Consider the following 243,793-nt stretch of genomic DNA (forward strand, 5'->3'; position numbering starts at 1 on the left):
TCTCATAGGAGAATGAACTCTATTGTGAACTGCGCAAGCAAGGGATCTAGGTTATACACCCTCTGAGAATTTAATGCCTGATGATCTGAGGGGGAACTATTTCATCCCCAAATCATCCCCCACCTCTACCCAGTTCATGGAAAAAATGTATTCCACGAAACCTGTCCCTGGTGCCAAAAATGTCAACCACTACATTAGAGTCTCTAGTTCAGAAACCCTTCCTTTTCATGGTCTTCTGTCCCCAAAATGTCCCCTCTCAAATTACATGGCCAGTCATCATAATCCTTGAAGTACCCCTGATTCCTTTCTGTTCTTGCTTCACTGGACTTGATATGGTTTGGCTGTGTATCCGCCCAAAGCTCACCTTGAATTGTAATAATTCCCACGTGTTGCAGGCCAGGTGTAGTTAATTGAATCATGGGGGCAGTTTCCTCCATACTGTTCTCTTGGTAGTGAATAAATTTTAGGAGATCTGATGGTTTTATAAATGGAAGTTCCCCTACACAAGTTCTCTTGCCTGCCACCACGTAAGACGTGACTTTGTTCCTCATTTGCCTTTCACCATGATTGTGAGGCCTATCCAGCCATGTGGAATGGTGAGTCAATTAAAGCTCTTTCCTTTCTAAATTACCCAGTCTCAGGTATGTCTTATTAGCAGCATGAGACCAGAACTACTTGGCAAAACCACAATGATGGTTAAATTCAACAATCAGCGACTTCTGTGTCAACTTCATATCTTCATCTACATAGCAAAGTAAAGGTGAATAAAAACAAAAACAAAAAAAAGGCACTGACTGCTCTCACTATAAATTAACAGCAATAGACTTTAAGCAAATCTTTAATGCTGGCAGACATCACATCACATATTGTTGGTATGTTCACGCCTCCACATTCTTAATACTATTTCACATATTCTGTCTCCTCCAGCCTCCAGTATCACACCCCCACCTTTGTTGCAGTTGCTGATTGTGCTTGCTGTCTCACTGAGAAAACTGAAGCAATCTGAAAAGAGCTTCCACATAACCAATCACAACACCTATTCACCCATAAATCTGCATTCACTTCCCTACCTTCCCACTTCTTAGAGTCAGATCTCATCTTCTCTTGCCAACTTAGGGATATAACACCAGAATTTTTTCTTTCTGCTTTCTCCTACGTAGTCAATATTTCACACTCTAATTATTCTGATTCAAATACAAACATGCTGATTATATGTCTCTGATTTTAAACTTTCCCCACTATTACCTGACTTATTTGCTATCCTTTGCAGCAAAACTCTGCAAAAACATTGTCTCCTCTCACTGTTTTTAAGTCCTTTTCTCACAATCTCTCTTAATAACTGAGACTGTGCCCATGATTTCACTGAAACTGTCTTTGATACTATCCCTAACAACTTTCACATTGCCAAAAGCAATGGTATATTTGTGTTTCCTATTCTACTTGACTAATCATCAGGATTTCACTTAGCTGAGCCTTCATAGGCATAGTTTTTTCTCTTGATTTGTAAGATACAACATTCTCTTCATTTTTCTCCTATCTCACTGATTGCTACTCCTTAGTATCTTTTTGTTTCCTCCTCTTTGTCTCAATCTATCAATTTTGAATGCCCTAGGTCCTTATGATGGACCTCAAGGTCTTATATAATCTGTCAAGCTAATGTTCTCTGTCATCAACTCCTATTATTCTCTCCTTAACTGGCCTACACCAGCAACTCCCAGTCCCCTAGCTGCTATTACTTAAACTCATCAGGAGTGCTTTCAACTCTCCAGCTGTTACCTCTGCCAGACATGCATCCCTGTATCATTTCATAAATTCTTTATCAAATCATCTTTTTGCTTAAGCTTTACATTCTCAATGTAGTCAATTATAATACCCCATCAAATACTGTACCCTTCTCAGCCCTCTTCAAATACCCCTGATTTTCCTTACTGTGATTTACTCTATTTCCTAAACTGCCAGCTTCTGATATTCTATTATCTGTATTTATTCGTTGTTTCTTGTTTAGTATTTATCCTCTCCTTCCCATTATAATTTACCTATCAAGATAAAACATTGTTTTTCTATTTTGTTCACCAATATATCCAAAACATCTAGTGATGTGTTAATACACAGTAAGAATTAAATAAATATATTCTGGATAAATAATGAAGGAGAAAGTTGATAGAAAAAGTCCCCTAGGGAAGTAAGGGAGGGAATAGTTTCAGGCACGTAAGTGGAAAGACATTTTTACCGATAACAATGGAAGAATAAATATAAGTGTAATTGTGGCTACAGATGGGAGTCTTCATATTTTAATATAAGAAACTGATAGATCTCTTTAACCTAATCTTGTTTTATTCCAAGTGAAGTAGTTGGGCAAGAACATTAGTTAAAAACGAAAGTTGAAAGATCATGGAAAACAACTCTGAAGACACGGTGAATTATTAAAATTGCAACTGGGGAAATAGAAAAAAAAAGTTCATCAGTTAGCAAAATCTTTCTCAGAACCACTGAGGAGATTGCAGAAGATATATATAGACTGTACTAGTTCAAAGGACTCTTCTGTATTTTCCTTTCTGAAAGTGGGCATCCTGTTGTAGTAGTGGAAAAGGAGATAGTTTTTATTAACCAATAGTCAGAGCTCTGATTTTTTTCATGTTGTGGAAATCAAAGGATGCAGATGCTCTAATGAAAATGGCTGAAATGACACAGAAGATTACACTGTTGTCAAAGGAAATATGCCCTAGATTAAGGGGCAAATGATAGCCAGAAAGGCAAAAAGGTTCCATTTAGAAAACAAGATGTTGAAATTTGATATAGTAAGTATGAGAACCCTAGATAAAGGGACATGGCCCAACCTAGGATCATTTTAGAAGCAGAGTGAAACTGAAGTGGAAGTTGATGATTTCAAGGGTTATGCTAGTAGAGTACTTGGGAGGTCCTATTTATGTATATTGAAGTAATCCAATACGAATTTAGAAAAGAAGAAATGGAAGAATCAAATGACTGTTATCCAAGTGTGATAGTTCTCAATCTATTTGGAGAAATGATCAATATAGTAAGACAACAAATACCCACAGCGGGGTACTAAGCATGAACTTCCAAGAGATTGTGCAAAATGTTGCACCAAAGTGTTTGAAAGTAGAAATAGGAGACCAGCAAAAAGAAAAAAAAATGCAGAAATTGATTTAGTCCCTTCATTGAAGATGGGACAGGAAAATGAGCAGCCACACTAAAAGGGTTTAAGGGAAATACCATTTTCAGGATACATTTGGAGTCAATTAATACACAATGGTTCAGAAAGTATTTTATGAAAAGGTGGAAGAAACTGAAGTATTTTGTTTTTATATTGACTTTTGTTTTTATATTTATCAGAAAATGTGCTTCCAGGATGTATAATAGAAATGATTGGGAAGGATGTTAACAATGAAAGGATAAGTGTTTTAGAGAATGAAGTGCATTATAAAGTAACATTCAGTAAAGGCCGTTGGTGACTTGCTTGCATTTTGTTTGTTACCAGAGAGCAAGGAAATGGAAACATGTTCTTCTATGAACTGTGGAATAAGGAGGGATCTCAGAAGACATGTAGTAACTTCTTTGAATAACTACCTGTGTCACTTTAGGCAAGTTGCTTATCCTCCTTAAATTTCAATTCTCAAGTTTTCAAAATAATTATAATACCTCACAGAGTTTCTATGCAGAAAAAATAAGATAACCTGTATCAGTATTTTTCCTGGAACAAAATAAGAGTTCATTATACGTTAGCCTGTAACATTTAACACTATAATACTACTAGCAATACTTTAAAAACTTGAGTCCAATCCCAGAATCAAATGGCTTCCCCAGGAATTTCTTTAAAATATTTAAAGAGGAAATAACACAGATATATACAATTTGCAAATGTTTTTTAATGATCTTCCAGAGTTACAAAAGTTCATGAAGCTAACATCTTGAGATTAATATCTGAAAAGTTGTGAGACAAAGGGACAGTTACAAATCTGTCTTATAGACAAAAAATTACTCAATTAGGCTCAAGAATATATATAAATGATGTGATTTGGCTGTGTTCCCACCCAAATCTCATCCAGAATTGTAATGGTCTCCACATGTCAAGGACGGAGCCAGGTGGAGATAATTGAATCATGGGGGCGGTTTCCCCCATTCTGTTCTCGTGATACTGAATAAGTCTCACAAGATCTGATGGTTTTATAAATGTGAGTTCCCCTGGACAAGCTCTCTTTCCTGTCACCATGTAAGACGTGACTTTGCTCCTCATTTGCCTTCTGCCATGATTGTGAGGCCTTTCCAGCCATGTGGAATTGTGAGTCAATTAGACCTCTTTCATTTATAAATTACCGAGTCTTGGGTATGTGTTTATTAGCAGTGTGAGAACAGACTAACACAATAATTACAGTAAGTTATGACAAAATATGACTTGTTTCAGGAATTCAAGGGAAGCTAAGGTTCATAAGTCAATATTATTCACCATGTCAACAGAATAAAGAAGAGAAACTATATAATTATTTTGACAGATGCTGAAAAATCATCTGAGAAAATTTTTGTAACTATTCATGATTAAAAACAACCAAAACAAACAAATGAAAAAGATTACTTAGCAAAAAATGAATAGTGTGAAATTTCTCTAAGCTGATAAAAAGTTATCTATCCACAAAAGGCCAATGGTTAATATTATACTAAATATTAAGTATTAAGAGTATTTCCCAATGACATCAAGGATGAAAAAAATATTTACTATCACTTCCCCTTTTCTACATTGAACTGAGGGTCTTAGCTAGTATAACAAGGCAAGAAAAAATACATAAATATTGAAATAAAGAGGAAATAAAACTATCATTATTCCCAGATGAAATTATTTGTGTACATAGAATATCTATTAATTTAACAATTTATTGGTAAAGGTAAATATGTAAAAATAAATGGTATTCATTTTGTTTACCAATTACAAAGACATTAGAGTAAAATTTTAAAAGATACTCTTTATATTAGCAACAAACACCAAAAAGATCATAGTTTTAACAAAATATGTATAAGAATTATATTAAAACATTAAAACACAAATAACAAAAATAAAGGACTTAACTCAGTGAATTAAAACAATCAGTATCAGAAAGGTGATAGTTCTGCCCAATCTGACTTTTTAAAATCCTCTATTCATGAGGAAAATGATAATTTGATTATAAAATTTATGAATGAATGCAAGGAACTAAGAGCAGTTAAGGCAACCTTACAGAAGAAAGATAAAAACAGAAAAAAGTACAGTGGCAGATATTTGATAAACCTGTAGTAATTAAGACAATTTACCAATGGTGCTAGATAATTATGGAAGAAAATGGAGAGTGGGTACAGAATATAGAGCACAGAAACAGATTCACCCATATATAATAACCTTATTTATGACAATGAATTCTTTATTAAAAGATAATTCTTTGTAATAAATGGTACTGTGTCAACTGGAAATCCAACTAGAAAAACATTATGTCTTCATCACTACATATATAACAGTATACTAGTCTGCATATATAAATGGAAGGTATAAAAAAGAACAGATGAATGAATGAATAAATAAAAACTTTTTTTTTTTTTAAGTGAGAAGGAAAAGATCAAGGTTAGAAGGAGACTCGTAGACTATTTTCTCCCTTTAGTGGGGACACTTGAAAAATAAATAGTCTGATTAAATCCTTCTGCAATTATGCTACTAAACAAATACCCTAGCAAAAATATTGCTTAAACTTCTTATGTTAAACTTAAACTAGAACATGGCCTAATACAAGAGATAAAAGGCATTGTGGGAGTAGCATTGACAGTCATGGACCTCTTTAAAGACTACGCTTTTGTTTTGCTATGACTGTTACCCTCTGAATTGTGAGTAAATTCAGTACTAGAATTAGAAATACACATACATTGTCTGACTTGACATTTATTGTAGGAAACGATTTCTTAGTTCACCAGAAAGCAAATACATTCTAAGCATAAGTAAATACATTGTGGTGTGGTTACACAATGGAATACTCTAAAGAATGAAAATAAACTACAACTATGCAACAACATGGATAAATATTACAAAGGTAACTTTTTGAGGAAAAGAAAAGAGGGCACCTAGTAATGTGTCCTGTATGATTCCGGTCATATAAAATAAAAAATAAAGATTACTAAACAAGATCAGTTGATCTATTGTTTAGGTGTTGGCATATTGGTTATCCATAATTCTGTTACTGGAAGTGGACACAGGAGAAGTTTCTGTGATGCTGGTATATTTTCTCTGTTTGATTCTGGTTACATTGGTGTAGTAACTTTGTGAAAATTCATAAAGATATGCATGATGTTTTGTGCATTTTTTTGTATGAATGCCATACCTTAAAAATATATTTAAAGTCTAGAAAAGTGAGATGAGTTGTCAATTATCACACAATTACTTCAAGGAAAAATGTTGAAATAATATCCAGATATATTTCTAGTATTTTTATTATGTGTACAGCTATGAATAACACACATATTAGACATAGGTGACATATTAGACAAATGCCCAAATCTCTAAACAAGGCTTGTATTTGTAACTTTCTAAAAAAATTCGGTAGGTTTGCAAATAAAAATGTTGTGCTATGTAAACTACAAAGGAAGAAATTACAGCAAATATCTTAACAGATTTGCCCTGGGTCTCAAAAATACCATGGAGTAGCAAATGTTAAAACCAAAACTCTTATGTTAGAACCAAAGGGCTGAATCACAAGCAGCTACTGAACTTCAGAGTACAATCTATTTTAGTTGAGAAATAGCCCAGGGTGTAGAGAACCGAACTGCTGTTTGGAAAAATAATAAATAGCAATGCTGGAAAATCACATTTTATCTGAACTCCAGTGTGTTTTGATCAAAATTAAAAGAAGCAAAGGAAAATATACATTAGAAATTCTTTTAAGAATTGAAAAGGAAATTGTTACAAGTAAAATGATAGGGAATGTAGACATTTCATCTAACAATTCCAATGAAGTAAAATTGGAATTTCTATGACTAAATCACATATGAATAATATAGATACTAATAGTATTATACTAACCACAGCTGTTTGGAAAGAGTAAGCCTTGCACCTGGGGCCCAATAATTTAACAATAATCTAAAAGAATGGAAAAAAAAGAGACAAAGAGGTTATTAAAAAAATCTTGTTGAACTGACTCTCAGTAAGGAAATGGTTATATATCAATAGACCCCAGAGCACTAGGATGAAGTAAGTTAGAAAGAGAAAGTAAGCTAGATAAGTTAGATAAAATAAAATAAGTTAGAAAGAAGGTGTTTTGGTTGAATTGAGATTTCCTAGACTAATATGAGGGAAAAAGCACACCGAGATGCAGACAATTTAAATAAGCTTCATCTGGAGTTAAAAAAAAAATCACACAAAATATTTTCCTCAATATGTGAAATTATATCATTTCTCCTATGTATACCCTAACCAATATAGCAATTACAAAAAATATTGAAGGAGTATAAAATTAAATAAACAAAATTAGGGGAAAACTTTTTTTTTTGAGACGGAGTCTCGCTCTGTTGCCCAGGCTGGAGTGCAGTGGCGCGATCTCGGCTCACTGCAAGCTCAGCCTCCCGGGTTCCCGCCATTCTCCTGCCTCAGCCTCCCGAGTAGCTGGGACTACAGGCACCGCCACCACGCCCGGCTAACTTTTTTTATTTTTAGTGGAGACAGGGTTTCACTGTGGTCTCGATCTCCTGACCTCATGATCCGCCCACCTCGGCCTCCCAAAGTGCTGAGATTACAGGCGTGAACCACTGTGCCCAGCTGAGAAAACTAATTTTATTGTCACATAATATTTTACATATTTATGGGGTGCATGTAATATTTTGTTATATGCATAGACATGTAATGTAATGATCAGTCAGGATATTTGAGGTGTCCGTCACTTTGAGTGTTTATCGTTTGTATATTTGTGAAAAATTCAAGTCTTCTCTTCTAGCAACTTTAAAATATATATTGTTGCTAACTGTAGTCACCTTACCCTATTGTCTAAAGAAAACTAATAATTTTAAGATTACATGCTTATTTGAATAGATTTTAAGATACTATTTTTAGAAGTGTAAACATTCTGATTTAAAGGTATAAAGTTTTTGGAAGATTTGATTCACAGGAATTTCATCAAAATTGGTGTTCGTATTGGATAATGTTCCTATTCTCTCTATATCAAAATTATTTATATTATAATTTAAGTTGGTTAATAATTATGAGAAAACATGAAAAAAGTGAAGCAATACAATAAATGTATTTAGAAAAATTAGAAGTGAAGCTACATATATAAAGTAATTGAAATAATATCTGTCATAGATAAAATTACATGAATGCTAATGTAATTGCTGAAGTAAAGCAAGTGAAAAAACTGTAAGAAAAAATTACTATTCAGTCATATCTGAAGAAAAATGTTTTCCTGAATCTATGAAACGAATGTTTCCTCAGAATTTGCTTTCATGTTTTCCTTCTGTTTCTATTGTTTTTGATTATATCAATTAAGATTAATTCCCTCAGAAAACAAATTTGACTTGTGGTTGTAAAACTTTGAAATAGACTTTTGATTTAAGGATGTTTTTAATGTTTTACCTATCTGCTATTGCTATGCAAAGATTAGGAGAGATCATTTTAGGTTAAAATAGGAGAAAGAGTAAGAATAAGAGTGAGTAGTAAGAGAGTAAGAGTAAGTAGTAAGAGATAGAGTTTTACTAATAGAACTGCACATGTGACTGAAAATATGTAGGTGGTTAGGACTTGGATTTTTGGTTTATCTCAAGATAAAAATATTTATTTTCTAATCCATCTTCCGTAGGTTTTATTTTTGACACTAATAATTTGTGTACAAAGTTTAATGAGAAATGTCCCGTGCCCCTGACATCAAGCATGTGTCAGCAAAAGATACATCACGTAGCAACATAAATTGTTTTACGACTGAAAATTATGTGTAACATGATAAATCACATGTTCACATTTTTATTTATAGGGTAAAACAAATTATGTACAATACCTCTATAACCTACTGAATAATAATACCACCGAGGATTGGGGTCTTTACATACATTATTCTATTTTATCCTGACGACAATCAATTGAGGCAGTCAAAGCCAGTAATTTGCAAATGAGCCAACAGAAGCTCAGAAGAGTCAGGAAAATAGATGAAGTCAGGGTACCAGTGATGAAATGAGGGAGGGACTCTTAGGAATAATACTTTATAAATTGGGAAAGGAAGTTCCAGAAAAGTTTTAAAAACTTTCCAGATGACACAGTTGCCAAATGGTAGAGTCAGGATACAAATCCTAGTAATCTAAGCCTGGATTTCATTGTATCAGGCATTACTCTGTGTTTTCTCCCATTGTAAACCTCTGGTTTCAAGTTTGATTCCAAGACCACAGTATTTCAGACTTGTTTGAGTCCTATTAGTGGGGTTATCAATGACTCAGAATGTTAATCAGAACAAATTGTTCCCTTTTGCTCTTTCATTATGCTATCTTCTTACTTAATATCAGTCTCATTTTAAGAATAGTGACTAGCTAGGCAGCCTCCAATGACCCTTAGTAATACAGGAGCCACATGAAGATGGGACAAGAGTTAATATGTTTTATCTTGTTCACTTGCTTTGAGATTAGTATTAATGAAGCAGAGTCATGAATTTAAATTCCCTTTGAGTCACAAAGATTTTTTTAGATTTGATAACTACCCATTGCTTAGATTTAAGGTAGTCATTTTCTCTGACAAATAAGTAATGCAGGTCACCAGGGAGGCAAGGTGAGAGTGTATAGGTAAGTCTGCATCATCATAAGTACCCTGGCAAAAGAACTCAAAGTCCATCCATTTAGGATGTCCAGTCATTTCATCTTTGCTTACAAACTAAACTTGCTGGTTTTGGTAGAATTTGATGCTGGTTTAAATAAAGAATATGTTCATAGATGCCTTCAAATATTGGTGCATGTACAGTTCCTATCACATAATCTCACTAAACTTTGGCCTGAGTAGATTGTAGAAAGTCTACTAAAATCTCCTGGAAACTACACTGTAAGAGAGTCTTTATCAACCTAGAGCACCACCTAAGAGAAAGTGAGCTAGTTGTTTAAAAATCCATACATGAACAAGACTAAAATGTTTCCCAGGAGGAGAGAATTCAGATGCTAAAACCAGCATAATACTGTGCAAGCTGGGATGATTGACCATCTTATTATTAGAACAGATATTTGAAAGAAATATTTAGCTCCCACTTATGAAGGAGAATATGTGGTGTTTGGTTTTCTGTTCCTGTGTCAGTTTGCTGAGAATGATGGTTTCCAGCTTCATCCATGTCCCTGCAAAGGACATGAACTCATCCTTTTTCATGGCTGCATAGTATTCCATGTGCCACATTTTCTTTATCCAGTCTAACATTGATGGGCATTTGGGTTGGTTCCAAGTCTTTGCTATTGTGAACAGTGCTGCAATAAACATACATGTGCATGTGTCTTTATAGTAGAATGATTTATAATCCTTTGGGTATCTACCCAGTCATTGGATTGCTGGGTCAAATGGTATTTCTGGTTCTAGATCCTTGAGGAATCACCACACTGTATTCCACAAAGGCTGAACTAATTTACACTCCCACCAACAGTTTAAAAGCATTCCTCTTTCTCCACATCCTCTCCAGCATCTGTTGTTTCCTGACTTTTTAATGATCACCATTCTAACTGGCATGAGATGGTATCTCATTGTGGTTTTGATTTCCTTTTCTCTAATGAGCAGTGATGATGAGCTTTTTTTTCATGTTTGCTGGCTGCATAAATGTCTTCTTTTGAGAAGTGCCTGTTCATATCCTTTGCCCACTTTTTAATGGGGTTATTTCTTTTTTTTTTTTTTTCTTTTCTTGTAAATAAAATATTTTTCTTTAGTTCCTAAAGTCTGGAATTGACTATGAGAGAAAATTGCCATGTTGCATTTGTGACTCAGAACTATCCTATTGACTATGATACCCAGTTAGGTAGTAAACACATTTTAATCACCAACGGCCTGACAATCTTTCACAGAGAAAAGTTTGGCTTGATTATTAATACTATCATGTCCTAAGTTTTGGTGAATTCTGAATATGCCACATTTGACATTAAAATTAGTGTATATGAATATATGTATTTGTATGCATATATGTATAGATTCCGATCATATAGGAACTTCCAACTTTAAGGGCCATGGACACATGAAAGTATTATGTAGAAAGAAATCTTAGCATATTTTTACACCTGATATATACAGATTGAGCATTCCAAATCCAAAAATCCAAAACCTGAAACTTTTTGTGTGGAAATATAACCATCAAATGAAATGCTCACTGGAGCATTTCCAATTTCAGATTTTTCAGATGTGGGATGCTCAACCAGTAAGTATACTGCAAATATTCAAAATCCAAAAGGAATCTGACCTATGAAAGAGTTCTGTTCTCAAGCATTTGGAATAAGGAATATTCCACCTGTATATCTATGAGAGTCTGGAGGGTATTGAAAGGGGAAAATAGGAATTTTACAATAGAGAAATATAGTCAAAACTATCGTAATCAAATTGTAAACGTTAATCTCACCAATAATTTTGTGTTGACATTGTGTGTTCCCTGATAAAATGTGAGAAGATTGCTTCACCCCTGGCGTGTTCTTTCCAAGAACCTATAACCTCAATCTAACCATGAGGAAAACATCAGACAAATCCAAGTCTGATGACAAGGAAACAGGGAAGCCTGAGAGACTCCCACACACTAGAGGAGACTGGAGAGACACGACAAGTAAATGCTATGTGGCACTCTGTATCAGGTTCTGAAACAGATGATGTTTATGGAAAAACTGGTGAAATCCAAATAATGTCTGGAGTTCACATAAAACAATCCACCATTGTTGAAATCTTAGTTTCCTTGAATATACCAGAGTACTGTGAGGTGGTAATAAAGGGTGAAACTGGAAGAGGGGTACAACAGAACTTTCTGTATTACCCTATTTATTTCTGTGAGTGTACATTAATTCCAAAATAAAAAGTTGCCAAGCAGTATGGTACCCGAGAGGCTAGAATAGAGAAGGATTAAAATTAAAGCAAGGAATGAACGGCATAACCAAGAAGGGAGATAGTCAAACTGGGTAGCGCCGGTGTAGATGGAGAGATGAAAACAATTCATTTGATATTTAAGTACTAAAAAGGAAACATGCTTTAAAAATAATTTCCAAAGGCTGCATCAACGTTTCTAGCTACTGCATCATATAGTCAATGTATATTGGCTTTACTCTGAAAAAAAATATGATTAGCCTTTCCATAATCATGATTAAGAGATTTCAACATCTTGTATATACACAGGGGCATTTATGGACCCAAGGTAGGATTAGTTATTGACTTTTATGAATTCCATTCCTCACAGATGACTTTACAGATTTAAATGGCCGTTATTTACTTTTGCCAGCCCAAGTCCCTTCGCTCTTGGGATTAAGGAACCCTTCCTGATTGTTGATGATAAACCACATTTTTAAACATGGGATTGGAGTCTAAATCTCTTCCCACGTCTGAAAATGGGCATATAATTGGATCTGAGATAAATGGCCTAAAACATTGCTACAGTAAGGGTGATTAATTCAGGAAGGAATTAATGAACAACATATAGTATATAATCTTCAATCAGACTCTTCAGTAAGTGAGAGTAAACTTGATATTTTTCTAGATTTGCACATTGATAAATACCATCCTGGAGCTCCTAGAAACCAGTGTCATGAGTAAAGCCAGCCTGGAAGAGAAAAGATCTAAGCCCAGCGATGACTATATCTATCACTTGAGTTTCTTAATAAGACCTTACATGACCTGAATTACCTGAGTCACTTCTGTACTCCTTTTCTGTTCAAGCCAGTTTCAGTTACATTTCCGTGTTTGTTACTTGCAACCAAAAGCCCTAAAGGAGAAATGATATCTTATGATAATGAACTCTATCATCTTTATGAACTTTCTATCTATAAATGTGATGGCCTTTGATGACTTCTAATTGTCAGTGCAAGTCACACAAAAAATGCAGAATAGCCTAGAGTTCAGTGAGAATTCTGAAATGTATGATTAGAGACCTTACTCTAATTCATATCCAGCCGCTGGGTGTGAATCACAATTGGTATAATGCAGTAATTCTCAAACATTAAGAGTACTTCAGAATGTTCAGAGGAGCTTGTTAATCATCTACAGGCTGCACTGCCAGTTTCTAGCTCAGTAAGATTGGTTTGGAACCTGAAAATTTGGATTTCTAACAAGTTTCTGTAGATGACACTTTAAGAGCTACTGGTCAAGGCATATCATATTAACCTTTGCCCTCATTACCCTGCAAGTCAGATAAGGGCTTTTCAGAAACACTTTTCACTGTTTAAAGAAAAACATAGGGTAATAGAGTTTCCCTTTTCTACTCTCCTTTCTTCCAGTGTTACTCATTGTAATGGGAGAATGTGGCATTTGGAGTTAGCACAACCTTACTGGAATAAAAAAAAAAAAGAGAGAGAGAGAATTGCAGAAGTACCCACTCACTGCATTGACCAGCCCTGAGACTGACTTCTTTCTTGATATAACAAGCAAATCAATGGCATTATTATTATCTAACCATTAGTCAAGTACTATGCTACTTTAACGACTGTGCCTAGAAATCCTTCTAAGTGGTCTACTGTAACTGGTATGAAAGCATGTTCTTGTAAGTTATTTTTAATGCAGCAATGTTTTTCTTTATGTCCTGTAAACCCACAGCATGGAGCTGTAATGACATGGATATATGGAAATCTATCTATCTACATGGATATAGATGGCATATATGGATATATGAAGAGTTTCTTAAACACAGAGATGCCCAATAAAACTTGCTGATTTTGATAGTTTCCCTTTAGCTTAAAATAGTTGGTTTCAAGCACAAAAATGTTTTCATGTATTGTTTATGTCTCCTGTTAAACAGATTGCAAAAAAATCCCCAAAAGCTTGTCTCTTTTTAATATTATAGTTCATTTTCCCTTTAGAGAAATATTTCTCTTGTACAATGATTTGAAATACATTTTTCTACCAGAAATCTAAAAATATTTCAAGAAGGGAAAAAACTGGCGTTGCAATTTGAGGTCGTAAAATAATGCGTGCTAAAAATATGAAGTAAATGTATCTTTTCTTGTCAAGAAATATTTATAAATCCCACTTAGACAGACATCATTTCTTAGGATATTCTAAAGCCCAAAGTCAGCTGTTTAATAGAGAAGAATACTAAGAAATATGATTCAGATAAAATAGTTTTATGGCATATAATTTCTTTTTTCATATATAATTTCTTAATGCTGTTAGAATGTTCCTATAATTCAGACCCGCAAATATTATGTCAAACACTTCTTTGGCTCTTGGAACACAGTAAAATACAATTCTCATTAATACTTAACTTACCATATTCGGCGTCACCCAGCCCTTGGCAATTAACGTAGCATTTTTATATTTCTGTCAATAAAATTAAATCTTACATTTAACAAATGTAGATAAGGACATAATTTTATGTGAGAAAATAAAATCTGTACGAAGTCCAAAAGTGATCTTGTTAAAGAAAAATTAAAGTTCAAAGCACTAGAAGCCTTAAGCCAAAGTAATTGCTCCCTTGTTTGTATTATGTGGGCTTTGTCTCTGAATTATAGCACAAGCTGGTCGTGACTAATGAAGTGGGCTTAAAGGGCAGTTTTCAGCCAAACAACCTATATCATTTATTCAAAATTAACAGAAAATAATCAGCATTTTTATTAAAATCTCCTTTTATTTGTCCCTCTTTTTGAAATGGCTGGGAGGAAAATAATAATTTAAATCAAGGAAAACTTTTTTTTGAGACAGAGTCTTGCTCTGTCGTCCAGGCTGGAGTGCAGTGTCACTATCATGGCTCACTGCAGCCTCAACCACCTGGGTTCAAGTGATCATCCCACCTCAGACTACCGAGTAGCTGGGACTGTGGGCCCGCGACACCACACCTGGCTAATTTTTGTATTTTTAGTAGAGATGGGGTTTTGCCATGTTGCCCAGGCTGGTCTCAAACATGTGTGGCCTCAAGCAATCCTCCCACCTTGGCCTCCCAAATTGTGAGCCACTGTTGCCTGACTTGTTTTTTACTTCTTTATGTTTCATTACTTCTGACATTCTAAAAATAGACTATTTTTTAGCTCAATCTTTATATCAATTTTAAAAGCTGATAGAATAGGAATCTACTCTGAAAAGGAGTAGTTTGGGATTGGCATTTATACACGACTGAAGTCAAATAAAAAATCTAATCTCTCTATTAGATTGATACATTACTGCATAATAATTTACAGCCTCTATTGGAAAAAAACAAAACAATGGATTTAGGTCCTAGCTCTCCTGGAAATAATGTGGAAATGCCATGAGGGAGAATACTGAAGTGGGGGCACTCTATATTATGGTCTCACATCTTCCTAGACCTCGTAGCTGTGTAATCTCATCTAACTCACATGAAATAAATGTCTTTGGGGAGGCTGATAAATTCATCATGATTCTAATTATCTGAGATTGAGCTCTTGTACCATTGCCCCTCTACACAGAAAATAAAGACAGGTTTGTGTAGCCTGAGTCAGATTAGGATAATCTGACTGCCTTTTCTGTGAAGTAAATAATTGGAAGGGAGAAACATAGATCTTGAGTACTACAATCCAATAATATCTTTTGTTTGTTCTGATCTCCTCAGCTTTTGGCTATTTAGCTCTTACTAGCTTCTTTGAAGAATTCTCTTTGTTGATCTTAACAACCACCTTGCACTTCATATACTTTATTCATACATAAAAATGGCAAAATTTAGGCCAGGTGCAGTGGCTCACACCTGTAATCTGAGCACTTTGGGAGGCCGAGGTGGGTGGATCACCTGAGGTCAGGAGTTCGATACCAGCCTGACCAACATAGTGAAACCACATCTCTACTAAAAATACAAAAGTAGCTGAGCATGGCGATGCGTGTCTGTAATCCCAGCTACTCAGGAGACTGAGGCAGGAGAATCACTTGAACCCAGGAGGCGGAGGCTGCAGTGAGCAAAGATTGGGCCATTGGACTGCAGCCTAGGCAATAAGAGTGAAATTCCAACTCAAAAAAAAATAGCAAAATGTACATCTTTTTAATATCTCTGCCTGCTTATCTACTTATGTATGTATCTCTCTGGCTATTGGGTGTATAGAAATACACATATACATATAGATGAAAATATGAGATATGGATATATGAATACCTACATACAGAGATATATGGGTTACATATATACACACATACATATTATATATAAATGTATATAATATAGACATATATAAATATATATTATATAAATATATAACATATATATCCATATATGTTATATATCCATATATATAAAAATATGGATATATGTGCAACTTTATGTTATAAAAAGGATGACAGTGTAGTGAAGAACTGCCCCTTTGAAAGTAGGAGCATTGACTAATTTAATGATCACTACCTTCTGGTCTTTAATACCATCTATCTATTTAATACCACCTGTAATCAATCATATACCAGTGAGACTAACCAAGACAGAATAAACCCTTGAGGGCAAACCAGTTGAAACAGTGCAGAAAAAGTGGATAGTAAATTATATCAATAAAGTGAATTTTCCTGTTCATCATCAGAAAAACTGCAGTAACAAGGAGATTGTAACAATTTATTTTTTAAAAATCTCCCTACTTAATAAGAATTAATTACAATATGCAGGCAAAAGCATAAAAAAGAAAAATCAGAAATTGATATTCTTAGGATGTGAATGGGTGATATAATCAGTTGCACAACCAATTTTACTTTCTCTTTTAGAAAAAAATACTTTTCAGGTCCAATTCCCTAGAGCTGCTATAAGAATCCTTCTTAAATAAAGATTTTATTCAACATATTTATGTGAAAACAGGTAACCTTGTGAATGATTAAAACGACACACATCTATTTATAATGGGTAAAATAAAAAGAAAAGTAGTAAAGTAAAACATTATAGGATTGTTCTAAGAAAGGTCAAAGTTGGACCTGTTGCCTGCTCATTCATATATTACAAGGTTCTTTTTTTATCTATTTAGCATGCTTTTCCTGATTGCCATCAATACAACTGACTGGCCTTGGTCATGATTACGGATACAACCTGCAGATTTCATTAATAAATGTAAGGAAAAATTTCAGTGTTCTAATAACCAAATGCACATTTTATAAAATAACATTCTACTAACTAAATTTTAAAATAAATCATACTATCTTTCCCTTTGACCAATGACCTCTCTTTTCTTTTATCCAGATACTTATTAAAAGGCAAGGAGAAACTTGTACCTTGACAAATCCACCCAGCATAAAGAGCTTCTGATTTTTATGCTGCTCCAGGAACTCAGCTTTAGATAAGGGGGCTTTGTTATTGCGTTTAGCTCGTTTATTACCTCTCTCTCTTGGGATTTCGAACATTGAGCTAGGACAACAGCTTGAACAGATTTCTTATCCTAGTCCTTTAAAGTGATTCTAATGGAATGTATTTGGATACAAACAATAACATCCATCTTGTAGTAGTTATCACTGTAATCACATGCCTTATTAAATGAATCTTATCAATCTTATGTGCTATTATGGTGCTTTCTTATTGGAATGACTACCTACTGTTCACATTTTCAACAAGGTCATTGATACATTAAATAATTACACTACAGTTTTTCTTATAGCCCTAACCTCAAATATTTCCATTCATTGATTTTAGTTTCTACACAATTTCTTTTTCTTTTCCCACTGATTTGCTGTACTTAAAATTTTAATTTTTTTATTTAATTTTTTTTTTTAAAAATTAAATTTTATTTAATTTTTTAATTTTTTTATTTAATTTTTTTATTTATTTTATTTAATTTTATTATTTCTATTGCATCTCTGGGCAAATATTTCCTTTCTAATTCTCCTCTCTGTCATAGCCTCATTTTTTGCTTTCTTTGGGCCTGTACCAATAATTTAGACTCATCAAGCACTTTATTTATTGTAGTGATTTGTGAAATTATTTGGAGCTAGTTATTTGAATATCATGAAGCTAATACAAACCTAGCCAATTAAATTGTTATATATACATATATATATATATATATATCTCATTCTTTTAGCTTTAAATTTGTACCCTTACTGTGTATTCTGCATTTGTAGAAATATCACTTAAATAATTGGCTACCTGAGTTGAGCCCCACATGCTAAAAGGGATAAGTTCATTTTTAGAACGTACGCTTATTTAATTTCAGGCTAGTTTTGTTAAGGTATGACATACACACTATGAGACTTATTTATTACTTCTACATCCAGCCTCTTTTCGCATGGAACAAAAAATATGTTTTTGGTAATATGAAAATAAAATCACAGGTAATCCTTCATAAAGGAGTATGTTTTTCTGATGCAACAATTATTTCTTAATGTTTACATAACCTAAACTTTCCATCTTGATTTTGTTATTTCTTTATGTAGTGAGATCTTCTTTTAAAGCAACTTCTGACTGAAGCAATTTCATCTTGAGAAAAAAATGGATTATTCTGTCTCTCCCTATGATTTTCCTTTTACCTTCTGTGTAATCAGTTTGCTTCAGCCAACTGTTACACAAAAAGGCATGTCCACATTCTCTTGCTCTTCACCCTAACCTCATCAGGCCAACCACAGTGAGTGTTGATTCTCTGATTCCCTTCAGGTTATTGGCTGTGGTGAATTCTCCTGCCTTTTTTTTCCCCCACCTGTGGCCAAGCTGCAAAACCCTTTCTTAGTTTCTACCCAGCAGAGAAAGGAATCAAAGATCTACGTAGCAGAGAAGGTTTTGCATTGATTTTGCATATGGTATGGGCATGCAGAATTTTCACACTCCAAGTGATTTTGCCATTTGAGTTGCCATTTAAGTTTCAATAAAAATTATTAAGTTTTCAAAAATATGGATTATTTATAGGATTGTGTAAGATACTGTGTCTATCCCACATACTCATTCACTGAGGTATGCTTATTTCTGCACTACAGGTTTGCCAGCTTGAACAAACATTACTTAGGCCTTAGGAACCAGGAAAAACACCATATTATGCGGTTTTTTTGTGGTTTTTTTCCCCCAAAACCTAAAGATGAAGAAGACAACAATCCCTCCAGGAATTACAACAATAAATAGTTTCAGATTTAGACCATTAACTTTTATTTGGTTATAAAAAGTTCTGTATACTAAACACAACAGCTAAGATAACCAACAGAGTGATGGCTAAGTAGGGGAACAATAATGCATCTAACACAATAGCAACATATGTACATACTATTGATAGAAAAAAATCATAAATATGAAATTACAAACCTGCAAATAGGACATTCTGTAATGCCCAGACCGTTTGTTCCCCAAAGAAGACCACCAGAGTCCAGAGTCAAAGCCAAGCGACAAGGGTCTTTTACTGCAAGTTCGAACTTGGTCCCTCCATTCCACAGCATACAAGAGGGCCCCGAACAATGCGAGTGCTTGCTTTTTATAGCCCGATGTAAATAGGATACGTAAAGTTACAGAGGAACAAGGGAATTCATTTGGTTACAGCATTACAATTGGTTTACATTTTAAGTTATACATTTAGTAGTTTTTCTATTGGTTCCCACGCTTTCAGTAAAACCACAAATGGCTGTGTCCTTATCGGGGATTTTCCAGGTGGTGTTTGTACTGGGCTCAGGAAATTGAGAGATATATGGTGGGATGTGTTTGTACTGGGCTCAGGAAATTGAGAGATATATGGTGGGATGTGTTTGTACTGGGCTCAGGAAATTGAGAGATATATGGTGGGATGTGTTTGTACTGGGCTTAGGAAGTTGAGAGATATATGGTGTTTGTACTGGGCTCAGGAAATTGAGAGATATATGGTGGGATGTGTTTGTACTGGGCCTGTTTGTGTTGAGCCCGGGGCTGAGGAATGTGCCTGATTTCTTTCAATTCCTTTTGTTGTTGTTGTTGTTGTTATCAAAACCAGCTTAATTTCCTTTTGGAGATATCTTGCAACCTTAATACAGTTCTATTGAAACCCCAAATTTCTGTCCTTGGCAAGAAAAAAATGAGTCTTATCTCTGCTAGTTCACTTTAGAGTTTTGTTTCACTGTATAAAATGGTGTTTCAGTGACATCTTTCATATATCAACTATCACGGATAACACAGATGTAAGAAGTGTTGAAAAAATTATCCTAATTTTTACATATCTTGTGATTTTTCTATTTCTAGACTAATCTTTTTAAAGATACAAAAATCAGTTCCCCACGGAATCATTCTATGGATACTTTTTTCCACAAAGAAGAAAATATCTTCATGGAAAAACTTCATTGTATAAATTTAAAGTTTTTTATACTATATTTTGAGGCGCTCTTATTTGTTTTCTGAAATGTTGAATAATCAGAATAAGATCATATTCCCTCTCTATCTCCCATTGTTTCATATTTCTTTTCCTCTCTTTCTAATGGCAAAATAAAATAAAGTTTATCTATTGATAATTGCAACAACAAAGGAAAGAAAACAACAAAGGAAAGAAAAAAACAAAGGAAAATAAAGAGTCTGTGCAACTCAATTGAGATATACATGAAATCTCTGGGTAGACCTTGCCAACATAATTTTGAAAAATAAATTTTAAAACTTTCAGATATTCTTATACTGCTTCTTTTACACAAACTGACCATCACCCAGAATATCAGAGGGGGAAATAACTCAGCATTTGCTTATAACTCATTTATTTTCAGTTGGGGTAAGGGTTCTTCATGTCACCTAAACCTAGGTGTACAGTATAATAGTATAGAAAGTTGTAGTTCATAGACACTTTGTGCAATATTCTTGAAAGTTTGCAAGGACAGGGAGGCTCCTAAAAAGCATACTATTTTTTTGTTTTCTGTATTGATAAGGGAGCATAGGAGGGTCAAGTACATGGAATGGAATTGTATGCAAGAAAAAAGATAACTAAGGAAGATGCAAAGCCCCAAAGAAAAGTTGCAGAGAGATGACAGAAGTAGGACTTTCTTGATGTGAATGCCTTAGTAACACCTTCATACAAAGAGAACAAAGACTATTCTGGAAGTAATCCTAACTTGCTCCAGTATTCATGACTCTATAGTATTCATGACTCTAGTAGATTTGTTCACCGGAAAATTTACCAAAACACTAGGCTACCTTTCCTTTGTTTTAGACCCAAGTAAATAACAATGTAAAATACATTTAGGACAATTTACAAAAGTTACCAAAGGTTAACAATGATTCTATTATTATTTCTGCTTTCAAGGTAATTGAGAAAATTCAGAATCATTTACTTATTGGAAACATGGAAAAAGACAGAGCTATTTTTAACTTTAATAAAGGTACAAGACTAATAAAGATACAAGACTATTTGCAGAGATAAGCTGCAATAGTAAGACGGTTATTTTTATGGCTAAGAGAAATAGGGTGAATTACTTATTGCATATTTGTATTGTCTTTCCCACAAGATTATAAAACAGTTTATAGGAGGATCCCCAAAATAACTTTGCTCCTTAACTAATTAACTCCTCACCAAAATCTATCATAATAGGTGGTTCTTGCATCGTATACTTCCTTCCTGATTTAAATCAAAGTTTGAACAATTGTAATGAATATTACAATAATAGTTTATATGAGGAGCAAGGCAATATAAACCAGAGGGGAATTATCTGATGATTTACTACATACAAAGCTTCTAAAATTCTCCCAATCATTTTCAAAAGCTAAATATAAAATTGAATATTTCTATATCCTAAAAAACAGAGCATATTAATAATCTAGGTAATTCTTTTATGACAAAAAAGGTTGCCTGAAGGCCAAAGGCAATAAACTGAACCTCAGGAAAATTCTAAAATGTAATGTATCCAATTGCATAATTAAATTTAGATAAGGAACTATCAACCATAAGTTTGTAAAGCCCAAAGCCTAAATTTAGGCATTCAAACACTTAAGAAGGAAGTGATCTCCTTCTTTTATTACAAACATTTATTTACATCCAAAAGAATTCTATAATATACATGCCCTCTTCTAGCCTCCAAAGTGTAATTGAAAAATAAAGGGAAACTGCTGGCAGTGCAACTGTAGTTAGGGTTGCATACATTAGCCAGGTGGACATAAGAGCCAAGGCTTTCAACAGCCAGCTGCAATTGCTTTTTCCTCTGGCATTTATGTTAAAGCATGTGATTTTCTACTTTATATACATGCAAATTTTATTAGCGCCAGAATGATTTCTCTCATTCAGAGGAAGTCATAACTTACGACTATGCCTGCGTACTCCACATTTTGTTTTGCTTTTCTAAACTGAAAGTTATTACCAGAACATATTTTTGAAACCTAACAGGGTGCAGCTTGCCTGGTGAAAGTAGAATTACATATGGTACCACCTGGAGGTATGATAGAGGGTAAATTAAAAGGCAGGGGACAAAATGTGCACCCAAAGTACAATTACTCATTTATTGCTAAATGAAATAAATGAAACTTTGGGTATGGGTAAAGAACACAAATATTCTCTTTTGAAGCTTTTCTTGTATTATGTTTTTGAAGTTGTGGTTCATTTCTCAATTCGTAAATCAAGCATAAGACTTTTAAATGTATATTTTAAAAAGTTCGTAGAAATAATTGATGAAGCAAATAAAAAATAGGCAAATCTTTTTGTTGATTTTTTTTGTTTGAAAAACTGGATGCTTTCCTGGATTTCTCTATTCTGTTTATGTACCACAAATTAGTCTCCAGAGAGGTCTAAGGAGGCTGAGTAATGAAAGACATTACAGATAATGAATAAACAAGAGAAGTTTCTTTTTCAGTAACCAGCAATTGTATGTCAATTATATACCAACCTGAATTGGCTGATGTGTCACCATAATTGAAATAAAGCAATTGTCTATTTTGCCAGTATGATGCTGTAGTGGGAGAATAGGGGAAAAGCTATAGCACTGAGGTTAAATCATTCACTGATATCACAAAGGGAACCTCTCTGTTTCTTGTCCAAAAATGAGTGGGTTGAAATAGGGATGGCTAATTGTCCTTGTAAGCCTTCTAAATCTCTAAGGATCTAAAAACAAACATAAGACCTCAAAAGTTGTAATCCTTTTGATATAGAAATCTGTAGAGTTTAAATAACCAACTATATATCCTATAATTTTGTAATTTTTATGTAAATATGGTCTCATCAACTTTTTGTGGAACTTTCAAAAGTTCTTTCTCTTTTCCTCACCTGTCCCTCTCTCTGTCTCTCCTTCTATCTCTCTTTTGTCTTTCTTTTTCTCTTCTGTTTTAAAAAACTAAAACTAAAACTAAAGCTACACAAATACACTTTTTGATATACTTCAGTTTCTCTCAGGCCATGCAACCATACTCTCCTATTTATTTTCACTCCACTAACTTCCTAGATTCATCTATTGATGGCATCCATAGGACAATATTATAAAATATGTTTATCATATTATCATTCCTGCAAAAAAGTCTCCCTGGTTCTAGCTCCTAATTGGGCCCCACCTTCTTCTTTACACCGACACACACGATTTTCCCCCACTGATTGAATCTGTGTATTTTAGGTTTAGGAATTCTACTTTATTTCTTCCCTTTTCATCTCTTCCCTAAAACATTTTTCCAAGTCAGACAATTTTTTAAACTCTGATATGTTAGGTATTTTGTAATAAAATAATCAAAGGTAAACCACTCTATCTGCTGTTTTCTTATCGATATTGGATTTATCAAGATGTATTACTCAAAAGAATGCATTTTTGTCCTCAAATTGTAGATCCAGGATGGGCATGATAGGACCTTAGTTTATTATTAATAGTATTATACTTTTCATCCTAGGATACATGTGCAGAATGTGCAGGTTTGTTACATAGGTATACATGTGCCATGGTGGTTTGCTGCACCATCAACCCATCATCAACATTAGGTATTTCTCCTAATGCTATACTCCTCTAGCCCACTACCCATCGACAGGCCCCAGTGTGTGATATTCCCCTCCATGTGTCCATGTGTTCTTATTGGTCAGCTCCCACTTATGAGTGAGAACATGCAGTGTTTGGTTTTCTGTTCTTGTGTTAGTTTGCTGAGAATGATGATTTCCAGCTTCATCCATGTCCCTGCAAAGGACATGAACTCATCCTTTTTTATGGCTGCATAGTATTTCTTGGTGTATATGTGCTACATTTTCTTTATCCAGTCTATCATTGATGGGCATCTGGGTTGGTTCCAAGTCTTTGCTATTGTGAACAGTGCTGCAATAAACATACACGTGCATGTGTCTTTACAGAAGAATGATTTATAATCCTTTGGGTATATACCCAGTAATGGTATTTCTGGTTCTAGATCCTAGAGGAATCTCCAGATTGTGTTCCGCAATGGTTGAACTAATTTACACTCCCACCAACAGTTTAAAAGCATTCCTCTTTCTCCACATCCTCTCTAGCATCTGTTGTTTCCTGACTTTAATGATCACCATTCTAACTGGCATGAGATGGTATCTCATTATGGTTTTGATTTGCATTTCTCTAGTGACCAGTGATGATGAGCTTTTTGTCATATGTTTGTAGGCCACATAAATGTCTTCTTTTGAGAAGTGTCTGTTCATATCCTTTGCCCACTTTTTGATGGGGTTGTTTTTTTCTTGTAAATTTGTTTAAGTTCCTTTTAGATTCTATATATTAGCCCTTTGTCACATGGACAGATTGCAAAAATTTTCTCCCATTCTGTAGGTTGCGTGTTTACTCTGATGACAGTTGCTTTTTTTTGTTTTGTTTTGTTTTTGTGTTTTTGGTTTTTTTGTTTTTGCTGTGCAGACGCTCTTTAGTTTAATTAGATCCCATTTGTCCATTTTGGCTTTTGTTTCCATTGCTTTTGGTGTTTTAGTCATGAAGTGTTTGCCCATGCCTATTTCCTGAATGGTATTGCCCAGGTTTTCTTCTAGAGTTTTTTTGGCTTTAGGTCTTATGTTTAAGTCTAACCATCTTGAGTTAATTTTTGTATCAGGTATAAGGAAGGGGTCCAGTTTCACTTTTCTGAATGTGGCTAGCCATATTAAATTCACCCATTTAATAAATGGTGAATCCTTTCCTCATTGCTTGTTTTTGTCAGGTTTTTCTAAGATCAGATGGTTGTAGATATGTAACGTTACTTCTGAGGCCTATTTCCTTTTCTGTTGGTCTATATATCTATTTTGGTACCAGTACCAGGTTATTTTGGTTATTGTAGCCTTGTAGTATAATTTGAAGTCAGTTAGCGTGATGCCTCCAGATTTGTTCTTTTCGCTTAGGATTGTCTTGGCTATATGTGCTCTTTTTTGGTTCCATATGAAATTTAAAGTAGTTTTTTCTAATTCTTTGAAGAAAGTGAATGGTGTCTTGATGGGAACAGCATTGCATGTATAAATTACTTTGGGGAGTATGGCCATTTTCACGATATTGATTCTTTCTATGCATGAGCATGGAAGGCTTTCCTATTTGTTTGTGTCCTCTCTTATTTCCTTAAGCAGTGGTTTGTAGTTCTCCTTGAAGTGGTTCTTCACATCCCTTTTAAGTTGTATTCCTAAGTACTTTATTTTCTTTGTAGCAATTGTGAATGGGAGTTCACTCATTATTTGGCTCTCTTTTGTCTATTATTGGTGTATAGGAATGTTTGTGATTTTTGCACATAGATTTTGTATCCTGAGACTTTGCTGAAGTTGCTTATCAGCTTAAGGAGATTTTGGGCCGATGGGGTTTTCTAAATACACAATCATTTCATCTGCAAACAGAGACAATTTGACTTCCTCTCTTCCTATTTGAATACCCTTTATTCTTTTATCTTGCCTGATTTCCCTGGTCAGAACTTCCAACACTATGTTGAATAGGAGTGGTGAGAGAGGGCATCCCTTCTTATGCCGGTTTTCAAAGGGAATGCTTCCAGCTTTTTCCTACTCAGTATGATATTGACTGTGGGTTTGTCATAAATAGCTCTTATTATTTTGAGATACGTTCCATCAATACCTAGTTTATTGAGAGTTTTTTGCATGAAGGGGTGTTGAATTTTATTCAAGGCCTTTTCTGCATCTATTGAGATAATCATGTGGTTTTGTCATTGGTTCTGTGTATGTGATGGATTACACTGATTGATTTGTGTATGTTGAACCAGCCTGGCATCCCAGGGATGAAGCCAGATTGATCGTGGTGGATAAGCATTTTGATGTGCTGCTGTATTCGTTTTGCCAGTATATTACTGATGATTTTCACCTCAGTGTTTATCAGGGATATTGGCCTCAAATTTTCTTTTTTGCTTGTATCTCTGCCAGGTTTTGGTATAAGGTTGATGCTGGCCTCAAGAAATGGGTCAGCACGGAGTCCCTCTTTTTCTATTGTTTGGAAGAGTTTCAGAAAGAATGGTACCAGCTCCTCTTTGTACCTCTGGTAGAAATTGGCTGTGAATCCGTCTGGTCCTGGACTTTTTTTGGTTGGTTTGCCTCAATTTCAGAACTTGTTATTGTTCTATTCAGGGATTTGACTTCTTCCTGGTTTAGTCTTGCAGGGGTGTATGTGTCCAGGAATCTATCCATTGCTTCTAGATTTTCTAGTTTATTTGCATAGAAATGTTTATACTATTCTCTGATGGTGGTTTGTATTTTTGTGGGGTTGGTGGTGATATCCCCTTTATCATTTTTTATTGTATCTATTTGATTCTTCTCTCTTTTCTTCTTTATTAATCTGGCTAGCAGTCTATCTATTTTGTCAAACTTTTCAAAAAACCAGCTCCTGGATTCATTGATTTTTTTGAAGGGTTTTTCGTGTCTCTATCTCCTTCAGTTCTGCTCTTATCTTAGTTTTTTCTTGTCTTCTGCTAGCTTTTGAATATGTTTGCTCTTCCTTCTCTAGTTCTTTTAATTGTGATGTTAGGGTGTCGGTTTTAGATCTTTCCCACTTTCTCCTGTGGGCATTTAGTGCTATAAATTTCTCTCTAAACACTGGTTTAGCTGTGTCCCAGAGATTCTGGTACATTGTGTCTTTGTTCTCATTGGTTTCAAAAAACTTATTTATTTTTGCCTTATTTTCATTATTTATGCAGTAGTCATTCAGGAGCAGGTTGTTCAGTTTCCATGTAGTTGTGCAGTTTTTGGTGAGTTTCTTAATCCTGAGTTCTAATTTGATTGCACTATGGTCTGAGAGACAGTTTGTTATGGTTTCCATTCTTTTGCATTTGCTAAGGAGTGTTTTACTTCCAATTATGTGGTGGATTTTAGAATAAGTGTGATACGGTGCTGAGAGGAATGTATATTCTGCTGATTTGGGATGGAGAGTTCTGTAGATGTCTATTAGGTCTGCTTGGTCAAGAGCTGAGTTCAAGTCCTGAATATCCTTGTTAATTTTCTGTCGATCTCTCTAATATTGACAGTCGGATGTTGAAGTCTCCCACTATTATTGTGTGGGAGTCCAGGTCTCTTGTAGGTCTCTAAGAACTTGCTTTATGAATCTGGGTGCTACTGTTTTGGGTGCATATATATTTAGAAGAGTTAACTCCTCTTGATGCATTGATCCCTTTACCATTAGGCAATGCCCTTCTTTGTCTTTTTTGATCTTTGTTGTTTTAAAGTCTGTTTTATCAGAGACTAGGATTGCAACCCCCTTTTTATTTGCTTTCCATTTGCTTGGTAAATATATCTCCATCCCTTTATTTTGAGCCTATGTGTGTCTTTGCACGTGAGATTGGTCTCCTGGATACAGCACCCCAATGGGTCTTGACTGTTTATCCAAGTTGCCAGTCTGTGTCTTTTAATTGGGGCAATTAGCCCATTTACATTAAATTTAATATTGTTAAATTAATTATGTTAAATATGTTTAAAAATTAAATATGTTAAAAATTATGAGAGAGATTTGACAAAATATCTTAGCATTTTCTTGTCTGTAATGGATTTTATTTCTCCTTCTCTTATGAAGCTTGGTTTGGGTGGATATGAAATTCTGGGTTGAAAATTCTTTTCTTTCAGAATATCGAATATCGGCCCCCACTCTCTCTGGCTTGTAGAGTTTCTGCCAAGAGATCCATTGTTAGTCTGATGTTCTTCTTCCCTTTGTGGGTAACCTGACCTTTCTCTCTGCCTGCCCTTAACATTTCTTTTTCCTTCATTCCAAACTTGGTGAGCCTTAAATGCATGATTTTCTCGATGATCTACAAACCTAACTTTTTAGGCAAACAATTTTTTTTGAAAGCCACTTTTACAACTGTTTTTTTGCTTGCACTTCTGCTTTTTAGTTTTCATAGGCCATGTTCAAATTCTCAATATCTTAAAAATATTTTTAATAAAGTCTGCCTGTTTGTTTCAGAAGTTTTATTTTATTTTATTGTAACAATGTTATTCAAATATTGTGGTGTTCTTTCCTTATATATAACCATTTACAAACACAATAGTTGCTTGATTGTATCTAATATTGATTTACTTAATTAAATGAATTTTCTTCTAGGTGTAATATGTCCTCCTGAAGTAAGAGAGCTTTATCGGACAGGCAGTTAAAAAATAGTAATTCCAAGCATAAATTAGTAGTCTACATCATACTTTCTTGTATGTAGCAAAGATTTGTAGAAACAAACAATTATAATTAAATATAATTTACCACATTGTGTTTTCGTATTGCTATTATACACAATCTTGAATAACACTTGAATGCAATTTTTAGTCTTCTTTCAAGATTTTATTTCTCAAAAGGTCAATTAACTTTCAGCATTCTGTGACCTTGAGAGCTAAGAGTTTATCTCTTCTCAAAATGTGAAATATATTTTTACATGTTACCAGTGCTGTGCAGTGATCTTGGTTGTGCCTCTTCTTTCATTATATGAAAATTTACAATCACATTAAGAAGGGTAAATTGAAGTCACATCATAATCATCATCACGTGAAGAATATGATAAAATTAGTCTCACAAGCAGTGAAAAACTTAACTTTAAAAAATGTAATGTATGCTGATCAAGGCAGTTTTTCTAATTCTGATAACCAAAGACATAGAAAGAAACTCCTCCTCCCATAAAGGAAGATTGTGCCTGTTTTATAAAACATGGAGTTGAACTCAGGGCAACTATAGTATCCAAAGATAGTTGGTAACTTTTAAAAGGCACTGAAAATAAATCCACTTTAAGTTATGACAAAAATTATACAGTAAATAGTTAAAAGGGGGATGGGGAAGTGTCTACATGAAATATTATTGTACAAAGAAATCTAAAACTATGAGGTTCAATTTTATTTCATAAACTATTCCATAAAATTTTGCTTATAAACATAAAATGTGTAGTATTTCTTAGAATGAAAACAGTACTATAAGATATTGATTTTTCCCTTCCTCAAAAAGGATATGTGTAGGGAGTTTAGTTTTTCTTAATTCCTTGCTATTCATACTACAAGATTCATACAGTACATTTATTTTTTTAAAATCCTGCTTTATTAAGATCGTTACTGAAACACCAGGGGTTTTGCTCACCACACAGAAAGTCAATCACTGAGATAATGAGTATTCCCAAGGAATAAGGCTTTATGTGAGTACTACAGTCAAGGAGGATGGAAGATTCATCTCAAATCCATTTCTTCAAGTGACTAAAATTAAGGGTTTATAGAGCAGGGAAGAAATGTAACTACATGTGGAAAAACAGAAATTAGGGAAGTGTATGAAAGAGGAGTTGGTCAATGGGTAGCAGGTGGTCTGTTAGGCAATCATGATGGATGGAGGTCTTGCTTCTTATTGGCCAGATGCAATGATCTGGTAAGTTTCAGTTCCTTGATGCTGTCAGGAAACATGATGGTTGATTTGCTGAGAAAGGAACTCAGATAAGACAAATGTAATTTTTTCAAGCTCTAAGACAAGGAAGGTAAATTTCTATGTTCATTCAAGGAAAACCATAAACATTTCAGTTCTATGGAGAAATCAGGCTGATTTCAAGGTGAACTGTCAAATATAAATAGTATATACTTAAAGTGTGCAACACAGTGAATGCACAGCCAGTGAAGGGAATAGCAATAATATGTGATGGTTAATTTTAGATGTCAACAGTGCCCAGATGTGTGGTCAAACATTATCCTGGATGTTTCTGTGTTTTTAGATGAGATTAACATTTACTCAGCAAACTTTGAGTAAAGCATTGTGTCCTTCATTATGTGGATGAGTCTCATCCAATCAGTTGAAGGTGACTGAGTAGAACAATAGATCGATCTCACATGAGTAAGAGGAATTCTGCAGCAGATGGTCTTTGCCTTTGAAGTGCAGCATGGACTCTGCTCTGGGTCTGCCACCTGTCAGCCCACCCTGCAGAGTTTTCTTTTGCTAGCCTCCACAATCGGGTGAGCCAATTCTTTAAAATAAATCTATTTCTATAGACACGCACATTCTATTGTTTCTGTTTATTTGCAGAACTGTGATTACTGCACACTATAGATAAATAATTGAATAACTTAGGTAAAGTATTATGGGTACTATCATAGGAATTTATTCCATGAACTGCTGAATGTACTACAGAAACAGAAAGTGAAAGAAAAGTCTTATGTTCCAGTCAAAAGAGAGAAAAAATGACTAAATTTAATAATTCAGAATAAAACTTATGAGCAACTAAGGATAGAATAGAAGAAAATGGTACCCAAAAAAACCTACTGTTAAGACTACATTTAATGGTGAAATATTGAACTCATTCTCATTAACACTGAGAATGTTTTCTCTGACAACTCATTTTCCATATTGCTCTAAAGGTTCAATCCAATGCAATGAGGCAGAAAAATATATATAAGACATAAATATAGGAAAGTGGCAAAATTATCTCTCTCTCAGAGAGCGTGATAATCTACATATAAAAAAGAATCTACCAAGAAACTACCTACATAATGAGTAATATTTAAACATCACAGAATAAAATATCAAAATATAAAAATCAATAGTATTATTATAAGCTATTAATAAACTACTGGTTTTTAAAACATCACATATTATAGCATCAAACAACATTCCTAGAAATAAATCTAACTAATTATGTGTGAGATCTTTACATTGAAAATTACAAAACCTTTCTGAGCCAATTTAGATAACCAAAATAAATGGAGAGATGTGTCATCTTCATAGAGAAGTAGCAAGTCTAAAGAATCAGTAGTTTTTCCTAGATTTATTGATATATTTAAAACAATTCCCATGAAAATACCAGCATGCTTTGACAAGTCAATTGTAAAATTTTTATGAAAGATAAACATTCTAGAATAAGACCAAAAATTTTGAAAATAAATCAACACATTTGCAGCAATTTAATTATTAGACATATGCATTTGCTTTAAAGAAACAGTAACCAAGACATGAGATATTGACTTAAAAGTAGACACATATGCCTGTAATCCCAGCACTTTGGGAGAATGAGGCAGGCGGATCACTTGAGGCCAGGAGTTCAAGACCAGCCTGGCCAACATGGTGGAACTCTCTCTCTACTAAAAATACAAAAATTAGCTAGGCATGATGGTGCACCTCTGCAGTCCCAGCTACTCAAGAGACTGAGGCATGAGAATCACTTGAACTTGGGAGGCAGACATTGCAATGAGCCAAGATTGTGCCACTGCACTCCAGACTGGGCGACAGAGCAAGACTCTCGCAAAAGAAAAAAAAAAGAGTAGACATGTTGATAACTGGAACAGATTAAAGAGCTCAGAAATGGATGCATCCTTATAAGTTGATTTTTGTAAATGTGTCAAATTAACTGGGAGAAAATGTATTGCAACTATCTTGCTGGAGTAAATGAATATCCATATGGAATAAAAATAAACTTGACCTTGTACACATTATATACCTATACACACCGTCTACATATACAAAAACACAATGAAAGACACATTGTTGACTTAAACGTAATTGCTAAACTATGAAGGTCCTAGAAGAAAGTAAACGACAGTATCTTTACTATCAAAGAAACAAGACAAAGAATAAATAACAAAATAAAAAAAGTTAAATTTTATTTCATGAAAATTAAAATGATATAATCGTCATAAGATATATTTTCCACTTTAGAAAACTCACATGATCAAGAAATAGATGCTCATGGTATTTTTGACAGCTGTATACCAGTCTGTATGTATTCTTCAACCAGGAATTTTATTTTGGGAGAAGTACCATGGGTCTGTTAGGGTTGAGATTCTCTTCTACAGGTATTTTGGAGACATTGTTAGAACTAATGCTTAATCCCTTCTGTGGCTGTGAAATACATGGTTCTTGCAGTAAAATGTTCTGTGGCTGTGAAATACATAGTTTTTGCAGTAAAATGTTAATTCTAAGATTGTCTATTCTTAGTGACAGGCTCATCTCTCACAAGTCTAGCTGCTACCCCGTGTCAGAAATTTCCTGAATGAAAACACTTTGTCCGACCACTTTGCAAAAACAGCCATAACTCCTCTGGAGTTGTACTTCTGCCTTTGATTAAAAGATATCCAGCAACCATTGCTGAATATCATCTATTTAAGAACCACTTGAGAGTCTTGAAACCTCAAAGACCTAACACAGTTCCGGCATAGTGTGCATTCAACATGACTAAATTGACTAAACTGACTGAATAATAGACTAAAAGAACTAAAATTTCCCACCCTGAAGATAGATGCCAAAAGTAAGCTTTGTCCTGCCTTCCCAAATATATCACTTTGTAACTTACCAAAGAATGCTTGAGCTCTGTAATTCCTCAATTATTTTTTTTTCATTCATGCACAAGGTTCCGACAGCTCCTTCCAGATGGTGTCTGAGTTAGCTAAATGACAAAATAAGTGTGAAGAACACCTTAACCTCAATCCTCCTTATACCTTAATACAAGTCTATTTAAAAATATGCTATTTTATTTCTGATTAGTGGACAAAGAAGGAAATGGTAGCACCAACCACACTTCTACTAACCTCCTGGCCTTGGTCTCAATGCAGCATTTGCTCAGTCTGAATAAGGATCTCTCTTACTAAAGGGTGTAACAATGGAAGGAGAGGATGTCCATTTTTCTAGAATTATGCTCAAAAGTTTCTGGGCTCCCAAAATCAGTTGGTTATTCAAAAGTTATCTAAGTGCTCAGGGCACAGAATTTAAACAACAAAAATAGATTATGTCAGTGATGTGCCCGTCCATTGATAAGGATTCAGCCACTTTTAGTGGTTTCCAGAAATCGTCACCTGCTTCTTACCAACAAATATCCCCCAGAAGTAGAAGGCTTAGTTTTGTTGCCTTCTTGCTGAAATCAAGGACTTCCCATTATAAGTGGGAGCCCATTTCTTATTAGCCCAACTGCTTTATCTTGCTTGCTGAAACAATGTTTTGTGCTCCAGGATTTTAAACTCTCTTGCACTATTAACAACTAGTATGATTGCTACTTTCACAAATCAAACATTCTACATCGCTTTGCATTCCTGAACTTCCTGGAAAGATAATCACACACTGAAACTTAAGTGATTGCCTGTACATCGCATACTATCTAAGGTTTTTAATAACAAGCCCTCATCAGCACCCATTTGAAATTAAGTGAGTTACCCATTTCAACATAAGAAGTTGCTTTTCCTTTATAAAGAGGTTTAGCACAACTTCATTTCTCTCAAGGAAGTTGGGGTAGGTGAGAAATGTACATGTCTCCAATATTCTTTCTGGCCTAATGAAATATGAAAGCCTCAAATATTTTAAGGCTGACACCATTCACATGGTCTCTTTCATTTTTTGTGTCTAACTCTGAAAAATTACTACGATAATAACAGACCGCATATGTTAAGATACTCGGTAAACACTATGCTCAGTAAGTTAATTATTTCAATTATTTCAACAATCTACCGAATAGTTGCAATTACTATGCATTTCACAATGAGGAAGTTGAGCCTTACATAGGTCAAGTACTTTACTGAAGGTCACATAGTAAGGGGCCAAGAACGAATTCAAATGTCTGTCTGATAACAGAGCCCACTTGCTTAAACCTAACATTCTATTGCCTAAATGTTATGGGATTCACTACAGAAAATTTTAATTTGGGTGTTGACTGCTGAATTCAGCCTCTTTCTACATCTTATTTTCTATAATAGTGTATCTTACCTAAAAAGGAAGTTACCTGTCATTTGAAATAATTACTCATGACTTTGTAAAAGGAAGATATAAATTTCCGAAAATCTTTATTGAGTTTGAACATATGTATCAAGGATATGTTTATTATATAAACATATATATCATATGTTTATTCCAAGTGTTGCTTTGATTACTTTTATAATCAGTAGTAGCACTACTTATGTATTAAATTATTCATATGTGATTTACATTAATGAATAATATACAGCTCTAATTAACAATTCTAACTAGCTTCATAGTAAGAGTCTTGCTTAATATTTGTACTGTTTCCTCATGCTATTTTTAGATTATCTTAAATTAGTGGTTTAAGTCTCTTACTGAAATTTAGGAAACGAAGTAGCCCTCTTCAGATCCAGTCTCAAATTCCGTCTAAAATGTGTAGTTCAATTGAAATGTCCCAAATATTGAGAAATATAACTGGCAAAATAAGTGGGCTTTGTGTGTATGTGTTTAATTAAAGTGAATTCTAAATAACATCATTTAAATAAGTAACTTAAGAACCTATGTGAGGTTTTTAAGTTTTTTCATTTCTTAGAAAAATAAATTTGCCTATGTAGTTGTTCAGTGAAACGCTGACATTAGACAATCATTCTATTTTAGGATTTGTAAATGAAGACTGAAGTTCTAAGGAATTTCCTAGAGGAGAAAGTTAATCCCTGAATCCCTTGTAAATATTTTACTCACTACTTAAATTCCTGCCTTGTGGGCACCTTAAAATTATCTATTAAATAATTCTGTATTATCTGTTCAGAAAGTAATGGCAGTAATTTCATTTCTTTGAAGAAAAATAATTATTTGACTTTTCTAATTAAAGGATTTACTTCCCATGTTAATTAGATTCATATAATTTTACTCAAGGAATTTATTTTACTTTAAAATCATTTGCAAGAGCATTGGTTTAGTCATATTAGTAATCTACAAGGTGCAGAAATTTAATTATTCTGAGGAAACCAAATCAAATGTTATTTAGATTGCTATACAATACTATGCAAGGAGGGACATTTTCACTCCTGTTTCCTTTTGGATTTGGTTTCATCCTCTCAATTGTTAAAATTAGTTACAAATACTTGTTATCCCTTCTCTTCTAACATAGTGTTAGGGAGTTAATTATTACGCATATTTCCCCCAAACTCGCCGATTTTCACTGTTGATAGCTAACCTAAAACTAGATTTCCTTGCTGAGGAACTCAAGGAGGTCTTCTTCTTGACAACAGGAATGAAGGGTAAGTAGACATTTTCCTTGCAAAGAGCAAATGTTCAAAACCTCTGCAAAGAGCTAATGTTCAAAAGTAAAAGTTGATGAATATATAATTCCCACATCTGGAGAGCTTATTAATAGGAATTTAGAAAGTGAAGCCCTGATATTTCTTACAAGTAGAGATCCTGACTTCATCAGCCTAAACATTTCCTAACTGCAGATATATTTTTCATGTAACTCTAATATTGATGGAGAAATACCTAGAACCTATCTAATGGCTTTCCGTAAAGGACTATGATTATGTGATTCCATTGACAATAATAGAGCTTTATCAGAACATTAAAATTAATCTATCTCCTATGCCCCTAAGAAAAGCTATGTATTTTCATACTGTATTAGTCCATTCTCACGCTGCTAATAAAAACGTACTCAAGACAGGGTAGCTTATAAAGAAAAGAGGTTTAATTGACTCACAGTTCCACATGGCTGTGGAGATCTCATGAAACTTACATCATGATGGAAGGGGAAGCAAACACGTCCTTCTTCATATGGTGACAGGAGCAAAGGGAGGAAAAAAAAATACCCTTAGAAAGCCATCAGATCTCATGTGAACTCACTCACTATCACAAGAACAGCATGAGGGTAACTGCCCCCATGATTCAATTACTTCCCACTGAGTGCCACCCATGACACATGGGGATTATGGGAACCACAATTCAAGATGAGATTTGGGTGGGGACACAGCCAAGCTATATCACATACTGTGATAGTTAAATTTGTGTGTCAACTTTATTGGCTAAGGAATACCAGATATCTAATAGGATATTGTTTTGGGGTGTGTCTGTGAGGATGTTTCTGGAATAGATTAGCTTTTGAATCAGTAGATTGAATAAAGAAGATCTGCCCTTACCAATGAGAACAGGCATTATCCAATCTGTGAGGGCCAAGATAGCACAAAAAGGCAGAGGAAGGGCAAATTCGTTTTCTCCATCTTCTCCTCTTGGACAGTGGAGTTTGTATCCTCCACCCTGTATACTCTGGCGCTTATACCAGCAGCCCCTCCCCTCTCAGACTCTTGGCTTTGTACTGGGACTAAGAGTTACACCATTGGCTCTTCCTGTTCTGAGGCCTTTATACTCAGACTGAATTGTACCCTGGCTTTCCTGGTTTCCACTTTGCTCACTGGCATATCATGGGACTTCTCAGCCTTTGTATTTGCCTGAACCCATTTCATAATGAATCTCCTTTTATATATCTCTCTGTATATCCTATTAGTTCTGCTTCTCTGCAGAACCCTGACTAATACACATATTAAAATGGCTTTGGGGCAAAAGAAAATATTTCTTTCTATTTGAAGAACTTAGTTGGAATCCTTATGGAAGGAAAGATCTCATCAGTGTACAAAAGAATATCGCATTAGCAAGGAAGAAATGATGCATTCAACATCTAGCAATTTTCCTAGAAAATCATTTTCAAAATGTCTACATTTCAAAGTAGAGGTTATATTACAAGTATGAGTATCCCGAGCTTTATAAATTGAGTTTCTTATATGATATTGTCTCCATTGTTGTAAAATTAAAATTAAAATTTTCCAGTATTCAATTTCCAATATTCACATATCTGTCCTTTGACAACTATATCTCAATAAACCAAAGTAAAAATAACTATGAATTTTCTTTTTACCTGTAGCCCCTGGCAAATATCATATGCTCTGCTTCCATGAGTTTAACTCTTATAGATACTTCATATAGGTGGAATATTACAGAATTTGTCCTTCTGTGATTGACTAATTTCATTTAGCATTATGTCCTTCAAGTTTATGCATGTTGTCTCAAATGACAAGATTTCCTTCTCTTTTGAGTCTTATGCATATTATACACATGTAGGCCAGATTTTCTTTATTCATTCACTGTGTTGGACACTTGGGTTGTTTCCGTATCTTAGCCATTGTGAATAACGTTGCAGTGAATATGGGAGTGCAGATATCTCTTAGAGATCTTAATTTCAATTCTTTGGGATATTTACCTAAAAGTGGGATTGCTGAATCATACAGTAGTTCTATTTTTATTTTTTCAAGGAAGCTGCACAAACCACAAAATAAGTTCATATCGAAATCTCCAGGCTTGATGGCCTTTAGATGTGAAGTGCATCATTGGCTCTCCCCTGGGTCTCTAGGCTGCCAGAGCACCCTGCAGATTTTGTATTTGCCAGCTTCCATAATCACACAAGCCTTAAAATAAATATGTTTCGGTGTATGTGTGTGTATATACACATCTGCATGCATGTGTGCGCGGGCGCGCGCGCACACACACACCCACACACACATTCAATTGGTTCTTTTTCTGGAGAACACTGACTAATACATTGGAAAAGCAGAGATATGGGGTGCAGAGCATGACACGTGTTTATGAATGTCTGGAGGGCCTTCATGGAAATATAATCGGATTTATTTTGTGCGATTTTTGAGAGATCCAGATGCCTGGATTTAAATTAGAGGCTGGTAGTTTTCAACTTATAGGGAAGACAAAAAAACTGACATATCAATACAAAAAAATATTTTAAAGGGATTGACATGTGACATTGCAAAATTAAAAATGTGGGGTTATTTATGAAGTTAGTGTGGCAGTTGTTCAAAAGGTATAAAATTTCAGTTGTGCTAGATGAGTAAGCTCTAGAAATATGCTGTATTACAGTCCTTATAGTTAAAATGCAGTATTGTGTACTTCAGACTTTGTTAAGATGGTAGATCTTATGTTACATGTGTCTACTACAAAAACAATGAAAGGGACACGAGGAAAATTTGGGAGATGTTGGATATGTCTATTACCTTGATTTTGATGATGTTACCACAGATATTTGCCTTTGTCCAAACTCATCAAATTGTACACATTAAATATGTGCAGCTTTTCTATATTAATTATAACTCAATAAAGCTGTTAATAAATAAAATGATTTCTATTGGCTCATATTGAAATTGTCATCAATTAGTTCACCTTTATCCGCATTCCTATTCAATAATATAGCATTCAAGGTCAAATATTGTATAGAATCTTTTTTTTTTTTCCTTGGGACGGGTTCTCTCTCCATCACCCAGGCTGGAGTGTACTGATGCTGTCATAGCTCACTTGAGCGTCGATATCCCTCCAGGGCTCAGGTGATTCTTCCACCTCAGTCTCTCAAGTAGCTGAGACCACAGGTGCCCACCGCCATGCTTGGATATTATTTTTTAATTTTTTTGTAGAGACACGGTTTCGCCATGTTGCGTAGGCTGGTCTAGAGCCCTTAGGCTGAAGATTTCAGCGCAACTCGGCCTGCCAAAGTGCTGGGATTATAGGTGTGAGCTGCCATACCCAGCCTAATCTTAATATTACATTATGTTTGCTTTGTGTGTTTGCCTATGTGTGTGTATACATTGAGTTATAAGTAAAAAATAACTTGAGAAAGTTGTTTTTATTCCTTAAACCTTTGTGGTGCTAATTTTAACAAACCATGCTTATGAAATTGAAGACTCAAGGAATCCCTAAGTTTTGAGTATGTCTTAAATATGTTACTAACATATTCAACCTCTATGTACTTGCAGGTGCCATCACATTAATATAAGCTCACCTGCCACTAGCTAATATCTCCCCAAGAACACAATGTAGAAGGTAGCTTCTCAGTCCTGCATTGATTTCCAAAAACATTCAGGGGTAGCTATTGATCTCAAGTAAAATCATAATGAATCTTTTTTGAATTGAGCCACATCAACTGGAAGCAAGAATCACAATGAGAAAATAAAATTATTCATGCATGTCTGGCATGCATAAAATTATGCATGTATAATTTTATGCATGCATATTGTATGCATGATGCACACACAAAGTTATGCCTGCATGTCATGCAAGTCTTATGCATGCCATGACTGTGAACTTTGACATTGATTGACAGTCATGTTTGGCTCTAAATTCACTGAGTCAAAAATGTGTAGTATCTTCTGTTTTCATCTTGGACAGCCATACAAAAACTGAACCTTTTCTACTAGGAAAGTATAGAAAACAGAATAGAAGAGGAGAGAAAAAGTAAATTTAATAACAGATGAAACATGTTAGCTGTCTAAAAAAGCATAAGCTCTGCTCAAAATATATTTTGTAATTGCAGAAAATTGTAGAGAGAAGGACAAACCAGAGCTCCTGTAAGCACACAGGGCTCTTTTGACCTTCTGTAGTGCTGTCCCCAAGCAGCCTAAACACCTCAATGCTTCATGTTGCTGAAACCAAGATTTAGCCCTCCTGAGAAGTAAATTGGCTTTTATTTTCAGCATCTCTACATTTCAAAAATGCATGTATTTGTAGTTTTGCACTAAATCGTGACTAGTTTTTATACTTGATTAACAACTCTTAAAAAAACTAAAGGGCAGACGAATCTATGATCAATTCACTAAAATAAAAACAGACATTAATTCAGTAGCTTTTTGACAGTTTTTTATTTTTTGGTGAACTGTTTACAGTAAAAATAATTCCATAACAATAGATAAGCTAATAGCAACATTTGTCACATGATGTCATTTTACCCTTTCCATGCTTATGGTGGGGTTTTTATTAAGAAATGAGTTTTCACATATGTCTAAACTTTCAGGGAACTAAAGAACTGTATTACAATAAAATCCTTAACAAAACACCACATCTGAAATAAAAAGGGAGGATTCAGTGTATTAAAAAAAAAGGACAATCTTTTGCATTAATTTGATAGAACATTGCATTGTAATGCTGGGCCAGTGATTAATTGTGGATTATCTTAAAATGGGTAGGATAAGAATAATCAGTCAATTTTTAATGAATATCATACACAACTGAAGAATGTATCATGTATGCCCAAATATTAGAAGACCTCTCTGGCTTTCTTATTTTGACGGTGTATATATGAATCAAATCTTTATATTCAAGGCTTGTATTTGCCTCTGCCTCACCTGACAGATGTAATAACTTCCAGTATTTTATTTGAAAAGGCTGGAATTTATAGATACGCATGGCAATTGAACCCCTAAGGCTGACACCAGGGCCTTCCAGGAGAATACTGACATTTAAGGCTGTCTTGGATTTTTTTCCCAAAAGAAGGAGCCTTTAAGTGGGTCACGGCCCACAGGTATTGAACTCCTTCCCTTGCTGACAGCTATTTACCAGAGCACAGTCGAGTAAAGGAAGAGGATTAAGAAGCTCCAATTGATCAGAAAATAGGATTCAAAGTTGAAACCTCCTTCTACTCCCAGAACTCAGCTTTTGAAAATCTTTTAGCACAACCATTGTCAAGGGATGGCATCATCACAGAAGAGAGTAAGAAGATTTATAATTCTTAAGCAGAAACAAATGCATTGAGGTTCCACGCTTTAAGGGCTCATAGGAAATAGCCATGTGAAACTGAATCACAGGGAGGAGCCATTGATCCTTTCAAACTACGACAAAAGGTTTTAGAAGAAAATAGATCTTTCCATTATGCAACCCCAGATGAAATACATGCTAGAATAAAAACATGTAAAACAAGGAAATGTGCATTCTATTTCATTTGGAATAATTCCCACAAGCAATAAAAATATGAAGTTAAGACTATTTTTACTAACCTGAAAACTAATGTGCCTTGTATATAAGATAAGGCAAAAACGATACTGAATGAGCTATATGCTGCGGCCATTTATTTCCCTGGAGTTTGCATTCAATTAATTGCTTCCATAAGTTGAAAATAAAATACTTAAGGGAGAGCCAAGGGAAGGAAACTTGAAGAGCAGATGTTTTAATGAAAAACTGGGCTTAATCTCATAAGTGTTACATATATTTTCTTTGTATCTTCTTTTTTACGTGTTTTCTAATTGAAAGGCTATTCTTCCATTTTATATAGATTTATGGGCGTGTGGGTGTGTGTGTGCCTGTGTGTGTTCAAGGGAAAGATTCATGAGCTTACTGAGTCGCCTCAGAAAAAGAACATTTCCCATTAGGTTCTAATGAAATGGTCTGAGAGTGATTCAAGGATTACTGTGAAGAGCTGAAAATTTTCCATTGCCAAGATACTCACAATTTTGACAGTTTGGTTTCAAAAAGGAAATGATAATAATAAGATGTGGTAGGTACTGACTGATAATAGGTACTGCTAGTAGGTACTGGGGTCTCATTTAAACACTGTACATGATTCAGCTCACAGGCCATCACAAAGGAGATTCAATTAGTATCCTATCTTACAGAGGAACATAAAAGTTCAATATTCTAACCAAATTACATAGACAGTAAGTAATAGCATCGGATATTAAACTCAGGAATGTTAATTCTTAAGTTACACAATTTAAAAAAGGGAATAGGAAGACCTTTCTCTTTTCCTACTTATTAGGAGAACACACACTAGTGGTTCTGAAGTCAGAAGACACATGTACTGCCTTGACATGTAACCTCAACTCTGGGTTCCTCCCTGTCTATGAAATAAGTTTAAGGTCACCATCTCACAACATACTATATGCATTAAATATGATTGAATATGTGCAAGGTGGGTTTTCATGAATTGTTGAATTCTATATTTCATATAGAAAGTCTATATTTTATATAATACTACATTTTCAAAAGCTCCTGGAATAAGATCACGATTCATTTGAGAAATATTAAACTTCTCCTTTCCTTTTCCCAAGTGAAGGAACAAAATGAGCAACAGCTTTTCTTGGATGTGGCCTTTAGGTCAGAAAAGCAAATTGTGTCTATATAGTTTGATTAGTAGAACATGTGTTCCTTATTTACTAACCGAATTCATGTAACTCACCAATATAAACAGCATAATTGTCTGACGTATTTTAAGACGTAGTTTGTCTGTTTCAAAAAAAGATACACTAGATTTTATCTCAAAATATCAGGCTACTTTCAAATCGTTGAAAGAAATAGTTTATCATTATTTTTACTGTATTATTATATTTGCTTACTAAGTCTAACAGAAAAGCAATATATGATAGCTCATCAGAGCAACAGTCCTGATGTTCCTAAATGACAAATGTGAAACAAATATGAAAATGATAGTTTCTGAAATTTGAATATTATAGTAGGACTACAGTACAATATGATATTTAAAATTTTATATATGTATCACATAATAATGCTGTTTCCATGATAGGCCACAGAGTAATAAATTCAATAAATTCTGGGCTTAGAATATTTCTATTTTAAACAAATCCCACTAAATACAAGGAAATAACTAAAATTTACTGATTTTTCAAAATATGGTATGCATCTTTATAGTGTGTTTCATCTGTTGTCAGATTTAATCATTATAACAGACCCATGAGGAATATCTTATACTTATTCCCATTTGAAAAGTAGAAGAAATGTGGCAGAAAGTTTCCTTAGCTAGCCCATGTTCCCAAAGCTCATGGATATTAAATATATTTGGCTATAAACTAAAGAAATCTCACTCCAGCGTCTGCATTCTTAGTGACTCTTCTTTAGCAAATTGTATTGATTTGTAACATCAATTAGACACCATGTCATAATCCATTTTTTTGATGCATAGCCAGTATTCTCAACTCATTCTCAGGGAACCAAATGCATGTAGATCACCTCGGTGACTTTATTAAGAAAGCAGATTTCATAAACATAGAAATGTAGATATCTGTTTAACATACTGATTTAATTTCCTTTGGATATATGTTTATTGGTATTATCGGATCATATGGTAGTTATATTTTTAATTTTTTGGAGAACCTTTATACGACTGTTTATAATGGCTGTACTAACTTACATTCTCACCAAGAGTGTATAAGGATTCTCATCCTCCACATCCTCACCAGCATTTACTTTTTATCTTTTTGAAAATAGACATTCTAACAACGGTGAAGTGATATCTCATTGTGGTTTTGATTTACATTTCTCTGATGATTAGTGTACTAGTCTGTTCTCATGCTGCTACTAAAGACATACTCGACATTAGGTAATTTATGAAAAAAAGAGGCTTAACAGACTCACAGTTTCACAGGGCTAGGGAGGCCTCACAATCATGGCAGAAGACAAAGGAAGAGCCAAGCCACATCTTACATGGCAACAAGCAATAGATAAGTGCAGAGTGAAGGAGGGAAAAATTGCCTATAAAACCATTAGATCTCATGAGAACTTACTCACTGTCAACAGAAGAACATAGAGGTAACTGCCTTCATGATTCAATTGCTTCCCACCAAGTCCCTCCCAAACACGTGGGGATTATGGGAACTACAATTCAAGATGAAATTTGGGTGGGGACACAGCCAAACCATATCATTTAGTGATGTTGACCATTTTTTAATATACCAACAAATGTTGGTCATTTGTATGTCTTTTTTTTTTTTTTCTTTTTTTTTTGAGTTGGAGTCTTGCTCTGTTGCCCAGCCTGGAGTATAATGGTGTGATCTGGGCTCACTGCTACCTCTGCCTCCTGGGTTCAAGCAATTCTCCTGCCTCAGCCTCCCAAGTAGCCACCACCACGCCTGGCTAACTTTTTTATTTTTAGTAGAGAAGTGGTATCACCATATTGGCCAGGCTGGTCTCGAAATCCAGACCTCGTGATCCACCCATCTCAGCCTCCCAAAGTGCTGGGATTACAGGCGTGAACCACCACGCTTGGCCCTTTTGTATGTCTTCTTTTGAGAAATGTCTATTCAGATATTCTGCCCATGTTTTAATTATTAATATTTGTTATTTTGTTATTGTGTTATTTGAGTTCCTTATATATGCTGTATATTAACCCCTAGAGAGTTGCACAGATTGCAAATAGTTTATCCTATTCTGTAAGTTGTGTCTTCAATCTATTGATTATTTCCTTTACTGTCCAGAAGCTTTGTAGTTTGAAGTAACCTCATTTGTCCATATTTGGTTTTGTTGCCCATGTTTTTGGGGTTTTATAAAAAGAAACAAAAACATTGCCTAAACCAATGTCATGGAGCTTTCTCCCTATGTTTTTTTCGAGCAGTTTTGGTCTTGCTTTGATGTCTTCAATTCATTTTCAGCTGATTTTGTAACTGATAGGAGATAGAAGTCTAGTTTTATTCTTCAACATGTAGATATTCCGCTTTTCCAGAGCAATTTTTTGAAGAGACTGTCTTTTTCCTTAATGTGTGTTCTCCGTGCCTGTTGAAAATCAGTGGGCTGTAAATACATTTTGGGATTCTGCTTTCTTGTCCTTTGATCTATGTATCTGTTTTTATGCCAGTACCATGCTTATTTGGTTACTATAACTTTGTAGTATATTTTAAAGTCAGGTGGTATGTTGTTTCTAGCTTGTTCTTTTTGCTTGGAATTGCTTTGGCTATTTGAGGCCTTTTGTGGTTCCATATAAATTAAGCATTTTTTTTTTCTATTTCTGTGAAGAACTTCCTTGGTATTTTGATAGAGATTGCATTGAATCTGTATGTTGCTTTGAGTAGTATTGTTATTTTTACAGTATTAATTATTCCAATTCATGAACATGGACTATCTTTTGATTTGTGTCCTCTCCGATTTCTTTCATTAGTGTTTTATAATTTTCCTTGTATAGCTCTTTGCTTCTTTGGTTAAATTGATTCCTAGGTATTTTATATTACTTGTAGCTATTATAAACGGGATTGTCTTCTTAATTTTTTTTCAGGTTGTTTGCTGCTGGCATATATAAATGCTACTGATTTTTGTATATTGATTTTGCACCCTACAACTTTATTGAATTTGCTTATCACTTCTAACAGTGGTTTGGTTGAGTCTTGAGGTTTTGCTAAGTATAAGATTATGTGGTTTGAAAATGGCTAATTTGACTCTTTCGTTTCCAATTTGGATACCCTTTATTTCTTTCTCTTGCCTGATGACTCTGGCCAGTAATTCCAGTATTATTTTGAATACAAGTGGAGAAAGTGGGCATCCTTGTCTTGTTGCAGATTTTAGAGAAAAGGCTTTCAATATTTCCTTGTCCAGTATTATGCTAGCTATGGGTTTGATATATACGCCCTTTATGATTTTGAGGCATAGTCTTCTACATCCAGTTTGTCGGCAGGTTTTATCATGAAGGAAAGTTGTATTTTACCAAATGCTTTTTTAGCTTCTAATAAAATCATCCCGTTTATTTTCTGCATTTTGTTAATGTGATGTATCTAATTTATTGATTTGTGTCTGTTGAACCATTGTGGCATCCCTTAGGTGAATCCCACTAGATCATGGTGAATGATCTTTTTGATGTGCTATTGCTTTCAGTTTGCTAGTATTTTTCAGCACTATTCATGATAGTGACGATATGGAATCAATCTAAGCATCCATCAGTGTGTTAATGGATTTTTTAAAATGTAGTATAGACTGGGCATGGCAGCTTATGCCTACAATTCAAGCACTTTGGGAGGTCGAGTTGGGTGGATCACTTGAAGTTAGGAGTTTGAGACCAGCCTGGCCAACATGGTGAAACCCCCTCTCTACTAAAAATACAAAAAATAACCAGGCATGGTGGTGCATGACTGTAATCCCAGCTATTCGGGAGGCTGAGGCAGGGTAATCACTTGAACCCAGAAGGCAAAAGCTGCAGTGAATGGAGATCATGCCATTGCACTCCAGTCTGGCAACAAAGCTTGACTCCGTTTCAAAAAAAAAAAAAAAAATGTGGTATATAACAATGCACGAATGGATTTTTTTAAATGTGGTGTATATATATATATATATATATATATATATTCGATGGAGTACTAGTCAGCCAAATAAAATGAAATTTGGTCATTTCTGACAACATGGATGAACCTAGAAGACATTATGTTAAGTGCAGTAAGCCTTGCACAGAAAGATAAACATTAGCTTGGCGCAAAAGTAATTACTGTTTTTGCCACTCAAAGTTTTGCCATTCTTAATGGTAAAAACCACAACTACTTTGCACCAAGCTAATTGAATTGTCCCACTCATGTGGAATTCCAGAAAGTTTATCTCATGGAGGGAGAGCATAGAATAGTGATCATCAGAGGTTTGGAAGGAGAGGAGGTAAGGGGGAGATTGGGAGAGGCTGGTCAACAAAGTTACAGTTAGATAGGAGGAAAATGTTCTCACATCCCATTGCACAGTAGGGTGATTATAGTTAATAATAATATATTGTATAATATTTCAAAATAACTAAAAGAGAAAGTTTTGAATCTTCTCACCAAAAAGAAATGACATGTGCTTGAGGTGATGAGCATGCTCACTATCCTGATTTTTTTTTAAATTTTTATACTTTAAGTTCTAGGGAATACGTGCACAACGTGCAGATTTGTTACATAGGTATACATGTACCATGGTGGTTTGCTGCACACATCAACCCATCATCTACATTAGATATTTCTCCTGATGCTATCCCTCCTCCAGCTCCCCACCCCACAACAGGCCCCAGTGTGAGCTGTTCCCCTACCTGTGTCCATGTGTTCTCATTGTTCAACTCCCACCTATGAGTGAGAACATGTGGTGTTTGGCTTTCTGTTCCTAGGACAGTTTGTTGAGAATGATGGTTTCCAGCTTTATCCATGTCCCTGTAAAGGATATGAAATCATCCTTTTTATGGCTATGTAGTATTCCATGGTGTACATATACAACATTTTCTTTATCCAGTCTTCCGTTAATGGGCATTTAGGTTGATTCCATATTTTTGCTATTGTGAATAGTGCTGCTGGGTGTTTCTGGAGCAATAGGCTGCTGCAACCCTTGGCAAATTCAAGCCTAAGTAGGACTACTAGGCTGGAAGCTCTAGCAGGTGTGGCTTGCCTGGTTATGAGGGGCGGGGAGTGTGGCATGAGTGGATTCACCCACCCTGCCATCCAGATGTTTCTAGCGATAAGAGGAGGCCATGCCTGCCAGCCAAGTTCAAACAGAAGCAGGACCACTTGGCCAGAAGCTCTAGCAGGAATTGCCCACCTGGCTCCCAGTGGCAGGAGTGGGTTCAGTTGACTGCTTTGCTGTGCAGGTGCTTCCCGCCACAACAGGAAGCTGCACCCTCTGGCCGAGTTCACACAAAAGCGGTGCGGCTAGCTGGAAGCTCTAGAAAGCATCGCCTGCTTGTTTATCAGTGTCAGAGAGTGAGGTTGCCAGCTTTGCCATTCAGGTGTTTCCTGGAACAAGAGGAGGCTGCAGCCACTGGCTGAGTTCAGACACAAGTGGGACTATCGGGCCAGCAGCTGGCACTGAGCCTTGTCTAGCAAGGTGAGGTGGAGCAATCTTATTGTTGGCATCACAACTGTGGCCTCCACTGGGGCTATGGCAAAAAGGGGTGGTCGGCCCCGGGCCACAAGGCTTGTAGAGGTCCCCTTGGAATCAAGAGTTGCCCCGGCAAAATGTCCAGGTGACTTTCTGCCTCAGTCTAAAAGTGCAGTGGGGAGACCAGGGATACCAGGAGGATTCTCTCAGTCACAGTTTTACACAGGTCCCTGTGGAGTGTGAGTGTCCCAAGCGGCTGTCACTCATTCAGTTTCCTGTGTTGGAGACGTTCTCCTGGCTCCATGCTGAACCCAGACAGGCCGGTGCCAGCCTCACTCCTCACTGCTCTCCGTGTCCCCTGCTGCCTTGATTGATCCCAGCATGGTTTCTCAGCCGATCGGCCTGCAGAGTCAGTGTTCGCCAGCCCTTCTGCTCTCTGTGAGAGCAGCACGCCTGAGCTGCTTCTATTCTGCCATCTTTTATTTATTTTCTTTTTTCCTTTTGTAGCTTCCCTGCCATTTTTCCTCATTTCTTGTTTCTCTACACTATTTGATTGGGGCTAGTTTGCCAATTTCTTTGTAATTTGGAAACATACACATGCAAAGTCTCCATGGATAGTTGGGGTTTGGGGAGGAAGATGGGTCAGTATATTTGCACTTAATTCAAGGCATATTTGAAGTTAATTCTAATTAACCTATATACCATCACCTGTTCTTAATCTATCCAATAACCACTTCATAATACCTTGTGGTGATTAACTCTATCTATGGTACCCTGAGCTGATTTTTTTCAGGCCAAATAGAATTGATACATCAGAATCATGTTAAAATACACCTCATTTCAAAACTTATTTTATTCTTTCAGAATACTATTAACCCTAGAATGAAATCATCATAATAAAACTTTGAGTAAATAATTTTATCTAAGCTTGGAAGAAATTACCATGGAATATCTATATAACTAAGTAAACAGAGTAGTATTTGAACTCTGATCAACTAGCTGGATGTCCTTGAGAGAGCCAGATAATCTGTCCCAAACTTACCGGAATAAGAAATGTGATATTCAAGGTAGCAATATTTTGGCCTTGTGTGGTGCAAGGGAATTTTCTGTCCCAACAACATCTAGGAAGTTATGTATCGTTAAGGAAAACCTAGCGTTGATTACTTTGGATAATTTATTTAAAAATATAAATAACTACTTTATAGCTTAACTTATATTTGGAGTAAAAGTTTGCAAGAGTAAATGAAAAATACATGTAAGCAGAAAAAAGTACAGAAAACATTTGTTTGGTTTACATAAATAGTTATGTGGTGCCAGACTGTTTTATTACTTACGGTAGATAATCTGCTAGCAAATACATCAAGCGCATCCATGCCAAAAGCCAGTAAGGAGCAAAGCGGGATAAACATCATTCTTAGGAAACAGCCATATCTGATGGAGAGCAGATGAAATACAGGATTTTTAAAAATAAAATTAATCACAATAAGACTCAAGGTAACTAAGAAAAAACAATGCATTGATGTTAAAATAAAACAGTATTATTGGAAAGATAGGAATTTTAACAAAACAAAGGACAGTTATAGTAAAGTAGCAATGAAAGAAGAGGAGGAATGAGTAGGAGATTACATTAAACTAAGGAACAACTTTGATCATCGGAGATTTTTTAAAACAATGTGTCCTGGACTAGGCACGGTGGCTCATGACTGTAATCCCAGCACTTTGGGAGGCCTCGGCGGGCAAATCACTTGAGGTAAGGAGTTCAAAACTAGCCTGGCCAACATGGTGAAACCCTGTCTCTACTAACAATACAAAAATTAGCTGAGATCAGTGGCGCGTGCCTGTAGTCCCAGCTATTCAAGAGGCTGAGGCAGGAGAATTGCTTGAACCTGGGAGCCAGAGGTTGTAGTGAGCTGAGATCCTGCCACTGCACTCCAGTCTGGGCAACAGAGTGAGACTCTGTCTAATAATAATAATAATAACAACAACAACAACAACAATAATGTGTCCTAAAGTTGACAATTTTCTTTTCTTTTCCTTTTTTTTTTTTTTGTGAGGGAGTCTTGTTCTGTCACCCAGGCTGGTGTGCAGTGGCGCGATCTCAGCTTACTGCAACCCCCGCCTCTTGGGTTCAAGTGATTCTTCTGCCTCAGCCTCCCGAGTAGGTGGGATTACAGGCGCCGCCACCACACTCAGAAAATTTTTTGTATTTTTAGTAGAGATGGGGTTTCACTGTGTTAGCCAGGATGGTCATGATCTCCTGACCTCGTGATCTGCCTGCCTCAGCCTCCCAAAGTGCTGGGATTACAGGCGTGAGCCACCATGCCCATCCTCCTTTTTTTTTTTTTTTTGAGATGGAGTTTCACTCCTGTTGCCCAGGCTGGAGTGCAACCTCCACCTCCCGGGTTCAAGCAATTCTCCTGTCTCAGCCTCCCGAGTAGCTGGAATTACAGGTGCTTACCACCACGCCCGGTTCATTTTTGTATTTTTAGTAGAAACGGGATTTCATCATATTGGTCAGGCTGGTCTCGAACTCCTGACCTCAGGTGATCCTCCTGCTTTGGTCTCCCAAAGTGCTGGGATTACAGGTGTGAGCCACCACGCCTGGCACGACTTTCATAATCCTATTTTTTCTTACAAGAATTTCTTGATTGTTCAATTGTTCAAATAGCTCATCTAAACCATTGCTGTTAGTCAGTAGGTTGATCATTCTTTAACACTGAAGTAATTATACTTTAAGCAGAAGAAGTCCAACAATTATATTATTAACAATCACTATATTACACTAATTTTCTTTTAAATCAGACCATTAAAGAATGTTATAAAAGATACTACAATGAATGTCAATTATATAAATAGGTCATAATAAGAATTTATTTACATGAACAGGTCATGACAAGAAATTAGCAAACCATTTGTTAGATACACAATTATTCAAAAGCACACAAAAATCCATAAATATTTTCTGATTATTTTTTAAATTGAGTAGCTTATAAGAATTTCAGACCTTGAAAATGGGGGCTACTTATAGCATGGGGTAATATATATGAAATATAAGCCTTATGATCCTACAATTCATCCTGATCATCACATATGACCTGGATTATGATACACATCGATTTATGAAATGGTCAGGGAAATGGAGGTTCTAGGATTTATGATCTCAAAGCTTTCTTGTTTCAAGTTACATAGACTCTTTCTATTGATGCCAATGAAAATACACATCACTACAGTTTTGTTTTGTGCGAGTTCCACATAGGTAAAATGTGTCTACAACTTTCCTTGAGAATTTTGCCTAGTCATCTATAGTACCATGGTACTGTATAATTATAAAACTTATCCACAACAACACCACAACCTTTACAACTTTCCATCATGAAAACATTTTGTGCCTTTGAAATCATTATCTAAGATCTCTGCTTTCTGTTCTCAAGTGATTTCTAGCTTTGGATAAATCTCTCTGAACTGGGTTACACTGCTATCTACTAAAAATATTTTACATTTCAATAAGAGCTTTAAAGATGATATCTAGTCTCTCTTTGTGCTATAATTTTCTGCCTCTAAATCTAACTAGTCTCTCTTTTTTCCATCCATAAGTCCAATTTAATTTATACCTCTCCTTCCCCTTATTGATTCTTGTCACTTTCATCATGATGCTTTTGTAAGTTCTACTGTCTAGTGTCTAGAGATAACACTCCCACATTCAAAACCCTTTTGCTCTAAAACATGATGACCAATGCTATTTGAATTGGAAAAATAATGCAGTAAGTATAAAAGTTCAGAATATTTTATATTCTGATGACCATAATACTTAAATGTTTTATATTTAAAAAACTCGTTCATTACTTTTGTAATTCATTCAAAACTTCATTATATACTTAGAAAAGACTGCTTTGAGTAAAGAATAAAAACTACTTAAAAACAGGTTATTCTGCATTATCATCAACTAAACTGTTCTCTTGCTGAATATCTCTGGGTAAATCTTTTAAACTCTCTGTGCTACAGTTTTTCCATCAATTATATGATCATTGAAATTCTTGCTCCTCTAACATGAGGTATTAGCAAAATTAATTGAAATTTTTAAATACAATGAACTACTTCAATGCAAAGAATTATAACAAAAAAGATCATTTTCCATGGGTAAGTTTGTAGAAGCAAATACAGAGATGAATACGTGTAAACCTCAAATGGCCAGTAGTAATTTCTGAGGATCATTTGGGAGATATTATCTGGAACTGACTATAAAGAGAGAATTGACTTTCAGAGTTGATTGTTTTCAACATTGTTTAACTATAAGAAAGAAGATTTATACGAAAGAATTCAGAGCCCTGATTAATTAAAAGATTTCGAAGAAAATCATGCAGACTACTGGGCTTCATGATTTTATGAAAAACAAATGAATGTTCTACAGCATTCAGCATTAAAGCATTATTTTGTAATTATTTGAAATCATTAATTAAATCTACATAAACTGATGTACAGTCATGTCTAACACAAATGTTTTCTGATTCATAATTTTCACAATAAATAAGTACATACAAGCATATACACTTTGCATATAATTAAATCAGATTATTATTTGTTATCAGGTGCTTGCTGCTGCTGATTTTTCTACTGTGACTCAGTATCAGGTATAGCTTATGGCGCTGGCTGTTATTCTTACTGTGAAATGATGAGACGGTATTTGTGCTAGAAAGTATAAAATACCATACAAATATGAAATAATATTAATTATCGTTCCTTCACCTTTTTAAAAAAAGATGTCTTCTAATTTTAGCATTTTCTGGTGTAAGAGATGATCTAGAAAGGAATTAGTAATGATTATCTTTTTTTAAAAAATGTGATTTTTATATTTTTATCTGAAGTAAGTGAAATAAAAGGATGGATATAAACACAAGGTAAAGGTTATTGCTTCCTCCAAGGACTTCTTTCCTCAAGGAACATCGAGGATGACAAAAATTTAGAAAAGATAATATTTATTTTTAAAGTACTTACAAATAAATTCTAAGTACCCATGAAAGACTCAATTTGTCAAATCAAATTATAGTCATATAAGGCCAGATAACTTATGCATAATGTTTAATTTATGAGCAATAGATGAATTTTTAGATGTATTTATTTAAAAGTAACTCATAGTGCCAAATAATCTTTCTCCCAAATATGTAATTTATATTTCAAATGTTTCTAAAACATTGGCTGGATTAAGATGTTTATCCAATGATGTAGCTAATATATACCTCCTATTCAGAGGAAGTAACAGAGTATTAGAAAAGAATATTTTAGAAAGTTTCCAAAGCAGTTACATTCCTGTATGGTAGTAATCCAAAATACAGTAATTGTTCTGCAAATAGCTGTGTAAATATACCAGATTTATGACTGTTCATATAGATATTTTTTAAAAATCACTATTCTGGATATGTGTCTGTTTCTGTTATCTTCGCTAAAAGAAATGAGTATTAAATTGCCTAGGAAAAGAGCACCTTAAAACTGAAGATAGATAAGGACACCAAAATGGAACATTTAGCTCTCTGAATCTAAGATATGTAATACATGCACGTGTAATGAAACAATAATGATAATAGAAAATATTTATGCGCGTTTATGCTTGTGTGTATATAAAGGTGTGTATATATGTGCATGTATCTCTGTGTGTAGAGATAGAGATAGAGATTAGCTATAGATATGAGTATGCATGCAATGTAGATGTAACTGCAAGTATAGGTTATGGTGAGTCCTCCTTTTATTGAAGTAGCTGGACATGCGAACATTCACATGCTATCTTTTTAGAAGGTTGATACTAGCCAAAATAAAATATCTGAAGCTGCTTCACATGAAAGAAAAAACAAAGGAGAGGTTAATTTCATCTTGTGCCATAAAGCAGTAGTATAACAAATGGATCCATGTGAGAGAGCTCCTTACCCCTGTATTGGACCTGCCAAATTGGCAACAGTGGCTTTTCAGAGTAAGTAATGAGTATCCTATTGTCAGATGACTTACTTAAAAAAAAAAAACAAATTGGACAAATTCCAGAAACTGAAGGACAGGTATTTTTCAACTTTTCAAAATAAGAAAAATGTTAATTACAATTTATCTGCAGAACTCTAAAACAAATTACTCATCATAACATTTTAGGAAAATATAAAAAGTTAATAACAACAGCTAGAAGGTACATCTGAACATAATTGGCCCTTACCAGAATCTGAAATAAGTATTTTTTTAAATCCTTAAACTATGCTATTTTCATTCTTTTTTGTTTGTTTGTTTTGTTTTTTTTGTTTTGTTTTTTTTGAGACAAGGTCTTACTTTGTCACCTAGGTTGGAGTACAGTAGCACAATCATGGATCACTGCAGCCTTGATCTCTCAAGCTCAGGTGATTCTCCCATCTCAGCCACCACGCCTGGCTAATTCTTTTGTATATTTTTGTAGAGACAGGATTTCTCCATGTTACCCAGGCTGGTCTGAAACTCCCGGGCTCAAGCAATCTGCCCTCCTCTGCCTCCCAAATTGCTGGAATTACAGGCATAAGCCACCATGCCAGGCCTAAACTATGTTATTTTTAAGATAAATGAGGCAGAAGTTCCAGAACTTTAATCAAAAAGTTTCTCCTGCTCCTTTATTTTCAACACAAGCATTGCACAAGGTGTGGATAACACCAATGGCCTAATCCATGCTGACTGGTGAGAAGAATTCAGGAACAGCAAATTAAAACCAAATTGGCGTTATCCACATCTTGTGCAACTATTGTGTTGAAAATAAAGGAGCAGGAGAAACTTTTTGATTTTCGTGTCTTTGAGACACTAAAATGTTTTAAAAACTTACCAGGACAAACATTGCTAGCAGTGGTCAGGTGCAACAATGACTCCATTGCCCCTATTTAAGGTATATTTAGTGTCAGCATACTGGCTGCTAGTTAATACTAACATGAAAAAAGTAAACTCATACACTTTCTAAATTGGGATTTTTTACAACGTTACTTATTAAATGTTCAATTTCTTGCCATGATACAAAGTTATCTTTCCAAGAAAGGTACACAGGAAACTTTTGCATGACTTACTTGACAAAAATAGTTGACTCTCACAAATAATTAGTCCCAACTTTTTCAGAGAGGAAAAAAAACCACTTCGTGGTTGATGAGTATAAAAACTAGAAAAGAATTTTACTGTTTCCCAAGACATCTAAAATACTATGACATCTATCAGTTTCCAAGGGTTGCCTAAACAAAGTGCCACAAACTGGTGGCTTTAAACAACAGAAATTTCTTATCTCCTTGTCCTTGAGGCTGGAAATCAAAAAATCTATGTGGGCTGGTCTGTGCTCTCTCTGAAGCCCCTAGGGGAGGATGCCACCTTGACTCTCCCAACTCCTGATGCCTTCTTTAGCCTATGGAAGCATAAGTCCAACCTCCGTCTCCCTCTTCATGGTACATTCTTCCTGTATTTCTGCGTTTTCACATAGCCATCTTTCCTACAAGGATATCTTTCAGATTCGATTAGGAGCCCACCCTACTCCATTACGTCCTCCACTTAACTTCACTAGTTACATCTGCAGTGACCCTGTTTGCTAACAAGGTAGCAATCTAAGGTACTGAGATTTAGGACTTCATCATGTGTTTTTTGGGAAGACACAATTCAACCCTTAATATGACACAAAAGTAAGATTCTATTATTTTCGTAACATTACTAAATATTAGATAACGAGCTCAGGAAATGGATAAGGACATAGTGTCTCAAACTATAAATAATAGAAGAGTTCGGAGAAGTGTTACCAGAGGGGAAAACTCTTGGAATATGGAATATGGCTTAAAGGATAAATAAGAGGCCTCCAAGTAGGAAAGAGGAATGGAGGGAATGATAATCCAGAAAGCCAAGTGTAAGAGAATACTTTATACTAAAGGATGAGTTCATGAAAAAGCAAAATGTATTCAGGAAGCTACAAATTATTCAGAATTAAAATTTTCAGTTCAGTGCAAGGATCTGAAGATGAAGATAAATGTAAGAAAACTTTATTAAAATTCCGTGAATATTCACCCAATATTTTTACTTATTTTCTTAAAAGTAAAAGGAAGTCATTGACACACTTTAAGTAGTAAACATATATACTTTTTCTGTTACAGAAATCAATATGTGGAAGTAGCATAGAAGAATTAGAAAGTATATTTACCAAAGGAAATTTCATTTTCATTTCAGAAAGTGAAAAGCTAAGCAGCTATATTAGGCATTTTTGATTGCAGAGATAAATCCTATATTTTCTAAAGTGGAAAAACTTATAAAAGTATACGGAAATTTTAGTAAGAAAAAATTTATTCATGTGAGAAATCATTTTTAATTGAATTATTCAAGTTATTTAATTATAATAGCTCTAGTGGACTCATAGTTTGAACACAGTATACTTTGGAAAAAAGTTCTTATTAAAGAAAAGAAGAAAAAATGTATACAATAATTTAAAATAAAATTTAAATTGCCATACAAGCTCTTGTTTGAGTCAACATATTTAACTACTCTCCTTGAATATCATCTTCGAAAAGACAAAGAAAAAAAAGAAACAGGGGAGAAATTCCAAAGTTTCGATGGAAAACCGAAAGGATGGACCAAGGGACTCAGAATCAAGGGATAGGACCATGACAAAACTTTACGTAATATAGTTGATGCGAGACCATATTAAGAAATATATCAACCTGCATAAAATACAGCAATTACAAAAGAAATGCCTGTCTGGAAAGTAAGCACACAGGGTCTTTATTATAATACAAAACATTTCAGGATAAAAGCAGTAACATCCTTGGGCTAGGCTGGTTCTTAAGACATTTGTAGCCTTGATGGAGCACACATTTTTATTCTATAAACGAACACAGCAAGTATACAATTCTTTTTCTCTTTTCACTGGGAGACTTTATGGCAAAGAAAAATGGTGATCTGGACAATTTGCTAATTTGCTAGTAACAAATGAACTAACGGTCTTGCTGGCTGGATACTTCCTTCCTGTGGATTGCTTTTAGTCGGATTTATCTGTTCTAAGATTGTACATGCTAAACAACCCTAACGTCTATAGAGTTTTGGAGCATATTTGCCTGGAAAACATCACAAAAGCTGTATAATTTATAAGAATAAAAAGAATGTCTTTTAAGACCAAAAGAACTCTCTTCCATGTAAATAATCTGGCTGCATACATTATTACAGATTTGACATATTGGGGAGCAGAGTGCATTCTACTGCTGCAAGAAGGGAATATTGGAGCTACATTGGTGGGCCCAGACCTCTCCTTGCTTTCCCTGTGTCTCGTGATCATTTGTATCCTGAAATGATTGGAAAACCTTGATCACAAATTTGCATGAGATAAATTTGACAAGCTAATACTTGGTGTTATCGCATCAGCATACAGGGCAGCAGACTGTAATAATTCTGCTCATCTTTCATTGGATATGTATGGCATAAGTGATGATTTCATCAAAGAATGTTCCTAATAACAATTGCCATACCAGTTGGACAAGCTGAAAAATGCCCAGTTTTGATTGAGCAACCACCACCAAGATAAAGAATGAATCTATCCCCACAGAATTGAAGCTTCATTCTAGGTGAACACCTTCACTGATATATTTTCTGCTGCCAAAATAGGTAACTAGATCTTTGATCAAGCAACATAAAATTACCCAAGGTAAAACATAGTTTCTTTTTTATGGGACTAAATGTTTTGGACAGATACTACCCATCCTTTGAGAGAAACCATTTAAACTATCCAAAACAGAATGCTATATAACCTTCTTCAAGCAGACAGAAAAAGGTGTCACTAATTGTGCAGTATGATTATTCACCAGCATTGATACATATCTAACAGTGACTTTTTTGTCATCCCAAGTTTTAATTTTAATGCAATATTTTCAGATATTTACTAAGACGTACAGCTTTCACAAAGACTGACACTAACGTTGTGAAAAGTTGGTAAGTGCTAACATGCATCAACAAGTAATAGTAAATATAATGGGAAGATTCATGAGCTGAACATACATACATACATATTTTTAACTACTTGAATTCATGCTCTGGTGAATTAAAACTATATTTAAATTAAGAAATTATTTGAGCAAAAATACATATCTCTGTTTAAAATTCTTAACGGATGTGAAATATATTAAGGTACTCAATGAGAGTAATGTATAGTTGAACATTTTAGAGGAAGAAAACTAGGCAAAGCTGCAAGTATAGTATAAGTGATCTCAAATTACAAACACTAGAACTAGAAACTTGGTTCATACATTTAAATAGGCATATTCATTTGTCTTCATGCTTCTAAAGACATACCCAAGACTGGGAAGAAAAAGAGGTTTAATTGGACTTATAGTTCTACATGGCTGAGGAGACCTCAGAATCATGGCAGAAGGTGAAAGGCACTTCTTACATGGCAGCAGAAAGAGAAAATGAAGACACAAAAGTGGAAACCCCTGATAAAACCATCAGATCTCATGAAACGTATTCACTACCTTAAGAACAGTATGGGCAAAACTGCCCCCACGATTCAAACTGTCTCCCACTGGGTCCCTCCCACAGCACGTGGGAATTATGGGAGTATAATTCAAGATGAGATTTGGGTGGGGACACAGAGTCAAACCATATCATTCCACGTCTGGCGCCTCCAAATCTCATGTCCCCACATTTCAAAACTAATCATGCCTTCCCAACAGTCCCCCAAAGTCTTAGCTCATTTCAGCATTAACTCAAAAGTCCACAGTTCAAAGTCTCATGTGAGATAAGGCAAGTCCCTTCTGCCTACAAGCCTGTAAAATCAAAAGCAAGTTAGTTACTTCCTAGATAAACTGGGGGTACAGATATTGGGTTAACAGAGCCCTTCCAAATGGGAGAAATTGGCCAAAACAAAGTGGTTTCAGGGCCCATGCAAGTCTGCAATCCAGCAGGGCAGTTGAATTTTACAGCTCCAAAATGATCTCCTTTGACTCCAGGTCTCACATCCAGGTCACACTGATGCTGATGCAAGAGGTGGGTTCCCATGGTCTTGGGTAGCTCTTCCTGTGGCTTTGCAGGGTAGAGCCTCCCTCCCAGCTGCTTTCATGAGCTGGCATTGAGTGCTTGCAGCTTTTCCAGGTGAGCAGTACAAGCTGTTGGTGGATATACCATTCTGGGGTCTGGAGGACGGTGGCTCTCTTCTCACAGCTCCACTAGGTGGTGCCCCAGTAGGGCCTCTGTGTGCTCCAACCCCACATTTTCCTTCTGCACTGCCCTAGCAAAGGTTCTCCATGAGCATCCTGCCCTGCAGCAAACGTCTGTCTGGGCACCCAGGCATTTCCATACATATTCTGAAATCTAGGCAGAGGTTCCCAAACCCCAATTCTTGACTTCTGTGCACTCACAGGCTCAACACTATGTGGAAGCTGAAAAGACTAGGGGTTTCCACTCTCTGAAGCCATGGCCTGAGCTCTATAATGACCCCTTTCAGCCAAGGCTGGAAGGCAGGGCACTAAGTCCCTAGGATGCAGACAGCAAGGGGACCCTGGGACCAGCTCCTATGCCTCCAGGCCTGTGGTGGGAGAGGCTGTCATGAAGACCTCGGACATGCCCTGGAGACATTTTCTCATTGTCTTGGTGATTAACATTTGGCTCCTTGTTACTTATGCAAATTTCTGTAGCCAGCTTGAATTTCTCCTCAGAAAATGGATTTTTCCTTTCAAACTATCAGTCTCCAAATTTTCCAAACTTTTATGCTCATCTTCCCTTATAAAACTGAATACCTTTAACAGCACCCAAGTCACATCTTGAATGCTTTACTGCTTAAAAATTTCTTCCGTCAGATACCCTAAATCATCTCTCTCAAGTTCAACATTCCCCAAATCCCTAGGGCAAGGACAAAATGCTGCCAGTCCCTTTGCTAAAACATAACAAGAGTCACCTTTGCTCCCATTCCCAACAAGTTCCTCATCTCCACCTGAGACCACCTCAGCCTGGACCTTATTGTCCATATCACAATCAAACTTTTGGTCAAAGCCATTCAACAAGTCTCCAAGAAGTTCCAAACTTTCCCACATGTTCCTGTCTTCTTCTGATCCCTTCAAACTGTTCCAAACTCTGTCTGTTACCCAGTTCCAAAGTTGCTTCCACATTTTGAGGTATCTTTTCAGCAATACCTCACTCTATTGGTACCAATTTACTGTATTATTTGTGTTCATGCTGCTGATAAAGACATAGCCGAGACCAGGAAGAAAAAGAGGTTGAATTGGACTTACAGTTTTACATGGCTAGGGAGCTCAGAATCACAGTGGGAGGTGAAAGGCACTTCTTGCATGGTGGTGGCAAGAGAAAATTAGGAAGATGCAAAAGCAGAAAACCCTGATAAACCCATCAGATCTCCTGAGACTTATTCACTACCACAAGAACAGTATGGGGAAATGGGCCCCCATGATTCAAATTATCTCCCACTGGGTCCCTCCCCTCCTGCAACATGTGGGAATTATGGGAGTATAGTTCAAGACAAAATTTGGGTGGGGACACAGAGCCAAGCCATATCAGTAAGGTACTTCAGTCCCTGGCCTAAGTAGGCCAATTATTCAAAACCAAAACAAAAGGATGTTAGAGCTGGATGATCATTACAAAGTTCCTACTGTAAGATAAAGAGACAATATGTACATAGATAGAAAAAACAAAGCACCCACACTCTCTGACCAATAGTAGTGGTCTTGAGTTCATATTGACAGTTAGAGTCATGAGAGACAAAATTTGTCACCCAGTACCAAGTTTACTTTATGTGAGGACAGGGCACACAGCATGTGCAGTAACAGCTAGCTGAGGTCGTGTGATTCCCAGACACAGAATACAGTGTGTCTACATCTCTCTGCACATGAGTATGGTAATAAGAGAAAGGGCTGATTGGGTGGACTCCACCTCAGCTCAGAGAGGTCATCAGCTCAAGAATCCCTTCAGTCATTGTACCTTGCTAGTTAAGTAGCTTCCTTGGTGCCATTCTCCAGTGTGGCTGCATCTCATCAATTACAGTTAACTCATCGGTTGCAGGTTACTCAATAAGAATTTGATAATATACAACAGGATACTTTTAGTGTTGCAAGAGGCATTTAACTAAGGAAATTTCACAAACCACGTTTTAAAATCTTTCATTCCAGAGAGATATTTAAGACCATTTTTAATAACATTAAAAGGAAGAGAAAATTTTGAGACAATTTAAAATTATTTTCCAATGAAAAGCATGAATACCAAATTTAAATATTCAAAGAAGTATATTGAATGCTAAAAAAAATGCAATCAAGAATATAGAAGACTGGCTGGGTGCAGTGGCTCACGCTTGTAATCCCAGCACTTTGGGAGGCTGAAACGGAAGGATCACGAGGTCAGGAGATTGATACCATCCTGGCCAACATGGTGAAACCCTGTCTCTACTAAAAATACAAAAATTAGCTGGCCATGGTGGTGTATGCCTGTAATCCCAGCTACTTGGAAGGCTGAGGCAGGAGAATCGCTTGAACTCAGGAGGCAGAGGTTGCAGTGAGCCAAGATCGCGCCACTGCACCCCAGGCTGGTGACATAGTGAAACTCTGTCTCAAAAAGAAAAAAGAAAAGAAAGGAATATGGAAGACCAATTTAAGACACTGGGAATTCATAGGAAAAAGCTAATATATATAAAAAGGAATATGTTTTGTATATTAAGTATCATATAGATGAAAATTTAAGAGAGACAGATGAAAAATCCAGGAGATTCCCCATTTGTGAACCGTAAATACTAAAATAAAGTTCACGGATGAAGAAAAGGGAATAACTGAAAAATAGAGAAACACTTTCCTGGTTGGAAGAATGATTTGAATAAGTATATTTATTAGGTAAACAATGATAAAATACAAATCCTCAGTCACGTTTTGATGACACTTTTTTGGATTTTAAAGTTCTAGAGGGAGAGAATATATTAAAAGCACATAGTTGAAGCAGATACGCTGTGAGTAGTGCTTAGTGCTTTAGTCTTGAATATTGCCAAAATCTGCTCCTTAAATAAAACAAAGCTGTTTATGTCAAGAGAAATGAGAACCCTACATCTTTGATAGAATTTGTGAAGAAAACAAGCAATGAGTGAAAATACCCCTTCTTTGATGGGTCAGCCTTTGTGGAAATAGGTTGGCCCTGAGCAGGTCTATTTCTGATGGTGAACTAGTAATGAATGCTTTTGCCTGCAACTAAAGTCCCCTATTAACTGTGGCTAAAACAAATAGCTTTTTATTCACAAAGCACAGACCAAAAGGAGAGTTTGCATGCATCAGAACAGTTGTTGATAGAAATAAACAGTTAAGAATTTTCTTTCTCCATCTTCAGCATGTTGACTTTTATTCTCCTAAACGTAACTGTAAGTGAGGCAAGGAGAATGGAAAATCAGTGTGTGGCTTAGAGGGTAAGACTGACCCTAATTCTAAAAAAGCTGTATACTTTCACAGTCTGATCAAAACTGGGGCTCTGCTGGCAAAAAGCAAGGAGTGGGTAGATTTTGGGCTATGCAATTAACACTGCATGCCTCAGACAGACACAAATGAGCTAGCAAAGGAGAGAGAATTGAATCTATTCTCAGAGGGCTGCTGCCTTGTACAACTTACATAAAGTTGATGCCTAGAGCCAATCATTTCCTTCATAAGAACCAGCTAATAACCAGTGATGTCAATTACAATGAAATGGGCTTCCAATAACATCAATAACAACATGTTTTTTAACAAACACCAAAAGGGATTAATCACTCTAAACAAGGCATGGCGGAGAGGAGAAATGCAGAGGCGAACACTTCCTTTATTTGTTTGTTTCATAAAATCCAATTAAGACATTTTTTGTTCTTTTTAATGCCTGTGGTAAAAAGAAGTCAGTTAGATTATGGCTTGTGGGTCATCTAGGAAGAAATGAAATATGTGATCACTAAACTATTAATTGACAAACCATTTGGCAACACATTTTTCCACATTCTTATTTTCAAACGTTATCAATGAAAATGCATAATTTTGCAATGAACCAAATCTTTGACAATCCAGGAAATATTATAGGTTAAGTTCAATAGACTTTCAAAATGGAACCAATTTTGTTGACATTACTAAAGTCCTCTATTAACTGTGGCTAAAACAAATAGCTTTTTAGCTTTTTATTCATATAGCATAGACCAAAAAGAGGGTTTGCATGCCTCAGAAGAGCTGTTTAAAGATAAAAACAGATAAGGATTTTCTTTCTTCGTCTTTAGCATACTGACTTTTGCTTATATTTTGTTGATATATCATGAAGTTTCAATAAAATCAAGAAATAGTTTTCAAATCAGAAAGTGGAGGTAATTGAGTTAAGCTCTTTATAAAACCTCTTGTCTTACATATCACAATATTTCACATGAGAGCTTCATTTTGTAGCCAGATCCTGTGCCTGAGCTGGAATTCTGAATCTGCCATTTACTTGCTAAGTGATAATAGATAGGTTAATTAACTATACTACTCCTTGGCATTTTGCATAAAAAGTAGATAATAATAATTCCTACCTCATAGAATACATGAGGATTAAGTGAGTTATTATCTGCACAGCACAACTACTTATGTTGTCTGTCACTGTGTGTGTTGTGTGTGGTTGCTAAATAAGGGTTTGTAAAATAAAGTAATTGTGGCCCTTGAAGCTGGAAAAGAAAAGGAAGACATCATTACAGAGAAAGGTATGCAGACTAAGAAAGAGTTCTTACAAATATTTAGGAAGCAAGTAAATAGGTGAATAAAAAGATATTTTATTAACATTTTATTAATACTCATAGCACAGGGCCTGGCACGGAGCATAAAATCAATGTTAATGTTTTTCTATTTATCTTTTGCCACCAAATAATGTATTTTTCTTGTATTGCATTTAGGTTATTAAGGGTTTTTTACACCAAGAGTGGTTGAAGCCCAGAATACTGATGCATCTGAATTACCAAAATATCCATGAAAAATGTGTAGAGATATATTTGGGAGATTCTTTTAAACATTTTTTTTCCCAAATGTGGATAAGACAAAAGAATTTTCCACTATCTTATTATTTACAACATTTGAAGCTTTGATACGTTCTTATTTCTACACAGGTAGTTAAATTATTGATCTACACAGCTACATAAATACTTGTTAAGAGTTTGAGGAATAACTTATGATTCATTCACATATCATGTAAGGCAATCACAGAAATGGACACAACTCATGAGAAACTGAAAGAAGCATTATTTCTCCAGCAATAGAAATGTTTTTAATTGACCAACAGAAGCCTTTTGCTCAATGAAGAGTTACAATAGGAAACTTCTTTTCGCCAACCTCCTCGGTTATTATTAATTATTAATATTACTTAACAATTAAAACTTCTGCAAGATATGAAGCCTTTCTTTTAGAATTGTTTAAAGGCAAGACAACAAATAAGATCTGACAATCTACTATGCATAATTTTAAATTCAGATTTGACCGTGGAGTCCTTATAGTAGTCAGGTTTGTTGCTGATTGCAACAAAACATTAATGGCTAGTCAATGTAAATGAAAATTTCCGTAAGAATAGTTTTCTGTTGGCATACAACTAGTGTACCAGAGTTTTCTTGAAGACATTTTGGTGTTGACGCTCCAAATATATAATCTTTTAAATTTTCACTTCTTTACTGACAAATACTATTCTGTATCATATTATTTATCCATTGATAAGGATTCCTCTTTTCTTAAAGTCTCTGGCATCTTGAATTAATATATATGTATATTAATCATATATATTCATATATATTGATTTAATTATATCATATATTCATGCATATGAATTCACACATATATGAATATACAATATTTATATATAATATATATGAATTCATATATATGAATACATATATTCTCTTAATTCTCAATGTCTTCATTCTTTCTACTGCTATATTTACATCAAGAAAACACAACAATAGCATACAACTTACTAGTCATTGCTTTCTTCTAATCTCTTTGCCTAGTTGCAGATGCCTAGCTCTTTTTTAACCATTACTTTATAGCTCATAACTTTTTTACAAAGAATAATGCATTCATTTACACAGTCCTTTTTCCCCCAGCTCCTTTTGTCGGTTCTTTACACGAATCTGCGGAGTTGGCATTACTTTGCTCTGATCTGAATTAAACCTATCAAGGACTTGCTTATTTTTTGCTTCTTATTTTAAGCAAAACAACATGATGGCTTTTATGAATCAAAAGACTAATGAGCCCATCTGTCATATTTTGCAAGAATGCCACAGTGAATCACTTTTTCTGACTTTAACTGGCACTGGGAAATTACTACATGTAAATAGACTCACTGAGATGTCAAAACAAGAGTGTTGCAAAAAGGAACTGCTGTATAGTTTCTCCACAGCGTTTGGCTGGGCTGAGAGCTTTACTAGACAATTGGGAGCAGTCTGGGCATGGGAGTTTAAGCAAGATGTTCAGATTTGAACAGCATGAAAAAGGACCATTGGGTAACTGGAAAATAGAATCTTCTCTCAAGTTAGCAGAGGTGATGATCTTTGGAAATTATTGTTGAGGTAAATGTAAGCCTAAAGAATAAATGTAAGACCTCAGATAACACTATGAATCTACTGATAAAAAACATTTAAAACACTTTTTTTCAGTTGAAAAGAAAATGACTTTTCTTTTAAGACCTTGTGAAATCACTCTCTTTCAGTTAAAATATTTAGGCAAATTATTGATGCCAGGCTGAAACTTCTCTTTCTTTAAACAAAGCACACTCGGATGTCTCCTTTATGTTTTGCTTTGTGATCATACTTCAGTTAATTTTTCAAGGAGGAAAAAATATGAAGATGAAGATAAGGATGATACCAAACATTATTAAATGATTATAATCTCCCTGGCATTATGGTAATCACTTTGAGCTATAATCTGTTAATATCAGGGAATATTTTATTTTTTAGAGAATCAGTATTTTCTCAGTTTCATAGAGATGCATATCAATTGAGTGTATTATTAGGAAAGCGGAACCACTGTGCAATACGAATTAGGAATTTATTTTAGGCCGGGCGCGATGGCTTTGCCTGTAATCCCAGCACTTTGGGAGGCTAAGGTGGGTGGATCACGAGGTCGGGAGATCGAGACCATCCTGGCCAACATGGTGAAACCCTGTCTCTACTAAAAAAAAAAAAAATACAAAAAACTAGCCAGGCGAGGTGTTGGGCACCTGTAGTCCCAGTTACTCAGGAGGCTGAGGCAGGAGAATGGCGTGAACCCGGGAGGCGGAGCTTGCAGTGAGCTGAGATCCGGCCACTGCACTCCAGCCTAGGAGACAGAGCGAAACTCCATCTCAAAAAAACAAAAAGGAATTTATTTTAGAGATTGAACTCTCCACAATTATGAGAGAATACACAGAAGCAAAGAACCAAAAGGGTATGGTTAGAAGATCAGAGAAAGGTCACTAACAAGGAATCAAGGACAAGAGACAGTGAAATCTACAGCAGGCTGCTGCCTCTGCATTTGGGAGTGGGCAGGCAGTTGGTGGAGCAGGCAATTGTGAATAAAATCTGAACCTAAAGAAAGAGAAATCAAAAGCAAAACCTGTGAGGAGACGCCATCAGAGTAAACCATAAGTCATATTTGCCAGTCTCTGCTTTTCTTGCCATTTGTAAATCCACATCTAGCCTTGAGGAACCTGCCTTTGGTGAACTGCAGGGGAAGCTAAGGCCCTGCACATAGGCACTGCGCATGAGCCTCACCTAAGATCTAAAGAACGGGAGGGAAATCTGGGCTAGCTCATCACCACGCAAATGAGAGGAACTAGGGATCAGCAACAGCATTTGAGACTTACAGTAATTCTGGAGCCCTGGCACCAACTTCCTAGTTTCCTGACTACTATTTCCTGTCCGCCTGCTAAACCGCACAGATTTCTCTTATTTGCCTGACCTAGCCCAGAGCTATACAGAAAAGGGTATTTGAAGAATGAAATCAGAATTCAGCTATATTGGCACATGCAAAACTATTGAGTTTAGTGTTAAGATCCAGACTATCTGAATTCATTTTCTGAAAATGGCAGTTACTGGCTTTGATACCTTAGGCTATTTAAATGCTTTGTGACTCAGTTTCCACATCTCATCAATGGGAATAATTGTAGCACCTGCCACGCTACTACTGCTTAACATCATAGGGTTATTATGAGAATAAGTAAATGCATGTAAAATTCCTAGAAGTACACAGAGCACATAGTAAACGATCATTAACTGCAAGTAATTATCATTATATGTTTCATATCATTTTATCCTGTTTTCAAAATAACATCACGAAGTGATGTTTTGGGATCTGTTGCTCAAGTTACATGCATCTTCAATCAAAGGTAAAGCATATTGTGATTTTTGTTAAAAAAATAAACATAATAAGGCAAAGTATCAAGTCACCAAAGGTTTCACCTTCCCTTTATTTTTCATTAAGAGTAATACTTGCCTTTAGGGCTGGGGCGGTGGCTCACACCTGTAATCCCAGCACTTCTGGAGGCTGAGGAGGGTGGATCGCCTGAGGGCAGGAGTTCAAGACCAATCTTGCCAGCATGGTGAAACCCCGTCTCTACTAAAAATACAAAAAATTATCTTAAGCATGATGGTGCACACCTGTAATCCCAGCTACTCAGGAGGCTGAGGCAGGAGAATCGCTTGAACTCAGGAAACAGAGGTTGCAGTGAGCCTAGGTTACACCACTGCACTCCAGCCTGGGTGACAGAGCCAGACGCAGTCTGGAAAAAAAAAAAAGAGTAATACTAGCTTTCAGCCCTCTGCCTGAAGACAGAAACTCTCGGAATTTTAGCTGTCCCATGCCCAAAGCTGTCAGTGTAATTTTCAGTGGACATAACCGAAGGGGTGTATCAATAATCATTTCTCAGAGCAGTGAATGTTGAAGTTATAGAAGATAATAAAATCTACTTAAAGTCTCCATGAGGTTTAATCCATTATCTTCCTGGGGAAACTTTTATATTCGAAAGACCTTATTCATGTCTTACATAAAGGAGCAAACCATTCCATAAATAGATTAAGGAGAAGAGCATTCAAAAGACAGAGTACAATCCTCAAACAAAGGAATAGAAATTGCGTATGTCAAATATTTTTCTTTAATGAAACCATATAGTTATCTTACAAAAATATATGTTGACCTTTGGCATTTCTAAATTAAATCACTGGTTACAACTTTATTAATGAACCCTGAGAAAGAAAAATATTGTTAACTGACCAGGGATAGAAACGTCTGGTCACAAATAACTTTTCTAAAGATTTTCATTAACTATTAGGTCACTATTATCCCTATAATGTTGACGAGAAAATAAAGTTCAGGAAAATTAAGTAAAAACTATCCACAGTTTTATACAGAGTAACAAAATGCCAAGATTTTAGCTCAAAAAATTAGACCCAGAACCAATACTTTCAACCTCTATGTAAACTGCCTTCCCTTTACAATCAGAATGGAGTACTGAAAACTGTGACCAAGATCTTGAAACACCAAATCAGGATTCTTACATAATATTTGAAGATTGAGAGCCCATTTGAAATGTGTAATATGTTGCATATTTTTACAGCATTGCAAGTTACATTGATCCTGTATTAGCGCTGTGGTATTTCCCGATATTAGTGGTATAGTGTTTAGTGATACAGTCCTCCCATGTCATACATGTAAAATAACAGCTACGAAAGAGAATATCTTAGTTTCTCTCAACCTTTGAAAACTCTCTCACCCTTTGAAAACAAAGCTCACCCTTTGAAAACTCTGTGCTTCTAGAAATGCAGTGTGCATATAAGTCACCTAGAGATCTTAAAATGCACATTCTTATTTAACAAACCTAGAGTGATTCTACATTTCTAACAAGCTTCGGGATGATATTTAGGAATGATGTTTTAAGTGTTAAAGCCATATACTTTTGAAATCCTCCCTAGATACTTCTTGGGGATGAAGTGGAGAAAGCCTACACACCAGAAAACCATCTGACTCTATATCGCTGTGACTCAGTGCAGTGATACCTCTTATCTGACTAGACCCAAAGTGACATCCACATTGTGAATCTCACAGGCAGTATCATCCTCAGTGCCAAAGCCTAGCCATGCTATTTGAAAAACTCTCTTAAAAGAACTTAACAGAAAGTCCAAGATAAAAACTTATTTCATAGAGCAGCAAGATCAAGTGCTTTTGTTATCTGTTGCATCTATTGACCTAGTGTGACAGCATTAAAAATGACAATATCACTAAGTCAAAGGCAAATTACTAATTGTTTTAGGTAATATGCAGGTTTTGCTAAATCCAAGGTATGGTTAGTGGTTAATGTAACCTTCGCTACAATTTGAGAATTTTTATTATACCTTCCAGATGTTGAAGATCTTTCCCTAGCCACATAGAAATAGAAAACTAAATAGACTTTGAGTTCTATTCCACTACAGAGTACCACCTAGCTACCTAATAAGGAAGTAATAAAAAGAAGGAGATTTCAGCAAATCTAAATAATGGTGACTTTAGCCATGCTGTTGAGGTTTACTCCAATCACAGACGCAAAGGATGTTAAAGCTGGCTAACATTGTCTCATCCAAACCATTCATTGCATAGATGCAGAAGCTAGCATTGGAGGAATTCAATAATCATTTAAGGGAACACTGTTAGAAAAATATGAAGAAAACTTAAAATTTTTGATGTCTAGTCTAGTGCTGAGGAAATTACAGCCCTCCTTTTCCTATACATATTTTTAATATTACCGTAATCACTCAGGCTAGGCTACGTTATGCTACATTTTAAAAAACGACTTTCAGGTCCCCGTAGCAAACAAAAACAAATGTCAATTTCTTGCCATATTGTGTGTCCATTGTTGATTAGCTGTTACTCTCCTTCACATGTCTTCACTTTGCAACCCACGTTGACAAACAATTGTATTCGGGAAATTACTTTTCTCATGGTAGAAGGGGGAAAAAGACATAACCAATCACTTTCTGATTTGCTTGTATTCCCATTTTGTTATTCAGAAACAGTCACATACCAGGGCAGGATGTATTCTCCACCTACAGGAAGGACTACAGTGGCATGGCTAAGTTTGATGTCAGTGAAGCCCAGCAGGGTACTTTTCTACCAGGGTGGTGTCAAAGTCAAATAAAATATAGAGGTGGATCTCCATAGTTAATATTTCGAGGAGGAAAGCAAGAATTGCAATTTGGGGCATACACACAGACCAGGTGGTCTTTGGTATGTTCAAAGAGGAAAGAGAAGGTTAAAGTTTTTATGAAAAGAGGAAACGTCAACCGGGCACAGTGGCTCACGCCTGTAATCCCAGCACTTTGGGAGGCCGAGGCGGGCAGATCACGAGGTCAGGAGATCGAGACCATCCTGGCTAACATGGTGAAACCCCGTCTCTACTAAAAATACAAAAAACAAAAAAACAAAAAACAAAAAAACTAGCCGGGTGCGGTGGCGGCGCCTGTAGTCCCAGCTACTCGGGAGGCTGAGGCAGGAGAATGGCGGGAACCCGGGAGGCGGAGCTTGCAATGAACCGAGATCGCGCCACTGCACTCCAGCCTCGGAGGCAGAGCGAGACGCCATCTCAAAATTAAAAAAAGAGGAAATGTCACATATTGCTTATCAAGAAAGTTCGTTGGCACTAGGAAAGTTTTGGGGAGTTGACAAGTTTTAATCGGTAAGTGACAGCAATGAGGAAGACTATTTTTGGAGTTGCATAGGTTTGCTTCAGCAGCTATTAGATAAAACTGGTTTCAGGTTACAGTTGGCTGTTTCTGCCAGGCTTGCAGAGCCTGGTTCCACATTCTTGAAACTATTGCACATTCACTAAGTGCTTTTTCCCCCTGGCTCCTTAACACCGATTTAGTTGAGTATGACAAGAATGACCTGACTGTTATGGTCAACTTTCAGAGCAGCATAGATAATATTTTTTAATGAGGCAATCCCATAAGTGCAAATAGTATGAACTCCGTTGTTTTTTCATTGATCTACCATGTATAGCATACTCTGAATCAACAGCCATTGTCACAAAGGGGTGCCAATTTTTTTTCTCTGGAGATTCCAATTTTAACAATGTTTTCTAGCAGAGATTGGTTCATATTATTTTTAAAATTTATATCACAATATTCTCTCTATAATAGTTAATAGATTATATCGCAAAAGAATACGTAGACCAAATCAAAGAGATGAATGGGCAGGGCTATAGGGTAAAAGATGATTGGGGAGGTAACATTTTCCCTATTTCAGCAAGAGGCCACGTATAAATCAATCCCTAAGGACAGAAAGGTTGACCCAAGTTTAAGATTGTAGCCCATCCAGCTGATGTAGAGAGGTAGAGAACGCCATTCCCATAAAGATATGACCACTATCGCTTCTACATATGTGACTATAAAATTGTTAGGATTCCACAGTCCTGGCTGCAGAATGACATTCTCTTTCTAGTTAGCCACCGCCACAACAGATAAAAATGATAAGAGTTGCAGAAAGACCACACAACACTTTTTAAAATAAGGTACTTAACTCTCTTACCTCTAATCCACAGAAGTAGGGTATCCCTGAGACACCATATTTTGGGTATTGTCTTCCAGCTGATAGCAAGCATTAAAGCATCTAATGGGTGAAATGAAACCAGAGGAGAGAGCCTGTTCGGAAGAGACAGAGAAATGTCATTTCTTTTGTTTTAATTGGTCATGACAGAAAGAACAAATGAACAATACATTTCGTTACCTTTTAGCTGAAGAAAGAGCCCACGATCCAAGTGATTGCTTTTCTTAAATTGCTAGCCAGGCTCAACTTCTCCCAATAGGATAGCTTTTTACATTTTTTTAAAACAAATTCCTTGTGAAATGGATACAGCATTTCTGGCAATTATATTCCAAGTATATGTGTGTGTGTGAATATATGTGTGCGTGTTTGTGTATGAATGTGTGCGTGTGTGATTGTGTGTATATGTGTTTATATGTGTGTAAGCTACCCTTTTGACTGACACATATTGCTGCCTCGATAACAGCATTCTCCTAATTATTTTCTTAATATGGATCAATTCACATTGAGCAAGATTAGCTCTGGGCAATCTATTTGGATCATTTCACTGAAGAGTTAATTTTATTTTCTAGATCAGAAACATCTAGCAGATACAGACTTCTGAGGGGTTTAGGCTCTATTTTTATCACAAGGTTATTGAGAGCCTGAATTTAATTAAATTGTGAGCACAGCAAATCTTGTTCAGCATAGATACTAACTTATGTAGCAGGAGTCTTAAAATGTTTCAAAACATATCTTCCTTTCTCTGTAGTATCTTGACATAGAAGAATGCATTAACTATTTTAATTGCGTATTTTAATTAGAATACTGTGTTTTAGGACCTATTCATGCCATCTTTGTTTATTCTTTATCTCCAGAAATCTCAGTCTGGCTGTAATTGCACTTGCTTGTTTGCTGTGGCAGAATGTTTTATATAAGAGAGGGAGACAATCATAGGATTATGTAAAGTTCTGGAATGGTTAATTGTTGCTTTCTTACTCTCACAAGGTAGAGACTTCTGATTCAAGTTGTAAAAACATGGATCTTTTCATGTGAGAAAGATAATAGACAATTTAAAATAGAAGTGCCAAATAAATAATGGTTAGGTTACACGTGCTCCAAAATCTTGAAATTACCTTTCTAAAGCCTTTTATGTAAAACTTGGCTGAAATGTTACAATCAACATGATTTTTTTTCTTTTTATAGTTGGTGTGATATTCAAGCACAGTTAAAATTACTAACTTATACATAAAAATTAATTGTATTATTAATCAAAATGTAAGTTGGCATGCTTAATTTACCATTACCATTATGAAGAGAGTTGACTGGCATGGTTTATTTCAAAATCTGGTATGTACCAGTTTTACTTTAGAATCAATAATTTGTAATCTCATTAACACAAAGTCAAGAGCATAGAAAATGTGTCATCAATAGATAAGTAAATCTAAGGTGTTAGTAGGGCATGAAATATATGTACTATTGAATGAATGAATTTATCACATCCAGTAGCAAAAGATAAAGAAAGTCAAAAGTCATCTGGATAATTTAAACTCATAAACAAGATAACTAAATTTAAAATTCTTTTCAATATACTGCAAATAGGTTGTGAATTTATCAAAGAGTTTCACATTTTGGCTAAGTATTAGAATTTCAAAAATTAATCAATGTCATCCCCATTCTGTAATGGTATGGTTAAGGCACAAGGAGCCAATGTCTTCAAGAGAATATTACAAACCAAGAAGATAGAACACTAGGCTGCAAAAACAAATGCCTTATGATAATAGTAAGTCTACAAATTTCAACTGTTCAAAAGATATATAAGGATAATATGAATTTTACTCTAGGATATTCTGAACAGTAAAGGTTTAAATGGAGTGTAAAGTCAAGAAGTGTGATGTCTCCAGCTTTGCTCTTCTTTCTCAAGATCTCTTTGGCTACTTTGGGTCTTTTGTGGTTCCAAATGAAATTTAGGATTCTTTTCCCTGTTTCTGTAAAAAAACACCATTAGGATTTTGATGAATATAGCATTTTACCTGTAGATCAATTTGGCTAATATTTATATTTCAGTAATATTAAGTCTTCCAATCCATAGAAAGGCATGTTTTTTCATTTATTTGTGTCTCCTTTAATTTCCTTCATCAACATTTTGCACTTTTCATTGTATAAGTATTTCACCCCCATGCTTAAGTTTATTTCTAAATATTGCATGATTTTTATGCTATTGTAAGTGGAATTGTTTTTTAACTTATTTTTAGAATGGTTCCTTGTTAATGTTTTGAAATACTACTGATTTTTGTGCATTGATTTTGTATCCTGCATATTTAATCAATTTGTTTATTAGTTCTAACATTTTCTGTAGGTGGAGTTTTAGGGCTCTCTACACATAAGATGATGTCATCTGCAAACAGAATATTTTATTCTTTTCCTTTACTATTTGGATTTCTTCTATTTCTTTCTCTTACCTAATGGTTCTGGCTAAGATGTCCAGGACTTTACAGAATAGAAGTGGTAGAAACTATAGTAATTAAAACAGGTACTTGTATTGTCTGCTTCTATGAGTTTGACTATTGTAGATACTTCATATAATTAGAATCATGCATTATTTCTTCTTGTGTGAGTGGCTTATTTCACTTAGCATAATGTCTTCATAAAGACAGATATATTAAATGGAACAGAATAAAGAGACCAGATATAAACTCATACATATATGGTCAACTCATCTTTAGCAACAGTGCTAAGGATACACAATGGGTAAGGAAGTATACTCTCTTCAAAAAGTAGAACTGGGAAAACTAGATACTACCCTCAAAAAACAAAAATAGATCTCTACCTTACACCATTCACAAAAATCACACAAAAATGGACTGAAGACTTAAACATAAGATCTGAACTGTAAAACTGCTAGAAGAAAACATAGGGGTATACCTTCTTGGCATTGGTCTTGGCAAAGATTTCTTGACTATGACACTAAAAGCATAGAACATAAAAGCAAAAATAGAGAAGTGGGACTATGTCAAACTCAAAAGCTCCTGTGCAGCAAAGGAAACAACAGATTGAAAGGCAAGCTATAGAATAGGAGAAAATATCTGCAAAACAAACATCTGATAAGGGGCACATTTCAAAAATATATAAGGAACTCATACAAATCAATAGCAAAAAGACGAGTAACCTGAATTTAAAAATGGGCACGCACCCTGATAGACATTTCTCCAAAGAAAGAGAAATGGCCAGCAGGTGTATTAAAAAGTGCTCAAAATGTCTAATCATCAGGGAAATACAAATCGAAACTACAGTGAATGATATCACCTCACACCTTTAGGGTGTGTACTATCAAAAAAAATGATAAGTGCTGGCAAGAAAGTAGAAAAACTGAAACCCTTATACAGTGTTGGTAGAAATGTACAACGGTGCAACAGCTATGGAAAATAGTATGGAGGGTCCTTAAAAATTTAAAAATAGAGCTACCATATAATCTAAAAATCCCACTTCTGGGTATATATCCCAAGAAACTGAAATCAGGGTCACAAAGAGATATCTGCATCTCTGCCCCACGTTTATTGCAACATTATTCACAGTAGTCAAGATACGGAAACAACCTAAGTGTCCTTTGACAGATAAATGGATAAAGTAGCATGCGATAGGCTGGGCGCGGTGGCTCATGCCTGTAATCCCAGCACTTTGGGAAGCAGAGGCGGGTGGATCACGAGGTCAGGAGATCGAGACCATCCTGGCTAACACGATGAAACCCCGTCTCTACTAAAAATACAAAAAAGTAGTCCCAACTACTCGGATGAGGCAGGAGAATGGCGTGAACCCGGGAGGCGGAGCTTGCAGTAAGCAGAGATCGCGCCACTGCACTCCAGCCTGGGCGACAGAACGAGACACGTCTCAAAAAAAAAAAAAAAAAAAAAAAAAGCATGTGATATATGCATACAATGGATTATTATTCAGCCTTAAAAGGGAAGGAAATTCTCCTCTTTGCAACAACATGGATGAACCTGGAAGGCATTATGCTAAGTGAAATAAGCCACTCACACAAGAAGAAATAATGAATGATTCTAATTATATGAGGTATCTACAATAGTCAAACTCGTAGAAGCAGACAATACAATAATGATTGCCAAGGACTGGAGAGTTGGGAAAATGAAGGATTCAATAGGTATAAAATTATAATTATGCAAGATAAATAAGTTATAGAGATTTGCTGTATAACATAGTGCCTAGATTTAACAACATGACATTGTGTATTTCAAAATTTGGTAAGAAAGAGTTGAAAGCTCATGTTATGTTCAAAAATCACACACACACACACACACACACCAAGCAAAGGGGCACAAAGAAACATTGGGAGGTGCTGGACACGTCTATTCCTTGATTACGGTGATAATTTTACATTGTTGGCATTTGTTCTGAACTCATCAAATTGTATACATTAAATATGTATAGTGGTGTGTATCTTAATAAAGCTGTTAAAAATGGAGTATAAATACCTGAATTGTAAGAATTTTTAAAAATTAAAGGAAATAAAAAGCAGAAATAGTATCTTAACATTCTAATGGCGGTCTATTAAGTTTCTATACATTCCTTAAGTCTATATATTTCTATGCTGAAATAGTTACTGGAAGAAAAAGCATGTCATTAAGATATTATAACTAAACAATTACTACTATCACATAAACAAGTAAACACTTTGTAACAAATTACTTTAAAATTTTTTTTAAGTGCATCATGAGCCTGTCTCTACAAAAAATAAAAAAGGTGGCCAGGACCGGAGGCATGTGCCTGTGGTCCCAACTATTCAGGAGGCTGAGGTGGGAGGATCACTTGAGCCCAGTAATTTGAGGCTGCAGTGAGCTATGATCATACCAGTGCACTCCAGTCCGGGCAACAGAGCAAGACCCTGTCCTAAAACAAGAAATAAAGAGGGCAGGATGTGGTGGCTCACGCCTGTAATCTCTGCACTTTGGGAGGCCAAAGCAGGTGGATCACGAGGTCAGGAGTTCAAGACCAGCTTGGCCACGATGGTGAAACTCCATCTCTACTATAACTACAAAAATAAAAATAAAAATAAAAAATAAAGCCAGGTGTGGTGGCGGCGCCTATAAGCCCAGCTACTTGGGAGGCTGAGGCAGAGAATTGCTTGAACCCAGTAGGTGGAGGCAGCAGTGACCCGAGATCAAGTCACTGCACTCCAGCCTGGGCAACAGAGCAAGACTCTGTGTCAAAAAAAATTAGACACATAATGCATCCGAAAGAAAGATGAAAGGAAAGAAAGAAAGAAAGAAAGAAAGAAAGAAAGAAAGAAAGAAAGAAAGAAAGAAAGAAAGAAAGAAAGAAAGAAAGAAAGAAAGAAGGAAAGAAGGAAAGAAGGAAAGAAAGAAAGAAAGAAAGAAAGAAAGAAAGAAAGAAAGAAAGAAAGAAAGAAAGAAAGAAAGAAAGAAAGAAGGAAAGAAGGAAAGAAAGAAAGAAAGAGAGAGAGAGAAGGAAAGGAAGGAAGGAAGGAAAGAGAGAAAGAAAAGAAAGAGAAAGAAAGAAAAGAAAGAAGGGAGGGAGGAAGGGAGGAAGGAGGAAAGGGGAAAATGCATTATGAATTACACTTAAATTTCTAATTCAAACTCATAGTTACAATTTTATTGAAAAAGCAGCCTACACAAGAAGATTGAAAACTAGGGCACGTAGCTTGTGGCGAACAGGTAAAACTCAGGAAGTTTCATCTCTAAATGGAGAAAGGGAAGAATGAATACCGATAGAGAATGATCACCACCACAATTATATTTATTTAAAATTTATCTTATTTTTACACAACATTTCCAAGGATCTTATGCTGTTTAATTCCCTGTACCTAACCAACTTTACCAAACTGATGCGCATGCCATTGACTTCCCTGTCATAAAAAAAAAAAAAAAAATGACTTAATAATAAAATCTTCCTGGTTATTGTGAGTTATTTTATTTTTAATGTTAATGGTCCCAACTCAGCAGCAGCAGCAGCAGCAGGGTTACTAGACACATTAATCAAACACATAATTCTGGGTACAGTACAAATTATTTAAGCAAAATCACACTACATACCTGGCCGCTTTGTTCTTGAAACTGACATCATTAAAAATAAAGAAGCAGCAAAGAAGGTATGTACTTACCTAGTACAAAATATTACCCAATGAACTTTTTTGGATGGTGGCTAAAAAGACAGTCAGAAGCACGAAATGCACATTTTTACTTGGGAATTTAGAGGTGCAGACCAGGTCAGGAAGTTTTAGTTCTTTAATTCACTGATCTCTTAATTGGATTTTCTTTTTATTCTTTTAGTTAAAAAAGAAAACAGGACAAGCTTCCTGGAATTGTGTTAAGACAGTGAGAACTTAGCAAGCAGATGTGGCAAACTGATTCTGCAGACAAAGTAAAGGTTGGTATAACACTTTGGTGATGATAGCAGGGAAATTACATAAAAGAGCACTGAGGAAATCTGACAAGTTGGCTCACTCTCTTTCAATATCAAATAATCTTTTGACCTCTGGGCACCAGGATTATTAAAGTTAAAAAGTAACGTGGTGAGAAGATAAATCTTGCCTGAGCCACAGATGTGGCTGGCACAACAATAGGAAATCACAGAATTGTGAATTGGTTAGGATTCTGGATACATAGGGGATTTCTTTGAAAATGATCTAAACTAGCAGCTGATTGGGAAGAACATGCTGATATTTTTTTTTTCAAAGCTTCCTACTAACCAAGTGGGATGCTATAAAAAGTGTGGTAACCCCTACGAGGAAAAACCAATCTTTCCCAGCCTGGTTCATTTATCTTTCCCGAAATACAGGTCTATTTTTGAATACTGTCACGAATCGAGTTCTTTCCTTCGGAAGAGTTAAGTGCTATGCAGTTCAGCATGTTCTGGTATAATGCCTTTTATTCAAAAGTTTCATAATCCACTTTACAGACAAAAGTAGATTAGGGAAATATGCTTGGTGAGAGTGACTTTCATATGGCCAGGTAAAAAACCACATGTGGAGTGGGAACAGAGGATGAAGGGAGAGGAAGCAGAATTTGCATTAGCAAAGGGAAAGTAAATATGGTTTCATGTAGTCAGACAAGAGGAGGATAAAAAGGAATTGCAAAGAGACTGAAAGGTCAGTGGGAGATATGAAGGAAAAGATCTTAAGAAAATGTTTTAAAAGACAGTCTCACATAGGTGATTTTTCGGTGAGTATCTGAAACAAATCTCAGGGGGAAAAAAGGCTTTTTAATGTAAAGAGACATAAATCATACACTTTCCTTTGGAAGGAACCATAAAAATCATGAAGTCATAAAATTTTAGAAAGGAAAGTGATTTTAAGATCAAAAACTTTGTTCTCTAAAGTAGAAAACTGAAGCTCAAAAACAAAGTTTTAACGAAATGCCTAAGAATACCTAGTAAGGGTCAATGCTTATATACACAGCTGGGTCTTCTGTCAACATGTTTAGTGATATTTTTCACAACATACCATCTTTTTGTATGGCAAATACACTTTTTAGCAATTAAAATATTTCAAAAAGAATATTCTAGAATGTATCGTACTTAAGGGCTTCCTTTACGATTAACCTAGGTAGCAGAGGAATGCAACTTCTGCTTAATGGGATCGTAAACAGTGCAAGAGATTATTATTAATTTAAAGCATTTTTAGTTTGTGAATTTTCAGTTTTCTTGTATCCTTCTGTAAAGTAGTAATCAGCTAAATACTAGATTTGGTAGTATTTTTAATAGTGTAGATAAAATAACTAATGATATTGTCCATGTATACATTCTTAGAGCCAGTGAGTTTTTATAACATCTATATAATATTTAGGTATTATTCTGGCTGAACAAAGTTGATATAGTCCTTACGTTGAATAAAATTGGCATAGTCTTTAGTTCTTTAGGTCAGAAATTACCTTTATGGACTTTTGAATAAATTTGAGTGGAACTGAAGCTTAAAACCTCCTTCTCTAGAATATAATTCAATTTTATAAACTGGTTTTGAGCCAGCCAAAAAGTCACAAAAGCTCATCAACAGAAAAACAAAGTTGAGGCATACACTCCATCCAATAACAAAAATAGTAAGGAATTCAACATGGCTCTTTTTTTTTTTCTATTATTCCTCTACAAACTCTCTCCTCCCCATCAGTTTGCTGAAAAGAAACTCAGAAAGTTCTAATTTTCATTAATGTTTTGCAGTCTGTAGAAAAACAGGTCAAACTGGTAAGTAGGCAACCTGAAATAAAGATAGGGAAAATATCTCAGGTCTAGCAACCCCTAGCCATCAGTGACTGCTACAGGATCCCAGTGGAGATGGGAGGAACCATTATGAGTTTGTCAATTCTTAATGCTACTCTTTAAATTGTAGAGAATAGTATGTAGCACAGTGGCATCCCAGTGGCATCCCGCACACATTCACAGATAGAATAAATCTCACATTAGTGCAAAGGAAGCTTTCTACAGGATATTTAACAAAATTGCAGAAAACAGAAGGAAAGGCCATCAAAAGAAGGTTGTACACAGCCTCATGTGAATTTATACTCCGGCCTCAAAACCTTTCTCTAACCACTTAAATTGCAGGAAAAAAAGTGCATATCCAGTTTAATTTCTTCAACAGCTCATAAAAATGTAAGGACATTAACCTACTCTATGGGAAAACAATGAAAAATAACACAGGCAAGACTATGACAAGAGTGAACCACATGGAAAGAAATACTGTGGAAGACATGTGAATATACCCAAGAAGGAAAGACAGGAAGGAAGGAAGGAAGGAAGGAAGGAAGGAAGGAAGGAAGGAAGGAAGGAAGGAAGGAAGGAAGGGGGGAAGGAGGGAAGGAGGGAAGTGGGGAAGGGGGAAGTGGGGGAAGGGGTAAGGGGAAAGGGGGGAAGGGGAAAGGAGGGAAGGGGGGAGGGGGAAGGAGGGAGAGAGGGAAGGAAGGAAGGAGGGAAGGAAGGAAAGGGGGAAAGGGGAGGGGGGAAGGGGGGAAGGAAGAGGGGGAAGGGGGAAGGAGGGAAGGGGGAAGGAGGGAGGAAGCGGGGAGGGGAAGGGAGGGAGATTGGATAGAAAATATTTCCAAAAACTGATTTTGGAAGCAAACTCAATCAAAGAAAAATTTTCAGCAGTGCTATGTATTGCTTTTAAACCTTAATAAACGAGTTGAAGACAATAAGAACCCAGTAACAAAATCCAGAACTTGAATAAAAGAGAAAGTTTATAATTATGAAAATCAATTACAACTTAAATCAACAGCATTACACAAATCTGTAAATTAGAGAAGGCAGAAAACAGAAATACACAGTTGAACATTGCATATAATTGAAATGTATGAGGGAGATACAGATAAAATGAAATAATTAGGAGAAAAGTATAGATACAGGTAAATGACTAAGATAATTCATCCTAAGGAAAATTGGACCCTAATCCCATTAAAAATTCTAGTAAATTGAACAATGACAAAAAAAAAAAGATTTGAAGCTTTAATAAAGGAATATTTTCTTTTCTGAGATGAAAGGAAAACTGAAAAAGGTATATCACATTCTAAGAAAGATTAATTCAGAATAATCAATGCCAGTTTACTCTCTTTTGAACTTCAAGTATGAAAACATAATTCTCTAAGCATTCAGGCAGATATAAAACATGTCACATACAAAAGTAAGAAAAAGGGTTAGCATCAAATATTGGCAAAATTATGTTCAGTGGCAGAAAAAAAAAAAAAAACACTATTAAAAAAATCTTCAGAATTCCAAGAAAAAAAAACTTGTCACTTACCCATGCATTAATAGATTATCAGTCAAGTATAAAAGAAAGAGGAAGATTTCTCACATATGAATGAACTCATGTAATACAAAATCCAGCAGCTCTTCTAAACATAGGTTTTTTTAAAAAACAAACAAACAAACAGAAAAACCTGACTGATGATGACACATCCTCAATTAAAATTGAATTGATTTTTACAACGATTACTCTGTTATTTTATAACTATAAAAGAGGACTAGTTCAATATTCAGTGCCAGAGAATAGCACCAACTTTTTATATCCAGACAAATTTTTCAAGAGTCAAAAAAATAAACAACAATATCCAGTAAGCAAATCTCTTAGATTATAGTACTTAAGAATCCTCAATGATAAAGACATTTAACAATATTAAAAGTCCACCTTCTCCTTTGTGCCTAGTTAAGATGTTTATTAAATAGTCCTCAGACTGTGTATCAATAAAGATGACCACCCTTTTAAAAACGTAAAACATAAAGAATTTGCCAATTAGATCTCAGAATAACGTGTTAAAATTACATAGAAAGTCAAGGAAATAATTACCAGTCTTAGAGAAAAGCAAATGTGTATTTCTTAAGCTCATATCAACTTGGAACCATCAATCCTGGGAGGGTTCTTGACTACTGCACTGGTATTTTTGGAGAAAAAAAAAATAGTCTCTGAAAGGTCCAGAAGTATTTTTGATGAAGAATACATATTTTCTTATTTTATATTAGTTTTTAAAAATGTAACTGTATTAAAGATATTTATCTGCTTACAACCCAGCCACACACAATTATTTAAAGGTGAAAGTTGTTTGAGTTTTCTCATCTTGTGTTGAACAGTGAATGAAATTTCACAGAAATGTTCACAGCTTTATCTTTAAGAACTCTGCAATTACTACTGCTACTTCATACAGTCAGAGTATAAAACCACATATTCATTGAACAAATTAACACTATAGGGTATGCACATGGTCTGTTTGCTTCTATAACGTTGTCAAGAGCTTATAAGACTCTTAATTTTCTTAGCTGTTCTATTCTTACCCTTTTATTCGATCTAGGCAAAAATAATTATAATCCACCTTAAGGTCTCTTTCTACTTCATTATTCACCTAACCAGAATACATCATTCCCATTACCAGAATGGTACGCAACAATTTACTCACTGAAATTTTCATTAAGAGTTAGTGATCTTACCTATCTAGAGCTGTATATTCTGTTTATTTGCCATCCCAAATATGTATTCATTTGTTTCCACTTCACATAAAGCGTTTTATCTTATATGGTTAAATGTCTCAAGTATATGTTTAAAATAATTATTTTATTCTCCTATGGGCATTCAATGACTTGACTAATGGGAACATTTTTGTAACTTCTACACTTTTCACAATAGAAAGTTCCTTCAAGACCAGCCTGGACAACAGAGTGAGACTTCATCTCTACAGAAAAAAAAAAAAAAAAGGATGGGGGAAGAAAAAATTATCTGGGCATGATGGCACACACCTTTAGCCCCATATACTCAGGAGGCTGAGGTGGGAGGATTGCTTGAGCCCAGGAAGCAGAGTCGGCAAGTAAACCAAGATCATGTCACTGCACTCCACCCTGGGTGACAAAATGAGACTTTGTCTCAAAAAAAAAAAAAAAAGAAGAAGAAGAAGAAAAGAAAAAGAAAGTTTAGTGCATAAGGTTTCTTTCAATTTTATTAATTATTTGGTAAGATGAAAATTATTAATAATATCACAGGGACTTCAATCTTATGTCTCCCCTTTAACTTTTGATCTATTTTTTAAAAAATGCAGAATATTTACTCACATGTCCTAATCCTCTAACTGTGTCAAAGTTTATGTGGTTCATTAACGTATTTCAAATATTTTAACAGAAGTGATGCAATACAAATACACCTTGTCATTCTATTTCTGTTAACCAACCCTTTTTGTGCTCAGAAGTAACCACCATACTGGATTTTCTGTTTATCATTTCCAGGTACACTTTTATCCACAGAATTGCATCACTAAACAAATGATTTTCTTTTCTACTGTAAGCTATGCAACATCACATATATCCCTCTAAACTTGTTTCTTTGCATATAATTTTGTTTTATTATTTCCAGTTTAGTACATACAACTTTAGTTCACGCACTTTAAACTTGTGTATAACATGTTATTCTATAAAAATACTACACGACATTTTTTCATTTTCCTATTGATGAACATTTAAGTTTTCCCTATATTTTATAGGGCTTAAAATTGTATTATAATTGTATTATAATGAATATTGTCTACTTGTCCCAGATTTAACTGGAAAGGGAATTTGGGGGTCAAATTGTATGTGTGCATTTAGTTTTTCTAGATGTTAACCAAATTGCTATTCAACATGATTATTTGAATCTTCACTCAGACAAGCAACGAATGACGCTACTAAGTATTGCTAAGGCTTTTAGTTTCTGCTAATATGTCTAAGGTCAGTAATATTTTGTTTTTTATTTTAATTAGAATTCCTTAACTACTAACATTGATCACCTGTAGACATTTGTGTGCTCCTGTTTTCTTTCTTTTTTGTTTGGTTTTTCACTTTTTGTCAATGGCCTGCTACCTGTCTTTTGTCCATTAGTCAATAGAAATTCTCTTTAATTTCTGAAGCGTGTTTTTTATTTGTAAGCCGTATCAGCTATTGTAAGGATTCTACACTCACAGGCTCTCTCATTCATCTCTGCACACTGAAGTCAGCTTCTCTGGATGTCCTACTCACACAGAGTAACTCGAAGTGCCAGACTTGAAGTCCCAGAAGCTAACCTCTACCAATGAGCATGGCTTTCTGGCAAATAAATATTCCACTCTATTTCCCCCTAAGTGGGATAGCACTGACGCTTGTTCCCACTGTCTCGCACAGGTCCCAAGCAGAATTATGTTCCAGATGCCTAGGGTGGTAACCGGCTTGATCACACCCAATCTTCACTGGCTTTATCACCCTCCATCTTTTCACTTCCCAGCCCTTCTCATGGAGCTTTCCTGGACTGCCTTCAAAATAAATGTAAGTACCTCATACCCAAATTTTTGCCTCAGTTCAATTCTGTTGTAGCTGAACTAAAACATATGCAGTTTGAAAAACAATTTTAAAGGAAAAAACACAAGTCTGTGGCTTAGGGTTTTACTTTTTAGATACAGTTTGTTGTTAAGAAAAGTCAATGTTATTATTGACTAAATTTATCAATGTTCTTCGTGATTTTTCCTTTTATTTTTGAATCCTTTTCTAAAAATTCCTTCAATATTTTATCATTAGAAAGACATTCTTCTATATTTTCTTCTAAAATTTTTCCATGCTTTCTAGATATGCTTAATCCACCTGGAATTTATGTTCCTTCACGGTGTGAGATGAAGATCTAAAGTTCTTCATGTGGAGATGGAGAAGAAATCAATGCTGCACTATGTATTGAAGAGCCACTCTTTTCTAACCTATTATTAATGCCCTATGTTTTTGATATATGAAGTTTCCATATGCAAATCACACTTATGGGCACTTAATTCCACTGAGATGGTTTTCTGTGCTGGGACTGATACAACTCTCTTTATATTACAGCTTTGTAACGAGTTTTGTTACCTGACAGGGCAAGTCCTGTTTTATTTTAATAACTTTTCAAAAAATTTCAAGACATATGATTTGATTTTTCACATTCATCTGTTTGTTTAATTTCACTCTGTCCTTCATAAAGTATTGCTTTCTTTTAAAAAGCTATTCTTTCACTCATTTACTTGATACTAAATATAATTATTTAAAACATTATTTGAGGAGAGTTTATGATCCAAAAGTGAAAGTTTTCTTTCTGAAACTAAATGCATTATTTTGGGCTTTCAAACTGATATTTTACCCATTAATCCATGCTATGCTTGAAGCAGACACGTGAACTCACTATCTTCTGCTTTCCTTCTATAACAGCAAAAGAAATGTAACTTAAAGCTCTATATGATGTTCTAAAAAGGGTTTGCTTCTGCATTAGCCATACAAAGAAAACACTAATTGTGCTTTCACTTTGACTTTCCAAATTTAAGAGGCACTTTTTATAGGCTCCAATTTTGTCAGAGGGTCTGGCCTATTATAATTGTCCCCTAGAATATGGATAAAAGAAACTTCTCCCAATTCCATAAATGGTGTCTCTGATTTCATGTATATTTCAGAGCATTTAACAACAAGTAGTAAGTCACTTAGCTAAAAATATAAATATTTTCAATGACATACATTTGTTTACTCATAATTCTATTTTTTATCAGCAAAAATTCTTGAATCTGAGTGCAACATGCAATTCTCCTCTTTCATAGGTAAAGAAGAAAAGCAGCTACTGCTCATCTAAGCCCATTATAATATGCCACAATTTGATTGTGTTAGGGTTTTCCAATCTAAAACTTTCTTACCTCCTGCCAGTTTTATTTACCAGAATAAAAGGCACGTTGGTTTACTTCAGAATAGATTTGGTTTTATTTGGTTTTAATTTTTGTGTTTTAAAATTCCTGAACTCATCATTATTCGTGGTGTGAATAATCACAATGCTACACTGTAATTTAATTATCAGAAAACAACTTTAATTTTGCCATAAAGCATACGTCTACAACTATACCTATGATTATCTTAACCTGTTCTCTTCTTCTAATTGGCATATTTAAAGAGATAAAGTCCAGGGCAAATGAGCAATATCTTCCCCACCCAGGCTATTTTCTTAGAATAGAAACATATATTTTATTCCTCTTATGACAGTTACTCCCATTCATTAACAACTGCACAAGGCCATAAAGAGTAGCCATATAATGCCTTGTTGAAGTGTACTTGCCCTTAGGTAATACTGCCTTACATTGCATAACTTCACATGGGTGACATAACAAAGTTTGCAACACTTTTGATTGTTTCCATAAGGAATATATGTATACATATATGTACACAGAGAGAGGATATATATGTTAGGCTTTATATATATCTGTACCTTTATATATATCTTTTTATATATATTAGGCTTTATATATATTAGACGGTCTATATCAACATATAAGAGAAATGTCTTAAGAATGATCTGAGTCAGAGGGTAGAAGGTTGATCTGTTAGGAACTCTCTCTATGAATATCAAATGCATGTGCCTAATGACTAATTTGTCTGTCATGAATTTCACATTTTTCTTAATAGTCTCCAAATGATAAAGTGTCTTTTTTTGTTTACAACATGAATTTAATTTGATTCACCTTGGCAAATGGCCTGTTCAGGTAGTTAACATTTACAGCTCTAGGCATCTTTACCCATTTATATCTACTTAAAGATTAACCACCCTTTTAATGATACTTAATGTATGGAGACATAATTTTGTCAAAGAGACATACATAGCTCACTTACACTGACTGGTATGCATGTAGACAGGTAGTTGTTGCTTTACACATCTTTAAAAATTTGAGAGATTTTACTCTTCATTTGGTACAGTTATTTATATTCTCTTTCAGTTCTTAAATTAGCAAGCCTTCAAAACCAAAAATGGGTTCGAAAAGAAGCGTGTCTTCTAGGCACCATTCTCTCAGCTCCTATGAAATCATGTTTGCAATTCTCTTTGCCATATTGGTAGTGCTCTGTGCTGGATTAATTGCAGTGTCCTGGCTGACAATCAAGGAATCCCAACGAGGTAAGTCACATGGAGCTGGCTCGTGAAGGTGCTCTCAACTGAATGTACACACTTTAATTTCAGTTATTCTGTAAGTCTATTTTATTCATTGCTAACTGAATGCATTATTTTGGGCTTTCAATCTAATATTTCAAAGTAATCTTCATGACAACATTTTTTTGTTGCATTCACATACTTCTCTGTAGTTCCCTTCAGAGAATATTAGGAAAATTAACTGGTATGTAATTTGAAACTTAACCCAGAATTTAAGCATGAGACTAAGTAGTTTTTAAAATAAATAATATTAAATGATTTTCTTGGCTTCTACATATAATCAAGTAGATTTCATGGCCCCTGATTTTGTTTTGATATAATTTAAATCACAAACATATTAATCTGTTGTTGAATATATAAGTAGATAAACATGCAAACTTAACAAAAATATTTATTTCTATCTTCATTCACTTCTCAGTCTAACCATTTTAATTCTACTAATATAAAAGAAGTTGGATATAAATGTAGACTTAAAAAGGTCACAAACTGTCTGAGTAGCAACTTTGATAAACAGAAAAAATATAAGAAATGATAACTCTTATTTAGAGCTAACTTTGTACCAACAGCTTTTCAAAGACCTTCAAATGTATTGTGTAGCTACAACATACGAATGGTTATTGGTATGCTTGTTTTACAGATGAGGAATCTGAGACAGAGACTAGAGGTAACTTGCTTAAGTTCACATCATTAGTGGGTAGCAGAAGTAAGATTCCAAACTAGACAATCCAGCTCTAGAATTTGTAGTCCATCTTACCACTTACTCATTTATAGGGTAAATTTTTTAAAAAATTGGATGCATAGCAATAATCTATGTATTAGCAGTTTATTTGTTCTTAGACAATTTTTTACATTTTTAAAATGATAAACTATATACATACATATGGGCATATAAATTCTCTCTCTCTCTCTCTTTTTTTTTTTTTTTTTTTTGAGATGGAGTCTCACTTTTTCACCAGGCTGGAGTGCAGTGGTTCACTGCAATCTCCACCTCCCAGGTTCAAGTGATTCTCCTGCCTCAGTCTTGCTAGTAGCTAGGACTACAGGTGCATGCCATCACACCCAGTTAATTTTTGTATTTTTAGTAGAGGTGGGGTTTCACCTTGTTGGCCAGGATGGTCTCGGTCTCTCGACTTTGGATCTGCCCACCTCGGCCTCCCAAAGTGCTGGGATTATAGACGTGAGCCACCGTATCTTTCACATGTGAGTGATTTTAGTTTTACCTATTAAATTCACAATTGTTGGGTTAGCTATTTTATTCTAGTAAACAAATAAGTTTAAATTAGAATGTAATGCACATGCCATAGTTTTATTAAATAATTTTAGTATAATCCTGGTCTATTTAAAAACTATAGACATACACAAGGGCTATATTTTAAAGAAAAAAAAAGTGTGGATATTTTACAAAATTATACAAAGTACTACCAGATAATACATATTGATTAAACTTTTAGAAAAATGGCTGTTTGGGTCTTATTTAATTGCTGTGAATAACTTGAAGGATCTATAAGCATTTGAAAGTCCATTGGAATCCCTGATGTTCAATAAACATATGAAGGTTAGTTATTTTACAAGGGAAGTAGAAAATAAATATGTATAGGTGATAATACAATTTAACAGTGAACAACTAAATATAAAAAGGGCAAGTTAATGCTTTACCAACACACCAGAGATCATAACGCATACTACTATTTTTTCCTTTTTAAACTATTATTTTAGATTCAGGGGGCACATGTGCAGATTTGTTACCTGGGTATATTGCATGTGTTGAGGTTTGGGGAATGAACGATGCCATCACCCAGGTACTGAGCATAGTACCCAGAAGTTAGTTTGTCAACCCTTTCCCCTTTCCCACTCTCCACTTCTGGTAGTCCCCAGTGTCTATTGTTGCCATCTTTATGTCCATGAGTTCCTGCTGTTTAGCTCCCACTTATGCTTGAGAACAGGTGGTATTTGCTTTTTCTGTTCCTGCATTAATTTGCTTAGGATAATGGCCTCTAGCTGCATCCATGTTGCTGTAAAGGACATGAGTTCATTCTTTTTTATGGCTGCATCTTATTCCACAATGTATATGTACCACATTTTCTTTATCCAATACACCGTTGATGGGCACCTAGGTTGAGTCCATGACTTTGCTATTGTAAACAGTGCTGTGATGAACATGTGAGTGCATGTGTCTCTTGGGTAGAATGACTTATTTTCTTTCGGATATATACCCAGTAATGGGATTGCTGGGTCAAATGGTATTTCTGTTTTAAGTTGTTTGAGAAATAGCCAAATTGCTTTGCACAGTGACTGAACTACTTTACATTTCTATCAACAGTGTGTAAGTGTTCCTGTTTCTCTGAAAGCCTTGCCAACATCTCTTGTTTTTTAACTCTTTGGTAATAGCCATTGGTGACCAGTATGACATGGTATCTCATTGTGGTTTTGATTTACACTTCTCTGGTGATTAGTGCTGATGAGTATTTTAAAAAATATCTGTTGGCCACTCGTATGTCTTTTTTGAGAAGTGCTTGTTCATGTTTTTTGCCCACTTTTTAATGGGTTTGTTTTTTGTTTGTTCAATTATTTAAGTTCCTTATAGATTCTGGATATTAGACCTTTTTCAGATGCATAGTTTGCAAGTATTTCCTCCCATTCCATAGGTTGTATATTTACTTTCCTGATAGTTTATTTTGCTGTGCAGAAGATCTTTAGTTTAATTAGGTCCCACTTGCCAATTTTTGGTTTCGTTGCAACTGCTTTTGAGGATTTAGTCCTAAACTGTCTGCCAGGGATAATTTCCAGAATTATGTTTTACTTTTTTTTCCTCTAGGATTGTTAGAGTTTGAGGTCTTAATTTAAATCTTTAATTTATCTGGAGTTAATTTTTATATATGGTGAAAGGTAGGGGTCCAGTTTGATTCTTCTGCATATAGCCAGCCAGATATACCAGCACTGTTTATTAACTATTTCCTCATTGTTTATTTTTGTCAACTTTGTCAAAGATTAGATGACTGTAGGTGTGTAGCTTCACTTTACTGTGGGTTCTCTATTCTGCTCTATTGGACTATGTGTCTGTATTTGTACCACTACCATGCTGTTTTAGTTACTATAGCCTTATCGTATAGCATGAAGTTGTGTAATGTGATGCAGACTATGTGTCTGTATTTGTACCACTGCCATGCTGTTTTAGTTACTATAGCCTTATCGTATAGCATGAAGTTGTGTAATGTGATGCCTCTGACTTTGTGTTTTTTGCCTAGGATTGCTTTGACTATTCTGGCTCTTTCATAGTTCCATATGAATTTTAGAATCATTTGTTATGATTCTATGAAAAATGAGTTTGATAGTTTAATAGGAATAGCATTGAATCTGTAGGTTGCTTTGGGCAGTATGGCCATTTTAACAACATTGATTCTTCCAGTCCATTGGCATGGAAGTATTTCCATTTGTTTGTGTTATCTGATTTTTATAGCAGTGTTTCGTAGTTCTCCTTGCAGGTCTCTTTTATACCCTTGGTGAGAGATATTCATAAGTATTTTATCTTTTGTATGACTATCGAAAATGGTATTAAATTCTTGATTTGGTTCTCAGCTTGAATGTAATTGGTGTTTAGAAATACAACTGACATTGTACATTTATTCTGTATCCTGACACTTTGCTGAAGTCATTTATCAGTTTCAGGAGCCTTTTTGCAGATGTCTTTAGGGCTTTCAAAGCACATACTACTTTTAACATTTTTTATACTTTTTTTGACATCACTTTAGACTTTTAAAAGTTGAAAAAATTGCACAGAATTTTCATATAACCCAGCTGCCTTGGATGTTAATATTTTGTTTATCCATAGTACAATTACCACAGTCAAGAAATTAACATTTCTACAATATTGTTAACTGAACCACATACTTTATTCAAATTTCACCAGTTTTTCCACTAATACCCTTTACCAGGTTAAGATCCAGTGCAGATTCCTATGTAAGATTTAGTTATTACGCTTCCTTAGTCTCCTTTAATCGGTTGTAGTTCCTCGGTCCTTCCTTGTATTCTGCATTTAAACATGCAAACTTCAATCTAATTTAGAGTCTTTAAAATACAAATGAAATAGTATAAATAATACGTTACATCAATAATGCAGTTAACGTTATTTAGACTATATGCACACATACTGCTTGAATTATTATTTCTAATTATCCTCTTAATGGGATAGTTTGGTGTGAATGTATTACATAGAGATCTTGGGTTGTGGAGTCAATCATTTCGATGACCAAATTCCAGATCTGTTGCTTCAGACATTTACTACCTTGAGAAATTTTCTTAATCATTCTAAACACCAATTACCCTATCCCAGAAAAGAAGAAATAATGTCTTGTCACACCAAATTATTGTGAGAATTATATGTCATTATTATTATATTTACTAATGAGTTCATCACTGTGTGAGTTTCAGTTGAAGCAATTCATTTTAAACATAAATCAGTGTCCATGAAAATATGCTGATAAAGGAATTATGCAGGACTTAATGACACATTTTATTATCCATGTTTATATTTAATTTGTTAACCTTCTTTTTTACATTTTTTTTCCTAGTGAGGTTATCTATTTTCTACACATTCTAAATAACGTCTTCAACAAGGACAGTCACCAGCTAATGGCACAAGGTCATGCATGACATTTTTATAATTATTAGAATGAAAGAAGTAGCTTCAAAGTCATGTTTCAAAGTAACCAAAATACTGAAATCTTCACAGCAATTCATATGTCAAAACCCAGTGGTGTCCCTGGATGCTAGGTGTTCAAGAAGTATCTGAAAGCAACTACAAAACTTTTAATGGTTCACTTCTCACCATGTTTCCCTGAGTCACTTCCCATAATTGGTGGGAGTTCATCAGTCCGTGTATCTTCCAACAGGAATCTCAATAACAATAATAATGAAAACTTGGAAGCTTGGAGTGTGGGTTAGACTTCAAAGAAAAGAAAAAAAATATTGAAAGAATGGAAAAAAACTTTAGTTTCCAATCTTTTAAAACAATCAGACAGCTGGGGACAGAAAGCAGCTGATTTTGAAACATGAGACTACAAAGAAAAAGCAAGAACTACAGAGCTAACACATCAAGCAAGAGCTTTACTTCTGTGTCTTAACAGAATGTGCATATTTTTCCTACTCATAATCCAAAATCTTAGTGTTTTTTTCCTTATTAATTTATCTAGGTGCAGCACTTGGACAAAGTCATGAAGTCAGAGGGACATTTAAAATAACATCCGGAGTTACATATAATCCTAACTTGCAAGACAAACTCTCAGCGGATTTCAAAGTTCTTGCTTTTGACCTTCAGCAAATGGTAGGAGACTGTCTCTCTTCAGCTGGTTTAAAATTTTATAACATAGTTTAACTAACTACTTGCCAAAAACACCATTTTGTCACTGTGAAACAACTAGAGAATAAATGTAATATACCCAAAATACTTAAATGTCTGAGCCCCATTACTATGGAGAAAATTCCCCCAATTCTAAGCAGAGCATAAAGATTGCTTTGCATAAATTTTTCAACAAAAGTTAAAATCTTAAATTTAGTATACTCATTCAACCTTTTACATTTTTCTAGATAGATGAGATCTTTCTATCAAGCAATCTGAAGAATGAATATAAGAACTCAAGAGTTTTACAATTTGAGTGAGTACAGCTCAAAAATTTTCTACTGACAGAAAATTAGGGATCTTTTTGCTAATATTTGTAAAATAGCATCACTATACATAGGAAAAGAGGAATATTTAAATTTTTCAACATTTTTTGAGGATTAAGCAAAGTGGCATAGCATAAACTTTCATTTTAGTAGCAAATAATAATAACTTTTGAAAATAGATCTTATGTTAATATGTTTCTCTTGACAATAACATCTTGCAGAGACACATGGAGAGGGCTGAGGTTAAATGTATGCAGATGCAGATATAGTGTTTGATTTGCTACAAACATTTGGAAAAAGCTTGCTCTTCATTTAATAAAATAATATTGTATCACGCTGCTTCATTTATACTATAAATACAAAGAGAGAAGATACTTGTTCACTTTTGTACCCAGAGGGTGTAACATTGCTTAAAGTTGGTGCTCAATAAACTAATGAATCTTACATTAATAATGTAATGATGTAATTCCACACTATGAATGTTTGAATCTGTAATATATGGAAATTTTTGTAAGAACTATTTTCTTATTTCTATTGTAAGATCTATTTTCTCGACAATTACCTTTTGTATTTCTCACAAAGAAAATTGATCTGTGTGTTGTTGTTGCTATTGTATCATGAAGGAGAGTTTGACAATCTTGCCAACATCTCTCTGAACCTAAAGTTTTCTAAGCTACAAACTACCAGTAGGCTTCTTGAGTAGAGATACAAGCCAACAGGAAAGTTAAAAAAAATTATAAAAGAAAGAAAAATGTAAATTTATAAAATTAAGTTAAAAATGAAAAAGACAAAGGGAGAGAATTCCAAGAAAAAAAAAAGTTAAATATTGATCAAGAACAGGGGTATCTGAAGAAGGGAAGGGAGCAAAGTCTTCACAATAATTCACATTTAAAAAGCACAGAAAGAAAGACAATATTACAGAGCCTTGGGGAAAACGCAGATCCTATGACAAGCTGACAAAAAAGAAACTCACTGGTTGAGTCTCTATTTCAGGCCAAGCCTTTGGCGACTTAAGTAATTTTTTTTTTTTTTTTAGACAGAGTTTCGCTCTGTCGCCCAGGCTGGAGTGCAGTGGCGGGATCTCAGCTCACTGCAAGCTCCGCCTCCCGGGTTCCCGCCATTCTCCTGCCTCAGCCTCCCCAGTAGCTGGGACTACAGGCGCCGCCACCACGCCCGGCTAATGTTTTATATTTTTAGTAGAGTCAGGGTTTCACCGTGTTAGCCAGGATGGTCTCGATCTCCTGACCTCGTGATCCACCCGCCTTGGCCTCCCAAAGTGCTGGAATTACAGGTGTGAGCTGCAGCGCCCGGCCGTAAAATGTATTTTCTTCTTCATTCCTCACCAAATGACTGTGAGGGAGAAACAATTATTCCAACTTAAATAAATAATGACACCGAGGCTTGGAAAAAAACTAACTTGCCTCAAATCACACAGTAGGTGCTGGGGAATGTATTTGAATGGGGTTTTGTTGTACTGATTCAGCATATGCTCTCCTTCCAAATGAGAATGTTGGAGTAGCAGAACCCAAAGAATAGAACAACTTCTAGGGAGGCGGGGTTTGCTTTTCACCATAGATGGGTGGACTCAAGGTGCGATGGAACAGGAAACTTCTCTTTTTCTACAGAAATAGGAAGGATGACAGTAAACCTGGAACAGGAAGGAGAACAAACGATGAAAGCCAAGATGAGCATGGAGAAGCATGACTTATGCCAGTCAAACATCTAAGTAAGCTAGACTGATGGCAATAGTCCTTAGTAACAGCTGGCCATCTTCCATACTCCTTTACCATGAAAGTCAGTAAGTCTTAGTTTTTAGGCAGCTGTTGCACTGCAATTGAAGGTAGCCGAAAGCTCTAAGCCCACAATTTGAAATGAAAGCACAGTAGAGAAGCTCCATAGCAGACGACAACAACCACCCTATAGCTTTTCAAGACACAGCTGCCTATAAAACCTGAATATTAATTAATTTTACTTTTATTCATGTATTATTTATTATATGCCAGGCCCTTAAAAGTACATATTTTTTGTGCTTTTATGCAGCTGACAGTCTAATAGAAATTATTACAATTTTCTTGTCTACATTGTCCATTGATATTTAAGGTTTATGTCTTCAATTAGATAAATCATAAGGCATCATAACAACACTAAAAAAATTCAGATATTTTACATTTTGCTCCCTAAAAATTACATTATTTTTGAAAAGGTTAAGATACTTTAGCCCTATTTTTATAAAGAAAAATGGCAAAGGCCGGGCGCGTTGGCTCACGCCTGTAATCCCAGCACTTTGGGAGGCCGAGACGGGCGGATCATGAGGTCAGGAGATCGAGACCATCCTGGCTAACATGGTGAAACCCCGTCTCTACTAAAAAATACAAAAAACTAGCTGGGCGAGGTGGCGGCGCCTGTAGTCCCAGCTACTCGGGAGGCTGAGGCAGGAGAATGGCGTAAACCCGGGAGGCGGAGCTTGCAGTGAGCGGAGATCCGGCCGCTGCACTCCAGCCTGGGCGACAGAGCCAGACTCCATCTCAAAAAAAAAAAAAGAAAAATGGCAAGTATATATGGACTGATGGTGTTCCTGGTATGGCAATTCACTTAGCAAACTACATTCTCAGTACTAATCAGAATATCACCACAAACTTGTCAGTTTGTTCTTCTGTGTACCATTACTACCACGTACTAGTGTATGTCACCTAATGCATTCCTCACTAGGGGTTTGTGGAGTTTCAGATTGTCAGCCTGTCATGAATTATTAATGTATGGTTCAGAGAGGCTAGGTTATTTTTCCAATGTCATGCTGCCATTTACTTTCTGTCTAAAACATTCATGCTGTCCTCTACTACTAATTTTTATATTTAAAAAGCACTCAAGACAGAGAGTGAAGCAGTGAAAGTTAAGGTTAAAGAGTCACATATTCAGGAACTGTTCAAGCAGTATTTGATGTATGTTTCTCAGTGACTACTGTCCCTCCGGGTGCCTTATTGTGTTCATTTGCCAAATTGCCGTAGACCTTTGTCCACGCAAGCCCTATGCTTGCACCTTTAGTTTTCCTTGTTCTCTACTCTGATTTTTAACCTTGGGTAGGTTAAAGTGCTCGCTAACTTTATGGGAAAACTGATGGGAGAATCTATACTCAGACTAGGGTAAACAGTACCTAAGTTTACAATCTTTTTATTCTCTTATTTTTTTTCCTTTTTAATGGTGATGCATGTGTTATTCTTCTATGAATTAACAATGCTAGTTGAAAAATACTAGCGTATAGAAAAATACTCAGAAAATCGACTGGAATGAGTTAAACGAATGGAGAAATAACCTTTATAAGAAGCAGTCACTGGATTTAAAGGTGTACTGGTCTATCCAGAAGTCTATAAGGGACTTATCTATCATTTAGATTGTAATCACTGTTAGAATTTAGTAGCAATGTGCTATTTTTTTCATAATGACCTTGTTGTTTAGCAAAAACTGGAGGCAAGTTGGAAATGAGGTAGAGAGTCTACAGTATCTCCGTACAGTTTATATGGTTCATAGATGCATCAAAAATATCATAAGTAAGTGTTTGTGTGTGTGTGTGTGAGAGAGAGAGCGAGAAAGAGAGACGGGGGGAGAGAGAGAGAGAAAGAGACGGGGGAGAGAGAGAGAGAGAGAGAGAGAGAGAATGCTACACATGAAGGTTTAAACACCTGTTTGGTTAGAATGAGAATGATCATTATTTACTTTTTCTTTACCTCCTCCAGAAAAATGACACATTGTTGTGGTTTGTTTCATTGGAGACTTTTTAAATCAGTTCTTCAAATGTGATGTGATAGAAACTAAGTTACCTTGTACTTTCTGTAATCTTCAGAAAGCAGAATTTTCCTTATCTTCCAAAAATAATCTTTATTCAGGGTTAATATCCCTAAAATTCTATGAGAGATATAGCATCCTTTGAAATACAACATGAATTGCTAAGTTAAAATCCTCTTATAGTGGAATAAAGATAAAGACAAAAAATATAAAATATTGCTCTGTGCTTTGCACAAGGGGAGAGTAGAATCACTAAAAAGAGTACTTTAAAAAATAGGCAAAACATATATTAAAGAGATACTGGAAAACTGAAGCCAATATTTTTATCCTGTCAACACAGAGTTAAATAAATATTTGGGTAGTCATCCATTCATTTGCTCGCTTATTTATTTAACACACATGTAGGGCTTACTTAGAAACAGACATTTAGCTAGGTTCTGAGAATACAGATATTAAGAGAAAGGCTTTTATTAAAGAGCTCACTCAACCACCATCATTAAGACATTCTAATTTGTATTGGTGTATTTAGAACTGGTTTTCTCTCTCTCTGTTTTGATAGGCTATTTGGTTTTTAATTGCCTACTTACAAAGGGCACCTCTGGGTTAAGTGACTAATATAGAACAGTCATTAATAATAAATTAGGCATGAGTAACCTGTGATGATGAAGGTATCAAATCTCTGCTATGATGAATTTAAAATATTGTTGGGGAAATATGACAGAGTCAAGAGATTTTTACTAACGTTATTAGGCATTACGTGGCAGGTTGTATATACAGTTTGTGTGATACTGCAAGAAAAATTTTTTTCTTTTCTGATGTAGTCCAGCCTTTGCTTGACTGCTTTGGGCTGGAATGCTCACAGACTAAAGGAAATTCATTCTAGTCCAACGAAAGAAAGAGATTCCTACTGCTTAAATTTAATTTTCTCATTTAATGTAACTAACAAAAATTAGTCATCTTTTTTCAATATTGCTGTGGACATCCTACAAACAGCCTATTGAATAGTCATGATTATTACTATATTTTGTTTATTGCTTTATAACTGTAGGTATTAGAACATGCTTTGTTATTGTCACCAAATTGTTTCTTTCTTTTATTTTCACCCATTCATCCTGCTTGTAGTTACTAGATTTTTAGAGAACAAACGTCTCTCCATCTTCATATCTCAGTCTTTTAAATACCTAAAGACCTTTTCTAGTTCTATCATCCTAAATGCAGGTGTACTGCACAGCTCTCTCATCAAAACACACTCTGGCCTTCTGTTTCTCCTCCCCCACTCGACACAGCCTTCTGCTTCAGTCCTGCCACATCATCTGTACATCCTCAAAACTATCCTGTTTTCTCTCTTTTATCTATGTTTTCATTACTGGCTGGTAAGGCTCTGTGTCCCCACTCAAATCTCATCTCAAGTTGTAACCCCCTTGTGTTGAGGGAGGAAGGACCTGGTGGGAGGTGATTGGAATGGGGGCAGTTTCTCCCATGCTGTTCTCATGATAGTGGATGAGTTCTCATGAGATCTGATGGTTTTATAAGTGGCAGTTTCCCCCACTCTCTCTCTTTCCTGCCACCTTGTGAAGAAAGTACTTGCTGCTTCTCCACCTTCTGCCATGATTTTAAGTTTCCTGAAGCCTCCCCAGTCATGCAGAACTGGGAGTCAATTAAATTTCTTTCCTTTATAAATTACCCAGTTTTGAGTAGTATCTTTATAGCAGTGTGAAAAAAAGGCTAACTGGTACCAGGAATGGGGCACTGCTATAAAGATAACCGAAAATGTGGAAGTGACATTGGAACTGGGTAACAGGCAGAGGTTGGAATAGTTTGGAGAACTCAGAAGAAGACAGGAAGGAGTCTTCCCAGAGATTTGTTAAATGAATTTGACCAAACTGCTAAGAGTGATATGGATGATGAAGTCCAGGTTGAGGTGATCTCAGATGGAGATCAGGAATTTATTGGGAAATGGACCAAAAGCTGTTCTTACTATCCTTCAACAAACAGATTGGCAGCATTTTGCCCCTGCCTTAGATATCTGTGGAATTTTGAACCTGAGAGAGATGATTTAGGGTATCTGGCAGGAGAAATTTCTAAACAGCAAAGCTTTCAAGAGGTGACAGAGTATAAAAGTTTGGAAAATTTGCAGGCTAACTATGTGACAGAAAGAAAAACCCATTTCCTGGGGAGAAATTGAAGCCAGCTGCAGAAATTTGCATAAGTAATGAGGAGTCAAATGTTATTCACCAAGACAATGGGGAACATGTCTCCATGGCATGTCAGAGTTCTTCATAGCAAGACCTCCCATCACAGGCCTGGAGGCCTAGGAGGAAAAAATGGTTTGTGGGTTGGGCCCAGGACCCCACTGCTATGTACAGACTTGGGGCTTGGTGCACTGCGTCCCAGCCACTCCAGCTCCAGCCATGGCTAAAAGGGGCCAATGTATAGCACAGACCATTGCTTAAGAGGGTGCAAGCTCCACACTTTGGTGACTTCCACATGGGCCAGCAGGTACACAGCAGTCAAGAATTGAAGTTTGGGAACCCCCACCTAGGTTTCAGAGGATGTATGGAAACATCTGGATATCTAGGCAGAAGTCTGCTGCAGGGGCAGAACCCTCCTAGAGAACTTCTGCTAGAGCAGTGCAGAAGGAAAATGTGTGACTAGAGCCCCCACACAGAGTCCCCACTGGGCTGACTCTGGAGAAGACAACCACCATCGTCCAGACCACAGAATGGTAGATCCACTGACAGCTGCACTGTGTGCTTGGAAAAACTGAAGACACTCAGTGCCAGCTGTGAAAGCAGCCTGTGGGAGTTGGGGAGCTGTACCCTTCAAAGCCCCTGGGGTGGAGCTGCCCAAGACCATTGGAGTCCTACCCTTGCATTAGCATGCCCTGGATGTGAGACATGGAGTCAAAGGAGATTATTTTGGAGCTTTAAGATTTAATGACTGCCCTGCTGGATTTCGGATTTGAATGGGGCCTGTAGCCCCTTTGTTGTGTCCAACTTTTTTTCCATTTGGAATGGTAGCATTTATCCAGTGCTTTAACCCCTTTGTATCTTGGAAGTAACCAATTTGTTTTTGATTTTACATACTTATAGGCAGAAGGGCCGTGTCTTGTCTCAGATGAGACTTTGGGCATTGGACTTTTTAGTTAATGCTGAAATGAGTTAAAACTTTGAGGGACTGTTGGGAAGGCATGATTGTGTTCTGAAATGTGAGGAGATGAGATTTGGGAGGGGCCTGAAGCAGAATGATATGGTTTGGCTCTGTGTCCCCACTCAAATCTCATCTCCAATTGTAATTCCCACATGTTGAGAGAGGGACCTGGTGTGAGGTGATTGGATCATGAAGTCAGTTTCCCACATGCTGTTCTCATGACAGTGAATGTGTTCTTGTGAGATCTGATGGTTTCATAAGGGCTTCTTCCCCCTTCACACTCTCTTCTCTTCTACCATGTGGAGAAGATCCTTGCTTCCCCTTAGCCTTCTACCCTGATTGTAAGTTTCTGAGGCCTCCCCAGCCATGTGGAACTGTAAGTCAATTAAACCTCTTTCTTTTACAAACTACCCAGTTTCAGGTATTTCTTTATAGCAGTGTGAAAATTGATTAATATGCTGGCACTCTCATTTTTCTCCTTATTTTTGCCTCCATTCTTATGTTCCATCCTTACAACCCATTAAGAACTACTCCATGTCACCTTTCAGGGACACTTAACTGTCACTCTAGTCCGGGTTGGGTGCTTCTTCCCTCTGCTCATTTAGCACCATGTATGTACATTTAAAGTACAATTCTCACACTATCACATAATTGCTGATTTGTCTATCTCCTTACTAGACTAGGAGCTCTCTTAGGGCGGAGAATTTGTCTTTGATACCTGTATTTTCAGAACCTAACTAATGCCCACCACAGCATATGTATTATATAAAGTCCTAGCAAATGAATGAAAAATTATTTAACAGCTGTTATTAACATAATCAATATTATGTTAGAGGTTAGCATCTTTTCATTTAATCTTCATCCTATGAATATTATGTTAGAGATTAGCATCTTTTCATTTAATCTTCATCCTATGGCTATAAAAATAATTATACAGTTATCATGGCTTTAACTCTTTATTACAAGAAATAAACTAACTTGAGAATTCTTAAATAGTTCTCCAAAAGCACAGGCATGTTACTGTGTGAAAGAATCCCTTGACTTGAAAGGGTGGGTCATGGAAATTTTGTGAAAAATGTGGGACAGTGTCTGAAAAGCATAGATAGGGACTACTTGAGTGGAGAAGTCAAGGAAAGCCATTTCGAATAATAATGTAGCATGTCGAGGATATCATAGAGTTGGCATTGATGGCCACTAATAAGATGCTGAGACATCATGAATGTGCTAAATATAAACCTATGAGTGTGACAATGAACTCATGCCATAGGGGACTGGCAGGACATTGGAGAAACACAGTGAGCCTGATTTTATAGAAAGTTTAGTCTCACATCTCAGATAAGGAACAATTGAATTGAAGATCCTAAGGACAAAATAAGTGGTATATGATCATCACAAAAGTTCTGACATCAGGAACAGAATCCTTAGTTTTAGTGACCAAAAAGAGGTAGGAAAGTCAAATCAAAGGTAAAAGAGATTATGCTAGAAAAACAATGGCAGAAGGTCAAATGAAGGTTATTTAATGGTGAGAAGAAACCTCAGGGCCTTCCCATCTCCTATTGGAACACAACTTGATGAATATAGACTTTTATGTATAGTCCTGATAGGCTATGAAAATCTCAGGATTTTTCTTTGATATTTAGGAAATAATCTTTTATTTCTCTAGATAGAAAAATCACTATATTTAAAGTGTAAATTATTTGAGTTTAGGAATTGTTTCTTTCCCCTCCTTTAAAGCTACCAAGGGGGCCAGTACCATGCCCAAACCTTGATAAATATTTTATAATGAGTCTGAAATCAGTGAAGTAGTTTCTATGAAACTACTTCCCTCCATCCCTCCTTCCCTCCCTGCCTCCTTCCCTCCCTGCCTCCTTCCCTCCCTGCCTCCTTCCCTCCCTGCCTCCTTCCCTCCCTGCCTCCCTCCCCTTCCTTCCTTCCTTCCTTTCTTTCTTTCTTTCTTTCTTTCTTTCTTTCTTTCTTTCTTTCTTTCTTTCTTTCTTTCTTTCTTTTCTTTCTTTGCTTACCTATCTATAACATTCTTTACTCCATTGCATATTTCTGACATGTTAATCCCACTAGCTGCCCCTACGCCCATCTGCTGTCTTCATTCCTACCTACAGTACATAGTCCCTTCCCTCTTTTTCCAGAGTGGGTAATCTCTTATAGCCTCTTTCATTGGTCCAATTTCAGAACTAAAAGGAGAAACACAGACATGCAGGAAAGGTTAATTATTTTAACTTTTTCAAAATGCTAATAAAAATGTGTACTTGGTCTTTATTTGGTGAGTGTTACACTACACAGGCAAGTTTTATTTTTTATTGGTTCACTTTAAGCTATTTGTCTACTTGGAGGTGAATGAAACAAATTCCTCATTTCTGGTTTTGTGGAGGACTGAGTTTGCAGAGCTGCAGTAAAGCATCAATTCAGATTTATTTCCAAAAGGCTTTAACCTCCTTTAAGGAGAGGTATTCTAGGTGTCTGCCTCTCTTGAATTGGGCTCTGCCTAGTGAAATCCATACAGAAAGCACAGTGTCCATTGCAGAGTTTATCAGAATAGTTTTGCTAATTGAACCCTTTATGTTTACATGTCTACAACATGTTGGATAACTTCACTTACATTAGGTTGGGAAATTTTGATGAATATAGACTTTTATATACAGGCCTGGTGGGCTATCAAAATCCCAACTTTTTCTTTGATATTTAGTAAGTCATCTTTTATTTCTCTAGGTGACAAAATCACCACATTTGAAACTGTAAATTATTTGAGCTTAGGGATTGTTTCTTTCCCCACCTTTATACCTACCTAGGAGGCCAGTACCGTGCCCAAATCTTGACAAATATTTTATAATGACTGTCAAACAATGTACTTCATCAGTGTAGAGATACTTCCCTCTGGTGGTAGCTGAGCTGCTATTAAATCAGAAGTGAGTTTTTGAAAAGTGCAATGCAAAGGAATTTCATGAAAATGTCTGTTAGATAAATTACATGTTGTTATTTTGGGAGACCTAGAAGAGGATAGAAAAAGGAATTGAGGAGCAGGAGAGAGAGTAACGATGAAACATTCAAGATTACTTGACCTTAAATAATCACCTACAAATAGATGTATTCCACTCATAGGAAAAAGTAGCAGACTCATTATTCACTTTATAAATTATTTTAATTTAAAAATCCAATTGATAAAATCGGAAAACAGAAATAACCTAGGTCTCACCTAACAACACCCACATCAACTGTATATATATATAAATCTTTTAAAATACCTATTTACATTTTTGCTATAGATTTTAATTAAACTCATACCGTGTGTGTGTATATGATCAAATTCTAGCACTCAGAATACTAGAGTTAGTCATTGAACTATTTTCTCTTACTTTCACAGTATTTAATAGCAACCTCTGCCACTTACTAACTTGTATGATTGTGCTGTGTGTGTGTGTGTGTGTGTGTGTGTGTGTGTATCTACTCTTTAGGGTAAGCAAATGGTTTGGTCTATTTGGGGAATACTTTCAATCATTCTGCTTTGTGGAAAGTGCTTTCACTCAGAACATTTAGCATTTGATTCTTCTAATAAATAACTGTTTGTCCTTTGTGGCAACACGCAGTTTCTTTTGCCCTTTGAGCACAGATAAGCCACAAAGTTAGGAAAGGAAAGACTTCTATTTACTCAGCAACCCTAAAGGTTACCAGTATCATTAAGGAAAATATGAGATAAGTAATATTTTGCTCTATTACACTCAAGCTTTCTGTACAATAGTAGGATTTATCTGCCTTAGCAAAAGACTGTTATTTTACTAGTACTAGTACTTTGAAATGAAAACAGTCTTTTTTTTAACCTAAAGGAAGAATTCTCACTCATTACTAAACAACTAAACAGCTTCAACTTTCTTATGAGGTGAATCACAAATGATTATTATGACTTTTTTAATTTCTCCTCTATCTCTCTCATCTCAACATTTCCACTAAATAAGAACATAAACTTTAAAGGCTACAACTTTATGTGGATATAGGATATGCAACTCCTATCCTTGCAAAGTATAAATTATTAAATGTAATGCATAATTCACAACTAAGAGAACACACCTTTCAAAGAAAAATGTTTTATGCCTGAGGATGAACTAATCCAGTTACTTTCAACTCAGTGAAGCAAAATTCCAGATTTGTATTTTCTTTGCCCAAAATACCTTACCTCTTTTACTCCATAACTCACATAAAATGAAAGCAAGTGTTTCACTCAAATTAAACCTGTGAAATTACATAGAAATAAAACAGATTTAATCAGAATTTAAGTTTTCTAGTCTGCAGCCAAAGATAAAATGAAGATGGGGGATTGGAGAGAGAGAGAATAATTAATATTGTTCACTCTCACTTCATTTTAACCAATTCAATCCTGTCTATTTGACTATCTTGGAAAGTGAGGTTGATTAGGAAGACATAATGTAAAAAAGAAAAAGGAGTAGGAGGAAAAGAAGAAGGAAGAAGAGGAGGAGGAAAAAAGGCAATACTCTATCTTTTCAAAGTATTTTAAGAATAGATATCTTTCCCTTCTCCCCAAAAATATCCAATCAGCTATTTTTTTCATCTATTTGTATATAAAGTTCTGCTAACTATGCAACAGAATAAAATACCTGGACATGCCTTTAGGGTAAATGTGCTGTAGCCTCTTTCCTGCTGACAAATAGTTCAGAATAGAGTGGATAAAAGTGTTGTTGAGTATCTGGGGATGGGAAATATATAAAAACACATTAGGGAAACAGATTCTCTAGGTTTCTTTTCTATCTCTGACACTGATAAGCTGTATAACCCTAGGCAAAGTTACCTACATTACTCTAAGCGTCAGTGTCCTCATTGCTAGAATGAAAATATTGGCCAATATCAGGTTCAAAAATAATTACCTTCTGTTCACATAAATATGGAATAGGGGCTGACAGTTGTATGCTTGTTAGAATTTTCAAATTTTCCATTAACAGAATGCATGACTAAAAGTGCCTTAAAAATAAGTGTTTATTGGCCAGGCATGGTGGCTCACGCCTGTAATCCCAGCACTTTGGGAGGCCAAGGCGGGCGGATCACGAGGTCAGGAGATTGAGACCATCCTGGCTAACATGGTGAAACCCCATCTCTATTAAAACTACAAAAAAATTAGCTGGGCAAGGTGGTGGGCGCCTGTAGTCCCAGCTACTTGGGAGGCTGAGGCAGCAGAATCGCTTGAACCCGGGAGGCAGAGGTTGTAGTGAACCGAGATCATGCCACTGCACTCCATCCTGGCCACAGAGAGACTCCGTCTCAAAAAGAAAAAAGTGTTTATCTGACATCACAAGAAATCTAGAGGTTTTAAAGGAGGTTAATTCAGTAGTACAATAACAATGACAATGACATAGTCAGGGCTTTGGGTACTTTCCTTCTTCTACTACACTATCTTTGGCTTATCAACCATGGCCTGACTCATGGTCTCAATGTAGATGTGGCAGTTTCAGCAAATTATGTAGACTTAATAATGTTCAACAATGAAGGGTAGTAATCTACTATGAGCTGTTCTTTCATTAAATATAAAAAAGTTTTCCAGAAGTTTCTGTAAGTCTTCCCTTCAGATTCTGTTGACCAGGGCCAGGTCATACACCCGTGAATAAAACCATGTTTGGTATAAAGAATGGTTAAAGAAGATGTCACCTTTCCTAAGAAAATGGAGGCTTATTCTCCAGTAAAATTAGAGGTTAGCCAGCCAGGACATGTGTGGAAGAGTAGATGAAGGTAGTGTCTGTGACAAAATGTATCATTACCAAGGACAACAGTGATTTCATGTATGGGTAAGTTTGGGAAACCCTGAACTGAACAGTTACTAGGGAACCTTCTCATTTACAAGATTTGGTTACTATATTTTAAGCAAATGATTAGAAAGCTATACCTTCTAACATTTTAAATAATTTATTTAATACATGTGAATTATAAAAATATTATATCTTGTTCATTTTAAAAATGAAAGACCAGCTACCTGGAAATGAATCACTGTGAAACTGAATAGTGCCATGGACACAAAGAAGGAATATGCTCCCCCTAGTGGAGATGCTGATCTACTGTGATCTTTCAGGAATATTCTGGTTCTATATCCAATCAGGGAAGAAAAAATAACATTTATTGTAGGCTCTATTAGGATAGATAGATGGACAGATAAATAAAGAACTTTACTGGACTTGAGAAAATCCTTCATGAAGCTCAAAACTTACATATATCACAGAATACATAACTCCCATGATTCGAAACCAGTAAACATGCAAAATTTAGTTTTCCCTAGTCTATCTCTTAAGGAACCAAGTATACACTGAGTGCCCAGAGTTTACTGAGGGGTATAGAATAAATATCAGAGCTATAGTTTGTAATCCTAAGTGGTCATACCCTAAAATGACAGTATATGGCAAATAGAAATGTAAGCAGGAGTGCAAAAATCTCCCAAGAATCCCTATTCACCAAAAATTTATTCTTTTTTCTCTTCCTTTACACTGAAAAAAGTTACCTTTTAAAGTGCATAGTACAGAACAGGGGATAAAATAAAGGGGGAAGATGATTAGGGCTATATGGCTGAACTCTAATGCTATGTTTGGAAATCATGTAGGCTAGACCATCCCAACTCATGGAACTGAGATTGAATTTCTTGTGAGTCCCTAATAGACCCAGATATCCTTTTTCTTTCTATCCCTTGAAATCAGGGCATAGTTTGATATTTTATAATAAGCAAAATAGAGAAGAAGAGGCAGATATAGATTAGTTGCCATAAGCTTGCTATCAGGCCTTTTAAAACTATGTAGAAAAATTTTCTTTGAAACCAGTGAAACTACTTTAGATTCCCCCCAACTTAGAAATTATCCATGAAAAACTACAAATCCATACCCTTCTTTTCTCCAAACAGTAAAATCAGAGTAAGTGCCAAGAGACCACGTGATTTTAACACAAGGGTTTCAGGAACATCCTGGCCTGGGGATGAGTGCTCGAACGTGGAACTCAGAAAACTCAGATTTCAATTTTTCATCTACTTTGGAGTTTCTCTTCCCAAAAAAACATTAAGTCTTTCAACCAGTTTTTCTTTCCCTCATGAAATAAAGATAATATTTGAAGTAGCCTATCTTACACACGTATAATGAGAATTAGCAAGATGATAACTATAGAGAATTTCAAAGACATTTAACATGAATTGAACACAAATCAGTTGAAGATGGCTGACTTTTTCCTCTTATATCATCTTTTGCTTTGCAGAAATGGCAGCATTATAGTCACATTTGAACTTTTCTTTGCCCAGTGGGTGTCAGATGAAAATGTAAAAGAAGAACTGATTCAAGGCGTTGAAGCAAATAAATCCAGCCAACTGGTCACTTTCCATATTGATTTGAACAGCGTTGATATCCTAGGTATCTGTGAACATTATTTGATTTCTTTGAATCATTAAGCTATGAAATTAAAATTCTAGCAATATACCAGGGAGGAAGTGGAATCATGCTTGACCTTAGGAACATGTCTTATTGCCTGAGGTGACACATTTACATGAGAAAAGTAAAATCTGAAGAAACCATATTTGAAGAAACTTAACAATGAGAAAAAGTTTATAAAATATCAAATACCAAGGAGATTCTGACAGTGTTGGTATGCATAGAAGTTTGTGGGTCTTATGCATTCTTTGCACTGGTCAAGCACACCCTAACTTCAGGAACTCTCTCTAGACATTGTTAGATTGTAAAATCCAGTGGCAAGGTCCGATCTCTAATTGAGAAGCTAAAAAAAGAAGAAAAAAGTAGAGTCAATGAGTTTGATCCTTTCCAGTTACTTATTTATAAAAATTAAATATTTATTTTAAAATGATAAATAATTTTAACGTAAGAGTAAACCAAAAAAGAATATGGAACATCAAAAATAACAAAAAACATGTTTATAAATGCTTAGATTGTTCCAAATTTTCCCTTCTAACTATCCTTCTTTCAATTCAATTCAACAAACATGGTGTCCTTATTGAGTACTGTTGAGAACAGTAGTAATTTGCCAAGGTCATCTAGATTCAATCCCTTACTCGTAAACCTTGGGACTAAATACATTTTGGAATTCAGAAATGTTTGGATGTTAGAAAGTTAGCCAATACATAAATAGCTACACTGAGGGAAATAAAGAGAAGCTCTAAATAGCCTAACTATTCAACGAGTTCAACTAGTTTTGCTACAATATGAGATCAGTCAGTATATTTGCCTCTAAATCAAATACAAAAAAAAAAAATGCAGGAGTTTTTTTTGTTTAATTTGTAATAGTAGATATGAGATTGTGGATCTCTAGGTGCTTCTCTTCAGAGCGTTGTTTCATCAAGTATAGTTTCGTTTTTCACTGAGTCTCCCGCAACATCCTGCAGCTCCTGTTCAGCAAGAAGATAAATTCTTAGTCCTTCCTCTACCAATGGTTTGGACCCATGTCACAGCTGTTTGAGCAGAGACTGTCAATTTTGAATCTTTGATTCAGATGAGCTGAAAACTACTACTGGCTATTATTAGCTAGAACAGGTGGTTTACCTATCAACATTTTTGCTCTCCACATTAATCCTCTTATGTGATGTCATTACTATCCCCAAATCAGGGAGAAGACCAAAACACAGATACTTTTGGTAAACAACCTTTTCCACATAATCATTTAGACTTAGGCATTCTGACCTCTGTGGTCTGATCCTGATGTCTGTGCTCTTAACCTTTATACTAGTTTGTTTGTAATGTTTTTACCTTTGAACAATTTTAATTGATTGTTTTCATGGTCATTTTTCTTTTTTGGCATGGAAAAATAAATACTTTCATTTTTCATTTTTTAACTTTTAAGTTCAGGGTACATGCACAGGTTTCTTATATAGGTAAACTTGTGTCATGGGAGTTTCTTGTACAGATTATTTTATCACCCAGTTATTAAGCCTAGTACCCATTAGTTATTTCTCCTCATTCTCTGCCTTCTCCCACCCCCCATCCCAATAGGCCCCAAAGTTGTCATCTTACTATCTCTATTTGAATGTGCATTGGTTTCTGATAGCCTGTTCTGGCAAGCGAATTGACAGATATGCTGAAACTTATTTTCATGATTTCCTATATTTGGATCATCTGAGGAAACAGAGTTTGTGATTTTTAAAATTATATGTTTATTCAATGAAACCATATCCTTTGAGTTAATTTAGAATTAGTATCACAAGCGTAATAAACTGTATTACAACATCAGCCCAAGAATATTCTCAACAAGTAGAAGTTACATTTAATTTGTTGAATTGTGTTAAAACACATTTATAAACATGGTACCAAGCTTAATTATAGGTATTTCAGTTTAATATCCATTTGTATCATGTGAATTTTCAAATTTATAAAGTTTTAAAATTAGTTAAGAATTACATAGATATCTTGAATTTTTGTATAATATACTGTCAAATGTAATAAAAATTAAACCATATTCTTATGAAAAGTCACATAAATTTTATCTTCAGTGTCAACACTCTACCATGTATCATTTACAAAACTTCAATAGGTTTTATAGAACCAACACAATTCAAAAATGATGAAATGCTGAAATAAACTAGTTAGTAGAAAAGAATATATTTCTTAGCCTACTTATCATCAATATAGTTTTGAATAAAAACAAATTCACCACATGATGATTTTTCATGAGATATGCTTTGATTTCCTTTATATCTTGCATAGGTGAGTCTATACTTTTAAAACTATTAAACATGTTAAAGTTTGAAGAAAATTGCCAGCTTTTGTCTTTTATGTGCAAAGCACTTTTTACTTGTATACCATTTAGTTCCAAGAAAATATTAATTATGTGAAAGATTGTTTTGCAATTGTTACCTTCATATGTTTTAGTGTAAAACAAGGGGTTCTAGGTATGCAAAGATTGGTGCATCATGTTATATTAGTTGGCTAAAATGTAAATTATTCTATGTAACTATGATTAATAAATAGATATCTTTCTTAGAAAAAAAAAGCAAACTTTTTGCATAAGTAAGTTGTATAGAGAGAATATGCAGACTCTGGAAATTTATCAAATGTATTGCAACCAAATAACAAATAGGAAGATTTAGCATGGGAGAGTATAAAATAGGAACTCCAAAGGATCAGATGTCCTTTGAATGAATATTCAAGTTGTACTCAATGTTTTGTAATGTATTTATATCATAAACCCATGTGTCAAATCAACTTGACTTTATTCCAGCATCTTTGGAGAATTTCTCTACAGTAAGCCCTGCAACAACTTCAGGTCAGTGTTTACGGCACTTTTTAAAATATAACTTAGGGATCATCAAACTCTATGACCTAGGAAAATACACATTTTTTTCTTGCAGCTATTTCTGAGGCATTTAGTCTTCATATCAAGTTATAAGAAGCTTATATTGGTTAGGAATAACATAGTTCGTAATATTATAATGTTCCTAATGCCTCATCACTTATGCCAAGGATATACATTTCCAATTTCAATGTTCCTTTCATATTTTAAAATTTATATACATATATATGAGAGACATATGAGTGTGTGTGTGTGTGTAAAATGTCTCCATAAACAGCTCCAATCGTGGTGCCTTGGTGATGAAGCTATGGCACTGGTGAGGTCACTAAGGGTGAGATAAAGAAAGATCACTTTCAGAGTATATTTCACTTTGGAAAGGAGAATCCAGGCTTTATGTTAACTACTCTATTCCAGCATTTTCTTCACCCCATCTTTCGAACTACAATTACAAAACTTCATAGTTATAAAACTATGAAGATATTACTTTTGGTATAATAATCATGACCATTTTTATAATATTTGAAGTCTTATTTTTTAAGCCATCCTCTTTAGCCCAGGTACTATATTTTACAAACATTACCTATTTCAATTATTACAGTGATTTTGTACAGAGGTCATAATATTTTTCTATTTGAAAGAATAAATTAAATAATAAGTAACATGCCCAGGGTCACACAGCTACTAAGTGTTAAACTCAGAAATCAAAAGCAGTTCCTTCTGATTCCAAAGCCCATGGTCTAAGCATATCCCATGCTTCTCTTTCATATACCATCAACTTAACCTGGAACATTTACGTCTATGGTCATTATGAGATTAATGAATACTCGTATTTAGTTATTGATCATTGAATAACCTTGTCTTCTTTAGTTAGAAAATAAAAGATGAGTTAAAAATCTAAAAACCTCTGCTCTACAACTCTAAAAACATCAAAAACACAAAAGATTTATTCTTAAATCCAAATACAAATGACATACTTCTAAATGAATAAACACTAATAATTCATAATAACTTTTACAATTCTTAGGTTAATTATTATACAGAATGCATATACAATAAATTCCTGGTAATTAGTTTAAAATATGTAATAATTATTTTAATATAATTTATTTTTCAGGCAAACTAACAACCACCAGTCATCTGGCAACTCCAGGTCAGTTTTAATAATATTTTTTTTTTGAAAGAAAGTTTTCACTTACATTTTATTTTAGGCCCCTGAGAAGTCTATGATGCCTTAGCAATAAATATTGCACCTATTTTATAGACAAGAAGCCAAGAGCATAAAAGTTTGCAGTTTTAGCCCTGGATTTCACCAAAGTAAACAATATATTTAGGGCTAATGCCTGAGTTGTCAGATTTCACTTTTATCCTCTATTATTAACATAACTGTGATTATCTAGTGATAAGAATGTCACCCATAGGATCAAAAGGTTTTAAACTAAGGAAGCAGATTTTATCAGATATTATGATTTTTTTTCCTTTGATTATTCTCTCTGCATACAATTTAGACATGCTTGCTTTCTCCTGTTAACACAGTACTTGTGGCCAAAGCAGAACCAAAGTAGCCTTGGATTCATTCATTCAAGAATTTTAAGTATCTACTTTGTGTCCACTCTCAGTATGTATCTTTGGTGTGCCAATTTCTCTGCATTTCTAAGAATTGTCTGCTGTGCTGCTGTCAATCAACTAAAATACCTTCTCTGGTCCTGACTTAATCTTCATATAAAAATGTCCTGGGTGCGTCACTAATCCCTTTAAGCAAATTAAATAAAGGCAATATTGTAGATCTTCATATAGCTCCCAATAATACCACTACCATGTTATACTATTAAAATTTACATAAATATTGTATACATAGAGGGAAAACATTTGTAAAATTATAAAAGCCATTCTTAGCAAGGATAAAGAATTCTTGCATAAAAATTGTTGGTGTAATATTTGAAAAGCAAAGCAATACATAAATCAATCAAAATGCTTTAGGAAACAAGCCGTCACAATTCTAAAACCCATGAAGATCTATTATGATAGCATAAGCCTGTCTGCAGTTGTGTTAGGTTATATCCAAACAGCAGCACAACATATTGACAAAAAAAAAAAAAGCCTGCCACTGAGCCCACATTCCTGTCTCTAATGTGGAAAATTATTTACAGCCTCTCAAATCCTCTCCCAACACACTTTGAACAAATGCTTTTGGGATTGATAATGGCTAATTCTTTTGCTTTCAAAGTAAACTGAATAAGTAAGATAAATATATTTTGAAAACTACGTTCCTAAAACCTTGAAAGTCAGTAACAAGTATCCAAATTAAGGCCATTTTTCTATTTGTTTAGAGGTTCATCAAATGATTAATTCAAAGTCGTTAGGGCCCTCTTAGTTGTATAAAATGTCCTAATAGTAATATGTAGAATGTATTAGGTAGAAATAGTGTTTTAAATAAAGCAAGAAAGCACTGGACTTAAAAGAAGGTTTTCTCCTTTACTATTCTGAAGACATACCTCTTAAAAATGTAAAGAATTGGCTGAAACATCTGCCCAATTTCCTCTGAGCAAAGAAGGAAATGATGAATGAGGGGTCAGAGAGCATGGGAACGTGTGCCAGCCATATTTTTCTCTCCTGGTCAGTAGAGCAGAAATCTTCTTTTCTACATGTGAACACAGAAATGGGGGGCAGTGTACACTTAACTCTGTCTTTCACATTTTGTATAATTGATAGTCAAAATAAAGATCAAAATGTAACATAAATTCTCAATCACTAAAAAGACATGGGTGAATTCACGCATTACCTAATTTCAACAATATGTATATGTATGTGGCAAGCTATCTAGCCTATTTGAACTTTATAAATTATCTGAAAAGTAGATTCAAATACATTTCTTAGAGGATGATCAGGAGAATGGAAAGAGAGATAATACAGATACCCACTGTACCGTGGTCAGTATGGTGACTCCCACAAAGGAGCAGGAGGAACACCACCAATATTAGATCCCTACTCCTTCCCCCTTCTGAGTTTGATGAAACAGAATCGAACAAAACAACTATTTGGATACTTTATTTAAAAGATTCACAAAAAACCCTAAATTTAAAACAAGATTATTATACTGGGTAATGCTCATTTTGATCTGAACTTTTATTTCTCCAAAAACACTTTGTTTCTAAACATTTCCTGTTATCAGAGACTGTATTGGATTACCTTAATCAATTCTCAAAGTATTATTATAAGGTAAGTAGGTGGTGAAATGTCATATTCTTTTTCTTTTAAGTGAATCCATGTACTACATGGATTATGTAGTGCCCAATCCTCCTTGCCGTTTATTCCTCTCATATGGCAAGATACTATGTATTTATAGAGAGGAATGAGGCCATTAAACGTGAAAACTGCATTTTCCAAGCAGTAATTTATTATGAATATGACTTTCAGGGATTTTAAGTTTATTCTCATTTTTATATGCCTGGAAGGCAGAGTTTGAGAAAAATCAACAGATGCATGCATCATATACCTGATATTAGTACTGTTATAAATTCTGCCAAAGACAATTTTTTGTGATAATGGTACAAAGTTCATGAGGATTATGCTCTATCATTCACCTGCTTTTGTTGCCGATGACCTGTCAGTTTTACTAACCCAGTTAGAACATTAGCGGCGAAGGACTGGAACTGAGGTGACATTACACAGATTAATTTCTGGAGCGCTACAGAATGCCTAGAGCGGGTGTTTTGGCAATTGCTCCGATGTTTGAGGGATTTCTAGACGACAGCTTGTTCTAGTCCTGTGTTACTTACTGTGTAGGCAATAGCTGCAGAAAACAAAAGTTTCACTATCAGGGTCTTTCTCCGTCTCATAAAGTATGTAATCTTGCTACCAGTCCACTGTGTGAAAGAGTTTGAGGACTGAAGAAAAAGAATAATTGGTTGATTTAGTGAAAAACATGAAATTGGGCCAAAACAACCTAAGGTGGAATGATGTTCCCCGATTTAATTACTTTAAGACTGAGATGCAGAGATTTTATCTGATACCAAATGTATGGTGACTTTAAGAATTGCTCTTTTTTTACACTTGAGAAAACAACATTTATCTATTACTAAGCACTCTCCTCTGACTTAAGACATTCCTACTCACATGGTATCAAGACTACTAAAGAATCTTTCTACCAATAATTTCATTTGGATTGAAAAGCCACAGTCTTGCTTAAAATAAAATTGAAAGAAAACCTAAATTTGTTCTATACAGTAAATGAGAATTTCTGTAAGTTGATATCTATTTTCCAATATAGCACAGTGAAATAAAACTGGTCTCTAAAGGCAAACATTCATGGATGAAGATTCTGCTTCTCCTATGGAGTAAGCTATCAGGATCTTGGGCTTAATTTGTCTTAACCAGTTTTGGCCACCAAGTACTATTATCCCTTTTCAAACTGTAGGGACAATAAAAATCTGTGATTTCCAAACTATGGTTTCAATTTATCACGTTGTATGTAACATCTCTTACAAATTATTTGGAAGGCAAAAAATAATGGATTTTAGTCTTTTTACTCTCCACGATGCCTAGCACAGAACCTGCTCTCAGTAGGCACAGGAGGCTCCTAGTGTCAAATCACTGGAAATTGTTTGGGCATTGGATCACTCTGAAATAATCCTCTCTGAGTGTATACTGAATTTTTCATGTTACAAATACAAACGATTAATTAAAGCCTTCTATTTGCAGAACTGCAATATAATTCACTGGTGTGTTTTCATAATATGTCAAAAGTTAGTGTCCTGAAGGTAAAATACCACATAGATTACAGAAAACAAGTGCACTTTTCCCCACTGAGTTAATAATGCCTAGTATTAAGGAAATTTGATTAGTTTTTAATAAATGAAACCAATTATTCTCTTTGTTTTCTTTAACTAGAATTGATAAACTCCTTTCCTAAAAATTTTCTGTTGGGAAGCACAATTTGGTACAGACTTCTTTAAAAAAAGAAATATTAGAACAAAAATTAAGCAATGAAATGCAAACCAAGTAATACTCAAGTCAAGAACTCTAGTTTGAGAGTGCAAACCCATTTAAACTAAACTGGCATCTGGCTAGGTGTAACAGCTAATGTTTTAATGGATTTTTGTTAGAAATTGTAATCATATATATTCATGTAGGAAATGAAAGAGAGAGAGAGAAGAGTCAGTAAAAATATAATTTGACAAAAATTTAAAAACTCACTACCATTGTATAAGAATGACATTCACATTTTTCATATTAGTTTTAATATGGGAAACTTCTGTTTCCTCATGGACCAAGTCAGTTGAAGAGTGCTTATGAAACAGTCTGGAGAGAGCCAGAGTGCAATTTAAGGGTACCTCATATTCCAACTTAAATTCAAAATACTTCAAACTAGACTCAGTTTATAACCCCACAATTTGTTCATCTCGTAATCACTACTGCCAACTAATGGTCATTAGTAACCCAACTGGTCTCTTCAGTAATTCAACTGAATTACTTAGCATCCCATTCTCCACCTTCACTAATCTTGTTCAGAAGCACATGTGGTCACTGAAGCTCATCAATTTTACCTGTAAAGTAGCAAGTGAGTCCATGGCCCATCTCCTCTGCCATTGTGAGACTTCTGCTCTCATCTTTCATGTGGACCCTTGAAACAGCTTCTCAAGTCGTCCTATTCAAGTGATGTTTCACATATTTCACATGGTCCAACAATTGCCTTTAGGAAACATGGACTGGTCATATTGCAGATAGATGTAAAATGTTCCAGTGCCATCGCCTATTGAAAAATATCTCTAACACTTAACAAAGATGAAAAGGTTCGCTAGACTCTGGTACCAAACTCCTTCCTGCTATGCCTTCCATAAACATCCCACTGCCTAGGTTAATGAGACTCATCTGTTTCTCATATATTGATGTACTCCTGACACATCACTAAATACATTCCATATCTCTCTCCTTCTGGTGCATTTCTAGGTATACATCAAAAACTAATTTAAATATGACCGTTTCTGTAAAAATGTCTTTAATTCTTGCCTTAGAAGGAAACTAATTGCTTAAACTTTGATGCTCCCATAGCACTTTTTAAATCTCTCTCTTTAAAATATAATTTGTAAATAAATAAGTTCCCCCACTGAACTTCAAGCTTCATAAAAAGAGAGAGGCTCTGACTTACTCATTCTTTTATCTCCGTCTCTTAAAATTCCATGACAAAAATGTGTACAAAATAAATACTTGTGGGGTCAATAAATGATTATTCATGAGATCAATCGAGTCCAAGTGGTATCGCTTGCTGGTGTGGTTTTGGGGTCCGATCTAGAGTTCAACAGATATTGAACAGAGACACGATGCATCAGGAACTGAAGCTCCCATGAGAAGCATTAGGACAGCCAAAGTGATATATGTTCGTAGCTATATCCCAAATTCGTCTTTGAAATGTTGAATACTTGGAATTCTATTAGCTACTCGTAAAATAAGACATTTTTAAGTATAGTGCTTTCTTTGGTTTATGTATTTATAAAGCACGTATGAGATTCTATCAAATATTATGCCTTTTCTGGATTAACAACTCAATGGTTAAGGACTTTTGATGAATAGCTCTTAAATATCAACAAATATATGCCTTTGAGTTTATTAAATAATATTTGTATTATTATTTATTGTTTTCCTACATGGGAGTACTCTGTCATTTGAGAATGGCTTTGATCTTTACTCTGTCCTATAGTTTTAGATGTTGGGTGTTCCATGAATTTCCCATTGGTTTATATTCATTTTAATTACAGCCAGTTGCACATGTCTAATTTAGTTGTATGTAAACTCAGCAAAAATGTACAAATGTTTTTAGTTAAGAAATAACTTAGTAGGTTCATTGACATGGGCATTTTTACTTTTCCAATTAATTTTATGGAGCGGAAGGAGAAATTTCAGATTTTCATATTTTTAAAACCCAGCAGATGGCAGTAGAGTTCTGGCTTTAAGATTAAGAACACTAACCAAAAAGAAAACAAAAATGCTGATGAGTTAAAGATCTCCAAAACTTTGCACCATCATTGTTATTATATTCAGAGGCAAAAGTATTCAAATTTCCACATTGGCCTAAAATTTTTTAAAAAGTCTTTATCTTGTAGGCATACAAGAGTATGTCTTATTTTCGGAATTGCTCTTAAATTTTCCAAGTTAATTTCTAGAAGTAAAATGTGTTCCTTGGTGCATCTCTAGACTTAAGTTGATGAAAGTGGGACAAGTGAAGGACAAGGCAGGCTGAGAGGTGCACATTGTTCGGATCCCCTCCAGAAGATGGCACGAAACCCTGCAGGGGTGTGTTTACAGTGTACCCCCTAAGAATCTCTGACCCCAAGAACAAAGAGATACTGAACAGAAATAGCCATTAGGTTTCTTCATTGTTCAATGTCACAATGCACTGGGAATTTTAAGTGTTTCTCTTACTTTAAAATGACTTCGGTTGGTAAATGTACTCTACGGAATGGAAACCTTGACTTAAGACACTATATTTTCAAATAATAAGCTTATGAGTAAATGAAGTGGCTGCTAGATGTTGCAGATGATGATAAGTTTTCCAAAATTGCCCCTCATGAAATTTCAAAATTTAAAATGCTCTAATTTTACAAATGATTGATTTACAAATGAAATAAATATTCCTATGGCAGTTGAAGAATATACTTATAAGTAAGAACCCCAGTGGCAAAAAGGCCTATTAAATATTTAAACATTGTACATATCTCATCAATTGGAAATTAATTTCCATTGTTTTTTAAAGGAAATGTCTCAGTAGAGTGCCCGCCTGGTTCAAGTCCTTGTGCTGACACTCTAACGTGTATAAAAGCTGATTTATTTTGTGATGGAGAAGTAAACTGTCCAGACGGTTCTGATGAAGACAATAAAATGTGTGGTAAGTTCTCCCCACTACTCTCTCTCCTTCTGTTTTATCCTCCTTCACTGTAGACACACAAACACACACACACACACACACACACACACATACACATTCTAATCTCAAATACCTGAAACTACTGAAGAATGAGCTATTTAAATAGCTATTTTATAGTATAATACAAAATCTAAAAATAATTGTATTAATATTTTCCTAAACTTTATAAATAATATTAAACTTATTAATTAATTAAACAGAATTCCATTTGATCACTACAGAAAGGAAGATGTGATTAACAGTGTCTGTCATAAATGTGGGGATGGGTGTTGCTAAATTTTCATCTCTTCTCTATGTTAAGCTAATCCAAACTATTATTAATTTGACTTATTTGATAAACATTCTCACTTCTTACTAATGGTTTTCATGTTTTTTCACTATCATATCGGTCTTTTTCTTTCAACATTTTAACAGTACCTAACTCAATGAGCACCATATTAAAATTTTGACTGTTGCTTTTATTTGCCTCTTGTAGTTCTATAAATAATAGAAATAAGATATGAATAAGAACTTAATGCCTCATAAGTAAAACTTCTGTGTTTCATTTGTATATTTTGGCATTTTTTGAGTGTTAATGACAATAACGTTATTTTACTATTATTATTATTATTATTAGGCACTTAAGTAGTAGTTACCATATACCAAGCATGACTCTAGTTGATTTAAACTACATGTTTACTCTTTGGCTTATTTCTTCATGTTATAGCTGGATTCCACTTAGGAAAGTTTACTAGAAAGCAGCATCTAAATAGGTAATTTATTTTTGTGTGCAACACATTTAAGAAGATTTCCACATAGAACTATAATAGTTCTCCCTTATTAGTGGTTTCCACAGTTTCAACCTACTGTCAACCACAGGGCACAACAGTAAATGGAAAATTCCAGAAATAAACAATGTATAAGTATAAAGTTGCACATCATTCTGAGTATTGTTATAATTGTTCTATTTTATTAGTGATTATTGCTGTTAATCTCCTATGGTGGGTGTGTATGTGTAAGAAAAAAACATAGTAGATATAGGGTTCAGTACTATCCATGGTTCAGGCATCCACTGCAGGTGTTAGAATATATCCCCTGTGGATAAGGGGAGACTGCTGACTTTGGATAAGTCTAACTGATATTTTGTTTTATTTAACAGAAAGTATTAACTGCACATTTTTTGGTATGGCTTATAATTAGTTTTAAAACTATCAGTACAATTAGTGCCCAAAGTGTGTTACAGACCGTAGTTACTATTTGCTATACTTTTCTATTATTTGTTATACTTTTCTCATCTTGCTTGACAGTAATTAAAGACGAGTATTCCAATAACGATGAAAGTTTTCAAAGCTACCTATCCACTCAGTACACATTTTAAAAGCCAGGCAGTTAGTCTGTTTCCCAGTACCAACTCAACGAAAGGCAGCTCCACTACAGAGACTCCCACTAAGCAATCCCAATGCAAATGTTCTTGGATAAAATTCAGACCTTTAAAGTTTAACTACATACTCTGAGGTGCACTCAGAACATGTTGGAAGAAAGTGCAGGCTACAGAATATTTTTAAATCTGTTTTATATAACTAAGTTACTCAAAGAAGAAGAAAGCAATGTTCTTGCTTTGCTCTGGCTTTCAGGCATTTTCCAAAATCTTTTCAGGGAGAATATGATACAAGTGTGCCATCATGAGGTAACAAAGGTGATGTTGATTTCTGTTTCAAAAAAATAGTGTACATCAACTTAAACACATGGCTTTAAGCCAATATAATGATGATCAATATCCTTAAATAGAGGAAAAGGCGTAACTACCAAAATACATGAATCAAATATTGAAAAACATATGCACCTATTATTTTGTTATTATGCTCATGGTATTCATAATTTTCATGATGAACTAATATCAGTGCATATAAAAAAACCACAGGAATATCATGCAAGTGTGATAATTTGTCCTAAAATAAGTTTTAATGCTATGAATCATTTTTCTGAGCCACTCAAAACTCAGGAGATGAGCCTCAGTATTAGAATGGAAGTAATTATCTAAGTTTGTTTTAAAAATATAGTCGAACTGCTTTGTTACTTCTTAGTATCACAAAGATTTTTTTGTTTATTGAACCTTAATAGTGACCAGCCTTTCATGTCACTAACTCTCTCAAGCGTGCACACCGTCACTTTCCATTTTGTTGATTCTCTTTTTTTTGTTGTTTAAAGTAAGTTGTGTCTATTTTGGTAAATAAACTCGAATTATTTGTGGGATACTATTGTTTAAATCAATCAATTAATCTATTTTTATCCAGAGAGAATTTAAAAGTACAAGTTGCTTTATTCATTTTAAGTTGCTTCATTCATTGACTATGGTGAGCTCACAAGCCTAATGACTTTCAGCACCAGCTCAAACTTCCAGCAGCATTATTTCCACCTGAAAGCCACTGTCCATCAATCTGTATTCACGGAAAAAAATTATAAAATTAATTTAAGATAATTTTTCCAATATGAAGTTGACCTTTACTCTCTCTCTCTCTCTCTCTCTCTCTCTCTCTCATTGATTTATTTACTTTTATGCTCCAACTGGGAGCTCTAATTCTGGTTTGTGTTATAAATAGAGTCATATTAACATTGTCTTCCTCATGCAACTTCCTCTTTTAGTCTTTAGTTATTTAGGTTTGCACACTTACAGCTGACTATAGCTGAAACAAGATTTCTTTAAATTGTTTTTGTCTTCTGATTAGAATTACATCAGCAGGAAAGTTCACTTTTTAGCTGACCTATGAAAAGGAAAGATGCTGATTCACAGCCTTTAAGCCAATGCTTAACTCTTTGGAAGTTGGCGAGTGTTCTCATAGTTTGCATGCCTCACGTGTGTATCCATAATAGAGCTTGGTGGCTAAGCATAGATCATGTTTGATTTACATATCCTGGAGATTTCAATGCCATGAGCAGACACAATTAGTGAATATTCAGCCAGCAGAGGGAGCTCTTCATTGGTCCTAAGTGCATACCCTTATGAATTCCATCCCATTACAGGTAACATTTCTGATAATGCAGTAGAATGTCTGCTACTATTTGACAGGCTCATTTATCTTCTACTTAGATTTTTTTTTTCTGATGCTGCACTAGAAAGCACTGCACAGTCTAAAAAGTCACAATCCTAAGCACCCAGCCATCCTACTCATCCACCACTGGGTCATATATTTTTTCCTGAAAACCTATCCTGCTTCATTCATGGTCATTTGTACTATTAGGTTCTCCAGAAACATCCTGAAATTAAATGAAAAAAAAAGTATAAGAAAGTGCCTTACACAAGCCTCTATCTTGAAATGATAATATTTTGGCATTCTGAGTGTTGCTATTAGAAATAATTCAATACTACTTTAATTTTATTTTAAACACGTTTAGGAATATTCTCTATATTTGCTTGAATGCAGGAATTGACTAGAGCCTCATTAGAGCAGAATTTGACCTGTGGAGTATCCATTCCCACTAAAACTTAGTAACGTGACAGAATACTGCACAGGAAAATTGATCATATTCTTTAGGGCATGCTAAATACTATGACAAACAATCTTAACAATTTACGACAATAACAGTTTATTTATCACCTATATCACAGTGCAAGAAAAATGGCGAACGGCTGTGCTCTAGGCATTCAGGATGCCTGCTCCTTACTTGCCACTCTCTCTGCCCCCAGAGTCCTCTACTGGATCCTTTATAACCAGCTGACTGACAAAGGAAGAATGTTACAGATATGTTCAGAAACCATATTTGGAAATAGACACAGCGACTTTTACAATCGTTCATTGGCCAACTCAGTCACATGACCTTATCTGACTGCAAGGGATTTGGGGAAGTGTAGTTTAGTCATGTGCTGAGGAAAGAAATGAAACAGGGTTCGTCAAACGTAGAACCGTCTTTGAAACTAGAGACATAACTCAGCTTTCTGGAAATCATGAATCACATTGTGCAGCACAAAGCTGTTGATACCTTTCCCAAAAAAATGCGTAGTGATTGGAACAATGACTAAAATTTTAACAACTTTACAAACGGGTTTTACGAATTCTTAAAGGGATCTTGTTTTGTTCCCTTTCTCTCTCTCTCTCTCTCTGTCTCTTTTGCGTCCCCATTTGTTCTGGAATATTATTGCAAATGTGATCTATATTCTAACTTTAAGAACATTGAAAAAGATGGAAACCTTTAAAAAGTTTTCTGTTTCTTCTTTTATTTATGCTTTCCCCCCTGCTTTTCAGTTCAAAGAATGGGTGATGTCATTGCGATAGTGATAGATGCACATACATATTGTGATATTAGGCAATATACCACAGTATGCTCTAGAAAAAGATTGCCTGGCTTTCAACTGTTGCTTGTAAGCTAGGAGGCCTTATGGTAGTTACTTAATCCATATATGTCTCAGTTTCCCCCATAACTTCATAGAGTTGTTATAAAATTACATTCATACATATATAATAACTTTGGAAAATGACTGGCACATAGTTAACCCTCCGTAAATGTTGGCAGTTATATTTTAGCACTGACAGGATTGAGCGCCCTACCTCATGCACTGATAGGACTGAGCTCCCTACCTCATTGCTTCCTAAGTACTGCAACTCAAATATAAACTTCCCAATAGCAGTAGACTTTACTACACTGCCTACAATCTTTGAGTCCACAATATTTCTCGACAAACTGTAATTTAAAAGCTTTATATATCACATAAAACGCAAGCAATACCATTTTCATTTTTATGGTCTTTGAATCTAAGGCATTAATTGCCCTACTTGTTTGGCATGGTTTACAGTGAAAAACAGAGTTGAGGGTGAGAAAAGAGATTTGCTCTAACAACTAGAAAATTATTTAGCAAGTCATTAAAAAGTCACATATTTTACTATTTATCTTCAACTCATGACGAATGAGCCTTAATTTTCTTTGTTTGTTGCAGCGATTATTATGCATAAGGCAATTCAGTTAACAAACCACTATTTTTCCTTCTTTCCTGTGGTCTGTGCTGGATTGTTCAGAATTTAATCCTTGCTCCTTGACTTTTTTTCTTTTCTTATCTTCTTTCTTTTTTTCTTCTGGGAATCAGGTTGCCAAATCATAAGCTAATGCAATTAATTCTTAGGCCATTGTTTTTAAGCAGACTTTGAATAATAAACTTAAGTTACCAAAGTAAATTTTTATGCACTTCAAAATATATATATGCCAAAAAATAGCAAAAACCCAATAAACACATAAAATTTTTATCAAGATTTCTATTTGCCAATTTTTAATGTATTTATTTTTATGTACATAAAATATTTTGTCATAAAATAGCTTGTATTATATAATTTGATAGAATCACTTTATAATTTACAATGAGCTTTTTCATAGCTCAGTTTAGAGTTAGCTTATTCTAAACACTCAGATTCCAAAAATGGCAAATTAATTTTGATGTATTTCTTTGATTTTTCTATCCTCCGTCAATGTTTCTCCATATGAAGAATTTTTAATCTACGCAGAGAAAAAGAGCACATTGCAGGGGTCATAATTTTAGAATACTGTGTCAACATAACCAAGTAACTAGCTAGAAGGAAAATAATGTAAGAAAGACTAAAAATTGTGAAAATCAAGGTGGATTTTTACATATACTATATATAGCAAGTGTATGAAAAAAACAAAAATCTGTAAGTTATGGCTCCTGGTTCATGCCTTCAAGAAGTTTTTAATCTAGTTGTAATCTATTCAGATATAAATTAAAGGCAACTAATAATACATGACATTAAGGAGGGGTTCATGAAATAAATCTAGGAAAACTAAAAGAGGAAAATGAGTAATTATGGAAAGCAAAAGTCTTAATCAGGAATATTGAATGAAAATATTGAAAATATTGAGCTAGTGATCGCCCAAAGGAGCAAGAGTAATGAACTTTAAAAGATGGACTAAAACAGATTTGTTGGATGGAATTCTATACAGGCCATTAGTACTATCATTTTCCTGGCCTTATTCTAATCTTTTTCAAGAAAACATAGCACATTGTTCATATATTTGAAATTCACCTAGCTCCAATTTAATTCTAAAAATAAGACCAAAAAAATGACTAGTTATTTGTCTAAACTGGCAGGTTGCAATTCAGATATATTTATTTCCTTGCAAATATGGAAGAATACACTTAAAGTGCAGCTTAGGGAAGTGTGTTTAGAAAGACAATGCTCTCCTGACCATGGTGAAACCCCGTCTCTACTAAAAAAATACAAAAAACTAGCCGGGCGTGGTGGCGGGCGCCTGTAGTCCCAGCTACTCGGAAGGCTGAGGCAGGAGAATGGCGTAAACCCGGGAGGCGGAGCTTGCAGTGAGCTGAGATCTGGCCACTGCACTCCAGCCTGGGCGACAGAGCGAGACACCGTCTCAAAAAAAAAAAAAAAAGAAAAAGAAAGACAATGCTTTTGAACATGGCACAGTGGCTCATGTCTGTAATCCCAACACTTTAGGAGTCCTGGGAGTGCAGATCACCTGAGGTCAGGAGATCGAGACCAGCCTGGCCAACATGGTGAAACCCCATCTCTACTAAAAATACAAAAAGTAGCCGGGCGTGGTGACAGACGCCTGTAATCCCAGCTACTCCTGAAACTGAGGCAGGAGAATCACTTGAACACGGGAGGCAGAGGTTGCAGTGAGCCAAGATGGCACCATTGCATTCCAGCACACACAACAAGAGCGAAACTCCATCTCAAATAAAAAAAAGAAAGAGAGAGAGAAGGAAGGAAGGAAGGAAGGAAGGAAGGAAGGAAGGAAGGAAGGAAGGAAGGAAGGAAGGAAGGAAGGAAAAAGAAAGAGAGAGAAAGACAGAAAGAAGGAGAGAGAAAAAGAAAGAAGAAACAAAGAAAGAGAGAAAGAAAGAAAGAAAGAGAAAGAAAGAAAGAAAGAGAAGAAAGCAAAGAAAGAAAGAATTTTTCTAAAATACTTCAGGATAGGATGTGTACTAGTATTTAAAAATGGCTAATAGGTTTTCAACATGAAATCTTATTATCATTTCAATTTTATAAAATAGCCTTGTACAGATTCTGCCATGAATATTCTGTGAAATGTTTTGCAGCCAATTTGAATCCCAAGATTGTTTTTGTCTAACATTAATTGGCATCGTTTTGCAGCCACAGTTTGTGATGGAAGATTTTTGTTAACTGGATCATCTGGGTCTTTCCAGGCTACTCATTATCCAAAACCTTCTGAATCAAGTGTTGTCTGCCAGTGGATCATACGGTAATACAAGATCTTATGTTTTCTGTTCTTAAGTCATAAAGTGTTTTTCTGATGCAACGTCTTATTGTTTTCAGTACTTTTTTAAAGAATTATTGTTTTCATTAAGTATGAAGCAAAAACCTCCCAAATGAAAAATTGTACCAAAGATTATACTATCATTTTTAACCTTTTACAAAGGCATTCTGTCCTATGAACAATACTGTCTAATAAATGGGGTCATCTCATTGGGTTCTGAAGCAAGTTTATTTCTCTGTGGTGCACATTGATCACGTGCTGCCAGGCAAACAACACACATGTAGGGTGTGTATCATGAGAAGTAGAATTTCACATCACCTGCATTTGTCTATAAAATATATCCTTTCTTATTTCGCCACTGACTTTGTGGAGATCTCTAAAGGTGTGATTCAGTTACAGCAGATTAAGAGCAGGGAACAGCCTCTATGTATGTCTTTCTTGCTATATCTCGAATGACATTTGGATCAGTCAATATATATTTCACCTCCATATTCTTAATTCAATTAACCAATCATGATGATAATCAAAATAATCAGGCTGCTGATAGCTGATCTATCTTAATGTTTATCTAAGCATTTGCATAGACAAGGAACACCTTAAGTTCCTTCCGGATATTCCAAGGAAAAAAGAATTTGTACTCACATAAATATAAGAGATCTTGAAATAAACTTATTTAAACTCTTAAAAGTAGGACTTCTTATGGCTTTAAATATGTTAACATGCAATGTAAGTCTCCAATGAAAACTTGCTTATTAAAATGCTGAATATTTCCCCAACAGAGCATGCAGAATAAGTGCTCCATTGAATTCACTATGAAAAATTATATTCTAATTAATTCATTTGTATTAATAGCTAGATGGGATTATGGTTTACTGGTCTGACCTATAGTGTTATTTTAATCATTGTGATGACTCACTAGAAAACTACGGCAATCAATATAATAGCTGATTAAAGAAAGTTAAAAGTCGGAGCCTCAGGTTCTTGCCAAACAGTATGAAATGGCTGCTTATTTCTTCCATCTCTGTCTTTTCCAGCTTGACTCCAGATTCCCTAAAGGTCTCACCAGCAGGCTCACTCCCTCGGTCTTTAAACTGACTTAACAGAGGCAGAATTTAAACAGCTTCAAACTGAGCTTTACTTTCCTTCTCTGTCTAAGCTGGGATGATCTTCTGCTCCCTCATCTTGATCCCCTCACCTCTGCCTGTGGTTACCAGACAGGTCTTATAGTAGCCATGAGTATAACATCTCCTGCATTTACCTAACATGCTTCAAGGGCCCTCAAACCTAAGCACTCATCATAATCGCCCTTGGAGCTTCTCAAAATACACATTCCAGAATATACTCCGGGACTGCTCAATCTGATACTCAGGGCTGAAGTCCATATGTTTGTGGTTTGGGTTTTTTTGGTTGTTTTTTTTAATAACCCACCACCATTCTAACTTTATCTCCCTTGCAGCAAACACAGGTCAGGTTCAGAAATCTGAGTTTCTGCTTAGTTGTCTTTTAATGCTGCCCTGATAGTAGCTGCCATTTCACTAACACCATCCCCACTACTTGAAGACTAAACTTCAACCCTGAAGTCCAGCCCACTGGCCGTAATTATAGTATGGTGTTTGATCAACCTGAGGTCTTGCCACAAATGGACAGTTCTCAACAATGACTTCTAGATTTTCAAATATTTGCTAAACTCTGTGAAGAATGTCCTTGATTGCCTTATTGGCCACATTACTACTGGTGGTGAACCTAAAAACCAGTCTTGCCATGTCCCTGCCTGTAGGCCTTTCTCACTCAGTATCCTCTAGGGCCAGAGTCAGAGGCCAGGTCACTTCTCAGGGCTCCTGCTTGGCCTTGGAAACTAAATCTCTTAAGTATTACCAGCCCTTTTAATCCTTTCCTGGGTCCATTTGCAGATGATCTAGCCAACCTCATGCCAAAGGAGGCTTAGATATTTTCACCCATACACACTTTTATTTCTTTCAGCCATCTCCCTTCCAAGGAGTTCAGAGAAACTTGGTACTTACAAAGCACTTGGAGGAGTTACTTACATTTCTGATTATAACACTTTAATAAGACAGTGGAGTTGTAAGTAGAGGTTTCACTAAGTCTCCTCTCTCTGAAACTATTATCTGAAAATGAAAATAGTTTAAATGTCAAATTTAAATTTTCTGATGAACCTGTCACACTTTTCCTTCTATGCTCTTATACCGGCAGCTAGATACAATATTTTTTATATCAATAGCATGCACTAGTTTCTACAAAGTATTAGATAATATAGGAATGAATGAATTAATCCCTGTCCTTGAGTCACATAAATTGTTAGGAAAGACATTTAAGTATGTAAATAACAATTTAACTGTCATACAATCAAGCTGTCACCTTGATGGTGTGAGCAATATACATGAATTGGAAATTTTAACGTAATTAAAATGTTCATACTACCCAAAGTGATGTACAGATTGAATGCAAACCCTATAAAATACTGATGGCAGTTTTTACAGAAATAGAAAAATAAAATCCAAAAATGTATATGGAATCACTACAAAACCTGAATAGCCAAAACAAACTTGAAAAGATAACAAACCTGGGGTCTCACACTTCCTGATTTCAAAATGTATTACAAAGCTGTAGTAATCAAAACTGTAACGTACTGGCAAAAAGACAAACACGTAGACAGAAAGAATAGAAAGCCCACAATAAAGGCTCACATATATGATCAAATGATCTTCCACGAGGGTGCTAAGACAACATAAAGGGAAAAGGATAGTCTTTTCCACAAATGACACTGAGAAGACCTGAAATGGTGCAGCTGCTATGGAGAACAGTGTGCGGGTTCCTAAAAAAATGAAAAATAGAATTCACATATGATCCAGCATTCCCAATTCTGAATATTCATCTCAATGAAATATCTGCACTCCCATGTTCATTTCAGCATTAGTTACAATAACCCAAAGGTAAAAAGAACCTGAATGCCTATCATCTGATGATTGAACAAAGGAAATGTGATATATATATGAATATTAGTCATAAAGAAGGAAATTTTGTATATGATACAACATAGAAGAACCTTGAGAACATTGTACTAAGTGAAATAAGCAGTCACAGAGAGATAAATACTGCATGAATTCATTTACTTGAAGCATAGAAAGTAGTTAAACTCATGGAAATGAGAGGAGAATGGTGGTTGCCAAGGACTGGGAGGACTAAGCAATGGGGGAGTTGTCATTCACTGATACAGAGTTTCAGTCCTGCAAGTTAAAGAATTCTCGAGATCTGCTGTACATCATTGTGTTCATAATTGGCAATACTGCACTGTACACTTAAAAATTTAAGAGGGTAGATATCGTATTACGTGGTGTTCACCACAAGAAAACACATACAACTTCTAGAATGCATTAAGAAATATGACAACTGTTAAAAATGTGGTAATCTATTTTTTGCTTTTAATTTAGTGTAAACCAAGGACTTTCTATTAAACTGAGCTTCGATCATTTTAATATATATTATACAGATACATTAAATATTTATGAAGGTGTAGGATCAAGCAAGATTTTAAGAGGTAAGTTGAAGCAAATATACAATTACTTATGAAAATGAAAATATGTGGGTAAATTTTTGGAGTGGTATGTTTTCCCTTTGATTTTGAAGTGAATATGGACTTGAAACTTATAAAACTAAAAAAAAAATTGCTTCTCATTATAAAAATTAGAAAATTAGTGCTCTACATGTCTTCATAATAAAACAGTTACGTTTTAACATCATCCTCTTCTAATTGATATCTTAAAAATTATGTGAAACTTGTCAAATGGTTATAATTATCAATTTGGTTACCATACATTGTTTAAATGTTAGTCCCTATTAACCAAATTCAGTCTCTGAAAATTACTATTCTGTTTTCTCTGCATTGCATAGGTTATAAACCCACAAAGGTTCTGTTATTTTTTATGTTCATCCTGCTCCTCGTTCTCCTGCAGGCTAATACTAATAAAGTGGCTAAAACATTGTCTAGCCAAGAAGGTAGGCTAAGTAAATGATAGATGTGGATGGATGGTATTGTGACTATACAACCATTTATCGTTACACATGGATGGGGCTGGAAGCTGAAAAGAGGGCAGGGAATGCCCTAGTAATATACATCTGTTCATGCCCCTTTGTTCTCCCTGTCCCCAAAATGCACAGACCTATTCACAGTAACCAGTGAAATTAGGGGCAAAATTCCAGGAGGAAATCAGTGAGGATGAGGTAGAGAATGCGGAAATGAAGCCGAGGGAATAACTAGTTTTCCTCGCCTGTTGGAGAAATAGTTAAGTGTTGAGCTAAGATAAGGTTGGTGACATGTGTGATTAAATTTTACACAATAACTTTGTGTTAAGAACCTCGCCTCTCAAATTGTATTTGTGGGCAATGAAAAGTGAATCCTACTGAATAATTTTTTACAGATTTAATGATTTGAGAAATATGTAAGCATATGCTAATAATATCTCATTTTTATTAGGTGTTGACGTGTGATATTCTACTGAATAATCAATGTGCATTTTCTTATTTAACATTTTCAAGAAACCTGCAAAATATGTTTTACAGAAGAGTAAAATGAGGTCTAATATATTAAATTACCATAAGTCCACAGTGTTGGAGGCAGAAATCAAATCCCAAACTCTCTGACTTGAAACATAATACAATTATTCTTTGTGCTTTAACAGCCCAAGTACACATATCATAATGAGTTTATGTAAAACATATGAACTCATGGTAAATCACATTTGCTCTTAAAAAGAATGGGCCAACCATTTCATAATCTATTTCTATATCCGACAAATGCAGTTTTTTAAAATTATTACCAACATAAATATTCACATAGGTGGACAAATAGGCTACTTCATATAAACATTTCCAAAGACTAATGTGGCATTAATAAACTTTACCATATATTTTCACTTACACTGTGTAAAGGAGTGTTGTCAGCACTTTGAGTTGACTCAATAAATGCTCTTCTAAACCAATTATGTAGGTGCTATTATCATCCCTACTATACAGAAGTTAAAATCTAAATTTGCAGAGGTTGGGGGCTGAATAAGTGGTAGGCATAAGATATTCTCATGTTTCTTAGCTCTTCAAATACCATGGTTTGTCTAAATATTTTCACACGATTAGGGTATCAGCAATTTGTGAATAAATTTTAAAACATTTAGTCATAGTGATGTGACTAATGGGCAATTAATTGCCATAAGAATGTAATGAGAAACTGAATATCCAAGCAGAAAATATCTATGAATGTGTAGTTACATTATAACAGGTAGTTGCTTAATTTTAAGGTATTCAGAATAATAATTTATTTTAAAGTTTTGAAAATTAAATATTTTAATTATAATCCGAAAATGTGAGAAAGTGTATTGGGTGTTAAATTTTCAAATTAAAAATTCTAACTTTTTCAAAGAAAACTAATAATACCTTACCATTGGTACCTAGCACAAAGTCTGGTGTATTGCAAAAACTCAAGGTTTATCTGAATTTACACCAACTGGGATATATTTCTATCATATGGTATTATAGTATATAATCAATGGAGACAAGCAGTATTTCCCATAACTGTAAAGTTAATTTGTATGGAAATAATGCTGATACTTTCATTCTCAAGTCACAAGCTCATCTTTCCCTAAGTGTTTTAGCAATTTCTTTATGTGAATTGTGCTTACAAGGTTTGCTTTCATTAAATTCCAATTCAAAATATATAATCTCAAATGCTGTTATTATTTGTACACTATTGGAAATATATAAATTTTTTACTTAGGGTAAGTGGGATTATATAGAGACAATATAAGAAATTATCTTCGTAAAATAGTTATATACCTGATTAGGGACAAATCAGCATAAACAAACCCTAAAGGCATTTTTTCCATCATTTTAACCTACAGTTGCGATGCAAAAGTTCTTTAACTGCTAAAAAGTGTCAGGGAAATATAGACATGCATAAAGTGATAGTGCAATCTTCAAATAATCTTGAAAATTGAAGTAAATCAAAATGGAGTGCTGGGAAAGTTATTTCAAAAGTGTTTTCTTTAAGTTGCAATGATGAAGGTATAATATTAAATTCAATGGTTATAATAATTATTAATACTTCATGTGAAAGGAGTAGAAGATGGTGAGTGAGCTTACTTAATTTAGTGTTCAGAAAAATCTATAAATGTTTTTATGCATCTTCAAAGAAAGACAACAAAAATGCCTGGGTTAGCACACTGAAGACAGTTTCAAAATGCTTAGCCCAGGAATTGTGTTTCTGAGTGCGTAGTTGTTACGCCATTCTTTGTATCTCAAGTGCTTAGCTGGTATTCCATTCCCACAGGACTGCTGACAATATATTTCTTTTTTTTTTTTTTTTTTTTTTTTGAGACGAAGTCTGGCTCTGTCGCCCGGGCTGGAGTGCAGTGGCCGGATCTCAGCTCACTGCAAGCTCCGCCCCCCGGGTTTACGCCATTCTCCTGCCTCAGCCTCCCAGGACTGCTGACAATATATTTCTAATACATTGTATAAGGCCATGCTTATCCTGAGGCACACAGAAGTGTGAATAGCTATAGCCAAAGCTATGTAATAAACATAGTGTATATTCCTGAATTGTCAACTTATCCTACAACAAAAATAATAACACTGCATATATGGAATTAAACAATAGAGGCAAATATTATTCAAAGTAAAGCATTTTTAATACATTTTATGCTTTTATTAGGACACTTTTATGTATACTCAGAAGTACCCATTAACTCACTTCTGTTGACAGGGGTACATTATGTGGAAAAATTTATTTTAGCAAGCACTAGGTTTGCTTAAGTCATCCCTTCCAGAAATTATCAAAGATTCCCCAATCATAGTGCCTGGCAAAATTAAAGATTCCTTCTTCAGTACCCCTATAGCGTTTTCCCCTTATATAATAATTTTATGGTTATTTAATAACTCACCAATACAAATTATTCTAATAGAGGAAACTGGTTATTTCTTTTCTATGTCATCAGCACTTGACCCCAGACCAAATTCTTAGTGGGCACTCACTAAGATGTGTTGAATATATTAGAAATTCTTTTATAATAAAGATGGTACTCTAGTCGCCGCATTTTCACTCCTATAAATTGGATAATATAAGTAGTTTGAACTAGGTCTGTTGAATCATATTCTGTAGAAAGTTGGTCTTCCTTGTCCATTGCCCTCTTTCCAAATTCCCCACATCTGTATCATATTTCTCTCTTCTTTCACAAAACCTATTCACCAGAGCCTTTGCTGTTAGTAGACAAATGATGAGTTAATTCACATTTAAGAATGACTGCTTGATCAGTCTATGCAAATTAACATCCATAAAAGTTTTGTATTTTTAATAGAAGATGTTGGATTTTCTTAAGGAATGTCTAAAAATTTATTTTATCAGTTATGATATACTAGGAAAAAAGGCATCCTTTAAAAGATATTAGGTAATTGTTTTTATTCTTTCAACACAAATCCTGTCTCTTTTATGTAGGCAAATTCTATTACTGTTTACTCACATCTTGATATATGCCCTCAAATATTGATTAAAAATCTCCTATGCTTTGATACAATGACAGAGGCACAGAAAGCATTAAGTCATAATCTCACCCTTTTCAAGGTTTACAACCTAGTTGGTGAGATGGAGAAGCAAAAGATAGAATTTACTGAGCATTTAGTGTATACCAGTCACTGTCTTACATGAGAATTACTTTTACCCCTTATCACAAATCTTCATGGGAAAAAGTTGTTACACTACAGAAGAAAGGCACAGACAAGTCTAGTAAGACATGGAACCAAGACTCAATCAAATACTGATGCTGGAGCCCCTGCTCTTAACCACTACCCTCCACTACTCCCTGAATTTGTAAGATACATGGCTTTCACTGGATCTGTAGTCCTGGGACTCTTATTAGACAAGGAGACTTTAAGACTATCTGATGAAAGTTTTATAAAATCTCTACAGACACATATTCTACACCATTTTAGGAGGTTTGCATGTATCTCTGAAGCAGGTTAATGGAACTCAAGGTAAGCTCCTGGACTTTTTAGACTAGCACAATTCTGTTAGATATCATGAGAATCCAACACACTATGAAATCCAACACACTAAGGGTGTGGTTGAACCACCAGCCACATTCAAAGCCAACCAGAAGCCATTGTCCAAGAGAATTCCATTGCCATGGAATAAAAAGCAAAAAGGAGGCAGATAGGTTTAAAGTTTCTAGAATGTTCACATCCCTTAAGTGACTAACACTTATGAACTCCAAAGGTTTTCAATATGAGAAGTATTTAACTTACAAAGGTGTGCATGCTGCCATGATGACAGTCTAAATAATAGTTCTTCATGAAAAAGCATTGAATTCATGGCACACATTTTGGGGAAAAACATTAAGATGTGAATCAATGCTTGTTCATGAGGTCCTTTCTATTAGATTATATTGAAATTACATTGTATGTATCACATTGTTTCCTAATTACTACATAATCACAGGATATCTAATCATTCATAAAAGTGTCTCTTTTCAGAACTCAATGTTAAATAACTCACTGTTATTTATGCTAATGGATGGATTGTTTGTTAACACTTTTTTTTATTATCACCTCCACTAAGAAACCATTTTAGGCCTTGTTTTTTTCTAACTACCCCTCGTGAAAGTCTAATATTTCATATATACTATATTCTGTGGATCTGTTCATGGACTGTGGGTATATCTGAGCTTTACTCAATTGAAAATAAAAACTGTTTTTCTCCCTCAGAACCAATTTTCACCCCCCTATAGGCAAGATCACCCCCTTTGAAAATGTATGTGATGTACATTTTCATAAAAGCAAATTTTATAGAACAATGATTTTGTAAAGCATAATATGAAAACTTTTACTAACCCAAGTACCATACTAACTCTTGACAATCAAAAATGAAAAATAAATCCCCTAAGTAGTTTATACTCAAGACAGACAAATGCTACAATCAATATAAAATGCTGTAGAAACAATCTTAAGTCACCTGGTATTATTTTGAGATCTTATAGTTACAAGTATAAAGAACCAAAGAATACTCTTTTGTTTCTATTATTTTACCCAGATTAAGCCCTTGTGAGTGTGACACAGTAAATACCTGATGAAGCTAAGTTGACTTTAATTTTTAAAACTGCTTAACTGGTGTTTCTTAGACTAACTTTGTCAGTAAATGAATGCATCTTTTCTATGTATATATAGTGTATAAATCTAACAATTAAAAATTTAAAATACCTTTTTTATCAAACCATAAATATGTAAAATAATTTGAGGCTTTCTAATGTTTGAGAGAAGAGATATTTCAGTTAAAATAAAGGTAAGACTAATGCTTTTAGTTAACTCGGTGGTATCAGATAGATATTTGGATAGATAAACTGATAAACTGATAGTTCAGTAGATGGACTGATGGATGGATAGATAGATGAACAGATAGATATATACATATAACAGTTGTTTATTTTATTTTGCAGCTTCTATTTGGGAAACTAATCCTGGCACAATAAGAATTTTTTCCAACCAAGTTACTGCCACTTTTCTTATAGAATCTGATGAAAGTGATTATGTTGGCTTTAATGTAACATATACTGCATTTAACAGCAGTGAGCTTAATAGTAAGTATTATTTATTTTCAGCTTTTTAATTTTTAGATGCTTTAATGTTATAATGGAATTTTAAAGGTAGCAGAATCTAAAATTTTCATGATGTAAGTTTTATAATGAGTATCTTGTATGTGCATCTTTCTCTTCTTAGAACTCAAAAAGAAATGAGAAATTGGAAAATGGTTTACATTTTTCAAAGGAATCAAATAACCAATTTGAGAAAAATTATAAATCACTGTAAAATCAAATTAAAATTTTATTTGCTGCAAGCATTGCAAGTTACAAAATACTAGCATAAAACTATTTCAGAGAAAATTCTACATAAACTTAATTTGGATCAAGCTATTAAATTTAGTAACAGGAGAGAGAAAAATATGGAACAAAGTTTTTGTGGGTGAACCAATGGAGACAAAATGTAAAACTTAAAAAACAAGAAACTTATATTTGCTAATACCCTGACAGAGTATAGGAAATGTATTAATTTAACACACTTGGCAATAAAAAGCTGTTTTAAAAAAACTAAATAGAATGCAACAGAGTTAAGATTAACAAAAAAATGATTTTGTGCATACCACTGAAGTATAAGCTACATAAGGTTAGATTATTTTCAATACAATCTAATACAACTACTCACATTGTGGACTAAATTTGTTTTTTATTCTTCCTTTTTTTCATTCACAGATTATGAGAAAATTAATTGTAACTTTGAGGATGGCTTTTGTTTCTGGGTCCAGGATCTAAATGATGATAATGAATGGGAAAGAATTCAGGGAAGCACCTTTCCTCCTTTTACTGGACCCAATTTTGACCACACTTTTGGCAATGCTTCAGGTATAATTCATTTAATTCAGAAGTCAAAAGGATTTTAATTCATAAATCAAAAAGAAAGAGATATGTGTTGTTCTGCAGTGTAAAGTGAGCAGTATTAAATGCAAAAGTCTTTTTGGATTTTTAAAAAATTGAGTTAATTAAATGAAAAATGGTAACCAAACAGGCAAGTAAAAGTGAGTGTGTTTCAAGAAATATATTGGTTTACCCTATATATTTGCAAAATGTTGAAAAGTACACAGAGGCCATTAGAGACAAGACTAGGTTGTCATCTTAGACTTGCCACTTATTATTAACTAAGTAGACTTGTGTGAAGCAATTAATTTTTCTGGAGTTTGGTCTATTTTGTCTTAATTTCATTTTCTGATTGTACATTGCTAGTGCACAGAAATAAAATGGATTTTTGTATATTGATCTTAGACCCAGCAGCAGCCTTGCTGAATTTGTTTATTAGCTCTGATGTTTCTTTAAAGAATTCCTTAGCATTTTCAACATACAAGATTGCATTATCTTGAAACAAAGATAGATTTGCTGCTTCTGGGAAGCCCTATGGAAGTCTGATTCTAAAGCATGATAATAGGGCAGGGTTGTGACTTCCAAGTACGGTTTTCATCTGAATGAGACATTCGAATTGATGTCAGGTGGAAATATTAGAGACAATAATATTTTGCTTAGAAACTAGAAATCGTGGTGAAATATTAGAAACTAAGGAACTTGTAGTGAGAAAATCAGTCATGAAAGTCTTGGAACACATATTCATAATACCAAATATAATCACTGAAATAAGAGTTACAAATCTTAGAAGGAACATGTAAGGAAAATTTTTTAAAAAAAACAGTCAAAATTGAGCATTTATATAATTGTCTTAAGCAAAATTCATCCTATAATATGACTTGCTGATAGGTTACTGATGAGAATACTATTCCATTCAGGCAAATAAATGTTAAAAGCCACCTCTAACCAGCCATGGTTCTAGGCATTAAGGATACAGACCACATACAGTAACTTCCACAGTCTGTCCCAAACCTCCAAGTTGAAATGTTTTTTTCCTTTAAATATTCTAAGCACCGCTTCTGTTTTTCCTATCACATAGCATTATATTTACTCAGTTATTTGTTTCTTTTTACCACAGTGTTCTTTTCAGGAACAAAAACCTAGTCTCTTTTGTCTTTGAATTAATAGGGCATGTATTAGTCCATTTTCACACTGCCATAAAGAAATACCCGAGACTAGGTAATTTATAAAGGGAAGAGGTTTAATTGACTCACAGTTCTACATGGCTGGGGAGGTCTCAGGAAACTTACAATCATGGCGGAAGGCAAAGCAGACACATCTTACATGGCTGCAGGCAAGAGACAGTGAGTGTGTATAGGAAGAAATGTCAAACACATATAAAACCATCAGATCTTGTGGGAACTCACCATTACGAGAACAGCATTGGAGAAATTGCCGCTGTGATCCCATCACTCCCACCAGGTCCCACCCTCAACACATGGGGATTATGTAGATTACAACTGGAGATGAGATTTGGGTGGAGAACACAGAGCCAAACCGTATCAGACATTCTCAGTGCATGAATCTAATTGACAGGCAAAATTATTTTTGAACATGTAAATAAATATCTACAACTTTGACTCAAGTAATTTCTGAGTAAGTTATTGACTGAATAAAATAGTTTCTAAAGTAAACAAAAATTCTAAGCACATTGACATTGCAATTTGTTATTAATGGCCACTTCTATTACAAACATAAATATTCCTGATTTTAAGACCTGAAAATTAAGTGGTTGATTTAATATCAATTGTGAGTGACGTTTAGTTAAAGAACTTTAAAGTGTTAAATTTTTTCAAGAAAGAAATATATCTGACTAATCCTACTTCTTTAGAGAATGATATCCCTAGAATATTATAATATGGTTCATCACACTATTTCAACTTAATAAAATTAATTTTTAGTAAAAAGTGACTACTTTTAATATATTTCATAGTCATCAGTAAAAGCCCCTTCAAATTTATTATTTTGTTCTTTTATTTAAGAAGCATTTATTGAGGCCTCATTCAAGTCATTCAGAATATATCTGTGAACAAAATAAACCAGATTTTCTGCTCTCATGAAGCATAAATTATAGCAAGAAAAAACAGAAAATAGGAAATGTACATATATGAAGTAATTAATTGTTTCTTGGTGTATTAAATGTAAATAAGTACTTTGGGAAAATGTGAAGCTTTGTAAGAGGATGGGGAGGGTGGGGCTAAGATGCTATTACAAATTAAAAGAAGATGATCAGTTAGTCTCATTGAAAGAGTGACACTTGAATCAAAACTGTAAGGAACTGAAAGAATTAGCCACACAGATTATTCCAGGCAGAGGCAACATGACTGTTCTATTGGAAGATAGTTTGTGCAAGGGCAAGAGTGTTGAAAAGAGACTGGTAGAAGGCCATTGCCTAACTAGAGAAGAGGTCATGAGACTCAGATCAGTGGGAGCAGATGTGGTGAGAAAAGGCCAAATTCTGAATATGTTTTTTAACTGAAGCCAACAGAATCCAGTTAAATGAGTCACCAGTGTGGACCTTTGCATTAAAAAATGTGCTGTATGTAAATGGCCAACTCCATAAGACAAAAATGTTTAGTCCTAAAAATGATGACATGAATGCTCTCATACATAATTAATCTTATTTGAATAAGTTATTTCCCAGAGCCTGATTCTCCATGGAAAAATCACTAATTGCACAGCTGAAAACTAACCCCTACGTGATAATCACCCCACTTCTCTGAAGGGGTCTGAGCTAAAACAGTCAAATAATCTGATTTTTTTTTCTCTTTACTGTAATAAAAAAAAATTTCTACCACACTTGGATAAGAGTAGTTAGAGGAAAGTGCAAAAAGCATTTATATCTATTGACTATGACAGATACCTTTTATGTAGTTGAAATCTTTGATGTTCAAATTATCATTTTTCTACTTTGATGTCATCCTAATAAGAGATAAGATAACTCCACTGATATCTGAAGAGTATAAATACATTAGAGGGGAAAATGGTATCACCTTGCCAACAGATTAAATAACTAAGGAAATAAGATGAAATTGGACAAAGTGAAACGGGTTGAATGTCAAGTGGAGGTTTTACATAGCTGGGTCTCAAATGAAGTCTCAGGAGAAAGAGGAGTAGCAGGAGTTATTTAAAATTAGACGAGTCATATAACGAGGACAGGTGATAGGGTTTAATAGGTCCTCTCCAACTCTCATACCTGTGATTTCATAATCAACCAGTCATTCCTCTCCAAAGGGCATTTTCTTCTAGCTTGCTTTTTTATGTGTCAGAACATCCTATCTCTGAAATGAAAGAGAATTAAATATTTCTCAATGTTCCTCTTATCCAGGCAGGTTTGTTGTTTGTGTTGTGGTTTTGTTCTTTGCCTTTACCTTAAGTGACAGAAAAGACTAAATGAAACAAACTTTGAGTTAATACTGCTTTAGGTAAGAACACCTAAAGCTCTTAACTTTTCTAGTCCTTCTGAAGAACTGTCTCCTGGTGCAGCAATGGCTTCTAAATCTCTGTGTTGTCAACAATCAGGGTTTCTCTGTACCTCTTAGAAGCAAAGGGAATTGTTGGAGAAGTATCTTGAGGTGCTCGGAAGTGGCGCATTCCTTCAGGAGGCTCAGGAAAAATGAGGTTCACAATATGTGGAAACTCCAGGAATGTAGGGGTCACAGAGGACTACATAGCTCAAATAAAATGTTTCTTTCCTTTCCTTTATCAGTGAAATTGCAGTTGTTTGTAATACTGTGGGAGGTAGTATAATTTAGCAGTAAAAACCATTAAAATATAGACCCTGGAGTTTTAGCCAGGTTTAAATCTTAGCCCTGCCATTTAGGCAAGTTTCCTATCTTCTATTTCTGCCCCAGTTCCCTTATCTGGAAAGTGGGGTTGAGGACAATAGGACCTGCCGTTAGAGGTATGTAATAAACATTAAATTGATTGCTATGTTTAGAAAAAAACTCTGAAAAATGCCTGGCACATAGGAAGTGCTATATAAATGTTAGGTATTACAACTACTTTCTTTTCATGCTGCGAAAGTGTTCAAGAAACATAAATCGGCTGTGGTACTGTTCTAAGTCATATGTTGGGGAGGAAAATAGTTACTCAGCTCAATTTTTAAAATTATATTACTTCTTTTAGATATTGACATTTAACTTAGCGTATAAACTTTTTCTAAAATAAGTGTAACTTTAATGTTTTAAAAGTAATATTTTTACTTTCTTATCTTTCCTGTGATGCTGAATTTTAGAAAATAATATACTTTCTAAAATTGATAGACTCTGACTGAATTTAGGCCATGCATCAGTCTAAGCTTTTAATAGTATTTATCTACTGGGTTCAGCTAATTTTACGTATGTACTTACAACTCATGAAACAATTTATATCAGCCTATTTCCTTCTTGAGAGGGATTTCCAGGTTCTCAGGAAGTTCTGCTATCTCTCCAGTTCCTGCTCTCTTTATATTAGATCAGCACATGCTCAGAAGTTTTGCTTTTTAATTAGGATGTTGGGTGGAGAGAGGTTAGGTTCAATTCATAAAGAGATAAGCAGGAAACAAAATGATGGAAAGAAGTTTTAAGAAAAACCTAATCGTTCAAAAAAGAAATTCATTATATGCTTAAGAAAACAAAATGTATTCAATTTTCTGGGGCTTATGTATTTATTTAGAGACAGGATCACTCTCTGTCCCAGACTGGAGTACAATGGCATAATCATAGCTCACTGCAGCCTCAAACTCCTGGGCTCAAGAGATACTCCCGCCTCAGCCTCCTGAATAGCTGGGATCACAGGTGCATGCTATCACACCCGGCTATTTAAAAAAAAAAAAAAAATTATAGAGATGGGGCCTCGTTATGTTGTCAAACTCCTGGCCTCAAGTGATCTTCCTGCCTTGGACTCCCAAATTGCTGGGATTACAGATGTGAGCCACTACGGCTGGCCAATATCCTGGGTTTTAAGCTGACTGAGATTGATTCTAAGAGCTCTAGAAGACATTTCAAGGAAGTCAAGGGTTTTAAAAGAATTTATTTTTGACCATATAAATTCCCATGTGGTTATGAAAAAAAATCTCTTTAATTATTCCTTTTGTGTAGAAATTTAATAAATTTAAAAGCAAAGCAAATCTGTAATAAAAATATATTAAACAACAGACAGCTAATTCACATCAAGACAGAAAAAAAAAATAAACGAAGTGTCTTTCTTGTTCCCAAAAGTTCTAGCAAGTTGAAAAATTCACATATAAACATAAATAAAATATACAACAGGCTGGGAACAGTGGCTGATGCCTGTAATCCCAACACTTTGGGAGGCCAAGGCAGGCAGATTACCTGAGACCGGGAGTTTGAAAGCAGCCTGGTCAATATGGCAAAACTCCATCTCTACTAAAAATACAAAAATTAGCCAGCCGTGGTGGCGTGAGCCTGTAGTCCCAGCTACTCTGGAGGCTGAGGCAGGAGAAGCACTTGAACCCACAGGAGGCAGAGACTGCAGTGAACCAAGATTGGCTACTGCACTCCAGCCTAAATGACGGAATGAAACTCCATCTCAGAAAAAAAAAAAAAAAATACACAACAGAATATACCGAATGAGATCAGAGAAGTACACAGTGCCACTGAGAGTTCAAAAGAAAAAGTGATCACTTTTAATTGGGAGGCTTTCTGAAGGAGATGACAATTTGATTTAAATGACCTCAAAAAATTGATAGGATTTTAACAAGGTACAATTGGAAGGGGAAGTGGAAGGATGTAAAAGAGAAAAGAAGAAGACGCAAACTGTCAAAAAATTTCTAGGTGTTTGGAAATATTAACATTATCTAATTTTGCAGAAGTGCTGTATGGAAATAGATGAAGTATAAGTGCAACGGCTGGAAAATGACATTGAGGACATAACACAGGGGCCTCAAATATCAGACTGTATTTGTATTTGGTTTAATAAGAAATAAAGAGATAATAAAAGATCTTGGGCCGGGCGCGGTGGCTCAAGCTTGTAATCCCAGCACTTTGGGAGGCCGAGACGGGCGGATCACGAGGTCAGGAGATCAAGACCATCCTGGCTAACATGGTGAAACCCCGTCTCTACTAAAAAACAAAAAACTAGCTGGGCGTGGTGGCGGGCGCCTGTAGTCCCAGCTACTTGGGAGGCTGAGGCAGGAGAATGGCGTAAACCCAGGAGGCGGAGCTTGCAGTGAGCTGAGATCCAGCCACTGCACTCCAGCCTGGGCCACAGAGTGAGACTCCGTCTCAAAAAAAGAAAAAGATCTTGAACAAGGGGCTAATTCGATTGTGCATAAGAAAGCATTATTGAGCAATGGTGTAAGAGATGACTCCCTTGAAGAATCAGTGAACTAGAAGTGAGATGCACTTGGAAATAGTGACAGTGATGGTCTGTCTTCCATGCGTTGGGATGTTTCTACTCTGCTCCCTGGTGAGATAGCCCAACAGACATGCTGTGTGAATGTGAGTTTCCATACTTTAAGTGGAAGCAACTGGATGTACAACTAATTGACAGCTTCTCAAATTAAAGAAGCAAACTGAAACTGTGCCTTAATAAAATTATTTAAGGAAGAAAAAGTGATTGATAATCTTGAGAAGACTTAGGAGAGATGTAATAGTGGCCTTTAAACTTTTGTGGAGCTAATGAATACATTATATTGCAAATAGTCCCACAAGGCAAAATTAGATATAATAGGTACATATAAGCTTATTTTTTAAAAAAGGAAAATAATTTTCTAATCATGTTGAAATGGAATGGGATGCCTTGGAATACAATAATTTCTTCTGCATCTGGCATGTGTTAACCAGAAATCAAGTGATCCCTTAGGGTAAAATGTCATAGATGAAATTTAAGGACAATTAGTGGTTAAACTAAGTACAGTTTTATGTAAACTACAAATCTCTACTCTTAAACCTTAGCATTTTATGAAGGATGTTATTCATCTTCTAATTTGTTAACTAAAGAATGAAGTTGATATCACAACAATAGCAATTTAATGTTGTATATTATTTTACTATATTCAATAATATGCAACCAATATGATATTTACTCTAGACAAGATTTATAAGGTACTATAGTCTACATAATTAATTATGTCTTACCTGATCACTGACAAGAAAAACTCATAGCGTCATATTTTGATCATACTGAAAACTCCAAATATATCACTGCTTAATAAGTGAAAAACAGTTTCAAATTATTTCAAATTAGTTATTACTATTGACTGTGAACATGGCCAAACATAAATAGGAGCATGATGTGTGTTTATATAATTGTAGCTAATTAGAAATTTTTCTGAATAGGCTAACCATTTGAGTATTTATTCATGATATTCAGTGGTATTTCAATTATTTCTTCCCCAATTATGTTCTAAGTAATCAAAAGTAAGGTAAATTCAAAAGTGAGTTGGAGTTGCGCATTTAGAGAGTGGATTCTGGGACCTCTATTCTGTATCTATGCCACTCTTCTCCATTCAGTCATGTAATTAGAACACTCATGAAATAGCTAAGATAGGTACTCATGAAATATTACAGCATTATATAAAATAGGAGTAATGTGTTAATATAGAATGTTAAACATAGTATTATTTTACAGTTTGTCATATAAAGCAAATAAATGAATACATATTACATTTATTAAGCCACTAGACCATAATTTCACCTTGATAAAGCATTCATTTATTCTGAATAATTTTTGCCTCACTGGTCTAAATATCCATTGATATATCTACAGGCAGTTCCACTAGCTTCTTTTCTTTATGCCTTGTTCTTACTTTGCATCTCATAAATGAGTGAGTTTAAAGTTTATATGCAACATTGCCTATATTTTTCTGTTGGAAAGCACAAGAGAGAAGATGCTTGATTTCAAGTAAACACTAAATTTCAGCATCTCATAAAAAATTTCATTCCAATCAAATTAGATTAATCCAACATCACATTTGCTTTATATAATATCTTGTTACATGATTCTTGCTTCCTGTCACAATATGTGAGCAGGAAACTAAGAATAGAATGAATTCCCCTAAGAAAATGTTCAAGATGTTATCCCAACAACCCTTCGCAAACTTCACATGACTGAAATCATTGGTTGGAATAATGAATTTCAGACCAAAAAGTACTTTATGCAGAGCCTTGTGCTATTTTGAAAGCTTTTATACATATTAGCATGCTTCCTGCTCCTCGGTGATCTGATTACCCATCATTCATAGGACTAAAGAAAGATAAGACTGTTTTAAAATAAGGCAAGTTCTTATTTAGAGATATGAAATGTTCAGTGAAATATAAAACTGAAAATCTTAGAAACTCTTAAATGTTTTGTATTTATATATGTGTGTGTGTATATTCTGAGTTAGTCCACTAGCATCTCTAAATATCCACATGTACTGACTGTCTCTAAAGATGTGAGTTAATCAAAATATCTAGTAAACTAGAATTAAGTCAGGAACTGGGCTGGATTATTTAGTGACTCATAGTAAGTCAGAATTTTATATATCCTTGGCGGTACTCCACTTCAAGGCTCTTGTTTAATAAAGTGGGAGGCCCAGTGTTAAGCTATTTTTGTCAATAACAATCTGTTATGGCAAAAAAAAATACTGCTTTTCTGAGCTCGAGTCTAGTGTCCTGTCCACTATATCAAAATATGTTTCCTTAACCTTTCATCTTAAAATTTTTCTTTCCTGTTTACAAAGTCTACATGTCACACAATGAAAATGCAATATTTAAGTGAAATAAAACGTTTTTTGTTATTTTTACAGGATTTTACATTTCCACCCCAACTGGACCAGGAGGGAGAAAAGAACATGTGGGACTTTTAAGCCTCCACTTGGACCCCACTTTGGAGCCAGCTTGCCTTAGTTTCTGGTATGTTGTAGACACCTGTTTAAACGCTGCCTTATTTAATGGGTAACATTGCCTTGCTCAGGCCACCAGGCTCACATTTCACTAAGATGTTGGCTAAAGTTTTAATGCATATACTATTACTTTCCCAACTGATAAGCAACAAAACATTGATAGACTCCTCTCTCAATCCCCAGCAACTCCAAAACGCAGAGGGAGAAAAAGGTTGTTTCAAAGAAAGTAAAGAATTAAAAAGCTCTGAAAAGGACTTATTCTAATGTTGTAGGCATCCAAACATTTTGCTTCTTTCCAAACTAGGTATCATATGTATGGTGAAAATGTCCGTAAATTAAGCATTAATATCAGCAATGACCAAAATATGGAGAAGACAGTTTTCCAAAAGGAAGGAAATTATGGAGAAAATTGGAATTATGGACAAGTAACCCTAAATGAAACAGTTAAATTTAAGGTTTGCAAAACACTTTATTATTTATATTTGTATTCTTTTTGTGGTGGTACAATTATATTTAGAATGATACGGTGAAAAAATTAATTTTCTGAAGATAATCAAGTCACTTTCTCTACTTGCCCAATCTACCTCATATTTTATCTTTGAATATTTAATTTTCATTTATTCATTAGCCTATTAAAAACCATCATTGAGGAACAATGTGCTAATGAAAATACAGCTTATAATGGTCCATAAAATACATCGAAGCCTTTTAGAATATTTCGGCTTCCTTCAGCAACTTTCTAGCATAGGCCAACCATTTATCTCTAAGTCCTCTACCTACCTACAATTTTCAGCTTTTCACAAACACCACCTAGGTCAGCCCCGCCCTTTTCTACACCTACGCCCATCGGCATCCACCCACCCAGCCCCACTCTGATTTAATCTCCACATGTTTCCTTTAGGAACAAATTATATGAGCTGTATCATTGGGAAGTCTCTGATCATTTATTTCACATTAAGGTGAATTAATTTTTCAAATAACACTTTAATGTGTTCTCTTCCTGAGGGTCTTTGCAATTAAAATATGGCATAATAGAGGCTATTAGTTTGACCAAATTAATAAGGTTTTCAATTGGTAATTTCAAACATGAGAGTATCACTTTCAGAAGATGTGTATTTGGACAGACACTGCCATCATCAAAGGCTCCAGATTTTCCCCATGACTTGGTGCAAGGTAGGCAATAATTAATAACTCTCAACTGTTTTCCTCCCATCTGTCTTTCCTTCCTTCTCTTCCTTTTTCCTTCTTTTCTGTCTTCTTATTTGATCCCTTTATGGGACGTTTCCTCTCCAATTTTGTTTTCTGATCATTCAAAGAAGGCTAAATGGAACGGCGGGGGAGAAAAGAGAGAGTGGAAGGGGAAGTCAGTAATGCAGTGGCCAAATGTGGCTGCACTCACAGAGCATCTTTTCTAACGTAATATAATTGGGTCCATTTTCTCACAGCTCATGGGGTGGTGCGAGAGTGTCAAGTTCTACAGATATGTGCACTTTGGCTTTGCCATTTTGTTGTGAAATCATGAACGAGTCACCGTAGTCTCCTTGAAATTTAATTAGGTCATATGTGCAAGGAAGAAAATAATACTTACTGAAATCATGTCTGGTATGAAGTAGGTGGAATGGATAAACAAATGAGTGAATGAACGAGTGTTGAAAATTAAATAAGATCAATGTATACCATGTGCCTAGCATAGCAAGTAGCATATAGCAGACATTCAATTTATGTCTTTCCTCTTCTACATAGCACAGGATCCAGGAAAGTATAGCTAAAACACCCACTGTTTCTGATTAGAATGGAATCAAATCAATTCATATGCCTCTCTGAATTGCAGGTTGCTTTTAATGCTTTAAAAAACAACATCCTGAGTGATATAGCATTGGATGACATTAGCCTAAAATATGGGATTGGCAATGTTCCTGAGAACCTAATATGTTACCTCTAGCCACTGGACCTTTCTTCCAAGTCTGGCTCTGTGTCCTCCAGGCATCACCCTTGCACAGTATCCCACATCAACACCCTGGGTGAACTACGACCAGTAACAGCTGGTCCTGAATGATCATTTTACACTCATACTTTCTCTCGTCCCCTTCACCTCCGGTGTGTTTTCTCTTCAGGCTTTATATGCTCTAAGAAGGCAGAAAACTACCTGAATGTTTAATTTATTGCTGAGAGAAGAAATTTGGGAGAAAATTGCTTTCTCCTGCCAGATGATATATATTCATGACAGAGTACACTGGAGTATGACAATATCATAAAAAAGACACAGACAGAGAGATAGAAACTGTAACAATACTGACTAACTCAGAAGGAAGACACCATTGGAAATTTAGCCAGTGTGAACACATAATAAGAGAGTTGGGTTCAGCAGAAGGATTTAAAAAGCATGGTCTGTCAAGATTTCACTATGTATTAACTGGTCACCATATAGTTTGAGGTGACAATATTGAATCTCTAGACAATATTGACTCTCTTGGGCTCACAAGAAGAATCAAGTCAGAGAAGATTAGAATGGAATCAAATCATTTCATATGCCTCTCTGAATTGCAGGTTGGTTTTCATGCTTTTAAAAACAAGATCCTGAGTGATATAGCATTGGATGACATTAGCCTAACACATGGGATTTGCAATGGGAGTCTTTATCCAGAACCAACTTTGGTGCCAACTCCTCCACCAGAACTTCCTAGTAAGTAACGTTCATGTGTATTTTGTCTTATTAAATCATTAATGTCAGGTGTGGAGGCTCACAGCTATAATTCCAGCATTTTGGGAAGCTGAAGCAGGAGGATTGCTTGAAGCCAGGAGTTTGAGACAAGCCTGAGGATTATAGCGAGACTCTGTCTCTACAAAACAAAACAAACAAACAAAAATTAGCTGAGCACAGTGGTGCATACCTGTAGTCCCAGCTACTAGAGAGGCTGAGGCAGGAGGGCCTCTTGAGCCCTACAGATTGAGGCTGTTGTGAGCTGTAATCATGTCACTGTACTCCAGCCTGGGCAACAGAGTAAGACTCTGTCTCTAGAAAAACGAAACAAAACAAAAACAATAATTATTTTCAGGTAGGCCTTCCTTTGGCTTATTTTCATTATCTCAACCTACTGGTATTTATTTTTCCTGAAAATCAAAGACTTTAAAATATAAGCCAAGTGGAGGCTAGCAAAATATTACATGTTACACATAAACCCACAATGAAAATCACCTTTGTTATCGAGCATATTAATGATCATTGTAGTATCTTTTTATATTTGAAAGTAATAAAGGAGCTGGTTTCCATTTTGTTTTCACTGGAATACAAACAAGTGTTGTATTGGCCGTGTGGCATGGTCTGTAATCTTTGGAGAGGCAGCCCTCAGGTTTTTGTGACCTTCTTAAGGAGTAATTTTAAGAGTTTAGTTAAGTCTGAAACCTACTGTGTCTATTTTTAAAATAATGTAATAGCAATGACTAATCAAGCCTGGACTTTGAACACACAGACCTAGATCACCTAAAATATTTTTGTCCTAAATAGTGCCTGGATTAGTCAGCGTTCTCTAGAGGGACAAAACTACTAGGATAGATGTATATATGAAACGGAGTTTTTAAGGAGTGTTGACTCACATGATCACAAGGTGAAATTTCATAACAGGCCATCTGCAAGCTGAGGAGCAAAAAAGCCAGTCCAAGTCCCCAAACCTCAAAAGTAGGGAAGTTGATCGTGCAGCCTTCAATCTGTGGTCAAAGGCCTGAGAGCCTCTGGCAACCACTGGTGTAGGTCCAAGAGCCTGAAAGCTGAAGAACTTGGAGTCCGATGTTTGAGGGCAGGAAGCATCCAGCGTGGGGGAAAGATGAAGGCCAGAAAACTCAGTCAGTCTAATCCTTCCACGTTCTTCTGCCTGCTTTTATTCTAGCTGTGCTGGCAGCTGGTTAGACAGTGCCCACCCAGACTGAGAGTGGGTCTGCCTCTCCCAGTCCACTGACTCAAATGTTAATCTTTGGCAACAGCTTCACAGACACACCCAGGAACAATACTTTGCATCCTGCAATCCAATCAAGTTGGCATTCAATATTAACTATCACAGTATCTTTGTAAGGCTTTGGAGTATGTTCCTTTCATGGAGCCACTCATGTGTTACTGCTGAGAAGTGACCAAGATTCACAATGTCCTATAAGATCTTTTAACTCAAACGAACCAAATCGAGCCTATGTCTGCTTGTGCTCTTAAGTCAAATTGGAAGCATAGCATTTCAGAACAAAACCCATTACCATTCAAATTATCCATGTTAAAGAAGACAATCACTTCATACTACTTTCAGATTAGGGATTTGACAGAAAAACAAAGACAAAAGAAAAATGCCTATGATAATAAGTAATAACAAACATCCACTGACTTTCTGTAGGGATTTTTTTCACTACACTGTTGTTTTTATGCAAAAAAAACAACGCTTTTTTCTTTGGATTGTGGTGGTTGGAAACTGACTTAGCTCTATGGCTTTGTTTGGGTTAAATCTCTTGTGTCTTTAGTTCTGCATGGATCTGATCCCACAGACACAGTACTTTTTCCATTTCTCATTTTCTTCCAAGCACACTTACTACTTTTACTAAATTTATATCAGCAAACCAGTTTGGAGAGCCTATCCAAATTTGGTTTACTTCCAAAATTATATATTTTTCTGCTTCCAATCTTCAAGGAAAAAAAGCAGACTTTTCAAATGAGTGACTTTAACAATGAAAAGGTTCTAAAGATTAATTATGGGTATTTGAGAACATGTAACAAATGAGCTACCATTAGGTTGAAGATAGTAGTTATATTGTCATACTGATCCCACGCCACCATATTGAATGAGCACTTACATTCCACCAAAAGATTGGTTTGCTTTTACTATCTTGTGTATTAACATGTTTAGATGCTTATATGAGATATATAAAAATTACTCAATATTTAATCATTCATTCAAATTTTATAAATATCTGCCATCTGCAAAACACTGCAGATGAAATGTAAGATGTAGCAATAACCATTAATACATGAAAAAATTATATAAATAAATATTTAAAGCAATGTATTATTATGTGCCCCTAAAGGTAATACATGAGAGAAGTAAGTGATAGAGGACTTTGGAGAAAACAAAATGTGAGCAAAAAAGGGTTTAAGGAAGTGTGCAGATAAAAGACAGAATGATACTCATAAAATTGATGACAAAGCAGGAAAGTACCATACATTCTCATGTAATAATATTGGTCATAAAATTGTGACAAGAAGTGAGTTCCTTCAGAGCAAACTCTAGCTCAAATTTACCTTTGCTTTACCAGTGTATGACTGGTTCCTAACATCACAATAACTGGTCATCAGTAAATACTATTAGAGATGGACTAAGCCTCTCTCTTTCTCACTCTTTATCTCTCTCTCTCTCTCTCTCTCTCTCTCTCTCTCTGTCTGTCTCTGTCTCTGTCTCTGTCTCTCCCTATTTTGAATATACTCTTATTTTGGTGACATGAAACTTTTGTTAAACAAAATTTTGGCACCAAAACTAAAGTTTGGAAGTGATGGTAGGGATGGATGTAGAAAAAAATACTCACATAAATGGAATAATTTTGCATTCGTGGCATTGTTTGAAAATAATTGTCTCACTTCATTTTGTGTAGGTGACCCACACCCTACCTATTTATTATATGGAACAGTTTTGTGCAAGAACAACATTCAGCATCATTAAAATCATAGATGGCTTGATAAATATTAATTATCCCTACAGATACCAAATACTAGCAACATTTTGCTATTTTGATATTTCAGTCATTTAACGTGATAGATTTTCTTGATAATTCTGCTAGTTTGTTCCTCTATTTATTCATAAATAATAAAGAAGAAAAATTTTCTGGGAGGAAGTAACATCGTTTCTTAGACCTGATGTTTAAAATGTAGCAACATCTCATCACTACCTAAAATAGAAAATTTGAGATAACTTTTTTACATCATGTCATACATAGAAACAAAATTTTAAATATGGTTTCTTAAGTTAAAAATTTATCTATATGACCCTTATAGTCTTCATATTTATATTCCAGTCAGGAAGAGAAAAAGATAACACCTTGATGTCAAGCTTGGTGTCCCCGTCTATTTTAACAATAGGGAAATTATAATGAACGAATAACCCATCTGATTTGAAAATACAAACTTTAGAATCTGCCCAGAGTCTATTGGTTCCAGTTTCCAAATGGTTCACTTCAAGACAATATTTTTCACAGCAGAAAATGTTAATTACCATCAAATGTATTCTGAACAATTTCATTCTAATGCCATTTGCAATTGGTTCAGTGAAATTCTTATTTGAGCAGAGCTTTTTTGGTTCCAGATCACTGACTTGTTTAAGCAGTAATAAAAGGAAACCATGGCTGACTGGCTAATAGCCTTTCTTTGGCTTTGTTTAGAGCACTTAGGGAAGAAAACAATCCCAGACCAGTGACTGAGTAATAAAGCTCAGTTTCTTCCCTCTTTCCTAGGAACCCACATTGTGTTTAGTTTGAGGAAATGTAAGTTCGGCTTTCATAACCACAGAGATTCTTCCATTTCATGACTTTAATAACTTTCTGCTGCATCAGTTCTACAACTAACTGTTGCTCTGTGATGTTGATACAAATGAATTTAAATGTGGGGATTGCACTGAGTACACTTTAAGAGAGTAAACATTCCATTACACGACTATCATGCCAATTTAAAACGATTTTGATGATTCATGACAAGATACCTACTGACTAGAAATAGGTGTATACAAAACAAAATCCACATTTCAGGCCCCTGGCTTATTTCTGGGGCTGTTAAAACTAATTAAAAACAAAAACAAAACACCTAGCTATAGTGTTAGATATTACAATATTCACTCTTCATTTCCACAGTTTTTCTTTATTTCACCATTTTTAAAGCCATTTTCTGCTTCCAACTGTGAATTAAAGGTAATTGGGCATGGTCGGGTGCGGTACCTCACACCTGTAATACCAGCACTTTGGGAGGCTCGGGGGGCAGGTCACTTGAGGCCAGGAATTCAAGACCAGCCTCACCAACATGGCGAAACCCTGTCTCTCTGAGGAGGGGTGGGGAAGTTAATTTGGAAAGTTTTGTAGATGTGACCTAATACTTAGAGCTAAATAATCTAACTTTAGTTCTTCATGTAGATATGAATCAATCAGTACCTGTCTACCTCTCTACCTCTCTTGAAATTGATGGCCATATTCAGCAGTGAAATTGATGGCCATATTCAGCAGAACTGCTTGCTTTCTATATCGTTAGTATGACTTATAGTGAAACCTGTAGCAAACTCCATATTAACTGCAAACATATACACTTGTATCAGTGTGTTTTGGGCTGTTTTATTTTGTTTTAACTATTTTACCTCTAAAACTAATAGCCTGAGCCAGGCACAGTGGCACATACCTGTTGTCCGAGCTACTCAGAAGCCTGAGACAGGATGATGCTTTGAAGTCAGGAGTTCAAGGCTGGAGTACACTACGATCATGCTTGTGAATAGCCACAGCACTCCAGTCTGGGCAACAGAGTAAGACTCAATCTCAAAGCAAGACAAAACAAAACAAACTAATAGCCTATGTTTTTGAGCTCTCATTGTCTGGATTTTTATTAATAACCAAATTTAGAGCACAGAGAATAAAAATCTGAACTTTATTGTTGCACATTTAATAAAAATATTTATATCAGGAATGATCACTATAACTTGTTAATGAAAACATAAATTTTGATAAAATGAACACAAAATTTTATGGAATATTTTACTTTAAATTACAACCTAAACTTTTAAAATGCTATTTGTAATACCAAAAGATTTGTGTATCTATTACAATAATGATGAAAAACAATAGCCAATTTTGAAAATTAGCCACTTTTTATATATTCAAACATCAATCAATAGGCTGTATTATTTCTCAAGCTACATCTATTAATTCTATCACATAAAGTATCAATCAAAAATCTGTTTTTCCCATATTCTCATTTCTTGTTTTGCCATAAATATTTTTAATTAAAGCCCTGTCATTGTAGATGAAAGCTAGGCTCTTCTCCTTTCCACCTCTCAGTAAACACCCCTGCGTTAACACACATTTCATGGACATCAGAAGCTTAAGCATGGAGTAAAAATGACATGCATCAAGGAAAATACCTATCCTTGGCAATGACTTTGCCAAATACTGCATGTTATTTACATAGTATATGCAGTGAAAATCCCTAGTGGCATAGTAAGAAATTAATCAGAACACAAGTGTTTGAGAGAACAGCTCCCAGAAAAAAAAAAAAAAAAAAAAAAAAAGAAGAAGGAATTTAACACTGTAAATGAATACAATTCCCTATACCAGACAGGCTATTTTACTCTCTTTCCCTGGCTGAGGATGTTTTACCTAATGGCACAGCATGACTGTGATATCTGGAATTACATTTCATTAATCTTTAGTTTCTCTATTAGAAGCACACGCCACATCTCTGCTAGATCAACACCACCATTAAAGTAAATTGTGTCGTCATATTTAGAATGACTTAAAGTGCTTTTACCAATTCTTTACAGTCATTTATATGCAGAGAGTAACTGATCTATTTTATCAGGCCAAGGATCAGAGATGTCTTATTGGTCAGTTATTTGATAATAAATTATAATTTAAATGCATTTCAAAAAGTACTTAAGTATTTTAAAGGGATGCATTTTCCAAGACTTATGTTTAGTGGAGAAATCCTAAGTAAACTGCCTGCCTTGACAGGTTTAACTATTACAGTTGACAACGTTTGAGTTCTTGTTATGTACTCATTAACATCCTACCTACTCATCTTTAAGTATAGCACACTAAGTGTTCAATTATGTCAAAATCCAATGCATTTTCCAAATCTCAACTATTTACTATATCAGGAATATAAGGTTTTACATTTTTTCCTGTTACTTGAGGATAAAATAAGAATAATGGTAAAAAATACAAAAACATTTTTTTTAAAATCCACTATTGGCCACTGCTACATTTGTGAAATAGGCAGTTACTTTTTCCCACTCTTATATTTGAGTGGAATATTTGTCCCTGCAGTTAGTTACACATTCCCTCCTTCACTGGTCTCATTAAGGATTAAAAGAAGTGTTTCATAGCAATGTAGAATTATTGAAATCAAATGTGCCATGTGTATGTAGAGGTTATAGGATTGTGGTAGACCCTTCTTCCGAAATCTTTGTAAATTAGTCATGATTTCCTGTTGAGAAGTTGCCCTTATTCTCCATTGTTGTTCTTTCTTTGGTTCACATGCCTTTCTCAGCACCCCGTGTACACTCTCTTCTTCCTTCTAGGTTTACCCATCCTTGACTTTACTTGTCAGTGTTTTCATCCACTGCCCTTTTTTTATTATGTATATATGAAGTGCCAATTATACAGACTCAATTTAAACCCTGCTTATGGCAGTGTGAACCAGATGGTGGAAATTATTCAAAGTTTAATCAACCCAATAGGAGACAGTAAAGTGCTGTGGGATGAGCTTGAGATTAACCACGATGAGTTCTTGACTTTGAATCTAGGTGGCTGTGTATGGCATTAACAAGCAAGTGAATATCTGTAATTCTCAGATTTTCCATTTAAAGCTGAAATAATAATAGTAATTACCTAATCCGCAAGGTTGCCTTGAAAACCAGTACTAAGTATGGCAGGTAATGCAAAGGAACATTTCTTAAATTGTCTCTAATTTTACAACGATCCAAAAAATCCTTAATAGATATCTAGTTGTCTCCAAGACAACTAACTCAGAGCCACAATTTTCATCCAGCAGCTCCAACAAATCCTCCTCTTATGCACTGCATTCTCTCCCCATATGAGATAATACGCATGGAAACACTTTGCAAGCTTTGGTAAAACATTTTATTATTTTGATAAGTTCATCTGGGTATAGACAAACCTGGTCCTGGAAGTCATGTAGAACAGGATCATGCCCTATCTCTTTACTGAACAGGACAGGTTGGCAAGGATCCCAACACTAAGTCAGAGTAATTGCCTTCTCTCTCCCATCATATGCATCATGAAACTCAAATCTAAGCAGTGCGTTACATGTAAATTTTGAAGATGCACATGAATTTCAGGTGATTTACAGAAATAAGGCAGATGATATATGAAAGAGAAATTAAAGAAGAGGGTATGGCTATAGACCCTGTCATAGATGTAGAGACACTTAATTATTCCTCCCATAATCTGATTTCTAGTTTATTGTGGGTAAATAATCCCAGTATCATATGCCTTTAATAATAGAAAATAATATATTTATTCCAGTTTTCTGCATTCTTCAAATTAGGTTACTTTTCTTCTTTTGGTCTTATTTTAAAACATAATAATGGTAACAAGAAGTAGATACAATTAGAATGTTTAAAATAGTTGTTGATTTTTTATATTACTTTAGAATTTGTTTCTAATAAATGAAACACCAAAGTATGTTAAGAATTTTATAAAGTTAATCTACCTACTTAAAGGGTCAGTCTCTGAGCTGGAAGATCTGTGCTCTACTGTTTTAATAAATTTGCCTTAGTAAGTTACCTGTCTCTACTCGGCTTCTGCCCAATGTTGGCTACCAGATCAGAGCATTCATTAAGCAAATGAAGTTTCACTTTGTCGCCCTTTCCTCACTATCGATGTGCAGAATAGTGAAGCTTCCCCTTAAGACTACCAATAAATAAATAAATAAAAGGGAAAAAAAAGGAAAATCAAGAATTGCAGAATTAAATGATTTACTAGCCTTTCTCGTTAGAGAGTGGTAAATATTGAATTTGTTTTATTATAAGTAAACATTTTCTACAATCCCTACTGTAGAAATTTGATACTTTAGTTTATGAAACCTATTTATAAAAGATATTTGACAAAAAAGTTCCTTTGTACAAATAATTTTAGGGGAGTGCTGTACACTATCATGCTTTCTTGAAGATTCACAAGGGCCTTAAGAATACTAAAGAAATTTTGAATAGTTCTTATCTATTTTTTTTTTCAATTTTCTTTTTAACTTTTAAGTTCAGGGGAACAAGTGCAGGTTTGTTACACAGGTAAACTTGTGTCATGGAGGTTGGTTGTACAGATTATTTTATCACCCAGGTATCAAACCTAGTATTCACTACTTATTCTTCCTGATTCCCCTCCCTCCTACCACTCTCCACCCTCCGAAGGCCCCAGTGTGTGTTGTTTCCCTCTATGTGTCCATGTGTTCTCATGATTTAGCTTTCACTTCTAAGTGAGAACGTGCAGAATTTGATTTTCTGTTCTTGTGTTAGTGTGCTAAGGATAATGGTCTCCAGCTCTGTCCGTGTCCCTGCGAATGTCGTGATCTCATTATTTTTTATTACTGCATAGTATTCCATGGTGTATATGTACCACCTTTTCTTTATCCAGTCTATCATTGATGGCCATTTAGGTTGATTTAAGTCTTTCCTATTTTGAATAGCACTGCAATGAACAAACATGTGCATGTGTCTTTATAATAGAAGGATTTATATTCCTTTGAGTATATACCTACCTGGTAGCAGAATTGCTGGGTCAAATGGCATTTCTGTCTTTAGGTCTTTGAGAAATTACCACACTGTCTTCCACATAGTTTAACTAATTTACATTCCCACCAACAGTCTATAAGTGTTCCTTTTTCTCCACAAACTCTCCAATATTTGTTATTTTTTGACTTTTTAGTAATAGCCACTCTGACTGGTGTCAGATGGTACCTTTTGCAAATTCTGCATCTGACAAAGGTCCAATATCCAGCTTCTATAAAGAAATTTATATGAAAATTTACAAGAAAAAGAAATTTACAAGAAAAAGAATAAACAACCCCACAAAAAAGTGGGCAAAGGACATGAACAAACACTTTTCAAAAGATAACATACATGCAGCCAACAATCACATGAAAAAAGCTCAACATCACTGATCATTAGAGTTCTTATCTATTTAATCTATTAAGTATTTTTCCTTTACTTAAACTGCAACATTTACCCTTACATGACTAAAATTTACTTGTCAAAATTTGTATTCTAAGAAATGTAATTGAAAATTCGCTGGCATATGGTATTAGCTCTCTGAAATACGCATTGTGTTACTAATGATTTCTCATTGCTTTCCTTTTCAGCGGACTGTGGAGGACCTTTTGAACTGTGGGAGCCAAATACAACATTCAGTTCTATGAACTTTCCAAACAGCTACCCTAATCTGGCTTTCTGTGAGTCATTTCTTTTCCAGGTCATCAGAAACAAATCTCCATATGAAATGTAGATCTCCCCTTGGCACAGCAAAGTAAATTATCAATTTGTCAAACATGGGTACACCTGTCATGTCTACCTATAAGATTGCTTAATATAACAACAAAAATAACAATAATTCCTAAATATATACAGCATTTGTTTCATGGCAGGTACTGTGTTAATGCCCAATATACATTGTTTCATTCATTTACCACAAGAACTTCTTGAAGCAGGTGTCATTATTATAATTCCAAATTTAGAAGTTGAATAACAATAGTAAGAGAGCCAGTATTACTCCAGACACCGCTTTCTAAATCACTTTCCTTGTCTGTGCATATAATGTCTACAGTGTGTTTAACAAGTTTGCAATTTCAAAGGAGAAAGACAATGGAAAGTATTAAAAAGTAAAGAACCTGTTGTAGCATTCACACTTTTTGCAAATATACACTGGAGTCAATAAAGCAGATAGCTACAGTAATGTAATTATTTCCAGTATAAAAAATAAAATTATAAGAAAGATCACTAAAAATTTTGTCTAGAGAAAATAGTTTGCTAAAACTGCATAAAGACTACTTTTAGGTCAATGTTCCTAAATAGAGAAACCCATATAGAGATACATAAAGATTGGGTTGGAGATGCAGATTCCCTAGCCCGTCCTACAAAGGTTCCACTTCAGGAGTTTGGGTTGGGAAACAAGCATCTTTCCATGACCATGCCTGGTTAAGACCACTAAGCTAAATGGAGAATTCTGTCAATGAAAGAAATGCCCCAGTGCTGGGGAAAATGTGTCGTCAGAAAAAGCCAACCTTCTTCCTTCAGATGATCAAGAGATAAGAGAGCATCACTTTTATAGGTGCATATAGGGTCAGTATTGTAGACAGATAACTCATCCCCCAAAAAATAAATAGCAACTAATCTAATTTGACTTGTTTGGGGAAACAAAGTTATCTCTGCTTCACACTGAAGACATCTTTTAAACGTCATTTGAACAAAGTGATAATCTGAAAAATCCAGCAAGCAGTGGAACATTGAAACAATTTGGAGAAATTTATTAAATTTAAATGTATTTGTTTATTCGACAAATGTGTATTCAATACTTTATTTCCTTAGTCTGAAGTAAGTAAAGAAGACACAAATGTAGCACAGTATAGATGGTGACTCAATATGTTGTCAGGCACAAAATGTCCAAAATACTGTTATAATAAGGGTAAAGGCAGGACTCTGTGGAGAGACGTGGAGAGTCCTTGACATACCAAAGTAGGAGACAACTGTTTCTTGAATCGCCAAGAAAAATTAAATAATGGTAATGGGTAAAATTAGAAGTATGAAGGGATTTTGCACCATGTTATGAAGTTTGAATTCCATTCTGAGAGCACTGGGGAGTTCTTTGAATAGTTTACAGGAAAATGGCGATAAAAAGGAGCTTGCATTTTAGATCAGAGATCGATGGTAAGGTATAAGAACCATCAGCATCACCAACTGGGAGATGAGACACTATAGTTATTTGAACTCTTGTCATGGTGGCAAAGGACATTGAGAAGTAAATGGGATTCAAAGGATATAGGAGGTAGTATTAACAGGCTTCGGTGATTGATTGGATGTGGTAGGAGAAAGGAGGTTAAGGAAGGTGCTGAGGTTTCAAGCATAGAGAACTGTGAGTGGGTGATTAGTAGTGCCACTGAGATAGGAAGGATAAGATAAATGAGTTTGCAAAAGAGATAATTCTACTTTTTCTTTAGAACATGTTGGATTTGAACTATGTACAGCCATAGACAGTAAATAAGTAGATAAATTTGCCTGCATTTCAAAAAAGTGCAGAAAATAAAGACTTAGAAACTGTTACTATATAAATATAGTTATATTTCTTAAGAGTGAATGAGAAAACTAATAGAGAATGAGAGAAGAATGGCCTAGAAAAAAATCTGAAGGTTAAATCATTTCAGAAATCAATAAAAACAAGAAGTGTTTATTGATGCTGTTTGTCTTGTTTCATTTTGTTTTTGTTTTTTTAATGAACTAAATGTAAATAAATGCAGAAACCTTTAAAATAAATATTAAAGCTTACTTGTCCTATAAATTGCATTTTAATTACCTAATTTTCTTCTAAATTTGATCACGGAAAATTAAAAAAATAAAACTATAATTTTGGTATCTTTTGATATTCATAAATGTTATATCATACAGGTAAAATAATATTTGTAAACTTTGATTAAAGTATTCCATTTCACAAAAATATCAATTATACTAAATAATTTCAAATTTAATTGAAATATTACTATAAATATTACTGAATAAACCAATATATTTTCTCACCCAAAAAAAAAGTAATGAAAGGAAAAAAGAAACACCTCAAAATATTGATTTTCATGAAATGGAAAAAAAATTTTTTTTAAGTTATTTGAAATTCTCAAGAGAGTGAAGCTTTTAAGAGAAATCACCAAGTGTGTTCTAAATTAAATGTTACTTCTTACTTTTAAGGTGTTTGGATTTTAAATGCACAAAAAGGAAAGAATATACAACTTCATTTTCAAGAATTTGACTTAGAAAATATTAACGATGTAGTTGAAATAAGAGATGGTGGAGAAGCTGATTCCTTGTTCTTAAGTAAGTCTGCAATCTGAATATTGTAAAGGTTGTGTAGCTCAAGATGTTGTTCTGATGGAAAGAGCATTTCTTAATAAATGTAATCACTCTTTTACAACTTGCAAAATGAAAATACAATAGTAAGGTGGCATAAGTTTATGTGGAGCTTACAATATAGGGCATGTTTAAAATAGTGACAACATAATATTTTTCTTGAACATTCTTCACAAAGCAGGACTAATTATTTTCACTTTTTAAATTCATTTTTAATTTTCATGGGTGCATAGTAGGTGTATGTATTTATGGGATACATGAGGTATAGGCCTACAATGCATAATAATCACATCCATGTGAATAGTGTATCCATCACCTCAAGCATTTCTCCTGTCTTTGTGTTACAACCCAGTTATGCTCTTTTAGTTATTTTTAAATGTGCAGTAACTTATTATTGGCTGTGGTCACCCTATTGTGCTGTCAAATACTAGATCTTATTCATTCTAACTATATTTTTGTATCCATTAATCATACTCACTCCCCCACCCTTCCCAGTACCCTTTCTAGCCAGTCGTAACCATCATTCTACTCTCTATCTCCATGAGTTCAACTATTCTGGACAATATTTTTGAGTCATCAGTTCCTACCAGCTGGTATTAATCGACTACCACAAGCACTACACATTGGAGACTAGAAGCGAAGGACACCCATTATGTAGTTCTCTTTATATGTACGTCAGATGTCCAAAGATAACTATGAAATCAGTTTTTATTTTACTTCGAACTATTCAAATTGTGTTGTTATACAAAATTTTTTAATGAGTTTTACTTTACATTTTATTATTACTTTGGCTGTGTCTCTAGTACTAGCTGCTTCTGTATAGGTACCTAAGAATGCTTCAAAAATTGACCAAAGTTTATTTTTCTTTTTTATTTATCGATTATTTTTAAATAAGCCTAAGGAGAGTGTACTACTGTAGAGGAAATTTTTGTGCTGTTAGAGTGTACTATGATAGAGGAAATTTTGTGTATTCCATAGACCATAGAATACATGCTAACACACTAAAAGGTTATCAAACACATGATAGCTAATATGTTATTTAACTACCACCATTTTGTTGTTGCTGCTGTTGTTGTTGTTGAGATGGAGTCTCGCTCTGTCACCCAAGCTGGAGTGCAGTGGTGCGATCTCGGCTCACTGAAACCTCTGTCTCCTGGGTTTATGCGATCCTCCTGGCTCAGCCTCCTGAGTAGATTGGAGGCTAATTTTTTGTGTTTTTAGTAGAGACGGGGTTTCACCATGTTGGCCAGGCTGGTCATTTTTAAGAAAAAGGTGTCTCTTGATAAGTCACACATTAAATAAAGATGCTCAAATGATCCATTTTGATGAATGAAATGATACAACTAAGAAGTGTTTTATCACCCCCCCACACCCAAAAAAAGTGTTGTATCTAACTGTGCTTTGGACTTGTATTCATCATTTATAGTAAAATCTGATCTATTAGACATGCAATAAGGGTACAATCACATGAATGCTGCAACTACTCAATGAAAACTCCAGAGAACATTTTCTAGAGCGCATCAAGGGACAGTGTGGTGGGGAGGGTTCCCCAACATTTTCATCAGTCAGCCCTTATGCAGAATTCTGCAGCAAAATCTCACAAAGTTCTAGAGTGTGAGCTTCCTGGGTTTTTGGGAGCCCAGGATTTTGGGAGTCACACATAGAACAAATAAAGAAAATTTTGTTGTGATTAGAAGGTTGGAAAGAACTGAGGAATCTGAAATTTGGTTCTTTTATGCACATATAAAAAATCTTAAATAGTATTCCCATTTTAGATCAAATTATTCTTCAAATAAAAATTTCAGACTTATCATCATCTAAAAAATATAAAATGTGTCAATTCACCTGTTAATAGTTAAACAAATCATTGAAAAGTAAATAAGAATTCCAGAAAGATCTCTGAGTTATTGTTTTAAAATTTGTAGGCAGGAAGGTCTTTTGAAACTGAATCACTTTCAGGGCTTCCAGTATATAAAACTTTTTAAAATAAATGTAGTTTTTAATTAGCTGAAATATAGTAAAGAATGTTTTATTGTTTATGAAATCCCCAAAGCCGAGGGATTAAGGGGAAAATGTTTAAAAGCCACCATGCAGTTAATATTCTCAATCTCTAAACAATCCATCCTTCAGATTAGGTTTATGATTCAACACACAAAAAATACTGAATATGTTTAGTTAACAATTTACTAAAGGTGACTATAAACTCCGTTGTTTTATAAAGGTCTTTATTAGTAGTCATTTATCTGGGATAACATGAGCTTTGAATAGCAGTGGTACTAAGTCAGATATATTATAAGTAATTCATCATTACATTATAGAGCTGCACAAACCTCAAGTAATATCAAAAAAGTTTAAAGAGAAGTTGGCTTTTTTGAAGAGTGTTCAAAATGTAAAAGAATGTGTGCGTTCATTTACTTATGGCTGCTCTATGAGCGAGCCATGTAGCATGTAGCCCTATGTCCGGCAGATGGAACTGAGATGTGGGGTACATTTCCTTCTAGATCCAAAGGATCATCTCACTGATTGTCTCGTTTTCCTTTGGAACAGCTGTGTACACAGGGCCTGGTCCAGTAAAGGATGTGTTCTCTACCACCAATAGAATGACTGTGCTTCTCATCACTAACGATGTGTTGGCGAGAGGAGGGTTTAAAGCAAACTTCACTACTGGCTATCACTTGGGGATTCCAGGTAAGAGATCATAAATCACACATTGTGTCATAACTTTTGGAGCAAAACAGCAAAGGTATACAGAATTTCAAGGCCAAAATCATGATTTTAATGCTTTCCTTCTGTGACACTCATTCTTCCTCATCTTAATGAAGATTATCTTTCCTCCTTTACATCTGTATTACCATTACCTAAGTTTGTTCAAAGTAGGAAGCCACAAAAGTTTTTAGCAGACTTACTTGGACCTCTCTGATGTGTAAGGAGTGTTGAATTTTGTTCACTGAAGAGGGCCATGTTAAATGTTAAAAGTAGGATACTTAGCCCTGTAAGGAAGGAAGACTGTCATGTTTCCCATGTCAAGAACATTTTCAGAGAGCAAAGAAGGAAACAGGCAAGAGAGCTGTTGGCATGCCAACAACATTCAATTAAATAATTAACATCATTAAGTTATTGGAGACAACCGGAGTAAAGCACTGCAGTGTAGGAATTTAATGCTATTTGCTGGCATGCCCAACCCTCCGACACTGGGTGTTTTATTATATCCATAAAATAATAAACAAGAGCAAACAAAATAGTGGCATGTTCATCATGGATATATGTATATGTGCATATATATATGGATATATATGAATATGGATATATATTTATATATCTAGTATTTGCATATATTTGCATTTGGCAATCTGCAAAGAAATTTTGCAACTGGATACTCCCCTTGGACTATGATTTGTCTCATAGAACTGCCCAACAACTCAGTGGTTCTTTCCAGGTGCAAATATGTTAGAAACACAGGATAAATGCTACTTCCTACATCTCTCTTTCTCTTCCGTAGGAAGAGAAGTATTTGTGGAATTGATGTCTTACACTTGAATATCTAGAAAAAAGATAGGATTGGATAGTTTGTCTTCATCTGGCCTATTATCCAATACAAAATCCAGCTACTATTAGGTTATGTTTATCTTTGTTCCTCCACTCACAACTGGCCAGGACTTTTGACACCATCCCAGAAAGCTGCCTGCTTTAATCTTTATGGCAAAGAATTAAGGGATCTATCATCTGGCCTGAAAATGAGCCACAACTGGTATTATCCATGCTACTTAGATAGAAGTAAGTGGTAGCTCAATCGATTAATCTGGATTTTGTGACTGCTTTTAGAAGCCACTCTGTTTACTTACAAGCAACAGTGAGATGGATCAATAAAAAATAATTAGTAAACACTTTGAGATCTACACAAAATTATAATTTATCTTATCATGCAGTACACTAAAAAGAATAAGTATGGAAAATGACATGATTTTGTTAGGTAAAGAAGAAAATGCATTGAGATGCAAATACCAATAGATATGTATTTACATAAGAGTGTGTGTGTGTGTGTGTGGCAAGAATTTAACTTAGAAGAAAATTTGATCATTGCTTTAGAAAATGTTAATCAACATAATTTTAAAAATGTCATCTTGAATTGAATCACTGATTTTGTTTCTTATTTTGTTGCTGATGATTATACTATAACCTTGTTTGTTTGCCAATTATTTTATCTGCTATTTCAGTTTCCTTCTCTTTGTGATGAACCTATTATTTTAATTTAATTCAACATTTGAGTTATACTTTTAAAGTATAGTGGGTGATGGACATAGATGAGGACATTTTGGTAGTTAATAATTGAGCACACTTGAGATAAAACAGACTGGTTATGTAATGTTCAAAAAAAAGCTAAATCTTTCTTACTGTTATATAGAAAGTAAATTAGTTAATAGCAAACTTTAGATGACAGAAAAACACAAACTGTTACCACCAATACTTTTATACGTAAAATTATGACCCTAATTTTTTTAATTATTATATAATGTTTGGTTCCTGATAGAATAGTCTTTGCACAGTACTGGCTCCCACAAGTGACGTCACAATAAAGTCTCCTTTCAAGAAATTTGGAAGAAGATGGCCATCTTTGGCCAGAGCAATTTTCTGTGAAACTCTGCCATAATCAGATCTTTCTGACTTAATTAGAGGCCTTTGTTAGCAGTGTGAACCACCTAGTTTTCTGGTCTATTGCACAATTATTCAGAACCTCTTGTGCAGAACACACACATTTCCACAAAAATTGCTGCAGGAAAGCATGATGAAGAATGAAAAAACAATAAGTAAAGAGAGATGGAAACATATGAGCGTCTGTAATGGGCATGCAGGAAAAAACACCAAGCCAAATTTGCAAATAATAAACATTCCTGAAATTGAAAAAAAAAAAGCAGATCAAAACTAATAGTGAAAGATACAATGAAAGAAAAATTATACACTTTTTGAATCTGAATAAAATTACCTGAAAAATCATGAAGCCTTAGCGTCTTCAGTAAAAAAGATTAATAAGCAGGAATCAGTGTTATACAACTTTCTGTGTGAAGTTTTAAATTTCAAGAGGGAAATTTTTCTGAAAATTTCTAGCAGAATAAATAAAATTATTTCTGTAGGTGTTGAAGATAAGATCAGCTTTATATTTCACTCAATTATGAATATTAAAACAATGAAGTAATACTGAAGTAATATTTCTCATGTTTTAAAGAGAAAATCCCATGACTAAAAAATATGCAAGGGTCAATAACTGCTGTATTTAAATGTAGTAAAATTCTGTACTCTCTTCTGCAAAGTATCATAAAATAGAGCAAGTAATTATCTAATGCCTATTACTATTCTACTGGAGGCCATCCTAAATTTTTTTCAAGAATTCTGTCAAGGAAAGGATTTTTGAAAGAAGTGTTACACTTTTAAAGGAATTGAGATAAATAGTAAAACCTGAAGTAATTGAGGTTTAAAAAAAAATACTGTGCTCTAACAGATAGGGGATTAGATTTATTGAGGTATCCAAACAATTGAAATAATTGTAGGTGATTTGGTTTGGCTCTGTATCCCCACACAGGTCTCACCTTGAATTGTACTAATCCCCACGTGTTGTGGGAGGGACCCGGTGGCAGGTCACTGAATCGTGGGGGTGGGTCTTTCCTGTGCTGTTCTCACGATAGTGAATAAGCCTCATGGGATCTGATGGTTTTATAAAAAGGAGTTTCCCTGCACATCTTCTGTCTTGCCTGCTGCCATGTAAGATGTGCCTTTCTCGTCTTTTGTCTTCTACCGTGATTATGAAGCTCCCCCAGCCATATGAAACTGCAATTCCATTAATTCTCCTTTTTCATATAAATTACCTAGTCTCAGGTATGTCTTTATTAGCAGCGTGAGAACAGACTAACAGCACAGGACATTCCACCATCTGCAAAAGTGAAAGCATCTTGAAACAAAATTTTAAGAAAAGGTAGATCTTTAAATTCCTATTTTAAATTCCTATTGAAAATGAGAAGGGAGAAAAGACTTGAAAAGAGGAAAATGGATTGTCAAAAGGAAGATGGAGACAGATCTCTTTCATCAAAAGTTACAGTTTGTTTAAATTGTGTTTTATGGACTCATAATAATTACACATGTTTATGGAGTATATGTAATATTTTAATACAAGCATATAATTTATAATCATCAAATCTGGGAAACTGAAATATTCTTCACTTCAAACATTTATTATTTCTAAGTGTTAGGAGCATTCCAAATTGTCTTCCCTAGTTATTTTGAAATATACCATAAATTATTGTTAACTATAGTCATTTTTTTGTGTTACCAAACACTAGGTCTTATTCATTCTATGCAACTCTGTTTTGGTACCCATTGAAACCCTTCTTTATCCTCTCTCCCCAGTACCCTTCTCAGTCTCCGGTGACCACCATTCTATTTACTATCTTCATGAAAGCAATTAATTTAGCTCCCACCTATGAATGAGAACATGCAACATTTGTCTTTCTGTGCCTGGCTATTTCACTTAACATAATATCCTCCAGTTTCCTCCATGTTATTGCACATGACAGAATTTCATTATTTATTATGACTGCATAATATTCCATTGTGCAAAGATATCATATTCTCTCTCTGTCTTCATCTGTTGATGGACTCAAGTTCACTGCATAACTTGGCTATCAAGAATAGCGCTGCAACAAACATAGATGAGCAGATATCTCTTTGAGATACTGCTGTTCTTTCTTTTCATTTATTTCCTGTCTCAGATTCTTATAATGAAACAAACACAACATCAAAGACTTTAAAAAGCATTATAAGCAATTATGATTCAAGATCAAACTCAAAAACAGAGCACAATCTATTTCTCTCAACGCAAAAGAGACACCAAGTTTATGGTGCATAGATTCTTTATATTTCTTTTGCCTACAGCTAGATTCCATTTAGTACTGTTACATTAGTGTGTAATGTATGAAGTTTTTTTTAAGGGAAACTTCCCTTGATTAAAGCTAGAATGGAGTCTTCAATGCCCATCACTGCATGATAAATACATGGGGAATGTGGTTTCACTTGCCTCCTAGACATAGGGCAGATGCTGCTGAGAAGTGTAATGGAATGATTGAGTTGTCATCAGCACCATCTGCTTCCATCAAAATTATTTTTTATACCCAAAGACTGAAAAGCAATTACAGAATCAGGGACTTGGCTGTGGAGGCTAATCAAGCTGGTAAGGGAAAGTGAGATTGGACACACATCCTGGGACTTTACTTTGGTGGTTCTTTTAGAAAAAAGTATAAATGGGCATCAAACATCATTTTTGCTTCACTTATCTTCTGGAGATATTGTAGGGACACCTTCCAAGACATTCAGTTGAAATCTAATGCAATTGTATAGTGTATTTTTGTATCTTATTTTCTTTGTACTATGTTCCTAACATTTCCATTTCTATTGTAATAAAGTATATGTAATAGAGATTTATGAAGATCTGTCTCCTATAAATGTCCCCTTATTGCTCTTTTCTGATACTCAAGAGTCTTAACGATGGAATTCAATAGTGTTTGTCAGGCAACTGTGGAAGTGGCAGCTGATTACGGTGGCAGCTGAGGCTTTGAGCCCTCCCCAGATTGTGTGGCACGTGCCTTAGAGATCAATTTCGTTCTGTTTTAAACCAAGCATGTGTTGACTAAATGAGGCAACGCTACTGGAGACTCCATAAAAGGAGATGGGGAAATTCAATTCTTAGCAATATTTCTTTTTCTCTCCCTCACCATGGGCATAAAACTATTGGAAATAAGATTTCAGAGTCCAGAGAGAGTTAAACTGTTGGATTAAAGACTGCTTAATGAAGCTGAACTATTGTATGTTGCAAAGAATCAGAATCCAGTTTATGCATGTAAGGAAAATTTTCAAAGAGCTTATTTATACTTCTCAGATTTTAAAATCTCTGTTCAGTTCAGTAACAATGCAATTTTCCCCATTCAGCATTTTTTCATCCAGTTCATTCAGCTTATAGAAACAAGTTATTATTTTTCTGGATTCATAGAATATAACCCTAACAGCTTCAGCTAGAGCACAAAAATGAATTACATTTTTTAGATATTTATATGTTATCAATTAAGTTTTAATTCAGATAGTTGTCTGTTTCCATTTAACTCATATGTGATTTTCAAATTAAATATTGCCTAGCTACATTAATAAGAGGGTAAAATTATCAGTAAATTTATCTGTGATTAAATTATTGTCATTGAGAACTCATGCTCTACATAGTGATTTCAATAAGCTATGAAAAATGTAGTAAGATAATTTAAAAATAAAGAGTGGTGACTAACATTCTGTAAGTATATTAATATAATTGATCATGGATATGTAATTCATGCTGTCAACTTTTTAAATAAGGTTTATTAAAATATAAACTTAAGACACAGTATCTGAACACAAACACTTCTGCCTACATTTAAGGCTTCCTGTTTTCTAAAGGAAAATTAATATCTGAAAGATAAAATATAGAGTCAAAGTATTAATGCTCTCTTTAGAATCTGTAATTATCTCTGCCCATTTGTCATCTCACTAATCTGGTTTAAAAATATGTTTGTGAAACAAATTGTTAATTACATTTTCAAGAACCTGCGTAATAGCATTATATTTTGAGATATGTAACCAACTTTTCTCATAGTATAAAGATTTGTAGAAACAACTAGCCACGGCTTTCTAAAAATATTTTCTTAATAAGGTAACTCAGATTTCAGTTGAAAAAATACAGAATTCTTCAAAGTTTAAAGTACAGCCTACAAATAGCTCTGATTATTATTGTAAGATCCTAAGAGGAAAGGATTAGTTATGTTTTCATATTTATTTCATTATTCGTAGGGAGAAATAGCACAACTAGCACATGGAGTAAGAATGTTAACTTTAAAAATATCAGTGAAAGGCCGGGCATGGTGGCTCACGCCTGCAATCCCAGCGCTTTGGGAGGCCGAGGCAGCCGGATTACCTGAGAACAGGAGTTCGAGACCAGCCTGACCAACATGGAGAAACCCTGTCTCACCTAAAATACAAAATTAGCCCGGCGTGGTGGTGCATGCCTGTAATCCCAGCTACTTGGGAGGTGAGGCAGGAGAATTACTTGAACCCAGGAGGCGGAGGTCTCAGTGAGCCGAGATGGCACCATTGCACTCCAGCCTGGGCAACAAGAGCAAAACTCTGTCTCAAAAACAAAAAAAAAATCAGTGAAAAATATTTTTTTTTTACTGTTACTGTTTTTACTGTTAAAAATATTATGTACTGCATATTCTCTGTATATATATTGTTATGATAAGCATACTTCATTATTTGTTAAAATGTATTCTCCTGACACACCTAAGACAAAAGTAATAGTTACTTCTGTTGACAGTCAAAGAAACGGAGCCTCAGAAAGACTAATGTCTTTGCCCAAGGTCAGAGAAATATTAAAAGAAATGGCTAGGCCAGGCACGGTGGCTCAAGCCTGTAATCCCAGCACTTTGGGAGGCTGAGACGGGCAGATCATGAGGTCAGGAGATTGAGATCATCCTGGCTAACACGTGAAACCCCGTCTCTACTAAAAATACAAAAAACTAGCAGGGCGAGGTGGCGGCCCCTGTAGTCCCAGCTACTTGGGAGGCTGAGGCAGGAGAATGGCATAAACCCGGGAGGCGGAGCTTGCAGTGAGCTGAGATCTGGCCACTGCATTCCAGCCTGGGCGACAGAGCGAGACTCTGTCTCAAAAAAAAAAAAAAAAAGAAATTGCTAAATTGTACCTTCAACCAAGATCATATTACTTTAGGGTTTCTTTAGGGTTTATGTCTTAACCACTGTTGAAATTTAACTAAGTAAATTATATTTTCATAATTCATAAAATTGATTTTTTTCAAATCACTAGAATTACTATCAGCCAATTATCTTAAATTTTAAACTTTATTTGAAATCATAGTTTTAAAAAGTGCTTTATATTACATCGACTCTATTACTAAGCTTCATACTTATTTTGAGGCATATCAATCTTTTAACATACATTAATTTACTTTATGTTTTAAAAAATCTACTTATTCTCTGCTTTGTGCCAGACACTTTGCTAAGCCCTGGACATACGAACATGAGAAAACAGGCTTTATGGGTATTACAGCTGGCATATTGTATATTCAGTTTATAGAATGACTGACCTCAATGACAATATAAGCAAAACAAAAGATTCTTTTGTCTTCATTTTAATTCAAATCTCCTTTTTCGTCTCTGGATATTTCAGGCAGATCTCTACACGTTTTCAGTTACTTCCGCTGTTAAATCATTTTATCTGAGTAACTTACACTCACTTTTAAGTATTAAAATGAACAGTCAAGTATAATGTCAACACTTTTATATTATCTAATTCAAAGCTTCTTTTATCCCTCAACTCAGGCACAGACGTTGGCCTGATAACTTAAGACAGAGGAGGGTGGAAATACTGTCTTTTTTTATTTTATACTTCTCTTTTTTCCTCTTCTTCCCATAGTTCCAACGTTGGAAGATAGGAAGTTTGTTTGTTTGTTTGTTTTTTACCATCGTAGTTTTCTTTTGGCAAATACCAACTTCTGGCCAAATGCTAGCTCTGTTGTCAAACAGACTTGTGAGCTCTTTGGAGCATTGTTTCACCAGCCCTGGACTACTGTACTGTAGACATGGGTAGTACAGCTCCTAAATAATCTCTTATAACCCTGCTCAGCTCCAAATCCCTAATCCCCAGGTTCCATTCCTCCAATTTTTGTGCTAGAGCCAGACTTCTCTGCCAGGCAGTTGCCATCTGACCACCTTTCCAGTGTCCACCTTGCCAACATTCTAACTTCTGATTTCATTTCATGGGAATTGATCACTAATATTTATTTACACAGCTATCTGCCCACAAACTTCAGGAAAATAATGTCACTGTCTCATTAATCTTTTCACTATACTTCAGTTTATCCTGGCATTTATAAAAAACCAGGGTAGTGAAATGGATTTATTGGGTTTCACGACACAACAAATTTTATGTTTGTTGTATATTTCACTACCCAGCAAATGTTATGGAATATAATGGGATGGGATGAGATGGGATGGGATGGGATGGGATGGGATGGGATGGGATGGGATGGGATGGGATGGGGTGGAATAGGGTAGGATAGGATAGGATAGGATAGGAATTAATAGAACAGAGTAAAGGTAAATTTTAATTTAGTTACACACACACACACACACACACACACACATTGATGTGTATCCTAGAATTATTACTTAAAATCTGTTTCATGCTAATGTCAGAGTTTTTAAAAGTCTGAAACCCCTAGCACTAGTCCCATGAAAGCCTGGTCCTTGTGGTTATGCAGTGTAGCCAACTTTTGGCCAGGGAGTGAGATGCTGACCTTGCTTCTTTCAGGCAACCTAATTAGGAATTGATTCTCTTAGGGAACCCCACACTTGGTTTGCTGGATGGCCCCACTCCACTTTCCCCCATAAAAACACCCCCCCTCAAATACTCTATTCAATATTTTTTTAGAAAAATACTCTAATGCCCTTTTATTAAAAAGCTGAAAATAGCTGATGGATATTGATAGTTGCTGGACTACTTTCGGTCTTTTTTTCAATTAGTGTGGTATGGCTAAACTGAGTCCCTCTCTTTAGAAGTATAACGGTATTTGTCAGTACTCTCAGATGTGAGTCTACAACCTAGATTCTAAAAGAGCAGGAATAATTTCTTTCAAGTGTCATTATGTTTGGTCATCATAAATTCAGAAAGTCTCCATGGATACTTCTATAATTTGTTTCTGAAATCATATTAACCTGAATTGAGTCTCCTTGAAAGCAGTGTAATAGTAATGTTATTGTATTGACTAGTAGACACTAATAGTTTTCAAACTACAAGCTTCCCTTTTCTTATTTTTATCAAGTGCTTTTGCCTCCCCATATGATTGTTCATGTGCCATGTAGGGCATAAGACGCTGAACCTCTCCACACCTGACAACCATCGTCATTGTCAGGGAACCATGTGGCCCTCACGGAGTTCCTGCTCTCCTTCCAGCACATAACTGTACCTTGTAAGCCATAATCAGAAAGTGCTAGAAGAGGGAAGCAAACCTCTCTCTCCCAGTGATATGAGGGCTCTCCTAGAACAAAACTTTTAAAGACCAAACAGTCTCAGGAAACAGCAGCAGCTACTTCTAAGTAAGAAATGTTTCCAGTAGGCTTCTTTTTGCACAACAAACTCTGGAAACAACGACCAATGGCCTCCAGATCTACCCAATTTCTTCTTTGCCCAGCCTTTTCATTTACCTTTTGTGTCTCCACGTGCCAAGCACATGCCCATGCCTCCAACATCGCTTTAATTATTTGGAGCTCTATCCTCAACTTCTTTTCACATTACAGATACCGCAAAGTTTCCGTTTCCTTGTGACTACTCTTTCCTGCCTGACCAACTTTTAATTGAGCCCTCTGTTTCCAACCCAATCCAACTTTGATCCCACCAACAGATAACTTCCACAGTTCTTTCTTACAAAGGTTTGGAAGTATCATTTGGATGGTGAGGCCAGGGGACCTCTCTGTGCTTGAGTAACAGTTCGGTGGTTGTTGCTTGTATGTTCGTTTGAGGGGGAGGAGTTTGTTTATTGAAGAGATACTAACAAAATTATGAGGAAGAGGTGAGTTGACCTCTCAGCCACTTCTTAGAAATTCCCTGAGTTTTGCTGCAAAAGAGATGTCTGAGGTTTCATCCACACTCTTTTAAAGCGACTTGCACATCAGCTTGGGAGCTATTTCTGAGGCATTCTGAACAACCAAGTTGATGGTGTTTCTCAGTATCAAAGCTGGCTCCACCTTGTGCTGTGGCAAAGGGCTCATGTTTAAAGGGGAGCAAATGGGATTTGTACTCCAGAATCATCCATTTGTGTTTTCTTTATCCTATACAATAAACATTCTTTCCCCATAGAGCCATGCATGGAAGACAATTTTCAATGTAAAAATGGAGAGTGTGTTCCACTGGCAAATCTCTGTGACGGTCATCTGCACTGTGAGGATGGCTCCGATGAAGCAGACTGTGGTATGCCTTATTTTTAGGAAAATACTTTTATGACTTTAGCCTCTGCCTTTGGATTCTATGGTGTAAAAGAAAGATTATAAGTGTGTTTATTAGGACTGTTTTGATGCTTTGGAATGAGAACATCTCATCTCTGAGATGATTTTAGCACCTCGTCCCCATCTGGTTAGGAAAAAAGTTAATACGCAGGCCTCAGTTTATTGTTTGTTTCAATTTGGCCACACTTATTAACTGTAATTCTAGAGCAACAAATATTCATATATAGGAAGCCTAGAATACCACAGAGACAGCATTCCAAACCAAGCAGGCTAGCACCACGCATATTGGCTACTGTGTTCTGTTTATTGCCCACATTCAGAGGTACGTGTATGCTTACTTATAAGTCACTTTCTCCCACTGCCCTGCTGAGTTTTCAGTCCAGCTCCCCTTCCAGACCTCAATAACATTGTGAGTAATGGATACTTTTATTATGTCTTTTTATTTCTAAGCAAATTTTTAACACTTACATACTATGCATTATGCACTGTAAATAAGTTAAAACAAAAAAATCTACAATAAGAATTAGCTATAATTGGCCAGGCGTGGTGGCTCACGCCTGTAATCCCAGCAATTTGGGAGACCGAGGCAGGCAGATCACCTGAGGTCAGGAGTTCATGACCAACATGGTGAAACCCTGTCTCTACTAAAAATGCTCAATTAGCCAGGCATGTTGGCGGGTGCAATCCCAGCTACTCAGGAGGCTGAGGCAGGAGAATCGCTTGAACCCGGGAGGCAGAGGTTGCAGTGAGCCAAGATCGTGCCATTGCACTCCAGCCTGGGCAACAAGAGCAAAACTCCTTCTCAAAAAAGAAAAAAAAAAAAATCAGCTATAGTTCACCCATGAGGAAACTGTGGCTTGGAAATGATAAGTGGCTGCCAAATTTCACACACCTAGTAAGGGCCATAGCTGTTTTTGAACCTAAGTCTGTATAATTCTATAGTCACTGCTCTTAACTGTTGTCGTAATAGGAAAAAAGGGTAAACAATGTAGCATTATTTTATAGAATTACAACATAGTGTTTGTAGGTAAGACTATAATTACTGATATTTTCCTCCCTTGATGAACTCGCTTAACTTGGTCCAGTCTGTACCTGGCCACTAATGGTCTTAAAAGTCTGTTCAAAATGATTGTAAAATGATGAATGAGATGATAGAAATCAAATGGTATAAAAGCAAGTACAAAGAAAAGAGTACTTTTTGGTGGGGTGGGAATTCCTAAAGTAATCTCTAAACTTGAGTTTCTGTCTTTCAGAAGCTAAGTTTATATATATTGTTAGGTATACTCTTCACAAATAACTTTATTTTCTGTTTATGTGCTGTATAGATTTGTAATAAACTTGCATATCTCTGCATTTTCCATTTTTATAGTTACATAAAAGAGCAAAATTATCTGCTAAATTTATATTTTTCAAATTAGACCTTCCATCATGCTCTTAAGAAAAACTACAATCAATCTCTAAACTTGAGATGTTAAGAACATTGCACATTTAGTTTAGAGGCCGTAATCTACTCTTATCAATTTAGGTCAAAATGACCACAAGTGTAATCTAATCTCTTTAATGCATCTTTTTTTGTTAATTTTTCTAAAAAATTAGCTGTAAATTTAAAAAATTTAATTCTATATATTTATTGTTTACAACGTGATATTATTATATATAATATATATATAGGATGTATGGAGAATGTATATATAGAGAATGTGTATATATGTATATATAAAATGTGTGTATATATGTATCTATAAAAAGTGTGTATATATAGAGAGAGAATGAGGAATGATTGAATTATGCTAATCAACCTATCCATCACCTTAAATACTTACCGTTTTTCATGATGGGAAAATTTGAAATTTTGCAATTTTGCAAAATTTAGAAATATACAGTACATTATTATTAACTATAGTCACAGTGCTGTGTAAGAGATCTCACAAACTTATTCCTCCTGTCTAACTGAAGCTCTGTACTCTGAGCAATGTCTTCCCATTCTCCCCACCCTTCAGTCTCTGGTAACCACCATTATACTCTCCGTGTCTTTAGTGCGTCTTTTCAATGGCACAACGAACAACAATGGTTTAGTGCAGTTCAGAATCCAGAGCTTATGGCATACAGCTTGTGCTGAGAACTGGACCACCCACATTTCAAATGATGTTTGTCAACTGCTGGGACTAGGGTAAGTAATTCTACTGAGTTCTCTTTTAAAAGATTCTCAAATGTTTTTATTATGATCAAATTAGATTTAGCAAGAGCTTTAAAATTCATAAAGTTATGAATTTAGAAAATACACATTAGCAAAAGGGAGAAAATTAAAATCTTGATTAACCCTATTTTCAAATAATAACCACTGTTGGTAACCTTTGTATAGTGTATAAATGTAAGTACGAGTAAATATTATATAAAATATAATATGCTCTGTTATACAAAATACTTATATGTGAGCATTTCTCATGATTTTAAAATTTTTAGATGACTTTTAAAAAAATGAACTATTTCATTTTATGCTATATCATAATATACATAAATAATCACAAGGGTACTACAGAGAATATGATTTTGCTATATCTTTGCAACACATTTACAATAGTTTTTTTGGAAAATTTATAGAGGTACTATTGTAGTGGGAGAGGTTTTGCAAAATTTGTAAAATATTTTAAAAATTAAAAATTTTACATAACCTCTTCCACTACAATAGTATTTCTATAAATTTTATATGATAGAAAGATAAAGAAGGATATTCTCAGGAAGGATGATGCAAGTAAAAATTCCAATTAATAACTCATCAAAAATGTATTATACCTCCCAGTCTAATGCCATAATAGCTTGCATCAAATATGTAATTTCGCCATATTCGTTTTTTACCTTCCCATCAAGTCTTAAAAGTAATTAGGTAGAAAATGAAAGTAATGAGTAGCAATAACATACTTACTTTGCGTTTTACAACCTGTCAACTCTAACCCACCATTCTGATCCTTAAACACATATGATTTTGAAGATTTAATGATTACTAACCATATTGGTTCACATGTGGTTATCTTTATAACTTATAACACTGTATCATTTAAAGTTTGTTTGTCATATTAAACTATAAGGTCTATAAAGGGAAGAACCGTGTCTATTTTATACATTATTGTAATGCTAAAATCTAGACTAATCTTTGTCTTTAAAAATCAGAGCCAAATACTTAAGCAATAAATTATATTATACACTCTATGTACATGTAAATATAGATATACCTATCTATAAAAACATATGCCAAAAGTTTTCTAATTATAAAACATATGCTTTTCTCTTAGGTTGATTCCAAATGTTGGCTATTGTGAATAGTGCTGCAATAAATGTGGGAGGGCAGATATCCTCTTTGATATACTGGTTGCCTTTCTTTTGAATATATGCCCAGCGGTGGAAATGCAGGATTACATGGTAGTTCTATTTTTAGTTTTTTAAGAAACCTCCATGATGTTCTGAATAGTGGCTCTACTAATTTATATTTTCCCCCAACAGTCTATGGGAGTTCTTCCTCCACATCTTCGCCAGCATCCCTGACTGCCTCTCTTTTGATAGAAGCTATTTTAACAGGGGTGAGAGGTATCTCACTGTGGTTTTGATTTGCATTTCTCTGGTAATTCGTGATGTTGAGCATTTTTTCATATTCTGTTGGCTATTTGTATGTCTTTTTTTGAGAAATGTCTATTCAGATAATTTGCCCATTTTTAAAGTCAGAATATATGTTTTTCTTTCTTGTCGATTTGTTTGAGCTCTTTATATATTCTGGTTATTAAATGCTTGTCAAATGGATAGTTTGCTGATATTTTCTCCCATTCTGTGGACTGCCTCTTCACTTCGTTAGTTATTTCCTTTGCTGTGGAGAAGCTTTTTCACATGATGTGATTCCCTTTGTCCATTTTGGCTTTGGTTGCCTGTGCTTTTACGGGCTTACTCGAGCACTCTTTGTCCAGACCGATGTCCTGGAGTGTTTCCCCCACTGTCTTATTCTAGTGGTTTCAACATTTTAGGTCCTAGATTTAACTCTTTAATCCATTTTGATATGTTTTTTCTATGTGGTGAGAGATAAGGGTCTAGTTTCATACTTCATAGAGTTCTCCAGTTTTCCCAGCATCACTTACTGAAGAGATTGTTCTTTCCCCCCAGTGAATGTTCCTGGTGCCTTTTTTAAAAAAAAAAAAATCAGTGGGCTGTAAACATAGATTTATTTCAGAGTTCTCTATCCTGTTCTCTATTCTGTTCCATTGGTCTGTTTTCCGTTTTTAATGCCAGTTATCTTGGTTACGGTAATTTTGTAGAATATTTTGAAATGTGGTAGTGTGAAGTCTCCAGTTTTTTTCTTTTTGCTTGGGATTGCTTTGGCTCTTTGGTGTGTTTTGTGGTTCCATATAAATTTTAGGATTTTTGAAATATTTCTATGAAGAATGTCTTTTGTGTTTTGATAGGGATTGCATTAAATCTGATAGAGATGGGGTAGCATTTAACAATATTAATTCTTCCAGTCCATGAGTATAGGATGTTTTTTTCATTTGTTTGTGTCATTTTCAATTTCTTTCATTAGTGTTTTACAGTCTTCCTTGAAGAGGTCTTTCACCTCCTTGGTTAAATTTATTTCTAGGTGTTTAATTTTTCTGTGGTTGTTATAAATGGGATTACTTTCTTGATTTCTTTGTCAGCTAGTTGGTTGTTGATGTATAGAAACTGTAATGATTTTGTTTTGTTCATTTTGTATCCTGAAACTTTACTAAATTCAATGATCAATTCCTTTTTTTGGTGGAGTATTTAGGTTTTTCTATAGATAAGATCGTGCCATCTATAAACAGAGACAATTTGACTTCCTTCTTTCCAATTTGGATGCTCTTTATTTCTCTCATTATTCTAATTGCTTTGTCTAGGACTTTCAGGGTTATGTTGAATAAGAGTGGTGAGAGTAGGTATCCTTGTCTTGTTCTAGCTCTTAGAAGAAAAGATTTCAACTTTTTCCTGCAAATATAATGATAACTATGGCTTTGTCATATATAATCTTTATTGTGTTGCGGTACATTCCTTCTATACCTAAGTTAGCTTCTAACAGTTGGACCGAGAGCTTCCAGTTCCTGTTATGTTTCCAAATGCTTTGCATTTAGAATGGAAACTTCCCGGCTTCAGGCCTCATCCAGGTGATGTCAGCCTCATCAGGAACGCAATTCCTATCAAGAGCAAAGAGAGGAAATGAATTTCATTATTCATTATATAAATAATCAATTTAGTTGAACTAATTTACACTCCCATCAACAGTGTAAAAGCGTTCCTTTTACTCCACATCCTCTCCAGCGTCTGTTGTTTCCTGACTTTTTATTTATTTATTTATTTATTTTTTGAGACGGAGTCTCGCTCTGTCGCCCAGGCTGGAGTGCAGTGGCGCGATCTCAGCTCACTGCAAGCTCCGCCTCCCGGGTTCACGCCATTCTCCTGCCTCAGCCTCCCGAGTAGCTGGGACTACAGGCGCCCACAACCGCGCCCGGCTAATTTTTTGTATTTTTAGTAGAGACGGGGTTTCACCGTGGTCTCGATCTCCTGACCTTGTGATCCGCCCGCCTCGGCCTCCCAAAGTGCTGGGATTACAGGCGTGAGCCACCGCGCCCGGCCTGTTTCCTGACTTTTTAATGATCACCATTCTAACTGGCGTGAGATGGTATCTCATTGTGGTTTTGATTTGTATTTCTCTAGTGACCAGTGAAGATGAGCTTTTTTTCATATATTTGTTGGCTGCATAAATGTCTTCTTCTGAAAAGTGTCTGTTTACATCCTTCACCCACTTGTTGATGGGGTTGTTTTTTTCTTGTAAATTTGTTTAAGTTCTTTGTAGATACTGGATATTAGCCCTTTGTCAGATGGATAGATTGCAAAAATTTTCTCCCATTCTGTAGGTTGCCTGTTCACTCTAATGATAGTTTCTTTCACTGTGCAGAAGATCTTTAGTTTAATTACATCCCATTTGTCAATTTTGGCTTTGTTGCCATTGCTTTTGGTGTTTTAGTCATGAAGTCTTTGCCCATGCCTATGTCCTGAATGGTATTGCCTAGGTTTTCTCCTAGGGTTTTTATGGTTTTAGGTCTTATGTTTAACTCCTTAATCCATCTTGAGTTAATTTTTGTATAAGATGTAAGGAAGGGGTCCAGTCTCAGTTTTCTGCATATGGCTAGCCAGTTTTCCCAGCATTGTGGAAGACTGTGTGACGATTCCCCAAGAATCTAGACCAGAAATACCATTTGACCCAGCAATTCCATTACTGGGTATATACCCAAAGGATTATAAATCATCCTACTATAAAGACACATGCACACGTATGTTTATTGCAGCACTGTTCACGATAGCAAAGACTTGGAACCAACCCAGATGCTCATCAATGATAGACTGGATAAAGAAAATGTAGCACATATACACCATGGAATACTATGCAGCAATAAAAAAAGAAAGTTCATATCCTTTACAGGCACATGGATGAAGCTGGAAACCATCATTCTCAGCAAACTAACACAGGAACACAAAACCAAACACTGTATATTCTCACTCATAAGTGAGAGTTGAACAATGAGAACACATGGACACAGGGAGGGGAACATCACACACCAGGGCCTCTTTGTGGGTGGGGGACTAGGGGAGGGATAGCATTAGGAGAAATATCTAATGTAGATGATATGTTGTTGGGTGTAGCAAACTACCATGGCACATGTATACCTATGTAACGAATCTGTACTTTCTGCACATGTGTCCCAGAACTTAAAAAAAAAAAAAAACTCAGTGTCTAGTTTTCTAGATCTTTGTTCATATATGTACTTTTAAACTTTTTATAAAATGGGTTAAACCACATTCTTTTGTAATTTCTTTCTATTCCTACTTTTATTGAGCATATTTTCTATAAATAGCATATATTAAAAATCTATTTGGTTTATGCATATTAGTCAGTCTTCCTGTACTTCAAATGTGTGTGTGTGTGTGTGTGTGTGTAATTCTTTTTATTCTACTTGTAAACTTTAACAAAAACTCTTTCAACATGGGGAGCTTTCAGAAATAAAGTCTTGGAAGAAGGCAAGTTGTAGGAGAAACAATGATTTTTGATAAAGAGTCAATAAAACCCAGAAACTGACAATCTTTTATTTTCATTTCAAGTAAAGAACTGGGTAAGTGGCATTCATTCCAAGTTCCTACTTTAAACACTAATTTTACTTCAATAGTGAATTCAAAGGGGTGAAGTCCTAGGAAGCTGTTAGCTTCAATTGCTTGGGAGCTGCTATCTAGACTCAGGAATTTAGTTTCTAAAGATTAAGCTAAAGAGATTGGGTACTTGACCTCGCTTCCACATTTGATGCGCCCGAGTGTCCTGGATGACTGAACTTTCCCTGCCCAGGAGATTTGTGTCTCAATTCATCACCTTTCAAAGATCGCGTATGATTATAAAAAAAGGAGTTCTTTCCATTGTGGTTTGTGAATTTTAACTACATTGTTTCCTGGAGGATGTATTGGGTTCAGACGAGTTATTCGCAAAGGTCGAAATGATCAACCCTTTACTTTGACAGAAGTTTTTTCAATGAATTTGAATGAAACATGTTAGTTGGGTGACAGCAAAATGTTGATTCCTATATTTACATTCCTTCCAATGCATTGGAAGGGAACATATATCTTTATTACATTTTAACAGTATATAATGTAAATATATTATTATTATTCCTGGATCAGAAATCTAAGCACTGGTGTTGATATTGTGTCTGTTCCATGAACAAATAAGACATGGCTTTCTGTGCTTATGTGGTGATGATAGACACATAAACAGACAATTACAATATAATGTGATACATGCAAAGTGCTGTAGCAGAACTTAAGTCATTAAAGGCATGTCAAGGAAGGTTTTCTAGAAAATGGCCCGAGCTGAGTGGATAACACACAGCTCTGTTCTATTTACTTACATGGTTTTCCCCAGCCAGATTTTACTCTCTAGTTCACTGATCCCATTTCCCGTGAATCATAGTCCTTTTAACCAGATACAGAGACAAATAACCAGATTTTTAGTGTATGTAACACAAGTAGTACATCCCATTGCCTTAGATACAATATTTTTGATGAAGGTCAGGTGCTTGCTTTCTTCAGAAATGAATCAAGTAATCTCTGCAAAGACTTTAATCTTTGAGCCTGTGCTTATTAAATAGTTTCCACAGTGCTCTAGTAATTGAAAGAAAGTTATATCCTTGATGAGAATTTGTCTAGACTGGTGCATGATAACTGAAAGAAAACTTAGTGAGTTTAAAATGATGTGTGTTTGCTGCAGTAGAAAGTAATTTGGTAGTCAATTTATTAAAAAGCCACTGTAGTCTCTCAAGATTATTTATGCAGATAGGGTACAAAATGCAATTCCCCTCCGATTCTAGTAAATCATATGAGGCCTATTTCATTAGCCTTTCCTTTCTTTATATTAAACATTTTCATTTTCTACCATTTATTACATGCATAAGTAAAAAGTAACTTGAATAACTTTTTCATCTCTTTGATCAAAGTATGAAAGAAAACATTTTATACTGATGCAACAATAATGGTTAAAAAAATCTTAAGGTCATGCTTTTTTTAATGATATATCCTAGCAAATAGCATTTCCCTGTTACAACCCAATATATAAATGATATAGCTGATATACCCTGCTAAGTCATTAAAATCTGGAAAAAAAATAATCATTTCTGTAAAACTTTACAGAATTTAGGAAATACTAATATCTCAAAAGTGGAGTTAGTTATTTGTGTTCTAAGATGATGGCCTATAAGGAATTGGTGTTAATTTTTAAATCCCATATTAGTCCTGTCCAAGATCCTCCTAAATATCAGGAACATCAAGTTGAGCCTTACATTCTTAAATGCTAATAAATGGAATTACCCCAAGGTTCTTCCTTTGCAGCTGTGTTTTGAAAATAGTGGGGGGAGAGATTAAAACATTTTCCGATAAGCCTTTCAAAAACATAGAGCATAATCATTTCGATTCTTATGTAACCACCACAATGAATTTGTTTACATAACTTAGCACTGAGTTCCAGAACACTGGAAATAGAACCTGTGTTTCATCCTCGTTTAAGAAGGCGGTAGACACGTAGCGCTTCTGCCCTTGTTCATATTTTCTGCCAATGTCCCAAAATTTTTAAGTATGTGGGGAAAACCTCGACTTACTACAACTCAGGATGCAAAACAACAACACAGATATGGGAACAGTAAAAAAAAAAAAAAAAAAAAAAAAAAAAAAAGTAACCTTTGGCTTTAGATTTGGCTTTAGATGATTTTTATTTAATTTGCTAGCTTTACACAGAAATAATTAAATAATATTTTACATTTTTAACATTTTTTTATTTGTAACTTCAGTACAGAAGGTACTTTCATTCTTAGCTATGTTACTGTGGTAGGGTGAGTGAGAAAAGCTTTGGGCAAGATGGTGGAAAAAATCTTATTTTAATTTGGTTTAATTGACTTAACTACAAAGTCCATCATTTACTTGAAGTACAAATTATAACTCTGATGTTTTCTCCATTTTAAAATTAGAAATGCATTAATTAAAAATAATTAAAGAGCAAATCATTAATAGCAAACTACCATAATTTGATACTTTTTAAACATTAATACTTAATAGGTTTACTATCTGGCAGGGTGGGGGAAAGCACAGTGATAATTATGTCTGCTCTGGGCAAGGAGTGACATTAGGTATACCACTGACTTGTAATACAACAGCTACATCAGCTCTTAAAGGTACAGTCTGGTTATACATGAGGATCACCTAGTCTCAGCCTCAGACCCTTAGATTCAGAATGGTCTAGGTCAGTGAATCTCAATGTGTGGTTTCAGGACCAAATTCCATCCCAGCATGGAACCACCTGGGATAAATTTATAGAAATTCAAATCCTGGAATCCTGCCTCGGGCCTACTGAACCCAAAAAGTCTAGAGTAAGGCCCAGCAATCTGTGATTTAATAAGCCCTACAGGTGATTCAGATGCATTCCAGAGTTGAGAACCACCACCTGGGGTATGTGCTCTGAACCTTTGTTTAGTGTCATAGGCACTTTTGTCAGTCTGGGGAAACTTAGTTTGGAGAATCTTCTTTGTCTGTCACTCCTACTTCGGCTTATACTTTTTAGTATGTATTTTGTCACCCAAGTGAGACTTTGTTGCCAGGAAATTAGTAAGAATATAATTACACACGCAAAAGAGTATTCTTAAGTATATAAAATAAAACACACAGAACTACAAAGGAACTTTATTACATTAAAAATAATTATCAAAAATTTTAAAATCCATGGAAATAAATATTTCTTTATTAACATATTTAATAAGATGTACTGGTGGCTCTAATGACTACTGTAATATCAAAGGTGAACATAAATGATATTTTATATATGTATCTAGCAACTGCAATATGATATGAACATATCTGTAGTTTGTTTTGGTGACCGTATTTTAGATGTTGCTAACAATTTTGTGGTTACTCACCTACATTTGTATCAGAAGAAGAGATTAAAGGTAGGAAAAATAAAGATATAATTATTTATTTTCCAACTACAAACCTCCTACCTGTTATCATGAACTACCAGGGATTCCAAAGAGGAGAAGGGCCCTGGCTAAAGGGACACCCAGAGGTCTTAGTTCTTTAAAAGCCCGAGGTCATTCTGACAGAGTAGTCAAGACAAGCATGATCCTTCATATACTCATTTCAGTAGAAAACAACATAGAAGTTATGCAAAGCATCCCCAAACTTTGACGGTTTGATTTCACCTGGTAATAAAAACAAAACAAAGATACACACACACACACACACACACACACACACACATCAAACAACTTTTTTCTATGGTACCAGGTTTAAATACCGTATTGAGAATTATCTGACCTAATCCAGGACATTTCTTAGCTTGTCCTAGCGTACTTTGACTTTGTTAGAACCACCCCGTACCCCCACGAACCCTGGCACAGATGAAATCACATCAGAAATATGAGACGGATATCATCAACAGAGTGAAAAATATCCATAGCAAGGTTTTCACCACCCACAGACTGGTATTATTTCTTACTTGGAAAAACATTATTCCTCCTTTCTCCTACTAAGTATTTGAAAACATTTTATTGGGAATCAAGAGACTTTTATGAAATGTCTTTGCACTGCCACCATTCAGGGAGAATCCACCATTCAGGGAGAATCTTCTTTGTCTTTCACTCCTATTTTGGCTTACACTTTTTAATATGTATTTTGTCACCAAAGAGAGACTTTGTTGTCAGGAAATGACTAAGAATATAATTACACACACAAAAGAGGGAGAACATCTCTTTTATGTTTTGGCACAATTACAAATCATCTGCCAAAAATTATCTGTAATGTATAGGTATTTACTTTGTTATATAAAAACAAGAGAGTATGTTTTCCCCCAAGGCAATGTCCTTTATCATTTCCTTAGATCTTGTTATTTGGAAAAGAGGAGGTTTCTACATTCTAAAACAGACATAGGTAAGGAGAGAAAACCTTAGCTCTATGAAGTTTGTAACAAAACCTTCCTTATTCATTCTAGTTTTCTTCAAAAAAGTGCTTCCACCTGCTCAACTTGTAATTAACGCTGCATATTCTATGAGATGAAGAACAGTTTTTGAATAAAATTGATGAAATCCAATGAAATAATATTCCCTTTTTCCTCCCTCCCTTTAATTTTTCCTTCCTCTTTCTCCTTTCCTCATTTTCTTTCTTCTTTCCTCATGTGCTTCTGTTCTTTCTTTTTTCCTCCATGATTTTCTTCCATTATCTCTTTTCCAAAAAGGAACTGAAGTCTATATAACAAAGTACATATGCAGTAAGGTTAATAGAATACTACAGGAAAATAAGATCCAAAGAAATAAAGAGGTAAATATTCAAAACATGGAAGGTCAGTGTAATTACTAACACTTATGTCTGAGATTCCTGGAGACCCATGCAAAAAGGAAAACATTAAAAACCATATAATTTTCCTGATGAAATAAGATAAATGCTAACAGTTACACAGGGATGACAAGTTTTGCCCAACACTAAATTCTAAAGGAAATTTCACTCATAGGTCCTTAGAAAGTGATAATGCACTGAGAAAACTTAATAAGAAATGTAGATATGTGTGCCACATGCCTTCTACTCCAAACAAACAAACAAACAAAAGAAGAAGCTCCAACAGCAACAGCAGCTAAGGAAACAATGTTAAAGTGGTTGGCATTGCCCAAGGTTTCCAAGATGTTGCCCATGAAGAGAGCCTGCCTCTTTGACAATTTCCTACAAGTATCACTTCTCTCAGACATATTTTTGGTAGGAAGCCGGTACCAGCAGTTTCCTTCCTTTGTAACACCGTTACACCTGTAAGATAACAGAGAATAGCTACGAGACTAACCTATCAATTTACTTCTTGCTCTTAATACAGTAGCTTGCACAAAAGTAGAAATTGATTAGGTTAAGATAATTGTTTTTATTGACATTTCTTTACTTCTGAGTAAATGCCACCAACTCTTAAGGGTGGAAGTCAGAAAATCTAAAATCAATTAAACTTACCTGTTTGCTATCACAGGGCTAGGTGTGTGCTAGGTGTATTGCTATAAATGCAATACATGGTTAAATAATTACAGTTTAAATGTGTCCAGTTCAGAAATGGCATTTACCTACCTGCCCACATACCTTTACTCTCCTAGTGGGATGATGTGCCATCGAATATCTTCTATCCATCAAGCCCCTGCCTATACAAATGGTCTCCCCTGCCTTCTGTCGTGCTCAATCAATCCCCTTCTTTCCCTTCAATCTGAAAAGAAACGACCATCCTTCTCCAAAAGCCTTTTCAGGGTAATCCCACCTGGCTCTATTCATGACTTAAACCTTTTGGGGTGTGAAATGAGCTACAGTGCCTAGCTGCAGTATTTGCAGCAAGCGTTATTATTCTTTTTCGCTTTAGTGTGTCCAAAGGCCTTAAAACATCCCCGCCTAAGCTCCTGCTCCAGGGAAGAATTCTTATCACAGAAAATGCAGCCTGAGAAGTGAGACAAAAGAGAAGAAACCTAGGCAGGGCCTAAGAAGAGAGGCAGAAGATTTAATACCATGCAAGTATTCTTGAGATATCCTTTTTCCTCCCTAGAATTCATCTATGAGTATATTTTTATACTTCATCTATGACCTCCAAAATAATAATGATTGCATCTATATGCTTCTTTTCTCACATGGAATAAAGTTTTCCTAAAGTAAGGCGAGTTCTTTGAGGTGATATAACCCATAAAAATGGCAATAAAAGCTTAGAAATAGGTTTCCGGGAGGCATTAGTGTGTCAACAAGGTAATGCTATATGGTGTTTCTATGTGATACTAAACTTCTGATTTCAAATAGCTATGTGACTGTGTAATGAAGCTATCTAAATCTCTAAATCTGGAACATTTTTAAGATTTAGAAAATGTACAGTCTAGTTTTAATCTTCACAGAGTGCCTCTCTAAAAGTCAACAACTAATTTCCTTGCAGGAAAAGAAAACTGAGGCAGTAAGAGCATCGGGTGCATGCTTAAGTTACAGAATGTAATATAATGCATTCCCTCTGAATTCAATTTTTTAGTAGTTCTGAGATTTTTGTCTGTCAAAAGTAAATGGTGACTTCACATAGGGTAATCTTTTATTCTATCGAGAAGATTTTTAGTATATAGTTATTGCCTTGTGATTTCTTAAAATAAGGAATAGTTTGTTGTAAACTGCTGCTGCTTTTTAATCTGTTTACTGTGCATACAAAGAAATAAATTGTGCTTAGTCAGAAAAAGAATGAATTTGACTTGGCAGGATTTGAAATGTAAGTAGTCCATCACAAATCCCAAATTTCACATGTGGAACTGACATCTGGAAAAGTATTTGTATGAACTGATGGCCCTATACCCTACTCCTATGTTACTGGTAACAATATTTAGTACAAAAATGTAATTATGGGATAATTTTGTAACTATTTTTGAAGGAGTATTTTGTTCAGCTACTCTAAATAACCCAAGACAACACATTTATATTTGTTTTCTCTTTTTTTTTTTTTTTTTTTTTTTTTGAGACGGAGTCTCGCTCTGTCGCCGGGGCTGGAGTGCAGTGGCCGGATCTCGGCTCACTGCAAGCTCCACCTCCCGGGTTCCCGCCATTCTCCTGCCTCAGCCTCCCGAGTGGCTGGGACTACAGGCGCCCGCCACCTCGCCCGGCTAGTTTTTTTTTTTTGTATTTTTAGTAGAGACGGGGTTTCACCCTATTAGCCAGGATGGTCTCGATCTCCTGACCTCGTGATCCGCCCGTCTCGGCCTCCCAAAGTGCTGGGATTACAGGCTTGAGCCACCGCGCCCGGGTTGAGAAAACTAAAGTGTTGAAAAGATCATCTCAGAATATAACGTTACACATCTTTGATCCATGTGTATATTTATCTCCAGTTTTATCTGCTGGATAGTGGAAGTGCCACCATGGAGCAGCATTTGAGAATCTCAGGGTGGAACAACTGGCATTTACCAAATACCCATTATTCTTAAAAATTTGTTTCTAATCGACTTTCCTTCTAGAATAGGCATATGTTAAAAAAAAAAAAAAAAAAAATCACGTTAATCCTATCTGAGTGCATGCCAGAAGCAGATGTGTAATAAATAGTCTTGCTTTAAAAATATTTATAAATATTTTTTAAATACTTGTTCAATTCAGTTTTTGTCCAGATTTTGGTGTGAATTTCCAGAGAAATTAATGTATCTGGCCGGATGCAGTCACTCACGCCTGTAATCCCAGCACTTTGGGAGGCCGAGGCAGGTGGATTACCTGAGGTCAGGAGTTCATGACTAGCCTGGCCAACACAGTGAAATGCCCTCTCTACTAAAAATACAAAAAAAGTAGCCAGCTGTGGTGGCACACACCTACAGTCCCAGCTACTCGGGAGGCTGAGTCAGGAGAATCACTTAAACCTGGGAGGCAGAGGTTGCAGTGAGCTGAGATTGAGCCACTGCACTCCAGGCTAGGCGACAGAGTGAGACTCTGTCTCAAAATAAATAAATAAATAAATAAATAAATAAATAAATAAATAAGCAAGAAATTAATGTATCCCTTCAGGCTCTGTCTTAAAAGAGATATGCAAGGGACAGGGGAAAAGGATAGCTATAGATAAGTGAAGAGTCTAAAATCTACCTCTCTAACATCTATTTTTAATGATACACCTTCCAAAATGTTTCCTCATTTAGACATGAGTGCCTTAAAACAGATTATTGGGTAACTAGAAGTCACTTTGGATGTCAAAAAGCAGAGCCTCGTGCCAGTAGCAGAAAAAGATGCCATATTCGGCTATGACATGTTTTCCTGTCTATAGCAGGCACCAGGATCACCTGGAGGGCTTGGTAAAATACAAATAACCAGGCCCTACCCTAGAGCAGGCCTAAGACTACTGGCTAAGTTGGCCTCGAGTGAGCCTGGAGAATTTGCCTTTTGACCTATATTCTCTCCTGAGGCTGATGCTGCTTGTCTGGAGAGCATCACTTTGAGAATGTGTCATGGGGAGTCAGGAACATGGAAAACTACCTAGAAGAATGTTCAACACATGGCAGGCATTCAGCCGAATGAGGACTCTAGAAATGTGATCAAACACAAGAAGATAAGAGAGATGTCTAGAAGAGAGGTCGGAGAATGACTCTCCCAACCAACCAACTTTACTCTGGCAGCAATGATGTTCACTAATTAACCAATTCCAATGATGTTCCTGGAGCCTGCAGACAGCAAAACACAACTAAAGCCTCTTTAATTTGAGATGGCATCCCTTGATATTTTTGAAGGCTGAGATTACCATGATGATTGCTACCAAAACCTGCAAGAATGGTAAAATTCAAGGTCCTCTACGATCTGTATTTATCTACCTTCGGTCTGCTCTAAATGTGTGAGTCCTTAAATATAACTGTTCTGCATCTGTGAAGTTCTTCATGACCTGGAGCATTCCAGACTTTCTGCATTCTCAGCTACCCTTTGATGTCTTCATACCTGTTTTGTTTTCTAAGCCATAGCAAAAGCATTTTATATAAATATTTAAATGAGATTTTCCTTCTGCCCACTTGGAGGAATACCATCATCTCTAACAATAGGAATTCCAAGGCTCATCTTTCCTTTGGCAAATTCATTTCAGGCTTTATTAAAGAATGGGAATGGCTTTGTGTGTTTGAGTTACTTTTATCTGTTTATAAAATAAAAGTGCGGCCGGGCACCGTGGCTCACGCCTGTAATCCCAGCGCTTTGGGAGGCCGAGGCGGGAGGATCACGAGGTCAAGAGATCGAGACCATCCTGGCTAACACGGTGAAACCCTGTCTCTACTAAAAATACAAAAAATCAGCCGGGCGTGGTGGGGGCGCCTGTGGTCCCAGCTACTCGGGAGGCTGAGGCAGAAGAATGGCGGGAACCCGGGAGGCGGAGCTTGCAGTGAGCTGAGATCGCGCCACTGCACTCCAACCTGGGCGACAGAGAGACTCCGTCTCAAAAAAAAATAATAATAATAATAAAAATAAATAAAAAATAAAAGTGCAAGGTTTAAATTCTGGAACATAGAATAGACATCTATTGTCCCAGCTCTATGTTCCGTAGATGAAAGTTACTAAACAAACACTCTTTCAGCTTGATAAAAGCATTAAAAGAGAGAAGAACCACCTTCTAAATAGCTCTTATCTTCTAATTGATCAGAAAAGCTTTGACTGTTACTTGGAAGTTCCCTGGAAACAGACAGAAAAGGGTTAGTGTTGGCAATAGCTTGGGGAGTGCATTGGGGCTTCTTTTAAAGAGGCAATGGGTAGGTCCGTCACAGTACTCCAAAAGGAAGAACCACACCATCTCCCTGCTCACCAGCAGAAGACGGCAGAAATCAGGATGTTTCCAGCCTAAAGGGATATTTTCATATGACGATCAAAATCTGAAATAAATAAAAGGCAAGAAACAAGATGAAGAATTAAAAGCTAAAAGTCTCCGGCTAAGGCTAAAACAGAGTGTCAGGATAATTAAGAGAAATCTTCAATTAGAGCCCACATTTGAGATCATGGGAATGACGGGTTTTCAGGGAAAAGAAAGCCTAGGGGCTTGCATGTCTTTGGTCACAGGGAGGTGTCTCCTTCTCCACCCTGTGGTGCCTCGCCCATTGACACTTGCAGGCCCAGGCTACATAGTCTCTCTGGCACAATCACATGACTTCCTTTAAATTAGGGCTTGTTAGCCTTTGAATTGAATGAAATATGAAGAACAAAGCAACCTTTTGAGAGGTAAACACTGAAGACAGTCTTTGTCTATGTTGTTCTCTACATGCACTTTTAAAAAGATGAGCTAAAAAAAAAAGATGAGCTATACAGGAGAAAAGCTTAATAAATTACAGTGCAGCAATGCTGTGAAGTTGTCATTCAAAGCGGTTTTTTATGGAAACTATTTGGCAACATAGAAAAATCAAATTTCTAACACCAGATAACTAAGTGATATATGTAATGATTTTAATTTTGTAAGAAAATATCTAAGAATGCAAGCAAAGACTAAAGATATTACATTTCATGTGATTATGGGTAATTCTACTGATTTGCTTTATCCTTTAGATAGGAAAACACTTGAAGTTTTATATTAAAACGGTAATTTTTTTGGCTGGAATCCCATAATTTGTTTTAATGTCCACAGCATTAAGGAACTGCAAGTCTAGCTTATGGTCTTTTCTTTATGCTTTTGTTTTGTCTGTGTGCTTTTTCCTTTTTTCTCTAGGAGTGGAAACTCATCAATGCCAATCTTCTCTACCAATGGTGGACCATTTGTCAAATTAAACACAGCACCTGATGGCAGCTTAATACTAACACCCAGGTGGGTCCCTAAATCTGTTCTTAGACTAGTTGTACATAGACATGGAAGAAGATAGATTGTTGAAGCCAGTCGGATTTGAATGCTATTACATACTGGTCATATAATCTTGAAAGTTATTTGACTTATTATTTAAGTAATCTCAAATAGTATTTAATATCTGATAACATTTTCTAACCCTAATATATATAAGATGGTCAAAAGAAATATTCTATATGTAAATTTCTGGCACACTCGTAGGGATTTGACTTGTTTTAATTTTATACCCTTTTTTATCCTTAGCCTTGGATTAATACACAATTAAATCACATGGAAAGAAATTGTGAGAACTGGGATAAAACAGGTCCAGTGTTGATCAGACTAAAGAAGGCAGCACAAATTAGCTACCACTAAAAGAGAAGAAAGAGGGGAAAAGCATGATATTCTTTCCTTTCCTTGGCAAATAGATCACGAATATTAAATGAAGAAGTCTGGACTTTTCGTGGTGTCTACATATTCTCTTTTACTTTTTAATATTAGGTTTACTTTTATAGCCTTTACTAAGGTATTAAAAAGCAGCATTTTTCCTGTATTCAAAGATCTGTTTTAGCTCAGATTGTCATTTCTCCTATTTGGGTGTTAATAGTAATTTTTGTTGAAATTGGCTTCTGAATTTTACAGTTCCATTAAAGAACAGCTGTGGGTGGGGAGAACGTAACTGCAAGAAGCCATAACTGCAAACAAGGATTTAAGATGCTTTGCTGGTATATTTTTTTTAATGGTAAAAAATGAAATTAGATAATTATTCAGTTTTTCATGAAAAGTTACCATTTCTGTGAGCTTAACCAGTAAAAAAAATAAAAATGGTAAAGGAGTATTTTGAGTACCAAAAAGAGAACTTTGCAATTGAATGTTTTATATCAATGTTTGCTGGACCTTGACTGATATTATGAGTCTCATGGGATATGAAGCAAAGCATCTGCAAGTGAGAAAGCAGGCTTCTAGATTTCCTTTCCTATAAGGCATGTCTAAATTTATATTACCATATAGATCCTGAAGCAGTTTGTACATTAAGAATTTCTTCTATTCATGTCTTAGGGGCATTTAACAATTTGTAAGAAAAAAACTATTTAAAATCATTTATGCTAATTATATGCATGTTTCAGATCAGAACTAGCTTATTCTATGCTTATCAATAAAATGCCAGTATCATTTTCCATTGGTGTCACTATTATAATGTATGTTTGTGCTATTTGAAAGAGGCATCATTTATAGACATATTTTAACCTTTCATGACATCAACAAGCCAGTTAATTAAATGTCCTTGATCCCTTCCTTCATTAGCCACATTATATTGAATTGGCAGAAAATCAGACATATGTTCATTTATTTATTAATTTGGTTAATTTATTTATGCATTTATTATTTATTGCATAGATGATTATGCTTGTATCCCTATGAAAACTGGTACTTTTGAAAATGCCCTTGCACTAGTGGTTGTAATAAAAAAAGAAGTAAAAGAAGAGGATGTCCGGGAAAATGATTCAGCCAACTATAAAAATCTACTGACCTATATGACCTATATTCTGATTTTTTTTTTTTTTTTTTTTTTTTTTTTTGAGATGGAGTCTCGCTCTGTCGCCCAGGCTGGAGTGCAGTGGCATCATCTGGGCTCACTGCAAGCTCCACCTCCCGGGTTCCCACCGTTCTCCTGCCTCAGCCTCCCGAGTAGCTGGGACTACAGGCGCCGCCACCACGCCTGGCTAATTTTTGTGTATTTTTAGTAGAGACTGGGTTTCACCATGTTAGCCAGGGTGGTCTCGATCTCCTGACCTCGTGATCCATCCCCCTCGGCCTCCCAAAGTGCTAGAATTACAGGCGTGAACCACCACGCCCGGGCTGTTCTGATTGTTTAACCTGTTGTGAGATATATGCAAGACTCAGACCACCATCTCCCACCACAGGGTTAACAAAAGGGAAGTTAATGGAGACTTCCTTGGGGTGTTATAAATAAATACATGTCAATATATCTAGATTGATATACATGCATGCACACTAGTTACTAAAAAGATAGACTTCCTTATATTTCAACTAAAATCATTCTGTATTATAAAGAATATGACAGTCATTCAATATGGATACATATGATTTCAAATAAACTTTTTCATGTATTTTTCTGAAACACTGTATTGCTTTGTTTGGACATATGGATCTTAGGTCTTATTTACGTTGCATTTTTAAAGACCTAAACAGCATGCACAATTAGCTGTAGCTAAGTATATAAATGTAAGTCATTACGATTATATGTGTATCTGCATGTATAATGTGTGTGTTTTAATGTAGCCAGTATCTGCTGTGGTTACATTTGGAAATAGTGGGGGGCAAGTACTTTAATTTCTTGTGTTATACTGACCTCTAGTGGCTGATAAGTAGAATGCATTATAAAACAAATTTGCTTAGTTTTTGTTTAAAATGGAATTCTTGACACTGAAAAAAGAGTTGGTATTTAAATTTCTAAGCAGGTGATGCGTTTTCAGTAATTTATGCCTTTGCTTTCTTTTTTTTTTTTTTTTTTTTTTTTTTTTTTTTTTTTTTTTTTTGAGACGGAGTCTTGCTCTGTCGTCCAGGCTGGAGTGCAGTGGCCGGATCTCAGCTCACTGCAAGCTCCGCCTCCCGGGTTTACGCCATTCTCCTGCCTCAGCCTCCCGAGTAGCTGGGACTACAGGCGCCGCCACCTCGCCCGGCTAGTTTTTTGTATTTTTTTAGTAGAGACGGGGTTTCACCGTGTCAGCCAGGATGGTCTCGATCTCCTGACCTCGTGATCCGCCCGCCTCGGCCTCCCAAAGTGCTGGGATGACAGGCGTGAGCCACCGCGCCCGGCCTATGCTTTTTTTAATGCTTTCATTTATATGTGCTTGTTACATGTCTGCCTTCCTTGAAAGCAGCGCCTGTGACATATTCATCGTTTAATTCCCTGAATGAAGCACACAGCCTCATACACAGTGTTGGGCACGGAATAGTTGCCGGATTGGCAATACTGAGGCATACTCTGGGTTATAGAATCATGAAAACCAATATTGGTTCAAGTAAAAATAACAGTATCTATCATTTATAGAATTTCATTGTGTATAAGGCCCTCTAATAGTTTTATTGCAAATACTGCTTTTTCTTCCCACAACGCTCCAATAAAGTACTATCACCCCCATTTTATGGAAGAAGAAACTGGGTCTCAGGGATATTGAGCAACTTCCCTGAAGTCACATAGAAATGGTAGAATAAGGATGTAAACTCACCTCTATTTGACATTAAACTGGGGCTTCTTCGGCTTACAATTCAGTCTCCCTACATTTCATATATGAGACATTAAGATGTCCATTTTACTAAAGCAAAAGTAGGATAACCTACACGATGTTTGACCTCAAAATACTAAATGCGTAATTGTAAAAATATGATTGTTTTTCTGTTACAGTCAACAGTGTTTGCAGGATTCCTTGATTCGGTTACGGTGTAACCATAAATGTAAGTAAATATGTTGTCATATCCCCCTTCCAGCATTCTGTTTAAAATTCTGAATAGAGTTTGTATGTCACCCGAAGTTATTTTGTTACCACTCAATTTTCACCATCAGAAGAAATGACAAAAATGAAATAGATGCTCTTTCTCCAATTATTTTAATAGCTTGTGGAAAAAAACTGGTGGCTCAAGACATCACCCCAAAGATTGTGGGAGGAAGTAATGCCGAAGAGGGGGCCTGGCCCTGGGTTGTGGGTCTGTATTACGGCGGGCGACTGCTCTGTGGCGCAGCTCTGGTCAGCAGTGACTGGCTGGTGTCCGCCGCACACTGCGTGTATGGGTGAGTGTGATGCCGTGTCCCTTCCCAAACGAGGTCACCACAGCAGACCCTGCCGAGCGTCCCATTTCATGTAGCCTCACAAAACCACCCCAGCAGGAAAATCCTGCTGTTTATGACATCATAAACATTCCAATTATTTTCCCATTAATGTCATGTCTGAAAATAGAGATAAATTTTAAAAAATTATTCTGCATTAGATACAAATATTAATTATTCTACGTTAGATATTGCATCATTAGACCCTTTTACATGCATAAAAATGGAAACTTTTGCCAATTCACACGGTGAGCCTTTTTCAGAGTGTGAAATTAGTGTTTATTGTAAAAATCATACTGGTTACCATTCAATTTGTCCAATATTTATTGCTAGCAAATTGTCAGTATCAGAAAGTATGCTTAGGTTGCACTCCAATTACAATTATACCGCACTCTGGAAGTTCATGGATAAGCACTTTGTTGTGAATTAGGATAAAAGTACTTAGTTCTTAAGTCAGATCTATTCTGATTGCTACCTATTAACTGAAATTGAGAACTAATATCAACCGTATCTGACTCTGTTTTGTACTATAATAGGACGAGATACATGTTGAATTCTGGCATTTATTTTACAGTCCTAGAGGAGAGAACAGAGTGGATGGAAGAGGGTGAGAGTAAAGGAGGAATGGAAGGGGGTGAGAGTGAAGGAGGAAAAACTAAATGATCCTGGGCCCAAGAACATGTTCATTCTCCTCTTCCACATGAAAGATGCCACTGCTCTAGGTTGTCACGTGGTTCTGAATTCGGTCAGGGAAAAGGGAGCTTCCTCACAGAAGACGCATGAGCTTGATCTAGGACTCATCTCCTGCCCCTATGTCAGTGAGACGTCCAGTGAATGACCTCACTCATGAGGATTAGAGTAAACCTCTCTGTAGCCAGCATCCAGAACCTCTGAGGAAAGGACCATGTTAGAAAGAACCAGGCATGGAAGGGGCAGTCATAGTTGATCAGGTTACAAGACTTACCTTTCGTTACCCACGCAGATGTTTAAGGTCCTTGGGTAAGTAAAGACAAACTGTCAGACACAGAGATTGTGAAAATTTTAAAGGAGATAGGCAAAGCCAGGTAGAGTGAACCTTAAGAGATTGCACTTATGCCTAAATACCCATTATATCAGAGTGAAAGTAGACTCAAATGCATAATCCCAGGGCTTTGGAGAAAAAGGACCCTCAACTAGATCTCAGGTTTGCCAAATAGCTGGTCTCCAAAGGAGCTACCTACAGCACCATCCCATCTACGTCTAAAGCTCTCCCTGATTCTATCCATTGAGTGTTACATCCTGGAGACTAAATTACAGACTCTCCCATAACTAAAGTGCACCCTCTTGACTTTGCTGTAATTGTAATTTATATTATAATTTATTTTCATACTATGGCAAGCGTCTGTAGAGGCAATTTTTCCATCCCCTTCTAAACATGGCTTTAACCTTTATCGACATATATTGTTTGCGTTGGACATGTCACAGATAGGTAACATCTGTATCCTAACTGTGATGCAAATTAAAGCTACTTTTAGCTAAAGAGCCAGTGTTTTCTGTTGCACATGGGTAGATCTTAATAAGTTAGCAGCCTTGCTATATCAACCTTGAATTTGGCAAATTCCTGTTTAATGTTCTTGTCAAACATATGCTTTCTAAATGTCAATCATGCTCGCAGTAATATTAGCGATGTCTTTCAATGATCTGTTTTACAGATGTACTTCTAATAAGTCAATGATACCAATGTCATAGCTTTCCAAACAAGAAATACGTGAAGAAAATAGAAAGGCAGTTCTACCTAGTATAAACACATGTCCAATTGTTACCAGAGAAGAGGAGTACAGATCCAGGCGCCAAGAGAGGATTCTTGGATCTCACACAGGAAGGAATTCAAGGCCAGTCACAGAGTGCAGTGCAAAAAGATCGTTTATTGAAAGCTCCTGAGTCACAGAGTTGGGCATGCTTAGAAAGCAAGAGAAGGAACGCCCTGTCTTTGTTTTAAGTTTTTCTTATATGGGGGTCTTGTTGATGTAAAGACTAAACTAAGCTGTGTCTACATGACAGTAACTTCGACAAAATTTGTTATTCTATTGATTTAGAGAAAACAATCCTTGATGTTGCAGTGTGTAAGTACATCAAAGCATACTTATCTTGAAAGGATATGTTGTTATGGGTGTTGAGACATTTGGACTTTCCATTGTTGTAGGATTGTGTCCTTGTAGGTATCTTTAGGCTGCTTCCTCAACAATAAACATTTTATGACTATGAGTCATGACCAGTAAGGATGTGTCTTGTTACCAAGATGGGGCTGAACTTAAAATGGCGTTACTGTGGCTCTCCTAGGCTCCTGCTTCTCTCACACAATCACATAGGACAATAAAATGTCTTTTCAGTTTCAGCTTAAGCACAAGCAAAGGTAAGTTGTACTAGAATTGTGATGATTTCAAAATTATCCTTACCAACCATGCATTTTACTCTCCTTCAGCATTCAGTGGAATTATTTTTTTTCTCTAGTGCCTAACAGCTTTCTTGCTTTCTACTTCACGTCTCTAACAAAGAAAGTTTCTGATACTGTTTTAGATAGTTTAATCAAAAACTGTTTTATCAGTACGTTAATACTGGCTCTTATCTGTCTCTTTAAAACCCTAATTGTGCTATGGAAAGCTTAATTTCCTAATAAAAAGAATAACCCAGATCAAGCAAGTTATTAAATTCATGCTACGCAAGTAGCTTTGCCCTCAGTGTAAACCTGTTCCAGGTGTTTTAACCTGCAGGTGGTTAAATAGTTTAATTGAACAGCTCTTCTGTTTAATCTTATCATCAACACTTCATTTGCATTCCTCAGGCTAAGTTCACCTGAGTGATTCTAAATAACCCTGTGCCTGTTCAGTTTCTCTGCCATGGTGTTGTCCTTTCACAACCTTAAAAGAAGGATTTGGAAAAGTGTCGGCCAACCTCGCTGTGGTTTAAAGGGCAAGTTTGGCTTTGAACTAAAGGAGAGGATTTTAATCCTTTATATCCAACAAATCACATGTGTGATTATGGACAAGCAACTTAGTATCTCTAAGTCAGTTTCCTCATCTGTAGGAAATTCATAAGGATATCTATCTTGCTTGTCAGGACAACAATAAGATGCTGCAATGCTTTTGCCGACCACGATTCATGCAGGAATGTGCAATAAAATGTTGATTATGTTGCAGTTCCTGCATAGGAAGCCTCTATGAAAGGAAAGGCCGAGTCTTGCACAACGCATATTCAGCATATTTATTTTCTGAAATTTTTATATTGATATAATTTCAAACATGCGTAAAAATTGCAAAAATAGTACAGAGAGCTCTTTATACCTTTACTCAGACTCACCAATTACTTACATTTTCCTCTATATATTTTATCATCATCTCTTTCTAAGTCAGGAGACTTTTTTTTCGGAACAATTTCGTAGTAGGTTAGATGTATTTTTATACACTTAAGGACTCAGTATATTTTTACTAAAAACAGGATACTTCCTACAGAATCACAGCAAAGCATGGAAATTTAACATTAATGAAATACAATCCTAATTAATTGTCACAAATATGCTCTTTATTTTGTTTGTATGTTTGCCATGTTAGAACCGATTCAGGATAGTGTATTGCACTTGAATGCTACACTTTTTTCATCTCCTTTAGTGCAGTGTAGCCCCTTTCTGTGTTTCTTGTTTTTAATATTTTTGAATACAGGCCAGTTATTAGGTGGGAAGATTCTTCTATTTGAAAAAGAAAAAAAAAACTCAAGCTTGCTCCTTTATCAGCCTTAATATAGTCCCACTCTTTGAGAACTTCTTTTATTTTCTCTCAAAATAAGATGCTCCAGGTTAATCTTGTGCGTTTTCTATCCTAGCCCTGAAGTCAACTTTTCCTTAAGAAACCTTATTTCTATTTAACTTATTTCAGTTATTTCTGTATTTTGGTAAACGTGATCTTGTGTGCTTATGGCTACCGTTTTTGTGTCCTGTTCCTAAAACTATACAATGAAAAAAGCTCTATTATATACCTATAAATATAAACTCAAAACAATGACTCCAACTCAAATAGACTACTACAGGGCAAATTCTAATCTTGTCTTCCTCTGTATTTTTACATCTTGATTCCGATAATAAAAAGCATTGTTTCTATTATCTACAAGCTATTGATGTATTTGCTGAAGTCTGGAAAGCCTGGAACACACAAAGGAGTTTGAGAATTGCTAACTCACACTACCGCATGAAGCAGACTCATCAACCAGGGTCTCATATTTGTTTTCCACTCTTTTTTCCTGCTGACATATAGCAAAATGCATAAATTTAAGTATACAAATGGATGCATTTCGTAGATGCATGCACCTGTTAAATTGATATTCCTCTGAAGATATAAAACATTCCAGTCACCCAAAGAGTTGCTTCATTACCTCTTTCTAGTCGCTCATATCCCAGCTTCCAGAAGCAAATATGGAGCCACTTGGGTGGGCGATCATATATGGATTTATAGTCTGGGTCCCAGTCATTGAATAGACATCTATTAGAGATGAAATTAGTGATAGGGAGCCTCTTGCCAATATCGCAGTCTTTAATTTAGCTTTTCAGAGCAGACCAGAGACGTCACAGGGCTTACCTGATTTCTTATTGAAACAATTCCTTAAAATATGTTAACACTCCTGAAATAAATAATTTCATATATGAGGTATTTGGGGCATGGTGAGAAATACAGACTACTATTCATACTTTATTTATTTATTTATTCATTCATTCATTCATTCATTCATTCATTTATTGAGACAGAGTTTCACTCTTGTTGCCCAGGCTGGACTGCAATGGCACCATCTCAGTTCACTGCAACCTCCGCCTCCCGGGTTCAAGCGATTCTCCTGCCTCAGCCTCCCAAGTAGCTGGGATTTCAGGCGTGTACCACCACACCCGGCTAATTTTGCATTTTTTAGTGGAGATGGGGTTTCTCCATGTTGGTCAGGGTGGTCTTGAAAGCCCAGCCTCAGTTGATCTGCCCACCTCAGCCTCCCGAAGTGCTGGGATTACAGGTGTGAGTCACCATGCCCGGTCTATTTATAATTTATTTAGTACTCCATTTATTAAACGGATATAACTAATAAAACTTTGCAAATCAACTTTTTAAACAGTTAAGCATTTATAATAAAATAACATTACTCAATTGCTACTGTAATTGCAATTAAAATTTGGATTTTTTTGAATGCCTCATGCTCTAAGCGGAACACAGAACATGTATCGATTCAATAATGTTTAAATACTTAATTTCTACTAAACCTATCCTCAATATACATATTATTAGTTTAATTTTATTTTTCTGTTTATCTACCTAGTCTTATCGCTCTAGGGAGTTAGGCTTGTAATATATAATGTTCTTCAGATTGCAGAAATACTATAATATCATTTTAAGATTATGGTAATATTTGCAGATAAGAAAGAGGAAGAGGGGCCCGAGGCAGTGGCTTACGCCTGTAATCCTAGTACTTTGGGAGGCCGAGGCGAGCCTGAGCTCAGGAGTTTGAGACCAGCCTGGGCAACCACCATGAAACTCCATCTATACTAAAATACAAAAGAAATCAGCCAGCTGTGGCAGTGTGCGCCTGTAGTCCCAGCTACTCGGGAGGCCGAGGCAGGAGAATTGCTTGAACCCCGGAGGCGGAGGTTGTGGTGAGCCGAGATCGCACCACTGCCCTCCAGCCTGGGCGACAGAACAACTCAACACTCCGTCTCTACCAAAAAAAAAAAAAAAAAAAAAAACCCAACAGGAAGAGCATTTTCTCAGGACAATAGACTTCTCTTTTAGATGTTATTTGTGTAAATGTATGGGGTACAAGTGTCATTTAGTTACATGGGTGGACTCCATCATGATCAAGTCAGGGCTTTTAGGGTATCCATCACCTGAATAACATACACTCTACCCATTAATTTCTTAATATCCAACCCCCTCCCACAGCACCATCCTTCTAACTCTCTCTGATCTATCATTCCACACTTTGTGTCCACTATACGTTATTTGGCTCCCACCATAAGTGGGAATATTTGAAAGTTGTTTCACTTAAGATAATGGCCTCCAGTTCCATCCATGTTGCTGCAAAAGACATGATTTTATTCTTTCTCCTGGCTGAATAGTATTTCATTGTGTATATATACTACATTTCTTTTTTTTTTTTTTTTGGAATCTTCTATTTTGTTTATTTTGTTTATTTTGTTTAATTAATTTATTATTATTGTACTTTAAGTTCTAGGGTACATGTGCATAACGTGCAGGTTTGTTACATATGTATACTTGTGCCATGTTGGTGTGCTGCACCCATCAACTCATCATTTACATCAGGTATAACTCCCAATGCAATCCCTCCCCCCTCCCCCCTCCCCATGATAGGCCCCTGTGTGTGATGTTCCCCTTCCTGAGTCCAAGTGATCTCATTGATCAGTTCCCACCTATGAGTGAGAACATGCGGTGTTTGGTTTTCTGTTCTTGTGATAGTTTGCTAAGAATGATGGTTTCCAGCTGCATCCATGTCCCTACAAAGGACGCAAACTCATCCTTTTTGATGGCTGCATATATACTACATTTCTTTATCCAGTCGTCGGTTGATGAACACTTATGTTGATTCAGTGTCTTTTCTATTGTGAATAGTGCTGTCATAAACACACAAATGCACGTATCTTTTTGATATACTGATTTCTTTTCCTTTGGGTAGAGTCCTAGCAGTGGGATTACTAGATCAAATGGAAGTTCTATTGTTAGTTCTTTGAGAAATCGTCATAGACAATAGAGATTTCAAGGATGGGTTAGTAATACTGACTTTGGTTAGAGCTTAGGTCTTGGATTCTTTTCCAAAATATTTCAAGTTTGGGTGCTAGTCATCTTCCTAAAAGTTAATATTATCTTACTGGATCACTAAGACTTTTTAGATTTATGTCTTTATTAGAGGTTGTATCAACTTCCAATCTTGTGTTTCCCTGTAAAATTATGTTTTGTATAAGTCTCTCTTGACCCATATCATGCAATCCATTTCCTAGACACCATTCTATTAGCACTGTTTTAATAACATATGTCTATTCAGCAGGTATCTCATTATAATGATTGGTGCACTCAGAAATTTCATTAACTAAAAGTTTCCATTGTATCTCTGAAGTTACCTCTACTTTGATAATTAATTCATCATCTTGGATCACATTGCTGAGCCCCCTTTTTCTTAGTTATTTTGCATAGCTTGTTACACAAATAAGGAATATTTTAATATATAGAGTTTGAGACTCTAAATATTAAAAAAGAAAAAAGAGCTGGGTGAGGCAGGGAAAGACTGAGGAAGAACAGAGAGTCAAATGATGTGGATTGATATGCAACTCTGCCTCTTTACCTGGTGGTTATGAGGAACCACTGGTAATATTCACTCCTTCCTGCTCTTGGATTGCTTACTGTTTTTGTATATACATTCGATCAGATGACATGTGCTGAGCACTTATCCTGTGCTAAGTATTTTTCTAAGTTTGGGGGTGATAGTGTTATACAGACCAACAAAATCTTTGCTCTGATAAAGTTTATATGACAGGTTAAGGCTGAAAACATTTAAATAAATACTTTAGCCATGATACACGCAGTAAAGAAGAGTAGTCTGAACAGAAAGTATGATAAGAGCAAGAAGGTTGTTTTTGATACAGTGGTTGGAGAAAGCTTTGCAGACCAATTGAAAATGGAAGGAAAATCTAAAGAAATGAAGGAGAATGTTACACAAATTTCTTGGAAGGTAACAGCAAACTGTGATGCTCTGGGGTAGATATGAGGTAGACTTATTCCAGACACCTCAGGAAGCCCTGTTGCTGTTGCCCAGAAAGGGATTGGCAGAGTGTCAGTGATGAGGCTGGAACTATGGATCGAGACCTGGAGAGGTCTCAGGAGGCTATGGTAAATAGGACGAGGGACCATTTGGAGGACCGAAGAGTGACATTATCTAATCAGGCTAATGCGTGAAGATGGGACTGCTGGGAGGAGCAAAGGTGAAATCAGGGAGACCAGTCAGGACCATAGCTGACGAAGCTGAGGAAGTGGCTGGATCTCATTAGTAAGTTCTGATGGTTAGGGTCATCTGCATTTATTAATGATCACATATATGGAGTAAGGAAGTAAGGAAAAGAGAATGGAGTGTTGACATCATTTACTGAGATGAGGAAAACAGAAAGAAACCAGATTGGAAAGAGAGTAAGAGTTCCAAGTTTTATATAGCAAACTTGGGGCTGCCTGTTAGACATCCAAGTTGGTATCAGTCAATGATGTCAGCCTATGGACATACAAATCTAGATTGTATGGAAGAAGTCAAGAATTAAAATACAAATGTAGAAGTTGTCAGTGTATTGTCGGTATTTAAAATAATGACTTGGATGAGATTATGTATGAGGCCAGTGTAGATATAAAAGAGAAGGCCAAAGGCAGACCCCTGGGATATTCTAAAATTTAGAGTTTAAGATGAAGAAAAAAGATCCGGGAGAAAAAAAAAAGACTGAGGAAGAACAGAGAGTGAAATGAAAGGAAAATCACAAGCGCATGGTGAATCCTGGAAGTCAAGTGAAGAAAAGAGTTCAAAGATGATTCCTTATGTTTCAGGCATCATCTACCAAGAAAAATTATGTTCAGGAGTGTTTGGCCTATTTCTTGTTTCCTGTACTTACTTCTGTTTCTTACACTTACACAAATAAGCATATACCCATATTTTAAAAACAGATTTCTACTTAAAATTAAATAAAAATATTCACATATATAAAACTCTTTTCCTTGCTCATGAAAAGGAAGAAAAATTAAACATATCCTTGTTGTCTACCCTCCTTTTACAATAAAACTACCTTTCGCACCTGTTAACTTTTCTCTTTTGAGTTTCATTGCAGACACATGGCCCTTCATAAACAACTCATTTCTTTTAACTAGGGTAATTATAATGATCATTACATGAGAGTCACCTTGCTAAAACTTGGCCAGTGTTATTTCATTTAATCTGGCTTCTTTGTCCTTTCAGAATTGCCCGATATTCTTGAACACTTTCTTATTCTCTGGCATCAACACTATGTATCAGAAGCATTCTAATGTTCAGTTGCCTCAAATATTAGAATCGGCTAGCCATCTAGGAATCCTCGTTATATTCAGAGGAGAATAAAAATAGAGATCAAAAATGCTGTGCTGGGTGTAAACATCAGTGTTGGCATGGTGCAAATTTGTTGAGGTTGCTGTTTTGCCACGTTTAGTAATAGTAAAACAGGAAAAAGGTTTTAATTTACAGTTTTGGATTCTCACAGATTTTCCTTTCCTTTCAGCCTGTTGTGATGCTCTATCATAGTTGTCTTACCATATTAGCTTTCTACTGCATTGAAATTCCCACTTACAAATGGACATCCTGATGCCTAGAGTGGTGAAGTTATTTTCACATCAGCACATACCCACATACATCTGGGACACCACTGGTTCATCTTATCTGGTGCTGCTTCTGCGTCACAGGAAATGGGAAAAAAGCATCTTTTTTCAAAGAAGCATCTTTGGGGTTACAGAGACCACGAGTGTATGTGTGTATGTTTTTCTGCCCTCTCCAACCTTCCGTGCTTCTCTTTCTCTTGCTACTAAGATAAATATCTTGCTTGTGCAGGACAGATGGTGAAATGCAGCAAAAATTCAGCCAACTTCTTTTTTTTTTTTTTTTTGGACAGAGTTTTGCTCTTGTCACCCAGGCTGGAGTGCAATGGCACAATCTCGGCTCCCTGGAGCCTCTGCCTCCGGGATTCAAGCAATTCTCCTGCTCCAGCCTCCTGAGTAGGTGGGATTTCAGGCATGCACCACCACACATGGCTAATTTTTGTATTTTTAATAGAGATGGGGTTTCACTATGTTGGCCAGGCCAGTCTCGAACTCCTGACCTCAGGTGATCCACCTGCCTCTGCCTCCCAAAGTAAATTCAGCCAACTTCTGTCTAAAGATGCCCTATCTTTGCCGTCTTTATCCTCTACTGGATTGGGGATTTCCAGTTCAAGGTGGTTCTCACTTTCGCCTATGCCCATGTATCTTCTGTCCTATAGCTCTTCCTTCCTTTACTAGAAAGGAGATGCCTTGAGACCAAATTTTAAAAACATAAAAAGTCCCATCTCTTCATCTTAAATGATTTTTCTGAAGGCTGTCTTCTGCTACCCCTCAGATTTGGGTATATGAAAAAGAAAATGATTTTTCTGAAGGCTGTCTTCCACCACCCCTCAGATTTGGGTATATGAAAAAGAAAATGATTTTTCTGAAGGCTGTCTTCCACCACCCCTCAGATTTGGGTATATGAAAAAGAAAATGATTTTTCTGAAGGCTGTCTTCCACCACCCCTCAGATTTGGGTATATAAAAAAGCTGGGAAGTTTTCTGCATTGCTCAATATCCCACTAGTGATTATAAAGTACAGATTGTTGAGTGCCACTCCAACTTTCCAAATTAGAGTTTCTGGAAATGGAAACTAGAAATCTAAAGTTTTAGCAACTTCCTCAAGTGGCTCACAGAACTTAAGAACTATTGGCTGTAAGTTCGGTATTCTCTAGTCGTTTTCCACCCAGGAAAGGCTCTAAAATTACTGCCAGATGGAGTAGTACTAGTGGTGCTTGTGCTAGTGTTGGTTTTGTGGTGGGGAAGTTAAGTGCATGACAGAAAGGTTTGTGGAGCAACCTTTCTCTTTGAAAGATGTAAATGATACACGGTAGCGGAATTTTTCCTATCCATGGTGCTGCTCATAGATACTGAAGTAACAAAAACATGAAAGGGGACTATTTTCTGTGTGGCACAATAAAAAGTTTTGGAAATTATCAAGAATGTGTCAGATTAATATTGTTGTAAATTGTATTAAATTAGATGAGTAGCTTGAAGCGTGTATGTTTAATCTGCACAGTTCCTGGTTCATATATTGGTTTTCTACTCAAGTCCTTAAAATAATGAAAGGAAATGTTGATTATTAAACGGTGTTACCTAAAAGCTCTCTCATATCAGTAATGATGTTGGTTAGTTCTCAGAGTACAGCATTTACAAAAGATAAGAATTTGGGAGTTTAGATGCTCTCTCTCTGAAATACCTTAATTTAACATTTATTTAAATCTATAGCAAATAAACTGCATACACCTCTCTGAACTTCTATATGAAAAATTCTGAAGATAAAAGACGTAGAAAACATCTGAGGAGACAATCCTATAATTTTGAATAATGACATGTACTCTGTTAACTCCAACTTATATATAATGATCTCATCTACTGTGAGAAAATATTAATAGTTATTTCATTAATATAGCTAATATTTATATAGATAATTTATATACATGCACTATAAATTATAAATATTAATACATTGGTTATATGAATATAACAGAAAATATGATGTATAAATAAATTTAATAAAATACCAAATAGGAAACATATAGTATAGTAATTGTAAGATTAATTTTTTGTAAATATTGAGTAAATGTGTGAGGTAAATGTTGAGTAAAAAAAATCATACAATTTTTAAAATAACTACTTGTTACCTGTCAGTCTTAACAGGCAGGCTACTCAAGTGAAAACTGACCAGTTGAGACTTAGGAAATGTACTGAACCTGTGATAGAGAAAGAAGTTCAGAAATAGAACACTAGGGAAGAGATTCGGCTCTGTTCACTCTCCCCGCATAGGCTAGGGTAGGCACGGGAATCCCAGAGTACAGTGCAAGTGGGCTGCGGTCAGTATGTCTGAAATTATCAAGATGCCGAGCATGGCTGAAGTACAGATTCCTCTGACCTGGAGAAGAGAAAGCAAGAAGACCTCTTGTCAAGACTCTACAGCACCCTAATGACCTCCTGGCCCAGTCTCTAAGCCACTTAAGGAGCTGCCACCAACCACGAGGAGCAGAGACAACTTCCCCTACCTGGGCCCAGGGAAACCAACAGCAGAGCTTCTCTCTCCCTCTTGCCCACCACATCTCCAGTCCTTCCTTCTAATGCTCAATCCCTCCCACAGCACCCCACTCAGAGTTGTATGAGGCACCCCAGTCACTGGTGTAAGTGCAGGCTCTAAAGTCAGACAGCTCCAATGAAAGTCACCTCCTACCATTTAGATAATCAGGGCCTAGTTTGTTCTGATTGTAAAATTCTGATAAGGATTCAATGAAGAGGTACAAAAGTTCTTGGTATTGCACTTGGCAGCAAGTAGTATTTTGTTGCTCCAGAGCACTCAGGTATATTTCTTCAAGTTTTAATGCAATGTGGTTGTCAGTGGATACTTACTGAATGCTCAGACACTCACTGGCTTTACTGATGACTGCTACCTGACCAAACATAATAATTTGGTAAATAAAACAAAGTGATAGATCGATATAAGTAACTTCATGCCCTTTATATATCTGTAAGTGACTTGGACTTTAATATTTAAATACCACATTAAACGAGGCATTTGTGACTGTTAAGAATTGAATCAATAGCTCTGCCTAGGATTGCAGTCATTGAATTTTACCTTCATTGTGAATATGGCTTAACTGGCTTAATTCCAGCTGATAATTCCTTTGTGTGAAGAAATCGCAGGCCAATAGCACATTTAAAAGTCCTTGCACATTTTCAAATTATAATACAGTACCCAACTTAATCTGTTCTACAACACAAGTGTTATCCTTTACCAGTTATTATAGATGGCCAGCATTGTATATGGAGATTATTCAAGTTTATATGTTAGATTATAAAAATCATAATAAGACATACTGTTTACCTTAACTATATGTGAATTCAATGACTCTCTACATGGGAAAATGCATCTGAACTTCCTTCCGTTGTACTACAGTTGCTACAGTTGTCTGAAAAAGCCCTGAACAGGGACATAATTGCCACAGTGAAATGTGACCTAAGGCAGAGGTTCTCCAACCTATATATTACGTATATTAGCACAAATTTGGAGATTTAATTGTTAAAGTATTTTTTAAATTGTCTGGTGGTCTATTCCAGACCCATTACATTAGAATTGGGGGAGGAGGGGAGGTAGGTGTCAGCATTATTTAAAAGCACCCAGGAGATTGGAATGTACAACCATAGTTGAGAACCACAATCTAAAACTAGAGCTCAGCATATGACTTAAGAGAAGTGAAAGAAAGAGATTAGCACTAATTAGGACTTTCTTTATGTTATCAGAAAAATAAAGACTTAAGAATTATTTTTAAAGGATGATTCTTCAGAGAAATTGAAGAACATTTCAGGATAGAAAAATATTCTGAAATTGTCTATGATGAAGATATTCTAGAAAGTAACTGCTTTGAATGGAGAGTGTTTCATATTTCTTCATTACAATTTTCAGGAGAAATTTAGAGCCATCCAAGTGGACAGCAATCCTAGGCCTGCATATGACATCAAATCTGAACTCTCCTCAAACAGTGTCTCTATTGATAGATCAAATTGTCATAAACCCTCATTACAATAGGCGAAGAAAGGACAACGACATTGCCATGATGCATCTGGAATTTAAAGTGAATTACACAGGTAAAAAAAAAAAATCACTCTTAGTCATCTTATCTGCCAAAATTAATTCAAAATTAGATTTGAAATATTATCAATGTCAATGCGTTAATTCATAAAATTTAGATAATTTGTTACATAAATCATTAGAACTTAAATGGGATTAGGGAGTAGAGAGAAATATATTACATTTCTTTCATCAGGATGTTTAAATCCAACTTTCTGGAAAGAACCAGTAGAATAAAACTCTCTGAGCCCTGTATAACAGTAAACTCAAAGGAGAAGCTCAGATAAATAGTTGCTGTTATTATGCATGCCCTCTCTATTTTTCATGTAAAAGAAAGGCAGTTTCATCTACCAAAAAGGCCAGAGTAAGACATAAACTGAGAGACGAACATATGTTCTGTGGTGAAAGTGAATAAGAATTAAGTTATTCATAGGATGAAGTTTGGTTTTTTGTTTTGTTTTGATTTTTGAGATGGAATCTCGCTCTGTTGCCCAGGTTGGAGTGCAGTGGCATGATCTTGGCTCACTGTAACCTCTGACTCCCGGGTTCAAGATATTCTCCTGTCTCAGCCTCCCAAGTAGATGGGACTACAGGTGCATGCCACGATGCCCAGCTAATTTTTTTTCTTGTATTTTTAGTAGAGACGGGGTTTCACCATGTTGGCCAGGATGATCTTGATCTCTTGACCTTGTGATCCGCCCGCCTTGGCCTCCCAAAGTCCTGGGATTACAGGCGTGAGCCACTGCGCCCGGCCTTCTTAGGATGAACTTTTTTTTTTTTTTTTTTTTTGAGACGGAGTCTCGCTCTGTCGCCCAGGCTGGAGTGCAGTGGCGCTATCTCGGCTCACTGCAAGCTCCGCCTCCTGGGTTCCCGCCATTCTCCTGCCTCAGCCTCCCGAGTAGCTGGGACTACAGGCGCCGCCACCTCGCCTGGCTAATTGTTTTGTATTTTTAGTAGAGACGGGGTTTCACCGTGTTAGCCAGGATGGTCTCGATCTCCTGACTTCGTGATCCGGCCACCTTGGCCTCCCAAAGTGCTGGGATTACAGGCGTGAGCAGGATGAAGTTTTTAATGGAAATTCAGTAATATTATCTGAGTAGCAAATGAAGGACTTCCTCCAAATGCTTGGAAAATGTGCAAGAAATCCCTTGATAAAGTGAACTTTATCATGAAGGGCTCTGCTCAATTCAGACTTTTATTCCTAAATCTTTTTCAGTGCCTGGTTAGGAGAAAGTGCTGCCATTTCGGTGTTTTCATGGGGTTTTATCTATACATGCGTTACAGCACTTATCGAAAGCAGAATATTGCTACGGTTAGTTGTCTATCCCTGTCCTTAAGGATAAGCACTGTGTCTTACTCATTTTTGTGTCTGCCCTAGGTCTTACAGGCAGTGGGTGCTTAAGAGTGCCAGTTGGTTTGTAAATTGATGCAAGAAGGGCTTTAAAAGTCGGTGACCAATGTCAATGCTTCCATAATTGCCCTGTAAAACAATCTCCTAAAAGCTTTTTTAACATGGTGATAATTGGGGAAAATAAGCCTCAGAACATTTGCCCAAGTCTCTATTAATTGATGCTGAAAATCATCCTTACCATAATTTTCAGAAAACTGGCACCACTCTCTATTGAGCACCATAATTTTATTTAAAAATAAAATATAAATGATTACCTCCAGAACTAAGACATTTTTTACACTATAAAAGAGTAATGAGGGCCAGGCGTGTTGGCTCACGCCTGTAATCCCAGCACTTGGGAGGCCGAGACAGGCGGATCACGAGGCAGGAGATCAAGACCATCCTGACTAACAGAGTGAAATCCCGTCTCTACTAAAAACACAAAAAATTAGCCGGGCAATGTGGCGGTGCCTGTAGTCCCAGCTACTCGGGAGGCTGAGGCAGGAGAATGGCGGGAACCCGGGAGGCGGAGCTTGCAGTGAGCCGAGATGGCGCCACTGCACTCCAGCCTGGGCAACAGAGCAAGGTTCCATCTCAAAAAAAAAAAAAAAAAAAAAAAAAGAGTAATAAGGAGACTTGTAAAAGACCCTAAAAGGCCACCAGTGGTAGCTGATCTATTGTCAAAGTAAGTGCTCCTCTGAAATGCCTATTTCCCCTAAGACCGATGTCTAAAATTTGTACAGGTAGGATAAAACAAAAGTACATGTTTTTTAGATTAAATGTTGAAAATTATTGATTTTTAAAACTTGTTAGAAATGCTTGTAAATCTGTTCTTTCTTTTTCTTTGTTTGTTCGTTTTGCTGTTTGCTTGTTTTTCCAGATTACATACAACCTATTTGTTTACCAGAAGAAAATCAAGTTTTTCCTGCAGGAAGAAATTGTTCTATTGCTGGTTGGGGGATGGTTGTATATCAAGGTAAATTATCAGACTCAAAAACAAAAAAAAAAAAACCTTAAAAACAGGCTATTATAATGTGAATACTTTCAACATCTTTGCAAATCTTATATCACAGTTTTTCAGTATCTCCTAAAAGTACTGTCAAGCATGTACATGTATATTTAGAGTTGTATATCTATAGAGTTGTCAGAGGAATACTTGTAGAGTTTGTATATTTGTAGAGTTTTGTTTGTTTGTTTGTTTTTGAGACAGAGTCAGGCAGTGTAGCCCAGGCTGGAGTGCAGTGGGGCGATCTTGGCTCACTGCAAGCTCCGCCTCCCAGGTTCACGCCATTCTCCTGCCTCAGCCTCCCGAGTAGCTGGGACTACAGGTGCCCGTCACCACGCCCGGCTAATTTTTTTTTTTTTTTTTTTTGTATTTTTAATAGAGACGGGGTTTCACTGTGTTAGCCAGGATCGTGTCAATCTCCTGACCTCGTGATCCACCCGCCTCAGCCTCCCAAAGTGCTGGGATTATAGTCGTGAGCCACCACGCCTGGCCTATATATTTGTAGAGTTTTTTAAAATTTCTTCAGATTGCATAGAGGATATTATAAAACTATATTCTTTTGAGGGGGAATTCAAGTGTCCCCCAAACTCAATATCTAGTTTTAGTATTATAAACACTCTGATAAAGTTAAAAAAAAAAAAAACTCATTAAAATGAATATAAACTGGGGTTACAAAAATTTTTTTTGTAAATCACATGATAAAGTCTCATCAAAATCCAAATTATTACTTGTCACATTTTCCACACTAATAAAGCTGTCTTTATTTATAATGTGAAGGCCTCACACTCACATTTTCTTAAAATGAGAATGGAATCTCTTCTAACTTGGACATGCTAATTCTGCTTACTGACAAGAGGACTCAGATTGGACATGAATCTTACATTGTATCCATCAGTTGATATACCATTCACCCCCAGCATTAACTGCATGTTTTCCAAACACAGAAATCCATTCTCAGTAAACTATCGCAAGAACAGAACACTAAACACCGCATGTTCTCACTCATAGGTGGGAACTGAACAATGGGATCACTTGGACTCGGGAAGGGGAACATCACACACCGGGGCCTATTATGGGGAGGGGGGATGGGGGAGGGATTGCATTGGGAGTTATACCTGATGTAAAGGACGAGTTGATGGGTGCAGCACACCAACATGGCACAAGTATACATATGTAACAAACCTGCACGTTATGCACATGTACCCTAGAACTTAAAGTATAATAATAATTAAAAAATTAAATAAATAAATAAAAATAAAAATAATCATACTTTTTTTTGAAAAGTATTCTCGTACTTCATACCCTTTAAATGTAACCACAAGGCTCATTGGCTGTGGAATTTCTAATAGGAGTGCCCTATCTGGGACAGAGTTTTAACCATTCGTAAATAATAAAGCATCAGAAAAGGTACTATAGTCTGATAAAAGGACCTGAGCCCTGCAGTCACAACAAATTATAGCCATGATGTTTAAAAGTCCTAAATGTGTTTAAGATGAAAATGCAGAAAATCTTGTGGAAAGGTAGAGGGTCTTAGAATCAAAGTACTGACATTTAAAATGTCCTCACCTATTTTAAGAGAAAGCACAAAGTTCTAAGTCAAATGCTCTTCTGATAATTCTTGCAAAAGTTCTTCACAGCAATGACACTGTGTTGCCGAAAAGTCCTCATGTCTGCTGTCCGTCAAGTATACTGAAGTCAAAGACTGTATATTCATATATTTCTCCTTCTTGAAAAATATTATGATTTATTAAACTTGAAATTTTAACAGTAAAAATGATTCCTAGATAGATATTCTCTCTCTTTAGACTTCAAGCTAAAAGGCATTTTATGACCACAATGTAGGCTCTTCAAAAACAAATTAACCAATAACAAAATTTGAAACTCTTTATTTCATAGGAAATTATTTTGTTTGTTTTTTGGACTTTTTTAAAAAGCTGAGTAAATGTGGCTTACGTTTACTTATTGTTAATAAAGATACATGTCTGATTGACTTAAGAAAGTCTCTAAGAGTGGTATGGAGCCAGGAAATAAACTGTATCTGAGATCAATTTCATTTAGGCATAAACAGCTAGATCATGTTTAAATCTTTCTTGAGTGATGGTAACTTTCACATATTTTATGAACTTTGCTTTATGATTTCCGTCTACTTAATTTCATAACATTCCAGTTTTCCAGCCGGGCGCAATGGCTCACACCTGTAAGCCCAGCACTTTGGGATGCCGAGGCGAGTGGATCACCTGAGGTCAGGAGTTCGAGACCAGCCTGGCCAACATGGTGAAACCCCGTCTCTACTTAAAATACAAAAAAAAAAAAAATTAGCCAGGCGTGGTGGTACGCACCTGTAATCCCAGCTACTCGGGAGGCTGAGGCAGGAGAATCACCTGAACCCAGGAGGCAGGGGTTGCAGTGAGCCGAGATTGTGCCATTGCGCTCCAGCCTGGGGGACAAGAGCGAGGCTTCATCTCAAAAAAAAAAAAAAAAAAAAAAAAAAAAAAATCCCAGTTTTCAATCTTTTGAGTATATTATATTAATTAATTAGCTAGGAAAACCATGAACATATTGTTCACTATGAAGAAATGAGGTGATACTCGTTGGTTAAATCAAGGCAATAAATAAGCAGACACTGCTCAAATGTTCCTTTATGAAACAGTTTTATCATCTACCAAACAAATTTTACCCTTCATTGACAAGCAGCAGAAGTGGCCTTGGTTTTTATTACAAAATTAAAGTCTGCCAAGCCATCCTTGATCCTCGTAGAATGGATAACAGTGAGATGCCAAATTGTCTCCTCCATTTTAATCTCCCCAATTCATTTTCTTAACTTATAGTCCATTGTCACACTTGAAAAGTTATCCAGTAATGCTTATTCCGTGTTCACTGCCATGCCGGTACCTTGAAATTGGTCATTGTGGAAGTGTTTACACCACTAAAATGAGAAGAAGACCTATGGGGCTTTCATTTTTCTGGAGAGACAATTGATAAACATTTACCAATGCACTACTGAGTCATATGTATCTGTTTTGCATCTAAATTACACACACACGCGCACGTGTGCACAAACACTCTTCTTTTGCGCCTTTCATTTAGTGCATGAATTAAATTTAGCTGGAAATGAGGTCACATAAATTTTTGCAGCATCAATGGCTGTCACATGTACTAACTTCTCTTCAACGTTCTGCCTCTCTTGAGGAACCAAATAGAAATGCTAATTATTAGAAAGTGCTTATCATCTACCTTTTCTGAGGCACTAGACACCTGCTTGTTTCATATCTCTCTTGGGATTAGTATTTCAGCAAACAGAGATTTGTACTTCTAGTGGATGAATCACTTTGTAAAAAGCAGGCAAGTACGCTCGGCTTTATTTTTTTTAAATACCTCCTTTCTCTTCACCTGGGTATGGATGACAAGCTGATTGCCCCTAGACCAGGGCATAGTTCATCTGAGCTTTGTCCTCTGCTCAATGTGCACCTGCTCACTCACACAGAGCCACAAAGAAGCTGAGTGCTATTATACGCAAGCGAGCACCTCCTCAGGTGCTAAATGAAAAGCACTTCTGGATTTCTGAGCCGTTGCTAATTTCCCTGAATGAAACGGTTTGTGTTGGTGATCATTTTCCCCCATGAGCAATCCTGTAACTGTTTAAAATCACTGAAGATGCCCAAAGACCATCTAGTCTAATCCGTCGCTCCTACTAGCCCTTCGGTAAGAAAGAAGAGCTTTCCTGTTATCCATTTGGCAAAATCCACAGATGGGCTTTATTATGTGCTTTAGTGTGCAAGGTTTAGTATTTAGTTCCATTATATATACACACAGTACTCGATAATGAGAGTGAAATGTTGGAATAAATAAGACTGATGGTAGTTCATTCCAGGATGCATGTTGATCACGTCTGACTGGCTGGCTGCATTCTCCATTTTGAGCAGGTAGTACTGCAAACATACTGCAAGAAGCTGATGTTCCTCTTCTATCAAACGAGAAATGCCAACAGCAGATGCCAGAATATAACATTACTGAAAATATGATATGTGCAGGCTATGAAGAAGGAGGAATAGATTCTTGTCAGGTAAAGATGTAAAACTCCTCACTGTACCTTTTCAGAAAGCACTGGTGTCATAGTTATTTCATTGCTTAACAATAATTTGGGGGTAAAGAAATAATCAGGGTTCTTTTATTTCTCTTCTTTTACAAAACTGTTACTTTTTGCCTATTTGCATAATCCTGTTGGGTAGACCTGAGCATTGGAAACAAAAATAATTTTTTAAGAAAATAGGTTACAAATCAGATGCCTTTGGAGACTAGACATAATACTTGAATGTGTGAGGCAGCCAGCTAAAATGAGCGGTGGACCTGGGTTGAACCAGAAAGTATGTACCTTATCTAAAAGCATTTCTTTTCAGATTTCCAATTATTTTAAACCCCCTGCAAACTTAAAACAAACAAGCAAAAACAGGGCCTGAGGGCTGGTGTAGTCTACGGGCCTCTAAATTTCAACCCTGATTTTAGAATATCATCCAGGAGTGCAGTAACCTGACGTAATTTCTTGATGAAAACCTGCATAGCCTAGTTAGTCAGTTTACAGCTAACCAAAGGGGAAGTAAATAACTTAATAGACTGGCATAACCCTGGCTCTGGTTTTGATATTATCGTTTATATTAGAAATGTAGTAACTTTACCTTGCTGTAGTGCTAATGTCAGTATTGCAATAAATTTGAAGTGTCAATAGCTCTTGACCTGTGTGGTCATTAGAAAAAAAACTCTTACCCACATACTACCTTCACTGAAACATCTCGCCACCTAAAAATAATGTTCCTGTCTGTTAGCTCCATGAAACCCAAGTACACACAATAAATAAAAAGGGAAGTTCTGCTAGATTTTAGAATTGTAATTGATTTTTAGGTACAGCATGGGGTAGTCATGAAGTGCATGGATTCTACGTTCAGACTATTCTTGTTGGATCCTGGCCGTAACACTCATTGGTGAGACTTTGGGCAAGTCACTTAGGGTTTATGGAGAGGTTTAAATGAGATAATCCATGTAAGGCATCAAGGAATTACTCAAAAATGTTAACAGTTTTTATTATGAAACTTAGCAAATAAATCTTCTGGCATATTTTCTATATTTGAAAATTAATAACATATCAATGCTTTAATGTCTGCTGGATTAGATTAAACCTGCTAGCATTACCGACCAAATGAATAATTTCTAAATGAAGAAATAGCAGTTTATGTCATGGGAAAATGGTTTCACCGTGTTAAAGTGTAGCAACTTATTTTATATATTAACACATATATGTCATACTACCAACACATGACAAGCCATATAAATTGATGCTTGTTCAGATCATCTGGGTCTAAGTCCTCTCGTTAAATCAATGTCTTCAGGTGTGTTAAATTTCCAGCTTCGTTTGACATTTATTCTGCTTTGATAAATGCTTGCAAATTCAAGACAAATAGGATGGTTTTTTCTTGTTTAAAATTTGTCTCCAGGTCTTATACGTCTTTTTTAAAATGAAAAGTGTGCTAAGGGTAAGATATATTGCCACTTAGAAGGAGATCTATAGAATTCTTGTGCAGGAGGGAAATCAGCTGGACAACTTCAATTACAGCTAATGGGGATTGTGTGGCAGACACCTCATGCACTAGGCAGAAAATATGACAGCTGATGCTATTGATTTTAAGGTTACATTAAGTCATTAACTCATGCCAGGTCTCTGAAATCTTATAGTTAGCTCGGATTCTACACAGTCTAAGCATGTTATCCATTGGCAAGTAAGAAATGTCCTACATAAGGTAATACCTTGTATAATAAAATGTTATCATAATTGAGTAATTAATATGCTCGATTGTCACATGATTTTCTTTGTTCAACTTTAATACTATGTTTTATAACAGGATTAATTGATTAAACAAAAATGCATTCTTTAAAACTGTGAACACGTTATTACTGTTCAAATACATTATTTGAATAAGTTCTTCGAAGCATCATTTTTTAGCCATACGATGGCAAAGAATGTGCCTTACTAGTCATCCACACCAGACGTATCTTCTGACTTACCAAAGGCTTGCCTTTTAGTGGTAGTAGTTTGGATTTAAAGGCAACATCAATGGCTGGAGAATATCTTCTCCACATAAAATTCAGTGAAGGACACTCTACCTGCCATTCCAAGCCATATTCTATACTAATGGCTTTCAATGTGTGGCCTCCAGTCCAGCAGCACCACCTGAGAATCTGCTAGAAATGCAAATTCTCGGGTCCCATCACATATCTGCTGAATCAGAAACTATGAGAGTGGGGCCAGCTATGTGTGTTTGTCACATCTCCCAGGAGATTCTGATGCACACTAAAGTATGAGAAGTATTGTTCTGAACAAAGATGGTCACCTTGCACTCAGACACTCAAAGAAGGTACTCATTTTTATTTTTACTTATAAATATAGCATCTCACTAGAAACATAAACTTAAGGTTAATACTTTATGTTCTGTAAACTAATGCATATTTTAAAAAATATTTATATATTTATGTATTTATTTTTGAGTCAGAGTTTTGCTCTTATTGCCCAGGCTGGAGTGCAGTGGCACGATCTCTGCTCACTGCAACCTCCGCCTGCCTCAGCCTCCCGAGTACCTGGGATTACAGGCACCCATCACCACACCTAGCTAATTTTTTGTATTTTTAGTATAGACTGAGTTTCACCATGTTGGCCAGGCTGATCTTGAACTCCTGACCTCAGGTGATCCACCTGTCTCGGCCTCCCAAAGTGCTGAGATCACAGGTGTGAGCCACTGTGCCCGGCCCCATGCATATTTTTGAAGTACTCATTATATCTCCGAGACAGTGCAATAATGAAATATTAATACCTTCACTGAACAAATCAGAAAATTAAGGTAAGGCAACAAACATATGGAAAAAAAAAACTCAACATTACTGATCATTAGAGAAATGCAAATCAAAAGTACGATGAGATACCATCTCATGCCAGTCAGAATGGCTATTGTTAAAAAGTCAAGAAACAATAGATGTTGGCAAGGTTGTGAAGAACTAGGAACACTTTTACACTGTTGGTGGGAGTGTAAATTAGTTCAACCATTGTGGAAGACAGTGTGGCGATTCCTCAAGGATCTAGAACCAGAAATACCATTTGACCCAGCAATCCCATTACTGTGTATATACCCAAGGGAATATAAATCATTGTACTGTAAAGACATATGCACATGTATGTTTACTGCAGCACTATTTACAGTAGCAAAGACTTGGAACCAACCCAAATGCACATCAATGATAGACTGAATAAAGAAAATGTGGCACATGTACACCATGGGATACTATGCAGTCATAAAAGGGAATGAGATCATGTCATTTGCAGGGACATGGATGAAGCTGGAAGCCATCATTCTCAGCACACTAACACGGGAACAGAAAACCAAACACTGCATGTTCTCACTCATGAGTAGGAGTTGAATAATGAGAACACATGGACACAGGACAGGGAACAACACACACCAGGGCCTGTTGGGGACTGGGGGGCAAGGGAAAGGAACTTAGAGGGCGGGTCAATAGGTTCAGCAAACCACCATGGCACATGTACACCCATGTAACAAACCTGCATGTTCTGGACATGTATCCCAGAACTTAAAGTAAAATTTTTAAAAACAAAAGAAAAGAAAATTAAGTTGAGGAGAAGTTACATAACTAAACTGATGTGGTATAGTTAGATGACAGGAAGGAATGGAAACAGACTGAGGCCTCTGAACCAGATAAACTGCCCAGCCAATAGGCAACAAGTCTGCCGTAGGATCCTTGAGTAACTGCAACTGGCCCAGTATGTTCTGGGTAAGTTAAAACCCCGGTTCTGTCTGGATCCTCTTGTCTATCAAAAAATTAAATTATTTTAGAAGATATGTGAAAAAACAAACGACTCCTTTTAAAAATATCCAAACAGCTGAAGTTGATTTTTAATAATTTCCAAGTCACATAAAATGTATTTTGATCCTTGGATATATACTGTTCCATAAATATTTCAGAACCTATATTACAGATTAAGGGCTTGGGAGGCAGAACTAGAAATCACAGTCCCTGCTTTCAAACAGCTTGAACACATTTGTTACACTAGAATGTTGGTAACCTATGGTCGCCAGTGCAATTTATGTTCCTGTGTATGGAGGGGGAAAAAGGTGCTTTGATAGACTACAGTTTTTTCTTCAAATACAGGGCCCAGAGATGATAAAGGATCAGATAAAAAGCCTCTTAGGATAATTTCTAGCATCCAGCTGGGATTGAAATATTCTGTTACACCAATGATTTCAAAACACATACAACTTTAAATGTCTTCATAAATATAAAAAGCATTCATTAAAAAGATTTGCCCAATTAATACAGGAAACATACTTGTCAATTTCATGTCATTAAATAATGATATTATATGTTTGTATTATCACTGCGTTACACAGGAATCATAGGCAATAAAATCTATGTAATGTACTAGGATCTGCTGTAATTAATATTCATAAAAATTAAAAACATTTCTTAGTTTGAAATCTCAGATGAAAACATGAGTAACTATCACTGAAAATTATATCACGGACTTCCTTATTTCAGTTGAAGTGTTTTTTACAGACTTCCTTATTTCAGTTGAAATGTTTTTCAAATCGGATGGTGTTTGTTGAGCCCCAAAAAGATAATGTTACCCAAGAGAACTAAAATCTACTTTGTGAGTTCCTAATTTTTCCGAAGAGTATATTGTGAAATAATTTGTCTTTTCCACAATGTCCTTTGTGACACTTACAGCAGATCTCCTTAAATAAAATGATTGGATTTTAATAAATATTTTGTTTGGGATGCTTGTCATAGTTGTGCTTTAAAGAAATTCTTAGTATCCACCAAAATGCCTAATTAAAGTGGTGAAACTTTTACTAAAAAGCTGCACCGTAAAAATTATAAATTAGGTCTTAGTTGTTACAGTGTCTCTGTCTCCTTACTGAGGTTCTCATTCCTGACTTAGAGTGAAAGTGAGAATATATACAGATGACTTGCAATTAAATCGTATTTTTTAATTTATTTGATACAAATAATTTTATATGTTTCGATCAATTGATGACATAGCTACAATTTTGTTTTGCAATTCACTCTTTAGGGGGATTCAGGAGGACCGTTAATGTGCCAAGAAAACAACAGGTGGTTCCTTGCTGGTGTGACTTCATTTGGATACAAGTGTGCCCTGCCTAATCGCCCGGGAGTGTATGCCAGGGTCCCAAGGTTTACCGAATGGATACAAAGTTTTCTACATTAGCACATTTCTTAAACCAAACATGAAAGTCAGATTATTTTCCCATTCTACTCTAGAAAGCATGGAAATTGTTTAGTACAAAAATTTTAATGAGTTACCCAAAGTTTTTATTCTTACCTATGCCAATGAAATGCTACGGGGCCAGGGAAACAAAATTTTAAATATAATAAAATTAGCAATACAGAGTAACTTTAAAATACCATTAAATACATGTTTTATTTCATTGTGAACAGGTATTTCTTCGCAGATCTCATTTTTTAAATTCTTAATGATTATTTTCATTATTTACTGTTATTTAAAGGGATGTTATTTTAAAGCATATACCATACACTTAAGAAATTTGAGCAGAATTTTAAAAAGAAAGAAAATAAATTGTTTTACCCAAAGTGCGTCACTGTTGGAAATAAACTGCCGTAAATTTTCTAGTTCCAGTTTAGCTTGCTATTAGCAGAATCTCAATCGTTTCTCTGTCTTTTCTATCAAAATTCATTCTTATTTCAACATATGCATAACCTTAGTATTTTCCCCACTAATAGAAACTATTTACTGTGAGCTTATGTCACAGGCCTGGACTAAATTGATTTTACATTCCTCTTAAATAAGTTAATTAAATAAAATATAAATTAACTGATACGGTCATTGTTTATTAGATGAATTTTACCTGGATTATGTATACTGTCTATTTCATGCTAGTATTTTTAAGTCTCAAAAAAATAATCAGACATACCAAAGAAATGCACCTATTACAAATCCTGGTCTTTGTTTATGTGTGTTACAGTGGGTATTTCTAATATGTGAAAAACTTATTTAGACACAGCTGAATCGCCCATGAGAAGGTCAAATATGTGGAATAAATGAATTTGCTTCACTTATTTAATCTCTTGGATCATTTCCAGAATAAGTTCAGACTTCAACTTAGCTCACCACACAGAATCTTTTGATGTATTTGGGGAGAAAAAAATCATAGTTAATACAAAACACATACACACATACCCCCCCCACACACACACATTCTTGCATGGGACAATTTAATAAAGAGAGAGTAAGGTTAAAAGGAGTTGAAAGAAGGGACCAATCTGTATGACTTGGCCTTATGGAAGAAAGGAGACTTGAATTACACCTGGAAAGAATAATTATTACAGAGGCATTGAAGAGGATATTGGGGATCCACCGGGCAGGTGGGAGTCAGTTAAGGGAGAGGGGTCAGTAGAGAACCATGTGTTGTCATACCAAAAGACTCTCTCTCTGGGAAACAGTCAGATAAAAGGAAAAAAATGTTATATGAAGAAGGTGTGGCCAAATGATGGATGACTGCAAATTCCTGTTAAGAAATTGTAGAATTCATTCTTTGGACCAAAATCAGGAGCCACTTGTTTTAATCCATTTTCATGCTGCTAATAAAGACATACCCAAAACTGGGTAATTTGTAAAGGAAAGATATTTAATGAACTCACAGTTCCACATAGCTGGAGAGCCTCACAATCATGGTGGAAGGCAAAGGAGGAGCAAAGGCACATCTTACATGGAGACAGGCAAGAGAGCATATGCAGGAGAACTTCCAAGTATAAAACCAACAGATCTCGCGAACCTTATTCACTACCATGAGAACAGTGTGGGGGAAACTGCCCCCATGATTAAATCATCTCCACCTGGCCCCACCCTTGACACATGAGGATTATTACAATTCAAGGTGAGATGTGGGTGGGGAAACTGCCAGATCATATCACCACTGAACACACGATTCTTTTTAACACCTTTCCAATGGTCTGATTCTAACAGTTGGGAAAGATAGACTGACCAGCAGGGTATTTGTTTTTAGTACTAGAAGATTGTTCCATATCTCATATGCATTTCAAAACATACAGCAAAAACATATTCTAAAAATGCTAATGCAACAGATACACCATGTATTTCTTTTCATTTTCCAAAGGTTAGCTAAAATTTTAGGAAACTGTTAAGGTAGGATTACTACCATTTTCTAATAAAATAGAAGTCCATTTTCCACCTCCAGTAGCTTATAGGTTTAGTTGTTGATACCAGAAGAGTTACTCAGACCTAGATAAAGATCAAAGGCAAAAGCAGGGCATTTCCCCACTGATTTACTGCTTTTGCCTTGCAGCTGTTACAGTCCATGGTGGCAAAGACAAGGGGGAACACCCAGTTTTCCTCCACTATGTCCACACTAGAGGGAGAAATACATGATAGTAGTTTGGAGGGAAAAGGTTAGGTCCCAGCAGCTGGTCTCCAGTTCTACCCAGAAAGATAGGTAGCCAAGAGAAGAAAGAAGAATGCTGCATGTTGGCCAATCTCAGCTTCAAATGCAGCTGCTCGTTCTCTCAGTCTCTCAGCAGCTGAAAATGGGCAATGCCCATTGATTTCTCTTTTGCCTCCTAGCTTTGCCAACAAGTGCTAGTTGTGAAATGTGTTAAGGAAAATACTTTATTATTTAACTGAAAATAATTAACAGGGAAAATATTAGACATAACCACGCCTTCCATTATTACCACACTTAAAGAGTAATTTGTTTCCAAATTTATATATCGATGCAAACATATCTGTACATTTTTTCACATAAGAGGTTTAGACAGGACTAGTGATCATTCTTCAGAAACAAGAACTCTTTATTTTGTTAAAAGGAGCACAGGGACATATGAAGACCAGACAGTTACAACACTCTCTTGAGAAGAACAAGGCATAAGCATTGAAGAAACTAGGAGATAACACAGAAAGGAGCCACCATTTTCTCTCTCAAGCAAACCCTCATCAATGAATATGCGATCACTGATGGGTTCCAACCCATTTTCACACCATTTCGTAGTTCCTTTCATTCCTGAAATGTCTGTGTGCTGTGCTTATCTCCACACTCATAGTGACTATTCACCTGGTCTCAACCACAAGACCTCTTTGTATACTAATATAGTTAGAGGCTAAATACAGCTAGGGAAACCGTAGACAAACTTTGCAAATATCTGTCTCCAGTGTCAATCCCAAACCCCAAACAACCATCTTTGTTTAGTGGGCAAGAGAGGGACCACATTGATTTCAGAACCCTCAGAGAGCTGCTTCTCATTATATAGGCAACGTGTGAAGACATATGATTTATATTGTGTATGCCACTACTTTTGTTCAGATTGACTGCATTACTGTTTATGCACCTATTAACAAAGTTACATTATTAAAAAATCTGTTGAATTTTAAACTAAAAATAATCATAAGGCACATGTCTTGCACAATTGAAATTAGACAATCCTTGCCTCTAAGTAAAATGTTTGAGGAGGTTTATATCACACTTACTGAAATAGCTTCTTATTTCTGAAGAGGTTTCCTAGACATTGACCAAAAGCAGAGAAACTGAAAGATGAGTTATTTCTAGAAAACAAACTTTTTCTATAGCACTACATTTGTGTGTCTGTGTGTGAATTCAGTTGACAACAGTAATGTTTCTTTAATCAAAACAGCATGTATTGAAAAATGAGATGCCATAAAAATAAATATTAGAACAGTTAATTTTTATCAAACACTTATGCAAAGGTAAAATACTTTTGCACACTGTAAATTTCAATACAATATACATTACATTGATTAGATTACAGCTTATGAAAGGTGAAAGAAATACAAAGAATTGCTTCTAACACACATACTCCTGATGTGTTGATAACTTTATCTGCATTGTCCATTTCATTTGCTTGAAGTTTCGGTGCATCCTTTAGCAAAATAAGCAGGTCTCACTCCATTGTTAGCACAGCGTATTTTGTAAATGAAATAATAAACATATAAAAATTACTTTAATATTTGCCTCAAGGGGGAGCTTACAGTTCATCTTGCAGATCCTTTGTGATTTCAAGCCATTCCAAGCTAATGTTCTGATGCCATTCCTTATACAGATTCAGAATTACAAAATTCTGGAACCAAGTCAATGAGTTACTATACTTCCATGCCACTTTCTTTTCTGCTGCTCTTTGAAATCCACAGTGTGGACTGGTTTGGACTAGTTTTTGTTCTTCCTTTACTGAAAAACATAAGAAAAAATAAGTTTAGTGTCTAAAACTTCTTATTAAACTAAGCATGTCTTGGTCCAAAGGGAGATATCTCAGACAGTTCTTTATGAAAGACTCCTCCTCCTCTTATCAGTATATTTTCCCATTCTTCCAAAAACTTCTAGATTATTCAAATATGTGAAGATGGCAGACGGTTCTTGTGAATGATAGAGAAAACAAAACGTATCTTTTCCTGTTTGACATTTCCTAATTTAGAGTTCATTTTTGTTGTTGTTTTTTTTATTGTTGTTGTTAATTTTTTATTTCCATAGGTTATGGGGGAACAGGTGGTGTTTAGTTACATGAGTAAGTTCTTTAGTGGTGATTTGTGAAATTTTGGTGCACCCATCACTTGAGTAGTATATACTGTACCCAATTTGTATTCTTTTATCCCTCACCCCCTTCCCACCCTTTCCCCCTGAGTCCGCAAAGTCCACTGTGTCATTATGTCTTTGCATCATCATAGCTTAGCTCCCACTTATGAGTGAGAACATACGATGTTTACTTTTCCATTCCTGTGTTACTTCACTTAGAATAATAGTCTCCAATATTACCCACGTCGCTATGAATGCCGTTAATTCATTCCTTTGTATAGCTGAGTAGTATTCCATCATATATATATATACCACAGATTCTTTATCCATTCACTGATTGATGGGCATTTGGGTTGGTTCCACACATACAAACGTGTGCCTGACACAATATTAACCATTTCCATTTTATTCACCAATAAAAACCTTTATTTTCTTTGATCAATTATTTTGGAAATCATCTTGCTCCTTGAGTCTCCTGTCACTAATGTATGCTGAATTTAATGTCAAATCATCAAAACAATGGTATTATACTATGTGTGCAGATGTGCCTATTCCCCTCCTCCCATCAGTTCTCCGGCTCTGCACTTAAGTCACTTGATTTCTGGAAGCTTACTGATGCCTCAGTCTCTGAAACCGTTGTGGTTAAACAGCAGCTTGATGCTTTGGTAACATAACAGTATCTGAGTTCCTCTAGATCTGAGATACAGTTTCACCCTTGTCAGATTTGGCATTCTGGCCCACATTTCCAGCCTGTGCTTAGGGTTCTGCTATCTTCTGTCTTTCCACAACATAATTACTTTTCAGGCACCCGCAGCAGTTCCCTGTTCCTGGGTTTACCTAAGTCATTCTGTCTCTTTTTTTTTTTTTTTTTTTTTTTTTTGAGACAGACCCTCACTCTGTTGCCCAGGCTGGAGTGCAGTGGCGCGATCTCGGCTCACTGCAAGCTCCACCTCGCGGGTTCAAGCGATTCTCCAGCCTCAGCCTCCCAAGTAACTGGGATTATCGGCACCCACCACCACGCCTGGCTATTTTTTGTATTTTTAGGAGAGATGGGGTTTTGCCATGTTAGCCAGGGTGGTCTCAAACTCCCGACCTCAGGTGATGCACCCAAGTCATTCTCTACTGGATGCCCTGTCAAAAGTAGATTTCTTTGGGCTGGTTTCCTCGGGATAATCTCTTGCCTGGACCAAAAGTGTTTGTCCCAGTTCACTGTGTTGTGCACTTACTTGCTCCCTGACCACCCCAGCCCCAGTTCCCAGCATCTGCCTCAATCTTCACAGACGTCTCCCCATCCCCTCCTCTCCATCTACCAGACATTGCAGAATTCCCTCAAAGAGAAAAAAGAACTATTTCTAAACACACCTGACCATCACCCTTTTAAAATATTACTTAATTCATTGAGATTTAGCTGTTTTGATTACTAATAAAATATTATGTCCAAATTGTATGGTTTGTAGATTTCCATCCAAATAAGTAAGATTAACACAACTCTATTCTACAATCATCTAACATGTATGGAATATAAGCCAAGAAAGTTTATAAAAAGCACAAAAATGTTCTAAATGGTTAAAAATGGTTATTAATGTGACTTTTGTGTAGAATTAGTATTTCATTTAAGAATTACTTAAATTTTTTCTAGGTCTTTTGTTACTTAATGGGTTCTTTAGGGTTTATTTCAGCAAAAGAAGAAGATGAAGTAAGGTCAAAAGAGAAAAATGCATGTTTGCAGGTCCTTTCTAATGGAGGCATTCTCTTGATCAGTTCTTATTTAAACCACTCAGACAAAGATGTCTAGCTTATTCTAGCGAACATGCTCTTACATAAACAGAACAGCTTTTCATTTTTTTATTTTGACACATATTTATATTTCATTTTTATTTGAAAATGAAATAAATTTTCATTTTATTGAATTTTGTTTCATTTTTATTAAAAAATTGGGACACATGGAAAAACTTCTCTAATTCTAGGGTATGAGTAAGCAGATACAAAAGTCATAATAATCTCCCAGAAATCTTGCTGGTAAAATAGAGGATTTTATTTCAAGATACCTGGCAAAAAGTGACCTGTTTGAACCACTGTATTTTATTTCCTATTCTTAAAAGATCTTTTTGAAATAAAACAGAAACCTGTGACTTGAATTTTGAAAAGTAATACAAAATGAACCCCAAAATATCAAGTCTTACATATAGCTTGATGTCTAGATTGAAAAGTCTAGCATTAATTCTTATACTTTATAACAAAAAACAGTTTAGTAGAGTGTATATGTTGGAAGTTTACAAACATCCAAATTTCAGATTCAGCATGGACACTAGCTATGACTAGGTAACCAAGGCAGACTAGGTAACCCATCTAAGACACCATCTTCTCAACTGAGAAATACAAACAGAAGGGTAACTGCTTAATAAGTCTTGTGAGGATTAAATGATGTATTACATTAATCCTATCCTCAATGTATATCTTATTAGATTGTATAGGATTGTATGTATAGGATTAAAGGAAAATTAAAATATAATTAACTTTATATTAATAGCTTTAAAACATTACTGAAAACCTATTTAAAGTTTTTCAAATTGTCTCTACATATATGAGTTATTTACCTTTTATGCAGCATCTGGAAACAACAGGTTCCAAAAGCAACCAGTATCAGTAACAGCAGGGGTATTGTTGGTATAACAACATAAATTAGATTGGGAATTATACCTACAAAATAAAACAGTCTTCATGTGAAAAGATAGTTGAGGAAGAATTCTAATGCAAAAATATGTAAGAATGTTTCAAAAAATTAAGGTGAAATAGAATTTTCAATAAATTGGCCCTAAAGTTCTTCTCAAAATATTGAAAAATCTAATGAAATAATATACAGTCATGCACCACATAGTGACATTTCAGTTAGTGATGGACCACATATATGACAGTGGTCCCATAAGATTATAATGGAGCTGCCCTCTATAGGTGTACCGTCTTTTATATTTGATATCCTATTTTACACACTTCTATGTTTAGATAGGTTTTGATATATAAATTCCATTGTGTTACAGTTGTCTACAGCATTCCGTACAGTAACATGCTGCAGGGGTTTGTAGCCTGGAAGTAATAGGCCATATCAAACAGCCTAGATGTGTAGTAAGCTATACAATCTACGTTTAAGTACACTCTATGATGTTCGCACAATGACAAAATCGTCTAATGGTGCATCTCTCAGAACATATCTCCATTGTTAAGTGGCACATGACTGTATTCATATTTTGGTAAAAATTAAAAACAAAGTTTTACAGTACTGAAAATTGAATGGTACTGAATTGTAGTGATATCAAACTGTTCCAATTTGATATCCATACTTCCAAAACTATTATTAAATCTACAATTCAGACATGGACTAGCTTTCATTAATAATCTTAGCTAACTCATTTCATTACTCTTTCTCAATCATTACTTACAAAAATAAGTACTTATTATTAAAATAATAATTATTAAAATTATTTTAAATATATTGGGTAAGTAATTACCTAGCCAATAAGCTTAATGTCATGATTGCATACAAGAGTCACTGGGATTAAACTGAAATATGCAAATATTAACCGATGATACAGTCACGACTCAGAGACACAAGACTCTGGCAGCACAAAGACTTATCTTAATTAAATTCTAACATGAATCATTTTTTAATCCTGTTCCATCACATTGGATAATGCTAGGTATTCTTAGTAAAATTAAAAAACTGTGACACTGTAAGTCCATACAACTTAAAACTACTTTAATAAACATTTGTTCAATTTCATAAGAGAAAATAATATTTCTAATGTGATTTTTGTTTTTCTTGGTGGGGGGACAGAGTCTTGCTCTGTCTCCCAGGCCAGAGTGCAATGGCACAATCTCGGCTCACTGTAACCTCCACCTCCTGGTTTCAAGTGATTCTCCTGCCTCGGCCTCCCAAATAGCTGGTATTACAGGCACCTGCCACCATGCCCAGCTAATTTTTGTATTTTTTACTGGAGACAGGGTTTCCCCATGTTGGCCAAGCTGGTCTCGAACTCCTGACCTCAGGTGACCCACCCACCTCGGCCACCCAAAGTGCTGGGATTACAAGTGTGAGCCACTGCGCCCAGCCTACGGATCTTTTTAATTAGGTTTAGATGTTCTGAATGGTTTTAAAACCAAGCACCTGAAAAGTGAAAAGCACTAAGCCTTAATATCATGTCTATGCAGAAAAAGCAAATTGAAGAACTATGCATTTAGCTTGTAAATTAAAAGTCATCATCATGACTAATCTGAATAATTCTGGTCAAAGTGGACCAGATGCAGATAAAGCTTTCCACTTAACTGTGCATCACTTCATTTACTAGCAGAAGACAAACTCATGAGCAACGGGGCATCTGAGTGATAATTTGCTGTTTCCACCCACTCTTGTTTGACTTCAAGCAATTTAAGGATTCAGCCAATCCCTAAACATTTACCAGCACACCCCTGTTTGCTCTCCACTGAATGTGCCAGTTTGCATCATGACACCTACGTGTTGTTAGAGAAATTTATTGTAGATCCAAAGTTCTTTTGTTGTTGGTGGTGGTGTTTTTGTTTGTTTGTTTGTTGTTGTTTGCTTTTTTGAGACAGGGTCTCACTTTGTTGGCCAAACTGGACTATAGTGGCATGATCACTGCTCACTGCAGCCTCGACTTCCCAAGCTCAGGTGATTCTCCCACCTTAGCCTCCAAGTAACTAGGACTACAGGTGTGTACCACCACGCCAGTCTAATTTTTTGTATTTTTTGCAGAGACGGGGTCTCGCCAGGTTGCTCAGGATGGTCTCGAACTCCTGGGTTCAAGTGATCCACCTGCCTCAGTCCCCCAAATTGCTGGGATTACAGGTGTGAGCCCCTGTGTCTGGCCAGACCCAAATTTTAATGTGGATCACTTAGTTTAGTACCACTCTGAAGAAAACAAAACAGGTTTTTCTATTCAAATACTAGCTTAGCATAATTTTTTCTAACCTAGTTCAAAAGTAAATTTCCATAGGACCATACTTGGTGAACCACTTCTCCAGGCAAGACAAGTTTCACTGGGTCAACATGAAGCAGCGTTTGAAAGTACAGTTCATTTCTTGACGAAGTTAAGGACACATGAAGTAATTACCTGCTTCAGTAACAACCACATTTTGATGGGTGTCTCCTGGTTGATTTGTAAGATAAGGCTTTTCTGCGGGAGCTGTTGGATTAATCTCTGTAAATAATAAGAAACACCAGCATATATAATGATTAAACAAGAGAATTGAAAACACATATAAATATGAAATTATATTAGAAAATAATAAAAACGCCACAATTTTGATTTCTGAACAGCTTACAGCTAATAAAATATAATCTGAATTTAAATTTACGTGAAGTGATCTAACTCTAAAGTCAACATTTAATTATCTTTGAATAAAAGATGGAGTTGATACATTCTCCCTTAAAACTCCAAACTGTAATTAGCAATCAACTGTGGGTCTGTGCTGATGATAGCCTGTTGCAGGCAATAATGGTGGACCAGGCACAAAGTTAAGCAAGGCTAACCAAGAATTGGCAAACATAAGAGTGTGATACATTAAATGCAATTCAGAGACAAGCAAGATAATTTCTTTACTAATATCAGTGTATTATTTAGGTTTCCCCTTGCAATAATAATCAGCAGATGATCGTATGTGGATTGAATTTGGAATTGATGATTCGAGCAACAGTGTTATAAGCCATATTTCTGTTCTGCACATACAACACCGTCCTTAGATTTGCTTTTCAATAGTGTCCACTTTTAAAAATAATAATAATAACACTAAATTAAAGCTTGCAAGTTGTTCCTTTCCCTAGTTTTATAGATATCTCTTTAATTGCCACACACTTGATTTTTTATTGTTTTTCTAACTTTTAAGTTCAGGGGTACATGAGCAGAATGTGCAGGTTTGTTACATGGGTAAACATGTGCCATGGGCTGGGCGCGGTGGCTCACGCTTGTAATCCCAGCACTTTGGGAGGCCTAGGCGGGCGGATCACAAGGTCAGGAGATCGAGACCATCCTGGCTAACACGGTGAAACCCCGTCTCTACTAAAAATACAAAAAAATTAGCCGGGCGTGGTGGCGGCCCCTGTGGTCCCAGCTACTTGGGAGGCTGAGGTAGGAGAATGGCGTGAACTCGGGAGGCGGAGCTTGCAGTGAGCCGAGATTGCGCCACCAGCCTGGGCGACAGAGCGAGACTCCGTCTCAAAAACAAAACAAAACAAAAAAAAAATAGAAAAACCATGTGCCATGGTGCTTTGCTGCACAGATCATCCCATCACTGAAGTATTAAGCCCAGAATCCGTTAACTATTATTCCTGATATTTTCTCCTCTTGTCACACACTTTAAAATTGCTGAAGTTTCTTGTCATGATTTGGTATTGCTCTATTTTCTGTTTTTCTTTTCCTTAAGGAACTATTTGTTAAATAAATAATTCAATGAAAGTAAATTGAATTATTTTAAAAAACATAAATGTTTCCATTTGTTCCCAAAGTGTGACTCTCTACTTTTGTCAATTGAAATAAGAACACACGTAACATCTTACGTAGTCTTTAAGATAGAGAAGAATTTTAATTTAATGTTTACCATTCTTACATTGCCTTATAATGTCATAGAGTCCCCCTTTGTTGGAAGTTTAATCATACACCATTTTGTAGTAATATTTGTTACTCTTGTACGCAAATTTTACCCTGACATTTTAATAGCCTCCTCTGGGTTTCAGATTCAGTCCTAGACTCTACATACTCTTCTAGAGAACTTAGTCACCCTATGCCTAGTCAACTGGTATTTTTAAACAAATAATATAAATATTATGCAAAATATCACTAAAAATTGGTAAATACATAAAACTTGGTAATTATATAACCAAGGAATTTAATCAAACCAACATCCTTTACAAAGCAGACACTAAGCTCAACGAGGGTTAACTGAATAGAAATAAAAAGATATAAAAGATTAAATCATGACATAAAAAATAAAAATCCTGAACACATTAATAAGGCCAACAGTAAACCTGTGAATGTGCTTCAAAACAAAAACTACATAAAAGAATATTTTAATAAATATAGATTATTTGAAGATTTGGGTAGAAAGGAGAAGTTAAAGAAAGAATAATTTTATATCATAAATGCTCTTGCATGAGTAATGTAAACCTAGATTACCTAATACAAAAACAAGTAAAGAAGATTGTAAGATTTATAGTGTGCTAAATAATGGCATCAATTTGAATGCAAAAATAAAATAAATACAATGAAGGGTCAAATAATTGACCTCTGAACTCAAAAGAAAGGAGAAGGCGACAATGTAATATTAAGAATAATGCAAATATTGTACTTGTATTATTCAATAGTCTTAAGTACATGGAATGTCACAAATTTAAAATATTAGAGAATTTCAACTTTATATTTCTCCAAGAGAAAAATAAAGGATATAAGCACATAACAGACTCAGCTTTGCAAAGGCTTCCTGGAGGGTAATGATGGGTTTAGCAACCAAGATGGTTAAAGAATAAACTCACCAGGGATATAAAAAGTTGGCTAATACACTCAAGAGCAGGATAAATGTAAGACAAGGGTAAGCCTAATCCAAATAATCCTTTGTGCTTTATGGTATTAAGAGAAGAAGAATCATGTAATTTCAAGAGAATAATGGAAGCAGCAGTATTCAACTATAATTGCCTTCTGTGAACATGTATTATGAGTTCAAGTAGACACCTCTTCAGAAGAGTTAAAATGAGACTTCCAAACACTGCGGAGGAGAAAAACAGCAAAGAAATCTCAAAGCCTAAGGATCTAACTTGACTTTCTCAGATGATTTTAAAAAATGAGTCCACGGAGTTTATATTAGTCTCTCTTTCAGTCAAATATGAATTCAGATTATCTATCCTATTCAAAGTAATTCAAATTGACTATTTTACAAATCCAGAACGCATGCCAGTATAGCTCAGGTCAATGTAAGATTCCCATTTGCTGCATATGACAAGTAGTGGGAGATTTCAAAAGAAAGCTCACTGAGGAGGCATGTTTCAAGAATAGGAATCACAGGGAGAACGAATCATATCTTCCTGCTTTTTTCCACTACGGGGCAATGAGCTACAATAGTCTTATTTTTACTGAGTACCACATGTCAAGTATTATACCATAAAATGATAAGCAAATGTTCCAGGAGAAAGTACTTTGTTCTCTTAAAATCAGATAAAGAAGTGCTGCTCATGTGTGTAAGTCTACAGGTGCTTTGGTGACTTACATCTACTTCCCACATATTATAGTAACGTTTAAAATATTTTAAAACAGATATTTATTGTTTACAAAATCTATTTACAAAAAAATTGGTTTTATTGTTAGAAATGATTATTTTTTCTTAAAGACATCTCTTCAGATGTTTTTATTCACTCTCTTCTTTGAGCTCATTGGGCAGTTTGCTCTACAGCATATGATATACTTCATTACACAAGTGATGTGAGAAGCTGCAAGGTAATTTTCTATTTCACAGCAGAAAAACAAAAAGAGCCACAGGTAGTGAAAATTAAAGACAAAACTTAATACAATGAAACATGCGCAAAATCTTCTATACCTTCTTTTGCTACTGCTTACCTGGTTCATACTTGCAAATATAATTGTGCTTCATGTTGCACCTGTCATCATTCCACTGGTAAAGGTAGGGACCTCCAAGGCCAGGATTGGCAGTTGGTTGGTGATACATCACAACACACTTTTCACTTCCGCAGGAAGGTTCATCCGTGTACCAGTTTCTGCAAACAGAGAGTAACAGGAACGCTCAGATACATGACTACTAAATGATTCTGCCTGTCCTACTCTGAGATCCTCTACAGGTAACAGAGTCCTTCCTCTACCTCGTGGAGTTCCCCCGAATGCCTGTCAACTGCTCAAGATCCATACTCACCGGTACTGGGAACTGCTTCCATCAGACCACTGATAGAGATCCGGGCAGGCACCAGATGTTTGCCCATCTCCATTCCTCCAAAGCCCTATCCAGAAATCACCATCAGAAATCCCCGTTCCGGGTTTTGTCAGGTTTTGCAACATGCTCTCTATTAACTTCTGTTCTGCTTCATTCTCAAGGCTGAGGAGGACTCCTCCCTCACTCTCACAAGCCAGGCGCGCCTCCTGAAAGCTCACTCGGCTGGACAGTTCATGGAAGTAGGCCATTTTGTAGCAGGGATGCTTGAAGTCAGCAAAACACACCTTTTGGCCTGAAAAAAAAAAGATGCCCATATATTGATAATCTGAACTCTATTTGTAACAACACTAAGAATCAAAATTTAGGAACCAATCAAAGCAGAAAATACATTACCAGAAATGCTTCTCCCACTGAATTACTTTGTAAAGTTTATTTTCTAGCCTATTGCTTGCAATTTGTAAAAGCAAATTGATTCCCTTGTAAACTTGGAACATAAACTTTTAAACTCAGTACTTCAAGCAATGTTTGTTAAGGGAAGTTATAACTCTTCTGGCTTAGATTTTATAAACCAATTAACATAGCAAATGAAAATAGCTAAAGGAATTTCAGGAGTGTATAGTAAAGTGAGCTAAAACTTAATGAAAGAAGAATAACAACTCATAACGCAAATTAATTATCAAAAACAAGTAATGTATAATGAAACAATTTTATATAAGGTGTTCTGAAGAAGATACAAAGTGGCAGATTTAAGGTATAAATATTTGCTTTCATTTTGTATACCTGAAAGCAAATCTATTAAAATTGGAAGTTAAAAGAGGACAGAATGAAGGTAATTGGTAGTAATAAATGATTAATTAATATAATATTATATTGGAAGTGACAGGATAGAGTTCTAAATTCCTCACTATCTCTGAAAAAATCTCATTACCAATCTTTTTAGTATTTTTCTGGGGTCTTTGGGGAGATAATGTGTGTAAACTCCAATTCCGAGGCCAATGTCTTCTCTCATTTTACAGGGACATCTCTGATAAGTGATAAATTGCAAATTAAAATCTCCCAACTATGAACTTAGAGAATTAAGTACTTTTAAAAAATGAATTTAATTTAAATGTGAAAAAAATGATGGCTTAGAGAACAGTGGAACAAATATATCATGAAATAAAGGAGCTAGTAAAATCTTACCAATGGCTAGCTGTTGTTGATTTCTCACAATTTGGATGGAGACCTGAGTAGGCTGAAATTTGGCCAAACTGGTCTTTCAAAGACAGTTAAATGATTAGCTCAAAACAATTAAGGTAATAAACATTTAGCAGACTTGAGAACAAATTATTTCTCTCAGCTTTAGAGGCTCTCCTTATATATTAAACACATATGAAATAACAATGTCTTCCTCTAATTTAACCTTAAAAATGCTCCATTCGTTCCTTTATGAGTTTGAAAGTAATAGTATTACATTTTTCGAATCTTCCCTAACTCAGAATTTTATTAAACTTAAAAAAAAATTCATTTAAATTCACCTTTCTCTGTAGTTAATCTTACTACTGGTGGTTTTATTGCATATTTCTTCAGGAATAAAGATTAGGACCAACCAAATATCCAAAATCTATAAATAAATACACAGAATACTCTGAATTTGGAAGGGAAGTTTAAAATCTATTTTTTATCTTAAACCTGTATTTTAAAGATTTTTATGTTACAGAATTCCATTCAACCACCTAACCACCTTTCCTGACATCTATTGATTATGTATAGTCTATACTATACCCAATAAAGTCATTATTTGTAGTATCCTGAAAATCAATTTATTTCAAGATATTAGCCAGAATCCCAAACAAGCGTAAAAGTTTTGAGACCTCATAATGAGATTCTGCTCTAATAACATTTGTGAAGTCTTGAACACATAGGCAAAAAGAGTTTGGAAAAAAAATCTCAAAATTAAATTTTACATACCTCTGCATGTTAAGCAGTGTTAATTTTCCTAATTATCAAGTGAAATAGCTGCAAATATGCATGATATCATGTCATAATAAATCACAGATATTTATATTACATATATATGCCAGAGATAGATAGATAGATAGATAGATAGATAGATACATAGATAGATAGATAGATAGATAGATAGATAGATAGATAGATAGATAGATAGATAATAGATTGACGTCAAGGATATTATGGTGTATAGGATTTAGCTAGTTCTACAAGCAATGGATTTTCTATTGTTCTATTGTCTACACTCACCCTTGTTTACCATTAAGAATGTACGGCAGGATTATAAACAAGATCCAGAATGGTCATTCTTCTTGTTTTGATTTTCACTGCTTCTACTTTTGTTCACCTCTGCTCTCTGCTGTCAACTTTTAAAACCACCAACGATCCCTCTCTGTTACTATTTCCTGTGCCCAAACTGCTTTCCATAGCCGCTTCTACTTTCTTAGTCTTGCCCTCTTTTAGCTTAGATTTGGACTTGGAAAACAGACTATCGATTACTTTATGTAAAATTAAGACAAATTACTTTATGCTAAGAAATTAGGAAATAGTTTCACTACTTTCTTACAATTCATCTCCATTAACATTATTCTTGTTGGTATTTATAGCCTTTTCTACTATGTATTTAATTGTGTAGCCTATCAATAAAAGTTGTCAGTAGTCAGGGATTTGTGGGGTTGGGGGAGATTCTTGTATTTAAATACTGGCAAAAAAAAAAAAAGCATTCAAACTTTGTACTTTAATTACAGTACATCACGCTGAGCCAGTGTATCATATCCATTCCCTTCTGGAGTCAGCAATTAAGGACCTATGATGACACTCAGACAGAAAGGCACAGAAATCAGTGGAAGGTCATTAACATCTCAACAGTGTTTGAGTGATAGGCATTCAATATCTTGACACAAACAGAGAACAGCCAACCAAAAACTAGTAGTTCTGGCAATGCAAGCAAGCCAAGAGTTGTTCCCTTTGTTTCATTACCTGGATCTGGACCCAGGAGCGACACACTGAAAAATATGAACAAATTAACAGGCTGCCCAAACTGTTAATGCAAAAGAACATATTAGTGTGAATGACCATGGGAAATAAGTTAGACAGACTTCAGGACAAACCAGCCTGAAAATAAATATTCTTTGAGAGATGATTAAGAGAGTCCTAATGGCTGACTCTGAAAATTAATGTATTATTTTAAAATTTCTCCTAATACATTATAAAGTTTTGTGATGATTTCATCATTTCAAATGGTTGTTCTGGATCAGAGCCTAACGATGCCATTACGCCTGTGTTTCCCTGCTTGTATTTAGAAGCATGCTGTTTCTATTTTCATCTACTACATCCTTTACCTAGTTCTAAGTGTCCAAATATATCTTAATTACATTCCCTTGAGTTTTCAACTTGTTCAATTTTTCACTCCAAGAACTTTCTGCCTTGGATTTTATCCCAGCACTTTTGAAATATTAAATTTCCCTACCAAGATTGTTTTGCAAGATATCAAAAAAAGTCATATTAAAAAAAAACAAAAAAACAGACTAGCCAGACCTTTCAGTGAGCAAAAAGTTTGTTATATGTAACAAAGCCTCACACATTTAGGGAATTCCTGGGTGTGACGCATATGCTAAAAGTCACTGTTCATTATCTCTGACATTAAAAGATAAATGCAACACAGATTTTCTCATGATGAGCATACAAAAATGGTGATGTAAATTAACTCACAAAATTAAGATAGCACTTCTAATTAAATGCATGAGAGCTTTAGGTTTCGTGTGGAAATTTCTAACACCATTATGTTAGTTTATACAGATATAATAATAATAAAAGAAAAAATCTAGGGACAGAGATTATATTGAAAATAATTAACAATCAATGCTGCGCAGGCCCTGGACAATGGCCAGCTTGACACTCTCTGTGCCAGGCCATGTGTCTAGTTGTGGATAATAGAACAGTCCTCAGGTCCTGCTTGAGAGAGTGGAGACTGTGATGGCTGCATGGCAGGGAGACTCTAAGGGCATCAAGAGAGCATCCCATCATCAACCGGAATGGATATATTAACTCTAAAGTTTGATCATCAGCTGTGTCTACAGAGTTTGAACTGAAAAGTCACTACCAGTTCAGATCTAGCAAGGCAGTTTTCAGGAAATTATAAATATATTGCACAATTTTTATGGGTTTATATACAATCATTTAAAGCTGACACTGAATTTCTTTATACTCAATTCTATTTTATTACTGATTTCCACCTTAGCGTGCAAATTTGGTCCAAGTTGCAGCAAAATCAGCAGAAGCAGCAGCTATTGAACATCTCACCACTATTTCAGCTGATCACATTTGGCTACTGATGCAGTGAAACTCCAACAGCTGGGAAACAAATGTTGCCCTAATTCCCAGAAAAGTTTTATTAATGCAGATCTTCTGGAAGCAACTTTCCCACTTCTGTAAAAGCCAGCCTTCCTAGAGAACAATTACAACGACCTCTCGTCTCATTCTGTGAGATGATATGGAGAATTTCTCTGTCTCTTATTTTCAAATGTTATGTTCAGATAAAATCTTCCATCAACATTTTACGGGATAGTTAAGTATTCAGAGAACCATACAATGGGTTCTATTACACTAAGGTTACATTTATGCCGTCTAACTATAAATTACTAAATGTCAACTAGCATCTGCAGTAGAAGACATCCTTTAATTGTGGGCTTATCTACAAGAGAGAGAAAAGATCTGCCCAGGATTCTACAAACATATTGAGAAAATAAAATTCAAGGTAATTTCTCTACAAACATATTGAGAAAATAACATTCAAGATAATTTCTCTACAAACATATTGAGAAAATAACATTCAAGATAATTTGTTTGCTAGATGTGCACTAGGAGCTAATTAATTTTTAAATCTGAAAAGTATTTAAATATGCAAGTTTTTCTGCACTGGATTTTTTAACATATAAGTTCATGGGTACATATGTAGGATGCACAGATTTATTACATAGGTAAATGTGTGTCATGGAGGTTTGTAGTACAGATTGCACTGAATTTTTAGAGAAATATTGTATAGAATATTTCTTTTATAGAAAAGAGACTTCTTTATATAAAATATATATTTATTTTATACATTAAAATAAAAAAATATATTTATTTTATACATTAAAATAAATAAAATAAATATTTATTTTATACATTAAAATAAATAAAACAAATATTTATTTTATACATTAAAATAAATAAAATAAATATTTATTTTATACATTAAAATAAAATAAATATTTATTTTATACATTAAAATAAATTAAATAAATATTTATTTTATACATTAAAATAAATAAAACAAATATTTATTTTATACATTAAAATAAATAAAACAAATATTTATTTTATACATTAAAATAAATAAAACAAATATTTATTTTATACATTAAAATAAATAAAACAAATATTTATTTTATACATTAAAATAAATAAAACAAATATTTATTTTATACATTAAAATAAATAAAACAAATATTTATTTTATACATTAAAATAAATAAAACAAATATTTATTTTATACATTAAAATAAATAAAACAAATATTTATTTTATACATTAAAATAAATAAAACAAATATTTATTTTATACATTAAAATAAATAAAACAAATATTTATTTTATACATTAAAATAAATAAAACAAATATTTATTTTATACATTAAAATAAATAAAATAAATATTTATTTTATACACTAAAATAAATAAAATAAATATTTATTTTATATTAAAGAAATATTCATCCTTATTAGTTTCACACACAGCTACATAAGCAAACAGGCCCTTTTATTTAGAGAAAGCTATTATTATTAACATTTGTATCACTGTCACAACAAAGATTTCATCAGTATTTCCATGAATAAGTAGATGATTTTTGTCTTTTTTCTTAGCCATTAAAATTTCTATAGAGCTAACTATTGGCAGAGGTTTAAATGCTTTTGGCAATGATATAAAAGTGAGGCCAAACTCATGAAGTCATGGTAGTTTGCTTTTGCTTTCTGAGTAGAAAGGATCTGTAATTTGATTTTCTTTTTGCTTGTATTTGTTTACTTTCTGATAGTTGAGTGCTCAGTTAGTTATGAAAATAATACATATTTTCTTATGTCTCATACTATAATTATATATTATCAATATTAGATGAGTATGGAATTTATATCACTTTTTCAATAAAAATATAAAAGACATATTACCAATTCCTACTGTTCAATTATGATCACCATTAGTTGCAAAAAAAAGTAAAATAAAGCATCCACATGGTAAATATTCCCCAAATCAGGTTGACTTAAGTTAGAATGTTTTATTGGAATCATACAAGGTATTTTTTCTTTTTCATAATTTCTTCTTATCCCCCTCACAATCACACTGATGAGTTTGCTGATACTATCATAAACAGTGTAGCAAAGCCTGTGATACCAATGCCATACACAGTGTAGCAAGGCCTGTGATACCAGTGCCAACACTTTTGAACTAAAAAGGAAAGGCCTGGTGTTCATTTTAAGTGTTCTGTTTTCAGTATTCAATGTTACACCAACATCTTAAAAATCTTTCTTACAAAGAGTTTTATTATAATAAACTTTTATTTTTATGAATGAGATTTTATAAGGTACTTAAATGCATAGTGTGCTATAGCTGGAATCCATTTTCTTACATTAATAAACACATTTATTTATAACTTCATTTATAATTTTAAATTTATAAATGTAGGCTGTGCTCATTTTCAGGATGATGGCAGCAGCAGCAAGCCCTGCTTCTCCAGTTGGAAAATGCCATAAGCTTTCTGAGAAGAGGATGAGACTATCTTTTAAAAAAATCATAATACTTACTATGGAGATTAGAATATTAAGTAGTAAACCAAGTATCAGTGTGACTTAAGAGTTCATGTAGCCAATCAAAAGGAATTTGCTTTGAAATCAAACTCTATACTTGAACTTTGGGTACTTGAGATTATTTAATCGCCCCTGTCCTCAGTCTTCTTAATTAAATAATGAGACCAGTTATAAGTTTTATAGAAATAATGATTCTAATCATAAAGGCCTGAAATTTAGCAATAATTTAGAATGCAGCACCTCATTCCTACCACAATCCATGCTTTGGGATAAATTAGGAGAAGACGACCTCTCCTGGTGAGAGATGGCAGAAAGGTCCCCCTTATAGACTGTCCAACTAGAAAAAGTTGATTTTGCCTCTAGGTGGCTTGAGTTCCAAGCGCTGGGCTTGCCAAGCTGAGCTCCTTCTTCTATCTTTTTGGCATGTACCTCTGCACAGTGCACAATCTGCATAGTGTGTTTGAACCTTTTTAATATTCCTAGCAAGCCTATGACATAGGTACTCTTATCTGTTTTCAAAATGAGGCAAAGAGGGCAGACAATAGTTGAATAATTTGCCCAAGTTCACACAGCTCACAAGTACTGAAGCTGGGGTTTGAAACCACGTCATCTGGCTCTACAGTCCATGTTTTACCAGATTTCTATGCTGTCTCCATATGTCTCACACCTAATATAAAGGGGGAAAATTTCATGAACAAAAGGGATTGATGAATACAAACACTGTGCATGTTATCTATGTCAGAATCATTATCATTAATCTGTTATTGATGACTGGGCGGCTAATATATGCAAGGCTTGTGTATTGAGAGCTTGCTGCTAAACAGAATTAGATTTTCTGTTACAAATATTTAAATAAGACTTAACGTTGCCTCTGTCTCAGATTTTCAAACCACATATGCCTTTAATAAATTTTTATCTAGTCTTTTTATTTTCCAAATGAAACAAACTAGGTCCAAATTGAATGCTTTCCGCATTACAAAGAGTGTAAGTTTAGCCAAGTTGTCATCCTGTGTTATATCATTAGGAGTATGTTAAAACAGTGAAAGAAACACTTTCATCCCACAGTTGGACACATCCATCTACTTGTATATGAATGCCTGACACAGAAAGTTGTTGTAAATAGTAAAAATTGTTTGTGAGTGCATCTTCTGAAGTTTAGCCTTGGACCCCTTTATATATACATATATATAATACATATTATATATATATGTATATATAATAATACATTATCTTTTCTAAAGGTAATGTAACAGATATTGCCATCTTCAGGAAAAAGTTATAAAAACAAAACCATAAAATGATGACAAACAGCAGTCAAAGAATAATGGCTATGATAAATGGTTAGTTTATTAAATGACTGGTAATAAGATTAATTTGTTCCTTTCATGCCCAAGAGATACTTAAAGTAATTGCGTCTCTGAAAACTGCACTGTCATCATGTTATGCTTTTGATGATATCACAGAATAGTTCCATAGGCTGAGATAGGCTCCGCTGTTCTCTTGTATCTCCCTTGCTATTATATTATATTACAGTAATGTATGTGCTACTGTTCACCACCCATGAATTTGCAATATTCTATGGACTCTACACGATAAGAAGGGAGGTCTCTAAATCACCCAGTCTCCTAAATAAAATGTGTGCCAGTTTGAATAAGGTTAAACTAATATATATTAAAGTGTCCTGGAGAAATCTGGAAGCACCATGAAAATACTCCTAACGTCATTTTGCAGCAAAAATAGGTTGGAGATCGCTGCTATGCACACTACAAAGAAAAAGGAAAAAAAAGAGAAACAGATTACTTCAAAACACTTCAAATATTTAAAAGTATCACTTGCTCTTCAAACATATCCTCCCAACTTAGAGACCTGAATTTTGAATCCTTCATATTTGTCCTTATGCCTACAAGTAAAATCCTTTTACCTTTGTCCTAAAGAAGACATCATTACTCACCAGTCACTTCACAAAATTAAATGATTGCAGCTCCTATAGATATTCTCTACACATCTGTGAGTAGTAAGAAATTAGTACGGGTCTAAGCTCCTAAAAGTAGTTTCTGTATTAGCATCATAAATTCAATAAATAGGCTTTGATTACTATCACCATGTCACATATTGTTTTCCATATTCACACATCAAAATAAGTATGACCACTGACCTAGAAAAAATACTTTCTTATTACGACTACATGCCGCTAACTCAAGGGTCAGATAACGATGACAAAGTTGTTTGAAATGTCATTTCTTGCTAAAATATATCCACTTTATTTTTAAGAAATGCTCTAAACTTTAGAAAAGGTGATGTATTTAAAAGTACTGGAAAGTATCTTATTGAATATTTTAAAGTATTAAATATGATTTCTGTGGAGAATTATTTTGTGAGTGTCTATTTTTCTGGGGTCAGTGATTATTTGAGTATCCTACATAGAAATTATAAATTGTTGTACTGAAATTTAACAAATAGAAACATATTCCATACGTTGTAAGTATGTTCCTAATAACAGCCCCCAAAGAGGCTCTTACTCTTCTATAAAGATTTGGTGAATGGTCCCAAGTGACATGAAAAAAATTGATGCACCAATTCAAAACTTACATTGACCAGGTAGACAATAGATCCGTTAGAAACTATTGCTACAAAAATGTCAGGCTTTAGGCTGCTCTGTTCTCTGGCCATTGTGGTCAAAATGCATCCTTTTAAAAAATTAGTCTTCAAAGAATAAAAGTCACAAATCAATTTATAGATGGTTAAATTTCAATGTGAATTTTATGACCAAAGACAATTGAATTATTCATAAGAAAAACATAACTAATTATTTTAATATCAAATAAACATCATCATTTATGCTAAATCAAATAGATCATGTTCAGTTAATTAGAAATTTTCCAGATGTCACCTACAAGATGCCTAGAAATGCTTAACAAGAAAACCTAACAGAAGGTTTGGAAAAAATTATGTACTCAAAATATACCTAGAACACAAAATATACCTCTTCAACAATTTTTTAAGCTCTGATTTTACTTTAGATATTATTTTTCCTCCCTTTAAAATGTTGAGGCCTAGGAATAAGAGCATATCTAAAGGATATTATTTAGGTAAATGAGTAAAAAACACCTTATGTTCAAAGCATGGTCTCTGCTGTTTATTCAGTTGCATGAATAATTCTGATAAGTACAAAGACAGATAAGTAATTCACAAAATCAGATGAGTCTGTATAATGAACTTTTTCTTTGCAGCTAACTTAGGGAGGAAAAGGATCTAATGTTACAGATTCTGAAAATTCTGAAAAAAAGTGTAGAGTGATTGTTAACCACAGGTGTAAGAATTATATTCTGAAGCTGTAGAACATCACAAATTGCTAAGGGGAAGATCAGTGACAATTAAGCTTAATATGCCAATGTCTAAAGGTCTGTCTTCACAACTGAATTAGTTGCTGTCATCTGTCATCTATTTCTACATCTAGTGACACCTGTTGTATAGGTGTACAAAAGTAAAAAGGACTATTTGTGCTTTTTATGTTTAAAAAAACACTTTTCACCCTCAAAACACATATATCCAACAAATACTTATTGCAGTGTTTCAATGAGCATAGTAAGAGATTTCAATAAAGTGTAGCTATGATCAGCCTTTATGTAAGGCCCTAAGCACATTCACCCTAGGTCATTGAGAATCTGTATCCTTTTGAAGAGACCCTCTCAAAAAGTAAGGGAGAGTAGATGCAATACAAATTGTTCAACGACAGGACAGTGAGAGTCAAAAAAAAGAAAAATCAAAGAAAACCTGGGAAGCTTGCCAACTTTGATCCGTTTCTCATGCGCTCACTCAACAGAACTAATTGTGCACCTACTGTGTGCCGAACCTGCAGTCATTACCAAGTATACCTCGGCCCAACTCCAGCTGACTTCATTTTCTGGGAAGTCCCCAACTTGGAACGAAGTGTGCAAAGGAAAGGCATCTACACACAATGATCACACTCCAGTTCCTTGCCAGTAGTCCTGCTGAGAACAAAGACCGAATGCCCAGGCATCTGGAGGCGACCCACAGCGAATTGATCTGGTCTCAGAAAGCATCCGAGTGCACACAGTGCTGGGACCAAAGTCCAGCTAGAGCAACAGAGCAACAGAGGGTGGCATTTCTGCGGTGGCTCTTCTGTCTCTGGGTTCCCTCCGCCTCCGCCCTACCCCACCCCTTCTGCAGGTGCTGAGCCCTGCCCTGTGGTCAACTCTCATCAAGAAAGTGGAAATCACTCCTGAAAAAAAAAAGACTGTGCCGCTCGTGATGAAGCAGAGGCTCCCTCTGCAGCTACTTAAGCAAGCACTTCACAAAAATTTAAACTTTCCTGCGTGTGTGTTAGTGAAGAGAGGGAGGAGAACAGCATAACCAATTTCTCCCCGCCTCCTCCCGGACCCTTAAGCCGCACTGGTTTCCAACGCCCCGGAGAGCCTCTGCCCGAGGACAGGCTGCCCGCCGCGCCCCGTGATCCCCTCTCCCAGCTCCTTCTTCGGGGGGACGGCCCCTGACTCACCGCTGACCACCCGGCGGCAGAAGGCTCCGTGGCCGCAGAGCAGCGCGGCGCCCAGCAGCAGCGAGACCACGCGGCTCATCGCGGCGCGGTGCAGCAGCAGGTGTTGCGTGGAGCAAGGGCGGCCTCTGCCGGGGCGCAGCCCGCGACTCTGGCTCCGCAGCCTCCCTGCCTCCTGGGCCCTACTCCCGCCGCCGGAGCCCAGCTGCCCGACCCCCTGCGCGCATCGCCTTTGGCCGGGACCTGCCGCCTGCCGCGCCTGTGCCGCGTGTGGATGTGCCCGGCTGGAGCTCAAGACTTCGACGGTGCGCGTTTGGGGGACTGAAGTTAGGGGGTCCCGTGTATGTCCCAGAGGCGAAGCAGAAGCCCCGGCTTGGACCGCACGGTTATGTTTTGCTTTTCTCCCCGGCCTCTGACAATTGAGAGGCTGAGCCGGTGCTCCCTGGTCCTGGATCACAGCTGCAGCAGCCGCTCTGCGCTCAGGCACCGTCTTATATACCCACGTCTCGAGGACCCGGCCCCCTCGCTAGTAATAATTTTTAACTACTTCGTCTCTCCAGCCATGTGGAGTATCCCAGCACCTCCCCTAAAAACGGGAGCCACTTTGAAAACAGTCCAGTCAGCAGCCCCGCCTCCTCTGGTGCCCTCCTCCCTGTCCCCTCTTTTCATTCGCTAGCGGACTGGATACTCATTTGTGTAAAATGTGACAGCTT

At 35.5% G+C, this 243,793-nt stretch overlaps 2 protein-coding genes and 1 long non-coding RNA gene across 7 annotated transcripts; 1 reads left to right on the top strand and 2 right to left on the bottom strand.

Moving 5' to 3' along the window:
• Positions 1–66,828: 66,828 nt before the first annotated feature.
• On the bottom strand, positions 66,829–77,249 carry LOC144340051 (uncharacterized). 2 transcript variants are annotated; one of them, XR_013415782.1, is made up of 3 exons: positions 77,024–77,249; positions 70,891–71,003; positions 66,829–66,951 (listed from the first exon to the last, which is right to left on the bottom strand). It is a non-coding gene; the product is annotated as an uncharacterized LOC144340051 (long non-coding RNA). The 2 variants fall into 2 exon arrangements; XR_013415781.1 differs by lacking the exon at positions 66,829–66,951 and adding an exon at positions 66,981–67,114.
• Positions 77,250–85,902: 8,653 nt separating this feature from the next.
• Positions 85,903–219,313, top strand: TMPRSS15 (transmembrane serine protease 15). Of its 4 annotated transcripts, none has more exons than XM_077997928.1 (27): positions 85,903–86,022; positions 86,103–86,278; positions 91,501–91,631; positions 91,895–91,962; positions 106,145–106,296; positions 109,109–109,153; positions 110,295–110,330; positions 116,928–117,059; positions 124,196–124,304; positions 127,769–127,875; positions 133,811–133,951; positions 134,621–134,770; positions 143,556–143,661; positions 143,956–144,106; positions 146,199–146,334; positions 155,743–155,832; positions 158,333–158,458; positions 161,039–161,179; positions 171,429–171,539; positions 173,612–173,744; positions 189,330–189,425; positions 192,871–192,920; positions 193,080–193,254; positions 206,598–206,779; positions 209,033–209,128; positions 213,082–213,221; positions 218,289–219,313. In XM_077997928.1, exons 2-27 carry the CDS (start codon positions 86,134–86,136, stop codon positions 218,442–218,444), a joined length of 3,105 nt encoding a protein of 1,034 aa, XP_077854054.1. In that variant the 5' UTR covers positions 85,903–86,022; positions 86,103–86,133; the 3' UTR covers positions 218,445–219,313. The 4 variants fall into 4 exon arrangements, with proteins under 4 accessions (XP_077854054.1, XP_077854056.1, XP_077854055.1 ...); XM_077997929.1 differs by having other exon boundaries at positions 85,962–86,006; XM_077997930.1 differs by lacking the exon at positions 109,109–109,153.
• Positions 219,314–221,038: 1,725 nt separating this feature from the next.
• On the bottom strand, positions 221,039–243,546 carry CHODL (chondrolectin). The gene is made up of 6 exons (XM_015133095.3): positions 243,084–243,546; positions 231,718–232,027; positions 231,408–231,565; positions 227,919–228,005; positions 225,390–225,492; positions 221,039–222,450 (listed from the first exon to the last, which is right to left on the bottom strand). The coding sequence occupies exons 1-6, from the start codon at positions 243,160–243,162 to the stop codon at positions 222,366–222,368; spliced, it is 822 nt and encodes a 273-aa protein (XP_014988581.1). The 5' UTR covers positions 243,163–243,546; the 3' UTR covers positions 221,039–222,365.
• Positions 243,547–243,793: the final 247 nt, after the last annotated feature.

The sequence above is a fragment of the Macaca mulatta genome, chromosome 3 (assembly GCF_049350105.2).
Source record: "Macaca mulatta isolate MMU2019108-1 chromosome 3, T2T-MMU8v2.0, whole genome shotgun sequence".
Lineage (NCBI taxonomy): Eukaryota > Metazoa > Chordata > Mammalia > Primates > Cercopithecidae > Macaca > Macaca mulatta.

What these genes read in the sequence shown, in the direction of transcription:
- CHODL (XM_015133095.3), bottom strand. Translation starts at nt 243,162, where the DNA reads ATGAGCCGCGTGGTCTCGCTGCTGCTGGGCGCCGCGCTGCTCTGCGGC. An exon ending in CTGCCGCCGGGTGGTCAGCG is followed by an intron (nt 232,028 to 243,083) that starts GTGAGTCAGGGG and finishes TTTTTTTTTCAG; the next exon opens with GCCAAAAGGTGTGTTTTGCT. An exon ending in TTCCAGATGCTGCATAAAAG is followed by an intron (nt 222,451 to 225,389) that starts GTAAATAACTCA and finishes TATGTTTTTCAG; the next exon opens with TAAAGGAAGAACAAAAACTA.
- TMPRSS15 (XM_077997928.1), top strand. Translation starts at nt 86,134, where the DNA reads ATGGGTTCGAAAAGAAGCGTGTCTTCTAGGCACCATTCTCTCAGCTCC. An exon ending in ATCAAGCAAGATTTTAAGAG is followed by an intron (nt 127,876 to 133,810) that starts GTAAGTTGAAGC and finishes TTTATTTTGCAG; the next exon opens with CTTCTATTTGGGAAACTAAT. An exon ending in GCCGCACACTGCGTGTATGG is followed by an intron (nt 193,255 to 206,597) that starts GTGAGTGTGATG and finishes TACAATTTTCAG; the next exon opens with GAGAAATTTAGAGCCATCCA.